Source organism: Planococcus citri, chromosome 5 (assembly GCF_950023065.1).
Source record: "Planococcus citri chromosome 5, ihPlaCitr1.1, whole genome shotgun sequence".
In the NCBI taxonomy this organism is placed as follows: domain Eukaryota; kingdom Metazoa; phylum Arthropoda; class Insecta; order Hemiptera; family Pseudococcidae; genus Planococcus; species Planococcus citri.
Genome location: NC_088681.1, coordinates 16,352,453 through 16,562,875, shown reverse-complemented (window position 1 = coordinate 16,562,875; position 210,423 = coordinate 16,352,453). Strand labels below are relative to the sequence as shown.

At 33.9% G+C, this 210,423-nt stretch overlaps 5 protein-coding genes across 7 annotated transcripts; 2 read left to right on the top strand and 3 right to left on the bottom strand.

Annotated features, from left to right (window-relative positions):
• The first annotated feature begins 36,891 nt into the window (after positions 1-36,891).
• Positions 36,892-79,066, top strand: Eaat2 (Excitatory amino acid transporter 2). 3 transcript variants are annotated; one of them, XM_065368173.1, is made up of 12 exons: positions 36,892-37,170; positions 67,570-67,693; positions 72,425-72,550; positions 72,792-73,005; positions 73,105-73,147; positions 73,283-73,365; positions 73,504-73,650; positions 73,730-73,963; positions 77,952-78,140; positions 78,277-78,411; positions 78,560-78,659; positions 78,808-79,066. In XM_065368173.1, the coding sequence occupies exons 2-12, from the start codon at positions 67,588-67,590 to the stop codon at positions 78,901-78,903; spliced, it is 1,473 nt and encodes a 490-aa protein (XP_065224245.1). In that variant the 5' UTR covers positions 36,892-37,170; positions 67,570-67,587; the 3' UTR covers positions 78,904-79,066. The 3 variants fall into 3 exon arrangements, with proteins under 3 accessions (XP_065224245.1, XP_065224247.1, XP_065224248.1); XM_065368175.1 differs by lacking the exon at positions 36,892-37,170 and adding an exon at positions 39,036-39,187; XM_065368176.1 differs by lacking the exon at positions 36,892-37,170 and adding an exon at positions 39,502-39,525.
• LOC135848291 (cathepsin B-like cysteine proteinase) lies at positions 52,276-56,174 on the bottom strand. The gene is made up of 6 exons (XM_065368177.1): positions 53,835-56,174; positions 53,484-53,726; positions 53,188-53,385; positions 52,970-53,108; positions 52,747-52,881; positions 52,276-52,630 (listed from the first exon to the last, which is right to left on the bottom strand). The coding sequence occupies exons 1-6, from the start codon at positions 53,973-53,975 to the stop codon at positions 52,422-52,424; spliced, it is 1,065 nt and encodes a 354-aa protein (XP_065224249.1). The 5' UTR covers positions 53,976-56,174; the 3' UTR covers positions 52,276-52,421.
• A 2,586-nt stretch (positions 79,067-81,652) lies between the features above and the next one.
• On the bottom strand, positions 81,653-95,550 carry LOC135848289 (snRNA-activating protein complex subunit 4 homolog). Its single transcript, XM_065368172.1, has 6 exons — positions 95,394-95,550; positions 95,180-95,285; positions 94,972-95,056; positions 84,722-85,052; positions 84,522-84,635; positions 81,653-84,445 (listed from the first exon to the last, which is right to left on the bottom strand). The coding sequence occupies exon 6, from the start codon at positions 84,357-84,359 to the stop codon at positions 82,308-82,310; it is 2,052 nt and encodes a 683-aa protein (XP_065224244.1). The 5' UTR covers positions 84,360-84,445; positions 84,522-84,635; positions 84,722-85,052; positions 94,972-95,056; positions 95,180-95,285; positions 95,394-95,550; the 3' UTR covers positions 81,653-82,307.
• A 6,121-nt stretch (positions 95,551-101,671) lies between these two features.
• On the top strand, positions 101,672-108,762 carry LOC135847083 (DC-STAMP domain-containing protein 2-like). The gene is made up of 12 exons (XM_065366483.1): positions 101,672-101,847; positions 101,938-102,083; positions 102,165-102,300; positions 102,641-102,791; positions 102,920-103,079; positions 103,165-103,286; positions 103,386-103,518; positions 103,599-103,812; positions 107,752-107,905; positions 107,994-108,162; positions 108,250-108,411; positions 108,487-108,762. The coding sequence occupies exons 1-12, from the start codon at positions 101,717-101,719 to the stop codon at positions 108,729-108,731; spliced, it is 1,923 nt and encodes a 640-aa protein (XP_065222555.1). The 5' UTR covers positions 101,672-101,716; the 3' UTR covers positions 108,732-108,762.
• Positions 108,763-108,799: 37 nt separating this feature from the next.
• On the bottom strand, positions 108,800-203,632 carry LOC135849034 (ATP-binding cassette sub-family G member 1). The gene is made up of 11 exons (XM_065369171.1): positions 202,921-203,632; positions 134,368-134,485; positions 127,105-127,303; positions 119,790-119,935; positions 119,362-119,600; positions 114,620-114,724; positions 114,333-114,478; positions 113,822-113,990; positions 113,571-113,671; positions 113,299-113,454; positions 108,800-109,989 (listed from the first exon to the last, which is right to left on the bottom strand). The coding sequence occupies exons 1-11, from the start codon at positions 203,096-203,098 to the stop codon at positions 109,651-109,653; spliced, it is 1,896 nt and encodes a 631-aa protein (XP_065225243.1). The 5' UTR covers positions 203,099-203,632; the 3' UTR covers positions 108,800-109,650.
• Between the last annotated feature and the right edge of the window lie 6,791 nt (positions 203,633-210,423).

Genomic DNA, 210,423 nt, shown 5'->3' with positions numbered 1-210,423 from the left:
AACCACTCTTCCAAATACATGAAAATTTTTCACAACGATCCATAAAAATAGCAAAATTATATTCAGTGATTTTCAACTGAAATTTCGCATACTTCAATGAAAGGAACTTTTCTCATACAAGTACATAAAAAATAAGCTACGTTGACTTGATTTCTCTAAAAAAAACTTGAAATACAAATTCAAATTGCTGTAAAATGATATAAATTGGTTTAATGGAGGGGGAGGGGAGGAGGGAGAAATATTTATGTGGGAAATTTGCGTTGCTCAGTGATGCATCAATACAAAAAAAGCTCTGGTCACAGACGACAACCTTTCACTTCACACTATGGAAATTCAATCAGCACCTCAAGAGACGGTAAGTGGACATACTGATCGATTCAAAATGTTGAATATTCGATATAAGCCCCCAGGAGTCGTAATTTTACACTCATATTCCCCCTCAAAAATTAAAACTTGATAGAAACCAATTGTGGCCCAATACATTTCAACATACGTAAGTTTTTCAAACAAAAATTTACAATACCCCCGGAAAATTTTCGAAAACAAAATAACAGAAAATCACCACAAGTTATTGCATATTACAAGAAATTATGAAAAGTAGGTCAAATATATTTTATAGGTAATAAAAAATGAGAGCTTTTCATAAGAATTGTACTCAAGTATCATAAAAATTGCTGAACTGAGTAATTTTTTGCAATTCCGTAAAAAACCAGCTTAGTTTCCAATTTGGTCAAAAATTAGAATTTGCCACAAAAAACCTAGATTTTTGCAATTTTGCCAAAAGTCGGCATTTCTTTTCAATATTGATAAAAAAACAGAATTTTGTTGCAGTTGTAAAAACGTAGGATTTATGTCGTCCAACACATTAGTTTACAAAATCTAGAATTTTTTTGCAATTTTGCCAAAAACTAGCTCTTTTTTTCAATTTTATCAAAAAAAATTTTTTAAAGAAAAAAGTAAGATTTTTGCCTTGGTTAAAAAATTAGAACTTGAGACACAAAACCGAGATATTTTGCAATTGTGTCAAAAACGCAGGATTTCTATCGTACAAAACAACAGTTGACAAAAATTCTGAATTTTTTGGAATTTTGTCGACAACCTGCAGCTCTTTTTTTCAATTTGATCAAAAAATAAGAAAAAAGAGATTTTTTTCCTTTGGTCAAAATATCAAAACTTATGACACAAAATCGAGATTTTCTGCAATTTTGCCAAATACCAGCTCTTTTTTCAATTTAGTCAAAGAATTAAAATTTGTGAGTGAAAAAACCGAGTTTTTTTGCTTTTGTCAAAAAATCAGAAGTTGTGACACAAAACCGAGATTTTTGGCGATTGTGTCAAAAACGCGAGATTTCTATCGTACAAAACAACATGTTGACAAAAATTTCGAATTTTTTGCAATTTTGCCAAGAACCATCAGCTCTTTTTTTATTTTGATTAAAAAATAAGAATTTTTGAAAAAAAACGAAATTTTTTGCTTCTGTCAAAAATCAAAACTTGTGACACAAAATTGAGATTTTTTGCAATTTTTCCAAAAACTCTCGACTTTTTTTTCAATGTTTCCAAAAACTAGCATTTTTTTCAAATTTGATAAAAAATTAGGATTTTTTTTAGTAGCAAAAACCAGTATTTTTGCCAATTTTGCTCAAAAACATTTTTTTCTGCAGTGCAGACAAAAACATTTAATTGTTTTGCAATTTTGTCAAAAACCAGGACTTTTTTCAATTTGGTCAAACAATCAAAATTTGTGACGAAAAACAGTTGCAATTTTACCAAAAATTCTCAACTTTTTTTCCAATCATCCTAAAAACCAGAATTTTGTAAAAGTAACAAAATTAAATTTTTTTGGAAATTGCAACAAAACCCGCAGAATTTTCGTTAATTTTGCTCAAAATCTCTTATTTTTGTAGTGAAGACAAAAACCCACAATCTTGCCAAAAAAGCTAACGTTTTCTGCAATTTTGTCAAAAATAGGGGATTTTTGGCATTTTTTCCAAAAACTTCACTTTTTTGTAGTTTTGCCAAAAACTAGCACATTTTTTTTCAGTTTGGTCAAAATTTGAGATTTTTTAAAATTGTGAAAAAAACGCAGGATTTTTGGAAATTTTGCCCAAAAACATAATATGTACTTTCTTGCAATTTGGTCAAAAAAGATTTACAGAAAATTGCCAAAATTTGTTGAAATTTCAATAAAAATTGCATAAAAATACCGTTAAAACTTCTTAAAATGTGAAATGACTATAATTTGATGAAATGTACTTTACTTATCAGAATTTGGCCCAAAAACAGCAAATCCGTCTCTTCAAGAGTAATTTTGAGTGGTCTTGAGACATTTTTGGAGCACCCAGACAACTTTTGGAAACCTCGTAGGTTCAATTTGGGAGGCCAAAAATAGGGTACACAGAAAATCTCAACTTTCGGGCTGAATTGGGTCAAGTTTTAATTTTTTTTCACTTTTTTGGCTCATGTTAGGCCTGATTTTTTAAACAATTTTACCAAATTTCGAGAAAGTAAAGTTCTTGTAGTAGTGAAAAAAATAATTCCTGCGTTAAAAAATATTTTAAATTCAAATTTCGCTTCAATAAAATTGAAATGGATACGTACTTACAGAATTACTCAATGAAAATGACATTTTTGAATTTTGTTTTTCAGTACAAAATGACCAGGAAATGAAACTAACCTTACATTTTGGTCTTCGAATTTTTAAAAAAAAACACACTTTTTGCTCAAAAGGTTATTTCTTGAAACAAAAAAACAATACGAACAAAATTCAATTTCTAATTCTTCTTCAGACCTATCCCAACAAAAATTAAACAGTGATTCAGACAGGTAAAAATTATAATCCAAAATTCAACCGAAATCTACAAACTGACACAACGATACAAAAAATGTCAACTCCTACGAATACTCTTCGAGCATAAAAATCGAAAAACCCTCGCTGGTAAAAATGCTTTTGACAAAAACTTTATCGAAACACCATCCTCGTGATTTTTTTCACAGTACGATTTAATTTCACGGATTATTACAGCTGAAAAAATACCCAAACAACAAAAAAAGCGCCATAAATTTACCCCAATACTCGACGATTCGAGCGACAACAAAGTTACAAATTTTTACCCTGTTAGTTCGTTAAGTAGGAAAAATTCCTAGAATTTTGCTGCTAACTCCGACAATACGAACTCTTTATAGGAAAAGAGGGATGCCGGGAACGTAAGAATAGCGTCGCCATATCGCCTCCAATTGACCTTCGGATCATCGTCGACTCGAAACGAGTAAGTGTACAATTTGATGATATCGTATTAGCTGCTGTAACCGATCCGTCCCTCGCAGCAATCACGAACACGAGTACATATAACCGATCAATGAAGAGGGGAAAAAAATTCACTTAACCAAAACGTTTCCGTGTCAGAATAAGAAACATTCTAATTATAAATCTACCTGCGCGACAAGTTTCTCGGAAAATTTATCGTTTTTCTCATTTGTATTAAAACAATACAACGCTCGGGCTCGTCGGATGGAAAAGTAAAACTCGGAAAGAAGTAGCAAAATTTCCACTTTCGTTATAATTCAAACCAAAAAGCTGCACAGAAGAGAACGAAACAAAGCGGAAAAACACTTGGAAGATGGCGCAAAAAAACATCGTAGCGAGAAAAGAATTGCTAAAAGTTTAAACTATTAATATTTTCAAACAGATTTATTAACGAAGATGGCGGCGCGACGGGCGAAGTCGAAACACCGGCGAACTAGGGGCCAATAAGCGCGTTAAAAGTTTAAAACTTCATTTTGAAACAATGCGAGTATAATTTCGTCTCGTTTTTTACCATTTTGCCAAGCCCAAGCCCAAGCCGGCGCTATACTCTTTGGTATTATATTGAAAAATCAAACTAACAAACGTCGAATTATTTTTTTCTCCCTCGTTTAGACAGACTTTATAGTTTGAAACACGAGATGAAGTAAAAAAGCTTCCGAATGCATTCAAATTACCTATTTACTTTTTACGTAGTAGGTAAGTAATTTGCCTACTCGTCTGGTTTACCGAGCAATTTGAGAAACTTGAAATGAAAATAAATAAAGGATAAACGTCGAGGTAAGTAAAGTAGGTACGCGAGACAGCATCAAAAAATTATAAAATACTGTTTTCAATTACGATATGTAAATTACCCGTAATTACCGCTAATGATTGAAAATTTATTTCACGAATCAGGCAAAAAGGCACTCGAGGCAGTACATATTTTACTTATGTAGCTAGGTTGGTTGGTACGTTAACGATATTTTATTCGGATTTAGATACGGTTTGCTTTTCTCCGAACGAATATTGTCGTTATATTTTCAGCTAATGCGATAGATACGCTGCTATGTAAGCGAAATGGAATCTAAAACGATAAATTAACGAAAACCATGTCGAAAGAAAGGCGATAAATTTCCAAAAATATAATAGTAATAGTTGGAAATTTTTTTCAAAAGATACCACAGCCTGTATCAGTTTGAAAAATATAAGAGGCTGGTTTTCATTTACTCGTGTGTCAAATTTTCGGTGTACTAAGCTGGAAACGAAACATTTCAAAACTAAATCCATAAATTAAGAACAAAAAATATTGTGTATTAAATTTTAAAGATAATGATACAGATTTGAACATTTTTCGAAAAATGAAATAAAATTATTATGAAAGATAAGTGGAAAATGAAACGGGATGTGCCAGCAACGTTCTCAAAAGTTCATCTACCTTTATTCGAATTTAAAAAATTTTATTTTTCAAAAATCAATTCGAGAAATTACAGAATGCAGAGTACCAAATTAATAAACCATCAAAAAGGGTACGATGAAGGGGAGTGGAAGATACAGCTAGAAATATAAACAGATTCCGTAAGCAAAGCAAAATATAACCACATTAAAATGAAAACGGCACGTTAATCGTTCGTTTGAAAATTACATTAAATGAAATATTTTTCAATCGATTTTGACATTAATGAAAGTATCCGGTTGACGAGTCTACGAGTCTGTGACGCATTACTGATAGGTTTAGGTACTTGCAGCTCGAAGAAATACGAGCTTCCAAGGTTTTATTATTGATGATTTCAGAATGAATGACTATCTCAACGAGAACCATCACGAGGAAGACGATTCATTTCATCGCATCTGGATAAATAGCGACGATTATGGCACGATTTTACGATTAATTTAATTACATCATCGGAAAATGATTTCCTTCGCTTTTTTTTTCTTCTGTATAACTTGAATCGAAATGTGATCTCAGGGATTGTACTCGAATTTTTCTCAAAAAAAGTAACTTTAGTAACTAAAACAGCTGAAAAAAGTAACCAGAAAAATCATCAAAATGCAAATAAAAATTATTTATCAACACTTCGAAAGTAAGCTGGGTGAAAATGCGAAAAGGAAGCATGAAAAAAATATCGAATTCTGGAAACATCCCAACTAATGAAAAAAATTGCAAAATTGAAAGCAATTGGGGGGGGAGGGGGGAGTCCACCGAAATAGGGAGGAACTAAATTTAATCTTATCCAAAATCATTTCGAAAAATCAAACACAAAAATACCAATTGTAAAATTGCAGAAATTCTGACACGAACGAGCAATTGACGAAAAAAATTCCATAAATAAGGATAATCATTTTGGAACAGAAAACTCGTTAAAATCAATGGTAAAGGGCGGGGGAGGCGAGCTTGTAATCCAAATTTGGGAAAAATATTGATTTGTGAAAATCATTTTGAAAATTCGAATACAAAAAAATGTACTGTGCTTCGGAAATGAAAAAAAAAATCCTCAAATTCGCGAAAAAAAAAGACATCAAAACTTGGAAAAAATTAATACAATAGATTTCAAAAAAAAAAAAAAAAAATGGAAAAAAATGCAACAAAAATATTAAAGTTCAGAGAAAATGACCAAAACAGGAAGCAGAGGAATGATCAAGATCTGGAGAGAAAAAAAATTAGTCAAAAAATAATGTGGAAAAATATCAAAATCATAAGTTCATAAGAATGAAACTCAAGAGTAAAATTCAAAATAAAAGCACTAAAATTCAAAAAAAAAATATTAAAAAAACAACTCATGAAAACTCGTGATAAAATTGCGGAAACTTCACAAAAATTGAGGCACAAGAAAAAACACGAAAATTCGGGGAAAATCGTCAAAAAATTGGGAAATAGAATCTACGAAAACTTGAAAGAATGAAACGTGAAATAAAATCAAGAAAGTTGTAATGGGAGAAAATTTTACATTTTCTCCCACCTATACTGGGAGAAAATTATTTATTTTCTGTCGCCTATACTGGGAGAAAATTATATCCGAAAAAACCTCCCACCTATGTTGGGAGAAATTTATTTCAGCCACCTATACTGGGAGAAAAATAATCTGTCACTTAGGCGATGGAATTTTTCTCAGTCGCTTATATGGGAGTTTATTTTTCTGTCCCCTTAAATGACCAACTTTAGTGACCATTTATGACGTAATCGACCATACCGCGACTATTTTCCCTCCACAATTCCAATTGACCAATGGGATTACATCAATTATCGATCTTACACGGATACCTTCGTGTTTCCGATAATTTGACCATTAAAATCCCATTAATTATCGAATATCGCCGATGTTACGCGAATATGCACTCGTATTTCCGGTGGTGGCGCCTAGTTTTCCACTACTTCCGCATCGGCAGCCAATCAGAAGCGATTATTATACGAATATTGTCGAATACGCTCGATTACGACACGAATACAACGCCAGCCGCGATTCTTGGCGCCACCGGAAGTCTACGACGCGTGCGCCACTTATCCTACCCTCTCACCTACCCGATGGTGACTATATAATCTCATGTAAAGTAGCAAAACGCGGCTACTTTTTATTATCTTCGGATATGAAAGGTACGCCAACGGATGGTCTCCTGTTAGCTTCTAGTCGCTCGGTTCAGCCGTCGCGGTCCCAGCTAGAGGTGAGGAACCATCCTTTCCCCCCAAATGCTACTTCTCGCTGGATTAACCTCCTCGCGGTCCCAGGAAGTTGGCATAAGTCCCTGCTCCCCCCGTTTCCCTCCCTTGGCCCTAAATCCAATGAAGAGAAACTTAATCCGAATCCAATCCTGTGATTATGGGATGCTAGAGATGGTGCATCGTCCCTACCATACCAATAAGCACTTCGAGAAGAAATGGATACGAGCATGAGACCCTTGTTATTGCCATGGCCATACGTGGTAATTCCTATTCCCTTGGATATAATGGTAATTATTCAGACCATCTTGAATTACCATCGAAATATGGCACCGAAGATAGTCGTTTAGGCCCTTTATTTTCCTTTTTTTCCCAAATCACACCCTATTGGATAAGTTTATTGGATAAGTTATTGGATAAGTTATTGGATAAGTCACCCCGGCATTGCGCACCCTGCCACTTTATTGGATAAGTCATTTATTGGATAAGTTATTGGATAAGTCAAACCCCGGCGTTTACGCTCTTTATTGGATAAGTTATTGAATAAGTAAAAACCCCACAAACCCACAAAAAGTCCACAAGACAACAACGAAAATCTACAATTTTCTGCTTTTTGATTAAATATATTCCCTGTATAATTCCATGTCACGAGTTCTTTTATTTATTGACTTTTATCTTCATTGACTTATGGTATATTATCGAGCTAGTAGTGATTACGTCACCGAAGAGTAATATTTCCATCGACATACAAGGTGAGTATAAATCCCTACAGATGCCCCCACTTAGATACGCCATTGTATCTAAGTCCCTTAGAGAAAAATGCTACGAGTTGAATATTCCCAAATATTCATCCAATTCCCAATTTTATTGCTCCAGATCGAGTATTTAGACACTCGATCGATACAAATATTCCAATTCGAACGTCCAATGATCTTCGAATAATATTACGAGTATTTTCCCCATTGAAGGCATCTACGATCGGTTGCGTCCTGTCCCACGTAAATATAAATTAATTTATATAAACCTTTGGGAGGAACCCCCTAAGGCCCTCGATACAGACGACCCTGAGAATCCCATTGAGCTAGTCACGAATCGAGCGAGATATCAATTACAATCACTCTAACCACACCATTATATTAATACCCAAAACCAGGAGAGTGCTTGATAGGATATCCAGTGCCACTAAGTAGGTATAGGTCCAATAGCTCCTTTTAGAGGTCCGGCAGATCCTATATTTATAAAGAAAATAAATCTTCAAAAGTTCATCTCGACCAAGAGGTTGAGGATTTTGAGACTTTTGCAAGAACTTCAAAAACCATAAATCAAAAATTTTAATATTTTGTTTTATGATTGTTTTTGAAATTTTCTCCCCCCACAGATTTTTGGCGCCCAACGTGGGGCTGCGACACAACCCCTAGCATATTTCGAATTTGAAATATTCTTAGTTGTGTCTTCCAGTCCCTTTAACCCCGTCAAGCTCACGTTCCACGTAAAAAAGCTTGAATCTTGGATTTTAGGTAATGCGATTTAGAGCTGAAGGACCCCACTTGGCTCGATGTATTTGTCCATTACAAATTTTCCGAGACCAACGTGGGTCAGCGAAACAACCCCCACTATATTTTGAATTTTGAATTCAAGGTTGCTTCAGTACGCCCCTCCAACTATTCCATATTCGAAAATTGCAATGAAGAAAATTTTCGAAGAATAAGGCTCGAACCCTCAAACCCACGTGGATCAATTATTTGTCCATTACAAATTTTGATACCAACGTGGGGCACGACGCAAGCCCCTTGGATAATAAAATCAAGATTCAGGATTGCGTCTCTACTCCCCTTTACACACCCCTATCTTGAGAATCAAAGTAACGAAGATTTTCAAGCCCATTTAGGTAATGATTTAGAGTACGAATATCCCATTTGGATCGACGAATTTGTCCATTACAAATTTTCCGATACCAATATGCCCAGTAGAATTTTTATAATCGAACAGATTTGCAAGTACCTACTGAGAAATTACCCTTCCATATATCGAAAATTAAAGTAACGAGAATTTTCGATTTCCATACTCGAATTCATATACCTACAGGAAGTCCAATTTAAAGCTGAATCAACAAAGGATCTTCGAGCACATGAGCATAATTTTGAGGATCGACAGATCTGTAACTCTCTGCTCACAATGGGAAACCCTCAAGCGATTAATGTGGAGAACTCCCCATAATACGAGGATTTTTAATGCCAAATTCCAACAGCTTTTTGGCCCGTTATTAAGATCGAATTTCAGAAGCATTTGGCTCGATGTATTTGTCTATTACAAATTTTCCGAGACCAAAGTAAGATACCCGTACACCCTCCTTAAACTAACACCTGTTCGCAGCCCTGCGAAAAGGTTCGTTTTTTGGAATATGAATTGATAAACTCGGACCCTTTACCCATTTCGATCATATTTATCCACACGTCTGCTTGAAATAGTCTTCATGATTTACACTCGTTTCTACATACGTATAAGAATGTTATACGACCATTTCTTGAATTTAGAAACCATTACTATGGTGCATCGCGATGTGATTTTTGGATATCAATCTCCAAGTTTGCGAATAGCGATATTATTGAGTCAAATACCCTTCAGGATATCTTGAAGATGACTTAATTGATTAACCCATACCCATTCTAGATTCCCAACGAGTACATTTCCCAATTTTCATCCATTATGAAAATAGCTCAGGATTCAAGGAAGATTTTGATTAAATTTGCAACTTCCCCTCCCCCCTCCATCGAGTTTGTATTCTGATCAAGAAAAAGGGCTCGATGACACAATAGTTTTTCGATCTAATTTACATACGCTCACGTCCAACTTTTATTCCTGACGAACTCGTGATATACGAAATCGTGTGAAATTTTTTACATATGATTAAGCGAATAGAAGTCAAATATTCTGGCCACATTTTGGGGAAATTATACGTTTTCCAAGTTCGAGTAGTCCCGCAGTTTGGGAATTTATCGTCGTAAATTTTCAATTATAAACTTGCTGTGATTTTCAATAATTTCAGCACGATACAACACGATGAACCAGACGGAAATTCCAACGTAGAAAAATATAATGGAAATCTACGGAGCGCCACTACTGATAACGAACTTGAGATAAATCTACGACACGTTAGCGCCGTCAAGGACGAATATCGCTACATTCCAACACAATTCCCTCGAATAATTTTCAGATTATCTGCCGACTGAGCTATGTTTTTAGCCGATCTTTATCATCACCCATCAATAACAATAGCTTACAGATTGACTTAATCTCTGGCGTTCGATTTTTTCGAAGTAATTTTACGTAACGTAATATTATGTACGAGATGGCGAATGAGTACAAAAAATGCCTGCATTTTTATACGTGCTCATCACCGATTATTTTATACACGTTCCAACACACCGTTCAGTGCAGTACGAGAATATTTCATTATTTTAGGTTTAGAATTTTGATAGTTTGACCCGAGACGAATTGATAAATTCTACCCTTTTGATCGATACGTTGTGGGTGTGAATTCAAGGGTACGTTGTTTACCCGGCTGTTCCGCTGATACAATCCAAGATGAGGAGGAATGGTCGAATTTATGATGTGCCCGATTCAATTCAGTTTACACAATCTATTCATTTGAATGAAATTCCCATATTATCAATCCCCTATTTTGGACCAATGCAATGTAATCGGTAACACAATTTTGAGCACAAACATTACTCGTAACCATTTCAGCCAGTTACTTCAATCTGCCCAATATACCCCTTCAAACTATTCACATCTTAATGCCTACCTTACTAGCACTCCTCGCCCTAGCTCACTCAGGTTTATTTTCCACCCGTGGACTGGACCATGCCATGGGGCATGAAGATGAATTGAATTGTCAATAAAGAAGAATCTCGTCAATGTTCATGTCTTTGTAAAAGAAATTCCAACAAGACTTAGACACCTTGTTGGTGTGGAAATCAACAGATTGGATTCCTTTGGAACCGCGACGATGGACCATTCCGTCGCATTCGGTCCATACAAAAGATTTCCTCATTCGTGCATTATAAAAGTCTTTGTAACAAAAATTCCTATGAGCCCTAGGCCCCTTGTAGGTGTGGAAATAATTGCCCTAAAAAGTCAATTTCGAGAGTTCGTTCCAATAATTAAGGAAAAAGTCCTCCCCTAATTAATCATTATGGTGATTCATTCCTCATATATTATTTTTTTTTATTTATTTAGGACTCTCCCAAATGTGACTGTGCTGTTCGTAAAACGCTATTACGAATTAAATCAGCAATTTTGGATCGAGTCGCATCCCCAATTTACTTGTTTTTTTTGTTTTAGATAATATCTTTGTAATAAAAATTCCTATGAGAAGTAAGATACCTCGTAGGTGTGGAATTATTAGTCCGAACAGATCGATTTTGAAAGTTCGTTCCATGATTAAGGAAAATGTCCTTCCATATATAAATCACTCGGATGATTAAATCTTCATTATGTACCCGACTCTCCCTGATTTATTTACGTCGATTGCAAAATGCGATTGTAATTTATGTAGGCAACACTTGGATTGAGTCACATCACATTTACTTATTTGTTTCATTTTGCCTTATTTACTTGCCATGTATGTATTTTTGTTATCAACGCTCATGGAGTTGAATTTTCCATTACCTTAGCGATCCCACACGATTCTACGATCTACCAACTCGATTTATACGTAAATCAACTCATAGACAATTTTGGCAAAATAAACCGAAGGGAATGTGATCATTATTACATTAATTTTCACCTCAACTTTAGCAGTTTTACGGTTTATGTGCCTCACAGACTAAACCCCATCCCCTTAGTCTTAAGTCCCTTCACAGGATTAATATTCATGATAAATTACTAAATTTATCACTCACCCAACTACGACCGCTATTTTACCTGAGGAATTTAGTATTTATCCAGAGATTCCATTTACTACGTGACACCGGGGCAAATTTGGATCATATGCAGTAGCTAATTTCCCAAATTTCGTTTTTCCCATTTTTTCAAGCTTATATTGCCGAAGGAGTTCGAAGATTCAAGAGTTTCGCGACCTTCGTGGATGATAAACACGAAAATATGATGAAATTCGGCCAAATTTCACTGTTTTCACAGTTTTCATATTTATTGAACGAGATTTTACGTTAATTAGTCGATATTAATTGATCAGTTCTGATCAAAACTGCACATTATGTCCAAAAAGATTCACGTTTCAACGATGACGATAGATGAAAGGAGAAACCGAACGAGGGGAAAGGCGGTAACGTGTTTGCTGTCTTCCAACTCGACTTCCCCCTTTCCGCCGACACCCGACCATCGTGTACGACGAACGCACGATACGTATAAATAGGTCACCACGCGCATACCCCCCCTCTTATTGTCTTTCCTTCTGCAGCACAATATTCGAGTCGATCACAGAGAGAGCATCATTCCAAGAATTTATTATTTCTACATCGCTCGTCCAGATCGGACCGAATCTTTTTCAGCTGCTACTTGTATCCTGTCTTCAAGCGTTCCTGAAATAAATAATTACAGCATTATTATACGATTTTGGTCTTGTACATACCTTCGTATTCTGATTATTTTTGGATTCCCTTTTAGATTTTTCAGATTTATTGCAGATTTTTATTTCAGCGAGATTTGATTTTTAGCATTCCCTGTCAACAGTGTATGTGGATATTTCTCTGGTCATATTTCCATTTTCCCTGCCATTTAATATTCGTATTGCTCACGATATTATTACTCTACCATTACACCTATAGTTTGGTATTTCGTACGATTAATTCCCTATTTCAGCATTCGGACGATTCCATTATTACCGACGTCGACGTATATTTCTTCGTTTTTACATTTTTTCGACTTGCCATAAATTGGTATCTTGTAGAATGAATTATTTAAGCAATACCCGTCATCATCCCTCAGCTACGCCTGGTACATCACGAATAATTAATAATCGCCCAACTGAACCTAACATTCCACCTCAAGATTCTAATTTTAATGTTAATACTCGTATTGCCAATACGATGAATTATTTGGATTATACGAAACCCACGACCCCGAATGGCCAACGATTACTTGCCGAGGAAAATGAATCAGAATCAGTGTATGGTAAACCATCTAGATCCTATCTTGATATTGAGGGAAAACTACAGCCAGTTCCTCCGTCACTTTTTTGGCAAAAAACTGCCAGATTAGCTCCCAAGGTCGATGTTACTTTTCCGCCACCTATCTCCAGCGCACGTAGATCGATTTCCCAAATCCGAACTGAAAGCAGCGGTGATTCTACCCAACCATCGGTTATTGCAACTGATCAATACGTACCGCGAGAATATCATTTTGATTCATTCGATCACGAAGCTGAATTCGCAAGTCCACGCGTATCTGAATTCGAATTACCAGATGGCGAATTTGGTGTTAAAGTTGATCATTTACGTGGAATGGCAAGATGGATCAAAGATGAGAAATCAGCTTGTGAAACTCGTACGTCAGATGTTCAGGAACGAATCCGTGGAGTTGAGTCCGGATTATCTGCCACTCGAGGCGATTTACGCGATTTTGGAATGTTAGTTGAAGAAAATCGTCTGACTGATGATACCAGAATTAAGACATTTCTTAAAGAAGCGTTCGGGAAATTAGAATATCGTCAGCAAACCAATGAAAATTGGATTCAATGCGTAAATGACGATTGCGTTACGGTTATGAGGGATGTTAAAACCCTGGAAGAACATAATCGTAAAAATACCCAGTCTATAAATGATTTATTTCATTATAATCAACATGGACGATACCCCGAACGTAATGGAAGTAATGTACGAGTACCAAACTCCCCATTAAGACAACTATACCCATCAACTCGTAATTTGAACACCCCTAATCGATTCTCTAATCCCGCTGGGGCAACCGAACGATATCAAACGCCTGAGAATTTTCCTAACCATTTTGTACCTTCCCAACCCCCTAATGCCATGAATGAGACTTGCAGCAATCCACGAAAGCGCAAATTAAGATACGATTTGGTATTTCACGAGGGAACTCAGTCCATAACCCCGCAACTATTTGCTATTTGTGACGTATACTATAATAATACGAACAAATATGAAGTCCTGAGTTTCATTCAGAAGTTCGAGAATCAAATGCATCAAGAACGAGGTAGTGAATATCAATATTGCCTACTTTTAAGCCAACTCATTCAGAGCGACGAAGGTAAACGTTGGAAAGAGAGAGCCAGTTTCGAAAATGGTTATTATGCGTATCGTGACGCATTCGTGAGAACTGTCTGGGATGGCATTCAACAGAATAACGCGTATCAAGTTTTTCTCACAATGCCCATTGATAGTCGGTCCTCCACTCAAATTGGAGATGTTTTACTCAAATGGTACAGCATTCTGGCTGATACGGATCTTCCTGACGTGACCTTGATTAATACCATTTTCATGAGAGTTCCCAATAACCTCAAACATTATTTCACCGACGAAGCCCGTTCTAACATCACCGTATTTGAGAAAAAACTACACGATATCACACGTCATGATGTGTTTTCTAATTCACCATTTATGATACGAGACCCCCCCAACGTTATGGGTCACTGGCAACCCCCTCAATCATCTTATCCGCGTCCTGCTCCAAGAGCCCGCGAAATACGTAACCCACTTCCTAACACTGGGGCAAGTTCCACTAATAATTCCAGCAGTGGATCTTCCTCAGATACTACTATTCGACAACCTAACCGGACCCCTCGACCCAACGTAAACACCATCGATATGCCATTACTCGAAGAAATGGCTGAATATTTTACTGAAATGAAAAGACGTGACGCTGAAGAGGAATTGTATCGCCAACAAGAAAAAGAGAATTCAAAAAACTTGAATTGTCCCTCTGCCCAATCAGCGGAGGGACCATCCCAATAAATCATATTGATTTATACGAATCTTCACTCAATTCCGAGTCCAGCTCTCAGTTTGAAATACACGATATTAAGACATTTTCCCTTACCGATTGCGATATCATTGGCGATGATTTGGCTTATTTCATTAAATATGGAATTGAACAAAGCGACACCCCGCAGAAGCCATATCTTAAAGAAGGTCTAACCTTACAAGGCCTAATTCTTGCTTTGGAAAATGTCAATTTTACCCAACCAGACGTCATCCTTTCTGCAGCCCATTATGAGTTAAATGACTCTACCGTCGATGGTAAATACGTTGAATTATTACTCGATAAAATACTAGATATGCTGGTAAATCAAAATTTTACTACTATCCACGTATTATTCCCGATTACGAAGCCCCAAAGCGATTTTACACTTACTGTATCATGTAACCGATGGTATGAATTCCTATGTGCATTTCAGTCCAGTTGTTCGAAGCATGAAAACGTTCGTTTTTCGTTCGATATCGCCGTGAAATTCTTAGAATATAACATTGATTTCAACGAAGTCCACCAATTAATTCTGGCCAAGGATACAGACGCGATGTTGATTCCCGATAAAAATTGTTTCACCACTGTTGCTGAAAATACGATCAAATTTAGTTTAGGCATGCGTGAGAAAGTATTAGATTCGTTGAATCGGAGCTGCGATTCTAAGAACCACGCACCTAAATTTGATACGTCCACTACGTCATCCCTAAGCTACGAAGCGATGGAACAACTACCCAGTGATATTAAAATCGACACTAACTATATGCCCATTAATTCATTACAGATTATTCAGGATATTCTGTCATTACCAGATCAAGAGAGTGCGCTCGAATATATGAAAGCATTGAATCAATCAGCGACCGATGCAATTAACATTCCTACGACGAGCGAAATTCCAGGTGAGACAGTCTCTCCAGTGATTGCTACATTGGTTGACATAAGTGACCCAATTGATAACGACAAATTAGTTGATATAAATGCACCGAACACTGATCCAGAAATTCTAACCACCGATGCCCCGATTATGAGTCCATTAATTATTAATTCCATCGATCCTATAAATCCAGTGAATAAAGTATCAATTATTTCGAAGTCAGATGCGAATCGCATAAAATACGGTCGTCAACCTAGATTTGATGAGTATTTATTTGACCGACACCCCAAAAAGCTCAATGAAATTGATAATAGCCTGAAATGTCAATTACAACAACCTCGTAAAAATATTATTACCTGTGTAATTCCTTTGGAAATCGACGGAAAGAAATATCCAGCTCAAATTGATTCTGGAGCGATTCCCAATGTCATAGCCGAAGATACTGCTGTTCGACTCGTCATGGAACATCCCAATAGCATGGACTATATCAAGCTCGATAGTCCAGCTGTTTGTGTACTCGCCGATAATAAAGACGTTAAAACGTCGAAGATTATTCTCGTACCAACTTTGAATTTCGGTTATCATGCGTTAAAAATCCCATTTTACGTGCTTCGTGATTGTAACCATACTTTCATCATTGGTACCCAATCAATCGAGTATCTGGGAATTGAGATCAATTTCCACGAACGTAAAGCAACGTGTCGTCCAACGACCAAGCACCATTTGGAGACACTTGATTTCTTAACCCCTGACCAATATTGTGGAATGCTAGTAATTGACAATATTCATATGAAACCACAATATAATCCCCAAATGAATCGAGTATTACAACGTACCAATACACGTGAGCGTTATTACAGACTCCCAGATGGTGTACGTGATGATGGACCCGAAATCTTCCTTCAGCGACTACACGATGATCTCGTCGAAGCAGTATCCGAAAATAGAATCACTCATGAGCAGTCTAACCTTGCTTACGATAAATTGTCGACATTTCAGGATGTATTCTCAAAGTTCCCTGGAAAATATACCGGAGATGAAGTGGAATTAAAATTCAACATACCCATTGAAGATATTAAGTATCGTGGAGCTAAATATAATCCCTCGAAAAAGTTGATGAATGATTTACGTAAAGAACTGCAGGTCATGTTAGCTACCAATGTCATCAAACCCTCTGATTCTGTATATGTTAATCCCATCGTCGTAAACGTAAAGAAGACCGGAGAAATCCGCGTATGTCTCAATCCCGTTGACCTAAACCCAATATTACAGAACAATTATAACGAAGCAGGTTTACTCGATCGTATTATTACAGATAATCCCGAAGCCAAACTATTCAGTACCTTAGATTTTGTATCAGGGTTTTGGCAGTTAGTTCTGAGTAAATTGTCGCGAAAATATTGCGCTTTTCAAGTCGATGGTCGAGTATACCAATTTATCAGGCTCCCATATGGACTGAAAATTTCCTCAGCGCTATTTGTTATCATGGTCAACGAAATTATTCCCGATATCGATGGTATTACGAAGTACGTCGATGACATTCTGATACGATCTGCAACTTTCGACAAAATGTTAGAATTATTAATAATGGTTCTATCAATCCTACGAACCCATAATCTACGATTAAATGCCCGAAAGACTATGTTTTTTAAAGCAAAGACAGATCATTTAGGTTTCGATTTGAGCCCTGGATTAATTTCCAAACAATCCAAGAAGATAGAGAAGTTCAATGCCTATATTGAAAAACACACTTCGAAAGGTAAATTCAAATTGAAGGAAAAGAACCAAATCCTTGAGTTGATAGGTTTGACCGGTCTTTACAGACGATTTATCCCAGCCTATCAGCAAATTGTTGCTCCACTTTACGAGTTAACATGCGACAACATACCTTTCGAATGGGGTCCTCGACAGGATGAAGCTATTGAGCAATTACGCAAAGAATATTGCAAAGATTTTTCCATCACACCTCCCCGAGACAAAATTGATCTGTACCTCGATACCTATACCTCCACCGACGCGATGAACGCCGTTTTATTCCAACTCTACGAAGGAAAGCACGAAATTATTATGTATACGAGTCATAGTTTTAAACCCCACCAGAAGAAGTATACCCTAATTGAACGTGAGATGTACAATCTCGCTAAGAGTATCAAGAAATTACAGCTTTGGCTGCATGGACGAACAATCCATGTTCGTAGCGATTTAATGTCAATTGTCAATAAATTTGAGACAATCGCCGAAGTCCATTGCAAAGCCGCCGGCTGGATTACTCTGTTCAATTGTTATGATTTAAAGTATGACATTCGTACCAGACGTAAGAAATGGTTCACCATTCAGGCTCCCGAGCTTACCATTAATTCCAATAGTATTTCCAGCTTGACTTCCGAAGAAGATGAATTTCCTTCCCGAATGAAAATGCGTTTAATCGACTATTTGCATCGTGTCGATAGAATTCAAGCCCGCGATTCTAAGTGCATGAATATTATTCGCCGATTAATGGAACCCGATAGTAAGCTATCTGCAACAAATAAGATTATCAAAAATAATCTTGCTAAACGTTTTACGATCCATTATCATAATGGTAAACATTTGCTAATGTTTAACAATCCCGATCAAACGTTCGTTCCAGTGGTTCCAGTCGAATTATTTAAAGATTTAGTGACATTTCTACACGAAACCTATGGCCACGTAGGTGCAAATAAACTTGAAGTCATCTTTCGACGTCTTTACTATTCCCCGAATGCAAAGTATTATATTCGATTCATTACGAACGAATGCTTACGTTGTAAAGCTAATAAATCATATTCTGAGAAAAAACCGCTCGAATATGCCTACACCCAAGCCTACTCACTGGCAGACGTCATTTCCGTCGACATTCTTGGACCAATTTCCAATTATTCAGATGCTCCCCGCTACCTCTTGGTATCCAAAGATGTACTCTCCAGTCGCGTTTGGATTCTAGCCATGAAAGATACCGTTCAGGAAACCGTTGCAGCTGCAATGGAAGATGTTATTAATCAAATTAAAGCTAAAAAGCTTAAAATACGTAAGATTATTACCGATAATGCTACCCAATTCACGAATGCGTTATTTAACAGTTTACTTGATAAGCATAAAATCAAGCATAGCTACGCGACAGCATATAATCCCCAATCCAACCTCGTTGAACGAACTATGAGATTGATAGGCGAGAGATTACGTATTAAGATGAATGCTAATTCCGAAGGTGCTTATTCCCATCATGGCTGGAGCGTATTTATCCAGGAAATTGAAGAAGAGATAAATAATACCCCAAATGACGTAGGAATCCCTCCAAATGAAGCTTGGGACGATGAAGATATGAATACCGACATTCCCACTGAGAGATTCAAAATCGATGCTCGATTTGAACTCAAAAAGCTACGTGAATTAAAAGAACAACAGAACGTACCTTCGGTAACGAGTAGCGAATTATTCCTAAATAAATTAGATCTCCAAAACGACGTGTATATTTCAGCTGATAATTACGCATGGATTTCCGTTGACGGTGCTTGTGCTAACAATGGTTCCCCGGAAGCTGTCGCTGGAATTGGTGTTTGTTTTCATCCTGAGGGATCGAAAAACATTTCAGAAAGAATCACGAACTCAGATTATCCACTAACGAATAATTTAGCCGAAGCCGTTGCTCTACTTACCGCAATGCGTATCATGATTTTCAATAAAGTCCCCAAGCTTCGAGTCATTTCAGATTCCTATTACCTCACATCAGCAGTGAACCATACCTACATAAAATGGTCAGAGAATGATTGGAAAAATTCTTCTAAGAAGCCCGTCCATCACCAAGATATATTCAAACAAATCCTTGAGCTTAAGAACGAGTTCGAAGATTTTCAATTGAATCATGTTTACGCTAGGCAGACGGATTATGGCAATTTCACAGCAGATTTATTAGCAAGAAAAGCAGTTTACACTAATGATTTCGATACTTCCCGAATTGACCGATTAACCAATCATCAAGCCCTAATTAGACTATTGCGAGAAAAGAAAGAGTTAAAGCACCAGTCTAACGAGCAAAAACACAACAAGAAGTTTGGAGACCCTAGAATTTTCCAGCCTGGAGAATTGGTTATGATTACTAATCACCGCTTATCATCAGCTGATAAGGGTGCCTCAGCTAAGTTATTCCCTAAACGTTATGGGCCATTTGTGATAAGTGCTCATGCAGGTAAAAACTGCTGTGAAGTTAGAGGTATGGTTAATGAAACCGATAAAAGACTCATCAACGTGAGACAAATCTCAACATACCTTAACTTACACCATCTTAAGATGCTGAAAGATGAGCCCAAACTCCATTCCAAGTTTGATACCCGATCCCTAGATAGACGAGTAAAACAATTCTCCGAATACAAAGACCTCCTCGATGATTTTATTCATAAAATAGATCTCGATAAAAAAAAAGAAGCGAGCTCGTAAATATGAGGGTCTCGATAATGCTGAACAACTCAAAAAATTTGACCATTTACGCGATAAATTCCGAAAAAACCCATCTATATCCGAAGCTGAGCAGTTCGATGCTGTTTTAGTTGAAACTATTCCCGATGAAGCTGCTAGGAATTCCATTCGCGAAGATGCAAACGCCCGATACCAATTACGTAAAAGACCACGAGTTAATTACGACGAAGGGGTTAATTTACCAGAAGACAGTCGAACTACCCCTAAAAGGAAGAAATTTAAGCATTTAAATTCGATAATTTTGCACCTTTTAGATAAAGAGCAACGCATCAGGTTTACTTATCTGTATACTACTCACCCGAACTGGTCTTCTGTACCCCCCACCACCAAGGAGTTTGTTTGCACTGATATCAACTAACGTGATAATTCTGAGAATTATGTCTCATTTCATTCCTTGTTGTTGTTTCGTTTAGACTGGCGTATATTTTGACTAGATTTCTCTCCCATCATCCCTATCATTACGAAGATAGGTATTTGTACAGTTTTTGTTTTCAGAAGTTTTCAGCTTTCTTATTTACAGCAGAATTATTATTTCCCATTTTTAAATTTAATTTAATAAATATAAAACCCAATAAAAATAGCAAAACCTTATAAAATACCCAAAAAAATATTCCATTTTTTACACACGAAGATATTCTGTTCAATTCCAAGTATGGATTATGCCAGTAATGAAAGTATTTTTAGCATTGACCCAACTGTGCATAAAATCAGAGTATTTGACGGTACTTATGAAGACGTTAGTTTACCCTTTAATTACGAGACTCTTGAGATGAAATTAATTGATGAGAGATGTAACGTGGGTCCGAATTTTCCCCATACCCTACCCCATGAATACTTCTTCGTTAGGCAGCATATTTACATAAGCAGATATCGATCCATGTCTCGTCATAATGGTACCAATTTAATCCATACATTCCTCAATGGATGGTGGATTATTGGTGACGGGATCGCCCATGCCATAGTTCGCGAATTATTCATGGAAAATAGACGATTACTCCATCAATGGGATTGCTCATTAACCTCGGGTACCTATCTATCCCCGAAGAAAATAATTTCCAACATCAAACGTCATAGAATAATGATTCCACCACGTATTATTCTTTCGATTGGTAACCATGACCTTCTCAATTTACCATTCTTTAAGACCTGCAGCAATACCCAAGAATTAATTGAGTTTCTCATTAAACGAGGTGCTGAGGAAATCTTGATTCTTCCCAATATAAGCTCACGATTAATGACAGACTGGAGAATTCGCGATAAATATCGATTATTCCTACGTGAAGTACTCCCATATCACTGGAGTGGTATCGTAAATTTTGCTTGGTTCCTGGAAGATATACTGGACAGAGCGAATCCTGTATACAAAGATAAGAAGGGAAATTTTTACTCTCACCCGAATATTCATGCTGAGATTGCATACCAACTCACGTTATTCACTCAGTCCTTTACCCCTCTCCGTCAAACACCCTGTATTTGGTAGGTATGAATACCATTTCGACCTTGTAAATATTCCCATTTTCAATCTATACCTACCGATACGTTGATTATACCTACTTGGAACACAGATGTATCTCGTTCATATCGAAGAAATTATTTTGATTTTATTTTCAGAGAATTTCGAGTTTAATTTTGCTAAATACTCCTAATCAGTCGTTCCACGCTATCTCCAACTTGATCGACGACTGTCGCGACAGTAGAGAGGAGGGTAGTGGAGAAATAAGATAAGAAACGACGTTCGGTTTTACAAACCATCCTACCCTGACTATTGTTTCCTATGCGTTGACGTGAAATGTACTGTGTATTGGCAAATTATTTTTTGCATTCTTTACTTTGCGTTTTAGTTCCCGTGTAAATTCATTTATTGCAGATTTCTGTATTTGTTTTGAGTAAGTTTACTCCAGTTATTTTCAGTTTCTTTTATTTAGCAGTGTTTTTATTTCTCACCTATCTACGTTGGTTGCAGCAATCCTGTTTGAATAGTTCCTTTTGATACGTTGGTTTGCGAACGAGATTCATTATACCGATTATCGTGATTCGTAAGTAATATTGTCACCATTTACATAGCATAGTTGTGTTTATTATTCCCATTACAATGACATATTTAGATGGAATTTAACGTTCGGCGGTGAGTAATTGGAGATTATTTCGCGCGATCTCTCCCTGTCAAAGAAAGAACCCATTTCAAATTGAATTTTATAAACAACAGTCAACGCAATTCCATTGTAGTTATTCGTGACGAAACAATCAGTCTTTGACTGAATTCACCTTAGAAATTTTGCTGAATTCCCCAATTAAGACCATTAACGAATGCGTTGAACTTGAAAACACCGATATCGAGCATTTCATTCGATATTGGTAAATTGTTCGTTTGATCATTTTCTTTCCCATTAATTATTTTGCTACACCAATATGAATATCGAACAATGTGTTTATAGATGGATCTCGTAGACTTGACCTATAGTTTATTTTTCAACAAACGATTCTTAGCTCGGTTAAGAGCGTACTTAATCACAAGACGACATCAAAATCCCCATCAAGTTTTAGCTCACAATCAGATTTTGTTGATTATCGATTTGTTACGCAATATTATTCAATCTACCGAACCCAACGACGTTGATCCCGACCTAAAATATTTTAACCGGGTTCAATCTGGTGAATTTTGTACGAATTTTCATACCCATTCATGTTACGATTTATTGAATGCCTGATATTGATGATTCATTTATTTTGATCAATATAGATGATCCATCCGTTTGAACAGTTGTCCGAAAACGTTCACTCGAAGATACGATCGAGTTTTGCGTTGAATAAGATTCCAGTGCGACGGCAGCGTAGTTCGATTAAGCGAGCTCATTTGAAAATTATACGTGCTCAGTACCCCCCCGAACCTAAGGAAACTGAGTAAGTTTTCGAATACGTTATACCCATTTTTTCAGCATTTAGTTCCACCAACGAATGATTGTATTTACCACCAATAATTTTTATTTTGATTTCCCAGACCAATACGTCATTTCTGCAATCCGTTCGGCTGATCGTATTGAAGTATCGATTTTGAAGATTCGTTGTAACCTGTCTTTTTACTGGTGAGTGTTAATAATCTGACGCGTATGATCAACGTCGTGTGTTTATTATATCGATCGTATTCCATAGATGCCCAATAATCCCAATTTTGACCTCATTGATCTAGTTTGGGGAGCACTTACTTACGACCCTACTTTGATCAAGGAACGTGAATTCAGTTCGGTTAATCACGTAATCATTACTCGTCACCAAGTCACTGTTCAAGGAACACAGGTATTACTGCACATCTATTCCCTTCCCTGTACATAACATTTCCTATAATATACCCATTTGTAGAATATTATTTATGATTCGCAGAATCGTCTTATTATCGACCAATTAAATTCCGAAAGCGGTCAAATTAATCCCGTTGAATTTGGAAAAGAACCGAAATAGTCCTGCTTCACGTACACTCGTCTATACTCAGGTAATTATGTTTACTTGGCATGATGGAATGTACTTCTATCAGAGACTACCATTTTCCACCAGTACGAGCGACTTCTTGACCACCTACGCCTTTCAGCGGACCTTAACACGTCATCCCCATATTTCTCGATGCGAAAGTGTAGTCTCGATGAATTCCCCAGACCCAGAAATGAGTAGTACCTTGTCTGTTACCAGCTCAGCTGATTTTCTCAATAACATCGATGATGAGAAATTAACGATTGATCAGTTCAACGAACTCAGTGACCAATTACATGCTATAAATTATCCTTGGGATTATTCGTTCGAACAATATTGTGATGACTACGAGACCGTACATGGTAAAGAAGAAAATTTGTCCGTTGAACCCCCCTTATCCCCTGATAGTTTAGGCTCTTTAGGTACCGATTCCATTCCCAATATGTACGTTGATGATGTCATCATAATTGAAAACCCACCTATTTCCAGTGATCAAATCGAAGTCATAAACGATCCCCCCGAAGATTTTGATGCGGTAAATCCCATTGACCCTAATGATGACTCTGATTTCTTAGAAGACCTCATTGATAGTTATCGTAATACTTTTTCGTCTAAACGAGACAATGTGGTTTTAGATGGTGAACGTTATGCTAAATTACGTAGAGATGAATTCCATAATGGAAATAGGTATCTTCGCGACTATAGGTATATTGATGAAACCCTCGAATATCTCCCTTATAGCGAGTCCAGTATTTTGATTGATAGCGATTCTGACGATATGGCGTATTATTTTCGTAATTCACACGAGTTTCGTAAGGAGAAATGGTCCCTAAAGGCTGATTTTTATGCTAAAATACGTAGGTATTATTCTCATGAAGGCGTAAAGTACTTATACGATCATCGATATACTGATTCCGATAATGAAACGATCAATACCTGTCTGCGATATGGTCATTTAGAAGACGCATATGAATTTTACGATTCCCATCCCTCTAGTACAATTACCGATTACGATTTGAATGACTATTTTGACAACAATGGTTATATAACAGATTCTTTTTATGATTGTTCCAGAAAAATGACTTCCAACCACTCGAATAACCCCCCTTCTGACGCTCGACGTCCATTAGAATCATACTATGACTCGGAAGGCATGCGCAGCGAGCAACCGCTTCCGTCGATTGGAAAGATACCTGTCTGCGAAGATTGTGGAATGCATTATGTGACTGGGGAACTCATAATAAAAAATGAAAACTGTCCCCATACATTCCACCGCCGCTGTATTAGTCGAAGAAGTAAGCCAGCGCGTCCTAATGAGAATGCCACTGGTCGCATAGTTTGCCCGCGCCCAAATTGTCGACATATGGTGGTGGTTCGTGAAGAAAACTTCTTGGAGTTCCGGTACCGATCGATGGATGCGGGTATTAACATAACCACGCAAGCGGCTCGAATTTCAGATTTAGAAAGCCAGTTACAGTCAGCCAATGAACAACTTCGCCAGTTTCAGAGTAGAGTCGAGGAGTTGGAGAACGTAAATCGTAGTAATTCGCGTAGAGCTGAAAATTTAGGTAATTACGATATTCCCGTTTTGGAGTCAAATCACCCTAAACAACTCGATTGTTATTATTCGCATCGTGACGAATTTGTTCAACATATGTTAGAAAATGCTACTTATATAGACCCGAGTATACCCAAAATATTAAATAATCGTAATTATAATTTGAACGTAAATTATCCCCCTCCATCTAACCATCTGTTTTGTGGTCCCATAGAAGCCGAGGTCAATCACCAATTGCAACGAATGCGAGAAAATCCGCCAAGATTGCCAGTTTTTCCGGCTGCTGCGACTTCGTCAGCTCGTTCTCAACCATCATCGCTTCACCGCAACGACGCTTCTATTGACAATACCCATCGACGTGACTATAATCGTTCCGCCATCGTCCCTTTCGTTCACAACCGGGATCGTTATGCCCCATCAGTTTCTTCAGCATCCTCGTCTAATCGCGACCCGCGCAGCAGGAAGCGAAATCGAATCCCGTCTGATAATTTGGACTACGAAACCAATAACCCATGGAATGTTAACCTCGAAACTTGGCCTGCGTATGCCGTCTTTCCGCATGAAGATATACGATATTCACGACCAATACGCCGTTACGCAGTCAAAGATGGTTCCAAATGGCAAATGGGTGTTTTCCCATATAGGTTATCGAACATCGTTGAAATTTGTCAATGAGAAGGATATCGTTTTAAGGACCCTCTTTCTCGAGAGACGGTGTTGTCGTTCCATGCGACGGAAGGCGAATATCTGTACACTTCCCTGTATTGGGCAGACCATAAAAATCCCAAAGAAGATCAATTACCATGTATTTTCATCAACACGTTTCTCGTCGTTGGGGATGGGGTTGCCCATGGCTTGGCCAGGGAGCCCATCCGCCACGACGAGGAGTTACGTCAAGATTGGGATGCAGGCAAGTTGGCGGGCTCATTTTTATCAACGATGAAATTATTCCATAATATCGACACGTTACTCAAGAGAGTCCCTGAAGATATCTTATTATCAACAGGTGGACACGGATTCGCTATTAAAGATGATATTAAAAAGATCATCAAAGACACTGAAGTTTTGATAAAAAGCCTTATTCGAAGAGGAGCACGCCGTATTTTCCTATTACCAATCGTACTTACCAAACGTGACAGCAGCGATAGATTAAAACACGAGCATTTTCGACGGTGGATGTTAACCGAAGCCATCAAATTTAGCGGCGGAAATGCTGAAATTCGATATTTGGAAGAAGTTGAACCGATCGCTGACTACTATGAACCATATCATTTTGATGGATATGTTTATTATTTACACCCGTTCGTCCATATGGAAATTTTAGTCAAGATCGCTCCATACCTTCACGAGTCGCCGAGAAGAAATTGATTCGACGTGTATTTATTCCCGATTTTGTAATTTCTTACCCTGATTCGTATTAAATTCCCGAATTTGTACTTGGTTCCCAATTTTGACGTGACAAACTCCTGAATTTTGACTTGTATTACCCGAAAATGACTTGTAAATATTTTTCGCTCAGTGAAATTTGTTATGTAATGTTAATTTTTTCCCTACATGATTCGAACAAAAGGTTTCGATCATTGATTTTTTTTTATTATTATTTATTACCAGTGAACGTTTGTGTATAAAGTACACACGAATTGAGACGTTTTTCTTTTCATTTTTCAGATGTTTGATTTATTTTACTTTAGGATTTAGGTACAATCATTCAATAGATATTTTTTGTTCCAGTGTATTATTCCCTTTAATCGTTTCACTTAACGTAGCTAAAATAATCGTACTCGTATACGTTCGACGTATGATGCTTTATTGCTTATACGTGATTTTTCCCACCATTCGTAGTTATTATGAAGTTTCAATCATGTTTATTTAGTGAAATTTTATTTTTTCCCCAAACTAGGTAAAAGCGAAATTACCTGTTATTTCCCAGATATTATTTTGTGCCTTGTTGCTTTAGGTTTAATCATACGTACTAGTGTATAAACGAAGCAAAGTTGTAATTCCTCCTGATTTAATTTCTTTTCAGACTACGTATTGTAAATAGATTATTCATTGTTCAACAGGTCGGTTTAGATTAACGTGTACATTTTTGCTCGTATACGTTCGACGCATCATTACCGTTACTCGACCACAAAATATATTTTATACAGCCTTTCGATCATCAATTTGACCTTGTGAATTTTATTTTCCCATGTAAAATATAACACCCGATTACCCCCCGGAGTTGAAAGAAGATAACACACGATATAATTGTTACATTTATAACAGGTAATACGTCCGTCTGATCTTAGAGATTATAGGCATCTAACTGCACTCCCAAGTACAATACATAGTGAATCCCGTCCGTTGAGCATTTACGCCATTTTCTGCAGCATGATTACCTTATCTCAAGGAGGCTCAACTTGATCATGGACATCTCCTAACCAGAATCATTAGTATTTCTACGTTCAAAGTGCATTATTCCCTCATCGGTATTATTTCGGTTCGTACGTATTTTTAGCGGTCTTTTCGAATTTTTTACCATCATTGTCACTGGTTAGTATCGATCTGCGATGTCACACTCGTATGCATGCTCAATAACCATCGTCGCGTGTTCGAAATGTGGCACATCCCTCTGACAGCCAACCAGTTTGACCAATAATGAAATTAAAGTAGCGAAATTATGCCATCATCCGTATCATGGTGAGTGCATCAAAAAGCTCTCCGATACGATCAATACCCAAGGTCCTTATAGTTACAAAAATGCGGACGATTCCGAATGCGGGAAATTAGTTTACGTAAAGGATGCTATCACTATTATCCCTCCCCTGATCCCTTTTTCGGAGTCAATACGCCAGCTAATTTCCAATGGAGCGCGCAGCAAAATCCTTGAAACCCATAATAATAACCTAGCCCTCCTGAAACAACTTAGCAGTTTGACCGAAGAAGTTACTGGATACCTAAAAAAGATTGATTCTCTTGAAAAAGAACTTGCTGCGGCTAAAGGTGAGTCTAATAAATTGAACGATTCTTATTTTAGAACAGTGAATCCATTCCCTCCTTTACCTGCTACTTTAATCTCCACAGACGATGATAAATCAGACGTGTTAGAGATCGATACTTGTTCCGTTAGTGACAGCGATGAAAATATTCCCACAGAAGCTCCTGTACAGATGAATATTCAATCGTCCACGGTGGCTGAACATCATGCTGGTGAAAATACCTATATCACCAATTCAACTTTCGTTACCGGTAGCGGTCACATAGTGAATCACATCAGCGAACCAATTTCTTCGGAGATCTCGGATGATTCTGATAAAGATTACGAATCGGTTTATCGTAAAACTGAAACCAGTGCGGATAGAAAATCAGTGATTCAATTTGGAAACCATAATATCAGTGAATCAAACAACTCGAAGCTACCGATTAATAGTGTATCAATTCCAGCGATCACCGAAACTATCCCCAATACCGTGACTACAGTCAAACCGAGCATTTCGACGAATCAACGTAATCCCAAATTGTGCGTAACTCGATGGATTCCCAGTTAACACCATACACGAGTATCAGGGAAAGCAGAATAAATTCATAATCGTCATTCGATCGAATAAAGAGAAAAACTCGATCTACGATAGTTTACCACATGTAATCGTAGCACTCAGTCGACATACTAAGCAATTAGTATATTACACAGTCGACTCAACGGATTCGCTGTCTTCATACATCAAGAAATCGCAGACTTTCGACGACACCATCTACGATGCAGTATTTGTACGAGTTCCAGACTCGTAGTAAAAAAAAAAAAAATAACCAAAAAAATTGTAAAACTTTAAAATGTAATAAACACATGTAACTTTCTAATAGGCTTCACCTATTTTCAAAACCTTTTTCATTTTCAAAGTTAATTTACTTCATTTCAACAAGCATTGTAATATTTTTCTTTTTCATTTTTCAAAAGAAATTTCGATCTTTATTTTCAAGAAGATATTTTAATTTGTATAAATTATCATAATCTATATACTTAGTTCTAAGATATATCATGTAACATATTAAATACTTATGTGTGTATTTTTTCTTGTTGGCTTGTGGACTTGTGGTATTCTGTCTTGGCTTTCTAAATTAGTGGTTTGACTTATCTTCCAACTATAACTTAGCGCTTTGCCATTGCCATATTATCCAATATGTTCCCCCAATACCCCTACACGACTATCACCCATTCCCTTGTGCTTATTGCTACGAAAATACGCCACGAAAATGGGGGCAGGGGGTGTGCATCGGGATAAAGTGGTAGAATTCCCACACATCGGCGATTGGTCAATTGGTCCCATGGTCTATGGTCATTGGTCCATACAGCTACTTCGTCGAATCATGGTCTATGGTCATTGGTCCATACAGCTACTTCGTCGAATTTCCCACAAATCAACTTTACACGTTACATCTTTAAGTCCAGCCATATCTCCAGTACAGCGACACGCGGATTCCTCCCTTATGTACGAGATTTACGTTCCCTATTTTCTTCGCTACATATGTCACCTAAATCGGGGCATTTGTAGTGGGAGAAAATTTTACATTTTCTCCCACCTATACTGGGAGAAAATTATTTATTTTCTGTCGCCTATACTGGGAGAAAATTATATCCGAAAAAACCTCCCACCTATGTTGGGAGAAATTTATTTCAGCCACCTATACTGGGAGAAAAATAATCTGTCACTTAGGCGATGGAATTTTTCTCAGTCGCTTATATGGGAGTTTATTTTTCTGTCCCCTTAAATGACCAACTTTAGTGACCATTTATGACGTAATCGACCATACCGCGACTATTTTCCCTCCACAATTCCAATTGACCAATGGGATTACATCAATTATCGATCTTACACGGATACCTTCGTGTTTCCGATAATTTGACCATTAAAATCCCATTAATTATCGAATATCGCCGATGTTACGCGAATATGCACTCGTATTTCCGGTGGTGGCGCCTAGTTTTCCACTACTTCCGCATCGGCAGCCAATCAGAAGCGATTATTATACGAATATTGTCGAATACGCTCGATTACGACACGAATACAACGCCAGCCGCGATTCTTGGCGCCACCGGAAGTCTACGACGCGTGCGCCACTTATCCTACCCTCTCACCTACCCGATGGTGACTATATAATCTCATGTAAAGTAGCAAAACGCGGCTACTTTTTATTATCTTCGGATATGAAAGGTACGCCAACGGATGGTCTCCTGTTAGCTTCTAGTCGCTCGGTTCAGCCGTCGCGGTCCCAGCTAGAGGTGAGGAACCATCCTTTCCCCCCAAATGCTACTTCTCGCTGGATTAACCTCCTCGCGGTCCCAGGAAGTTGGCATAAGTCCCTGCTCCCCCCGTTTCCCTCCCTTGGCCCTAAATCCAATGAAGAGAAACTTAATCCGAATCCAATCCTGTGATTATGGGATGCTAGAGATGGTGCATCGTCCCTACCATACCAATAAGCACTTCGAGAAGAAATGGATACGAGCATGAGACCCTTGTTATTGCCATGGCCATACGTGGTAATTCCTATTCCCTTGGATATAATGGTAATTATTCAGACCATCTTGAATTACCATCGAAATATGGCACCGAAGATAGTCGTTTAGGCCCTTTATTTTCCTTTTTTTCCCAAATCACACCCTATTGGATAAGTTTATTGGATAAGTTATTGGATAAGTTATTGGATAAGTCACCCCGGCATTGCGCACCCTGCCACTTTATTGGATAAGTCATTTATTGGATAAGTTATTGGATAAGTAAAAACCCCACAAACCCACAAAAAGTCCACAAGACAACAACGAAAATCTACAATTTTCTGCTTTTTGATTAAATATATTCCCTGTATAATTCCATGTCACGAGTTCTTTTATTTATTGACTTTTATCTTCATTGACTTATGGTATATTATCGAGCTAGTAGTGATTACGTCACCGAAGAGTAATATTTCCATCGACATACAAGGTGAGTATAAATCCCTACAGATGCCCCCACTTAGATACGCCATTGTATCTAAGTCCCTTAGAGAAAAATGCTACGAGTTGAATATTCCCAAATATTCATCCAATTCCCAATTTTATTGCTCCAGATCGAGTATTTAGACACTCGATCGATACAAATATTCCAATTCGAACGTCCAATGATCTTCGAATAATATTACGAGTATTTTCCCCATTGAAGGCATCTACGATCGGTTGCGTCCTGTCCCACGTAAATATAAATTAATTTATATAAACCTTTGGGAGGAACCCCCTATGGCCCTCGATACAGACGACCCTGAGAATCCCATTGAGCTAGTCACGAATCGAGCGAGATATCAATTACAATCACTCTAACCACACCATTATATTAATACCCAAAACCAGGAGAGTGCTTGATAGGATATCCAGTGCCACTAAGTAGGTATAGGTCCAATAGCTCCTTTTAGAGGTCCGGCAGATCCTATATTTATAAAGAAAATAAATCTTCAAAAGTTCATCTCGACCAAGAGGTTGAGGATTTTGAGACTTTTGCAAGAACTTCAAAAACCATAAATCAAAAATTTTAATATTTTGTTTTATGATTGTTTTTGAAATTTTCTCCCCCCACAAAGTCCCAAAAAAAATCAAAATAAAACATCGAGTTTTAAAATCCAAAAAAAACCTCTGAAATACTCAGAAAAAACTGTATAAAGGAAAATTCCACAAAAAAAGGCAGAAAAAATTACTAAAAGGCGCAAAATTAGAAGAAAATATCATAAACATCGCAAAAGTTCAAGAAGTATCAAAAACAAAAATCTAGTCAGAAAAACGAATCGATAAGATTCAAAACAAAATCGCGGAAGGGATGAAAATGGGAAACTCTCGAAAATTCAGTTCTGGAAAAATCACAGAAAATTCAGGACAAAGAACTCGCGAGAATTAAAAGTACGAATTCGGAAAAAAATTGGCAAAATTTTGAAGAAAAATCATCGACAAATTTCAAGCAAAACTCAAGACGATTCGAGGGAAAAAAATAATTTCAACTTGAAAAAACATTGTTCAAAGAGAGAGGGATCAACGAAATCAAGACTCTGAAAAAAATCCACCTTAAACAGTAAAAATGAAAAAAACAAACTCATTGAATCTTGAAGAAGTCCCCCCTCCCCTCCCCCCTAAAAATGATCAAAATTGATGGAAATCGTAAATTTTGGAAGAAGAAAAATCAAAATTCTACAAAAACGTAAACCAAAAAATTACTAGATAGTTTTTTAAAGCACGAGACTCGAAAAAAACAGTTGAAATTTTAAAGAATTCAGTCAAAATTTTAAGGCAAAAAAATTACCCTAAAATCGTGAAAATTCAAAGTTGAAAAGTACATAAAAACTGAAGAAACGTCGCCAAAAATTTGAAAAGAAAAAAAAATGGATATTCCAGAAAAATCATCGAAAAACTAAAAATAAAGAACTCACAAAAATACAAAAACATGACATCCGTCAAAATGGAGAGAAAACTACATAAATTCGCAAAGAAAAAACACCTAATCGGGGATTTGAGCAATAAAAACATACAAGCTTAATGGGAAAATTTTTATGAAAAAATCACAAGAACTCGAGGTGATGAGATTCTGCAAAAATTCAGACAAAAAAAAAACATCAAAATGATGGAAAAATTATTTTGGAAAAAAATCAATACAATTCAAGATGTAAAAATCGATCAAAACAGGAAAAATCCACAAAAAACCAACGAGAAATTCAAAAATAATGAAACAGTAATATTATGTACTTGATAAAATTAAGAAAAAATTAAAAATATTTCAAAAGAAAAACCACCAAATGTAGAAAAATAAAATTCAAAATGCTGAAAAAGCAGTAAGATCATTTTTTTCTTCAAGAATTTTGGCTATAAATTTTTAGCAACGAAAATTTTCAGAAACTCGGTTACCTACTCAGAAAGTAACTGATCTCGCTTTTCGTTTTAATTTCGAGTATTTTTTTAATTTTTTTTTACAGAGAAATACCTACTTGTTTCCACACCTCCTTCCCCATGTAATGAAAATATAAAGATAAATTACCCTTTTTCGAAAAAATATAATATGGAAGAAGAGACGACAGGTTATGCGATAAAATCGATCAATAAAAAATCCAAAAGTTTCGAGCAAAAAATAAGAAGTTCATTTTGATCGAATGTTTAGGAAAATGTTGGCCGAATATCATGTAGATACATAATTATGTATGTACTTGGAGGTTTTCCTCTTCATGAGTTAACAGTAACCGAAGAAAAATTGTACCTTCAAAAGTCTCTTCTCTGGAGGACAGCAGATATTACGATCATTCAAAAAAGACAAAATTTATTTATTTTTTTAAATCATTGAGCTTTCGCTCTAAAACATTTACTTAGTTTGTTACGTTTTGGAAAAATACTCGTATAGCTTATCTCGAACAATTGCATCAACTTGAATTTATTTTAAAATCCTAATCAATTACACATACCTATCGAAGAAAACGGCACCTAATAAAAAAAAATACAAAAAAAATCCAAGTCAAAAAGCAGAAACCCTCTTGCAATCAGCGCTCAGCAAAGGGCTTGTATCTGCTTACCTACATTATTATGAATACTGTCGTGCAGAACAATGCACGTTCAACTTTGCTCTTGCAATAGGATTCGAACCATCGATATCTCGTTTGCTGGGCAGTTACTCTACCCATTGCACTAACCCACCCCGAAAGTGAACAGCATTCGTGTTGAAATATTACGCGACTAGAATGGTTTAAAATATTTCAACAAAACCTTGTAATCATTACCTACTCGGATTAAAACTACCAAAATAAAAACTCTTTTCAATTGAGAATTTTCTTCAAGAAAACCATTAAAATGGAGAATTAAGTTTGAAAGTAGTACGATGAGACTGATCAATGAGAAAAATAAAAGTAGGTAATAATGGTGGAATATTAAAAACAAATACCTACTCGTACATTTAAATTTCTACTGCAAACTTTATTATCATTTGATCAAAAGACAGACTCTTCTTCCTCGTCGCTCACTTTTTACACCTACACTAAATTTAGCGCATTTCACGTTAATTTATCAAAGTTCTCAATGTGGATATTCAAGAAATATCAACTGAAGTGGGGGAAGGGAGCTACAAAAAAATGAAAAAATGAATATTTTCGTCTCAAGGCAGTTACAGCGAGTATTCGTACAATCTTGAAGAAAATTTTGTTGAGTTTATCATTTAAAAAATTGTTCTCAATTGTTCAAACTAGGAGAAAATCATGATAGATAAATTAGTCCCAGACTTTACCATCCAACTTGAGGGAGGGGGGGGGCATTTTATAAATTACTGATCAGAAACTGGCAATAACAAAATTCAGGGTTTCAAAAGATAGAAAATTCGACAAAATCAAAATAAATGATTTTCATACAGTAACATTTTTAAATTATCTGACTTTTTCATAACCCTTATAGGAGCTTATTGTCAAAATAAATAATGAAAAATAGCTGAAGGATACAGAAAGCCCGAAAACTTGAATAGTTGTTGATGAATGGGAGTTGGATTGAAAGAACTAACATTTATACGCCTCATAAAAAATCAGTTTGAAATGTTTTTCAAAATTGCTGAAAAAAATGACGATGACGTGTCTATTTGGCTTTCCAAGGACGTCTGTCTTTCTGTCTGTCTAACCCATCAAGGTCATTGACCCGTGTGACTGACCTCTCAAGGTCATTGACCTACCTGTCCAACTTCTTACGGTCGTCTGTCTGCCTGCGTGGTCCATATTAAGGTCATTGACCCGTCAATTTATGGCTTCCCACAGTTGTTTGTCTTCTCGTCTGGCCTCTTAAGGTCATTGACCCACATATCCAGCCTCCCATGGTCATCTGTCTGCATGTCTGGCTACCTAAGGTTGTCTGCATGTCTGTCCTCTTAAGGTCATTGACCTGTCTGTCTGGCTTCTGAAGGTCGTCCGTCTTCCTACCTGGCCTCTTAATGTCACTGGCCCGTCTTTCCAGTTTCTCAAGGTCGTCGGTTTTCCTGTCTAGCCTCTCATTGGTGTCTGTCTGTCTGTCTGGCCTCTCTAGGTTGTCTGAGTGCCATTATGGCTTCTCAAGGTCGTCTGTCTGACATTTCAAGGCCATTGACCCATCTTTTTGGTTTTTCAAGGTCATCTGTCTGATCTTCCAAGATCACTGGATCGTTAATATGGCTTTCCAAAATCGTATGTCTTCCTATCGGGCCTCTTATAAGGTCATTGACCCACCTTTGCAGCTTCTCAAGTTCGCCTGTTTGCTGTTTTAAGATCTCTGGCTCATCAATACAGCTTTCTAAGTTCGTCTGTCTTCCTATCGGACTGCTTAAGGTGATTGGCCCATCTGTCTATCTTTTGGGCCTCTCAGGAATTTAGTAATTTTTCAAGTTCTTATAAGTCAAATTTGTTATCTCAAAGTCCACTTGAATGCAAGTAAAAATTTCAATTTTCAAAAGTTTAGTATAATGTCTGGAATTGAATGCAATTTTTCCAGGTTCTTAAAACTCAGATCAAATATTGTAAAATCAGATTCCAAGTAGGATAACTTCATAAAGTTCACCCCCTCTCCCACTTCGAGATTTCAAAATTTGATTAATTTCTAAAAATCTCAAATCACCTATTTTTTGAATCGAATCAATCAAAATCCCCCCCCCCCCCCAAATAGAGACTTTTGTCTAGTGAAAGTCGAATTGTCTCCAGAACACTGGAAGATCAGCTATCGTCTCTAAAATTTCGTCGGATACTTCAGGTTTGTTAGAAAGATGGTCGAAATCGAGAGAACAGAGCTTTTCGAGAGGCAATAGGTACTGCAATTCGGAGAAAATAGGGAGTTTGGATTTGTTTTCTCGTGCAAGCGTTCTCAACTTGCGAAAAAAAAACGACTGTCAATTTATCAACACGAATTCGTGATTTACTTGCTCCAATCAACTCGCAATATCGAACTTGAAAATGATCGCAGTTGATTGGGAGTGGAGAGGTCATTGTCATTATACTTGAACCAATTTTCACATTGTTTTCTCCATTCTCGAATCTCGAAAATTAGTCAAAAATGACGAATTCAACTCGGGCAGCTCAAAATTTCGTTCTGAGGATGTGGATGACATAGCTCTTCGAATGGATTAAATTTCAGCTCAAAGTAGCCACATTGCAAAAATTCTCCGGTAAAACCAAAAAATACGGATTAGTACGTCAACTAATTTTTCTTCTTCTAAACCCAGCAATGAGTCATCTTCACCAACTTCCTCTACTTTTGGTCGCATGCCAATCGTACCACTATCAACTCCGGAAAAAAATCCCAACATCTCACGATTTTCTTTCTCATTTATGGAAATTGTCTGGGAAAATTCACGGTTCCGTAACTTCGATCTAAATCTATCCTCGATACAATTTTTTGATAAAAATACTCGAAAATTCGGTATTACAAAAACCCAACATTAAAATCAAATCGAAAAATTACCATACTTTGTACTATTTGTGTTTCAATATTCCAGCTCCCCTCAATAACCCATCAATTAATTTCCTGGCATTCCAACCAGATTGAACACACTGGACCCTATCAATAAACCATCTGATACATTAATTGCTCGTCTGCGTAATTCTGCATCTATAGCTTTACTCGCACATGATCATGCACATTCTCATTACCTTGGCAACCGGTTTTCGCGCAACAAGTTAACACCATCACAAAACAATTCCAGTCCGACTCTTGACTTCGTCCGTGGTTCGTTTGCGTGTTCAGTGAAACAACAAAAAAAAAATAAATACGTAAAGTAAATAAATTCGCGTTTTGTGTTTAGTTTATTTTATACGCGTGAAAATACTCGTACTTTGAGCATTGTGTTCCAGTTTGCATTGGGGAATAACTAGGCGAGTGGAAAATTATGTTTTAGGATTTCATTTCGGATACATAGTGCTTTCAGGTAATTACACACGTATTCAGTATACACCTATTCATACTAACGTAGGTAAAGATTCCTAATTTTTTGCTGGTGGAAAAGTATAATCCAGAGATTGAGCCCTTTGTGTAGAAAATTTGTCATGTTTAGAATCAAATCCACCGAAAGAACCCACTTTTTGAACATATTATGTGCAAAAAAATACGTACTTATCCAGATTTACTTCTATTTTTGAAAATTGAAAAAAAAATCAAGCTCATGAATGAGCAATTATATTTTTAAAATAGGTACTACATATAGGAAATGGTGATTTTTTTTCAATTTAAAAATTTTTGAAAAAATGTACCTAAAATAGATTTTAACCAAAAATTAAAATGTCACCAAGATTTATATCATTGACCAAATTTTAAAAAAATCCAACAGGAGATTTTTTCAAAAATGAAAAATAATAAAAAAATACAAAATTATGGGAACATTATTCGCAAAATTTTTTTGTTTAAACCATTGAACAATAGAAATGTTCTCTATCCCCTCCTCTGAATCAGTTCAATCTCTAAAATAGACCAAAAAAAAACACGAATTACGACAGATCGAAATAGTATGCCAAATACTTAGTCGGATGATAAATGAGGCAAGCAGTTTCAACGAGAATTCATTCATAATCGTAAAACTAGTTGAATGGCTTTCAACCAAATTCCAATAATTCTTTTAAAAATTACGTAAATTATAAAATAAAAACGCCAAGAGAGTCAGGAAAACACTCCAGATGAAATCATTTTTATCACACCATTTCTTCCTTGTTCAGAAACTCGATAAAACACATTCTTTCAAAATCGACTCTACACAGAAAAAAATATCAAAAATAAAAAATCTCCTATACACACAACCCTCTGTAAACGGATTTAAATTCCTATACACTTGTTGCTCTTCTAAGTTCAATTTTCAATATGGTTTTTATAAATCGGCTACCATATAAAATAAACTCTCATCTACGATATAATCCTACGAGCAATTACATCGTGTTAATTATCGATTAACGAAATTTACCGACGTGGCGTGGTTTTGAACGTCGATAAAGGCCATTAGGAGGGGGGGGGCTCAGTATGAGGTCCGATGGAAGACCATTAAAATTCGATAACATAAGTTACGTTGTATGGTAGCCTGCAAGTATGTATGAGCGAAAAAATACGCACGTGAGGGCACCCTTGATCAATATTATGCAAATAAAACGCCGAATAAAAATAAATAAATCTTTATGCTCGTATAAACAAACTCTTCATTCATAATGCCACAGGTAATCCGTGATAATATTTTTTTACTGGTTAAATAACAGATTTGAATACAATGCTTACACACAGAAGTCAGAACATAAAATGTATAATTTCTTCGCGAAGTTATTGAAAAAGATACCTGTATAAGCACAATCGATCAATTAAATTTTACTCGAGGTATATTATCTGTGAAGATTTCTATCTCTCGGGTTAAACATACAGAATGGAAAAAGGTCTACAGTGTTTTAGTACATATACTAAAGAATATTCGCACACGTTAATTAATTATCGCACTGATAACTTTGCTAAGTGAATAGGGGTGTCAGTTTTTTAGTAATCGAGCTTCAAGTCGACAATTTTTTCTAGAAAACGACTCGAGTTAATTCTATCTTTATTATAATGCTATAATGGGCAAATATGGACAGATATATACTTGTATTTTCTTAATTAATTAGACGCAGCGTCGCGTCGCGTCGTGGACGATCGATGCTGAAAATACACTTGACCCTGCTTTTCATTTTTCATTCGAGTGTATTACTCGTACTCATACGTAAGTGTTACTTTTCTATTTTCTATCAATTGATCTGTATAGTTAGTGGCTAGTTCGAGTGAATTTTCGGTTCAACGTGCGCGTTCATTTGAGTAAAAACGCCTCCTCTAGTGACTACCTAATTATTATACTCGTACATTTTTCGATTCTCGAGTGAAATAATAATAATTACAGTGCTAGAATTCCTGTTATAATTAACTGTCGCGATCGATAAATTAAAGTGAGTTTTTTTCCTAGTTTACTTGTACTTTTATCGTTATACAGTCATAGTATACAGATCTTTTCATGATAAGAATTCAATTATCAGGACCACTTATTAAAAAAAAATTGATTAGGTCTATATTTCAATTAAATAATGTGGAACGTGCATTACTAATTGGCTAAATTGTGAGATTTTGATTTGATTCCGGCCTCAGTGAGCTCAAATTTGAAAAATTAATTTTAGAAGGAGACTTCAAGAGTTGTATTTTCTAACCTAGCAATTTTTTCTCATTCTTAATATTTGAGTTTTTCATCTTCAGACTTCGGGGACTCAAATTTTGGCATTTTTAATCCTAGGTAAGTACCATATTATGAATTTTTTCGTGCCCCCTAACCTCTGTTAAATATTTTCAAACTTTTCAATTTTTGAAAAAAAAGTTAAATTTGCAATATTGAATTTTTCAAACTTTTCTTCTCCAATTTTTAGGTCAAAATTTAAATAAAAAAATGATTTTAGAAAAATAAAAAAAAATAAAAAAATAAAATCATGATAATAAAATTCTATTGCTATGATTTGAAGAGTTGGTTTAGGGGGGGGGGTTAAATAAACTTGGAGCCATGCAATTTGACGGAGATGATAATCCTAATCACTCTAAATGATTTTTCAAAACTTTAAGAATGATAAATTTGGCATTTTGAGGTATTGAGAATCTTTGAAAATTGTTGTAAGTAAACATTTATGAGATTATGAAAATTTAAATCGCTGTTTTCCTCTCAGCAAGCAAAAATTTTCATTCTTTATTTTTATGCATTTTCATTCTAAAATAAGTTGCAGTTCATTTCCATCAAGAAATCATTAAAAGATCAATTGAATGTACTTTGAAAATTTTTTGCAAAAAAAAAACAAGCTTTTTAAAGTATAATTTTTGTCAGAAATCAAAAAAAAATTCATCTTAATAATAAAATTGCAATAAAATATTTCAATGAAGTAATTAATGCATGTGGTCTAATTTTTCATTTTTGTGAGATGAAAAAAGGATTTGACACTATTGAAGGTTTTACAGCACATCTTACATATTTAATTAATTTCAGCATGCGAGAAATTACGAAAAATCACTCCTGATGATCTTTAACGATTTATATTGACTGAAAATACATTTTTATTAATTTAGAAAAATCGAAAGAGCTCCTAAAAATACTCACCAAGGCAAATTTCAATCGTTAAATTCGATTTTATAATTTTTCACCAATTAAAAGAAATTTAAGTTAGCTCATTTCTCATTTTAAAAAAATCAAAATTTGATCAAATTGAGGAAGAAAACTGCAATTTGATGCGTTTACTATTCTTCACCCCCCCCCCCCCCCCGTAACACAATCAATTGATGATGGTTTTGAACCATTTTGGAGCTTCCAGCAGATTTTTTTGAATATTTTCATCTTGAAAATATGGCTATAATAGGGTCAAAATGAAATTCAACACCTATAAATTCGTATTCACAGCCCTTCTGACAATTTTGATACAATGTAGGATCAAAATTTTCAAAATTTGATCGCACCAATCTCAATTAAAAATTTCTACAGCAATTATTTTTGAAAAAAAAAAAAAATGAAAAATTCCTTGTTTACAAACATGTTGAAGTGAAAATCTGAAATCCAATTAATTGTATTCTATTTTCGACCTCTTGAGTCCACCGTTGGTGGTTTTGAGTCGTTCTGAAGCCTCCAGCGTTTTCCTCCCTACATTTTCTGGTATTGGGAAAATTGCCATAAAAATGCTAAAATGAAATTTAACACCTATATATGATCTCAAATGTACCATTTTTGTGACCCTTTGAAATCGATTTAGGCATGAATTTACAAAATTTGTGTTCGCTGGTTTAAATCCAAAATTTTCTCCAACGATCAGTTGAGTATCTATCTTTTTCTTAGGGCGGATTTCGAAAAAAAAAATGACGGAGAATTTTGACCAAATTCAGAGAAGATCTTCATTTTGAGTTGAAAGTTCCCTAGAAAAAGATTTGGCTTCGGAGGTGCCCCTAGAAGAGAAGAAAACGGTCTTCAGAGGGAAGGAATTTCCAAAAAAATCGTGTTTTTTTCGCTCTAATACCTACCCAAACTGTTTTGGAAAAAATGTCTTTATAAATAGGCTTCAGCCATCGAAATCCAAGACCACGTTTGAATAATTCTACTGAAAGGTTGCAAATCTGAAAATCGACAATTTCTTGGGTTTTGTGATTTCAAAATATTTTTTTCTCAAATATTAAGTAAGTAAGTCTAGGTATGTGTTGATTATACCAAAACATTGAAAGATATTATTTCTGAAACGGGGATGATTTTTTTTTTTGGAATGCATCAATTTTTTGGACAATGTTGTCATTTTCAAGAACTCGAAAAAATTAATTGAGAACTCGATTTTCTGAAATTGGCAATAATGACCAAAATATTGAAACACTGCATTCCAAAATATTCTCCCAGTTTCCAAAATGATATCCTTCGATGTTTCAGCATAATTCAGGCGCGTTATATTATTCATATTTTCCGAACTAGAATTTACCCCAACTTTTCAACCGCTCAGTAGAATCCTAGAAAGTAGCCTTGGATTTTGATGGCAATGGCCCAGGTAAAAAGCAGAATCCCAAATACCATCTTTTGGAACTGGGCTATTTTTCCGTAACAGGTTGGGTATGGAATGGAGCGAAAAAAAACATGATTTCCATTTTAAAAATCTTTTCTTCTTGAGTATTCATCTCTCCCCCCCCCAGGAACTCTTCCAAATCTAAAAATTTGTTTGATAAATTTTCAACTCAAAATAAAGGTCTTTTATCAAATAGGTACATTTAATCGAAAAATCCACTAGAGTCTCCAGAATGGCTCGAAACCCAAAATAGAGTATAAACCAAATTTCAACTTCCAACCAAATTTTTGATTTTTTTTTTTTGAAAATGGGTTAAATTTGAATTTTTTGAAAATTCGTATAAAATCGCCAAATAAAATTCGCCACATTTAATTTTGCCTCGTGGTACATTTGGACGCTCTTATATAATTTTTGTTCGTTTATTTCAAATCATATTCTGTCACAATCAACGTCAAATTAAAAAATGAAGAAAAAAATCCCCCTATAATTCGAGTTTGACCCATCCTTCCATTCAACACTATACACACATTCCCAACTCAACTCTCAAGCCACGTGCCCTGCTGTATCTCGTATTTTAAAAATTTCATCTCGAAAAATCCCCAGCACTCGATTCGAATACCAATCCATCTCTGGAGAATTTTCAGCCTTCTTCGGTCGTTCGGCGTTCGCAGCCGACTGCATAGTGCACATTGCGAAGGAAAACTTTCATCTTACTAAATGATCTCTTCTCATAATATAATGTTACCATAACGCGTCGAAATTCTTCTCATACTTCATCCGGTCGAGAAAAGAGTATCGCCGCACCGCCCGATTCTGCAATATCTCGAAATAATGCGAGACATTTTTCTCCTTTCATTTTCCAACAAGTAGGCGATAAATTATTTAGAATGCATCTTTGGTAGTTTGCCAGCATCATCAACTACATCGTGCTTCGTTCGGCTTCATTAAAGATATCACTTTCAAAGGACGATGCGATGTGCTTTTACTGCACCTTTACCTCATCCTACAAATACCGTGCGATATAAATATTAGGCCTGCATATTTTCCGATGAAAAATTACCAGCGGTGGCCAGGTATAGGGGTAAAATAAGGAAAAAAATACCAACCAACTATACCTACAAACGCGAGAATTTTCCTCATCCTCTATTTCTATACAACATAGTACATAAGTTAATTTCATGACAACGACGATGGCGATGAAAATTCAATCGCTCTGTCGTGTGTATTTTCCCCCTTATATAATATGAGATTCTTTTTTTTTCTGACACGACTTATACTCGTATTCGGGGTGTCGTCGTCGTCTTCGTCGTTCATAATATGAAACCTGCCAACTATGGAGTTCTCTGTGTTTCACATGCAAATTCTTCGTAAATTATAGTACATGCTAGTACAATATAAGTAAAGTATAATATGCAGATTCGAAAGACAGCACGCCACACAAAATAAATTTACGCAGCCTTATGCACACGTCGTCTTTCCCTTCAGTCGAATTGAGCGATTCGCGAGCTCAAATAGGTACCACAGCATAAGGTATAGACCCTCTATATACTCGTACATGTAATACGTTATACGAACACAATACACGACTATACACATTATTACACCATGTACTTTTTCCATCGTACAAAATACACGTAAATTATAAATCGACTTAACAAAGAAAGACATTGAAACGAGGGACACCTCATCCTCGAGCTCCCAACATAACGACAGGTTTTTCTCGTCGACTCGACTGGGTCGACACTCGACAGCGTCAGCGTCACACCTGGAGTTGAAATATTTCAAAACGTTAAAGAAAAAAACTCGAAAAAAAAAGGAGACATAGGATTCATCTCTCTCTCACACACACAGAGTCACAGAGTCTCGTATATAAATTCAAAATAGCCCATATGAGGTTCGCAGCTCGATGTCCACTCGTAATAATATGTACCTACTAAAATCCAAGAAATGAAAAAGGGTACGCGAAGGTTATACACAACGAGCTCACACATCCGGACAGTGGAAAAGTTTTGCGTAAAAAAGCTCCGGATACAGATCTTTCGATGATATATAAACTTGACCTATGGAATAAGGATGCCCTTTAAAATAGCTGCGCTCCCTTTTCATCCCCGCCTTGAACCGTGTAACTTTACCCATTAGATGTTTATCCGAGTGTGAAATCAATTTTAAAGCTTTTCAACTCGAAATACTACCTAACTTGCTGCGTACTGTATTCATAATATTAAACGGTTAGTAGATACAGAGCTTTTATACTCTCGTATATACCAGCACAATGGAGTAAATTTGTGTGAAAAGGCCTTTCAACAGGCGTGAGTTAGGAAAGGAGCAATATTCGTTGTGGAAATTTAATTTGAATTATCACGATTTGATATTTTTGAAAAAATTTTATCACGATGAGAAATGATGGACAGAATTATTTACCAATAAAATGGCCTTAAATAAAATAAAACAACCTATAAGTATTTTAATGTTGAATAAATGTAAAAAAAAAAAAAATTTGAAAATTTTCTCGAAAAAATTGAATAATATGCATCATATTCAGGAAAAAAGATGGTGGGGGGGAGAGGAGGACTGAACCTATGAATCGATTCGATACAACAAGAGTTCTGCTCATAGAGTCAGAAATCCACTCAAAATTCAGAAAAAATTCTTGTATTGTAGAAGAATTTTAAAATATTATACACCGAGGGAAAGAAGAGAGAGGGGAGGTAGACTGAGGCAATAGATTTATCCAAATCCAAAACACATCAAGGATTCTCTTTGAAGATCAGAAGGTAGACTCAAAACTATTGAATCCAGAGGCAAAAATCATTTCGCTTCTAAAGTTCGTTAGAGAGAGAAAATTTCACCCCAAAAAATCAGAAGGTCTCAAAAAGGCAAAAAACAGAGAGAAATAATTTGTAATTCGAGATAATCAAGAGAACATTATTCGAAAAATTAATTAAAGCATAGTTTTCATCTCCCCCCTCCCCTCCTCTCTCTTTCATCCATGAAAATTCGATTCAAATTCTAAACGAAAAACATTTCGAGAAAAAAAAATGAACTCAACTAAGGTTGGTTATTTTTACATTTTCAATTTTCAAAAGAAATGAGGGGCAAGAAGGATAATGATAGCCACATTAGCTCAAAATGAACTTGGTGTTAATTTTAAGACTTTCAATTCTTTCAGAACTATAGGATTCCTTATAGTTTCAAATTTTGACAAATAGATAATTTTTGATGTTTTAATTTTTTTTATTTTTCGAATCACGCTTGAATTTAAATTGACTAAATTGTATGTACTTGCAAAAGATGACCAAAAAAATGCATCCAGTGGGTCCAAAAATACGTATTACCTATAGATTTTACCAAAATGAGAAAAATTTTCGATGAATGCAGATTTTTTGGAGTTTTTTTGGGAACTGGAGGGTAATTTCAATTCATTTTCAATTAAAAATCATTTTAAAAATCGAAATGATATCAGAAATCACGTATTTTAAAAAATTATAAAGCAGGAAAACCTACCATTCATAAGTCACGGGGATCTGAAATTTTTGACAGGTTGGTTTGCGCCTATTTGTCCATCATTAAGAATGAAACTTTCTCAAAATTCGAAAAAAAAAATCAAAAATAGGCAACTCGTTTCAATAACACATTAGGGTCATTCCATGCCAAATCGGCGGATTTTTGCACGAGGGGTCTTCGATTTTTTTCAAAATCAGATCATTTGTAGAGGTCATCAAACGATGACGAATGACGCAAACCGGACATTTTTTCGATTTTTTTTGACGGAGCTGTGGCGCTTCAAAGTTCTCCAAAATGGCCGAAAATGGAAAATTTCAGTTGCAAATTGCTCCGGTTGTACGTGGTATAGAATTTTGAACTTTTTTTCAAATTGTAGTACTTTGAGAGGGTAATCGACGAGTGATGTCAAAATCAGTGTTGCCACTTTCAAAAACCTAAAAAAATCGATTTTAATACTTATAATTTAAATATTACCACGATTCCCCTCCCCCCAATTTGTCGACAAATTGACGAAAAATGCATTAATTTCACTCTTGAAATAAAAATTTATAGCACGAAAAATGTCAATTCGTTCACAAATGGGGGGAGGGGAATTTTTTTCACATTATCGTCTACACATTGGTAAAATATTTCAAAAATGCAAAAATTTTCATTTTTTAGGTTTCGGATGGTACTTTTGCAGCAATTGTAAAACTTGTAATTTTTTTTTCTCGAAAATGAAAAAAGATGCCAGTCTAATTTTTTGATATGTTATTCTACATAAAAAGGACTAAAACTGAGAATTTTTTCAGAATTTTTACTGGTGGACATCGTGGTAATATTTAAATTATAAGTATTAAAATCGATTTTTTTAGGTTTTTGAAAGTGGCAACACTGATTTTGACATCACTCGTCAATTACCCTCTCAAAGTACTACAATTTGAAAAAAAGTTCAAAATTCTATACCACGTACAACCGGAGCAATTTGCAACTGAAATTTTCCATTTTCGGCCATTTTGGAGAACTTTGAAGCGCCACAGCTCCGTCAAAAAAAATCGAAAAAATGTCCGGTTTGCGTCATTCGTCATCGTTTGATGACCTCTACAAATGATCTGATTTTGAAAAAAATCGAAGACCCCTCGTGCAAAAATCCGCCGATTTGGCATGGAATGACCCATAATCAAATCTTCGAAAATATTTTTAAAGCCAAACATCAATTTTTTTTAGGAAATTCTACGAATAGAATCAAAAGTCAATCACTATGAAAATCTTTTGAATTTTTTAAGAGCAGGCCCTAAAATCTCTGGAACCAAAATTTCAGCTGCTCAAAGCAATTTTTGAGTATTTCGTGAATTTTTGAAAATTTAAAAATCCAAAAAACTGTTTCAAGGACGATTTCTAAACTTTTTAAAATGAAATTTAATTTTTTTTAGCAAAAGCGAACCAATGTGAATAATTTATTCAATTCAACTCCCTATATGTCAATAAACTAATAGTTTAGAACTTATCTGAAGTCTCCAGCGATTTTTCAATTTTCTCCAGAAATTTTAAATTGCTCTGGAAGGGCCAAAAATGAACTTTGGGGTCTATAACAGGGTGTCTACCAAAATTCGATATTCAAAAATCGTGACTTTTCGAGACCTTTTTTTCAGTACCATTCCATTATTTTGTAACAAAAAAAAAAACTGATTTTCCAATAAAGCTCTCACTTTATGGGGGAGGGGGGGGGGGTTTGTACAACTTTTAGTAGTTTCCATGTGAAATTTAAAAAATGTATGAAATACGCACTCTAAGGACATAGCAAAAAAATTGGACGAAAACAAGTTTCTCTTTAGCATTTAAATCGTGTCATCCAAATTTTCGAGCTTTTTCGCGACTTTTTGGTGATTTTTGGTAAAAATTGCGACTTTTTCGCGACTTCCGCGACCTATTCTCAAAATCGCGACTTTTTCGCGACTTCCGCGACCTATTCTCAAAATCGCGACTTTCGCGACCTGGCAGACACCTTGTATAACTTTGGTCAGTGCTTATTGGGCGTCCTCTCGTCCGTTTTAGGTGATTACTGCAAAATTCTGAGGGTGCCAGGTCAAAAGTGAATTTTTGAAAAATTTTGTAAATTTCAGAATTTTAGAAAATATGAAAAAAAAACTTTCAATAAACGCATATTTTCGACAAGATATCGTTTGGCATCTCTACACGATCATTAGACTCGAAATCAATTTTTTTGGAGCCTCCAGCGAGTTTTAAAATTTCTCCAGTATTGTATAAAATAAATTCGCGTTCAGCTCAACCAAATGAAAAAAAAAAATATCCAAATCGGGTGAAAACTCCACAAACCGAACATTTCACGAACGATATTCGTATAGCCTATTTTCGCACCTAAACTAATCCTGAAACGCTTTCCCAAGGCCACACAAAAAAATATGAAACAAAAGTTCGTGAACTTGAACGCAGCAAAAAGGTCATAACGGAGCCGCAGCATGGTATACCAGATACAAATAATATTGTAGGACTGTGTTTATATCAGAGCTATGTAGTAGCGTAGAAATATTGATGCTTATGGCCTCCCAGACCTCAACATATAACACACGACAGTTCTTTATATATCGAGCTAAAGCCAGGTTACGAAACAAAATGAACGTTTCAGGTTAGGTTATCGATCCATTCCTCCGAAAATTTAGCCTAGAGCAGATTTTTTTCTACAAGTTTTTCATTTATTCAAAATGACTGGATTTATTTTATCTAGGGTAAATTCTAGTCATCAGTGTTCGATGGAGGATATGATAATATAAAGAAGTTGTTATGCACGCGAAGCTATACCTGTTGTTAAATCAGAAATACACAAAGAGGTATTATATCAGTTGCTTATGTTACCATTCTAACAAAACAACATTTCAACTTGAAACGCTGCCACAGCACAATTCACGCTGCTATCGTTTTTTCAACTCGTAATTTAACACACGAGGCTGATTTCATTTCTCAATTTTTTTTTTACTGTGGCTACCCACCCAATAAGTGAGAAACCTGCGATCAGTTTGGTCCCAGCCCCCAGGGACGGGTGGGGGACTCCAATTATGTTCACATTGTCTCGAGGTACTCAACTTCAGCAGCGCAAACCTCCAAAGCTATGATACATTGATCAAAACTGATTTCACAGTTCAAAAGGGCATTGCATTTTGAACTTTTCAAGTATTTAGAAATTTTCAACAGTTGAACTTTGAAATCGAAAGTTCAAATTTCAAAATGCCGGTGAAAGTGGGAGCTACCATTTAAAATTCTGAAAAAATGTTCCATATACATGTATGTACCTTTTGATGCTTTTTCGAAATATTCAATTTTCGAGATGGGATCTTTCAATGGAGGGTGGAGCACCCCTTCTACCAAATTTGGGCAAAACTTTCAAAAAAATATCTGGGGCATGTGATACATCGAATTGTATGTTTTCGGTAACGCTGAACACGAATATGACGTCAGATTTTTGATTGGACCCCATCCACGGCCCCCAGCACCTCCCCAAATGGAGTAAAAGTTCAAAAAAGTGTTTTGTCCGTGCGACACATGGAATAGTATGTTTTTGGTGACTCTGAACACGAATATGACGTCAGATTATTGATTGGACCACATGCACGGCCCCCAGCACCTCCCCAAAAAGGGTAACAGTCAAAAAAATGGTTTCATTCGTGTGACACATGAAATAGTATGTTTTCGATATCGCTGAACATGAATATAGCCTTAGTTTTTCAAATTGACCTCACCCATGGCCCCCAGAACCTCCCCAAATGGTTAAAAGTCCAAAAAATTTGTTTCACTTGGTGCTGGGGGCCGTGGATGGGGTCCAATCAAAAATCTAACGTCATATTCGTGTTCAGCGTTACCGAAAACATGCAATTCGATATATCACATGCCCCAGATATTTTTTTGAAAGTTTTGCCCAAATTTGGTGCAAGGGGTGCTCCCCCTCCATTACAAGATCCCATCTCGAAAATTGAATATTTCGAAAAAGCATCAAAAAAGGTACATAAATGAAAATTTTTCAGAATTTTAAATGGTAGCTCCCACTAACAGCGCCACTTTGAAATTTGAACTTTCGATTTCAAAGTTCAACTTTCAACTTTTGAAAATTTCAAAGTACTTAAAAAGTTCAAAATGCAATGCCCTTTCGAACTGTGCTATCAGTTTTGATCAAAGTATCATAGCTTTGGAGATATTCGCTGCTGAAGTTGAGTACCTCGAGACAATGTGAAGGAGGAGGGGTGGTAGGGACCAAACTGATTGCGGGTTTCTCACTTAGCCTATTGTGTGGGTAATAGGGCGGTCCTTATTTTCGAAGTTGGTATTTTCCTCCTTCCCAACCCCCAAAGAGGTGACCTCTGGTGAGAAAATAATTCCCTATTTTTTATTTTTTCCATTTTCAATAAACTCGAGCTGCGGTGGGCCCCTCAATTTTCAAAAATTTTATAAAATACAAATTCACTGTAAAATTTTAAAATTGCAAAATTTCAAGTTCTGTTATCTCTAAAAAATCTCTTCTGAGTAAAATAAACTCTCGTGACGATTTTGACCCCCTCCATTGATAACCAAGCCGACCCCCTAAAATACACTGAAATTTAATGTAAAATACAAATTTCTGCTATTCTAGGGGACTGACTTGGTTTTCTATGGAGGGGGTTAAAATATCCTCACGAGTGTTAATTTTACTCAGAAGAGACTTTTTTAAAGGGTTGGAATTTGAAATTTTTGAATTTTAAAAATTTTGCTTTGAAGCTGATGAATATTGAGAGACCCACCGCAGCTGGAGTTTTTCAAAAATGAAAAAAATTAAAAATGGGGAATTATTTCCACACCAGAGGTCACCACTTCGACGGTTGGGAGCAGAAGAAATCACGATTTTTTCTAAATCGTATATTTAAGAACCATGCTAGTGGGTACACTGAAAGAAATAAACAGTAATAGTTACATTAAAACGATGCACTCAGTGCATTAAAACGTGGTAATTTTGGTATAGGAATGAAACGCATTAATCAGTACACATTTAGAGAAGTAACTACACTGGCGACGCCAGCCTGTGTGCCCAGTGTGCACGGGCACACCTGTTCATTTTCCAAAAAGAAAAAAAAAGTACTTTTACTTGACTTTTACAAATTATTTATAAAATTCTTTACCAAAAACTCATTTTTCTTAAACCAAAAGTTATTTTTGAATAATTTCAAGTTCATTTCTTGATGCATCAACATCATTATTTTCTTATTTCAATTTTTAAAACATTGTTGGGCCAGAATGAGAATTTTGGAAGGAAGGGGGGGGGGGATTTTACAACTTGGTTTTATAATTTTGAAAATTGGCACACCTGTTCAAATTGCCTGGCGTCGCCACTGAGTAACTATATTACACAGAAGTGCAGTAACCACTCCATCGTTTTTATTCAACAGTATTTAAACAGTGGGGTTAGGCATTCTCAATTTCAAGTTTCTCCACACATCTAAATGATTTTCACTGCAACGAATTTTACAAGACCTAATATCCCTACAAAAATTTTCCTACCTAACCGGGATTCAAACCTGCGACCTCTCGTTCTAACTGCCTACACTTAACGACATGGCCGCGAGTAGAATGTTTGATTCAGGCCCTCAAAGTATTTACAAGTTTTTCCGTTGACCGTATACAATGGATGAATAGTTCTGCCGTGAAAATGAGGCAAAATGTGACGGCTAGATTTTGGATGCAGAATCCAGGAAACCTTCTGCTCATGCGCCAAACATGACGCTTACGGCACTGGTGGAGAGAGAGAGACGGTTCACTGGTTGAACATGGGTAGGAGGTAGGAAACCGTCTCTCTCTCCACCAGCGCCGAAAGCATCATATTTGGCGCATGTGCAGAACGTTTCCTGGATTCTGCATCCAAAATGTGGCCGTATTTTTCTCCGCTTGAACTATTCGTCAATTGTATACAGTCGACGAGTTTTTCACTGTTTGGGAATGTTTACCATTTACTGTATTCAGTAAATCACTACATGGTTCTCAGCCATGTTTAAGGAATGTAATCATTGCTATACGATGTAATTATTACCCTCCAAATGATGTTTTGAATACCATGACTGCAGGACTGAGTCCCCAAAGAAATGTAATGAGAACATAGAAATGATTTTTGGAAGGGGATGTAATAAATCCATCCTGGCGATGTACTCATTCCATTATTTGATGCATTCTCTGATTTGAACTATGTAATCATTACATCAAAATGAGGTAATTTGAAAATTACTGTACTGTGCAGTAACCATTGCATCAATTTTGGGACTGAATACAGCGTTTTGAAAATCATTTCTTTCAGTGTAGACATTGACATTGTAAAAAAATTTGATCGAAATCGAAGGACATGACTCAAAAGCGTTGGTCCTCCTTAAAAAAGAGTGAAGATGGAAAATCGCCAACACCTTTTTTTTTCGAATGAAAATAATCTTTTTTAAAACTACTCGTATTTTGCTTTCAATTCTACAAATTTTTGAAATACTTGCTCACTCATGTTTTTAAAATGTTGAAAAATTCAATTTAGATGAAAAGATGGTAAAATTGGGCGAAGGTGGATTTTTACTGTGTGATTTTGGACTCTTCAGGGTAATCTTCGAAGTATTTTTCAAAATTATCATATGTACTACAAGGCAACAGCAGACGTCTCAAGCGAAGAGCCTTCAATGTTTTTTTTTGCGAGGAAGAGACAAAAGTTGAAATCAAAATTAGAACGTTAAGAAGAGGGCAAAAGAAGCACTTCGTTTTAGCTCTCATGAGGGGGACTCATGTTCTACAATTTTTCTTTACTATGGAAATTCAAAAATAAGTTTACATTGCTTACTAAAATTTTGTAAATATATCATTTCAAATAAGTAAGTACATACTTCAGAGATTGTATGCACTTTACTTTACCCTTGGTTTTCTAATGCATTTGAAATTGAAAATTGCTGTTAAAAAAATGGGGAAAACAAAATGTTACGCAGTCAAACAAGAAAACATTTTAATCATAAATAAAATAAAATAAATATTGTAAATTGAGCGATAGGAAAAAGATCAGCATTATTCCGCTGTTCAATATGTAGGTAGAGGTACAAATATTTCGTGTAAAGTAAAGGTTCGTATAAACAAATTAGAGTTCTGGAATACCAGCAAAAACGTAGTCTTCTATTCCACAGTTGTTAACTCCTCGTATCATTCTAATTATTCCTTTTTCACCCCAATTCTCGCCCCAAGAGTTGGAAATAATCCAGTACTTGACTCCTTTTTCTTCTCCCCATCCGATGATTTTCATTAAATGTCCTCCCACATGCTCCTCTGTACTTTGGTGATTGTATATACCTTTTATGGCAAATAAAAACAGAATAAAAGTACGGTTAATTTTGAAATATCGTTAGTATTGTAATTATTGGTCGCATACCTACAGTGAGGAATTTTACTTTTTAGTATGTACCTACCTGATTTATATGTTAAGATGTCTGCATACATTAAGAAAGCTGCTTGAACTGGGCCATTGCGGAAGATCTCATCTCGGATGTAGTATTCGGTAAATAATCCAAAAATATCGTCCTTAATATGATATGACTCTCTGGCTAAAATGTGGGGGTAAATGTAATAAATTGTTGCGATTTTAATCACTCTTTGTATTTTGTAGATAAAGGTATCAGTAACTAAACTTACCTTTGTACATGCGAGTTTCCTTGGGAGCTTTATACCATTCGTTATCGCATTTAGTATTCATACATTTTGGCGTAAGGTACTGGGGACATGGTAATTTTTGCGGCCAGCCGCAGGGATGAAAAGGGTAAGGTTGGCAACCCTTAACATGTCATTAAGGTATATTTTGAGAGACGTTTTTTTCGTTAGTCAAAATTGCTAGTACCTAGTAACAAACTCACTTCATCGGATTGAAAGTCGCCTCCGGTTACCGTTCCTTGTGTTTTCAAAAATTCCCATACTATTTGCGTGTATCCACCAGCACAGCCGCCGTTGTCTTTATTGCAAGACAGTATATAGCGAGAGGATAATTCAAAGTTATATCTTCCCTCGCTATGGATGCAAAATCTATCGCTTAATACGGAAGCTGCGGAAACGGCCTATTTGAAATAAACGAAAGCAGAATTAAAATTCGTTATAAATTTTAGGTACCTATATCGAAAAGTATTTTGTCTTAAAATAGGTAACAATTACCTACCCAACAAGAGCCGCAGTTAGATTGATCTCGTATGTGCGAAACAGAGGTGCAATTTGGATATCTTTGTCGAGCATCGTACGACCTGGGAAGAGCAATACCCACACCTAATTTAGATCTATTCTGACCTGTGAATTTGGATTCCGAATGTTTATTCGACGTTGGTAGACCCTTTTCGTTCAATTTTGCCCCTATTTTTTTTCTAATTTCACTCACAGCGACTTCGTCCAAACCATATGTATCTGCCTGGAATATAAAATGACGTCTTAGTAAATATTCATAAATATCTTTAAATTGTAATGTACCTATGTAGTAGCATAACTTGGAGAATGGAGATATCTATTAGGTACCTACCTTCCATAAACTTGTAGGATCTGAATTCACTTTAGCTGCAATTTCTCGCAAATTAATTATTTCATGATCGAATTTTTTGTGATAATTTGCTAAAACTGACGATGTTAGTAGAACGATGGCGAAAAATGGCAAAAATTTCATCGTACGTACCGAGATGATGGCGATGTATTTTTCTGTATAAAATGCACTTTTCAAATCAAGTTTATATACCTTGTTGATTTTGAAAATCGAAAAACACACTTTGTATTTATCCGACGAGCGATTGTGTAGATACGAAATAGTTTCACGAATTTTTATGAAGTTTTATAGATTGTGATAATTTGATTAAGTAAACCAAATTGTTGAACGAGGTCCTTAACATATTTTTATTTTTTTCCATGCAAACCTCTTCAGATGCATTTTCAATTGCCAAGTGAGAAGTTATCAGTTCAAATAGTTTTTGACGCCGATTTGACATTTCGTCGTTGAAAATTAAGAAATTTGTGAATTTTGTCACCTGCGTTATAAGATAACTCGGGTACTTTTTCTCAGTTTACGACTTGAAATGTTGATTTTCCGTTCTTACTAGAAGATAAAAAAACGAGTATGAGTGAACTTCACAAGTCTACCTAATCTTGATGTGTGGTTCAAGTTATAGAGCAATTTAATATTATACCAAGGTAACACTCAAACCTTCGAAAAATTCATTCAGGAAACTTATTTTAAAAATTTTACACAAGTAGGTACTTACAATATCTCAAATTTTGTTGATATTTCGAGAATTGTTGTGATACAAAAACGCAATGAATTTGAATTGAGGGAGCTTTTCATTTTGTTATTTTAAGTTCTAGAAAATATTCTGAAGAACTTTTTGGGTGGCCTGTTCCAGCCGGGGTAATCTTCCAATTATTGCACAAAAAAAAAATCTATAAGTATGAATGAAATAGAAGTCTTTCCTACTTATCAGAAGTCTCTTTTTCGATCAGATGCAATTCTGGTGTACCAAGTACACCTTATGTTCGTATCTTCTATTCCACAGTTATTCTTTCCTCGTATCATTCTGAATGTTCCGTTTTCACCCCAAGAATTTCCACACGAGTTGGCAATAATCCAGTATTAGACTTCTTTTTTCTTCTCCCCATCCGAAGATCTTGACTGCATGTCCTCCCAACAACTTTGATCTCTTCTGGTGGTGATAGATTCTTTTTATGATGAATAATAAACCAAAACGATGATGAATTATTTCTCAATGAATAATTTGTAATTAGATCGAATCTGATAAATTTAATTCATTTGTAGGTACCTTATTTATACCTATGCTAAAAAGTCTGCATACACATTGAAGCCTGCTTGAACTAGACCATTGTGGAAGATTTCATCTTGGATATAGTATTCATTAAACAAACCAATCTCTTAGTACTTGAAAAAGAACAAAGCTCCAGGACCAGATAAGGGAATGGCTGAGGTCTTCAAAGCTGGACGAGAAGAAGTCACTAGCCAAATCCACAACATATGCAACTCGATATGACTGAGCTGCGAATGGCCGGATGATTAGGTACAGTCTACATAATATGTCACTCTGTACAACAAAGGATCTCCTGAGAACTGCGAGAACTACAGAATGATCTTGTTGATAAGTCATGCCAGCAAAGTACTATTGAAGATTGCGTAGGACAGGTTATACGCACTCATGCACAGTCAAATCCTTCCAGAACAAGCAAGATTTGTGAGAGGATGAGGAACTAGGGAGCAGATCCTCAACCTCAGACTGCTGATTGAGGAAGCATGTGAATACAATGTGCGTACTTTGCTATGTTTTGTAGATTGCAAGAAAGTGTTTGACAGCGTACAATGGCAAAAGCTGTGGAGAATTTTAATAAAGATGGACACACTAATACATACATCTGGTGTGGCTGATAAAACAACTGTATGAGGGGAGCATGGCAAATGTCCAAATTAATAGAGAAACAATGTCGGGGAAATTCCACCCAGAGAGAGGAGTGTGACAAGGTTGCATTCTATCCCCATTCCAGTTTAATCGTTACGGATGGAGAATATATAATTTGTGAGATGCTGCAGCTAATTGTAGCAGAAAGTACCAATGTCGATGGCTCAGGCTAGTGGTAGGGAGGAGAATCAATTTGAGGTGTACTTACATTAAACCTTTGCTATGCTAACAACACAGCACTCATCCCATCAAGTGTCAGAAAAATGACCGGTTTTCTGTAATACAGTAAAAGTCACTTAATGTAATAATGTTTGTCCCAGCCCAGTTTAATAACATTAAGCGACTTATAACACAAACCAATTTGAAAAAAAAGTAACATTTTTTGTCAGAAATTTTTACATGATCAATTTTATACTAAATATGTAGTCATTGAACTAAAATTTTGCAAAAATTGTAAGAAAAAATGTTGAAAACAGGTTGAAACTTCAAAAAGTTGTGAAAAAAGTATTAAAAATGATGCCAATCACAAAAAAGTCTGAAATTTTAGAAAAAATTAGGCAAAAACTGTGTGAAAAAGTGTTAAAAACATATAAAAATGCAAAAAAAAATGCATTAAATTCAGTTAAAAGTTACAACATTATCCGCTGCTTTAATTACAATAACCGATGGAATTTCAATGTAATGAGAATGAGATATAAAAGATCGGGACCAAATGATTTTAATAACATAATAGCAATTTATAACATTAACTGTTATATTAATAAGCGACTTTTACTATATCTGGAAGAGGTTAGTGCAAAATATGGCTTGCTGATAAATAAAGTACCCAGTTGGGTGAAAACCTGCTCTTACGCAACGTAAAAAAGGCGGCAGGAAATCCAACACTTTACGCCAATGGTTTTTCTGCCCTTTAATCAGCACATATTTTATTTATGTGTAAAAATCTGCCATTGATTAATAATTAATATTCTTGAAAAATTTTTTGGCACTAGGGGGGATTGAACTCGAGTCCCCGGATCTGTGAGCGGAATCCTTGCTACCTACTCCACCAGAGAACTTGGTAGAAAAATGAATAAATGTTTATATACTAAGCTAAAACACACGCGCAAAATACCACATTTACGTGCGTTTTTCAGCAAATACGCGAATAAATACGCTACGAAATTTTTGCGTAGTGTATTTTTGTGGCTGGTTTTTTCAACGCGCAAAACTACGCCACATAATTTAGAAGCGTAGTGGCTTTACGCGATAAAAATACGCTACAAAATATTCTTGTGGCGTGTTTATCAGCAGAAATTTTTTCTGCTGTGCAGAAAATGTAACAACCTAAAAAGTCACTTCAAACTAGGCCCGTGAATTGAAGCACAATTTTGAAAACTGTAAAATCTGCTGCATGGCAGCAGTTTAAAGTCGCATTGAAGTATGAAACGCCAATTAAACTGCTCTTTACCGTGTATTTATTGGCAGAAGGGCAGATTTTCAACCAACTGGATAAAGACAAAGATTGTGATTCTGAATCGGCCTGAGAACAACTCACCAGAAATCTAGGAAATTGAGGGAATAGAAGTGATGAATCAATTTGTGTACCTAGGATCTATTGTTGATAACAAAGGCAGCAGTGAAGCTAAAGCCTAGTACATACGTTCCAATATATTTGACAAAATCAATTAGTCAAATCAAATTTGTCAAATATATTGGATCATGTGGACGCTCTGATAATTTAAGTTTTCTTCACATTTTTAACGTTTTGTTGATTGGTAATATGTACAACTCTGAAAACATAAATAATGTATATTTTCAAAGTTAATTTCAAAGTTGATGTCACCAATCAACAAAATGTTGAAAATGTGAAAAAAACTTGAATTGTCAGTGCGTCCATATGATTCAATATATTTGACAAATTCGATTTGACCAATCGAGTTTGTCAAATATATTGGAACGTGTGTACCAGGCTTAAGATAAGACACAGAGTGCAAATCACATGAAGCACCATGTATCGCATAAGTAAAGAAGATATGGTTGAATGCAGCAGTGAACAAGACTCTAAAGATAAGGCTTGTAAATGCTCTCGTTTTCGCTGTTTTTCTCTATGTGTCAGAAACCTGGACAGTACAAGACAGATAGAAAGAAATGAAATAACAACAGCACTTTTAAAGTTTTTTTTGATTTCTAACCAGTTTTTTCTCTAAAAAAAAAATTGTTATGGTTACAGCTATGGTTTATTTTGATCTCAGAAAACAGTTAGTGTTATGGTTAGGATTAGTGATATTTCTACAAAAAAAGTTGTTGGTTAAAGTTGATTCTTTTTTTGTTTTTTGACTTTGAAAAATCGTGTGTGGTGCCTCTGTCTACCTCACCAAATTGGCCCAAGGGGCTGAAATTTTGCATTCACGTTTAGAAGGTACTCCCAAATATGTCTTTACAGGTTTCAAGTTTCCTACTCCTCGTCATCCTTTCCAGCCTTTTTGTTTTTTCCAAAATTTTCCAAAAACCGTGCCACGTACCTCGAAAATTATTGACGAAATTTCATTCCGACGGAATTATCCCCACTCTCGCACTCTGTATACGTAGTTTTACGCGTAGTATAGGTATATTTATCGGGTCGTAGCAATATCGACGAACCATCGGCGGCGTTAATTTACCGTTATTTATAACCGCGCGTTTACAAATTCAACCCCGATACTAATCTCAGTTCGGCGTTCGGCCCTATTGACGCATTATAATAATTAGTTGACCGTCTTTGTTAGCATAGGCTTTTGTTTAATTGCGGTGCGGCGCAGCGCAGCGTGTTCGACGATGTTGCGTCGTTTGCTCTTCAGTGACAACGACTCTCAAACGGAATTATTTCTCGTAAATCGAACCGAGTTCGCTATTAAATCAAATTGCTAACCTTGGTATAATTTATTCGAGTTAATTTAGCAACCTTTAAATGCTCGATAATAAGAAGAAATATTGCTCCGAAAGTTATTTTAATCGTAAAAGTGAGCGATATCGGAGTAATTTCATTCTTCAAACACGAATTTGAGAATGGTAGGTATGATTTTTGAGTAAAAATTGGTTCCTCAAGTTGTATTATGCCTTTGCGGAACTTAATTTTTTTTTCTCGAAATCTATTATTTATATGACTGTGTTGAGTGAAATACGAAAATTATCGCGATCTATTGAAAATGTGAAAATTGTGATCGATGAACAATATTCAAAATATGAAATCGAAATACAACACTCATTTTTTTGTGATCGAAAAATTTCAATATTGTGAAAAGACTTACTACCTATATACTTGTTCCCAGCTTTACATTTATCTGCGTAGGTATAGTACTTTTGAGAAGAAAATTTGTACTCACCTGAAACATAAAAAAGAATAATAAACGATTAAATTTCTATCAATGAATCGTCTTGCAATCTAATCTATTATCTAATATCGTTACACTGGATCTACATATCTTAAGCTATTTAATCGAGAGCTGAAAATTCTACAAAAACACACACGAACAAACATAACTCCTTCTCAAAGATGATAAAATTCCATTCTTTCACATTGAGTTCTTCATTATCAAAACTGAAAAAATTTTCAACATGAATCAGTGAAGGGTCGAAAAGGCTTTCATAAATAATTATGAAAGTACTCGTAGCTATTGATAAAAAGCATATCAAAATTCAATCTATGATTACACCAAGTTCCAGAATTAATTACTTGAAATTTGGAAGTATTTCTTCAATTCATTTCGAAATTATTCTTTTTAATTCAGAAAAATCGAACTTTCATATTTCAACTCTGAAGTATAAAAGCTTAATTTCGAAATGAATTGATCACAATTCGGCTTTGCTCACTCCTCTTCGACTTCTGAACTTTCTCGGGTGATTCTGGGTCTCAATTGAGGCTTAAGTGAATATGAAATACTTACGTAAATTAAAGGAGCGAAAGAAAAAGGGCGTGAAACATTCCAAAAATCACATGATTTTTGGGGTTTTATTTCAACGTTACAATGAACCAAAAAATGCTCACTACCAAAATCAATTTTTCAATTTTTCAATTTTTGACAAATTTTTGAAAATCTTAAAAAAAATACATGCATAATATTTATTTAGTAAATTAGTCCTGATCAAAAATCATCTCTCTCCAGTAGAATTTCACCATTTCCGTCAATTCTGGAGCCTTTAGCGCGGTTTTCAATTTCTTCAGAAGGCATATTATGTGAATCAATTTTGGTAGCTAAAAATATTTTCAGTACGACACCTCGAATTTTTCTTTGACAAACACGCAAGAAAAAAAATCCAAAATTTTTTATTCGTATGGATTTTTTTTTGAAATCTGTACGAATTACTGTAACTCACTCCCCCCCCCCCCCGAATCCAAATTTCTCCATTTCGAGCTACTTTGGAGTCTTCATCTCTAGAACTCGATTTTCAACAGTGCCAAGTGATTTTCACGACTTCTGGAGAAATTTTGAAAATTCTGAATAAATTAAAATTACATTGGAAGCTTCAAAATGGGCAGAATGGTGAAATTTGGTTTGACGGAGTTGACATTGCTTTCAGGGCTGATTTCTATCAAAATAAATTTTTCCTTGAAGAAAAAAAAACATGAATCACTAAAAATAGTTAATTTTGAATTTTGAAAAAATCACCAAAAATCAGGAAATCAATTAGGGCAGCAGAAATTTTTGATTTCAGACCATTCTTCTTCCAGAAATTGCGATCCAGTTCAAATCAGAGCCGAATTTCTGGAAAGATTCCCTTGTTATTTGACAAGATCGGGTGAATCTCAAAAAAAAAATAATCTTGTAGGATTTTCACCAAAATCAGTAGAGACCTTCATTTTTAGTTGAAAGTCACTCAGAAATTTTTTTGGATGGTGTCCCTGGAAGGAAAATACGAGTCCTCAAAAACGAGGAATTTTAGAATCAATCGTGGGTTTTTCGCTCTAGCTTGCGCCCAACCTGTTTTGGAAAAATGGCCTGTTCCAAAAAATACTCGGTATTTATCTGCGTCGACACAGGCCATTTTCATCAAAATTTCTAAGTATAAGACTATTTTTAGGGTTCTACTGAGCCAGGGTGTCTAACAAAATCTGAAAACTAAAAACAAGGACCTTGGAAGGATTGGTACCCACCCCATTCATTTTTACAAAATTTTCCAAAAAAAAAAAAAAACTTAAAGAAACAAAAAATAATAATCAGGAAAATAGAACATCAAACAATGGAAATAATCAATTATTGGATTTCATTAACAAAATATGTAGTGTGTACCCTATTTTATTTTTTAAAGCTTAAAAACAAATGAGAAATTCTGAAAATTTGAGTTTTCATTTTTCGGTCGATTTTGATTAAAGGACGGAATTATTTGAAAATTCGGAAAAATGAAGGATCTTCGGGCAAAAAGAAGGACTTTTTCCAGACCGTTTTTGAAAAGAAGTACCCATACGCAAAAAGACAAACTTAATTTCCTGACCTTCTGGATCGGAAAGACTTTTAGACACCCTGTGAGCGCTTGAAAATTTGCAAATCACTCATTTTTGGGTAAATTCGTGTTTTGACAATTTTTCTTCTGAAATATTTCACATTATTAAAGCCAAACCATATCATTTCTGAAATTTGAGAAATATTTTGGAATGCAGCGGTGCCAATTTTTGGGCCACTAATGAAAATTTTAAGATTTTATTTTTAGAAAAAAATCACTATTTTTTTACTATATTTTTCAACCAACTTTTCAGGAAGCTCTTCATTCGACCCCCCCCCCCCCCGGCCTTCACAGGCTCACACACACTCGCAAAAAATTAACAAAGTAAAATTTTTCGCAGGAAAATTTAAAAAAAAATTGAAATCATTGTAAGAATAAAGATTTGTATTGGTACAAAATATTTTTTAATTTCAATCAAAATTATAAAAAAAAACAAGTTGCCAATTTTATTAATAATAAACTTTTTTTTCGATAATTTGAAGGTTTTTGTTGCACGTTAAAACTTTTTCAGATTTTCACTACCTTTTTGACAAAATTCACTACTTTTTCACTACTTTCACTACCAGTTAGATACCTATCCTATTATTTTTCTCGATTTTTCGAAATTGGCAATAATGATCAAAAAATCTACACCGCTGCATTCTAAAATATTCCACCAGTTTCAGAAATTATATGTTTTGGCTTTAATAATGTGAAAATTTTCAAAAAAAAAAAATTGTCAACACACGAATTCACCCAAAAATAAGGTATTTGCAATTTTCAACCACTCTATATAACTCTAAAATTGGTCTTGGATTTTGATAGAAATGGCTTTAATCGACGCAGAATCTCAAATAAGTATGTACAATTTGTACAATCTTTCGGAACAAGGCCATTTATTCAAAAACAGGTTGAGTGCGGGTTAGAGCGAAAAAACCACTATTTCTTGTAATGTTTTCCCTCTTTGAGGACCCACATCTTCTCTACAAGGGCACCTCTGGAGCTAAAAAATTTTCCAGGTGACTTTCAACTTAAAATGAAGGGGTCCATTGAATTTGGTGAAAATTCTCCAGCATTAGTCTTTTTTGCCATCTACCCTATTAAGGCAGATATCGCTCCCTGTGGTTGATACACATTTTCTTTTTGACTAATTACGAATTACTTCTGGAAAATTGTCTCTCTATAAATACTTACCTAATACACCGAAAAGTTAAGTGGTATTGGCAAGAAATACGAGTACTTTCAAACATTTCCCAACAAACTAGCAAATTTCCAACTTCAATCATACACGATTACCATCAAGTATACGCTACAGTAAAATACATACAACACCTCTCTAACTATACAGTATCTCCATCGCTGAAAAATCTCTCATCGAGCTCACTGCACGTCAAACTTATTCAAGTATGCACACTTCAAGTCGTCGGCAAATCACTCAAATTACGATAAAACTTCCACCGCATGCACCTACTCCGTGGGTAGATAGATGGCACGTAAGATACGAGTACATCTGGGAAAACTCCATCTACTTAGATAGGTATAACTATTTGACATGCCGCGGATCATGCTAAGCTCACTCCGATATACTGTGGTAAAAAATTAATCCATTTTCATCATTTATTCATAATACCCTACCTATAAGGAAACCTATATCTATACACAACGATAACGTCTCGAGTAACAAAAACAACTTGCACACCAAGTTTCCAAAATACCACGTCGATGTCACAGCATTAGCTGTGTACATATTGTGGATATATAGGTAGGTATGTAGATTGTAGGGGACTATAGATAGAAAGAATGGATTACTTATTAAGAATACTCATTAGCTTTGTTTGCTCGCAAGATTGAATGCCATTATTTGGAATATTATCATTATAGTATTATAAGGGCGTCGCTCATCATCGTGTATAAACTTACACGTAGGAGAAAGAACGTGTGGCGTGAAGAGAAACACCGCGGCACCGGTGTCTTAGCGTCTCATTTGTGTACTCTGCATTATAATATTAATATCGCGTATAAAACTGTCATTTTGGAAGGTGATAAATGAAATTAATTTTATATACGTATAAATAGGCGAAAATAATACCGTAAGGGGATTTTTTTGTCATAATCTTGAAGTATTAGGTCTATACGAAAAGGTTCACGTACAATCCAGATGACTGTATAGATATTCAATAATACCTAAATCATATAGGTAAGTTAATATTTATCGCAATAATTAAAACTATTCCGAGACTTAATCGTAAGAAAATAATTTCTCTTCGTACTTTAGCTTCCTCTTGAACCCTACGATGAACTTGAACGTGACCATTGATCAAAATATCCACTCGTAACTCTTATAAGCTTTCACTTGCTAGTACCTAGACCTACAACACATTCAAGTTTATGTATAAGATGATCTATATTTTCAACGTCCGTCGATCTAGTTCAAGTACATACTAGCATCAATACAGAGTATGAATAGGAGTGTCAATAGTATATAGCCCTAGACATATTTTCTAATGAAGATATAAATACACTAGACATATTTTCTAAAGTACACAGTGCACATTGACACACATCAAATCGATTCAGAGACTTCGAAAGCCATTTCAATTAATACTCGTACATCATACTTATATACTATTGCCCCCCTTTAAAGCCGGGTATTCTTCGCGGATAATTAATGTGTACTACATTTCATTCATATTCTCGTACGTATATATGTAATATGAACCAGCATCCCTATGTATGCGTTAAATACAAAGAACGATGCTTAATTGCCGCCATAATCATGTGCAGCGAATCGTTCATCATAGGGATATGTACATGTAGTATACCTATTAGACATCGATGCGGCGGAGAGGTAAGGCAGGGATACATATTCATGGTCAATGTTACCACTCCCTAAATTGAATTATCGTGATTAATATGAACTACAACCTACATTCTTTACGATTATTTTTTCCATTCCTAACTTATTCCCGAATTAACTATACGAGCTCTGTATTTACGCGTAATATGATTTACGATAATGGCAAATCGCCACACATCGTTTAAAATATATAGGTAGGTATTAGGTACGTAATTCGAATAGGTGGTCTCTTTGTGAAGGTACCTACTCGCTTTTTGGTAAATTTACATACGTGTGCGAAGAATTTGAAATTTGATTTCAGAAGGCACTTTTTACTCGAATAAACATTTCTAAAAATGGAATAAAAAGTTTTAAAAATGTTCAAGGGGGTGGAGTGGAGAGTACCTATTGATCTCATTTTAAAAATATACCTAATATTGAAAGAGCATTCAAGAACACACCACCAGACTAAACTTCAAGTTCTGAATTTCATATTCAGATTTTTTGCAAATTAAAATTCGCATGCTCATTTTACAAATTTAAAAAAAAAAATCAAAAACAACAACATTTTATCGAATTGAGGTAGAAAGCTGAAATTTGGTTTATACCTTGCTTTTGACCCCCTGAATCGATAGAAGATGGTTTCGAGGCGTTCTTCAGCTTCCAGCAGATTTTTGAATTTTCCAGTTCCGCTAAAATGAAATTTAGCACTCTTCTGAGACTTTTAATCGATTCAAGAACAAATTTTTCAAAATCTATATCTGTCGCGTTAGATCCAAAATCTTCTCCAGCGATTATTTTTGGAGAAAAATTGAAAATATGTTATTGTTTTTGAGCGCATTTAAAACTATGAAATTTAGTTCATATTTAATTTTTCAACATCCAAAATCGATTGATGGCGATTTCCAACTGATCTGGAAACTCCAGCAGATTTCTGAATTTTGAAATTATGGAAAAATGTCCAAAAAAGTGGTCAAAATAGAATTCAGCACCTATAATTTCAAATTCGCACTTCAAAATCTGAACCTACCAATTTCAACTAAAAATTTCGATCAATTTCGGTAGAAATTTTCAAAAACTGTTATTGCAGGTTCAAATCACATTTCAATTTTTTTTCAAGTGAAAGAAAATTCAAAAATTTGCTTGAGCTTCCAAAACGGTTGAAAATAACCAAAAATTAATTTAAAAGGTCGAAAATAGCGTAGAAACCGAATTTCGACTTCTTACTCGTACGTTCATGTTTTTGTAAACGATCGAAAACATTTCATTTTCTTGATAGATTACCAAATAAAATAACCGATTTCAAAATACAAATATAAGCGTTGAATTTTTATTTGGCCGCTTAAATTCTTAAGCACGAAAATCCAAAAAACATGCAACCGATTCCTGAGGTCTAAAACGTACCTGATATAAACCCAAAAGTTTTTCAAAATAGGATAGTGAAATGAGCACTTCCTCCAATGTTGACGTAACTCACATAAAACGTTAGTTTGCAAGTACATAAAACCATCCCAAATTTTTGTTTGAGTCGAGCCCCCCCCCGCCCCCCAACCTTAGAAATGAGCCCATACGTGCTTAAAGTTCAAAATTCTTGTTCTTTGGAGTGGGTGGGGGGGGGTCCAAAAATTTTGAAACTTTCACAGAAAATAGTCACCAGATCGCAGAACGAGAATTCTGAATTTTGAGGACGTTTGGGCGCATTTTTCGGGTTGAGGTGGAGGGGAAGGGGAGGTCGGCTCCAAAAATTTTAGGGATGGCTTTACACCCAAACGAATATTTTGAGTGAATTTCGTCAAAATTGGAGGAAGTGCCGATTTCACTATCTTATCCTGAAAAGATTTTTCAGCAGCACTTTGCTCCGTTTTAATTCATTCAAATTACGAGTAAGTTACTGGATAGGTAAGTCAAAAAATGTAATTCAGGGCCTGAAATTTTGTTTGATGACGTATTTTCAGTTTTAGGGAGGAGGAGGGGTTCGATGTTCCCACTCAACAATTCCAGTAGTTGAGAAAAAAACAACATTCAAGCTTCGTACTCAACTTTTTCCGAAAAAAAAGTAACATTAGTATAGCCAATAAAATTCCAAAACACTTGAATGTGTGTAGAAAAAAAATCACAAAAAAGTCAGAACATACAATTAATAAATAGTAAAATAAAAAATAATTTTTTGGCAATTATTACTGACGCAAAAAAAAACATGAGACCTTTTCCAAATTTTTGTGAGAAAAGTGAGACATCGCTTGGTAATAAAATGTAGACTTTTTGCAATTTTTCACATGAAAAGTGAAAATTTTTGGCAATTATTTTTTTAAAAAAGTGAGTTTGGCAAAACACGAAAATTTTAATAGATTTTCGGAAAACTCCGAGATTTTTCGAAATTTTTTGCAAGAAATAGATGCTTAGTGATTTTTGAAAAAAAAGTCTACTTTTTTGCAATTGCGAAAAAGTTACACTTTTTGGCAATTTTTGGCTTTTTCAGGTAAAAAGGCAAGATTTATTCGCAATAAAACTCTGAAGTTTGAAATTCCAATACAAACTGGGTCAAAGTGCACCTGAAATGGACTCAAAATTGAAGCAGTGGTCACAAATGACTGAGGATGAATTTAAAATCGATCCCCGGAGGTTTTTTGGGATGGCGAGGTCCAGGTGATTGAAACACGAGGCAGTTTACAAATCTCTCCTCTTCGTCACGATCACCAAAAATTCGTTCAAATTAAATCTGGTATTCTTTCACAAATTAAGCATAAATCAATTTGAAATCAAACGATTTCAGAAGCTAGTGGAAAACTCCGCCAAACACATCATTTCATCAAAACTTCGTCAAAATTGAAAAATAGCCTTTCTTTGAAAAATTGAACAAAAACCAGCTATACTGAAACATAAATATTTCACACACGAAAGCATTCAAAAATTTTCTCTCATTTTTGATAAAATCAAAATTCCTTATTTTTAAGCATCCCGTACATTTCTTCAAAACTGTCAACGTCTCTTTCTTCCTACCCTCCCCTCTCCTCTAAATAATTGAAAAATTAGTCAAAAAATTGTCAACTCTTGAAAAGAACAGAAAAACAGACGAAAATATTTCAAATTTTTAAAACAGGCTGGGAAAATCACGAATGGAAAATTGCAATGTGGTTATTTAAATGGAAAAAAGTACGACCTCAGTTGGATAAAAGCAGTTCAGAAGGACACATAAATCAAAAAAGAGACTGTTACTCAACCTTTCATCTGATCAGTAAAAAAAAAAAGACATACATTTTGAGGGGCTCTATACTTATGGTTCGTTTCAGAAATCTAACTTCCCTTCTTGATCTACAAACTAGAAAATAATCAAATTCAATTCTCATTTCGTGAAAAATTTCAATGTACTGATTTTTTTCATTATTCTAGATCCCTCTTCACCCTTTCCTACCGCTCATCATTTTATTGGACGGTAAAATCCCTGTAAATTGTAAATTTTCATCTCGCACAAACTTCAAAACTCATAAATACAAACAAAAATTTAACCTTTTTGTTCGATATTTAATTTACAGATAGACGAAGAAACGACGATGAAGCTCAACAACGACCAGATACTTCTGAACTTGAAAAATATCTGGAATAAGAACAGTTTCCTGATAAGCATACTGATCGGGGTGCTTGTCGGATGTATTTTAGGTACGTACAGCGTAGGTACAAATATTTTATAATCACACACGTTACCAGATTGTCACAAGGAGAAGAATACCACACATTTGCATATAGTATCACATGTACGATACATCGAATTGTAAGGGAACAACACGAGTATAATAATTGAATCATACAGTTCGATACATTCGTAAACAATAATATATCGCAGATACTCTTACGTCAACTTATAGCTCACGCATATGAGGAAAAATAAGTCTACCATCGAGAGATCCTACGCAATACACGAGTACGAGATACCTCTACGATAGTATATTCGTCGAGATAATGTTGATCTTAATACAGTTGCGAGTTAAGAAACCGATATAGCGACGAACTAGCGAGCCTCATTAGGAGCGAAGCTTTCGCGAATCACGTTTTCGAAAACGAACCAAGTTCTCGAATAATAGTTTGCAGAATTGCTTTACGTCGACGAATAAAATAATCACTGTCGAATTACGTTCGTTTTTGTATGCTAATCGACTCAGTCACCCACGCAATATAGCCTGTATTGTGTTTCTTCATGAGTAATGTGCCCATAGACCCATATATGCTACGAATTTCGTTACCATAATCACAATATACACTATATAGAATCCTTCGTGTTATTTCTCTAAAATAATATATTCTTTCATCGGGTAAAAATTAATATAAAATTCGAGCAAAGTGCAAAATCCCCCACCCTATGGTCGTTTTGCGGGCTGCTGAACACGCCGGGAGTTGATTTTGTTGAAACAGGCGCAACACTTGTAAGCATTTTCCAGTGTTAATGGCGAACATGTATCATTTTCCGACGCTTTTCCCTTCTTGTGCCTTTCAGCCCTTTAGGAAGCGTCGCGTCGTGTCTCCCCAGTCATCGTCGTCGGGTGTTATAAAACAACGTAACGCTATTTGTTATAAATCTGCTAACTATTTTCAAAACTATGCGCGAAGCTTTTAATTTAGGCCCTTTTACATTGTACGTACGTACCCTTTCGCGTCTAACCCTTTACCAGCACTACCGTCTTCCATTAGCGCCGAGTAGATGTACACAAAACCATACAACTCAATTACAATTATTACTACAACGTGTATTAGTTATATGTAGTACCATACTGCCAAACAATATAGTATGTACAAGCCGAATATGTACATTTCCATTACAGTTTTTCGCACACTGAAGAGTAGGTATCTCGTCGTTTTGAAATAAATAATCGTGCACATATGCGAAGAGATGAGAAGTGCTAGAGGAAATATTAACGTGTGAAATATTCGTCATCTCGTATTGGTATTTTACCTCAGAATGCTGGCATAAATACACAAGTGATCGAACTACTCCATAAAACTCCCTGAGGAGACCCAGAAGATAATGGAAACTCAAAAGCAGAGGTTGAAAATACACAACGGTTTCAAAATCAAAGAATTATGCTTTTTGAAAAAAAATACCCCCCCCCCCCACCCAAAAGAAAAGGAAAATGATAATTTTAGAAAGGTCAAGACACTGAAAATTCTGTAAAAAATTCCAAATTTAGTCTGAACAATTTGAAACCATATCACAGAACTTCTTCACAAAATGTTTGAAAATTTACATACCTATAAAAATTGAAAGTTGAAAACGAAAAAGGTGAGGGTCATTCACGTCAATTCGACCAAAAAGTGGTGAGGAGGGATCGGCGATTTTTTTGAAATTTTTCCTATGGAAAGAAAGACTTTCCAAAGGGATGACCAATGGCGCAAATCGCAGCCCTCTAGCCCTTTTTTAAAGGCTACTAGGGGATGTCAAAGTTCTCAGTGAACTTGAAAAATCATCAATTTCAGCAGTGGATTACTCGATAACCGCGATACCTACAAAAATGAAACTTTTTCTAATGTTGGGGGTTTTGAAAGGCTTTTTGGTGATATCATAAAAATGAGTGTTGCCACTTTCTTTCGTACGAAAAATTAGCTCGAAAATTTTCAAAACGTAGTTTTCATATCGTTCCGACTCTCAAAAATTCTGAAAAAAATATATTATGGACAACTTTTCATGCTGAACAACATATTAAAAAATTGGAATGGCATTATTTCGTAAAGTCGATTTAAAAAAATAGAAAGTTTGCGAAAAAATGCAATTTTTTGATTTAAAACATTAAATTTTTTTTTGATTGGTGAAGTTGACCCATTTGACCACTATTTTCACGTATCCGTTGAAAAAGTTGAAAAAAAATCTTTCACTCGATAAAATGAACTCATCACAAAAAAATCAATATTCGAAAAAATTCAAAAAATTAACGAATTTCAATTTTTTTGTTTTGAGGGTAATTTTTATCAACTTTTTCATGAAATACGTCAGAAAGAAGTCAAAATAAGACAACTGAATTTTAACATTTTTTAGATGTTTGGAATTGAAAATTGAATTTTTTCTAAATTTGATTTTTGTGATGAGTTCATTTTATCGAGTGAAAGGGTGTTTTTAACTTGAGAGTTGAGGAATCCAGTTTTTTTGAATAGAAATATTTGCTTTTTCGAACTCGAAATTTTCAATGTTACTGTGAGTCTCGAAACTGGCAAATGAGATTTTGGTAAGTATTTTGTATGGTTGAGGGCTTCCATTTGGATCAGTTTTCAAGTCAAAATTTCAAGGGATCATTCCTGAGTTTCCCCTTTAAAAGGATATTTTTGCAAGGGGGGGGGGGAATATTCAATAAAATCACTAAAAAGAAAAATATATTTCATCATCTATTCTAGAAAATTTTCCATTTTCTACAAATTTTGGATAATGTTATACATAAATTAATTTTGAAAAATTGCAACCTTTTAATGCTTGTTCTGCAAGTTTGATTTCTTTGGACAATTTTCATCATCAAATTGTCATTTTTCTGTTGATTTCAAAAAAAAAATTTCCAATGAAAAGTTATTGTTTTTTCTTAATTTCTATCAGATTTCATGTCACTTATAGCAATTCTCTAATCTGAGTAATTTTTGGAATAATTATTTTAAAACTATTTAACTTATTTTTAAAGTCAATTTTAAGAATTATTTCCAAGTGCTCGTACTCATTTTTTTCCAAAAAAAAAGTAACTTTAGTAACCAAAAAAGCTCAAAAAAATAATCAAAAAAATGACAAAACATGAACAAAACGTTTTAATACAGAAAAAAAATATCAAAAAAATCAGAACTTTTCGTTTTCAAAAATAATCTAAAAATGGAATTTGATAGAAATTTGTACGATTTTATGTAGCAAAAAACAGGATTGGCTGTCAAAAAAACAGAACAAAATTATGAAACTTTTTGATTAAAAAAAAAAAACTAGATTTTTCGACAACAACAGTGAGAATTTAATTTTGACAATTTCTGGCAAAAATCGATATTTTTGACAATTTTAGCAAAAAAAAAAGGCTTAGGTATACATTAAGTACAACAATTTTTGAAAAAGTGAAACTTTGCAGAACAATTGCAAAAAAAAACTCAATTTTTAGCGAATTTACGAGCTGAAACACCTAGCTTACTTCAGGTCATTTTTTTTGTCAACTTTAGACTTTGACTCGCCGTAGCTTTTGACCTAGATCGAGGACCCTATGTTTTTATGGGGTAATTTTGTGCAGAATTTCATCAGCTTTCCAATAATATAAAATTTTTGCAAATCTCGAAATTTGCAATTTTTGGCAAAAACGAGACTTCTTGGAAATTTACCAGGACAAAAGACAAGACTTTTTGCAATTTTCAAAAGAAAACGATACTTTTCGACAAGCAAATTTATCGACAATTTGGCTGATAAAGCGAGAATTTTTGACAACAAATCAGACAAATGCCAGACTTGGACAATTTTTGCAAAAGCATAATTTTTAGGAATTATTGGCAGAAAGTAATACTTTTCAGCAATTTTTGTCAAAAAAGCGAGATTTTTGAGTATTTTTTGGAAAAAATGTGGGCAACATTAAAAAAGGTGAGATTTGTTAGATATACTCACTATTTTTGGCAAAAAACGAGACTTTGACAGTTACAGCAAAAGGCAGGTCTAATAATTCACTGTTGATATCATTTTTTGAAATTAATTTATCTTGTTTTCTTCGAAAAAAATGACGATGACGGAGATTATAAAAAGTTGGATTTTCAAAAATTAAAAAATAAAAGAAGTAGGAAACTTTTTGCAACCAAAATTAAATTGACTTGTTATAGAAAAGTAATTATTTCAATTTTTTGGAAGTTTGAAACTTTAAGTTTCTGCAGGAGAAAGGAAGAAGTGAAGGTAGTTCTGAGAAGAGCTCAATTTTTTATCATGGAGTTTTTTCACAACAATTTTCTCATAAGACTCATAAAATCCTGAAAAAAAGTTCAAAATCAATCCACTTTTTAATAATTTAGATTCAAGTGTCGTTTATTCAACAGAAAATCTGTACAAATTCGCAGATTTAGAAACAAAAATCTCAAAATGATTCCATTTTTTCGAAACGATTCTAATAAAATTCAAACCAACTCCAGTCATTCGAGGCAAAGAGGAGAGAAATGAGGAAAAATTATTAACAAAAAAAAAAAAAAAAAACACAGTTTAAAAATCCAAAATACAACTTTCTCATCCAACCTTTTGGTTTTTTAAAACCATCAAAGTTTCACACAAGTACACCAGACCTTTCATTAAATTCATCTCACTCCTACGTCTTCCCTTCCCTCGCACCAACTCCTTTCTCTAGTAATTGTACTATAAGCATACAACGACACCTTGTATATACTGAAAAACTGATTAATTTTATCACCACGCAGGAATATGTTTTCGTTACGCCGAACTCAGCACGGATGCGGTATCAATACTGGGTTATCCGGGTGAATTATTCATGAGAGCGCTTAAAATGATTGTTCTTCCGTTCATAATATGCTGCATTATTTTAGGTACGTTTACGTGTATTACTTTATACTATATTGATACCGTATATGATAAGTTATAGTACCTATATAAAGTCGTTGGGCTCTATAGTACATACGTTAATGTATTACGTGTCGTATAATACTATACCATGATACACATAGGCCGGATTGGCTTCAGCAACCATCATCCCTCCCTCGTCTCACTCTCACCCTTAGGAATATTTCGCATATATACTTATTATTTATCGCTATGATGTATCCGCAGGTTCTGCAACATTAAATTTGAAATCCAACAAATTCGTCGCCGTCAGAGTAATCGTATTCTTTTTTCTAACCGCTTTACTCAACGCCAGCCTAGGAATAACGCTAGGATTATTATTCAAGCCCGGCAGAACCGATATAGCTGCTGGAGGGATCGAGAAAGCCTCCACTGTACAAGATACTGTCTCAATATTGGATGGTTTACTGGATGTGGGCAGGTAAAAATGGATGCATGATTTGCATTTTTTTTCTAGTCGTAATTGTTAATTACGGACCGAGTTGATTAATTAATAATCTTGTTTTTATCATCGGTACAGGAATTTAATATCTGATAATTTCTTCGAAGCTACATTTCAACAGGTAATTGCCTATCAATATCTAATAATAGAGCAAATGTGCTCTATCAATAGACGTGAATTTTTCCGAATTTCAATGCATTGAGAATACGTAGATCGATAGATTGAAAATTAATTCACAATAATATGCATTTCACAGACGTACACAGCTTATCAGGTGACCAAGAAAAATAACACAGATGGAATATCGTCAGAAATTCGTAAAAAAGTACTCAAATCGAGGTAAGAAGTGAGCCTCGATAGTGTCAAAATTACCCATTATCTTGAACTTGGCCTCAAGAAAAGACTCGAGAAGGTGGATGGACGATAAAAAAAATTAAATTTCGACTGAAATAATTTGAACAATTTCTTTTCATACAGGAGTGGAACGAATACCCTGGGTATAATATTCTTCTGCGTGTTATTTGGTTGTATTTTGGGAACCCTCGAACGTCAGAAGAAAATCCTCATCGAATTCTTCACTGCCATTTACGATGTTTTACAAAAAATGTTGCTCATTGTTATATGGTAAGAGGTTTTTCAAAGATGAATATTTTTTTTCAAGCTCATCAAGTAGGCCAGGTTTTTATAAATTTGTTCCTTGCAGGTTCACTCCACTTGGAGTTGCTAGTATAATATGCAGTAAGATAGCAACTGTTCCGAATATCTTGGCTACTCTCGAACAAGTAGGAGTTTTCACAGCTATTTGCATAGGAGGTCTGCTGTTCTATCAGCTGGTCATAGCTCAACTTATATACTTCCTTATTGTGAAAAAGAACCCGTTCAAATACTACGTCAGTATTTTATCAGCATTAATGACTGGATTTGCCACAGCTTCCAAGTGAGTTCATAAAAATATGTGTATCTGTATACGAAGTACGAAGACTGTAAAAACTCTTTCAAAATTCCTCCCCCCCCCCAAAACTGCACATAATTTTTATTAACCATGTTGAAGGTTGAAATGAAGAAAATATAACAGGCTATTTTGTCATATTTTCTTCTATCCCAAATAAACAAAATTAATTTATGCGTAGAAAAAACTCGATCACGTATGCAGGTTCTTCAAAATTTTCAATTGATCTTGTTTATGTTTGCAAAGTTGCATCATTTTCAAGATTTATAGTAAGAATTCAAAGTCGAGAATTTGATTAAAGTGGACCTTGACTCTCCCTCCTGAAACTATTGCTAACAATTTTAAATGCCTTCCAGAAAAAATTAATTTTTTGATTGAGAAATTCGAATTATGAATCGATTATAGGGCAGGCGAATCACAAATTCGATCCATGGTAAACTGTTTTTGTGGAAAATCACCGGAAATTTTCTCAATTTCTGAATTATTGATGATCTGAATTGATTAAGACCAAATTCGAGTTGATTTGGAGTCTCCAGCTTAAGTTCATTTTTCTTCAGCATTTTTATTGAAATATGTAGCTGGGTAATTCTCAAAAAAAGGTAAAAATCGTGTACATGGCAAATTTCTCAAAGGTTTTAGCATGACATTTTTTATTTTTTTTTTGGTCCATTCGAGGATTATCCCCCACACATTTTACATATGGTATTGAGATTTTTAGCCCCTCCTTTCATTGGTGTACATTCGATTTTATACCCCAAATGTCCTTCGACTTGGCTGTCACACGCCATGTTTTTGAAAATGAATGTTATAAAGTGTCATGAACTTTATTTTTTTGGGGAAAAATTGACACATTCTCATTATTATAGAACGCGAAGGTCCATTATTGTGCAAATTTCAATCGGAATAAGTCCATAGGAAGCTCACATTTCACATTTGAAAACTATCACACACTTTTTGCGCAAATTTTAGAGCAATTTTCAATTATTTTTGGTAGCTTCCCAATCCAACATTTTTTTCTGGCGAGTGGCTGCACTGGCTCACTGTTCTCATAAAAATGTTACCCCGCGCAATGCTATTTTCAAAATCTACGCAATGGCTCGTTCTGATCGTACTTGTCTCTGAAAATATGATATTTCGCAAAATCGGTGTCCTTCGGCTTGCCTTTTTATTTACCCTGATGAACCCGCCAAAAACGATAATTGAGAAAGGGAAGTTATTCTACATGATAAGTACACATTTATTACGTGTTAAAAATCGAATAATGTCCAGTAGGTAAGGCTAGAAACGAAAAAACGTTGAGATTGTCCTTCGGCTTGTCCAGCGCTCATTTGTCCTTCGACTTGGCCAAATTTCAGACAGCTGTACTTTAATCGCGCTAGTCGACATATTACACGATAATACAAGCAAAATTTGACATTTTCTCCCTCCCCACACCTCACCTCTACCCCTACCAAAAAAATAAGGCCAGATTCGAACTCTGCGGCCTGAAAAACATAAATCGACATATTACACAATAATATAAGCAAAATTTGACATTTTCCCCCTCCCCACGCCTCACCCTCCACCTCTACATAAAAAATAACTCCAGATTCGAATTCTACGACCTCGAAAACATATCAATCGACATATTACAAATCGATGAGGGTCGAATCCTAATTATCGCTGTTTTAGGGGGGCCGGGGTCCACAGCGGGGGGGATTGAATTGAGGCCAACACTAGAAAAGGGATCTGGGACACCTATACAAATGATTCCCACTTGAAATTTTCCAAAAAAATGATTTTTGTTTTTCGAAATTATGCACATCAAAATTGACCTTTTTTTTGAGAATTACCCAGCTGCTTTAGAAGAAATTTTTGTGATTAACTTCAGGACCTGAAAATGTCGATTTGAGCGAGTGAATCCCAAATTTGAAAAGGAACTCATTTTACGGGTTGAGAACTGTTTTTCTGGGAGAGAGGAAGGGGGGGGGGGGGTAGTCAAAATTGCTCAGATGTTTTTGAGCTGAAAAAATGCTATCTATTTTTTGGTGGAAGCTTCAGCATGCCTCGAACGAGGTCACAATCGATTTTTTGGGGCCAGGAAAACAATTGATCTGAATCAATTTTCATTTTCATAATCCTCCAGATTATTTTTTTGTAAAAAAAAAATATAAAATAATTATCGTTTTTCTCAAAAATTTACCCAAAATCAAAAAATTAACCTGTAGGCTCAAAATTTGGTTCTGAGATGTGAGGGACATATTGTTTCAGTGGGCCCAATTTCGGTTCAATCAAGGACTTTATGAATTCTCCTATCCAGTCAAAGTTTATGAAAACCACTATTTCAAGGTCTTTTCTGAATTTTGACACATGACAATCTAAACGAGATTTTTTTCCAAAAAAATTTCACTCCCAAAAAGACCAGTGCGGATACCCATGTTTTTAAGGGAACCCAGATCAAGATTGACCTTGAAGCCCTTTTTGTTTTGAAAATTTTAGATCTTCGTTTGAGCCAATCAGATTGAAACGAAATTATAATTTTCGAAAGTTATCACTCAGAAAAAAATACCTACCTTAGATGGCCAAATCTGCACCTCAAAACCAAAAAATATCAATGTTAGGATTTTTGGTGATTTTGATTTTTTGCTTTCATTCTGTCAAGTTGTTGGTTTTTATTTTTTGAAATTTTCTGAAAATTTCGGTCTGGGAGTCTCCTAAGTTGAAAAGAAATTTTAAAAGGCGATGAAAAAAATCTTGTTGAAAATTCCAACATTTTTTTCTGTCACTGTTCTTCAATAAAATAATGATCCCAATTTCCAGAAAAAGCCTCTCATAGTCCTCCTCCAAATCGAGCCACCCTACGTTGAAAAAATCAATTAAATGCAATACCTACAACAAATTTCAGGGAAAATTTTTTTTAAAAAATTGCCCCTTACAGGTCCATAATTATTTTAGATATCCAAATCTATCACTACAATAAGAAAATCTTCCCTAGTTCCCCAAATTGCGTTGGCCCTGCTCCAGCATAAATCCTCGGGCTTGAAAAAAAAACGAGAAAATAAAATGACTGCAGATTTTTTTTCTCAATATTTCATTTTTATGCAAAAATTGCTCTCAACGATCCACTTTTCAAAAAAACTGCTTCTGATGGTCCCTCAAACATTTTGTAGTCTTCTTGAAAAAATTTTTAAACGAGAAATTCAAGCAATTTTCCTTAAAGTTAGGGAGTTAGGGGAAGCTTTTTCTTAAAAAGGGGATTTTTTAGACAAATTTTGAACTAAAAGTTTAGTTTGAAAAACTCTTCAACTTTTGACTATATAGTTTTTTTTAGATTTTTTTGATATTCATCCAAAAAATTTTTTTTTTTTTTTTGGGGTGTTTATAATTACAAGATTATTACACCCGTGTTCGCTAAATTGTGAATTAATCACATCAGACAAACTAAAAATTACTCCTTGCCCCCTCAAAAAGAATCGTGAGCCCGATTTTTTCCTATTTAGAACGTGTCAAATTTCAGGAGCTAATTTTTTATTGGCAAATTTTGAAATTTTCAATTTGGCTCACGAATAATACATTTATATTGAGTATCCTATTTTCAACCTTCTTAACCTACCGGGGGCAAGTTTGAGTCGCCTTGCAGTCTCGAGTGGACTTTTCAATTCATATACTTAATTAGTTGGACAATATTTACAAAGTGACCCCAATAAAATTTTAGACAGCCCTAACAAACTCAGATTATAATGATGATCGTGACTCTCTAAATCAATTAGGGAACAAATTTTCCAAAATTTAAAAGCATCTTTTTTCGACATTTAGTCAATCCGAAAATTAAAAATACCGAAATTTTAAAAAGTATGCCTTGATTTGAATGGGTAGAATTTTCCAAAATCAATTTCTGCTAATTTAAATCAAGACCTATTTTTTTTTTTTAATTTTATTTTCAGCTGATAAATCAAGTACATATTTTTAATAACTAATCTCTGTATTTCAATTACAGAGCCGCTTCCCTACCAGTCATGTTCAAAGTTCTAGACGGTATCAATATGAATAAAAAAATCACCAATTTCGTCCTACCCATCGGAACAATTAATTTGAACGGATCTGCTCAATTCATGGGCATAGCCATGGTATTCCTCACTCAACTGGAAGGACGATCTTTAGGTGTAAATGATATCATCACTCTAATGTAAGCAACATCGAATCGAAATCATAATATACTCGTACATATCTTGATACCAGCATCAAGAACCACTCACTCGACTCATTTTCTTTTCAACGTACCTAATGCATAAAATTTCAACAATTTTCAACATTTTTCACAGATTCTCTTGCACATTCGCCAGCATGTCTTCGGCGGCCATTCCAAGCGCCGCAATAGTAATGGTCACTATGTTATGCAGCGTTGTAAACATACCAGCAGAAAACGTCGCACTTTTACTTTCAGTCGACTGGCTAATGTAAGTTATTCGAATATACTCGCACATAAACATATGTAAGCAAAACATCACAGCAACATGTTGGTTAGCTCTTCAAATAAACATGTATCGTATAATTACATCTACACGAGCATACGTATAATAATCGCGATATAAAAACCCATTTCAGAGACCGATTTCGAACAGCAACCAATGTCTTAGGAGACTGCTACACCGTGGCTGTGGTCGAGCAACTTTCACAAAAAGAACTTAAAGCAGAAGATAACCAGGTGAGCAAAAACAACGTCGTAAAAAAAATCACATTACTCCTCACAGGTCAACATAGTCTACGTAGAGTTGAGTCTAGACAAGACGAATGTTGACAATCTAAGCAGCTAATCATCTACCTATACTTGTTATTATGATTCTGTTCGATAGGATAAAGACATATTACCGGAAGAAGTGGTCAGCGTGGAAAGCACATCAGAGGGCAGAACAGACAGCCCGAAAAGTAATACTCCCTCGATAGCGTGATACTGATTTTTAATTTAAATTGATAATAATTTATTGTAAGTTTTCATGTTTTGTTAATGTGTAAGACGTAAGTAGGATTTACTACTAATTTTTTGTAAATAGTTTTTTTTATATTTTAATGTGTTACTGTAATGTGATTTTTTTATACTATTTTTATTTATTATTTTCTGTTTTTCATTTTCTTCTTACGTTAAGAAATTAAATTGACTATGAAAAAAATCACTTTCATTGTTGAAATTTCAGAACGAAAACGATAATCTAATATTTCTAAATTACGTAAATATCTGTGTAGGTAATTCAAGTCTATTTCGTAAAAAAAAAAAACACGAAATTTTCGTGACTTTTTTTTTAGAATACCCTAGCTTTTTCCCCTCATCAATTATTTAAGGAAAAAATCGGAATTTCCGATGACGTTCGAATTATTTTAATTTTTTTTTTTTACAGAGAGTGAAAAGACAAAAACTTTATTGAGGAAAAAAATTGAAAAAGAGTCCTGACCATTAGAATACGTAACATGTACTTGTACTTACATCGAAAAATGAGAAAAATCAGATAAGATGAGTTTTTGTTCAATTTGCAAATAAAGGGACTACGAATTGATTTCGGAAGTAAGATTGTGATTTAAAAATTGATCGAACAAATGAACTTCGAACAGTCCCTCAGAGGGAAAAAAATTATAGATCGACTGTTAAATATGATTCTAAAATTAATGTTTCACAATATGATACCACTCTGAAGTCAGCGCGGAAATCTGAAATAAAATTCAACGAATCATCTAGGATTTTTTTTTTTGAAATTTAAGTCTCCAAGAATAATGAATGAGGACCGAAAAAAATATTGAATCAAGATTTAGGATGCTGAAGTAAAATAATGGAAGATGTGGATTTTTTTGTGAATTTGAATACTTAACCGAAGGGGTTTCTCGACTTCTCGAGGTGTCCGTCTCCGAATTAAACGAGGCTGCGATTTCTGGAAAGAGCATGGTCAGAAACTCTGAAAACCAAAATTTCAGTTGCACACATTAATTTTTCAATTTTTTGCAAATTTTTGAAAATTCAAAATTTATCTATCCAATAAAAATGATGAAAATAGGTCCCAAAATAAATATCATGTCCTTCGAATCAAATTTCACAATTTCTGACCATTCTAAAGCCTCCAATACGATTTTCAATTTCTAAAAAACTTTTTAAATTCTCCAAAAAGCGTAGAAAAAAATTCCAAAAAAATTTTAAAAAATTAGGTTTATTACCCTCAAAAAGTATCTTCAGCTTCACACCAACTTTCAAATACATAAATCTGCTTGAAACGGGAGGAGACAGAGTAAAATCCTGGAAAATCGTGTTTCGAGGTGGGGAGGTTTCATTTTTAGTGATTTATGTTCGAGGTCTATTTTTATTTAAATTTAAAGTGCATTTTTTTCAGTAACGATGATAGAAAAATTCGTCCTGAAAACAATATCAACCTCCTAAACCGAATTTCACAATTTCTGGCCATTTTTGAGACTCCAGTGCGATTTTCAATTTCTCCAGAATTTTTCAATTTCTTTAAAAATCGCAGAAATCAATTTGGTATGCTGAAGATCGAATTGTGACTTATTCTCGACTTGATTAACGAGTTCGTCCACATCTCAGTCAATTTACAGGCGAAAAAAAATTGAAAAAAAATGCAAAAAACACTCGAGGCGTATGTCTAGAAAACACTCAACTCGTCAAATGAGTCGAAGTAAGACATAATTCGATTTTCAGCTGCCCAAATTACCTTAAAATTCTGGAGAAATCAAAAATAGTTCTGAACTTTTCAAAATAGCTCTAAATCGTGAATTTCGAATCAAAAGGTGGAGGGGGGAGGGGACTAAACAGCAGTTGCTGGACCAACTTTTTACAATTTTTACTGATTAAATGCGACTTTTTTGTATTTTTTTCTTTTTCAGAAAGTTTAATCTCCAAAAATAGCCAATTTGGAAGTTTTAAAAATTCGTCATAAATCGAAAATCGATTTGTGACAACCATGAAATTTTGGTTATGAGGGTTTCAAAACATTCCTTTACCAGAAATTGCAGTCCTGTTCAAACTTCGAAGATGACCCTCGAGAGGTTCCCTGGTAAAAAAAAATGAGCTTGAAAAAAAATCTGCCACGCCAATTCTGAGTAGAAAAAATGAAACTTTTTCCAAGTTTTTGTGGCTTCTCAGGAAACTGGAAGAAATTGAATAAATAATATGGAGGTTAAGTATTTGAATAATATTATCAGAAATATTACCAATATGTTGCACGAGTTTGTCAAATTATTCCATAATTGAGGATCAAAAATGAGAAAAATTCAGATGAAGAACGAAGGAAGTAAAATGAAAAATGAATTTTCAAACAAAACAAAAAAATCTTGCAACCGAAGAAAATAAATAGTACTCAAGTTGAAAAAAAAAAATGAGAATGCGACGAATTGGATAAGAATCCAACCAAAAATAGATGAATTCACGACCATTTTGAAAAACATCTTCATCACGATTTTATACGTCTATACTTAACGTGGTTCTTGAATTATTATACTCTTTGTGGAAACTGTGTAAAAAAAAAATAGAACTAATAATTCATTTTTTCAACTCCAAGAGATTTACGAAATTTTTTTTTTAAATAATAAAAAATAAAAAAGCATAAAAGGAGTTGAAAAAGAAAAAAATTAGAATATTGGGCATGAAAATGTAGAAATTATTTTACATTTCCTGTTAAAAAGCTAATTCTTTTAAATAAAAAAAAAATTAAAAAAGATATTCAATTTATTCTTTTTATCATCTTAACAGAATATTAGGTAATTATTTATAGGTAAAAACAAAAAAAAAATGAAAGTAACAACAGCCAGTCTCAACATCTTAAAAAATTATTAAAAATTAAACAGGTAAGTCATTAAAAATACTTGAAAAGTAATCATGCATTAAAAATTCGAAGGAGGCAATTTTTTTAATTTAAAAATTCAGTAAGAGAACACTTTTATTTTTTAAAATTTATTTTCGGAATTTTGTGAACTTCTACTCGATATTATTATTTTAAAAAAATCTAAAAAGGTGCACTGGTTCATCAACGTTACTTTGAATAAAATAATGCTTTGAAAAAATGATAATATGTGATAAAAAAAATTAAACTGTACTGAATCGTAACATCTCAAGTGATTGTTCATCATTTATAATTAATTTGAAGAAATAATTAATAAAAATAACTGCAAGTTCAAACTGTACTGAATCGTAACATCTCAAGTGATTGTTCATCATTTATAATTAATTTGAAGAAATAATTAATAAAAATAACTGCAAGTTCAACATCTTAAAAAATCACAAAAGTTCAAATAAAAAATACCAGCATTTCTAACCTGATCAGTTCGTAAATATAAAATATTTCAAAAGATGGAAAAAAATTTACAAAAACGAATCCGGAGGCAAAGTATTAAGTTTAATCGGCCAATAAAACAAAGCTTTGAGAATTCTATAAAAAAGCATCTTCGATTCCATGAACTCTTTGTTTCTAATATTAGCAGAATTAATTTTACTCCACAACTGAGTTAAATCAACATTCGAATTACTACAACACTTCTGTAAATTTTTCTGAAACGTATCCAATCCAAGCATCGTACACTTGTTTGGAGGCAACACAGGGCAAGTCTTAGGAACGATATGAGTAAAGGTAGCATTTTTCGTCATCTTTATATCTTTCTTACCGGAGTTTAAATTCTTAAACATGGTATCAAACTCATTCGAAGTTTCTTCCATGGGATCAGTTTGGTCAAACCGTAATAACCATTCACCCAACTCAGATAATACCTCTTGGTTGGTATTCTGATCGACTTTTAAATTCAAAAATTTTAAAATATCTATCACACTCGAGGCCAATGCAGCTGGATCGATACCGTCAGGGGAAGGAGGTTTTTTTTCTAAATACTCGATGAAGTATGCTTCGATTTCATCATCGATGCTACGAGATTTTCTACTCGAAACCACAGTTTGACGATCACGTAGAATAGATTTAATATCTTTAATACTGGGAGTTTTCTTAGAATATAAGTCTACGAGATCGGGATATTTGGACTTCAACCAACGATACTTATGATTACAACAGCTGGCAGATCGGTTCTCTAAATAATTACTGATCTCTGACCAACGTCTAGCTCCGTTGTACTTGACAGCCGTCAGTAATTTTTGGATCTCTCTGTACGTCCATTTTCGATCCACCGATAGAATACGAGAGTTGATTTGATAATCGTAGATTTGTTTTGGTGTCCGGTTACGTACCAATTGGGATATTTTCTTACACGAGTGGCCTTTCTTGGCGTAAAAATTGATTAAAAATTTATCCTTCACGTTGAATTTACCTTTAACTTTACCTTTCGATGAAACGATATGATTTATGTGAGTTTTCAACTGTTGACGATTGATATCATCGAACTGAGATACTAAATGAGTAAAATGATAATTACTTCTGTACCTTTTATCGATGAACTCGTTCACTAGCTTGCTTTCATTTTCACTATACACTTTGGCTGTTTTACGAACCGACTCCTTGAAATAATTTTGGTAACGAATGAAACACAAAAATGACGTTCGACCATTATTCAACTTCTGGCAAATCGAATCCCAGTTCTGACACTTGAACTGATTAGCTACACTATTCAATAATAGATCTTCGGCTCTAGACCACGATTCGTTATTAATCAAAGGATTAGCAACTAGATCCCACATCATTTTACATTCGTGTTCGGTGAACCTTTTAGGAGACCATTGCTCGGAAACGAATAGCCAATCGAGATCAAAATTAGGATACTTGGTAAGTAAATCTTTCAAACTAGAAGTTTTGATTAGATTCATTTTATCGACTAGTTTTTCACAGCACTTCTGTAAAATATCAAGTTTTTTATGATTATACGTAGATTTAATCATATCGTAAACCTTGTTCAACCTTTCGATTATTTTCTGCGACTGATGTTTGATAATCATTCGACGAACAGAGTCGTACAGTTTACGTTTATCGAACTGCCTCCATCGATTCGGCGATGGTAAATGGCTCAAGAACTGATGACCGGATTCGAGTATTTCAACGTAATGAGAATTAACTTTCTCACACCGGTTTTCTTTAGACTGAAAGTAAAAACTCATGTTCGGTTTAGTCGAAGTGAATATTTCAGTACGTTTGAGCTTCTTGGGTTTACGAGGTAGATGTTTAAAGTTACGTATGTTTTCCTCTACTTTGCTAAGCTGATTTTTCAAATCCGTCGAAGAGTGTTGCAGTTTCCGTTGCAGTACGAATAAGACTTTGGATATGGACCGAATTTGATTCAGCAGTAAGTGGTATTGTGGTGTAGAGGTTTGAGAAGATTGTTTGGCGTTTTCGTAAATATCGTTCAAATGGTTGAATTGTATTTCTAAATGACGAATGTCTAAATTACTTGCTTCAGCTGGTTCGACTGATGATGCCATCGTAGTTCGGTGCTCTTTTCTGAATGGAGTGTGTACTCGATGAGAGATTAATTTTAACGTTGAAGATGGTTAATTGAACGATTCATCTGTTCGAACAGGATTCAATTGATGTAACGAATGAATAATGCAATATTATTATAATGTAGTTTCGATTAAATTTACTTGTTTCACGTGATGATGCAATGGTTGTCGGTGTTTTTTTTCTAGATACCTTCAGATATCGAATAATGAACCGATCTTAACGCTGGATTGGAGCTGACATTTTGAACGTTCTATCTGCTCGAATATAATTCGATATAATGTAAATGTAATGAACAAATATGAAATAACGCTATCATTATAATCTATTTTCAATAATTTACCTGTTGCAAGCTGAATGATGACTCCATGTGCGACCGGTGTTTGTTCTTTACTCGGAAGTTTGAATGTACCAGAAGACGAATTAAGGTGGTTCTTTACGCTATGCGTTATTTTTTTATAGCATACCCGCATCTAGAAGGAACTGCTAGGAATTATTATTCCGACTACTGATTTGTTTGAGAACGACTTGTGAACGACTATTCATATCGAATGTGCGCGCGCACTGCGCTGCTGTTATTCCTGTTACCTCTTTACCCCTCTCTAATACACGAGTGAAGCAATTGCGTTGCCACGGCAACCGACAGTCGAACCAAGTATAACCCTTTACTCTTCCTAGAAATAAAATACACATGTTCCAATTATCAAACCAACGTGTTGCTGCGATTTCGCTCGCGAATTTATTATTTATGGTTATCTGTGTAGTGATGTTGATATTTAGAAAAATTTTATATCGATATATCACGATATTTTTCCCACAGATATCGATATATCGTCGATATATCGATATCTTCAATATTGCCTTGAAAGTACCTATTTTTCCCATTTGTATACTCAGTCATTTAAGTTTAATTGCGAATTAACAACTGCAAAAAATTTGGTACGACAAAAAGTTTTTTTATAGATTTTTAAAAAAGTGAGAAAATTTTTTTTTGAAAAAATTTTAAAAATTTCTTTCTAATTTCAATTTTTACTCATATTTTTGGCTGTTTTCGTGCATTTTTTCCTCAATTTTTGACGATACGATATATCGTCGATATTGATTTTTCATATCGATATGTCGATATTGGATCTCATATCGATATATCGTTTAAGATATCGATATATCAACACCACTATATCTGTGTGCTCAGTGCTGTGTACGTGATTTTCAGGTAATTTTTTTTCAGGTGATTTTCGTGTTATTTTTAATTCTCGCAATGCAGAATTGTAGCAATATTGTAAGTATCTTTCTATATTACATAATCATATTATGCATGCTATTTGAATGTGTGAATCACGTCACTTTATCGACAAAAAAATTGTAGGTATGATATCAAAATTTTAACGTGCTCAGCTCTGTGGTAATGACCGTTCAGCGCCAATAAGTGCCTGGGCGAATATAATTTGGCCTCATTTACAGGGACCCCCCATACCAGGGGTGGATGGTCTGTAAGGAGAATCGGGAAACCCCGTGGTAAAAATAGGATTTTGGCGCCAATTTTGACTCGAATTTAGCGCGGCTGTGGCGCCGAAAGTAGCTCTCGTTTACGTAGTTTTGGTTATGTGCTCAGGAACTCGTTGTGTCCCCCCTCTCTACGCTTGGGCGAAAACGTGCGCCTCCACTGCTTCCAGCAATGAATTTTCAATTTACCTAATTCAGTACGTAAATTGATACACTCGTACACTCATTTCAATTTTGTCTAACTCTTCAATTTTTTTTTAAAATTTGCAAACATTTGCATTTTTTTGTAAAAAGTTCTCAAATTTGTAATCTCCCTCCCCTTGAACCAAAATGACAATATTAGCTAAAACAACATGAAAAAAATTCAAAAAAGTACACAATGTATTATTCCTTCATCACATACCCCTGGAGCGAAATGTTGCTGCATACATACGTAGAGATTTTTCGTGAGGGGGAAGGCGGAATTGCCTATGAGATGAGGTTTACAAGCGACCGCCAGGGAGCCTGAGACACCAAGTGGCTCCCTGGGTCCCATATGTTTTAACCAAAAATATGTATATGTTCTATTTTCACACTCTCTGTAAACATGCATTTCCCTTAGCTTTTGCCCTCGCTTATTAATTGCCTATAATTTTGAAATTTTCAAGTTGTGGAGTCAAAAACATTGATTCATCGTATTCGTAAGTAAATAAAATATTATTTTTCATTTCTCTAAATATGAATTTTTAAAAGCTCGCTTCATTTGTATGCTCCTGCTTTTTTTTAAACAAATAAAACTTGAAAAAAAAATATTCTTGAAACAAGCACTTGCCCTCGCTTCACTCGGCTCTGCTTGATTTTCATATTCCAATTAAAAATTTTTAAAAACTCATCATTCAGATTCAAGAATTTTGGATCAAATGAAATATACAAATTTGTGACAAATGGTTTTACACCTCTCGAAACCCGAATTTTCGAACGGTTTTGCCACCTCAAAACAAAAAAGAAAATCTCTGTTGGAAACACCCATGCATAACAAATTCAAAGGGGAAAATCAATAGGAAAAATTGTCAATTCTTCTTAAAAACTCGTCATTTTTTATGGAAAAAATTGGTACTTTATCTCGCACCAATCGGTTAATTTCCAGTCAACCACTCTCAAAGCTCGTAATCTCTTATTTATCTAAAGCATAAAACAACAAAAAAATTGGACGCTTCGCATTGAAGTTCCGAACATGAAAAAAAAACAGGAGGATAAAGATAGGCGGAGGGGTTGAAGGCCACATTCATCATGGACCTACTTTCAAAATTTTTATTCATTTCAATAGGTTTTTCCCTTATGTACTTCGCTCAGGCTAAATTGCTCTTTTCTATTGCCGCTGTTTCGCTTCTTGAAACTTCAAACTTTGAAAAGTTTTTGTCTATGCTTCGCTCGCACCAATTTGATTCTCATCTTGACTTTTAAAATTTCAAGAAACTATTGATACAATTTTTAAAAAGTTTTCATTAACGATTAACGAATTCTTAAATTAAAATTGAAGTTGTGTGATTTTTCGAACCATAAATTTTTATTAAGCTTTCGCCCTCGATTCACTCGGGCCAATTTGGTTCTCTTCGATATACGAGTAGAGTCGATTTCAAGAAACCTACGGTTGAATTAAAATAATTTTTGATATTAGAAAAACCAAATTATTTCAAGGAAGTTGAGTTGATCATTTGATACAACAAAAACTTGTTCTCTTAGGTCTCAAAACACAATTCTCAAAAGCTTTTGCTTTCACTTCGATTGGGCGTGTTTTATTTTCTAAATTAAAATTTCTAACAAAAATCTGATTCAACTTTCAAATTTTTAGGTAAAAAAATTAACTTGTCGCGTAACATTCCTCGCAAAATATTTGTTTTAAAGAGGTTCCACCCTCCCTTGACGTTGAGCCTGTTCCACCATTGTTTTACAAAATCGACACCATTTTAAAAAATCTTTTAAATTCTGAAATCTTGATAACCACAAAATTATCTTCTTGCATTAAAAAACCATTGTTTTCAGCTCTTTCAAATTACAAATTTCGTAAGTTTTCGCCCTCACTTCTAGTCCAGGAAAAATAACATTCCATTGGGAAAAGTGAGGTAGAAAGCTGAATTTTGGTATACAGGTCCATTTTTTGGTGCTGAACACGAATACGATGAGTCCCCGGTCGTCCCTGGTGAGCTTTCTCCCCTATTGTGGATCTAAGCCCCCCAAAACCAGTTTTTTGCAATTTTCTACCCCGCATTGCATTTTAGCGAAAAATGAGGTTAGACACAAGAATTTACGTCAAATTTCCGATCTAGTGACATATCAACTTTTCTTCTACCCTCAAGGGGGTTGGAACCACAACCATTCAAAAAAGGGGGGTTCCCTGAAAAATACAAAACGTCTATAGGCGCCTAAGAGGGGTGAAATGGTCCCCGACAGCGTTCGAGTTGATATTAGCATGAAAAGTGGGTACCATAGAGAAACCTCCGCGCAAAAAATTTTAGATCCACACCCCCTCCCCTTTTTGCGGAACCCTCCTTTTTTGAAATTTCAGTATCACTTTCCTCAGCCCCATTTCAACCGATTTTGAAAATTTTTCTGGAGGTTATGTATATGCTTGATAGGTAACCCCACAAAAATTTTCAACCCCCTCTCCTCATATTTCCCCCCCAAAATGGCGTTTTTTTCATTTTTTTAGGCCTATTAACAATCAAGATTGCGAGGTAAAATTTTGTAAACACGTTTTTTGGATGTATTTTTGGCCCCCAAACATCATATACTATATTAGAAATTTTTGCTTTGGTGCGCCGTGGTAAAAACTTGAAATAATGTATCGTAGGGGGGTGGGGGTGAAATGGCAATTTTGAAAAAAACAACTATCAATGAGTAGGGTATCGTTTTCATATGATTCGATACCGCTGAGCACGAATATGACCTCAGATTTTTTGCTACACTCACCTACCCCACTCCAGAGCCCCTTAGCCCCCTCAATTTTCACGATTTTCGAAATATAGTTATTTTGATGATGTTGGTGTCGTTTTCATATGATTCGACACCGCTGAGCATGAATATGACCTCCGATTTTTTGCTACACTCACCTACCCCTCTCCAGAGCCCCTCAGCCCCCTCAATTTTCACGATTTTCGAAATATAGTTATTTTGATGATGTTGGTGTCGTTTTCATATGATTCGACACCGCTGAGCACGAATACGACCTCCGATTTTTTGCTACACTCACCTACCCCTCTCCAGAGCCCCTCAGCCCCATCAATTTTCATGATTTCCGAAATATAGTTATTTTGATGATGTTGGTGTCGTTTTCATATGATTCGATACCGCTGAGCACGAATATGACCTCAGATTTTCTGCTACAATCACCTACCCCTCTCCAGAGCCCCTCAGCCCCCTCATTTTTCACGATTTTCGAAAGAAAATGACGATTACAACTATTCCAGCGACGAAAGTTATACCACAGATGATGACATTAGTGATGATGACGATTAAGTGAATCACAAATTAACATTCTTTACTTTTTTTTATAAGTATTTCGTTACCATATTTTTTTCTTGTGATTTTTTATGTAGGTAGTCATTGAATTATAAAATACATACTCATACATACTCAAATTACAGTTATCATGAATAATTATTATGCCACATATGCTCCGCATACCTATACAGTCCAGTACACATACTGATTGTTACGTTTTCTGCGTGGAAAAAAATTGAAGGGTCCACCCCCCTCGAGGGAGAGCCATGTGCTGTAGCTCATTCTACGAGAAATTTTATGTACAATAACAATGAACTTATGTAATTTTCCCATAGCAATGAAACCAACATCACCAAAATAACTTTATTTCGAAAATCGTGAAAATTGAGGGGGCTGAGGGGCTCTGGAGAGGGGTAGGTGAGTGTAGCAAAAAATCGGAGGTCGTATTCGTGCTCAGCGGTGTCGAATCATATGAAAACGACACCAACATCATCAAAATAACTATATTTCGAAAATCGGACTATTTTTGAAGTTAAGCTACATACTTTTACAACATACAGTATCATTGTGATCCGAACCCAACCTCCTGAAAACGAAATGGCGTTGAATTTCATGTTTTACTCATTAAAAATTCCTGTCTGAACCTCAAACTAATCCTCGATTTCTATTATATAGTTTTAAAGTGGAGCTCCATTATTTTAAACCCACTGAATAAGAAAAAAATATAGGTAGGTAGGTATAATATGATGTTCTAGAGTTAAGAATACATCCAAAAAACGTGCTTCTAAAATTGTACCTCGCGAAATCTACATTGTTAAAAATCATAAAATAAGTTGAAAAACGCCATTTTAAGGGGTAAATATGAGTAGAGGAGGTTGAAAAATTTTGTGGGGACACCTCGCGCATGGATGTCTACAAGAATTTTATGCTGTTTTCAAAAATGTGCTCGAAAGCCACATTCGAATAAAATGATTAGGTACCAAATAATGCTGTGTTTAATGCGCCTAAGACGTGAACAAACCTCAATATTTTGCCTTTTTCATCCCTTTAAAGTAGTCTGGCACCCCTTTGGAGGCACTTAGGGGTTAGCAGACTGGCATATTTGGATTCAGCGCGAAAAATTCTACAAGAATTCGCCTTTTTTTGTCATCTATTTCATTTTTACGAAAATTTATTGAAAAACTACAGCATTTTTTGCGAGTTTTACCCCTTTAACCCACTCTGGCACCCCTTTGTGGAGACACTTAGGGGTCGACAGACCGGCATATTTGGATTCTGCGTGAAAAATCCTATAAGAATTCCCCCGTTTCAGCCATAAAACTTTCCAAGTTGAAAGTTCATAAAAATTGTGAACTTTGAGCTTTCGCTGTGCTTAAAAGCCCCACCTGCGAATTGCCAGAGTGGCATTTCTGGAAAGAGGACTACATATAGTAATTTTTGGGCCGGGTCCCCAATTTCAATCCCCCTCGTACATTTTTTTCAGGTTGGGCTCCCGGACTAATACGTTTCTTTCGCGAAAAGGGTTCAGAAATATAAATTTCAAATGTATAATTAAAAACTGACTCCTTTTACTTGTCACAGATGTACTAAATTAATTTAATACGCCATCAAATTGAGGTAGTATTCGTGTGTGAAATTTGAAAATTTTGAAAATTTTAAGTACACTTGTGAGCGTTTTAAAGGCGAAAATGCCCAATGAATAATTCAAAAGGGGACAAAAATACTATCAGATCGAAAATTTTCAAATTTACCTACGATACTTAGAAGGGTGCGGTTTTCGCTAATCGTCTTCCAAATACGTTCGCAGAACGCCTGATTTTTTTCCAGCCCCTAAACCCAAAATTAAGGACATTTTGAGCGTTTTTTTGAAAATTTCAAATCCAAATTTGAAAAAAAAGGTTCAATAATTCCCAAAAAAGGCCGCAGATCCGAAGATTGTACGAAATTAATTTAATACGCCATCACTCAAACCATTTGAGCCCCATTTTGGAAAAATTTAACCATTTTTCGAATTTTTTTCAAATTTTTTCATCGCCAAAATTCATGCTTTTCCTATAGCAAAAGTATATGGCAGATAAACGATTCTATTCGCGAGAAAAAAATTATTAATCACGTTCTAATAAACGAATCCGGCTGAAATTTTCACAGCGTATTGCAGACGATCTACGAAATATACCAGATTTTTCTCCTCGTCCTAAATCCAAAATTAAGGGCATTTTTGGGCATTTTTTTGAAAATTTTCCAAAAAAAATTCCAAAAACCTCCCTTCTCTCCCACCCTTCGTGCCTACCAGGAGTTTTAATTCGACGAAATGATTACCCGATCGAGGTAGTATTCGTGTGAGAAATTTGAAAATTTTTGGATAATTTTATGTAAACTTTTCGGCGTTTTAAAAGCGAAAAATGCCCAATAAATAATTCAAAAATGGGACAAAAATACTATCAGATCGAAAATTTTCACATTCACTTACGATACTTAGAAGGGTGCAAATTGCTTTGTTTTTTAAAGTACGTAATTGGATCGATATTGTTGTGGAATTTTGAAATATGTAGTAGACCTACGGGTATTTTCCCAAAGTTTTCTTCAGAAATGTTTGAAAAAAATTGCCACGCGGAAATATTGTTTCTTTTTTCGAAAATTGAAAAAATTGGTCCATAAAAACATTTAATAACACGCAGTTTTCCAACTTCTGGACGCCACTGCACTGGAATTCAAGGGCTCCACTACCCCAGGTACCTAAATAGGTTTGATAAAGGATTTCTCGTATTATTTTACATTATCACCTTGTGACAAGTGATGCTTCTTCAAATTATGTTTTCTAATGGTTTTTAGTCGTCTGTGACTGTTTGCAACGCTTTGGTCAGGGTGTTTACAGGAATTTGTTGACCGAAAATCACTACTTTTTCACTACCTTTCAAAAAAAAGTTACCATCTCACAAAATACCCCCCCCTCCCTTTCCCGACAAGATCGATTTTTTCCTCTGTTTTTTTGCTGGATGTCTATAACCAAATTTCAAAATAAAAAATCTGGACTGCAGCAGAACTATTAGCAGGACGTTTTTCAAGAGGAGGGGGTGGGCGATGCAACATTTTTTGCTTTTCCAATGTCTTTAAAAACATACCAAGATTTTTTTCAAGCAAATGGATGCTAAAAATAAAAAATACAATTTTATCATTTCAATTTCTGATTTTATTTTTACCATATATTAAGGGTCTTTGGTAAATGTAATGAAATTCGGCGAACAGAAAATTTTTTTCAACGTTACAAATAAATAAAACAACGAGTTTTGAAGTAAAACAAGTCAGATATACATAAAATAACAATTTTGTTATTTAAAATGTACAATACTCTGCCTAATATTCGTATAACTTATAAAAATTTTGATTTCTCTTTCAAGTCGGGAATTTTTTTAGTATGGACAAGAGAAACAAACTGACACTCACGAAGCGAGAGCAAAAGCTCTCGAAAATCAGTACTTCGAGAGCCATAAACAGCAAAACATTTTTGTGTGATGCGTTACCTACTTCTAAAAAATTTATTATATTGCTTCAAAGTTATAAAATTTGAATAAAGCTCTCGAAAATTAGTACTTCAAGAGGTATGAAAATTGAAAACGATGTTTTTTTGTGTGATAAAAATGAACTTCATCATTTTTTTTTTCAAAATTTTAATAGTTGAATGATTTAGAAAAAAAAAACCTAATAACGAAAAGCAAACTAGCCCCGAGTGATACAAGGTCAAAAAGATTTCAAAAATTAATGTTTTGAGAAGTCGAAAGAAACAATGTATTTATGCAAGGAGGAGTTTACTTTTCTGATTCAAATGTTGAATATTTTTGAATTTGAACAGTTTGTCATCGGAAAAAAGAAGATCAAATATCCCGAGGGAAGCGAGAGCAAAAGCTCTCAAAAATGTGTAATTTAAGTTCTAACAATGCCGATAAATGAGCCTTTTTCTACAAAATAGATATTATTTATATTGTGTGGAAAATGTTTTCCATTTTTTTTATTTTTCGCTACCTGTTATGCAAAATTGATGAAAATCACCATCTTTTCACTACTTTCTGTACCCTGTAGACACCCTGGATGGTATTAAAAGAGAAAAATGAGAAAGAAGAAAACGTATGTTGGATACGGACTGACCCTGAATTTTTTCAGATTATTTTGAGGACTGATGTTTATTGAAAAATTCAAAGTACTGCGGTCTGAATTCAAGAACAACTTCGACAAAATGAAATTACTTAGTTATACATTTTTTAATTTTGATCAATTCTTCATCTTTTACAATGTCTCGACATCCAGGTGCGAACACTGCGATTTATAAAAAGATTTTCACATATTTTATTTGATTATTCTAGTACAGAAAATCTCAACAGTCATAAGTTTTGCTCACTGTTTGTAAGTAGGCCCGCAGCAATATGAACATCAGTTTAGGTACCTATGTAATTATTTCATTTCAATTTTTGAACTCATTTGCACCTATCGGGTGAATAAATGATTTTTTTAACGTTAATAATTTTTTAAAAATATAAAAAAAAATCAATAGAACGAAGGCAAAAGCTCTCAGAAATGTGTGATCCAAATTCTAAAAAAAAAAAAAAAAAAAAACGACAAATGAGTCCTTTACTACGAAATGTTTTCAAAATTCCATAAAAATGAGAAATTAATTTGATAATTTGAATTCTGATTGAAAAAACAACCTTTTTGATTTTTGTAAATGAAGAGTGATGAAAAGCAGAGCTTGCTGCACTGATAGGCGAAAAGGAGAACTTCAGCAGGACAAGCAAGTGTGTTCGACAGTTAGACTGGTTAGACACCATGTACAATCACATTGTAACCAAAATCACGTTTCGAAGTGATGAGAGTACGATTTTTGTGAACAATTTTTTTGGACTTTTACCTACGGGGGGAGGTTCTGGGGGCCATGGGTGAGGTCGTGATCCCACATCTTTCATAACTAGCGTAGTATTACGAAAACTGTATTTGTGGTCTTGTGGAAATCTCACATTCTGATCAATTTTCAGAAGCGACGATGATGCTTCGAGACAATTTCAACATAATTGCTGAGACGGTGCATTTTTCAAAATTGTAGTTTCTAATAATATATTGACATGTTTTTTTATTAGGTATGTTTCCCAAAACGGTGTCCCCTGTTTTGAAAAACTTCCCAATTTTTGAGACCGCTTAAATATGGGCTATTTTAAAAAGAGATGAGAAGCAGTAATTTGCTACACGTCGAGGATGGCGAATTCGGGCAAGATGAGGCTTTCAAATTTAAACAACAACCAATAAAATTCAAAGAAATTGAAGAGAGAAACAAACTAAGAGAATCAGTACGGGGAAAGTTCAGTACAAAGTTTGATTGGAGAAATGAAAACTAACGTTTTTGATATACCTAATCAGGATTGTTTATGAATTATGACAGTGCAACAGTCCAATACTTTCGTAATGTTTCGGCAGAAAAACACAACCGCTCACACTATTTCAGAATACAGAATTCTTTTTTTTCTAGTTACGTTTAAAAATGATACGTACCATTGAATAATTCTGACAAAATACATGACCTTTTAGAATACTTTAGCTGACACAAACAGTTCTTTATGTACTTACTCGTCGAAAGAATGCAGGATTTTTGACGTTTCGGGTAGAAAAAACAGAACCTTCGCAATTCGGTAGGAAAGCAGGAACTTTCGGACTATTTTAGAAAACAGAAATACATCGTTATAGTTACCAAGAATACATACGTTTGAACAATTTTGACTAAAGAAACAGAAATTTTTAAAATATTCTAGTTGGCATAGTTTGTTATAGTACTTACTCTTCGAAAGAATGCTTGCTTTTTGACGATTTCGGTAGAAAAAAAAAGAACCTTCGCAAGTCCAATATTATCCTGATGTTTCGGCAAGAAAGCAGGAACTTTCAGGCTATTTTAGAAAACAGAAATAAGAATACATACGTTTGAACATTTTTGACAAACAAAAACAGAAACTTTTAGACTATTTTAGCTGAAATAAATGGTTTGTTATACTTACTCCCAGAATGAATTCAGGCTTTTTGACGATTTTGACACAATAGCAGGACTTTTCACACAATTTTATCATAAGAAATAGTCACTTCTTTACAGAAATACTTACTTTGAAAAGAAATTATAATATACGTTATAACAGTTAAAATTTGAATTGATGAGCATACTGATAAAATCACGTGATAAGAAGACGAGAACCGTATGATCGATGAGCGAAAAGAATGAACGATATATGCCATCTCTATATTATCATCTCACATTGATTTCGCTACGGTTTTAAACGGATTTCTCAGGATGTACTCGATGAAATTCGATGAATTTTGAATATGTTGGGCAGAAGTATCCCCTTTTCATCACTACATTGCCCGTTTTTCGAAATTTTCGATTTTTGGTTCAGAATTATGATGTCATGAAAAGATGTAACGAATTCGGGGTCTCAAACTCAAAATTCGGGAAAAAGGCCTTTGTCTTGATGTAAAGTGTGTATTTTTGTACAACATATCCAAAATTCATCAAATTCCATCGGGTACATCCTGAGAAATCCTTTTAAAACCATACGAGTATCCATTATGTGATATGATATTCACAGTGAACTTGAAATTGTACTTTAAAGGCTATTTGAATGTTTGTAATTATTTAATTCACTTTCCCAATCATAATTAAGTGCACAACATCAATTTCCATTAGTTTATTGCATTTGTTTCAGAAAAAATACAGAATTTAGTATTGTCCAATAGTTGGATACACTCTGCCTTGCGGGTTTTTGAATACTTCCCGCATTTCGTAAAGAACCACCTTAACTTTTATGTTGGAACTAGTTGAACACTTCATTAGTTCGAATATAAGCTATACACAACGCGAAGTTAATTAGAAATTCAATGTGAAAAGAAGGAAGAACGAACAAAAATACGTGAAATCGCGAACACATTATTTTGAAAACAAATTTCGCAGAAAAAAACAAGCTGATATTTTGCAGTGTTACCAATGAATACTTTTCCAAAATGTGCGGTTCGAAAACGATTTTGTTTATCGTTCAATTTTTTAAATTCGTGTTTTAAATGTGAGCTCTCCAGCAGAATTTTATTATACTCATTATACTCAAAAGAAAATTGGTATTTTTGATTGGAAAATCAATAATATATCCAAAATTCATTTTAAAAGTGAATAAAAATGGAAATTGAACAACAAGCAGTGTGTCAGGAGCAAAACACAAAATGAATTGACGATGACAAATATTTTTTTAAAAAAAAAAGGAAAATGGAAATAAATTTCAAAAAATATTTATTATAAAAATATTTCTTGAAAAGTCATAACTAACAAGGGAACCTCCACCTCTTGAGGTGTCACACTCCGATTTGAACGGGACCGCGATTTTTAGAAAGAGCATAGCCTAAAACCCCAAACCAAATTTTCAGCAGCCCCAAGTTCATTTTTCGATTTTTATTTTTTGGTGAATTTTTGAAAATTCAAAATTGACTGTTTTTGGCAATTTATCTTTTTCTTTTTAAAGTACGTACTTGATCAGTAAAAATGGCCAAAATAAGTCCCAAAACAAAACAAATATTAATTACATAAATCCAAATTTTACCATTTCCAGCCATTCTGAAGCTTCCAGCGCGATTTTTCAATTTCTCCGGAATTTTAAATTTGCTCCAGAAGGCGTGAATATGAAGTTGTGCAGCTAAAAATCGAGTTGTATATTACACTCGACCTGTTTAACGAGTTTATCCACATTTGAGCCAATTTTGAGAGTGACACCTCAAAAGTGGTGTTTTGGCCAGATTTTTTCAAAAATTATGAAATCCAAAAAATCAAAATTTTCCCGTTTGTGTGGAAATTTTCGAAATTCACGCGAATCGCTGTGTTTTGTCGTTAACTAACCCCCCAAATCCAAATTTCACAATTTACGGCCATTCTGGAGCCTCCAGCGGCTCCAGCGCGATTTTTCAATTTCTGCAGAATTTTGAATTTGCTCCAGAAGGCGTGAATATGCAGTTGGGCAGCTGAAAATCGAGTTGTGTACCATCCTCGACCTGTTTAACGAGTTTATCTACATTTGAGCCAATTTTGGGAGTGACACCTCAAGAGTGGTTTTTTGACCAGCTTTTTTCAAAATTAAAAAATCCAAAAAATCAAAAGATAACAGTTTGTGAGGAAATTTTTGAAATTTCTGCGAATCGCTGTATTTCTTCAAGAACTAACCCCCGGAGCGCCAATTCTACCATTTCCAGCAGTTTTGGAGCGAGAGTGACACCTCAAAAAACCACTCTTGAGGCGTCACTCTCAAAATCGGCTCAAATGTGGATTAACTCGTTAAACAGGTCGAGTATAGTATACAACTCGATTTTTAGCTGTCCAACTTCATATTCACGCCTTCTGGAGCAAATTCAAAATTCTGGAGAAATTGAAAATCGCGCTGGAGGCTCCAGAATTGCTGGAAATTGTAAAATGTTGATTTGGGGGGGGTTAGTTACCGACAAAATACAGCGATTAGCGAAAAAATTTCAAAAATTTCCTCACAAACGGTTATCTTTTGATTTTTTGGATTTTTTAATTTTGAAAAAAGCTGGTCAAAAAACTACTCTTGAGGTGTCACTCCCGAAATCGGCTCAAATGTAGATAAACTCGTTAAACAGGTCGAGTATAGTATACAACTCGATTTTTAGCTGTCCAACTTCATATTCACGCCTTCTGGAGCAAATTCAAAATTCTGGAGAAAATTGAAAATCGCGCTGGAGGCTCCAGAATTGCTGGAAATTGTAAAATGTTGATTTGGGGGGGTTAGTTACTGACAAAATACAGCGATTAGCGAAAAAATTTCAAAAATTTCCTCACAAACGGTTATCTTTTGATTTTTTGGATTTTTTAATTTTGAAAAAAGCTGGTCAAAAAACTACTCTTGAGGTGTCACTCCCAAAATCGGCTCAAATGTAGATAAACTCGTTAAAGAGGTCGATTATAGTATACAACTCGATTTTTAGCTGTCCAACTTCATAGTCACGCCTTCTGGAGCAAATTCAAAATTCTGGAGAAATTGAAAAATCGCGCTGGAGGCTCCAGAATGGCCGGAAATTGTGAAATTTGGATTTGGGGGGTTAGTTTTGCACAAAATACAGCGATTTGTGTGTATTTCGAAAATTTCCACACAAACGGTTATCTTCAAAAGTAGTGGTAGTGACAGACACCATTTAAATCAGTGGTAGTGACAGACACCGTTTAAAATCAGTGGTAGTGACAGACACTGCTCAAAACCAGTGTTTGTGACGGACACTTTTCAAAACTAGTGGTAGTGACAGACACCATTTAAATCAGTGGTAGTTCTCAAAACTTTCAAAAAACCAGTGGTAGTGACAGACACTGTTTAAAACCAGTGGTAGTGACAGACACTGTTTAAAATCAGTGGTAGTGACAGACACTGTTCAAAACCAGTGTTTGTGACAGACACTGTTTAAAATCAGTGGTAGTGACAGACACTGTTCTAAACCAGTGTTTGTGACAGACACTGTTCGAAACTAGTGGTAGTTACAGACACCATTTAAATCAGTGGTAGTTCTCAAAACGTTCAAAAAACCAGAGGTAGTGACGGACACTGTTCAAAACCAGTGGTAGTGACAGACACCGTTTAAAATCAGTGGTAGTGACAGACACTGTTCCAAACTAGTGGTAGTATGTGGCTAAATTCGTTAAACAGGTCGAGTGTAATATACAACTCGATTTTTAGCTGCCCAACCTCATATTCACGCCTTCTGGAGGAATTTAAAATCGCGCTGGAGGCTCCAGAATGGCTGGAAATTGTAAAATTTTGATCTGGCGGATTAGTTACGCACAAAATACAGCGATTCGCGCAAATTTCAAAAATTTCCTCACAAACGGTTATCTTTTGATTTTTTGGATTTTACCGACTTTGCCGTGAAACGGAAAAGTAAGGTATTGTATTTGTCATGATGGTTGAGGATTTGGATGGGGGTGGATTTTCTTGACGAATTGAAGTGTGCTGATCACGATAAGACGTATGACGCAAAACGAGAGAAGTTTATATATATATATATATATATAGGTATATATATCAATTTATGCATAAATTTGTGTCACGCTGAACTCAAAAGCTCCGAACTTTAAGTCAAAACTGATGATGGCAAAATATTGCTTTGATACTGAACTAGAGAAATTTTTAATTTGGTCGAAATCGGTTCAGCCGTTTACGAGATATGAACGTTTAAGTGTGTTTCAACGTTATGGATAAGCAGAAATTTGTGTAAACCCTTATATCTCGCAAACGGCTCACCCCCAACAAACAGATGTGGTGGTTAGGGTGTGTAGGTTGCAGATTGGTGCGCCGGAGGTCGGGTGTTCGAATCCCGCGCGAGTCAAGAGGAGAAAATTTTTTGTTGATTTTTTTGTCAATTTTTTTGTTAATTTTATCCGTCCAAATCAAAATTTTTCAAAAATTTTCAGTGTAATTTTTGTTTTAACAAAAAACATTAAGTTTTTGGTAAATAGCCAGTAAATTTTGATAATTTTTGTTTTTGGTGAATTAATAGTAATTTTTAGTAGGTAAATAAAATGATTAGTTATTTTTGGTGAATTACTCGTAATTAAAGTTGGTCGAAAATTTTGGTAAATTGCTTGGGTAATTTTTGGTAAATTGGTAAAAACCTTTGGCAGTAAATTACTGGGGTAATTAAAATTTGGTAAAAAATTGGTAAATTAGTGAGGAAATGTCTGGTAAATTACTGAGGCGAATGTTGGTAAATTGCTAAGGTAATTTTTGGTAAAATGGAAAAAGTCGGTAAAATTGGTAAATTAGTGGGTAATGTCTGGTAAATTACTGAGGTAAATGTTAGTAAATTGCTGGGGTAATTTTTGGTAAATTCGTGAATAAACTTTGGTAAATCGGTAAATTTGGGTAAATTGGTAAATTTGGGTAAATTGGTAAATTTGGGTAAATTGGTAAATTTTGGTAAATTGGTAAATTTCGGTAAATAGCTAAATTTCGGTAACTAGCTAAATTTCGGTAAATTGGTAAATTTTGGTAAATTGGTAAATTTTGGTAAATTGGTAAATTTTGGTAAATTGGTAAATTTTGGTAAATTGGTAAATTTTGGTAAATTGGTAAATTTTGGTAAATCGGTAAATTTCGGTAAATCGGTAAATTTTGGTAAATCGGTAAATTTTGGTAAATTGGTAAATTTTGGTAAATTGGTAAATTTTGGTAAATCCGTAAATTTTTGGTAAATTTGTTTATTTTCCTGTATAACAAAGCAAAGTCGGTTAATCTTGCCTACTGCGCAAGATGTTTTTTTATTTTGAAAAAAGCTGGTCAAAAAACCACTCTTGAGGTGTCACTCCCAAAATCGGCTCAAATTTAGATAAACTCATTAAACAGGTAGAGTGTAATACACAACTCGATTTTTAGCTGCTCAACTTCATATTCACGCCTTCTGGAGCAAATTCAAAATTCTGAAGAAATTGAAAAATCGCGCTGGAGGCTCCAGAATGTCTAGAAGTGGTGAAACTTGGATTAATGTAATTAATATTAGTTTTGGGACTTATTTTGACCATTTTTACTGATCAAGTACGTACTTTAAAAAGAAAAGCATAAATCGCCAAAAACAGTCAATTTTGAATTTTCAAAAATTCGCCTAAAATCGAAAAATGAACTTGGACTTGGGTTCCCTTGTACTATAAAAGGCTGCAAGAGCAGAGTTATTTTTTAGGAGTACAAATCCAATGCTCTTGCAAAGTGCTCAATGCCTAAAGGCAAAGGCCAAAATGTAGCATGTGGCTACTCCTAGTTATTTTTTTTTTCATTTTTTGAGCAACCTGACAGCTATCTAGGTAGATCACACTATTAGATATCCAGTTATTGGCTTAAATAAAATCATAACAATCGTCGAACCTACTTCAAGAGCATTTTTTGGTATATTTTGAACACTTTATTTTCAAAAAATAAATAAAATTTTCGGGCAAAATTTCTTTTTGAAATTACATTTTTTGCCCAAAAGTGGACATCAAAACTTTTCATTCAGTAAACTTTGATTTTTCAAAAAAAAAACCAAAAATCTTATGAAAAATTTTTGTTTCAACTCATTCTTACGCAGCCATTAATTTTTTAATCGGTACAAATCAACGTGGGGAGGGGGTATGATTTGGAGAAAAATGTGGTTAGAAAAACGAAAATTTTAACATTTTTGTAAATTTGTTCAGCTTATCAGTTTGTTGAAAAAACATCGTTTTAATTGTATTTAATTAATACTCGAATTTCCATTTCAATTAACTGTTCGATTGTTCGTTTTACTCGCCAAAAAGTGATTCAATCAACCCATCAAAATGCATATGATAGCAATCGGCAAACTGATCATGATGAGAGTCAAAGTCTACAGACTAATGAGAGCTAAAGGTATAGCCCGAGGAAAATCTTACCTATCTTTCATCGATAGACTTCACTACTGGAACGCCAAGTAAGCCAGATTCTCTCCAGTATAGTATCTCTATCTTTCCCTGCTGTAAGTTGTAACCTTCAATGAAATACGATGCGATGAATTTTTCAGATGGCTGCATTGTGGCTGCATCAAAACACACTTTCGTGTGAATCGAGATAAACCTTACATCATCAAATTGTTCAAAATGTACGTGACGATGACAACTGCAGGCACATTTCCGCATTTTGTATTAACAGCCATTCTAGGGTTTATTGGTAAAAATAGGCTGCGTAGTTCCATTTCAAATTAGGTTATTTTGTGATCGCATATTTTGACTAGGCAATAATCTTTTACAGGTGGAATTATACTTAGCTATGCGTATTTTTTCATGAGCGCTGTTGTCTTGGATATGTCAACGTACTCGGCATTTTATGTTAGTGCCTTTTTGTGTATTTTTTTAACCATTGGAATGGCCTTTTTTGAAGGCGTAAGGTAATGCAGATTTCAAAGTGTAGGTAGTCAACCCAAATTACACAAGTCTAAATAAATGGACTTCTTGATAAAAAAAAATAATAATAATAAAAATATCGACAAAAATTGAATAGGATCTTTTTTATCCGTCCATCACAGTTTTGTAAAATGGCAGACGTAGACTTAATTAAATTTGAGTTTTCTGCAAGATTCGAGAATTATAATCCCATAATTTTGTCCCTTCAATTTTTATAGTCGGTAGTCGGTGTGACTGCTTACACTTGAGTAATTTAAGTTCCTTTATTCTAAAAGTAATTTTAAAAAATAAATAAATAAAACAACGTTACCTATATCGAAACAGATGCGTTGTAATGAGCGTATTACCAGAAACATGCACTTCGAGAGCTCGAGCCATGCTGATCTCGATCGCTTTATTCCTTCTCATTTCAGGACCCGGATCAAATATCCTATTCAACACCAGACAACTGACTGACACAATAGCTTGTACACAGGTATACAAACCAATAATAAAATTTTTATTTATGCTATTTTATATTCAAACATCGTATTTTTTAAAATTAATACAACTTCGATACATATTTCAGTACACATCTACATACCACAAAAATTCTGTCTATAGGAGCAAGTAGGAGCAATCAGTCACAATTTGACCGAATTGTACAAAAAACCAATACGAATCATGAAGCAGGGTATAAGTTACCTAATGAAATCAATTAAACCAGTCATAGATAAATTGAAAAGCATTGTTTCGTGGATTAAAGATGCAGTATTAACAATCGGTAAGATAATTATAATCAAGATTAGGTTCATTAAGTAGGTATATTTTATTTTCTAATTCAAAATATTGTAATGTACATATTTCAGCTAGGATTATAAAAAAAGTTTCCAAGTGGCTGGCTGTATTCAAAATCAATTGCCATACGATAGGAGGAATTCCACTTGAAATTTGTACAAGAACCATAGACAAATGGTTAAAAAGTTGCGAGGTAAAAAAAAAACAACGCGAAATGTTCAATAACGTCTAATAATACGAGTTCCTTAGAATCTATGTTCTTTTATAATTATTTGGAATTACGGCTATTTAGGACACGTTCTGGAAAGAAGTGTGTAGTCCGATCAAGATCCTTACTTGGATTTGCTTCCCTTTCAAAACTATCGCTACAATATGCGCTATTAAAAATTTTATCAAAGAGAATATTTTCGATGTTTTGAAAGCCAGTAAGTTTTGATAAATTTAAAAGTTACGAATTACATATTCCTATTCGATGAAATTAATGTAAGCTTATTTTATTCAATAGAAATTAAAGACCTGGGTCATTTCCTGAAAACAATCTTCTACGTGAAGGTCTCCTTTCACCATTCTTACAACTTCAAGACAAATCAAAGTAAATCGTTGAGGGATGTTTACAAAGGTGTTCACGAGAGTCAGAAACAACGTTTGCAATTCTTCCTAGGTATCATACATTTCATGAAGTTCGTGTTGGGCATGTATATAGCTTATGTTTTGATCACGTAAGTTTTCATTTGTACTTACCTATGGTAATGAGAGAAAAATGTGTTACTTAGTAAATTCTCTAAAGGCTGAATGAGTCTTATCTTAGATTTAAGTGGCATATATTTTTCAGAATAAAAGCCCCAAAAGCCCCACTGCCTGGCGAGGATAACAAAAAATTTGAAAAATAGGTACCTACTTAGTGAGTTGAAGAAAAAACGTTTAAGATTTCAAATTGGTAAAATATACATTTTATAAACTTCAAGTTTATAAATCCTCTCTCCCTCCCAATCCAAAAAATTGAAATGAAATTTAATTTCTTACGCCATTTTTATGGGAGGAGATACGATTTTCAAGAGGGACGTTTCATTTAATAAAAAAAAATTTAATAATTATCATTATAAATAAGAAATTTAATTTTAAAAATTTCGCATATTTTTTACATTTTTATTTTGTTTTTATGCTTTATTGAATTTCCTTGATAAGCTTGAGGTCGTCTCTTTGAGGAGGATACATTTTTTTTTGTAAAATTTTCTCTCAAGAAATGATTTTAAAAAATGAAAAGAAGTGAAATTTGTCAAATCGCTTCACCACTTATTAGAACTTAGAACAGGGAGGGGGGTGACGTTTTTTGTGAAACTTGTTTTGTAAAAAAAAAACATTCATTTTTTCATAACTTTAACTTATTTTAAATGCTCTTTTCTTTTTGCAAACAACCATTTTTTTCAAAATACGAGGTAAGTAAGTATCTATCTCATTCAACTTCTTAAAAAAAAAAGTGAAACATGAAACATGCAGAATTTGTTGAAGTTGGAAAATTTTCAAAATTGAAATTCTAGTCAACATCTTATGAGCTTGCGCCATTTTACTTTTGAAGTGCCTTAAATTTTTCGGGGTAGGTTCTTTCCTATAAAAAATGATATGGAAAAAATTTTCAATATATTTTTAAGAATTTGGATACCTAATTTGATTTTGGTAAATTTTTGGATATTTTTGGAAATTTTTACAGTTTGATTTGATGTTTACCAGCACCACATTCTCTCCAAGAGGGGGGGGGGAATCTTGATAATATATTTTACGCCAAGATGAAGGCCAATTGTCTTCACAAAATCTTGCTCTATGTTTGTGAAAAAAATATTGAAATTTTTTTCTGAATTGTAACGATTCATTTTCAGCTTTGTTCTTCAGAATTTTTCTACTCGAAATTGTGATTTGGAAGTTCGAAAAGTGTTTCAGTTGTCATTCAAAAAAAAAATGATTGCTCAAAATCATAAAATTTCAGAAATTTGTGAATTTTTGATTTTTTGGTGTTTATAACATTTTTTAAATGGAAATTTTAATTCAATTTGATGAAGGGGTGGGGCCAAAATTTTTCGCAAGTTGCCTATTCCACGTTGATGAGAATACTATAAAAAATTTTCAATTTTCACTTTTCACTTTTGAAAATGTCCCTCAACTTTACCAGTTTTTTTCACTTAAAAAAAAATTGCCTCTTTATAAACTTAAATCTTACTTTTTATTATTTGAGCTGCTCAAAAGTCTTTTGAAACTGTTTTCTCTCAAAACAGACTGTAGAAAGTTAAAATCAAGCATTTGAATTTGAAAAAAAAACGTTCATAGGTACCCATTATTCAACATTTTTATCAATAAAATTCGTTCATTCTTAATTTGGGCCAACTTTTCGTCATTTTGAACTACTTATTTCGTTTTTACAGTTCCTAATTAAAATTTATAGAATTAAAAATTTGTCACAATTTTTTTTTGTAATTTTGTAAATGTTTTGAAACATTTTTTAGTTAAATTTTTTTTGAATTTGAATTTGATTGATGTTTTACTTCATTTTCCGAATTTTTGTGGATGTAAAACTCGTATTTCATTTAAGTCCTCTAAAAATTCTCAGAAAATTTCTTCATTGAAAAAAGGGCTACTTACTTGAAAATAACATGATTAAAACTTTTTTAAAACCCAAAATTTTTAAATTTAGTTTGAAAGGAGGAGTTGCGATAAGGCCATTTTTTGGCACCAGCTAGTTATCGACTAAACCACTCTTAAAATGCTGTAATAAATGAACGAAATACGAATCCGTGGTTAGTTAACCCAAAATGACCATTTTTTGGGCTCCAGGGGTTCCCAAAGTTGCAAATAAAAAAAATGTATTATTTTTTATTTTCAAAAACTTTTTTGGCATAAAATATCTGTTAGAACCAAATAAACGTTATGTGAGGTGATTTTTTTACTAACGACCCTCGGGGGCAAAAATTGAGGGGGGATTTCAATTTTTTGAAAATCTTGGAACCGCCATTTTGGACCTACCCCTTCGAACCCCGCTAAAAAGCTTTTCACAGTTTATTAGTATCTGAAAGACCTCCATCCTACCAAATTTTGAGCTAAATAAAAATTTTCGCTGGTACTCAACAATCCAAATTTCCAATTTTTCGTAATTTTGATATTTTGGGAACCCCTGGAAAACTAGAAACCTGCGATTTGCGCCAAACGTAACGTTTTCAGGTATATATTCAATAATCTGGATGAAAAAGTTGAATTAAGCTCCCTGCATATTCGTAATTTTGGAACTTTCTTTCAGAGCCCCCCACTTTAGGCACTCCTAAAAAAAGACGTTTTATGCATATTTTTTCAAATAAATTGAAGAATTTACGTTTGAAACACACTAGCAAGTGCTCGATAATTTTTCATTTGATTTTTCCTGTAACTTTAAAAATTGAGCTATTTTAGGTCAAATTCTGGAATTTTTGCTTCGTTAAAATCATGAAAACGTTATTTTAACGTCTTTTCGAAGAGTTAAATCTCAGAATTTGATCCAAAATAGCTCAATTTTGAAAATTACTGGAAAAATCATATGAAAAATTATCGAGCACTTGCTAGTATATTTCAAATGTAAATTCTTCAATTTATTAGAAAAAATATGCACAAACGCCATTTTTAGGGGTGCCTAAAATGGGGGGGACTCTAAAAAAAGGGTTCAAATCAAAATTACGAATATACAGGGAGCTTAATTTAACTTTTTCATCTGAATACTCGAATATACATCTCAAAACCTTACGTTTGGCGCAAATCGCAGGTTTCTAGTTTTCCAGGGGTTCCCAAAATATCGAAATTACGAAAAATTGGAAATTTGGATTTTTGAGTACCAGCGAAAATTTTTATTGAGCTCAAAATTTAGTAGGATGAAGGTATTTCAGGTACTAATAAACTGTGAAAAAGCTTTTTAGCGGGGTTCGAAGGGGTAGGTCCAAAATGGTGGTTCCAAAATTTTCGAAAAATTGAAACCCCCCAATTTTTGCCCCCGGGGATTGAAAGTAAAAAAATCACCTCGCATAACGTTTATTTGGTTCAAACAGATATTTTATGCTGAAAAAGTTTTTGAAAATAATACTCAGTGGTTCCTAAAATTATTTTGTTATTCAGAACTTTGAGAACCCCTGGAGCCCAAAAATCTGTCATTTTGGGTTAACCAACCACGAATTCGTATTTGGGACATTTATTACAATATTTTAAAAGTGGTTGAGTCGATAACTAAGTGGCTAACGTTTTTCTAAGGTTGATTGAATGAATTTTAATTTTCTGAATACCTGTTATGTTTTTTTCAATACCTATTGAACTCGATTTGAATTTGACTGATTTTTGATCTTTTTTTTTTAATTTTCCACTTGAAGTTTTATTTCTCATTTGAGAGGCAAAAGTTTCTCTCAAATCCGCTTTCTCTCTCTCTGTCTCTAAAAAAAAACACACAAAAATTTTTCAAATTCAAAAGTTCCATTTTGGCAATGTTTAGTGTTTTATTATTATTTTTAGGAATTTTTGGTCAATTTTAATCCTTTTTTTCTATTTTTGAGACTAAAAAAAAATAGAATAAAAAATTTTCTTGTTTCTAATTCTAAAAAATGCTTCCTTTATCCTATATGTTTTATTCCACGAAATGCTTACCTATTTCATTGCAGAGCTTTCATCTATCGATACAGATTCTTCTATCAGACTCGTTATGATAATCGTCACGTCAACCAATTTCTCATAGATCTCGATACGAAACGGGCCACCATCAATAGACAAACTCTGTTTCCATTAACAGCATCAGAAAAAACGACCTATGTCGCAGTTAGTACCTTTTAAAAAGATCATTTCTTAAGCAACTTCGTTTCACCGCAATAATTTTAATACCTATCTAATCCCATTCCAATTGCAGCTTTCTTCGCTGAGATTAACTGCATTAGAACGTAGATCATTTCTGAGGGGATCAGTTTATTTAATTATGGCTTGTTTGAAAACTTCTTTTATTTTCTTGATAGACGTATTCTTATTCTTCATTTTGGATTTGGTGCATAACCATGGCAGAATATCATTTTACTTTGGAAGTAAGTCAAATAGGTACCTACCTAAAATTGAAAAAATTACGATCTGGACTACCTGGAGATATTCAATTGGTTCAATTACGATTCCAGGAGATAAATCGATATTTGGAGCTGAAGGAAGTGGATTTTTTTACACCCTGTATAGTCTGTTCAATAACTTATTCAACGTATTCGATATCGAACTACGTTTTGATACAGGCCCCTGCCTACCTCAAGCTATTCCTGTTGATTATCTAGTCTACCAAAGAATCGGTAGGTACCTATCTAAGTTATAAAGATCTTCTAACGATGTAATGAACTGACTCAAATCGATCATTTTTTTTGCAGCAGTTATAATGGGATTTGCATGGGTCATGTCTCTAATGCAGCCATTCGCTTTACGTTTTCGTAACTACGTTATGTCTAATTATTATCCGCATATAGCTCGTCGAAGAGCAGTTTGGCTGTATAATCATATTTTACAAACTAGGGGAGTCTTTTCGCAGTACGTTAGACGCACCTTGTTCACTAGAGGAGCAATTGGATTACGTTCTGAGAAACCGGATCCGTATAAATGGCTCATTGCCAGGTAGATATCAACACATTACGTATCGAAACTCTCGCCAAATTAAAATCAAAACAAATAAAAAGATCAACGAGATGATGAAAAATTATTTAATTTACAATATGCCCATTTTATATAACCAGTTCAGGGCATATAAGATTACAAGGAGGATACATAAACAGAGTTATTTTATTAAATTATCACATTTGACCGGATGACGATGAAGTTGAAAAACTTGACCAGGGAAGTAAATACTTATAACTTGAACATTTGTATTTTTTTTCTCTTGCAGGTTCCCCAGATTATATTTTTTCTTACCGTTTCGTAATCTATTCAAAGAATGTATGGTATGTGGTTATAAGAACCCTACGATAAGATGTGCTACTCCAGAATGCACAGGCACCTACGATAAAGAATGTTTCGCAATCATTAATTACATCTGCCTGCTGTGCAACATGCCTCAGAATTTCAAAGGCTTAGATGTCAGCGAAGAGGAGTAAGTCTCGAAACAAATTGCACTTTTAATATCTCATCTTTCCATTTACGAGTAATTCGCGTTCTCCATCTTCGCAGAGACTCCGATGGCGAAATAACCGAAAAACCAACTCCACCCGAATCACAACAACAAAATCCATGGTGGAAATTTTGGATCCAAGTATCACGAAGTGATTCGTCCATCGAGATGGAAGAGGGCAAAATAGGCATACTCGACGATCCCAGTCAACCTTCATCCTCAAGACTTGACCAACCTTCCACTTCATCGTATCAAAGTTCCGAGCCTGGCTCTAAAGACTACTTCAGTGATGAGTGGAGACGAGACGACTGGGCCAGTTTGGATGACTTTGAGATCCCTAATCCGGATATGGCAGCTTGGACAAGACCACATTTCACAACCACCATCAAGACACCTTTATCGACGCGCGAATAAATAACATTTTTTAATTTTTTTATCTCTTATTAAGTCTATACCAAATACAAAACGAAGTACTAATATAAACTAAAACGCAAATGAAACAAATGTAGAAGAATTCCGTGTACATTTCGAAATCTTTCACGTCCATTTCCACTAGAAACTGGCCGGCGTACCGAAAATGGCAATAGGTTTGATCGCACGGTAACAGCGATCTTTTCATACCGTACATCGAGTATAGTAAACTATGATAAGAAGATCTTACGAAACTAAAATAATGTAACCATTTGAAAGTTGCAGGAATATCGGCTAATCGGATAGCGAATCCGAATACCGAAAATAACACCATTAAGACGGGGCCGATAAATACGGATATCTGCAAAAAATAAAAAAATAAAAAAATATTAGTTGGAGAAGTACTCATAATGTTGAAACGTTCTTGAAAATTTTAGTCATTTTCTGACATGGAAATTCTAGAACTTCTAGTAAGTATTCACAATTCACAACACGTGCATAATGAAAAGCTTAGAAAAGATAACATTGGTACAATTTTTTCTTGAGGATTTAAAATTTCAAAGTAGAAATTAGTGTAAATGTAGCTTTGGACAGCTCTAGCTTGGTAGGTATTCGGATCTCTTCAAAAATGAGAAAAATAACATTGAATGAAACAAAAATGTTCCCAAATCAGTTTCGGGATGGTTTCTATTAATTTTTCAAACAAACAATCAATCAATTAAAAAAAAAAAAAGTCCAAGAGTTAAACAAGGAATTCAAACAGGAAACGAAATTGTAGCCTAATCTTTAAAAAATCTATGGCATCCCAATTTTTGAACCAACCAGCAAATGACAAAATTTTGGACCCTTTGAACCAGTTTCAAAAATGAGTCTAAAAAATGACAAGTTCAAATCTAAAAAAAATTTTTTGAGCTCAAATTTTTAAGAAAATAAAAACAACTAGGTACCTACTTGGAAATCATTGAACTGGTTTTATTTCATGATAAAATAAAATAAAAAGGGACTATTAACCTTACTTTCAAAAAAAAAAAAAAAGATCTGCTAATTTCAAGTTTCCTTTTTTCTTAGTTTCACAATTTTTGAAAAATTATTGAGAATTGGGTTTTTAACCACTGAACCGGTTTCAACAATTCAAAGAAAAAGTAAATAAATCTAAAAAATGACAAGTTCAAATCTAAAAAATTTTTTTTTTGAACTCAAATTTTCAAGAAAAATAACTAGATACCTACTTGGGAATCATTGAACTGGTTTTATTTCATGATAAAATAAAATAAAAAGGGACTATAACCTTACTTTCAAAAAAAAAAGTATCTGATAATTTCTTTTTCTTAGTTTCACAATTTTTGAGAAATTATTGAGAACTGGTTTTTTAACCACTGAACCGGTTTCAACAATTCACAGAAAAAAATCTAAAAAATGACAAGTTCAAATCTAAAAAATTTACTTTTGAACTCAAATTTGTAAGAAAATAAAAACAACTAGATATTTGGGAATCATTGAATTGGTTTTATTTCATGATGAAATGAAATAAAAAGGGACTATAACTTCACTTTTAGAAAAATAAAAGTATCTGCTAATTTTTTGCTCTGTTTTTCTTAGTTTCACAATTTTTGAAAAATTATTGAGAATTTTGGTTTGTTATAACCCCTGAACCGGTTTCAACAATTCACAGAAAAAAATATCAAATATCAAATTTGTGGTACTTAGTGGCCTCAGTGTACTGTTTTGACTTCATTTCAAAATTTCAATGTTTGAGCCAATCTCGACAACCGGTTTGGAATGGAATCACTGAACTGGTTTTCACGATGAATAAGTAGGTAATTCAAAAGAACCAATTTCGAGTAAAACAAAACAATGTAAATAATGTACGCTGAATTCACTTTGATTTCTCAATTTCAGAGGACATGTTGAGAATTGGTTGGCAAACCACTTAACTGGTTTCAAGAATTCAGATGCGAAAAATGAAAGCTTGAATTTGATACGCAGGCTGATTAGTGATCTCAGGACACTATCTTGACTTGATTTTAAGATTTTAATTTTCAAGAAAATTTTAGCAACCGGTTTGGAATCAATGAACTGGTTTTGAAACTAAGTATAATCCATAAGAACCAATTTCACGTTTAAAAAACAAAAAGAAAACTAAAAAAAATTCCTTCCACCCATAAAAATACAATTTTTTGTTGTTCGAAATTTCTGAGTTAATGTTGTGAATTGGTTTACAAACCACAGAACCGGTTTCAAAAACCATATGCAAAAAATAAAAGTTTAGAATGAGTATTTAGTATAGTCCCTGATCCTCCGTGTCCTTGACTTGATTTTCAGATCACAATTCTTGAACAAATGTTGGCAACTGGTTGGGAACCACTGAACTGGTTTCAACCATAAATACCTAATTCCGTAAGAACCAGTTTTGAATGGAAAAAAATATATAAAATGGATAAGGCATCAATAGAATTCATTTCAATTTTTCTTTGTTCAACATTTTATGAAAAAATGTTGAAAATTGGTTTGCCAACCACTGAACTGGTTCCAAAAATTCACAAGAGGAAAAAAATGAAAGTTTGGATTCAACATTTAATGCTTTCTGTGTTCCAAGTATTTCGAATAGATTTTCAGATTCCAATTTTCAAGGAAATTTTGGCAACCAGTTAGCAACCAGTGAACTAGTTTCAACGGTAAATAATAAATAAGAACCGGTTGTATAAGGGATAGAAAACGAATACAAAATGGATAACCAGTAAACACAAATTTCCGGTTCTATTCGAACCAGAATTTTAATTATTTGTTTGCTTTTCTCAGGGACCACTGAAAGTGAAAACCGGTTCACAAACCAGTACATCAATTTCAAAAATTCACACGAAAGACTACATTTTTAAATTTTATTCTGAATAAACATCGTGCCCTGTTTCGACTTTATTTTCATGATTTTTACTCATATTTTATAAGGAAATTGGGCTACTGTTTGGAAACCCTTGAAACCGGTTTCATGAAAAGTGATCCAATACCATACATAGAACAATATGAATATGCATTAGAAAATGTTTTCCTCGTGAATATTGTTGCAGATCAATCAGTCTTCAGAAAAATATTGGTGACATTTACAACCGGTTTGCAAACCACTGAACGAGTTTCAGAATGATACATACAAATAAAAATGATCAGTTTTTATGGAACATGGGAGTAGTCCAATATTATGGTTTTGACTTTTTCTGCGAATTATCTATTTAATTTGGGAACCATTGAACTGGTTTCGAATGCTTCAAACAAGCAGTAGGTATTCAGAATTTTAAAAAATCCTAAATATTTTGAATTCTTTTTAAAGACATTTTACAACAGTCAAAAAAAATCCAGAATATTATTTTTTATGCATTTTTTGAAGGGGGAGGGGGGATAACGATGAAAAATTGCTTGTTGTGTAATTTTATAATAGATTTTTTTAAAACTTTGAAAATTTTTGAATTTAAGTATAAATTGAAAATAAATAAGTACCTATTCCAAGTTGAAAGGCAAATCCCTCAAGAATAATTTTCATACTTTAAAGATTTAAAAAAAAATTAGAATGAAGATTTTTGGAACTTGATTTGATTTTGAATTCACACGTTGTGATTTTGAGATAAAATTACAAATAAGACTTGAATTCTACATCATGATGAGCAAATTTCATACTTACATTTACTGGTAAAGTGGCCCCTAATAAAAAACCAGTACTTTGGGCGGTTAACGAGGTAACGATTAGAATAATAGCAAAATACGCCAACCGGAATAATTCCATTGGTTGACCAGTCAAAAAATATGCTGGTAGCAGATAAGTCGTGCTGCATGCAACCTGCAATACAATTTTTATTTAATAAAATTTTAGTCATTAATCGTAGTAAGTATATTTAGAACAGTTTTGAAAAAAATCTTAATTCTTAGTATATTGATGAGGAAGAAATTAATTACCTGTAATGGGATTTCTATAAGTAGAGTAGATACTAAATAAGGTAACAGTGAGTACCATCTGTTGAAATGCTCTCTTTTCAACATTTCAAATTCCAAAGGAACTGAAACATATAAGTTTACGAGTTAAAAATACCCTACGTAATCATGTGAGTGTTGCAGGTTGGTAATAAAAATATGCGAGTAGTTGAAGTAGGTAAAATAAAATTAGTAGGTACTGAATTATCTATAAAAGAAAAATTGAAATATCTTACAAGATAATATGACTGCCATTTGTCCTGTATAAATTAAGAATAAATTTGATCCGTATAAGAAAATTCCGTTGGCTAATGCTCTGCTGGCGTTATTACCAACTCCTTCGTATAAATAACCGAAAATCACCGCGATGAACAGGTGGGCAAGTATTCTAATTAGGTAGAACAACTGAAAAAAAAAAAACAGTGAAAATGAATAAAAATTTTCAATTTTTAAAATGAAAAATATTCATATTTTTTAAAAGGCACCTATTGAACAATATGAAATAATCTTTCACTTATTTTAGTTTTCTAATTTTTTTTTGGAATTTTTTAGTTTTAAAATTACCTGAACTTTTAACTTTTCAAAAAAAAATTTCAGCATTAGATACAAAAATACCTAGGTACTTTAATTTTTTTTCTTGGAAATTACATCAAAATCATTCTTTTTATTAGACGAGTAAAATAATCATGTTTTAATTTTTTTTTTAAATAAAAATATAATTTTTAGAACCATGTTTACAATACTCACCTTATTTCTACGTATACTGGTGATATTTCTACTGAATAAATAAAATGCTTGTAACACAAACGGCGGACTTTTGGGCAGGCTTTTGGTATACTCTACGATTTCGTCGCTCGACAAAGCCGGATTTTGTTTTCGATATTTGTAACCCGCTGAAACATCATAACAATATGTAATTCGCAACATACTAGTAGGATTAAGTAAATAATTTTCACTTTCAATTAAATTTTAAATTCGCCAAAAAATGTACCGCTATTTCTACGTATTTTACTTTCAATTTCAATTCAACTTACGTTGTCCTATAATAGCCGACGTAAACGTGTTTCTTCCTAAACACGATGCAGCCGCCGTTAATTTATCTTTATCCGCTTCGTATTCGCCGATAGCTACTTCTATTACTGTAATTTGTACATAATATTACATTCATATTATAATCTCCTAGGCTATGGCAAATTTAGTTTATACCACACGTTATGAAATAAATTCAAAAAGCGCGGTGGAATAATACTTATCGCATTGTGTAGGTAAGGTACAGTAGTACCAGCCATTCGCACTTACGCCGGCTTATCGTTATATTTATTTACAAATTTATTTACATACATCATTGGATGTTTAAATATGTACATTTTGAAAAATTTTTGAAGACCCACACACCCTGTAGATTTTTTGAAGCGATACTATATTCATCGTGTTAGTTCGCAAGGTCGCATGTACATGAGTGCAGAGACATAATGGACGACGAAAAATCAAAAAATTTGAGCATTAAGGGTGAGTAGTTTCCTCCCCCAACAAAAAAAATCATTTTCGAGTCGAAGAAATTGAGTAAAATAAAATTATAAAATATCGAGAAGTTTTCCAACACACCTCAGTAAAATGAGGTTTACTTTTGTGTAAAATAGACATAAGCTAAATATCACCAAAACGTTGTACTTTTTCGATAAGGAGGTCTTGGGAAAAAAATCGCAGGCGAACTACTACGAATTTTTCAAGAATATTTACAACATTTTAAAAATAATTTTCACAAAATTTCGAACAATTTTCATATTTGAGTGAAAATTTCTTGATGTTTTCTTTCTGATAGTTTATCATAAATTGAAAAAATTGGAAGTTTTTCATATTGAGAGAGGGAAAATATGAGATTTAACATCATTTTTTCTCAAATCTCCATCTCTTGGTCGGAAATGTAACTTCACTACGTCTCTGCACAAAAGATCCATGCGACACGACGGAAAGCACCGCCATTTCTCAGCACAGGATATTAATTAGTAAAACAGGCAATTTACAAAAGTATCTGCTTTATTTACAGACGACAATTTGCTGTAATTGTCGCAAAAATTTGCAGTACGACATTTGACATAATAAAAAGTCTTTATCAGTGTACAATCAGCTGGGCGAAGGTGATCATAAGAATAGCACCAGTATTTTGACACTCAATTTTTTTTGAGAGGTGTTCTTGAAAAAATCATGAATCAAAAATGAAATAATTATAATTTTGCAGGAATTTTTAAAACTCTTTCCTCCAAAAAGTAGGTACGATAAGAAACAAAAAACAATAAAATCTACACTGATCAATTTTCTGAGGAAAATCGAGTTCAAATTCTCTTTGTAGTTTGGATATCTCTTAGACGAGTTTGAGATTTCGTAGATCGACTCAGAAATCTTCACACTTCTGATCAAAAAATCTTCCACCGATAAAGACTTTGAAATCATACTAAAGCAAATTACAAATTAGAGAAGTCCTTTGAAATATTTTTAGAAATTTTTTCAAAACTGATGGAGATTTTTGACTTTTGACTCTTTATTTGATAGTAAAAAATTTATATTTGGGCAAACTTTCGTAGAAATTACCACAGCATGAAATATGAATTATCTAAAATTTTTATCGGGACTATCAGTATTTAATTCTCAGTCTGACACCTTCCCTCACCCCCTCCCTGTGACACAACGTTTATTAAAATTACCGATTTTTCATGTTTGTTTTTGATATTTTAAAAATAATTCAGACTCTTCTCTTTTTAAGAGGCACTAAAAATGTTCCCTTTCAGAGTTATTTTAAAATTACAAAAAAATCAATAGTTTACGAGTCAAATGAACGTAAAATTGATTAATTTTGTCTCATGAAACTGTCTGAGGTCATTTTAAAAGTTTGCTTCATTCTCAAGGGTGCTAATAATGTTGCAATTTTATAGCCACAATATTACAATAAGTACGTGTTTTGATTACTCTTGTAAAAGGGGAAACTAAGAACATTGGCTCAAAAGGTCCCATAAATTGAAATTAATCTACATAAATACCATCGAGTTCATTCGATACATATTTTTTAAAAATAGTTTTGGAGATTCAAAAAAAAACAGGAAATGGTGAGTACCTATATTTTGGACACCCTTCAGAAAAAAATAGTGAAAACTTGTCCTTGATGATTAGGTTTATAAAATCTGTTAAAAATAATTTTTCCTCTCAATTCTTCAAAAAATGAAAAAAAAAAAAAACAAGAAAAAGGACAATTTTATTATTATTAGGTAACCCCTTAAATTAGATTAGAACTGAAAATTTAACACTCTGATGATCTTGATTGGTGAAAAAATCCACAATATGGCCATTTCCATGCAACCAAAGTCAAAAAAAAATTTATATATTTTTTAAACTCAAACTAAAAGCATGAAAAACTGATATTTCTTCATCCCCCCCCCCACCAAAAAGAGGACGAAAGTCAAAATTCGCGCTAATAATATCATTAGGCAAAAAAAACTTCATTAAATACCATTTTGAGATGAAAATTTGCAAAAAATGTTTACCAGATTTTTTAATAATTTTTTGAACACGCATGACGTTTGTCATGAGGGTGGATCGAGAAAAAATGTAGACGAATTTTGACCAAATTTAGCAGAGACCTTCATTTTGAGTTGAAAGTTATAGACAAAAAATTTGAACCCCCAAGGTGTCTTTGGAAGAAAGATATGAGGTCTCAAAAAAACAGGTATTTTCAAAAAAATTGTGTTTTTTTCACTTCTGTCACTACCCAGCCTGAGTATTCCTGAATTTGGTTAAAATCCACCAATTTTTCTTTTTTTTTTGGGGGGGGGGAGGGGGAGAAAGCGATCCACCCTATTGGTCACATTTCAATTTTTTGAGACAAGACAAGACTTTTGCGACTCCCTGATTCAATTTTCAAAAAAAAAAAAAAAAAAAAAATAGCGAAGAAGAACCATATCTGGCTTTTAGTCTTGGCCGATTTTTTCTGAAAAAAATTTGATGTCTTCCTCCGGAGGCATTTATTTCCAAACTCTCCTCCCTCGTTTCGATAGAACGACTTGACGCATTTTTTTTCAATTTCACAAGATATAGGGGGTCTTACTTTTAGCTTCCAGTAGGTTCATAAATTGGAAAAGTAAACCAAAACTTGAACTCTGAAAACCCAGCATACCACAAGTCACAAGGATTTTTCAGTTTTTCCGAAATTTTGGGGCTCACTGTAGGGCTAAGGATGCTTGTACCAGAAAAATAATCTAAAATTCGAAATCAGCACTATCTTAAACATAACAAACGATATGTCACATGACTTTTCGATTTTTTTTCAAATTTTGACCAAAGTGGGGGGGGGGTGTGTTGAGGCATCACCTCTTCAAGTCACCAAGATTCCAGAACAAAATACATTCGGATTAGCTCAATGTGAAATAATATCTATAAGCACACGTTTAATTTTTTTAGAACTTTCAAATGGTGGCCCTGAATTTGGACTTCTCATTTAAAAATTGAACTTTCGCAAAAAAATTGAACTTCGAACTCTCAAAATTTCTTGAAAATTATTTTGAATCTCTTTCATCCAAAGTTTGGGTAACTTACTGGTTGAAAAAATTCGAGTTGTAAAATATGTACAAAAAACATCGACCCCCCTTCCTTCTAAATCCTATCCCTTCCTCTCGACAGTCAGAAGGTGAAATGGGCGAACCCTGGGACCAGAAATGGTTCGTCAATTCGTCTTTTATCAGGGTGCAAAAAAATAATTCCTCATGGATATTATCCAAAAACCTTACCCCCGCTAGCTCAGTATTTCCCACGACGCTCTCGTGGGAAACGCGACACAGTTCTTCGGAGGTTATTACATCAGGGAATTGGGAGAACTAGGAAGTTCAAAATGAAGAAATCTGCCCAAGAGTTGAAAAGAAGGCTCCAATGGACCCTCGAAATTGAAATTTAATTTTTCTGAAATCGATTAAAAGAACGGAAGAGTAAAATTTTAAAAATGGGAAAACCTCAATTTCTTTAATTTTCAAAAATTACCAAAATTTTTCATTTCTTTTTTTCTAAAAATTTTAAGGACTCATAATACTGGTCCTGAAGCCTTCATCACAGAATATTCTGCAAATCTTGGAAAAATTTCATCAATCTTCTTACCAGTTCAATAATAACAACTTTGAAGCAATCTGTTTCAGGTACCGGGAACGATGGCATTACATTTTCCACGAGACCATCGTGAGAAATACCGAGCTCTCGCGCTCCTGGCTCTTCTTACAAGAATCACCAGCTTCCAATCGAGCTGAATAAAATCGTGCATCATTTCCACATAAAATTCAACTCATCTCCACAATCTTGTAAAAAAATTTCAAAAATTCTCAAAGGATCATTCTCCAACAAGCAACATAAAAACTCTCCTACACATTCTCAGGTAATATTCCGGCGTTCGTGCTAAATAACCAATACGACAATCGACGCGACGCGTATATACACTTTGAAAATATACTCCATTTTGTATTGTACGTCGATGCAATCACGAAATTAATGTATATAGAAAGGTAAAAGCGAGAAATATTCGTCAAATATACGCACGTATTTACACAGCTATAACATTATTTCTGGCTTTTTCCTCGCTCTCATCAGTCTCGATCAGCCAACGTCAAGAGAGTTGGAGCTTTGAGGAAACCTTATTTATATAAGCCAATTGCATACACAAATGAAGTACATATATTACATACGCTTTTACGTCTTACCCTACGCGCAGCTATGCTTTTTTTTTTGGTTATAACAAAGTACATACGAAAATCGGCCGGATTATGATAAGGTGGGCAGTTGAGATCAAACTGAGAAAAATAAGGTACTAGAGCGTTCACTGGTCCTTGGTATATGCATCGGCCGGCGGCTACCGCGTACAAGTGGTCGAATTTCTCGAAAACCAGTGCACTGGGTTGATGTATCGTGCAGACTACTGTTCTACCTTGGGCTGCTAGGTTTTTCAGCAGTTGGACGCACTGTGAGCATGATAGACTGTCTAGGCCACTGTAAAAATGAAAAATAAAGTGAAAATAGAGACGTTTTACGAATTTAATGGGGTTATTGGGCATGAACAAGGGCTTTAGAAACAGAAACCAATTTACGAATCAGATTATTCAGATTTCGAAAGAATTAAATGGTTATAGTTCAATTAATAAAATACAAAAAAATGAGTCCAGACTGTCATCAACTTACGTAGTAGGTTCGTCGAGAAATATAATAGGAGGATTGGTGATTAATTCCAGTGCTATAGATAATCGTTTCTGTTGCCCTCCTGATAATCTTTTGGTAACTGTATTGCAATGTTTTGCTAATCCCAACATATCCAGTAACTCTTGTACCTGTCAACAAAAAAAAATAAATAAATAAAATAGGTACAAAATTTCTTAAAAAGCTTCCTGTTGTTGCACTTTTTTGAAAATATTTTAAAATACAAAAATACGAGTACATTCGAAGGCTGACGAGATTCCAGATTTAATTAAATTTAAGCTATTTAAAATTTTCGAATCGATCGAAAAAATACACTAAATTAAAATTTGTTTTAAATATTATCTAGATTATGTTGTCCATGTCGATGATATCTTCACACATGACAAGCGACGATACAGAGACGTAGAAATTATACGTTTCAAAAAATCGTGTCCTTGTAATGAGTAAGAAGAAGGCAGATCAAACACAGCAGCTAGAGGGGAAATGAGATTTACACTTTACAGTTTTAAAAATCAATTAGACCACAAATAATTAATTTGGAAATTGAATCGAATACGTCTCAAATTAAATGAAAAAAATGTTCGATATGCGCAGTAGGCCTATAACTAATCGTTCTCCAGAGGGACCGACTAGATTAGATTTTTTCCGCAATAAAATTAAACCAAATGGCACTAATTTCAAATACATATTTTTTTTCTCACTATAGGTAATACATAGAAAAACTAGATTTAAAAAAAATTGATAAGATCGATTAATTTTCAAACGTGATGATAATATTGCGAAGAGTTGTGAGCGTTTTGTAAAAACAGGTAAGCATATTTTTTATGCGATTAGATTATAGATATAACAAAACAACTGAATATCATTAAATTAATACAATAAATTTTATCACATAATTGAATATAAAATGACAAAAAAATTGTTACATTGAAAAAAAAAATGACGCAAATAACAATAAGAAAACTTGTATCACAAAATTAATATTTTTTTGAATCTAAAATTTTCCCCCAGTTTCACGATAAAAAAAACAGAAATTTCAAGTAAAAATTCAAAAGACAAAACAATATTTAGAAAATCAAAAAAAGTAATAGGGTAACTAGAAAAATTATTTTAAAAAAGTATATCATCAATCAATAAGAAAAAAAAAATTTAAAAAATAGTTTGGTATGAATTTTCTCATCCAATGGAATATAAATGGTGTTTATAGCCACTCTGGTGAACTCAAGACCCTCATAAGCAAATTTAACCCTGAAATTATTGCCTTACAAGAGACACATCTCCGCAATCATCACTCTTTTAACCTCCGAAATTACAGCTCTTATCGTTTCAACTTTCAAGGAGGAAATAAAGCTTGCGGAGGCACAGCAATTTTTGTAAAAAAAAACTACCTCATCATCTTCCTTAAATATTTCTATAGGCAATATCCAAGCAAATGCAATAACCATTGAGGCTCCAAATTTCTATAAGTCAAAAATATCTGTCTGTAATGTTTACATCCCTCCTCACCAGGACATAACAGAATATGAATTAGATCAACTTTTTGCCCAAATACCAAAACCTTATATTGTTGTAGGGGATTTTAATGCCCACTCCAAAACTTGGGGATCAAGTATCACAAATAATAGAGGTAATGTAATTGACAAATTTCTCCTGAAAAATGATACTTTCCTTCTGAATGAGTCAAAACACACTCACTTTAACATTTCTATATAATGGTACCTATTCAAACATTGATTTAGCTTTTTGTTCCCCAAACATTTCCCATCTTTTGAACTGGAACCCCCATGATGACCTTTATTATAGTGACCACTTTCCAATTAGCATCAACATCCCTCTTCAAACTCAGAAACCCACACATGAAAAATGTCCCAAGTGGATTCTTAACAAGGTAAACTGGTCACATTTCAACAAAAAAGTTCTCCCAATTGACTTTACACCAGATGATCTGGACACTATAGTTTCATATTTCACAACTTCTATTATCCAAGCAGCTGAAGAAACCATTCCAAAAACTTCTACCAAAGTTCCCAAAAAATCTGTCCCATGGTGGTGTCATGAACTAAAAACTGCAACCAAGATAGAAAAAGATCATTAAAAAAGTACCAAAAAAATCACACTCTTGACAACCTCATTGATTTCAAGAAAAAAAGAGCTATTGCTCGCCAAATCAACTTATCTAAGCAAAGAGAAAGTTGGAATAATTTCATGTTGAGCATCACCCAAAGCACATCTACAAAAGAAATGTGGAAAAAAGTTAAAATCCTTAAAGGCAGTTATATACCTACTGAAATACCCTACTTAGTAGATGACAACACTGAAATAAACTCAATAGATGACATTGCAAACACCTTAGCTAGATCCTTTGCAAAAGCTTCTGCAACTGCCTCTTATAGCTCTGCTTTCCAAACACTAAAAACACAAATAGAATCCACCCCCTTAGACTTTTCATCTCAAAATTTAAAACCATACAACTCTCTTTTCTCTCTTGAAGAGCTAAATCATTGTCTAAACTACAACATTAAAGATTCATCCCCTGGACCTGATGAAATACACCCTCACATGTTAAAGTACCTTTCAGACACTGGAAAAGAAGATTTACTTCAGTTATATAACAAAATTTGGACTTCGGATTCCTTCCCAAAATTATGGAAAACTGCAACAATCATTCCAATATTAAAACCAGATAAAAGCCCAAATCTGGCATCTAGTTATCGCCCCATCTCCTTAACTTCAGTCCCTTGCAAAATACTTGAAAAAATGGTTATTAAACGTCTTAATTGGTATATTAATTCCTCAAACTCTCTTAGCATTTATCAAAGTGGTTTCAGAAAGAAAAGATCTACCCAAGACCACCTCTTTAGTCTCCAAAAAGAAATTAGTTCTGCCTTCCAGAATAAAGAAAGTGTTCTTCCAGTCTTTTTTGATCTTGAAAAGGCATTTGATAAAGCCTGGCGTTATAAAATTCTCCACAAATTACATTCCATTGGAATTAGAGGACATTTGGCTTACTTTATTCAGAATTTCTTAACAAACCGTACTTTTAGAGTGAGAGTTGACAATACATACTCAGAGTTTTTTGAAATTGAAAATGGAGTCCCCCAAGGTTCAGTTCTTAGCACAGTCTTATTTATACTTTTGATTGATGACATTTCCAATGTTGTTTCTAGACCCATTTCTCTGAGAATCTTTGCTGATGATATAAACATTTCCTTTCGTTCAAATAATATTCAACTAGCTCTTCAAGTAATCCAAGAAACCCTTGAAAAAATTGAACCATGGGCAGATTCAAATGGTCTAACCTTCTCTGAGTCAAAAACCCACTGTATACTTTTCACCAAAAAAAATAAGATTCCTCCAGATCTCATCCTCAACTTCAAAGGACACTCTTTAGAATTCAAAACCACAACTAAATTTCTTGGCTTAACTTTTGATAGAAAACTAAATTAGACTCCTCATTTTCTAAAAGTAAAATCAGATATCATGAAACGCCTAAATCTGTTGAAAATAATCAAAAACACCAAGTATAAACCATCTCGCAAACTCCTACTTCACTTGTATAAATCTCTAATTCGCAGTAAAATTGAGTATGGAAGCCCATGTTTTGCAAATATCTCAAATAAAACTTCAAATATCCTAAAAACAATTCAAAATTCAGCCCTAAGGATCTGTCTAGGAGCCCTCTATTCCTCTCCAATAGATAGCCTATATTGTGAAGCAGCAGAATTACCCCCAGATTTCAGAAGAACTCTCATAACAAACAAATTCATCTCAAATGCATCCACCAACCCTTCCCATCCACTCCAAAACTCAATTAACCCACCCAACCCCCAACATTTTGATCATATAGAAGGACCCATTTCTAATTTCATCACAATGTTGAATGATCTTCAAATCAATCCCAAAACTCTCATCCAAAAACCAATATTATACCCCCCTTGGCTTCTAAAACCTCCTCAAGTCAACCTACAGCTTATTAACTACCCAAAAAATAGCCACTCTCCATTAGTAATAAAACAGAACTATCTTGAACTTTTATCAGAATACAAAAAATTCAATCTTTGCTTTACAGATGGATCAAAAATACCAACACTTCACACAGGATATGCATACTCAATAAATGATAGAATTTCAAATTTTAAAATCCATAACTGCAGTTATGGAATCTAAAGGAATCTTAGGAAATGAAATTGTAGATATTAATGCAAAATCTGCCACCATCCTTTCTCCCCTTATATTTATCACAGCTGACGACCTCAAATCTATCTTCACCCAAAGCACAATTAAGAAATGGCAAAACTTTTGGTCCCTCCAAACCACAAACAAGCTCTTTCAACATAAAAAATTAGTCCATCCTTGGAAAAACCTCTCCCACTTAAACAGACTTGAAGAAATCATTATAACCAGACTGAGAATTGGCCACACAAAAATCACACATAATCACCTCTATGAAAAGGCCCCAAAACCCACATGTCAATTCTGCCTCTCAGAACTCATATCTGTCCAACACTTACTATTTCAATGTCCCTCCTTACATCAGCACAGACTGTCCCTACAAATAGATGAAAGATCCCTATTCATACCAGACGACCCTTCCGAAATTAAAAAATTCTTAGACCTAATTAAAAAACTTGACCTTACCAACTCGATTTAAATCTCATACGACGGGTGTAATAATCAAGTAATTACAAACACCCAAAAAAAAAAAAAATTGATTTTATGCATCTCGAGAATTGTTGAAAAATAATGAAGCAATTAATGAAATAGCATTCCAATTCTTTGAAATACCTATGTACCGAAAAAGCTGCTAAGAAGGCATAATAAACCTTAAAATTTGGTCACTTTGGTTCAAGTATTCAAAATGTTATCAAAACTCCGTGAAAATATCACAAAAGCCATCCAAAAAATAGTAAAAGCGACTAAAATGTTGCAAAAATCGTCCATCACAATATAATTAAAACTGCATGTTGAAAAATGATTGAACCCGATGAAATAACATTAGGTGCAAATTATTCAAAACACTAAAATAGCTTTTTAAAGTTAACTTAAAGCCTAGAAATTCTGTTGACCTGGGTAAAACATTTCAAAATTCAGCTGAAATTCCGTGAAAATAGTGCATAGAATCACTAAAATTGCAGAAATATTGCAAAAATTATCCAAAATCTCACAGAAATAAACATAAAATTGATTATTATAAGAAAAATAATAATTGTTAAAAATGTAATGTAAAAATTATCGCAGCAACATACATTAAAATCGTTTGAAATACCAAAAAATAAGCTATATGAAGCCATGAGGTCAAAATATCTCGAATTTCAGAATTTGATAAAAATTTCATTAAAAGATCACAAATGCCACCAAAAATGTCATATGTACAGATATTAAAATTGATCTTGAAATTTTATCAAGTTTTTCTTGAAAAGGGAATTATTTAGAAAAATTCTGACCCAGAAGCAAAGAATTATCATTAATTGATCTGTTTTTTGATTTTTTTTGATGTAAGTAAATTTATAAAAATTGTTGAAAAATAATGCAAAACTTGACAAAACATCTTTAAAATTGTTCAAACATCAAATTAGGTATTGAAATGGTTACTAATAAAAGTCACAATTACGATAAAAATGTTGCTGATCTGGTTCAAATACAAGTATCTTGAAATAAGGCTGAAACTATGTGAAAATATCATAAAAAATCATAAAAATTGCAAAACTGTTGCGAAAATTATCCAAAATAGAAAATTAGGTTGAATATCTGCAATAAAAATTAATTACTTGCTAAAAATAATGTAAAAATCACAAAAATTTAAAAATGTTTCATAATCTAATCCTAAATACCTAAGCCTAATTTGAATAAAATTTTGTGAAAATAGCACAAAAATTCATCAAAAGTCAAAACTGTCATAAAAACAGCAAAAAATCTGTTTAAAGATCATTCATATGTACTTATTTAAAATATCCAAACGTCGTCGGTCGCTAAAAAAAAAGATACAAAAGTCTAAAAATGTTTCATAATCTGGTCAGTGGTCACAAAATAAGTATTTCACATTTGAATAAAATTTCGTGAGAATAGCACAAAGTCATCAAAACTGTAATAGAAATGGCAAAAATTTGTTTAAAGATCATTTAACTTACCTATTTAAAATATCTAAACATGCTAAAGAAAGTCAAAAAAATCAAAAAAAATTTCAAAAAAAATCTAGATAAATTATTTCTTTAAAATATCTTATTTGAAAATAACTGAAAAACATTTGAATGTATTGGAAAATATTCGAAATTGCTTTAAATACTCTTCATAAAATTTCAGAAAAGTAATGTTGAAGTAAAAATTTATCAAAATATCAAAAAAGCAGCGAAAATATCGCAAAAGTTTCAAAATCATTTAGTTGATTATAATATTAAAATTCCACATTTGCATAAACTTTCGTGAAAATAGTAGAAAAATCATTCAAAACGTTGTAAAAATCACCAAAATATTGTAAAAATTATAAAAAATATGTAGTTGATTTTCTTTTTATTGTATGCTTGAAATTTCATATCTAGATGTGGCAAAAATGCGTTCAAAAATCATTCTCAAATCATTTGTATTAAGCACCAGTCAAAAATTATAAACATTTTCAAAAAGTCAAAAAAAAAACTCAAAACAAAATTTGTCATTTCTCCGCTCAAAATACTTATTACAAAAATTCTTTTTCATAAAATGTTTTTTTTTTTTTTTTTTTTTTTAATACTTACCACAATCATTGCAACTGAAATAAAATAAGTAAAAAAAAAGGAGAACATTTTGTAAAAATTGATGAAAAATTTGTTTGGGATTCATTAACATGAATTAAAATTTCCTAAAGTGTTTTTAAATAAGTATTTCATAAGTTGCCTAAAAAATGCATAAAAATTGCACAATATGCAATGTTAAAAATATATCATTAAAGTTGTCCACAATTATAATATTTTAGAATTTCTATAAATCAAAATCGCCTAAGATCAATAATTTACGTATTAGTTCAATTTCTTACGAAATAGACCCTAACGCTAATTCGACGACGACAATCAAAAAATTACTCAAATATACCAAACCACGAGACCATTCACCGATGCGATCACTTCAGGGGCCATTTTTAATAACTGGGGCGTTTTACTAAGTAAGTATAAAAGTATGCATATGTAAAAATAAAATTTAATAACAACATAATCATAATTCAAGGTAACGTAAACTCGTAGTCGTAGGTATGTACTTATCAATTGAATGATTTTGATTCAATGATATCTGCATGCTGGAAAATGTCACACGAAACAAAATATCGACCTACTTGTTCTAGTTTCTTGTACATAGGAACTTTCAATCCTAATTTCATATGAGCGGCCATAATCATCGACTCTTGTACGGTCAATAGCGGTCTTAGTGCATCGTCTTGTTGAATATAGCAGCTGAGCTTTAAAAAATGTTGTATGCCGGGTATCCTTCGATCTTCTCCGTTAACGAGTACGGTACCTTGGCTACCGGTTTGTCTGCGAACACGAGTAATTATACCGATATTATTACGTAACAATAGGTGCACATGAGATACGATATACGAATAAGATTTATAATTTATACTGATAAATACGATAACAACTTTTTTTTTGTGCATAACGAGACCGTCAGATTGATGATAATCAACGTGGAATTATCACAATATCCTAAATAGAAATGTAGGTAATAAATAATTGACCTGTGTGGGTATCTTGGTGCATCTACGTAAAAAAAATCAGATGCAATTAGATGTTATTTTTTTGGTTTTATATACTCGAGTATGGAAGTTGGTAATTTCAATTTATTATTATAAAGATTGGGTTGAGTACATCATCCATCCTCCATCCTCCATCCATCTCCTAAAAAGATCCACAGTATGATCTATTTAGGAATCGAAGCAAATCCAATTGCTCTAAATTTGCTCTCGTTCATCTCACGTCAGCTGCCTGGTGTTATGAATGATCTGCACACCAAACGATATTTCGTCAATTTTTGAATCATTTTCACACCAAAGCTACGTCGAGAAACATACGAATCATTCGTTAGAACAAGGAAACGCAGACGAAGACGAAAAGATTGAATAATTCAACATGAATTTTCAAACAACTGCTTCTATCGGTTCTCTATTTTCGTATACTTGTCCCCGCCATCCTCCATCATCGTGAATCGAATTAAAAACGAAAAAAGCAGCCAAGGTTATCATCACTCGAGCCGATGATTTGGTTTATTATATCATCAGTAAGTACCAAAGAAATATAGTGAACAAAAAATTGGACAATGGAGTGCCTATGCCTTGCCTAATATAGAAAAGCTGCAGCGATGGTTTGAAAAAGAAAATCGAGAGGACTCGATACGAGATTTATTAGATTTTAGCTATACAGTACCTTATGTCTGTGAAGTTTTCTCATTCTTTTGAAAAATTGGTGAAAACTGCATACCTAGGTTCTAAAAATATGCATAAAATGATTCAGTTTTTCTTTTTTTTTAATTTGTATTTACGTAGGTAACTATTTGAAAAATACAAGAATTTTACAGCCAATTTCAATCCTGATCCAAAAATATGTTTTTCCAAAAAAAAGTTCGAAAATAACAATCTCGAAATGACGTGCATTTTCAGGCACCTGCGCAATTATATCAAGTATGAAATAGCATTGAAGGTCAATCTAATTTCTTAAATTACAAAGCAAGTATTTATACAAATCCAATTTCAAAAATTTATTCACGTAATGCTTATTTCAACGAATTGTACCAATTTTTTTTCGATCACTTGAAATGTTAATACATATGTACTTGGTATGTTAAGTATAATTTCGATTCAACTTTTCCCTGGAAATTGTAATTATTCACTTTTAAAAATTCATTACATAGTTGATAAAAAATTTGATGAATGAGTGTTGCAAGTAGCACTGGTGCATTTTTATGAAAATTTATCAGATCTCAAGAATAACCAAGCAATTTTTTATGAGAAGGGGGGATATGTTTCAATTCTTACGAGGAAACTTCTTGAACTGGCACTTTTCGATTTGAACGATACCAAGCTACATACTCGTAGATCGAAAGAGCATGTCTTCAACCTAACCAACCAAAATCGTAAGCCTTAAAGTTCATTTTTTGGATTTTAGACGAATTTTTGAAAATTCAAAAATTTAAAAAGCTCGTTTCAAAGGCAATCTTCAAACTCTCTCATAAGACACAATATTTTTTTTTGGAAGAAAGGAAATATGCGAATAATTTTTTCAGTTCAACTCCCATACACCAAAAACTACTAATTTTTGGTCATTCTGGAGCCTCCAGCGATTTTTCAATTTCTCCAGAAATTTCAAACCAGTCTGAAAAGGTCAAAAATGAACTTCAGTACCTTAAACTTCGATCAGGGCTTATTAAGAACTCTCTCGACCATTTCAAGCGGTTACCATGACATTCCAGGAGTGTTAATTCTAAAGTGAATATTCGACAAATTTGTGAATTCCAGAAAAAAGTGAAAAAAAACAATTTTCAAAAACAGTGCACAACGAGCTGGTTTTTCAGTAAGATATTGTCTGATGTATCTATACTTGAATTTTCGACTCGAAAAACACCGCAATTTGAACTTTTTGGAGACTCCAGCGATTTTTCAATTTTCTCCAGAAATTTCAAATCGCTCCGGAGGGACGGAAATGAGCTTCAGAACGTCTAACTTTGGTCGACGCTTGTTGACTGTTGAGAACCTTCTTGACTATTTCAAAAGTTCATTTTTGGCCTCTCCAGCGCGATTTGAAAATTTCTGGAGAAATTTGAAAACTCGCTGGAGGCTCCAGAAAAGTCGAATTGCGATTGTTTTCGAATCAGGTGGTCGTTTAGACACACTAGACGATATCTTTCCGAAAAAACCACTCGTAATATACCTTTTTTGAAAATTTGATTTTTTTCCTGGAATTTATACTTTGGGTCAAAAATCTACTTTCGAACTGTCATCCCTGAAATTCCACGTTAACTACCTAAAAAAAATTTGAGAGAATGTCCTATAAGCATCTAAAGCTCATTTTTGACCCTCCAGTGCGATTTGAAGTTTCTGGAGATGGAGGCTCCAGAATGCCCGAATACAACTTTAATTGTTGATGTGTGGGAGAGTAGATTTGAAGGAATAATTATACATTTATGTATTATTGGTTTAATAACTCGCTCAAAAAATGTATATTCAGTGAAAAATTTAAAAATCACCCTGAAAACAAATTTTTTGAATTTTCAAAAAATTGTCAAAAATCCAAAAATTAACATCAAAAGCTGAAATGTTGGTTACAAAATCTTAAATAACTGAAAAAATCTGACTAAAAAATAATTCCATTTAATTAGCTTTCAAATGTCAAAAAACTGAAATATTGGGCATTTAAATAATCGTTTTATTATTTTTCAAATCATTGAAAATTTTTTTAAAAAATTCAAAATTTAAATATAAATTGAGTAAATTTTCTACCCCTTTTTTCTAATGCAATTTTACGCCAATTTTTCATTTAATTTCCTTTCCCTATGCCTAAAAAACGTAAAAAAATGATCATTTTGTAATTCCTACGGACAGAAAACGTCTTATAAACACCCTGTACATTACAACTCGGCGTGAATTGATTGCCAAAAAGCACGTATCAAACTCAAACAAATACCGCGAGAACATTTCACACGCGTTAAAGTGTGTACGAGTAATTAACCCAGACGATAATTTGCTCGTAAAGATTCAACACGTACACCATAGCATAGAATTTTGATAGCTGAGAATTGAAAATGCTGGCGAGCTTTTTATTTCATTGACGTCAATTGGATCTCGCGCATCTGAGTGGACACTGGACATGTGGACAAAGAGTCAAAGAATCTGTTTCTTTGGGTTAGGCGATATTATTATTCGGAATATAATTTTGAAAAAGTATTTATAGGTACATAAATATATTATAATCTCGAATGCTCGAACGTGACTGTCATTAGCACGAGACAGGCGTGGTGAACACTGAACAATGATCATGTGATCAATCAACTAGCACTTAGTTCCCGAAAATGAAACCCAATTTGTATTCTTCGAGCTGTGTTAACCTTTGTAATGAAAAAAAAAGCCGGTGATGAGTACGAGTACACTACCTACGTCATTAGTGATCAACTGATCATTATGTGTGAATGTTTCCATAATAAAGAACGGCGAAGAAAGAGGAACATGCCTCTGCCTGTGCTTATGTGCTGATGAACTTAGAAATTTTACTACACATGAGCCAGCCATGAGCCATCAACAAAGAACCAACCGAGCATTCTGATTTCTTACATTTTAAGTCAACGTCAGATCATCAGAATAAGAATTATTATGACCGATGATCATCCGAAGGAGTTTGGGTTCAATACAGCATCACAAGAGGAAAAAAAGAACCATAATTTTTTAATCAAGCCACCAAAAAAATGTCTAGGTAGGTGCATTAATACCCTACTAATGCTTCCAATCCTCAAGATTCATTACTTAATCATATGATTTTTGGCAGTAATGATTTATCCGATTTGAAAAAAAAAATTGAAAATGTAGGTACTAGCTAGGTACCTACTAATACTTGATAAAGCTCACGTTTTGTAAGCCATGTTTTGTATTCAAATGATTACTTACTTAATTCTTTTTTTTTTTTTTTTTTTTAATTACCTAATACAATACGTACACAAATCATTTGTTATATGTACAACTGCAAGATTCAGTGCTTTGAGGCTGTAAATTATTTCAGTGATGAAGGGAAACTTGGCAGGGAATCAAATCAACTCGGTAATTTTTCGAAACATTGTCAGAATATTATCAGATAAACAATATATTATTTTTCAAGTTCCATTCTGGAGCATAATTTGTTAATTTCTTATCAAGGAAACATTTACAACACGTCAACTCCATAACTTTGACATTTTGAATCAGTCAAAGCAAGGCAACACACAAATCCGAGACGATGATTTTTGCTGATTGAAAATCTCAAAGAAAAAAAATCTAAAATCATCGATATTTGGCAAAAATAACTCAAAATTCGATAACTAGAATCGATTTCCATCATTTTCGAGCCGATCTGAAACCTTCAGCAAAAGTTGACTTTCTCCAGATTTTCAAATCGCTCTAGAAGGCGTTGTATTTTAATACTGGGTAGTCATCTTAGGCAGCTGAAAATGTCATCCTGTCATAAGTTCATCGGAGGCAGCAGAAGTTTTGAGGAATTTGTTGCAAAAATTGGCGATATTTTGAATATTTTTTTAAAATTTGAGATCTTCAACTTTCCTATTTACCTTACTGCACAAATCAACTCATCACCTCGGAATCGCAATTCCCCTGCTTCAATCGATTCTAAAAATCAGACTTATGACAGGATTACATTTCAGCTGCACCTTCTTACGTACACTTCCTCCCACAAATCTCCCTGTTTAATCCTATAGACTTGCATTGAAAGATCAAAAATGCAAAAAAACAATGTCAAAATTTCAGAAAATTCATCTGGAAAGCTGAAATTTGGTATGTACCTCATTTTCGCAGCTCGTCGATTCGATTAAAAACAGATTTGAGCTGTTTAGGTGAATCCTGGAGCCTCCGGCAAATTTACAAAATTTTACCTAAGGAAGCTGCAAAGCTCAAAATTTACTTTCTATTCTAATTTTAATACGCTGAGTGGACTGGAGGTAGTTTCAAGCCGTTGTGAAGCCACCAGCGATATTTTCGAACATCCAGATTTTTACTAAGTGCCATTAAAAACTACATTTACACAAATTTTGAACCGGATAAAAAGGAATCGAAAGAGAAACCCAAAATATTCCACCAGCCAAAATTTCAAGCGCTAAGGCAAATTTTAAAAAATTTAAATTTAGACCAAAATTGAAAAAAAAATCAAAATTTTAGAAAATTGACCTAAAAAGCTTAAATTTAGTTTATACTCTATTTTCGCGACAAATTTTTTTTTCAACATTTTTTCTAGAAAATGGCTGAACCAATTTCAATAAAACTTGAAATCTCACTAGGCCTGCACTACTCCTACAAAATAGGTACTATAATACGACCCTCGACTTTGGTAAATCAGTCGTGAACGAATTGATCAATTTTTTGAAAGAACCATTCGCCAACGAATTGATCAATTCTTTAATTTATGAATCAATTCGTTCGCGGATGATTCACAAAAAATATAATTCAATTCGCTCGTGAATGATTCACCAAAAATTGAGTAAATGAATCGATTCGTTCGCGAACGAGTCACTTATACGAATCAATTCGTTCGCGAACGAGTCACTAATACGAATCGATTCGTTCGCGAAAGAATCACTTATACGAATCGATTCGTTCGCGAACGAATCACTTAGGTATACGAATCGATTCTTTCGCGAACGAGTCACTTATACGAATCGATTCGTTCGCGAACGAGTCACTTATACGAATCAGTTTGTTCGCGAACGAATCACTAATACGAATCGATTCGTTTGCGAACGAGTCACTAATACGAATCGGTTCGTTTGCGAACGAGTCTCTCATACGAATCGATTCGTTCGCGAACGAGTCACTAATACGAATCGATTCGTTCGTGAACGAGTCACTTATACGAATCGAATCGTTCGCGAACGAGTCACTTATACAAATCAATTCGTTCGCGAACGAATCACTTATACGAATCGATTCTTTCGCGAACGAGTCACTAATACGAATCGATTCGTTCGCGAATGATTCACCTAGAAATCAATCAATTTGTTCAATCGCCAATCGGTTGTGAATGATTCGATTCGATTCACTTCGCTTGAGAACAGACCAATTCCTATACAATAGTTTCACAAAAACCGAATCAATCGTAAATTAATTGATCCGTTTGCGAATGATTCACCAAGAAATCAATCAATTTATTTAATCTTGTAAACACGTTCGTAAAAGATTCTTATTTGAAGAGAAGTCGGTCTTCTTTTTTTTTCTAAATTTGTTGACCGGTATCAAAAATTCACCTCAAATTTCTCAAATATGGCTGAAGGCTCCAGAACGACTTGAAATTATCTTCAATTGACTCAGCATATTAAAATTAGGTAGCATATTAATGTAAATTTTAGCCTTCCAATTTCATTGTGCAAAATTTTAGTTGTAAAAATTCATTTCAACAGATTTCATGGCATTTTTGGGAGAACTGAAATTTTTTGAAAAATTGCTGGAGGCTCCAAAAACGACCAACAAAAATTTCAATATTCAAAAATTTGCTGGAGGCTCTCGAACTCCTTAAAACGGGTTGAAACTGTTTCCAATCAATTCTTAGAGTCGAAAACTGGGTACATGGCAAATTTCAGCTCTCTGGATCTACTTGGTAAAATTTTGATTAGGTATTTCGAATTTTTGAACCCAAAAATTTAGCTCCTGAAATTTTGTGCATTTTTATGTTGATCTGGGGGGAGGGGGGGTGCAGGAAAACGCGATTTGATAGTGATCGATTTTCTTCATAATTTAGACAATATTTTTTCAGACGAAATCTTTTTTTATTTTGCAAGCTTTTTTCTTGAAAAATAGTACTGTTGAAATAGAGAATCTAGTCTACATGATATAAGAGAAAATTTTCAATCGACTTACATATAACCAGCGAGTATATTCAGCAGGGTGCTTTTGCCAGCACCCGAAGGACCCATAATGGCGGTCAATTCGCCCGATCGAAATTCCCCACTGACTCCATGTAGAATTTCTTTCTTCACTGAAATCACAAAACAAAAGGAAAAAAATTAACTAAAAATTACACACACGTACGTGAATAAATTACGTACTCGCGAACACGTTAATTATACCCAAAACGACACACCATAGGTAGAGCATTTCCATTATTTTTATAATTGGATTTAAATTTTTGGCAAAAATGCCACTTCACAGTACGTCTGTACACATACATATGTATTATTTTTGTCCCGAATCGGTACAGCACACATAAATACATACACATGAGGTAAATATTTACTTCGAAATACATCACGCAAAGCACGAGTTGGTATATTTTTGTGATTTTTGACTTATCTTCGACATCCTTGTTCCTCTTCCTACACGCGAAAATTTGATAGAATTTTTAATTACAACTCGTGTATCTACTAAAATTCTATTTGTCGTAGGGTTTCATTATCTTATCATCTTTTTGGTCCAAATGAGACCATAACGTGCGTTAAAAAATTATTACATTTTTGGTAATAATTTTTGGATATAAGTATAGGTATATCAGATTTTGAATAGGTAACCATATTAAAATTACAGGTGCTGGATTTGTAATAACTTAGTATGAGCCACGAGCCAGACATTGAAAACCTGCTTCGAGAAAAATAGAATCCGCAAAAAAATCTTTGGGAAAGAATTCTAACCCCCCACCCTCCCTCCAAGGAAAGTTATTACAATTATGAAAATAGAGGTTGGAATTGACAAATTATTTTAAATAAAATTAATAATGACAGTATCAAAATTTATTGATATAAATAGAGTAAATCCCCGCCATTCAATACATTACTCAATAATTTTGAGTACAAATGTACATTTTGAAAATGTGGTTTGGTTAAAAAACAATTGTAAAAATGATCCATTAGCTGTCAATGGAGATGAGAAATGAAAAATTATTGAAAAAAATAATGATAATTAAAGTAACAAAATTTAATGATATAGATAGAGTAAATCCCCGCCATTCAAAACATTACTCGACGATTTGAGTATGAACCAAGATTTTGAAAATGTAGTTTTACAAAAATGAAATATTTTATATAATTTAACTGAGAACTGTTTATGATTGAAAATGGTAATGCTTCAAGAAATTTGCAGTAATATTCTCTTGTCAAAAAAAAAGGCGGACAAAACCTTTTTCTAAATTTTTTTTATTCATCATAATGTATCATTTCCCGTTCATTTAAGAAATTTGTGGTTTTGTCCGCCCTTTTTTTTTGACAAGAGAATATTACTGCAAATTTCTTGAAGCATTACCATTTTCAATCATAAACAGTTCTCAGTTAAATTATATAAAATATTTCATTTTTGTAAAACTACATTTTCAAAATCTTGGTTCATACTCAAATCGTCGAGTAATGTTTTGAATGGCGGGGATTTACTCTATCTATATCATTAAATTTTGTTACTTTAATTATCATTATTTTTTTCAATAATTTTTCATTTCTCATCTCCATTGACAGCTAATGGATCATTTTTACAATTGTTTTTTAACCAAACCACATTTTCAAAATGTACATTTGTACTCAAAATTATTGAGTAATGTATTGAATGGCGGGGATTTACTCTATTTATATCAATAAATTTTGATACTGTCATTATTAATTTTATTTACCGTAAACTGGGGTAACATTGAAGGATTTTTCAGTATTTTTTATGTTTAGAGGTATGAATGGCGGAGGTAGGGGAAATGTGTATGGTGCTTTTGATAAAGCTATGTCAGCACTACGTTTTGGCGGTTACAGAAATTGCCTACCTTTTTCCTGTCAAGCGCAAGAGCCAAAAGAAGTGCCCTTCAAAGTTACCCAGCGTTTGGGGTAACTTTGAAGACCCCTTGAAATGTGCTTCAATCAAGGTCAAAAATTATCAAAAACATGAGTATTCACTTTTTGGTCACTTTATACGCGTCAAGTACTTACAAAATGATCCATATTCACAATTGAATTTATGAAAGAGTGCTCCAAAATGATAATTTGGAATTTTTCTAGTTTTCAGGCGTTTTTCATGCATTTTGGCCAATTTGATCCAATTTTATGATTTTTTAATGATTTTAGAGCTGTTTTTCAAGTTTTCACATCGTTTTTAACAAGTTTACAAGCATTTTCATGCATTTTCGTCCAATTTTACCAAAATTTCATGATTTTTTTATAGACTTCAAAGTTACCCCAGTTTGAATATTATTTTTTTACTCCTCAGGGAACAACTTTGGCACATGAACAAATGCGCTAATTTATAGTCGGGAGATGTACCAACATATCTATAATGTCACTTGACTCATTCTTTGAAAATTCAAAATTCCAGACACCAAGCTTTTCATGTTAATTAAAATTGATAAAAACAGCACTTTTTTTCGCTTGCTTTTTCACTGGTGTTGGAACCACTAGTTGAAAATGATAAAATAGGAAAAATAATCGCCAAAGTGTACTCTATCCATTCCCGGTGTCAGAATTGTTCCATACTTCATAGTTCCACCGCCATGGAGCATAATATGATGAAAAACCGCACCCTTCAATGTTACCCCGCGATTTCAATGTTACCCCAGTTTACGGTAAAATAATTTGTCAATTCCAACCTCTATTTTCATAATTGTAATAACTTTCCTTGGAGGGAGGGTGGGGGGTTAGAATTCTTTCCCAAAGATTTTTTTGCGGATATCAGATAATTTTTTTAATGCATTTGATAACCCAATTCTCAAATTACTTACATAATATTCATATTCCTTTATTCCTATATTTTCTTTCATAGTTTCTCAAAATCACATTATCTACTGATTCATATTTGCATATTTTGTTTGTTTTATATTTATGAAACTGGTTTTAGGATAAAGACGCTTGTGTTGATATTTATATTTCATCAGGATAGAGAAAAGAAAACGTTGAAGTGCTTCAATTACCTATTTCGATTTTATTTCTTTTTGATTCAAGGGGGGCAGTTTTGTTTTATAGGTACATAGGTTGACGTTGAATGAGAAATTTTAATGAAATTTGTTTATCATCACCTGATTTCTATGATTTAGAAAAGAGATTTTGTGGTGAATAGCCATCTTATCAATACCTAGTAAAGAATTTGTTACGAGGCGATATTCATGGAAAGTAATTTCATTGGTTAAAATAATGATTTTTGTAAATTTTATGACAAAAATAGGGCAAAAACGGCCATTTTTGCAACTTTGATCATCTCTCCTCATCACAAAAACAACTCAAATTAAAGAATCCCACTCTGTTTTTTGTTTTAGGTTCTAAACTATCAATTAAGCCCATTTTCAACCCAAACACAAAAAAAGGTCAAAAATTGTTGCCTAGTATTTGTTAGATAATAAATTATCGTCAAAATTAATTACTCCTCGGCATCACACTGGTCATGACTGTTGTATCTGACTCATTATTTGTTATTAACAGACTGAAGTCCTAGTTACATCTTTGCAAGCAATTTTTTCGGATAAAAGTAGGTACTTGAATAAACGCAGATTTTATAGGTAGGAGTACATTAAAATTAGCCTGGAAACTACTAGTACAAGTTGAAAAAATAAATAAAATACAGTTTCTTGATTGGGTTACATGAAAAAAGCAACATCATTATGACAATAGTCAATACTTGAATTTGGTTAATTAAAGTATCACCATCCTTATTGGTCAACTTACGATTTATGTTTTGTATCGATTTTTTTTTTTTTTTTGATCCCAAAGATTCTAAAGGAGTATTTTATTATGGTGATGAGATTTGATTTGGTTTGATATTGATACCAAAGTCTATGTTTTACCTGCCAGTTCGGCAGTTGCCATTGCGAATAAATACTTTGATCTGCTGTATTGTACTTACTATTACTATAATTAATTACTCTATAATATTCACGACTTGAAATGCTATTCCATATTTCATTATTCTGACAACATTTTTAAACATGAATATGGAAGAAAGATGCGCATTTTATTGCTGAAGGAATTAACAAGAGTGACTAAAGTAGCATTTTATGTTACTAGCAGGACACAAACTTACAGTTTTACTGTTCATTTTTTTCAATTATTTATTTTTTACAATATTCGTGGAAAAATACTACACCTACGTACCCAAAAACAACAACAAATTGCATTTCCAGCCGAAAACAATCTACTAATACGTGTTGTCAAATTTGAGATAGTGAAATTCCCTATACAATAATTTCTATTTTTAATTAAATGCCTAGCAAGGGGATAGATTCAGCAAATTATATAGAGATATTTTGATTGCAAATAAATCAACACTGATTTCATACAAAATATATCCTTTAGACAAGGCTACAGAGAAAACTATAAATTGTAGAGAGCTGAAATTTTAAATATAGGTACCTTGAACATAGGACTAGTGCCTTTTGTTATTTTCGGGAAATTTTTAACATTTTTAGGGGGTCAAAAACGGGGAGAAAGAGTGAAAATTGAGAATTTTAGAATTTTCTCGACGACAATGTCTTGATTAAGACGATTCATAGCAGTATTCAAAATTTCATCAAAATCCGTTCAGTAGTTTTGCCATAAAATGGCTGACAAAAAATTTTGCAATAAATTTGGGGTAAATGCAAAATGTATTTTCGTATCTTAAAAACTATTCAACATACAGTATTGGTTTTGGTGTACCTAGATAGAGCTCGTAAAAATAAGCCTAGGTACTATTTCATTTTGTATTAAAAATGTACCATTTACGAGATACATAATTTTTAAAATAAATTTCCAAATGATTACAGAATAATAAGCAGTGCACGGTCGGCCGTATATCGGACATTCTCGGCCTTTTCCGCGGATTTCCATGGAAATCTCGGAACGGGAGGGCGGGGGGGGGCGGCACGACCGTGCCGCTTAGATACCGAATACTTATTTCCTTGGCTGCTTGGCATTCGAAAATAAAGTTATTTTGTGAATCAAGATTTATAGTCAAAGTATACTTGAAGCTTTTATACGTAGTTACTGGTTAAATTGCATGCAATGTAGCACTTTAGAATTAGGATTATATACCATCGAATAAATTGCCAACAGCGTTTCATGGTAAGAAATACACGTGCAATAGCCAAGAATTAGAAAAATCACGTTTCATTTTTTCAAAAAAAAAAAAATCATATTTCGTACCCAACTATGTAGATATGGGAATTAATTGATCATAAATAAGGATATTGTCATTGTCGTGACGTAATTACACCTTCAAGTTGTCACATTTACTGGAATAAGTCCTCATCTCTATATTGGCACAGTTTTTTTCCATTCACACATCTTATACCCATGAATTTGAATAAATATGGAAAACTTGGCGAGAAAAAGTGTAATCACCTTCAAAAAGCACAACATTAATGAACACCTCATCGAAAAACGATCATCATCGTCTCATCGTCGTAAATTTTAAAATCATCATATTCAATCAATCTACCTACCACCTGTCAATCGTCACCCATTAAATTCGCCCTTCGAGCTTCTTCATCGTACAAATTGAATTATTTAGGTCATTTTCAATCGACGAAAAAATTAATAATTTTCCAATTGCACGTAAGTAAAAAAAAAAAAAAAGAAGGCGCAGATGAGACAAAAATCACATCGTTTATCAATCAAAATGTCATTAAATGTAACGTTAATTACACATTGACAAGGTGAGACGATGACTTGGGTGAATATTTCGTGGGTAATAATCGAATAAAGTTCATCACTAATTACCTTCCTACTGTACGAATATTATAATAAATAAACACGTAAAACTCATTCGACATTCGAATAAACCAGTTCGGTGATCGGATTAAAAACACATGTTCACATATTTTGGAAATGTGGAGATAATGTTATTAAAATTTGCACGTCTTTCTCCTCCTCCTCCCCCCCCCCCAACGCTACCCTTTTCTAACGTTTTTTCCAACAGGATCTTCTGTGGACAATTTTATTCCTGTGCGTTGTTACATAAATATACTCGTATTGTACAGTATCAACATTCGAGTCGTCACGTTGGTCAGTTTCCGGTAAAGAAATTTTAACCTTGGTATTTTTTTTTCAGATTGTATAGATTTATAAGTACATATTTTGTATTGGTATCCATTTTTTTTATTTTAAGCCAAAAATTATTTTTAAAATAAGTTATGTACCTAATGAAATACTTACCTAACTAAAAAAAAAAACTAGTTTTATTTAGGAAAGGATCGATTTGGAAAAAAAAAATAAAATTTATACTTACAAATATCAAAAAAACCAGTTTATTTTAAATATGACACGGATGTTGTAAAAGTGTATATCATTTTCAAACATTTTTACAAGAATTTCTCAAGTTTTCTCATTTTTTCCCCTAGGTAAAAATAGACTCGCAAATATTCTGTTCCCCTCAGGCTTCACTGATTTTTCTAAAAATTCTAGTTTTCTTCAAAGATAAAGTCTTTGGAAAAAATCTGATTTTTTTCCCAAACTATGGAAAGCATAAATTTAACAGACTCAACGGTTATTTTATAATTTTTTTCTATAAGCATATTTTTTCGTTGTTGTTGAAATTGATACTTCTGACAAAGACTTGAGGAGTTTAAGACTCCTATTTGAACGAAAATGCGATTTTTTGAAAAAAGAGCATGGTTTGAGACCTTCTAAACCAAAATTTCAGTAATTCGAATTGATTTTCTGATTTTTGGAGAATTTTTGAAAATTTAAAAATGTCGATTTTGCGAAATTCATGTTTTTTTTTTTCAAGCGAGTACTTTTTCAGTAAAAAATGATGAAAATCAATTTTGGAGCTAAGATCGACTCCCGGTGCTCCAAACCAAATTCCACAATTTCCGGTCATTTTAGAGCTGTTCAGCACGATTTTCGATTTTTCCAAGATTTTTGCATTTCTCCTGATCATAAAAATCAAACTCTGGTTTATTTTTAAAAGACGTATTTGCATAAAATTTGAAAAAAATTGATGGAAATCTTGCTTATACAATTGCTTTTGTTGCTTTTTTCTCAGTTTACCAAAAATTCAATACAACATGTCATCAAAGAAAATGCTAAAAATGCTGTAAAATTTTAACCAAAAATAGCTAAGTGAAATTTGTTTACCTAAATTGTGTTTCGCTGTTGGAAATTCAATGAAACGTTATGACATTATTCCACATACGAGTATATAAAAATTGTATGAAATTACACACCTACAATTTTGTAAAAATGGATTAAAATTTCCTAAAAATTACTAAAATTATTCCACATTATGAAAAATGTAATACAATTTCATAAAAATTGGTCAAAAATTTGGCGAAAACTTCTCGAAATATCATAAACTTGATGGAAACAATGTAAAAATTCCTCGAACTATTTTTTTCGTATCACAAAAAATATCATAAAGCAAAAACAAAAATCATTTAAAACATGTAACAAATTGATAAAAATCTGATGCAAAAAAATGTAAAAATTACCCCAATTACAAAAACATGTGCAATAATAATTGATGAAAATCTTTTCGAAAATTTCTGAAGTTGGTCTTTATTGCAAAAAAACTCAACTCAATATCATAGGTACTTACTTTTACTTCGGAATTCAATGTAATAGGTATACCTACTTATAGTACATACAAAATTACAAATTGACAAACAATAACTCAAAAATGGCTAAAAAAATTAATAAAATGTCTAAAAATCGATGAAAATCTGATAAAAATTGCTGTAATTGTTTCATGTTGCTAGAAATTCAATAAAATGTCATTAAAATAAGTGAAAAATTTTAAAAATTGCTCCAAATTGCAAAAAGTTTGCAAAAATTGATGCAAATTCCATGAAAATTGCTGAAGCTGATTTTATTGCAAAAAATTCAATCCAACATTACAAAAATTGGTGAAAAATTTCGTTTAAATCGCCCAATATATAATGAAAGTTTTTAATAGAATATTATGAAAGTTATAAAACAATTTTACAAAAAAATGTATGAAATTTGGAAAAAAATTGGTCGAACTGTATGTTTTGTGTTGCAAGAAATTCGATAGAACTTCATTTAAAAAAAATTGTCAAAATTGCTACCATCAAAAAGCTTGCAGAAATCAAGTCCTATAAAAAATACCTCAAGCTGTTTGTTTGTTTGTTTGTTTTTTTTTTTTTTGGTAAGAAATTCAAATTAATCAGTACCCATCATGAAATTGGTAGAAATTTCGTAAAAATGGCTCAAATTGTTTTTCTGTTGCAAGAAATTCAATTAAATATTATAAAAATTGATGAAAAAGTTGAAATATTGTTCAAAATGACCTTTAAAAAAAAGAGAAAGAATTGATAAAAAAGAAACTTTAAGAAAACTAAAGTATTGATTTCATAAAATTTGTAAAAACATAAAAAAAATTTTTAATTTTCAAATTTTTTAAAAAACTGTTCAAAAGTTGTTAAAACATCGTGACAAAACTGTTGAAAATACAAACTCATCTCAAAATACGAAATTTGTGGAATTTTTTTGATAAAGAAAAACTGGAAAAAGGGTGAGATGAATACCTACCTACCTAGCTAGCCAGTGGAAAAAATGTAGAATGTCTGACTCAAAATCTAGGTACTTTTTGGTTCAAAATTTCAAAAGTTTCAATTTTTTAAATTGTAATGCAAAAAAACCATTCTATTTTTATTTTTTTCTCCAGAAATTTTACATCTCACATGAAAACACTGACGATTTTGAACACTTCATGAATGATGTGATGTCAAAAAAAACTTAAAAAACGAAAAAAATATGACCTCATTTTATAACTCTTAAATGAGTATATAATACACTATCCAAAAAAATAAAAAAAAGGAAATTTTGCCCACAACTGTTCTGGTATGTCGCATCTCATACCCCACCGTTTTTTTCAAATTTCTTCCAACTTTTCAAAATAAAAAAAAATGCACCCACTCGAGTCAAAAAAGTAGAATTTTTGTTCACAATCAGATTGGGAGGGGGGAGGGAAGAAAAGAGGAGGACAATGGGATAGAATAACGTTTTCACGTGAGAGATTTTACCATCTTCGTGAATTTGGTCAAAATCTGAGTCACGTTTTTTTCACCCTCATCATCTTGTTGCACATTTCTAATGCTGAGTTTTTGAAAAAATTATTGTTGAATTTTCAGTGAGTAAGAGGGGGGGGGGAGAAATTTAAAAAAATCGAAACTTTCAAAATAAAATCATTTCTAGTCGAGTATAGATTATCACTAAAGAATTGTGTAAAAAATACGTCTGCTTGGAAATCTCTTCCCCCCCCCCATTCAAAAAATTCCTCGTCGAGTGCAGTTAATTCGAAATAGGACAAAGGACACCCAGGACTCAAAATACTGATCAAGAACCTGCTCCTTTTAAAAAATCTCTCGACACACGCGAACGATATATGAAATCTCTACGTCATGATTTCGTTTAAAGACCTCTGTCTCTCTACGTTAAAAAAAAAAAAATAGTACAAAATGTTGAAAATCTAAAAAAACCCGGTTAAATGGAGAAATGAAATTAGCCAATACTTCGGTATTCGCTATTCATCCTTTCCTCATTATAAATACCCTAGACAATTCCTATATACTCGTAGACAAGATGGCTCAATCATATACGTGGTGGATTCTGCTATCGCCAAGATGTCGCCATTGCGCCAATTTCAAAACCGATGAAGCTGTAATTGACACAATACAAAGTGTCCTATAAAGAAATTTCCATCTTCCTCGAAGAATCATGCGGCAGTACCTTGAAAGAGAGAGGGCACGCAGACAGAAAAGTCGACTTTACACGTATGTAGCTAGTTGTAAATACAGTAGCTTGTCTATTGGCAAGTGGAATATAATCGTGTGCGTACCTTTACATCGTTTAATAGGCACTTAGAACAAGCCATGACGTTTAGAACTGTGCCGGTATAATTACAAAACTATATGGCCTATGATGACATCGTCGTCTTGTATGTATACCTAGGTTGGTATGGTATACCTCGCGTAATGAATCCAGCTCTATTCATGCAATTCGTTAAAAAAAAAAACTCCATTTACTTAGCTTATGGTTTTCAATGTTTAGAACGCGAACCTGTTTCTTTTTCCATCTCCCTGTTTCTCTTTCTTTCTGACGTATTGGTGGCTGCGCTTTCGCACGCTCGTCGTGCCCCTTACCCTTCTATCTATTTCTCTTTCTCTACGTCTGCTGGGATTTTTTTTTCGATCATTTGAACCAGATACTACACGCTATGCTATACGTATGTACCAAATAAGAGCTATGAGCTGGGTAATGTATGTATTAGATGGTAAAACACGTTTCCCTTTCATTTCTTTCTATCGTGTTTCGTCGACGACGTCGTCGTCTACGTAGTACGATCTACGATCTACGACATACGAGACGCGAGCGCAGCAGCACCACACTCCACTTCTTCGGCGTCCTTCTCCTTACGAGAGAACCAGTTGCAGTGCAGCGTGCGTCCAGTCAACGGCCACATTCGCTAAATTCTAGTACGCTATTTACGCAATATGCATCTGGTTTCGCCATATGCTTTTCCGCCGTTCGTTGCTGAGGTCTTGAGTTCCAATCGAGATGGAGGAGATAAATTTTATTTTACGTGTTTTAATACGTATGCAAAGATGTAGCGCAGAGAAAAATTGATCTGAAAATCGACTTTGATTTTTGTGTGAAATGAAGATTCTCAAAATTACACGTTGATATAGATTCATATTTTATACGTGGAAATTGGCGATAAATTTGAAAAATTGAACTTGACGAAGAGGCTCATTTTTCTCTCGGTGGCTCGTAGGAAACGCTACTGATCTTCCATGGGCTTGGTTGAATTTTTGTCAAGATTGGACTGCAACTTGATAGATTCAACCAATCTTCTAAAACCTAAATCCAAATTTGAATTGGAACCCCCCCCCCCCCCCACAAATTCATTAGAACGAAAATTATAGATATGTACTTTTGGATTAGAAAAATATTGATTTTCATAAATTCAGTAAAATAACCACCACAATTTTTAATTCATTCTCAGTGAAGTTGAGAGTACTTATGTAAGTCTCGTAATTTTCATAAATTTTTGACGAATTTTTAAGAAAATAAATTGTAAATTCAAAATCAGAAATCGAAATTTGAAAAGCTCAAGAACTCAACTTTCAACTGAAGGTGAAAGATCAATTTCTTATGATAGATGAAAGAGTTGAAAAAAATGGGAAAAATCACACCACGTGTCACCTTTTTTTCTTTCATGAAGAGACATGATGACTGAGAAATGGCACTTCAACACCCCGCAGCTGCGCAGGCCACAAAAGCCCTAAATTTGAACAAAATCTTTCGCAGGATTTCATGATGGAGTACGAGTAATTCATTATTTTTTTGATTTTGCATAAGTCCTAGAAAAAAAAAGTTGAGCGAGTCTCCCAAAATTTTTGAGAAAATCCAAAAAAATGTGAACGAAAACTCTTTCAATTGGACAATGTTTGCAGCAGAATTCTTCTAAAAAACAAAAACAACGTTTTGAACTGGCCATCTCCGATTTCAACTGAATTGAGCTAGATCAAAACAGCATTGTCTGACCCCCCCCCCCCACACACACCACACTTTTCGGACCTAAAGTTCATTTATAGATTTTTGACGAATTTTTGAAAATTTAAAAATAATTTGAGAAAGCTGTTCATGAACAGTTAACATTTTTTTGTGAAATGTAATTTTTTCTGTAAAAAGTAGAGCAATGTGAATAATGCCTTCTACTCAACCGTCGCATTTCAACAAAAACTAGCTTCAAACTATTCTGGACTCTCCGACGATTTTTCAATTTTCTTCAAAAATTTTAAATCACTCTAGAGGTTTCAAAATGTTCGAAATTTCGATTTTTTTAGTGTTAGGACAAGCTCTTTTGATCTAAGCTATAGAGTTGGTTTTGTTCAATTCAGAGAGTGCCAGTTAAAAATGTTCATTTCTTCTAGATTATTCATTTTTCAAAACAAAAAAAATCTTCCTCAAATTTCGGTCCCCTTTCGCATAGATGTAGGATCCCAGATCTTGAGAAAAAAACAACAGAGAAATTAAATTTAAAAAATGTGAAAAAATTATTTAATTTCAGGGTCAACTAATTAACCAAATCTAACCTCCTTCCTTCGCGAGTGTAATAATCTAGCAATTATAAACACCAAAAAAAATATATATATATATCTTAAAAAAAATTGTCTTTAAATAATTTGTTTGCAAAAAAAAATCTCCCTTGTCCCTTTATTTCAGAACAAATGTCTTTAATTTCAAGTTTTAAAATGTGTTTCAAATTTAAGGAATGTGTACAAGGGAGGTTTAAAATTGTTCAAGGGACGAAGAGCAGTTTTTTTCTCATGAAAATGGGATCATTTACTTCCTGTTTTATTATTTTCATTTTTTTTCGACTTTTTGGGTTCCATGCTGAAGGACCCAAGGCCGTTGAGAGCCAATTTTGGAGGGACGAAACTATACAGAAAGAGGTTTTCTGAGAGGGAGAGGGGAAGAGAGGGCTCAACTGAAAATTTGCCAATCTCTTGATATAGGAAAAAATACCAATTTTGCCGATTGATACCATATTCATATGATGTGTAAGAATTTCCATTTCCTGTTTTGGATTTTTGGGGGCCCAGACGTGAATTTTTTCAAAAAAATTTTAAACAAGAAAAATGTTTTTGAAAGTTTGATTTTAAGAGGCCTAAAAACGATGTTTTTTTTACGAAGTCGATTTTGAAAAAAAAGCGAGGGCGAAAACTTGAAAATTTGTAAGGTATTTCGAGAGAACTAAAAACGATGATTTTTTATGCAAGGAGTTTATTTTTTGGCTTTTAAAGTTGTAAAATTTGAAAGATTTTTTTTAGGATTTCGATTTTGAAAAAGAATAGAGAACAGGCCCGAGTGAGGGCAAAAGCTTTCGAAAATTTGTGTTTTGAAAAGTAAAAAAACATGTTTTTCTTTCATCACAGACCCTTGTTATGCTGGGCTCTCCAGAAAGCGCGAACCCTGAGCAAACTGCCTCCTTTGTCCCCCCTCTCGACAGCCCTGGAAGAACCAAAACGTAATTCTGAGCTCCTGGGAAGATTTCATATTGAAAAACTCTGTTTTCGGAAGAATTTTTACAATCCTTAAATTTCAAATTTTCAAATCAATTTCACTTTTTTTGTGGCATTGCTTGTATTTCTAAAACACTGAGAGGCCACTGTTCGAGAGAGTTGAGATTGTTGAAATGAGATTATTCAGAAAAATTTTGACGTTGATATTGAAAATTTATAACAAAAATTTCATTACCTATATGTATGTACTTTTTAAAAAAAAAAATTCACGTTTAGGGGGCTTCTGGTTTGACTTACTTTTTAAAATTCATTCCCTTTTTGGAATAATTTGTTTGATTATAAATGTACTCCATTTAGGTCACAATTTAAAATATCTAGGAATCTATTGCGAAGGGACCCCTCTGATTTCCTAAGATTGATCACAAATACAATTTTACTTTCAATCCGCCAAATTTCTATATCATGTTTCGAGAATCCTCGCACAAAAAATGGCAAGAATTCCAGCAGTTCACATACTCGAGGCTGTTTGAAATTGTTGACGACGTCTTCGTTACAATATAGTCTACTTGAGGTGGCGTCAACGCAATACAATGTAATAAAGAAGAATTTATCCCGCTTACTACAGGTTTATCTATGTATATAAGCTCTTCGCATACTTAGGTTACATATTATCGATTAATATTCTGACACGAAATGAAATATTTAAAAAATATTTTTAAAAAAAAGATAAGACTGGTTTATTTGAGCGCGACGACGACGGTGTATGGGGCGGGCGTAGGTGCGACGCCGACGTCGCGAAGCGCACGCGCGAGTTCAAGCTAGACACGTTCAACTGACGTAATATTAACTGGGTCAAGACAGTGACATTGGTACTGTATACAACCAACGGTTAAATTAATAACCAGTTCTAAAATACATAATATTGGTGTTTTGCCTGGCCTGCTGACTGCTCCTGTTGCTGTTACTACTACATACGATATTCTACTACTATTGCTCGTTGGCTGGGGGAAAGGTGCGGGCGAAATTCGCTGTATCTTTGGTTTTGCTGTTATGTAACTCATCCGCCCTCTCCCGGAGGTAAAGAGCAATGACTCTGGTGTAGCTGACTGCAAAAACAAGCAGGCGTCTCTTCGAAAGGGTGATGTGTGTACACTGTACACTGTACAGCGAGTTCACTTCTGGGTCTGGGTAACCGGGTTTGTCGACTTGCATTCTTTGAGTGAAAATTATTGTTACGTACGAGATGGTGTGTGCTTTTTTTTGTTTATTTCAGGAGTCTTGGGGTGAAGTGTCAAGGGGGAGATGGCTGTTTGGGTGATCGGGTCAAATGAAGCATGGATGCAACTTCAGCTATGTCCTCTTTCTGCTTGGGTTAGATAGGTATTGGCTCATAATGCTCTGATCGATAGTTTATAGGATGTTTGGATGCAGACTGCTACATTGAAGGGAAGTATCATACTTGGAAGGATATAAAGATTGAAAAATGTCTACTTAACTTAACTTTGTTCCTGAGCCATTTTTTCCAACTTCAAAATTCAAATTGAGTGGAAACAATTTTTTGAAAAAATCTGAGTATTTTGTCAAACTTTTGAAACATGGAAAAATGTTGGTCCATTTTCAACATTTAAAATACGTCTTTATATCCGATCAGATTTCAGAAAATTACCGGTTATTAATAGACTACGTATATCCGTAAGATGACAGTAAATTTTTAGCGAATTACTACGTGTACAACTGAGTAATTCTTGGTTAATTACCGGTATTTTTTAAGAATTTACCGGTAATTACTGGTAAATTACTGGTATTTTTGGTTTAATTGCATGTAATTATGAGAAATAAAGAATACGATTGACAAAATTACGGATAGACAATTTTTGGTAGATTATGAGTAATTTTGGAAAATGTTGGGTAGGTAATTTTGCTGAATTTTGAGTACCTTTGATAAATTCGGGATAATTTTGGTAAATTCTGAGTTATTTTGGTAAACTTTGGGTAATTTTGGTAAGTTTTTTTTTGGTAAATTTTGAGTAATTTTAGTAGATAAAATAAGGGTAACTTCGGAAAATTAAGGATAAATTTTGATAAATTAACACAAATTTCTGTAAATTACGGGCAATTTTTGGTAATTTACAGGTAATTTTGGGAATTGAAGAACAAATTATCGCACAATTACGGATGGATATTTTTTAATAGATTTTAGGTAATTTTGGTAAATTTTGGGTAATTTTGGTAAATTGTGTAATTTTGGTAAATTAGTAATTTTTGGTAAATTAGTAATTTTTGGTAAATTAATGGTAATTTTGGTAAATTAACACAAATTTTTGTAAATTACGGTCAATTTTTGGTAATTTACAGGTAATTTTGGGAATTGAAGAACAAATTTTTGCAAAATTACGGATGGATATCTTTTTATAAATGTTCGGTAATTTTGGTAAATTTTGAGTAATTTTAGTAAATTGTGCAATTTTGGTAAATTTTGGGTAATTTTGGTGAATTTTGAGTAATATTGGTGAATTTTGAGTAATATTGATTTTGATAAATTACAAGTGATTTTGAGTAAATTTTGAGTAATTGTGGTAAATTACGGATATTTTAGGTAAATTACATGTTATTTTATTGCCTAATTTATTGGTAACATGCCATAAATATTACAGTTTAATTTTCAGCAAGTGAGTGGTCGTTGGTTTGCATAATACTGACTTACAGAAACTTGGAGAAAAATTGTTGAATTCTTAATATTACCCCTAGCAGGTAAAAAGTGTGAAAAAATAAATTTTTACACAAGCAGCTTCTTCGTATTCGTTTTTAAGGTAAGAAGATTCATTTTTGAGACATTTTAAGAAAAAATGAAAAAAACTCAGCACCAAGTGTCATTGAGAACCTTTTATAGTGATCCTCAAAATCGTGATACAATTTTTTTTTCGTTCTGAAACATCGTCGAAAAATTGACGCAACTCGAAATGTGATTTTTTCCCACCCTGTATAATGCTATTTCATTCATACAGATACTTATCGATCAACCTGCAGGAAAACACTTCGAACTACGTAGTGCTTAATCAGCAGGAGACGATTAATCAGCATTTAGTATTGATAACTTGAGCCAGGAAGTGAAATTTCATTACGAGTATTAATACCCAGACAATCGTACAGTACACCAGGAGTTCTGTCGTCTTATTGGACACCATTATAACTACAATTATCCGTCCACGTCAATTAATTTGAAACAATATTTCACGTCGTTCGCTTGTTTAGGAATTTCCTCAAATGAGTAATCAAACCGTAGTTGGAAATCGCTACGTTTCATTGGGTACCTGCCTATTCTTTTTAGGTAAACAAAATGATGAATATTGAATATATTTTTTTAACAGAGAGGTTTAATAATAAGAATTTTCAGAGCTAGTATAGAGTGTAAAAAAATACAGCAGCTCTACGAGTATAGCTCAAAAAATTGTTAAACTTATTCAAAAACAAAACATGGAAACTGATCTTTATTATCTTCATCCGAAATATGATTTCAAATTTTTCCCCAATATTCAAAATATCATCATTTTTTTTAAAAACAAATCTTATTATCAAATTTTTCCTCAATTTTTCCTCCCGTCAAATGAAACAACCCCCATTTCTATTATATTCCTTTCTGAACAGGTTCAACCCAATATAGCCTCGAGTATGGAAGCGAACTAGATCAGTCAATTAAAACTGAAAAAGTCACATGGATTTGCATGAAGCACAAGACGACCTAAACCTAGTAGATACCTATTACGCGATAACCTTTGCACGGTTTGACTAATTTTAAAAAATGCATTAATATTCGCGAATAATATTTTCAGCCTTGATACCTAACCTACTACATATTTATTTTCAGATGATTAAAATATTATTTTATAATTGATATCCATAGAGTAATCAAGACGTCAAGCAACATGCTTTATTACGACCTAGAAGATGCATCATAAACCATGTGCTCATTTTTTCTCCGTTAGATCCAATTAAAAAAAAGCACCTACGTAGTACATACATTGTGCATAGACATACGAGCTACTCATTACCTACCTACGAGTTCATTCATTCATTCATAAAAACATCGCAATCGATGTCATTGAAATGAACTCGAAAATGTAAAAAAAAAATCACGCAACAAATTTTTATCTTAAATATTGCATTTCAGTTCGCAGTAGATAAAATAAATTGCCACAAACATGTATATGAATTTACTTTGATGTACCTACCTAATCATTATTCTCATAATGAGGTGTAACTTTATTGGTAACAGGTGCACATGAATGCATTTCACCGAATTTAATTGCATTTTTCTTTTTTCTTTTGGTTAATGTGTTGCCCAACGTACGACACTGCCGAGCACAATAATTTTTTTGTAGTAATTTGCCAATAAATTCGAAAAAATGTTAACCGAGATAAAACACGTTGATAAAATATTTTAAAGGAGCACTAATCACATGAAAATAATAAAATGATGTCGTCGTCGTGCGAAAGATGGTAAAATTCTATCCGAAGAGACGATATTTTAAATCGAAATAAACTACATTATTCTACGACAAACGGATTGAGACTGATCGCATTGATCTCAATTGAAAACCTATTTTGATTTCCCAAAGATATCGAATTATTGCGAGACAGCGAGACGATGAGTCGATGAGTGGAAAATAGGCATAAAATTACAATGTCGTATCACCCTTTCAATGGAGTATTTTTCCATTGCAAAATCCGGTTCGTCCGCGAAGAATTTCCTCTATCACGTGCTCTTGGCAGCTCATCAAAATATCGAATTACAATACGTAATTAAGAAGTCATATTATTCTAAAACCTGTCCTACGTTTGAGCTTTTTTTAAAATCTTTTTTATTCTCTCGAACAGCCTTCAACTGGCATATGACACCTATAAATGTACTTTCGTGTAATACAATACGTAGATATAATGTGTAGAGTGCGTTATTCATTCATTAATTAGGGAATATCTTTTTAATCGTAATTAACTCCGCGAATAAGTATACTACATACTGTAACTACCATATGTGAGGGCGCGTACGGAAAGGGACCTACCGACCAAAAAATGAAAAATTTTTTTTTTCCTGAAATTGTTGTAGGAACTCTTAGAGAATCGAATGGGACCTCCCAAACCCGCCAATAACTCCTATTTCATCGAAATTTTTCGCTTCTAAGTGAACCATGACAGAATTCATAATCGAAAAAACTTGAATGCAGTGCATAATCTGATCGGTAGAGGTCATTGGAGGGCGTGTGTGAGTGTGTGGTAAAGTGTAGGACCTTCGAAGTTGGAATACCCCTACGAATCTTACAGTAACAACAAGAGAAATAACCGCGCGCAAAACTTTAAACGGCTCTCCTGTAAAATTTACGTTTTGGTCGGTAGGTCCCTTTCCGTATGCGCCCACACATATACTGATCAATGACTTTAAAACCTGTCTTTTTGTCGGCGTGGAAATACGAGTAATTACCGAACGTTGTCGTAGGTAATGTGGTTAGCAGGTAAACGACTTCAGACGATTTTATTTACATACATTTTTTTACAAGCTAGTAATTTGATCGATTTTTTATTAATTTTTTTTTATTTGACGAATTTTGTGGTATTTTATCGATTTACGAAGCATGTGAAGTGAAAACGACGCAACGTAAATAAAATTTCTCCATGGTAACCAATTTAGGTACCTACTTAAAAGCACACGAGGAAAATTCTTAATTTAAGGCAATTTTTGTCATTTTTGAGGGCACTACAGTGAAAGGGAACGATTTAGATAAATCGAATCGAAAAAATGAGCCGATATTCGAACTCGTAGGCATCAAATTAGTAACAATCGATATGCCACTCAACTTTTTGAAATTTTTGGATCTTGAGCTCCCCCCCTCCCTCAAAAAACAGACTGTTCAAGAAAGTCTTCGCTGTTATTTTCTCAAATTTTCAGGAGATGGTTTTCAACTTTTGTACCGACTCATTGTAAAAAGTTGTGCTTTTACCAAGATGGTTCATTTTGGAGTTTTTCAAATTTTAATGACTGATTCTGATTCTGATTCTGAATCCCCAATTTATTCGTTATAAAATTTCGCAAATTCACTCAGAGTTTAACCAATTTTGAGACATGAACCTTTGAAAATTTAGCAGTTTTACAAAAAATTACGGGAATGAAAATTTAACGAAATCGGAGACCATGCTTCTTATTTGGTTCAAGGTGAGTAAACTAAGTCATCAGAAATCAGAACATTTCGCTGAAACTTGAGCTCAAAACGAAAAAATAAGCGAATATTCGAATTCAGCGCATTCGAAAACCATACAATCGATATATAACACGATTTTTTATCTTTTCACCCCTATTTCGCCTTCCATCCCCTCCCCATTCCCCTCCCACTTTCTCCTAATCAATCTACGTATCCGTTTTTCTGTTCAAACTGCAACTTATCAAATCTGACATAAGTTTTCAAATAAACAATGCAGCTAATAACCAAGAACAATCATCGAAACAACCTTCTATCTAGTAATTTGGAAAAAAGAGGGGGGAAATTTGTGGTTGCAGGTATGAGAGGAGGGGGGAGGACAAAATAATGATAAAAAATCGTCTTGTACATCGATTATTAGGTTTTCTAAGGCGCTGATTTCGAATCTGGAATCCAAATTCTAATAAAAACAACTCTTATAAAATATTCGATTGATTGATTATTATTTTTTTTACAGCTAACCTGGAATTTTGATAAGTATTGTTAATATTTGACTAGATAAAGATATACTGAAGTTTTGAGCAAGAAAATTCCACTAAATATAAATTTGTCTCCAGCAAAACGCTAACAAACCACATGCATGTCAAGTTTTCACCCCCTCCCTTCTCCCCTCCAATCCCACTCAAACTCTTGTTGGCCTTGTTCGACCTGCAGCGGGTATCATATTTTGACACATTGAAATTTTGTTTTCAACACAACATTCAATTCTTTGCTTCACAGGGTGTCTAACAAAATTTCTCCGAAGAAATGCAGTACTTTTACAGTACCTTTTGCATTACCTTATTTTTTTTAAATCCAGCTTACACCGACCCCCCCCCCCCCCCCAAGAAAAAAAATATTTTTGAATGGGTTGGAATTTGTCGATAACTTAAATGACAACCCTTCACACGCAGACGAAGTTATTAAATTTCTAATCTCAACAAAATTAGATAGAAAAATTTGAATTTGTATGTACATACTTAACTTTATTTCCTGTATAACCTAATTTTCAGCTTTTCACTCGTAAATACGAGCCTCTAGCCAATAAGTTGCTGTATATGGCTCATTAAATAAATAAATAAAAATAAATTAAATCTCTGGAATCCGACGCTCTAATAAAATTTTTACAAGCATTAATTTAACAAGTGTTGCCATCTTTTGAGATACAAAATGAACATTTTTTTTTCTATTTTCACCAATTAATTCATTTTGAGGGTTTTAAAAAATTTTAAATCAATGGTTCTGAGAAAAAATACAGTACTTTTTAGGCAAAATGCAGTACTTTGCAGTACTTGCAGTACCGAGGATTTCAATGCAGTACTTTTACAGTACTTGCAGTACCTGCAGTACCTGTTAGACACCCTGCTTCAACAAAATTGCTGCAAATTAAGCATCTCCTTTCTCAAGGAGGCAGGGGTGAATATGAAAATATATAGTGGGGATAAATAAAGGAGGAGATTGGAAATATGATAAAAAACCACCATTGACATCGATTTCAAGGTTTCTAAGGACACTGATTTCAAATCTGCAGGGCATGTTCACCCAAAACAAACCTGAAACCAAAATTGCTTGAAACTCGATTCAAATTACAACCCCAAAAAAATCTAAACCCAACCCATTATAGTTTAATAAACCTTGAAACAGAAACAAAACCCAAATTCAATATTTCTCTCAACCTGAAACCAGAACTGAAACCGATTCAAATCATTTTAATTCCGGGTTTTTGGAGGAAAGTGTTAAAAACGTTTTAAAACAATTAGAAATACACTTGTAACAAAATTCTCGTGCCCCTTGAGGGTACAGGTTGTTGTTGTTAGAGGTAGTCTCTAGGTAGTAGCTCAGATCATCAAAAGGAGCCAGTCTCTGAGGACAGATGAGAAGGCAAAGACAAGACCAGGGGTATTCCGCATGTCCATGTAGTGTGGGGTGGTAACATGTTGCTGTTTGATATGGACTTGGAATTGATAAACATGGCAAAAGCAGAATTCTCCAGTTGGTGGAATGACGGGGAGGAGTGACAAGCCAAAGGCCAAGCCTCTAAGTCTACATAAATATGGATTATAAACAAGAATGCATAAGAGCTGCAGAACACCAATAACTCACTTGTTCCAGTCCCAAAGAAGTGCAGAGCTTCAGAGTGAGCAGGTGAATACCACCCTGTTGACAAGAAATACGCGTTTTAGTCTCACTTTTCAGCTAATACGCCCACATATTTTCAAATCCGCTGTTAGTCTGTTCTACCTGAAACTGGTTTTGTTGAAGTACATCGCGTTTTTTTACTGCATCCGCACTGAGTTTATGCCTTCTCACACTCCAGGGGGTCTTTCATAAAAGCAATTACACACTGCGTTTACGCGATTATGCCGGGCGTAAACGCACCAAAAAACGCAGTCTCACTTTTACGTGTTTAACCACGTTTTTATTGTCAGTAGGGCAGCACCTAAAAACTGGTAAATTTGGCTAAGGGAGTAAACCCCAACAGAAAATTATGGTGGAAGGCAATGGGAAACCACCACCATTACATTTCTGTAGAATTATATGGACATGAATTTAGCAATGACTTCAAGTCTGTCAGGCTGATCCTCATCCGCAAAGACAGCCGGATAGGGTGCGAAGAATATGCGGAGTCAAAACAAGGTGGAACAACATCAACGTTGCAACCTGGAATGTAAGAACTTTGTATCAAATCAGAAAACTTGCTAATACAATAACAAGATACGCTAGAAACTGGCTAATATAGATGGAAATATACGCTATCTCCTGTAAAGGAGCTAGTGTGACTACAACGACAAAATTCTTGTAAAAAGATGTGAATGAAAACTTGAACTGGAAGCATTCAGAAAAAGCACTAAAATCACTAAAAAATTGTATGTACTTATATGTATATTAGGTACTATTTTATTGAATCTGACCTGAAACTGAAACTGCATGTTTCAACCTAAAACCAAAATTATTTTTCAGGAACCCGAAACCAAAACCCAACCTGAAACAACATAATTTTATGTGAACCCAAAACAGATACCTACCAAACCTGTTTCAAATCCACGAGCCACGCTCAAAACCAAAACCCAAATCATTTTTAGTCAACTGCACTGCAAATCAGGAATCTAAATTCAAATCAATAAACCAACTCTTGTCAAGTTATTTGATTAATTGGCATATTTTCATAAGAGCGAGGAATTTCAAGTCTACCAATATTTGAAATCTGAGTGGAAAAACACCACCAAATTTGAATTCGGTATCATCAAATCACTAACAAACGATATACATGACGATTTTTCATCACATTTTTGACCTGCTTGCTTCACCCCCTCCCCCTCCCCTTCCTGTCCAACTCTACTCAGTCTCCTTCGGGCTTCGACATTATGTCTTCAACACACGATTGAATTGTTTGCTGAAACAAAATCCCGGCCACGATGCATCTCATTTCTCACGGAGGAGGGGTGAATATGAAAATAGGGTGGGGGTAAATAAAGGAGGGGGTTAAAAATAAGATAAAAAATCATCATTGGTATCGATTTCAAGGTTTTCGAGGGCGCTGATTTCAAATCCGAGGTCAATTTTCAATTTAAAGCAACTCCACAAAACATACTTCAATAATATCACCGAAAATCGCATTATTTGAAAACATCCTCTGCGTTCCGCAAACACAAAATCTTGAATGACATTGCTTATGGCACTAAATCATTTCAAATTCTCATAAAACCAATTCCTAAACCACATCGGAACTTCCTCTCTGGCCAGAAACCTAACTACAGGAACTCAAACACTTATAATATGTAAACACTAATGGTCAACATAAAATGACAACGCGGTGACCAATACCTTGAACTTAAGACCACCTACGTATCCACAGAAAGCTTTCAAAGTATCCAGTAGACGAAAAAAAACACGTCTAAATAAATATAGTAGCTCAGATGTATATGTATAGACAGTGTCCAGTGTAACACAACTCGTCGACACCTTTTGGCTTATGCAAATGTGTACACAACTTCCTGCAGATAAAATACGCGATACGTAGGCATGCGATGTTTACTCGTAGGTAAAATTAGCACACCGAGTACAGTACTCGTATTCGACTACTGTAAGACGATTTCAAGTACCTAGTGATTAAAACATCAAAACTGGCCTCATTACGTAGCCCTTGTAAGGTCGATTGGTGCTCAAGTCGAATAGAACTATCTGTCATTCGAATTGTACGAGTACACTACCTACAATTACTCGGCTGTGTCCTCCAGCTCGTATACAGGATGTTGGGAAGTTTTACGGAAACGCCACCGAGTATCGAATAAACCTCTCTTTTCACGCTTTGGTCACGAATGTGACCGGAAAAGTGGTTGGAAATCAAATACCCATTGGAAGATTCCAGATGATTATGATGATATGTAATTCCTTTGCAATGACTGATTATTTTGGTCCGAAGGTATCTACTGAGCCCGGAAACAGTGAACTGGGCAAGTCGATCGATCTATATGTTAACGACCTCGATGGTAAACAAATCTGAGAGCCGAAATTTTCCCTCTTTTAGGGAATTAGGTTACTAAGGTGATCATTAAACGGTGCAACCCGCAAGTAGCATACTCGTAGATCCGAATGCAGTCAATTTCCTTATCATTTCTCATCCGGAATATTTGAAATTGATTATGATTACGTTGACTTTACGTAAGAGGAAATCAAAGGACATTATATAACATAGGCAACGTCTGTTCTATCAGAGTAAAAAAAAAAAAAAAAAAAACTAAAAGGGGGGAAAAATGAGAAAAAAAAGGTTGTTTATACTTGATAAGTGTTTAGTACCAGAAATTAGGTTCGCTACGTAATTAGAAGTCTTTGAAACCAGTTACGCGGTTTTTTTTCTCTTCTTCGTCTAAGGCGCTTTAAGAAGCTATGTGTGATGCGAAACGATGGAATCTCTCAAAGAACACGAGGGCGTTTTGCAATTGAAACTGTGTATAACCTACAAAGTACCAGAGATTAATTGACGTCTGTTTCATCGGCGAACAGCGAAAAAAAAAAATTTTCGCAATTGTGTTTCTATGTCGATGTGGTGGTTCTTTCGACGTTTTAAACTAACTCGGCGGCGCTTTGACCATTTACATAAGATTATGTGAGCTCGACTGATGCACGTTGACCAAGCTCGTTCAACTCTTGTAGTCGATACCGGTTTCCGTATTTGATCGTTTTTTTAAACATGTGCGCGTAAATTATGTTAAAATATTGTAGTACGGATGATTTCGCAAATCAGCTTCGTGAGTTGGTCATTCGATCAACTGGCTCATGGCTGCGTATTTGCGAGTATAGTAATTGGACCAGCAGCCAGCGCAAGACCATGTGGTTCTTTTGAAAACATAGACTCAGCTAGCTGATAGCTGGATTTAGACGAATAAAGGTGGAGGCAGAATGCAGTCGACGATTTCGTGGTGCAATGCGGAATTTCATTTCGTCTTTTCACTCATTATTAGTGCAGAATTCAGATGGTTGATTCTCACAGCATAGTTGAACAGGTGTCTTGTTTCTTCAGTTAGAGTTTCTTCATATGTGTGTAGAAAACGTCTATTTTAGTTGACTAGTCTCTGTATTGCTTCATCGATCAAATTAATATAGGTAATCTTCGTTTTAACTGCAGCTTTGCGACGATGCAATTCGCTTATTTGCAGTTTTAAATCGAGTCCGGAGTAATCGGACGAGTTTGGTTTGTCTATTTGCAATACATTGCACCACGCTGCGTTTATTTTTCAGCCATAGTTGACAGCTCAGCAGCGAAAGTGAAAGAAACGAATTAACTTTTATTATATGTAAGCTAAAACCGAGAACTTGTTGAAAATCAACATTATTATTAATCATCTCGGTATAAACGCAAAATAGTATGATAACCCCTTCTTCAGCCACATACGTCATACGTCACCCTTCATTAGATCGTTAGAGTGACCAATGGACAATTCATGCGGAAATTTCCAACCCCGAAGGTCTCACTATGACATTCGCTTGCAATACGAACCATTAAAAAATGATTCACGTTGGGGCCATTTTCAGAGAAATATACTTACGAGTATCACTTTATCAAATACCGTATGTACGTAAATAGCGATAAATCAACGTTAATTCCCATCCCAATGTTAAATAGATACAGGTAATTGTCTAAAAATGCAGGCAGCAGGTATATACCAGTCACAGGTAAAGATGGAACTTTACAATGGTAATCGTCGATGCTCATCATGCAGCCGTAGATTGCCCAAAATTCGCATAAATCTATAAATAATTCTTCAAAATATCTTCTCGACTCAAATACTCAAGTAACTGAGTGTTTACTCTGATAATGATTTCAATTTCGTATACTCAAACGAGCTCCATATTTGTATCAAGCCAGAGGAGCGAGAAAGAATCTCACGATCACGATTACCAATATTAATTGGATTTGAATCCATGTTATCCTGCCAAGGACTACTCATGTGATAGGTACATACTCGTCTTCATTAAACTCTAGAAAATAACAACTTATTTATACGAACACCTACCGACCTACATGTAAATGCACCAACTTACTACCTACCTATTTTAAGCATAAAGTCCAACTGTTTTTGTATACTTTTAGCAAGTATTAGTCAGCTTATGCGAAAAAATATTTTTAAAGGTCTTCTCAACATCTTGGCTAAATTTAGCTCATTTTAATTACGTACTTGGGGTATTTGATACATAATTATTCCATTATCTGTAGGTACCTAGGAGTTGCAGATCAATTAAATGTTGGAGTTGTTGATCGCCGCAGAAGATCCGTACAGAAGGACATGTCAATCCGAATAAACGACGGTTTACGATGAACTAGGTAGGTAACTAGGTATAGTACGGCCTGATGTCGTCAGAGGAATCCTGGCTTGACACGATACTGCTTTTAGCTTCGTAATGTGTCTGAATTTTATTGTATGCTGGTTGCTGCTAAGTTTAAGGACACAGTAACCAAAACTAGATGCATAATTTTTTTTATAGCATCCTGAGTGAAACAATTTGTATTTTTGTACAAGGAAAACATTCGAGGTGTTTCCTTCTGTATGTAATTTGAATCGAGATGGAATTTTTGAAAAGAGCATAGCCTATACCTTCCATACCCAAAATTTCAGCTCCTCAAATCAATATTTTAATTTTTGGCGAATTTTTGAAACCATAAAAATGACATTTTTCAGCGAGACATATATTTTTTTTATTAAAATAAAAATTTATAAAAATTTCCAGCGAGTGATATCGACTCTTCCGAGCTGAATTGCACTATTTATGGCAATTCTGGAGCATCAAGCACCAAAATAAGCACGTCTCGCAACAAAAAACACGAATTGTTATAAATCATCATTTTTTTGGAAACTTAGGTATTCGAAAAAGTTCACCAAAAATCTAAAAATTAACTCGAGGTGTTGAAATTTTGATTGAGAAGAGTGGAGGGGAGAGGAGGAGAGTTCAAGCCGGACCCTCCACTGATTCCGGGCTCTTGAACTCCCCCTCCTCCTTCTTCAAAAAAAATTATTTTTCAATCATCATTATAAGAGACAGAGACCTACCTACCTGTATTTCACTGAGGAGGTTTTCCGCAACCGTCAGAAAATTTTTGGAACCAGACAGAGCTAAATCGAAAGAAAATGCATACCAACATTTTTTCGCCGAAGTGCATTTTTAGATTTTAAATGAGCCAAAAATATGAAAAAAATCAAAATTTTGCGAAAATGACTGAGAGAGAGAGCTGAAATTTGGTGTGATATATTTTCGACCTTCCGAATTCACTAAAAAAACCACTTAGAAAAGGCTTTAAAAAGTTCTGGAGCATCTAGCAGACTTTTTAAATTTCCACAAAATTGTACTTAATGAAGTTGGATAGCTGAAATTTACTTTGGGTAGTCCCACTTTTGATAACATGAGTCGATTAGAGATAGATTAAAGCTCTTTTGGAGTTTACAGCAATTTTTTGAAAATTTTAGTTTTCGAAAAAATGCTCTAAAATCTGTCAGTTCAACTTTGAACTCCCCCCCCCCTCACCTTTCATCAATCATCATTATAAGAGACCTAATATTTCACAAGAGAGGTACCTACATATTCCAACTGCCAGAAAAAACTTTGAACCGAACAGGGCTACTTCGAATGTATGTACAATGCAAACCAAAATTTTTTTCGCCAAAGTGCATTAATAGATTTTATATGATTTTTTTTTTAAATTTGAGCCAAAAATGTGAAAAAAATCAAAATTTTGCTAAACCGATTTTTCAAAGCCGAAATTTGATATCGTATATTTTCTACTTACCGAACTCATAGAAAAACCACCTCGAACAGGTTTCAAGCAGTTTTGGAGGCTCCAGCAGATTTTTGAAATTTCCACAAAATTTTACTCAATGAAATTGAAAAGCTGAAATTTAATTCAGGTATGCCCCACTTTTGATAAACTGAGTCGATCAGAGTTAGATTGAAGCCCTTTTGGAGTCTCCAGCAATTTTTTGTAAAATTCCAGTTTTTGAAAAAATGACCAAAAAACTGTCTAATTTAACTTTAGAACCTATAATTAATGCCTTCAGTGGATGTTATAGTGACCCATTCGATCGATTACACACCGATTTTGAAAAACTGTTGTGTAGTTTGATCAAGTAGGTCAGGTCACTGACAAGCCCCAATCGCGGTTACTCGTGTTGAGGTTAATTTGGATGGTTTTTGAGGCACCTATTTGAAAATCTAGAATTTTCAAAATCTGACTGGAGGTTCCAGAACGGCATGGAACCCCATCCAATCAACTCAGCATGTTGAAATTAAGGTATATTTGAAGTGAATTTTAGCTTTTCAACTTCATAAATGGTAAAATTTTGTGGGAATCAAGTTTCAAAAATCTGCTGAGGTTCCAGAGCTGTTCAAAATATCTCGAAACTGTTTCCAATCAATTCATTCTTGAGGGGAGGGGGGGTCAAAAATAGAGCACATCTAAATGTCAGCTTTCTAGACTAATTTGTCGACATTTCAATTTTTTTGAATTTTTAGATCATTGATTTTCAAAAATTCGCCAAAATTCGGAAAGTGCACTTTTAGCACCTTAAATGTTGGCTGGTGATGTATTTTTGGGGTAAAATTTTGTGGGAATTTCAACTCTCAAATATCTTCTGGAGGCTCCAGAACTGCTCAAAATAGTTCGAAAACGTTTCTAATCAATATATTGGGGGGGGGGGGGGGGGTCAAAAATAGAGCATATTTAAATTTCAGCTTTCTTGATCAATTTGTCGAAATTTCGAGTTTTTCGAATTTTTGGGTCTTTTATTTTCAAAAATTCGCCAAAATTTGGAAAGTGCACTTTTGGCACCTTAAATTTTGGCTGGTGATGTATTTTTGCTTGCTTTTTCGATTTCACTTTGTTTGGTTCAAAACTTTTCGTAAATGATTTCTATTTTTTTTTTGTTTTTTTAATTTTAGAATATTTGAAGCCCTTTAATTTTTTCTTTAAATCATTTATAGAAGAAAATTTGAAAAGTTGACTCAAAAAATTTGTTTAACTTCATAGGGTAAAATTTTATGGGAATTTCAACTTTCAAATATCTGCTAAGGTTCCAGACCTGTTCAAAATAGCTCGAAACCGTTTCCAATCGATTTATGGGGGTCAAAAATAGAGCACATTCAAATTCCAGCTTTCTATAGATGAATTTGTCGAAATTTTGATTTTTTTGAATTTTTAGATCTTTGATTTTCAAAAATTCGCCAAAAATCGAAAAAAGCACTTTTAGCACTTGAAATTTTGGCTGGTGATGTTGTGATGTATTTTTGCTTGCTCTTTAGATTTAGCTTTGTCCGGTTCAAAACTTTTCGTAAATTATTTCATTTTGGGGGGGGGGGGAGGATCTCAGGCTATTTGAAACGTTTCAATTTTTTTTAAATCATCAAAATTAGAGGAAGAATTGGAAAATTAATTCAAAGAAAATTATCAATTCACAAAGGCAGAACTCTCGTGGTTTTGAGATCTCATTTTAAAAATTAATTCGAACAGTAAAAATTGCAGATCTGAATCCATAGATTTATAGCAGATTCATTCAAAGCTCAACCAACCTTGAAACATGAGCTTTCGTCGTTATTTGAGGTAATTTTTTCCAACGAAGGGGGTGGATTTGTGCACAGAGTTCTTGCAACAATGATTTGAGCTTTCCAGCAGCAAAATTCAAGGTTCTTGGAATAATCAAAAATTTTTTGAACAAGAATTTTCTCGATATTTCTCTTTAAAGTTGAAGAATAAATTGATAATTGGAGAACTGGAATTTTGAAACTGGTATTTTTTAATCCATATTTCTATTTTATTTTTTTAAATTTTGCCCTGACCACAATTTCAATTTCCTGTATGAATAAAATCTCAACGATAAATCGAATTCAACGTCTCGTCAGACATCGATGCAAAGTTTTTAATAATTTGATCAATTTTTTCACTCTTTTTGTCGGATGTGGCCAGCAAATACACCAGATAGACAAAACAACTCACAAATCTATTTTTAACCTTAATTACAAGGAAATGAGCTTATTCTGGCTACATCCACGAGTCATTATCAGATCAAGTCGTTCAGACGAGTTTTTGCACAGCACACAATACCATCAATATACTCGTAATTATGTATGAACTATGTATGTGTATCTATATAACTTGAATTTCGCACTAGAACATTATCGAATACTACATAATTTGCGAATGAATCGATTACACAACTCGAACATTATTTTTTCGAGAGACTACAGCAGGACAACGTAAGTAAAAAAAAACAAAATTTATCTACCAACAAATTAACCGCTCGATTTAAACTGTTCTACGATAACCAAATATTTAATATTGATAAGAATATTGTATGGGTGCTGGCGGTAGTTGATTAGTCATTCGTCAGTATCATCATCCTAAACGATAATTCTTTTCTTTTACGATATGGCCTGACTGAAAAATATGACGTAACCTTTGCCAAGGTCTCCCCTTAAGTAATTGGTAATCGGTATATTGAGCTTGTAGCGTGAAATGAACTCGCACAATTACGCATTTCTAGGTAGCCTACCTATACGTGAATATTTCGGTATTTCGGCGAATAAAAGAGAAGATTTTGTGAACAATGGGTTTTGTTTTATTTTTCCAATCTAGGTACGCCGCCGCCTTTCTAGATAATTTTCCATCTTTATCGTAAAATCATACAGTGTGTAAATCAACATAGGTAACAGGAATATGACTAACTAGTCGACCAACAGTCAAGATCACACAATTATCTATCTACCAATAGGAACAAGTACTATATATTTTTGGCCATCAATTATAATCACAATAGAGGAGCAAAATGTAAAAAATAGATTAAAACTGATGTTTTTGTTTATCTTCTATTCTTTAATAGGTAGACGTACCTACTAAGTGGTACCTAAGGTACCTTATATAAAGCGAACTGTATTTCAAAAGTTTCCTAGCCAAGTAATTTTTCACTGCAAGTGCAAATGTATCGCCTTCATCGTCATTTCTTGACGTAACTACTCGCGAAATATTTAGCTACATTAATCAACTCGGTCGTCATCGTCGTTTATGTAAACTATTAAAAATTATTGATCGCGATTACACGACAAAATATAGGCATACTATCGTTTTACCTTAAAAAATAAGCTACCCGAACGAAATTAGTCTTCGGTCGACAAATTGCCTAATAATTGGCCAAGTACGTCGGGTACATACGACGAGAGATGAGGTGATTATAAAATACCCACAAAAATAAACAAATGTTTCCAAGATGACTTGGTACAATAGCGAATGCTGGATGGATGTTTACGGTACTCAATAGTTAAGGCTGCAGTCATAATGGAAATTTTGCAATAACCAAAGAAAAACCTACTAATAAGTAATAAAGGTCATGTTGTGAGAATATTAAGATGAAAAATAAGCCAAATGTAATTGAAAATGTGAAGCTATTTGTTTTGGTTTCGATTCAAAAAATTCCATTAGGTTTTTGTTTTAACGACGTGAGTACGAAATAGTTCGTCTATTAAAAATGTACAACTTGCAAATCGAGGTTAGAAAAAACGTAAATTTCTGAGGGATGGAATGCTCAATGGACCCTCCTTGTGTCTGCAGTGTGTAATAAATGAAAGATGAATGTTATGAGAGAAGCATAGTGGAAAAATGAAGGAACTAAAAAGAAATACCTATCGTGTGGGGTACCTATCGATTAACATGTATGGCATTTTTCATAATATTGAATTCCTCCTGTTTGTATCGTACTTATAGAAGTCACACAGTTTTATAATTGGTAGTAAGGAGTATAATGATCGACATATTTTTTTTTTATTTCAAAAGTTTATACGAATGACAATTGAAAATGGTCTGAATTCATTGCAGACATCTCAAATGATTTTAAACTTATTTCTTTTTTTGGGGGGGGGGAGGGTGTTTGTAATTACTTGATTATTACACCCGTCGTGTGAGATTTAAATCAAGTTGTTAAGGTCAGGTTTTTTAATTTCGGAAGGGTCGTCTGGTATGAATAGGGATCTTTCATCTATTTGTAGGGATAGTCTGTGCTGATGTAAGGAGGGACAACGAAATAGTAAGTGTTGGACAGATATAAGTTCTGACGTGCAGAACTGGCATGTGGGTTTTGGGGGCTTTTCATAGACGTGATTGTGGGTGAGTTTCGTGTGGCCAATTCTCAATCTGGTTATAATGATTTCTTCAAGTCTATTTAGTTGAGATAAGTTTTTCCAAGGCTGAGTAGTTTTTTTGTGGTGAAAGAGTTTGTTTGATGTTTGGAGGGACCAAAAGTTTTGCCATTTCTTGAGTATGTTTTGGGTGAAGATAGATTTAAGGTCGTCAGCTGTGATAAATGTGAGAGGAGAAAGAGTAGTGGCGGATTTTGCATTTTTATCTACAATTTCATTTCCTGTGATTCCAACATGGCTGGGTACATAGACATACATAAACTGGATGGAGAAGTTTGAATTTTGTAAATCAAAATAGAGTTTTATGGATATTTTGAATTAGGGGGTGGTCAGAAAATAGATTTTGGATAGCAATTAGTGAGCTGAGGGAATCACTCTGAATTAAGAAAGACTTATTTTCTGATTCATAAGTGAATATATCACAGAGGCAGTGGAAAATAGCTGCGAGTTCGGCAGTGTAGATTGAAGAGCAGTTATGGATTTTAAAATTTGAAATTTTATCATTAATAGAGTAGGCATACCCTGAATGAAGTGTTGGTATTTTTGATCCATCTGTAAAGCGGAGATTGAATTTTTTGTATTCTGATAAGAGTTCAAGATAGTTTGGTTTTATTACTAGTGGAGAGTGGCTATTTTTTGGGTAGTTAATAAGATGTGTATTGACTTGAGGCGGTCTGAGGAGCCAAGGGGGATATGATATTGGTTGTTGGATGAGTGTTTTAGGATTGATTTGAAGGATTGATTTGAAGATCATTCAACATTGTGATGAAATTAGAAATGGGTCCTTCTATATGATCAAAATGTTGGGGGTTAGGTGGGTTAATTGAGTTTTGGAGTGGATGGGAAGGGTTGGTGGATGCATTTGAGATGAATTTGTTTGTTATGAGAGTTCTTCTAAACTCTGGGGGAAATTCTGCTGCTTCACAATAAAGGCTATCTATTGGAGAGGAATAGAGGGCTCCTAAACAGATCCTTAGGGCTGAATTTTGAATTGGTTTTAGGATATTAGAAGTTTTATCTGAGATATTAGCAAAACATGGGCTTCCATACTCAATTTTACTGCGAATTAGAGATTTATACAAATGAAGTAGGAGTTTGCGAGATGGATTATACTTGGTGTTTTTGATTATTTTCAACAGATTTAGGCGTTTCATGATATCTGATTTTACTCTTAGAAAATGAGGAGCCCAATTTAGTTTTCTATCAAAAGTTAAGCCAAGAAATTTAGTAGTGGTTTTGAATTCTAAAGAGTGTCTTTTGAAGTTGAGAATGAGATCTGGAGGAATCTTTTTTTTTTTTTGGTGAAAAGTATACAGTGGGTTTTTGACTCAGAGAAGGTTAGACCATTAGAATCTGCCCATGATTCAATTTTTTCAAAGGTTTCTTGGATTACTTGAAGAGCTAGTTGAATATTGTTTTAGGCATGTTTAAATATTTTCAAGGATATTTTTATGATGTTCTACGAATTAAAATTGGATGTTTTTAAATTTTTTCAAAACATTTGGGACTTTGGGTATCTACGCATGTATTTACGTATTTAAAACAACCTAAATCATGCATTGAAGCATAAAAATATAATTATTGGAAATAATTTGAATGCATTCGTATTTTAACGATATCTAGTTTTTCGATGATCATGAAATTACTCACTTATCTTTTATGGAATTAGTTATCAGCCGAGGTATTTTTAATGTTGCAAATTTGCACTCACCTGAAACAGAAATGAAAAAACACATTGTAAGTTAGTCGATTGCAACTTTCACAGAATAAGTTTATCTATAGTACGTAATTATCAATTCAACAATTATTAGCTCTTGTTGAATAAGGTTTCAAGTCATTTTATTCTAGGGTCATGGTCATTCTGTACGTCAATTCGACCAAAAAATGGTAAGGGGGGAGGGTCGGTGATTTTTTTGAAATTTTTCCCGAGGAAAAACTTTCCAAAAGGATGATCAATGGCGCAAATCGCAGCCCTCTAGCCCTTTTTTAAAGGCTGATAGGGGGTGTCAGAGTTTTCAGTGAACTTGAAATATCGTCCATTTCAGCAGTGGATTACTCGATAACAGCGATACCTACCGAAATGGAACTTTTTCCAATAGTTAGGGGTTTTGAGAGGCTTTGTGGTGATATCATAAAAATCAGTGTTGCCACTTTTTTTCATACGAAAAATTAGCTCGAAAAGTTTCAAAACGTAGTTTTTATATCGTTCCTACTCTCAAAAATTCTGAAAAAAATATATTACGGACAACTTTTCATATTAGGATGGAATGATTTCGTAAAGTCGATTTAAAAAAATTGAAAGTTTGCGAAAAAATGCGATTTTTTGATTTAAAACATGAAAAAAAGTTTTGATTGGTGAAGTTGACCCATTTGACCCCTATTTTTACGTATCCGTTGAAAAAGTAGAAAAAACCTTTCACTCGATGAAATGAAGTCATCACAAAAAATCAAAATTCGAAAAAATTCAATTTTCAATTCCAAACATCAAAAAAGGTTTAAATTCATTCAGTTGTCTTATTTTGACCTCTTTCTGACGTATTTCATGAAAAAGTTGATGAAAATTACACCAATAGGAAAAAAATAAAAATTCGTTTATTTTTTGAATTTTTTCGAATATTGATTTTTTTTGTGATGAGTTCATTTTATCGAATGAAAGGGTTTTTTCATAATTTTTTGTACCCTCTTCCTACCCCAAACGTGCAAAAAGAATTAAAAATTTCCCAGCAAAAGTCCTGTTTTTTTTTGCCAAATTTCCTTATAAAGTTCTGTTTGGTCTCAAATTTGCTCCAGTCTAAAAATGTCAATTTTTGGAAAAACTGGTCAATTCAAACTTCCTCCAGTGAGACCCAAAATTTTCCATCTGGTCAATTGAAAGTTTTTTGGAGAGCTGAACTATGTGTACAAAACGAACAAATTCGATAACTAAATGACCTCGAAATCTTCTAATCAGTAAAAAAATACTCTTAATCTCTTTGTATAGTATCGAAAGATGAATCTACACGGAATCCAAAAATTTCATAATTTCGTGGAATGACCTTTCTCAATCATGTAGGTACACAAAAAACTTGTTCATTTCCTCATCTCTCGCTTACCCATAACTTTACCTACCCACCATTTCCCAATATTATCTACTTATATGAAACTCCACTGCCGATAATCCAAAGATGGGTATTTTTCCTATCATCCTAGCGTCATCAAGATCACCAAACCGGTCAAAATTACCTATTACCGATACATTTAGTGTGTATCTATTTCCAATAAAAACCCATTGCCGCATACTCCAGACCATTAAACTAACCTAGGCTACCACCCTATCAAGCTGCGAGACGACCTAGTCATCATAAGTCTCTGAGTAAATAGTAATCCATTCTAATAGGTATGCAAAAAACAGGTATCATCGATACCGAGCCACATTTTTTAAAATTCAATTTCTTTCACAGAACGACATCGATGTATGTAGTAGATAAAAGAAGAGAAAAAAAATTAACCAATGCACCGGTATTGTTGCACCCATAGTATTTTGAAATCAACTAAGTATATCACGTTGCATTCGACTGTCTGCGAATGTATCTATAATCAACGAGTAGATGCTCTCGTCGGTCGCCAAACCGGTACATAGTTAACCTATCTAATGGTAGCCTATTTGGGTGACGTGATAGGGCTAGCAGGAGGCTACAAACCAGCTGTTTAGTAGTTTCAACACTCTGTAGATACAAGTTGTATAATGATGATCTATATCTCATAATATAGTATTTCATCTCACTGACTATGAGAAAAATGATAACGAGTATGATTAACTGGATTCCGAACGAAACCCGAGATCTATTTTGGCTACCGCTGAAAATACCTCATGTTGAGAATTGAGATGGCTGGCGCTGACGATGACATCGATGAACCGCAGCAGCCGCAGATTCACTCTCCGTTTTTATAATTCCATTGACCCGATGCACGATGATGATGCCGACATCGACACAACGTTAATTAATTTCAATTTACTATTGCGCAATTGTACATACGTTGGTATTGGGTATTTTTTTTTTTTTTTTTTATTAAAAGCCCGAGCAGTTAACGAGCTTAAAACTTCACAAGTGAAGCCGTTTGAAAATGTAGGACTCTCACCATTATTGTCGATGAAAATGCATATGAGATGAAGTGAATTGCTATACGTCGTTGTGGCCATTTCATTTCATACTCGTACATACATCGATACGTCGACGTACTCGACGTCGTGGACGTCGAAGGACTACCGGTTATTAGCACGTCGTTGTCGAGCTCATTAACCGATTACGATTTTTTTATAATAAATTTTAGATCCATTAAATAAAGAACTACTACGCTGGCCGAGCGGCCAGGCCGATGAATCGTATGGTATCTTTCGTTTTTCACCTTCATTGTGACTTTAAGTATCTGGTAATTAAAATATGTAATGGGTTATGTAAATCAATTCCATGTTGTACCTACATATTCACCTCGTGGCTCGTGCTAGGTAAAGTACAATATGAGTATGTTATCATTAATATGCCAAATTGGGGAAAACGCCCGTGCATGTGCGAACTGCTGTATGTAAGTATAATGAACAAATCGTAGCTACAACATAGAATTGAGCGTAAGAAATGTAAGTAGATATGGGCTGTTTTTTGATTTTTTTTAGCCTGAATATTGTTGAGAACTTGCACCAGTTTGGTCAATCAATTTATGGCACAGATGAAGGCAAACAGAGATGTGCAGAAAATATTTTTCGAGGTTTCTGTCAAAATAGTCATTTTTAATTGACTGGCTGACCAACAACTTGCCATTGATCCAGGAAGTCGATGGAGTCAAAATAGTGAAGAGATCTCCTACCATGGATCCACCATTGGGAACACTGGTGGATGTCAAGCTGTGATACATCACCGCTGCCAACTCATTAAAACTGTGATGACTCGTTTGAAACAAATATGGAGCAATTAGACGATAAGCAGGCCTCTTAATTTGACTGGTCAACACGCTGATCTTTTCTGTGTCCCTGTACACATCCGAGACTTGGACCATTCGCAAAAGGGATTGGTGACAGATTGACACAATGACTCAATGGAAATGTGGTGCTGGAGGCAGCTGCTGAGAGTTCCTTAGACAGCCAAAAGAACTAATGCCTCGATTTTGAGTAAAACTGGTGTGACCAAACGACTATCTGCAGTGGTCTTTGGTTGGATACTCAAGTACTTTGGATGGCTCACAAGAGTGGATGCCATGGAGACAATATTTGTGCAAGGCAGAGTAGAAGGAGTGAGAGGATGATCATCAACCTGGTGGACAGACTCCATTTGCAACCCAACAGGATGCAGCTTGGCCAAATATGTGAGAAGCATGCAGGACAGAGAGCAGTAGCGCACGCTTACTCGCAGAATTATGTAACTGGAATGGTCACAATACCCCTGCCCAGGGATGATACATTTTGATGATGATTATGATGATATTGATGATGATGATGATGATGATGATGATGAAGGTAAACAGAGACTTGCAGATTTTTTTTGAGGTTTCTATCAAAAAAGTAATTTTTAAACATAAAGGTAAGGGCACCAATTATGGACCAGTGCCATTTCTTGTGGTAATTAGCACAATCTGTCAGCAAAAACTGTTTTCTGGTGTATTTTTCATCAAAAAGACAAATGAGACAAAAATTAAAACACTGTAAAGTCAAAACTTGCTGAGAAATTTACAACAAAAAAAACGTTTTGAGACACTGAAAATTTTTTTTAGTGTGTTTTTCAACTTTTGTTATTGAAATATATGAGGGGCTTGGTTCCAAAACTCACAATATGCCAGGATGACAAAAAATGAGATAGGTATGGTTTCGGATAGTATAAGTTACGGTGCGTCACATGAGCGAAAAAAATTTTTCCTAAACTCATTTCTTCCTTGTGAAACTGGCCTTCAAAAACGGCCTTGGTTCCAAAACTCACATTATCCACTGGATATTGTGAGTTTTGAGACTGAACAATTTGTTATCACAACTCACATTATGTAAAAATGGTGCATTATGCACATTGATGGCTGATAACGAATGATATTTTGGTTTGCAAATACGTAAATAACAATCGGAACGATTTGGGGCTCAAAAAGGGGGGAAATTTTGTTGGAGTCAGATTTTGTGGAATTTTTTTGATAATTGTGTTTGCAGAACGTAAAATACAGATTTTGACTGAAGATCCAAAAATTTTTTATGCAACTTGTTCATCTTCATTCGTAGGAATACTTCATAGGTTACAGTGCAGTTTACCACGAAATTTACGACCAATTTGGGACCCAAAAAGGGGGGAAATTTTGTTGGAGTCAAAACTCACAATATCCAAATTCAAGGTGGTCCCAAACCCCCTAGGGGAGGGAAAATTGAAATTTTTTTCAGCGAAAGTCTTTTTAGATACATGATCTACGATCTTGCCAAGTTTCAGCTCGAAATACCACAGGTTTCGGTATGTTTCAGTTTTTTGCGATTTCCCAAAAAACAGTTTTTGGGATGTTGTGAGTTTTGGAACCAAGCACCAAGCCCCTCATATACAGTAAAAGCTTGTTATAATGCTTTTGGTTATAACTTATAACGCTGATTTCCTCTGATCCCTAGACAACCCCATTTAAACCAATGTAAAATTAATTGCGATATAATGCTCATGAGTGAGTATAAATCGTGTTTTAACGCTCTAAAATTCAGGAAAAATAAAAATCACATTTTTTAGTCATTTTGACAACAAAAACCCACTTCTCAGTTCTTTGCGACAACAAAGGCAACATTTTCTGAAAATTTTGGCGGCAACAACAGTTTTTTTTGCAGTTTTGATTTTGGCAAAATTTTGCCAAAAAATCAGGTTTTTAACTTTCAACAGTTTCAGTTCATGCAAACAAGTTTAGTAATTAATAGTATATTATACTAGGGGGCTCCGCCCCCTGGCCGCTTCGCGGCCTCACCCCCGTTCTCGTTCTTGGGGGCTGCGCCCCCTAACCCCCCTTCCCGCCCCCTTTTCTTACTCAGAACTCGTTTTTTCAAGGTAGACCCCAAGTCCGTTTCCTTCATCGATATTACATTAAATAAATAGATACCCAGCAAGTCCATTTACCCCGCGTCCATAAACAACAACGAAGCTTAGGGGCTTATTTAGTTATTGATGCGACTTTTTTCTGCGCATGGTATCTGATTGATTAATTTTGATTTTGAATTCAAATTTGGTGGCCGCGTAGATCCGCGTAAATTTGAAGTTGATCGCCTCTTCCCCCTGGCAAAACGTTTTGATGGGCATCACTTGCGCCGAACGGATGCGCCTCAATAACCTCACCTTTCCCCTGTGAACTTTGTGAGCACTGCATTTCCCACCCGCCTCTCTACACGCTGTGTATCCATTTAGTGTAATATCGATGGTTTCCTTACAACTTACTAAGCAAAATGAATAATTAAAAAGAGAAATACTCGGCTGAGAAGTTGGATTTTTTGTTTACTATTTGATGATAAATAAAATGCCTAGCAAATTGGAAATATTCGGCTAAGAAATGAAAGCTCAAAGTTAAAATTGTTCAAAATAATTCGATTTTGATTTTTAATTTTTCATACTTCAACTAAAATATTTTGATTTCAAAATATTTTATAACATATCTACTCATTGTAAGGAAGATTTTGAAAAAAAAAATGAGCAAAATCGGTTCAGTTTTCATAAATTTAGAGGAGGGGGCCCAAAAATTGGTTTTTGGGGCATATCTCGCCCCCTATGGTACCAAATCGGTTCAAATTTTGGAATTCGGTTTAAAACGCAATTTGGAAGAAAGTGTATTTCCAAAATTTTTTTATGTTGATTTTAGCCCCCTTTCTTCGAAATTTGAGGCCCTTAAAATCAAAATTGGGCCTTCGCTATAGTTTTCGCATCAAGTACTCGTCGAGGGCTTTCTTTTTAAAAAAAAATCAGCTTCCTGGGTGTAATGGGGGCCGAATGAGAGCCTGGTGAACTTTTTTTGCTTGTAGCTGTATACTATAGATGACAGGAGCAGAAAGTATGAGATTAACGAGTGCGAAGTTTAAGGAGTGAGGCAAAGCCGAGCGACTTAAATTGCACAAGTTAATCGCGTTACTGTCCAATCCTGTCGCGCATATTATTTCAATTTCATATAAGAGGAAAATAAATGCTGAAAGTTTAAAAAATTGTTAGTTTAAAATTTGTAAACAGGTGCGGAAAACAGTTACTTTCCTCCCTAGGGACAAAAATAACTACTTTCTGCGTTTGTTCAGATAGATGCGTTAAAGACATATTTTCCAACTACAAAACTGTGTAGGAAACTACTCATTTTCCAATCATATGAAATTAATAGTAGGTATATTACAATACAAGGAGCGAAAGTGAAGTATGTTTGGTCGAGTTAAAGCAGGAGACCAAACATTCTTCACGTCGCTTCTTGCATTGTAAGATATTTTTCATTATTCATGCTACGAAAATAAGTTTTATGCCCCTTTTTTGGCTAAAGTGATGAGTATTGACCCTTTTTTTGTATAGTAAATATATCGAATACGAAGCCTCCTAGAAAAAAACTAAAGGCATTATGTCGATTGAAAATTTAATTCTCTACAATTTTCCTCAACTTCATTTTTCCGTAGAATGCTTTTTTCTGCCTCCAGGGCGCTTCAAAAGTTAAAAGATCTTCATTTTCGACTCGGGTAAACATAGAGAATTTTCGTAGCATGCACGGAGGGCGGAAAACTTGTACTTTTGTAGCATGTATAATGAAAAATTATTTTCTGTTTTGGCCAAAACAAAGTAAGATTTTTTTGACATCAAACTTTAATACATAGGTATGTACTTAGTTCCCTTTCAGATTTTTTCACTTTTAAATAGGTAAGTACATAATACAGCTGGTTATTCAGTTTGAACTTCCTTTTATTATGCGTTTTTTGTTTTAAAACACTAGATAGCGATATTATGTTCATCACCGTTAAAATGAGACTCTTGCATATAGCGCGTTTTTGCTTATAACACTTTTTTTCAGTCCCTTGACGCGCGTAATAACAAGCTTTTACTGTATGTGGTGCAATTTTCTAAATGTTAATGTTATTGATGTTTACACTTCTCATATCAAAAAAGGATGTACTTAGTTACTGCTGGAGTGATCAGTTTTTGCTAAAAATGAGAGTATGCACAGAAATTTTTGGTGCAAAGTTTTTTTATGGTGTGCTCTAATATGGACCACCTGTGATATTGAATTTTTTACTCATTTTCATCATTTTTTATAGCAGCTGAAAAGGGGATTGCTAGAAATATTTTTTTTGTTCATTTCTACGAATAAATATGATGTTTTGAAATGTAAAAATATGTTAATTTTGAAATTCTTCAGGTGGGCCATATTAGGAATCCACAATTTTGAACTGTCATTTTGACAATAGTCATTCAAAAATTTTAAAAAAATATTCAAAACTAACCTGCACTGCTTAGAATAAATTTTTTTGTTCATTTCTACAAATAAATATGACGTTTTAAAAAAATGTGAAAGTATGTTTATTTTAAAATTTTATAGGTGGTTCATATTAGGCGTCCAAAATTTCGAACTGTCGTTTTGACACTCATCACTCAACAATAAAAAAAAACATACTCAAAGTTGACCTTCACCCCTGAAATTTTGTACAGTGTTAGTGGAAGGATGGAACTTCATTTTATGCCTTTGTGCAGGTTTCTACCCCCTATTTTACAAATAGAAATCTTCAAAAAAAAAGTGGTCCATATTTGGTGCCTCTACCCTTACCTACCTGTATTGTGTGATATCGGATGCCATTCATCCTTACTTTAACTGGGTGTCTTTCGGCCAAAAAAAAAAGCTACAAAATGTGAAAAAGTGCAAAATTGGAAAGTGTCCTAAAACAGTATGAAAACAATGAAAACCCATCAAAAATGTATAAAATTTACGTTTGTTCAAAATTTTCTGATGTCGCTACTCGCTACAAACTCTTGAAGTAGGGTAAAAACGGTCATATTTGCAACTTTGATCATCACTCCTGACCACAACCACAACTCAAATTGAAAAATCCTTCTCTGTTTTCTCTGTTTTTTGTTTTAGGGTCTAACGTATCGATTAAGCCCATTTTCAACCCGAACAAAAATTCGCCCTTCCCTATAATGTTATTTAATCACATAATTTCTAAAGTTATTTATTGAAGTAGTTGAATGAACGATCTATAAGCTAATGGGGCCAATACGCTGCAATTTTTCCATTCGACAGCAATCTCATGCGTATCAGTAGCGAGTTATTTGAACGCTCGCGAGGTCATCCGGTGACGGATGTTACTCTGAGAGAGAGACAGAAATAGCCAGAAAGAGAAAGAAAACATCATTCCATAAATTCACATGGTAGGCTATGTACTTTATTGTTCAGTGTTCATCATTCAAACTCTATAAACATTTCGTCCGGTAAACTACTCGTTTGTTCGATTATCCAGATAACTCTTTTTATGATTTGCCATTTGCCAAATCATCATCATTCATTGTCCATGCAGCCTCCAACACAAATAACATCATACTTGAACGTAAATTCATAGGTATAAGTAAAGAGCTTCCTCATAAAATGTATGAGTACAATAGTACATATTAAGGGAGTAAGTGTAAGTGCTGGGGCACGTTCAATGCCCACAATTCAGGAAGCTGGTAAAATAAACCCATTCTTAAGCGTGAGTTCCTACGAATGGTTTCCTCAACACAGACTCTTTTACGTGTAGATACCCCGAAAAAAAATAATGCTTAATCAGCGGAAGCTTGGCAGTCTAATCACGACGCTGATAAAACTCATCAACCATAGACTTGTAGGTCTAGGAAGGAAAAAAATTTCTCACAGAGCCCCTACGCGTTTAACCAAGGTCGTATATCGAGCCATTGACAGCGGTGGCCAAAGCTGATGCCACTTTCTAAATTCTGGCCAACACTTTACCAGTCTGTAGATTATTCCAGCATGTATTTGTTTGTTTCCTAGCACGAGCGAGACGTTGATGTATCACTCTGTGTCTGTATGTAAGCTCATCTCGCTTATATGACTATGTAGTCTGCTAATCTGTGTGGCTGTAGACGTCACAGACGCTTCGCATGATGTACTTGTAGCAACTTTCTTCCTTAACGATATCGTACTCGTAAAATGATTCGTGCGTCGAGTGTGAGAATTATCGATACCGGTTGTTTATTATGATGTTTATTATTATTATTATTATTATATCGCTGGCATTGCCGCAGCAGAAGCTGCTGTCGCTGCCTCCAGATATATTGTTCCTGGTGTAATGAGCTGAGCTTCGACGTTTTTTTTTTTTTTTTAACCGAACAACTACCTATACTATACATGTATGTAGGTACTCGGTAGAGGTACAATAAGCGATGAATAATAGTTTCGCATTGTAACCCGTCTCATAACAGAGTGTGACCGAGTTTAGTACTTTGTATACATGTACATACATACAATTTGTAATATAAGCACCAGGTAGTACAGCTATAAAGTGCTTATGCATAGTATACTGTACTATACAATACACACTATATTTTGCTTGTCAACCGTATCTACTCGTCATAGTTTATGAACACAGATAGGCATTCGAGTTCGATAATTCATCGTTTGAGTCCTTCTTTCCACTTGTTTCCTATTCCTATGTACCTAATTTTAATTCTTTTCTCAAGGGGCAACCACGAATTTTTTTTTTGAAAAATTTCACATTTTGCGCCAAAAGATGGTTAATGAAATTCTGCAGGTAAAAATTTCTTAACATCGAGAAAGTTATTGAAATTGCATCAGAACACTAGATAAATATCTAGATGTATTTTTAAAATCAAGTAAAAAGTTGCGATGAATATGTAATACCAACTCGATAAAAAAATTTCAACGGAAATCAGCCTCACGTTGGATTTTATTTGATTTTCATAATCATGATTCATACTTTCGTAAAGTTTCTTGCAAAAATTACCTGATAAAATCAATCGAATTAGAGCAATTTCTAGTTAACTTGTCGATATTTTACACATTCAAGTTCGCACGAATTGATGTAATAGTAATATTAGGTAGATATCACGTTAATTTTAAGAAATGTCTAAAATCATTTTTTAAATCTGATTTCATCTCGTCTAAGGTCATCGAAAGGGGTACATTTCAAAACTTAGGTGGGTCATCTTCAATTTTTTAAAATCAGATCATGTGTAGAGGTCATCAAACGATGACGAATGACGCAAACCGGACATTTTTTCGATTTTTTTTTTTTTGGCAGAACTGTGGGGCTTCAAAGTTCTCCAAAATGACCGAAAATGGAAAATTTCAGTTGCAAATTGCTCCGGTTGTACGTGGTATAGAATTTTGAACATTTTTTTCAAATTGTAGTATGTAATTTGAGAAGGTAATCGACAAATGATGTCAAAATCAGTGTTGCTACTTTCCAAAAACTAAAAAAAATCGATTTAAAAACTTATAATTTAAAAATATCTATGATTTTCACGAGTAAAAATTCTGAAAAAATTCTCAGTTTTAGTCCTTTTCATGTAGAATAACATATCAAAAAATTAGACTGGCATTTTATTTCAGTTTCGAGAATTGCAAAAATACCATCAGAAACCTGAAAAATGAGAATTTTTGCATTTCTGAGATATTTCATCAATGTGTAGGCGAACATGTAAAAAAAATCCCCCTCTCCCCAATTTGTCAACAAAATGACGAGAAATGCCATTTTTCGTTCCTCGAAAATGAAAAAAAAAATGTTTTTATTTCAAGTTAGCTCTGGAGTCGAAGTAGCCCAATCATACATTTTAAGATTTTAGGTGAAGAATTTTCCCAAGTTTTAATATTTTTTTCAATTTTTATGATTTTTTAAACGTTTTTCCAAGTTTGGGATTTTTTTATTTTGAATTTTTAAGACATACTTAAGTATTTTTTTAAAGCCTTTTTTTAATATTGGAAATTTTGATTCAAGATCTTTGGAGTTGTAATTGCCCAATCACACATTTGAGATTTCAGATAAAAATTTTTCTCAAATTTCAATGTTGATGATTTTTTAGGTTTTTTTCAAATTTTAGATTTTTTTTATTTTGAATTATAAAAATGTTTTTAAAAGTCTTTTTTGAATATTGGAAATTTGTTTCAAGTTCTGTGAATTTGTAGTTGCCCAATCACACATTTAAGATTTCAGAAGAAAATGTCTCCCAAATTTCAATTTTTTTTAATGTTTATGATTTTTTAGTTTTTTTTTTCAAATTTTGGATTTTTTCATTTTGATTTTTTTTTCGAATATTGGAAATTTGTTTCAAGTTCTGTGAAGTTGTAGTTGCCCAATCACACATTTTGAGATTTTAGGTGAACAATTTTCTCAAGTTTTTTTTTCAATTTTTATAATTTTTTATATTCTTTTTCAACTTTTAGATTTTTAAACATTTTTTAAAGCTTTGGTATTTCGAATATTAAAAAGTTGTTTCAAGTTCTTCAAGTTGTGAAGACTTCAAAAACACTTCAATTCTCTTTAAAAAGTCATCAAAACATCAGAGTATGTATTATCATTTTATATACTTAGATCTTATTTTAACCTCGTATATCTTAATGAAGTTTGAAAAAGAAAATTGAATTTCCTCAAGATCCAAATTTAAGCCTTGCCTTTGTAAAATAAATACAACAAAAAGCTCGTATTTAAAGCTAACATTTCAAAGCTCAACATTATTGAACCTACTTTTTTTCGTGATTTTATAAATGGACCACCTTGTACAGAAAAGTAGATTCACTTCATGATTCAAAAACGATAGATTTCATTTCGCGCGATTCGGTTTAGTTGAAACGTAATTCAAAGATCTGCTTGAGTATTTTCCAAGATTAAACCCATTCAATTTTTTTCCATTTTACGAGGATCAAATTCTATACCTACAAATTTTCACACAAATTACATTGTTTTGCACTGGACCGATTTTGTTTCTCACGAATTTTTGAAAATTCTTTTCAGGTGTTGTAAATTTTTATGATTTTACCACGAAGTATTTTTTTTTTTATGAACCATTCCGCGTTCAAAATAGGCACTTAAAGTTTTTGTTGTATTTTAGTATATTTTCTGAAAATTTATCCGGTTACGTGATAAAATCGTCTACAGGGTGTTTACAAATATGTCGATAATTTTTTTCAAAATTTCTTCATGAATCGAAAAGTTTATTCTGATAATTAATATATGTTAGATTTGTATGTTTTTCAAGCATCTTCCAATAGGTACCTACTATTTTTTAAAAATCCACGATGTAAATTTTTAAAAACTGATGCCAGAAAATTGAAGCTGTCAACCCCTCTCCCCTCCTCCTATCTTGAATTTTTCTATATTTTCCTATTCGACAACCATGTCCTGAATTCTCATAATTTTCATTCGTTTCCTCTACAATAATTTCTCCCAATTTTCCAAATACAGGTGTCTATCTTCTGTATTATTTCAAATGATTCTAAATACCAAGGCCTCGTCTCCAGCACACTACTCATTTTGAAGAACGAAAATTCATCCTTGACTCGATATTCTACGCCATCTGCTCGCCTGTGCGATGGTCTTACTCGTACAATTTTGCTGGCGATAGCGAACCTAGGTCTATTCATTCCCCAAATCCCTACAAACGTATATGTGTACTAATACAATATGCTACATAAATAACCCACTACCATCGTAAACGAATGAAAAAGTCACCAATTCAAATACGTAATGAAGATTTGGTATAGACCAAGGTCGTCGTAGAGATCGTAAAATGCTGTTGGTGTAACTCTACGACGTTCAGCCTACATATTAGGCATGTGCAATATAAGATTTGAATTTATTTAGGTAGGTACTTTTATTACTCAAACTCTGTAGAGATAATTGATCGTGAGAATGTATCATAATACATAAAAAACTGTAGGCACTTCATCGATCTCTTCACATATCTTTTATCTACCATTTTTTTATCTACCTATAGGTATTCATACTCTCCTCTTCTTTAAATCTCAATATTGAAAACGAAAGAAACCCTTCGAGAAATATTCTTCTTCTTGAAGCATCTTCCAATATTTTACAATCAACTAGAATCAATGTATATATTCCAACAGGTGACATGTCATATATACAGTGACCAACTTACTTTTTAGTATTCTCCTACGCATTCGATACGTGTCACTTGAGCACGTGCAATGAAACAAGATGCCATCGGCATCTCCCACTCTCATCCTCTCGCTTCGAGTACCTCTACTACAAAGCGATATTTTTTTATTTATTTTATCATCGTTGGCAATGAATTAATCGATTGATATCTCTGCATACTTAACTTACATTACATAGTATTATTTAATACACACAATATACGCACGACTTTTTATCAATCGTTCCATAGCTTGCAAACAAATCGAAGTTCATTGCTCTTCACCTTGATAATTATGCAAACATGAAAAAGAATAAAAAAAATTAACGTCATAGGTACCTTACCTATACATAGTTCGATAACATTTATATATGGGCCTTTCTTGTTCTTTCACAAGTTCGCAATGATCCTTCCTTTTCACGAAAGTTCTTATCGATATTAAATTTACTCAATATTTGGTAATATTATGTATGGTTGATTGGGTAGACAATACGTAGACGTATTTACCCAGCAAAATATTATGTTTATTGTCAATTTGACTCTTTTCTTTATCGCCATAAAAACAATACCGATACGAGGATGGAATTTTACATTAATTTTTTCCGACGTAATTCGGGTTTTTGGCATAAATGGAGTATGGACTCGTCGTGTATTGCAGACCAGTACATACATTGTTTATTTAAATGAGCAAAATCATCGTCTATACCGGAAAATAGACGTTAGCTAGACATAATCGACGCAAAAACCACCTTTAATCGTCACTCGTTTATAATTATCGCGCATGTAGATTGTAGGTAGGTACCTTCGAGTGACTAATTACACCGCGAGTTATTACTACATTGTGGTGGTTATTTTGGTACCTACCTAATTATTTTCATTCTTCGCGTCTATCGCGGTGACGAAGACGATGTGCCATTTGTTTAATTATTCGCTTAATGGGTTGTGGTTATTTGGTCAAAATGACCGAATTTATTCGAGTATTGTATAATTGAGGTAGAAGCGACTGTATAGAGCGTGTGGTTTTCTTTTTAGCTGAATATTCTCGGTTGAGCTGCAATAGAAGAGAGGAGAAGGATGAAAAATATGACACAAAAAGAGCTGAAAAGAATTTTTCCTCTAGAGCTTTCTAATTCACAAAAAGGGAGGCAATTTAGAAACTTCTTCTCAGAGGACCCAATGACCTAAAGACCGAAAGTACATTATTTCGACACGCAATTCATTTGGTAAACCCTTTTTAAAAAAGTGTAAACATTGGGGCTGCATTTTTAGAAATTTTTCGAATAAATCAAAATTACGTGCGAGTTCTACTCAGTTATCAACTTGCCAATTTTTATCGCATTTTTTAAAAATCTAGCTCTCCAAACTAAAAATTAAGGGCCTTTAAAAGTTACCAAATTAGTCCACAGGGGCGTCCAGAAAGCTCGGCAAAAGAAGAATTTGAATGATGATTTATTAGAAATTCCTATTTCGAAAAAGAAAAGCAAACAAGTCCGAACGAAAATGAGGACAAAAGCTTTCGAAAATTTGAGTTTTGGGAAGTGAAAAACGTTCATTTTTCACGTGAGGAGTAAGTTTTTTAATTTAAACATTTTTTGAGTGTGAATAATAGATTTTTAGAAAGGAAGTTTTTAAAAATTTATAGTTCGAGAAATAATTATTAGCATTATTTTTTTTTACAATTAGTCAATTTCTCCACATTTGACATTTTTGAAAGTCAAGTGAGTGACTACATAGAACACAGATTTTTCAGGTGCAGAAATTCAAAAACTGAAAAGGTATGGTACTAGCGAGGGCAAAATATTTCAAAAATGTTCAATTCAAGTTCCAAAAAATCCAACAAAATAGCTTCTTTTTTGAGTCTAAAAATTTTTTTAAATTTTCCAATTTTGTCGAAATTTGCTGATTATTTCAAAATTTGCTGATTATAACCAAAAGTTGAAAAAACATTTGAAAAATTTTATAAAAATTGAAAAAATTATAAAAAATTCAGCACTTAGAATCTTAAAATGTGTGATTGGGCCAGTAGAACTCTTTTTCTAAGGAAATTTCAACATCAGTGAAAAAAAGTGTAGGTAGGTATTTAATTTCTAAACCTTTACCTAAACGTATTTTTTGGATTCAATTATTTTAAAAAACAATGCTTCAAAATTTCAAAATGTGCGATTTGACAGCTATATTACTAAATGAATCTTTTTTAGTCCGATTCCAATCGCCAAAATGCGTTTTGAGAGCCACTTTCATCATGGGTGAGAAAAGTGCATTTTTTATTGGCTCAAATTTTTTCAAAAAAAAAACTGCATCTTATAAATGTACGTTTGGGCAACCACAAATTAGAAATTTTCTTTCTAGATCACATTTCAATTACACTAACATGTTTTGAAAACCACTTCCAATATGAGTAAAATCAAGTGAATTTTTCTCAGCCCTTAAAAAATGGGGGTTTCCTCACTTCAGTAAAAATTGAAACAATTTTCTTCACTTGAGTGAAAATTGGACTTGTAAAAGTTATTGTACTTCCCATGTTCAAATATGACTTGAAATTGAGGTTTCCAAACCCATAACTAATTATTTGATTTTTTCAAAAATTTATATCATTTTTGGACGATTTTTGAGAATTTTAAACTCTACGAGCCCCTCAATTTTTTATTCGAATCGAATATTTGATTTTTTTTTTTTTTGGAAACCCCCTCAAAAATTATGAGCAAAATTTGTGACCAAAAATTCACCCAAAGTTCGCCAAAAAATGAAAAAATAAAGTACCTACGTATGTAGGTCCAGGTACTTAAAAATGTTGGTAACATTTTTCCATTTATACGACAGAATTGACGTCGTCGTTCTTAAATTGCCTTAAACAATAACTTCATACATATTGAAATAAAATGCTATTACACGTTGCATAGAGTTTGAAAAATGCACCTTATCTGCTCATATCTGTAATCTCGGTTAATAGTTTTTGATAACCTCTGCCAGGAGTAATCTCTCATCATACAAATAAAACTTATCAGCTCGATGACGTGAATTCTCCATTAAACGATTATCAAACCATATTATACTCTCGTGTTGTAAAAAAATTAAAATAAAAACCACTCGAGCCTTAAACGGTTATATAACGATATTTCGTCAAAATAAAATTTTCCAATAACTCTAGGTCTAGATACGTATGCCTAAATATACTGTGCATGCTCAATACCTCGTATTAAAAAAGATATCGTGTCTGGTATGTAACTAGCCAGGTCTCTGGGTACCATAGCTCGTCATAATTCCCAGCAATATATACAGTATTCAAATTATCACACACGATGGTTTTTATTTTAATTCCACCTTTATACGATTTTCAGTCTCTAGTTACTATTATACGAGTAATATTAATTTGCAACGAAAAACGACAGAAATATGTGCACATCTCAGCAGAAATACTTGCACTTTATTGTTGATATGTGTGTCTGTGTATTCGAAAGCTATATTATACCTGCGTATTATTGGTAATTATGAAATTGTACACTTACACTCGTATATTTTATCGGACTCGATAAATAGTCGTATTATTGTTCCTAATACGATATACGAGTACTTGTGCATTGTTGATTGTGTATGTATATGTAATGTAAGTAGTGTTCTACGAAAACGTACGCCACGCTATATTTAAACCACGATAAAATGACGCACAAATTCAATTTCCTACATGAATGCCTTCTTTCCTTCCCCCTTAGCCCTCAGTCCCTCGCTAGAAAATTTCGTCTCATACCAAGACGACGACTCACCATATAGTCCAATACTAATAGGCACCTATTAAGTACTAGGTGCGTGTATAAAATTTGCATTTTAACAATGACAAATATGAATTATGTACGATTAGATGACGATAAAGCTCTTTTAGCAGAATTTCCTCGAGAAAAAAATAAAGAAAAAGTTATTACAATGTATCAAATTTTGCAAACTATAAGAATGGGTTGGCACAGATGACTTCAGAAGATGGCCCAATGAAAATAAGTGGAGAAGAGTTGTTTTATAATAACACATGGCAAATTGAAAAAATATTCGCAGAAAAAAGTTATCAAGTTCAAAATTAACAATTAATGATTATTTCAAATAGAGAATTTTAGTAAATTCGAAGCTCAATTTTTTACAAATTGAAACATTTGAAGTTTTACTAACGTCTAGTTGAGGTCATTCGATCACTATTTTTGGCCAAGTTCCATTAAATTTCAGAAGAAAAAAATTGAAAAATTGAAAAACAATCCATCTACATAGGTACCTACATAAAAAAATGTACTCCACGTTTGAATGAAAAACTTTAGATTTGAATCAAAATCAATTGTATCGAGTTATTCGAGTCAAAATCTGTGTAAATAGGAGGTATAAACTAACAAAATTATCATTGAGATGTTTTTATTATCGTGCTCGTATCAGAAGCCATACATATAGCCTATATCTAACAGCAAACATTAACACTTACGTATCTCATCGTACCCAGCCATTGATCAGATAAAGGATCAAATCAATTAGCCTGGACCTAACGACCCAGAATTCGTTACAAACATCACGTATCATATATTTCATCATCTCATCAATATACTTAATGGAAGACTTTCGCATTTATGCAGACTACAGGGTGCCCTAGCAGGCTAGTGGAGTTTACAAGACGTTTGATTGTACTCTCGAAATGAAGAAAAAAGCTTGATAAGGGAGTATCTAACTGTGTATAAGTAATAAGGTGGCAAAGAGAGATTAATTTCAAAAAAATGAATTAATTGACGATTGGAATTTTCTTAATAAAATTTTACTGAGTCGAAGGGAAATTCAATTAAGATGCAAAACATCTATCATTTTGCAAGACAGAAATATCTTGTTCGAACGAAGGTACATTTTCTTGGACATTACTCAAATTCCAAATCATAGAGTTCATTTTTGGACTTTTGGAGAATTTTTAAAAATTTTAAAAATTTAAAAAAGCTGTTTAAAGGGCGATTTTTAAATTTTTTAAAATAATACGAATGTAAATAATTTTAGGTAAGTATTTAAAACCACTGTGGAGGAACCAAAAGTGAACTTTACGACTTATAACTTTAAAATCGAGGCTAGTTGGCCACCCTGTGAACCGTTTTAGAAGTTCATTTTGGACCCTTCGGGGGACCCTCTCGTTAAACCTTACCTTCTTTGAAAATTTAATTTTTCTCATATTTTCTAGAATTTACACGATTGAACGAAAATTCACTTTTAAACTTGCACTCGTGGAATTCTGCATGTAATAACCATCTAAAACGGTTGAGATGTTCTGAAGTTCATTTTTAGACTTTCCAGAGTGATTTATAATTTCTAGAGAAAATTAAAAAATTGCCGGAGGCTCCAGAATGACCCAATATTAGTCGTTGTTTCGTTGATGTGCCAGAGTTGTATTGAAATACTTATTCATATTGATTCATATTGCTCAAAAAAGCTTTCGAGGCATTCTCTTTCGATTTAGTGGTGACATTAGAGTGGATCGCCCAAAAAGAAGTTGACGGATTTTGACCAAATTCAGCAGATGGCTTCATTTTGAATTGAAAGATTACCTACTGAGAACAAATTTTAGCTCCACTGGTGTCTTTCGAAGAAGGAGCATTTTCGAAAAAAATCTTATTTTTTTATTCTAATTTCTACTCAACCTCTTTTTGGAAAAATTTCCCAGTTCCAGGAGATGGTATTTGAGATTCTGCGTCGATTTAGGCGTACTTTCTTTGTTAGGTAGGTAAAATGTTGCGAAATTTCAACATTCAAGAATTTGCTGGAGGCCCCAGAACTGCTCAAAATGATTCAAAACAGTTTCCATTTGATTTAGAGGGTCGATCAGCTTTCTAGGTCAACTGGATAATTTTTTAATCAAACATACAAACATTTTTATGGCACTTCTTCAGAATCTTAAATTTTTCAAATACGGCTGGAGGCTCCAGAACAACTTGAAATTACTTTCAATCGACTCAGCGCGTGAGAATTATCATAAAGAGATGATTCCAGTCTTTCAACATTACTGGGCGAAATTTTGTGGAAATTTCAACTTTCAAAAATCTGCTGGAGGCTCCAAAATTGCTCAAAACAAATTCGAAACCATTTCCAATCGATTTAGAGGGTCGAAAGTGGGATGAGTATCAAATTTCAGGATTCTTGGTCAAATTTTTATTTTCCCTCCATTTTTGGTACAAAGATATTCATAAAGTACTTTTCTAAGCTCTTTCGATTTACTTTTGATTGTTCTCTACAAAATTGTTTCTTCTTGATGGAGTATCTCCCTTAGTAATTGGGTGAGAGGGGCGCAAATTGGCAATGTAATCATGCGCAGCTATTCGTTAACAAACAAAGAACGAGCTCTCATCTTCAAGTTTTCTAGCTCTAAAATTTGAAAAGTATAACGTGCCTAGTTCAAAATGATTTTTTTTTCACATTTCAATATTCATTCAACGTAATTGAAAAAAATTCGCATGTATTCAAGATCTCTCTCAACATTTCAGAATTTGTGCGAACAGCTTTTGGCAGCAGCTGGCTACACGAAAATTTTCCGAGAAGTAATCATACTGTCATATAATAGGTACGTCTTCTTTTTACGTTAGATGTCTCACCTGAACAGTATTTATCGTTTCTAGATATTCCATCGACAGTACGTACGTTATGATGTGCTCCTTAAAAATGATTTTTGTGTGGTGTGTCGGCCTAACTATCTGTTGTAAGTACCTAAATGAAAATTGCATTATTTATACTCATTTCTCTAATACTTAATCTTTATTTCAGGTCAGATCCGTTCGACTTCGGGTAAGTTATTCTCTGTACAAAAATGTTCTCTATTTCCCTCATCAAATTTTTTACGATCAATATGTACATACGTATCTAAAACCATTTGTCACAAAATTCACATACTTACAGGAAACTCTACCAGTATAAAAATGCTGACCGAAAGAATTAAAACATTTTTCATTAAAGTGAAAAAATTGGATCGCACATTGAAGTTACCGGAAGCGATGAAAGATCTCAGTAATACTGATTAAAAATAACTTTATGAAAGAAATGCTGCTGTTTCTGCTAAAATTACCTACTCCAATATCTCGTGTATTGTATTCTGATTTGATGAATTTTCAGACAAAATTCGATACAAAGCTGGTATTTGGTCGAGCATTAGAAGTAACGAAAAATACCTCGATCAATTTAGGGAAGGTGAGTGTTAAATATTGAAACCGTAAAGAATACTTTCTTCAACTTAATGACACTCAAGTTATCCGAGCAAAAATTTTTTTCACCCTTTACGAGTAGGTATCATGTTTCGACTAGATATTGGTCACACTTTAACGTAGCCAAAATAAAGTAAGAAAGGTACAAGGTTGAAGGCACGTCATTCATTTATCAGTATTCAATTCAGTATATCTGTGTTTATTTTCAGAGTATATAAAATTGGCCATATCCAGCTCAAACGTTGTAAAAGATTACGAGACCCAGTTCAATGAAATCTTACCCACCAGATTGGTAGGAAACCAATCGAAAAGAATTCAACTCTGCAGTACGTCAATGCCAATATTTTTAGAAACTTGAAGCGCAGGAAGTCAATTTTCTTAAAAATTTAATAAAAGTATTTATGATTTGAAGAATATTATGATAAAAAAATTACAAACAAGCTGGATATCAAAGGAGAAGGAGCAAAAGATGCGAAAATTAAAGAAATGCAAGCAGATTTAAAAAGTAAGTATTAATTTTTGTCAAATTATAAGACAATATATTTGTGATACTTACACAAACTGAAAAAACTTTTTCACCCGAATAGATAATCTAGACAATTTACACTTCAAGATATTCATCATGAAAAGAAAATGTAAGTGCGAATTTATAATTAATTGTCGAATATTTATAATATTTTAACGTGCCTGTGTTTATGTAATATTTCGTTTAAATTACAGATGAATATACGCAGGAAAAAAAAAGCACAGGTTGCGGCTTTTCTGGATGCATGCCTATATCTTTACCGAATTTAAGCTTTGATTTTACAGTACCTGTAATATAATCAATGCCTATACCTATACATATAAAGTTGTCTATCTATTGATGCAATTCGTCTGAATTAAATGCTTTGAGAAACCTATTTATGTACTCATCGTTCAAATCGTACAAATGGCCCTTATAATTTTTCAGTCATTAAACACTTGGGATGAGCTTTGTGGTTTTTTGTCAATAATAATAATAATAACAATGCACAATGATAAGTACAATTTAAAAAAAATTAATCATGTAAGAATTGTTGAATCAACATTTTCGCTTCGAATTTTAAATTGAAAATCACTGAGAGCGTTGTGCATTTTTTTCCAAAATCGCGTCGAAATCGCGTTGTGCATTTTTTTCTAAAATCACGTTGTGCTTTTTCTGCCAAAATTTGCGTTGTGCTTTTTTTCCAAAGTTGGTTTCAAAATCGTGTTGTGCTTTTTTTTTGAAATCGCATTCTACTTTTTTTTTGAAATCGTGTTGTGCTTTTTTTTTGAAGTTCATGTTGTGCTTTTTTTTCAAATTCACGTTGTGTTTTTTTTTCAAAATCGCGTTGTGCTTTTTTTTCAAAATTCGCGTTGCGCTTTTTTCCCCAAAGTTTGCGTTGTGCTTTTTTTCCAAAATCGCCTTTTTTTTATCGTGTTTTTTTTTGAAATCGCGTTGTGCTTTTTTTTCAAAATTCACGTTGTGCTTTTTCTTTTGAAGCTCGCGTTGTGCTTTTTTTTTGAAGTTCGCGTTGTGCTTTTTTTCAGAAATTGCGTTGTGTTTTTATTCCCGAAATCGCGTTATGCTTTTTTTCAAAATCGTGCTGTGATTTTTTTTAAAAATCACTTTGTGCTTTCAAAATCTGGATCACGTTTTTTCAAAATCGCGTTGTGCTTTTCTTCAAAATTGCGTTGTGCTTTTTTCAAAATCCCGTTTTTTTTAAAATTTCGTCATGCTTTTTTTCAATATCGCGTTGTGCTTTTTTTCAATATCGCGTTCCGCGTTGTTTTTTATTCAAAATTGCGTTGTGCTTTCAAAATCTAAACTGCATTTTTTCAAAATCGCGTTGTGCTGTTCTTTTTAGAACCGCATTATCCTTTTTTTGCCAAAATTGTGTTGTCTTTTTCAAATTTGCGTTGTGCTTCTTTTTCAAAATTGCGTTGTGTGTGTGCTTTTTTCGATGTTGTGCTTTTTTCGATGTTGTCATTTCTTTTCAAAATCGCGTTGTGAATTTTTTTGAAGCTGTGCTTTTTTTGAAGTCTCGTGCGCAGCTGTCTAGTTTTTTAATATCTACACTACAACCAACCAATTGGTGGTCCTGCATGTCGCTTCCTTTATGCAGATGACTTGGTGCTCATGGCACAGTGTGACACATTTGTAGAGGTGGAAGACACACTGAATCAGGCAATAGAAGAACTTGGGGCATACTAGGTACAGAACTAACGACCTGAGACCAAATCTAACTATAACAGAAACTTGTTTGTTCCACCTACAAAATTGTGAGGCCAAGAGACAGCTCAACATCCAATGGGGAAACACTGCACTGAATCACAACACCACCCCAAATATCTAGGAGTAACACTGGATAGATCACTCACCTAATGGCAACACTGTAAAAAGACCCAGATAAAAGTGGCTACTACAACATAAAGCTCTTTAATACAAGTATGGAATTATGCTCTTAAGATAATCAAAACATTTTACATAAGTTTTACGTACTGCGCAGTGCACACGCATCAAATCTGTTCAAATTGTACAATGTTGCACCCCATTGGTCGCCCTACCACGTCATTAGGTCATTACACCAACCTGACATGCGCAGTACATTAAACATATATAAAATTCTTTGACTATCTTACCAGCATAATCTTTTTGCATACTTGTATTAAAGAGCTTTACTAGAACAAACCCGATCCAAAAGCTGGTAGGCAGTAGATGGGGAGCTAAACCACAGGTCCTGCATACATCAGCACTAGTGCTGTGTTACTCAGTTGCAAAATACGCATATCCAGTATGAGAACAATCAGTGCAAGCTAAAAAAGTACTAGTAGATGTGTCCCTGAATGAAGCCTGCCGATTGGTGACAGGGTGCCTCAGACCAACTCCACTCACAGCTGTGCATTGTCTTGCAGGGATTGCACCACCGGAGGTATGTAGGGATGTGGCCGTATTGACTTTTTAGATATGAACTGCTAGAGGCCCATAAGCTCAACATGCAGCCATTGTCTTGAACATAGTAACCCTATTGACAAAAGTATGCATAAAAACAGGCTTGTTGATGCGTAGTGTGTTTGGACTTTTTTCAAAAATAAACATGTTGAAGCATGTAAAATAAAAGAAAAATTGAAAAAAATTTCTGCCCTGGATGGGAATCGAACCTGGGACCCGCAGTTTCATTGTTTCCGCATCACCTAACCCACTCAGCCACTTCACCGCATGCAAAGAGTGGAGTTATTTCCACATAAATGTTTGTGTGTTGTGAACTTATTAAATTTTTTAATTTTTCTCCAAAGTCCAAAAAGTGCAAACATTTATGGGGAAATAACTCCTCTCTTTGCAAGAAGCAAAGTGGCGGAGTTGGTTAGGTAATGCAGAAAAACGAAAACCGCAGGTCCCAGGTTTGATCCCCACCCAGGGCAAAAAGTTTTTCAATTTTTATTTCATTTTACATGCTTTAACATTACTTTTACACATGATATTCGCAGGCTGAATCGCATGCTTTTTTTGAAAAAAGTCCAAATTCACACATCGTTACCTTAATGCCAAATCCGAGTATGTCCATCCAAAAAAACATCGTCGTTTTGCGTCACTGATAAGACTCTGGGAAGCCCTGAATTGAAAAATTTCCATCTGAGTACAGTTGAAATGCACCACCGAAGATGCATGATGCTGACCGATGTTCAATCAGAACTCAATGAACCCTTCCGAGCATATCCAAACCTTATCAGTGATGCGTAAAATCGTACTTTTTTTGTATGGACATACTCGGATTTGGCATTAAGGTAACGACATGCTTGTGCTATGCATAAAAGCATGCGTTTTAGCACGCTATCGCATAATTTTTGTCAATAGGGAAGTCAAGAGATGCAATCTGTGCATGAGCCAGCTCTGTTATGATGTTATACCACCCACGTATGGTTACACAGAGGTGCGGAAGGTATAACGTTGTCTCGCGGTACAACATCATTTTTCAGATTCCAGCATGCACAGAAGCCAAACCTCGACAAACTGATGAACTATGTTCAAGACCATTGCCTTATGTACTGCTAGCAGTCCATAAATCTAAAAAGTCAATGGGTGGGCGCCAGAGCAGAAAAAACTAAAGCAACACACAACCCCCTACACCCCATGTATGGCTACAACAAATTACCAGAGGGCAGACTAAAATCCAGAAGCAGTTTCCTGAAAACAGTAAATGAATTGAGTGCTCCTCCCAAATTTGAGCGATGTTGCCAAATCTGGAATATGGTGTCAAGAAGCAGTACTATGAGCAAATTATTGCCTCAAGGGGGCCAACTGAAATACAGCTACTGGCAAACATTGAATAGACTGGGACGTGGTACAACATGCTCAAAATTCAACCTACACAGATGGCACTTGGCTGATGACAATCTACGCGTATGCCAATGTGGCAAGGTACAAAATGGCAGACACCTTTTCAAGTGTTGATTGTTTATGGTGACTTCGACGCAGACAAAGTGGACCAAACAATTGGAGATGAGGGGATGAAGTTCCTCAAATATTGGGACAAGAAGGGAATTTAGATAGTTGGCCCGATAACTCTATAAGAGAGAAAAAATTACCTCCAGAGTACCTATGCCAAAACATCAAAAAAATCATTTCTAAAATTCGAGGAAATATTTTAGAATATAATGGTGCCAACTATACGACCATTATTGCCAATTTAAAAAAATAAAAAATAAAAACTGTCCAAATTTTTTTGGTTTTTAAAAGTGACAATTATGATTGAAAAATAGACACCACTGTACTGTAAGTACCTGTTCCAAAATATTTCCCAAGTTTTAGAAACAGTAATGAGAATTATAAGAAGTAAACAATTTTCAAAATACCTACGAATTTACCCAAAAATAAGTCATTTTAAAATTTTTAAATACGTAGAACCTTAAACTTGGTTTTGAATTTTGATGACAATGACCTATACAATAGTTCAGTAGTTCGACGTCGAATCTCAAGTACTATCTTTTGGAACTGGGCCATTTCGAAAACATGCCTTCTTTAAAGACCCATATGCCCCTTCCAGAGGCATATCAGCAGCTGAATTTTTTTTTTCGCGATCTACCTAGACGTATATTTATTTTCAACCATTGAGAAATTTGAAAAAAAAAACAATAAAATTTTTATCATTTTTAATTGGATTTTTTACGACAAAAAATATCCACAAACGTATAATTCAAGGCAATACACCTATCACATCCGAGATACTTTTTTTATATCCATTTACACCCCTCCCCTCCCTAGATTAAACTACACATTAATTTGTTTCTGAACTGTCGAAACATGGAAATTAATTCAAATTTTCAACCATTTAGTAGAGCCCGAAAAGTGATCTTGGATTTTGATGGAAATGACTTTGGTCGATACAGAATTTCGAATTTATCAACTTTTGAAACTGTCATTTTTCCTGAAACAAGTTGGGTAGGGGCAGGGGCTAGAGCGAAAAAATCACGAGTATTTTGAAAATTCCTCTTCTTTGAGGACCTATATCTCCCTCCCAAGGGTACCTCTGGACCTAAAAAATTTTCTAGGTGAATTCATGTATTTCTATTTCTAGCTCGCATAAAAACCAGAGCAAATTCACAGAAGTAGTCGGGCGTAGATGTCAAATAATTAAAAGTCAAACAATGCAACGATATGCTCGACGACTATACAAACATGTAAGTAAACTTTCGGAATGACATAGAAAATATTAATCGTTTTCAATGACGCGTACACACATCGTCCGCGTTAATAACCCTGATTCATAATTCACTCATTGATATACGTGGTGTCTCGACTCTCGTTAGTCAGCATACGGTATAAAAATACTTCATCTGTTAATATTTTTCTAGAACTCAAACCTAATCGGTCTAGAATAGGTAAATCGACTTTTAACAACGTACTTCCAAGTTCCAATGAAATACTTCAAAAAAATAAAATAAAATAAAATGAAACCATTCGAAACGGAAGTCAAAAAACATCACCTGGTCATAAAATCAACAAACCGATGAGGCTGCATTTTCATAAAGAATTTCCTGAACATGATACGAGCACCTTGTGTAGGCCTTCCTCATTTCCCAATTCTGAAAAACCCAAACACCATGAACATTTCATTTCCTCGGTTGATCTACGTCCATTTCCATTCACACAATATTCAGGTGAATAAAATGATACGTCTGTGTAAGTTCAAGTTTACTCGTGTAAAATACTGAGATAAGTCGGACTATCGTAGCCTTGAATAATTTGCTGTTTTCTGACCTTTTTGATAACAGAGGTTCGATATTGGTGTTTATTTATCTCTGGTACATATTACACTGTATAGATTTACGCTGCATGCGGAATCTTTGAAAGGACAAAAGTTCAATGCAGTTTTTATTCAATTCGACAATATATTCAAGTTCAAACAACATCAACATCGGTATATTTATTTATTCGTCGGATTTGGAATTTTTTTAAATGATAACTATAATAATGTACATAATTCGAAAGTTCGAGAATTTATTGTTGGTTCTAAGAATTGGTCAATCTATATTCTATACGAGTGGAATTAAAAGCTCGTAATTCACGTTTCGTCGGTGCATGGTGCTAATTTCCAAAGCGTGAACTTACAATAAGTAGCCATAACCTATCTATACGTAGACTAGACGAACTAATTTCTTTTCGCTCTATTTTTTTTCCTTTCCTATTGACATCGTCGAAATTAATGGAACGTGTAATTAGAACGATTTTATTGACTTTGTAATCTATTTGGAGGTCTTTTCTATAAACTTACAAGCGAGATAGGAACCTATCCCAATAGCCAAGTGTCAGAAAAATTTTCAAACTGGACAAAAAAAATCGAAAGAGTATGAAAAATGCATCACCAGAAAAAACTCAAGGAGCTAAAATGCATTTTAAAATTTTTTATGAATTTTTGAAAAACAAATTTCGATCAAAAATGGGAAACATCAAAATTTTACGTTTACCCAAAAGGTTGGAATTCGGAATTTTTTTTTTGGTAAATGCAACCTGGCAAGCCACAACTCATAAAATTATTGGCTTTAAAATCATATCATTCGAAAGCAAAGAGAATTTCGCATCTTTTGAGCACCTTCTTTTCGAAAAAGGCAAAATGTTTTTTTTTTTTTGAGAATTGCAATTTTTTTGACAAAAAGTGGCCATTTTAAAATTACAAAAAATCCAAAAGTGGTTATCCAAAAGTATCCAAAAACAGCTACTTGAAAAATGAAGAACAAAATTTCAGAAAATTGACCTAAAAAGCTGAAAGTTGATGTACTTACATATATCCCATTTTTGACTTGTCAAATCGATTAGAAACGGTTTCGAATTTTTTTGAGCAGTTTTGGAGCCTCCAGCAAATTTTTATAAGTTCAAATTTCCACAAAATTTTACGTAAAGAAATGCAAAACTACAATATATCACTTTATACCTTAATTTCAACATGCTGAGTCGATTGGAGGTGAGTTCAAGCCGTTCTGGAACCTCCAGAGATATTTTGGAAATTCCAGATTTTCATAAAGTGCCATAAACACTGTACAAATTTTTACCGGATAAAAGGGAATCGAAAGAGGATTCCAAAATATTTCACAAGCCAAAATTTCAGGCGCTGAAATTCATTTTTCGGTTTTTGGAGAATTCTTAAAATTCATTGTACCAAAATTGGAAAAACCCAAAATTTTATAAAATTGACCCAGAACGCTTAAATTTGGTTTATACTCTATTTTAGACCTGCCAAGTCGATTGGTAACGGTTTCGAACCATTCTGGAGTCTCCAGCGGATTTTTGGCTTCTCCAGTTTTCGAAAAAACGCAGTAAATAGGGTGAAAATGAAATTCATCGCCTATAAACTCGAAAGTACCATCTTTGCGACCCTTTCGATCGATTTAGACACGTATTATCAAAATTTTTTGTGCAGGTTCAAATCCAAAATTTTCTCCAGTGATAATTAGTTTTGAAAAAAATTTCAAAAATTACCGTTGGCAAACGTGTGAACTAAAAAAGCTAAAATTTGGTTTGTATTCTATTTTCGACCTGCCGAGTCGATAGGTGATGGTTTCAAACCGTTCTGGAGCCTCCAGCGAATTTCAGGTTTCTCCAGTTTCCAAAAAAAAGGCTGTAAAAAGGATGAAAATGAAATTCTGCGCACTTCCCTTGTTAGGTAGGTAAAATCTTGCGAAATTTCTACATTCAAGAATTTGCTGGAGGCTCCAGAACTGCTCAAAATGGTTCAAAACCGTTTCTACATGATTCGGAGAGTCAATCAGCTTCCATAGGTCAACTGGATAATTTTTCAATCAAATATACTTACAAAAGTTTTTATGGCACTCCTTCGGAATCTTAAATTTTTCAAATATGGCTGGAGGTTCCAGAACAACTGGAAATCACGTTCAATCGACTCAGAACGTTGAAATTATCATAAAGAGGAAATTCCAGTCTTTTAACTTTATTGAGCGAAATTTTATGAAAATTTCAACGTTCAAAAATCTGCTGAAGGCTCCAAAATTGCTCAAAACAATTCGAAACCCATTTCCAATCGATTTAGAGGGTCGAAAGTAAGGTGAGTATCAAATTTCAGATTTATTGGTCAGATTTAGATTTTCCTTCAGTTTTGGCTCCGAGATTTTCATGCACTGAATTAGCTAAAATTTTGGCTGGTGATGTACTTTTCTATGCTCTTTCAGCTTTGATCATCTGGTACAAAAGTTTCCCTTCTTCATAGGATACCGGTGGGGGGGGGGGGGGCAGATTGGCAATTCATGTGCAGCTATTCGTTAACAAAAAACAGAATGAGTTCATCTTCAAGTTTTCTATCTCCAAAATTTGAAAAGTTTAACATGCCTAGTTCAAAATGATTTTTTATGATTTTTTTCACATTTCAATACTGCGATATAATTTGATCGAATCACGTTTCAATCATTCAACGTACCTAATTGAAAAATCCGCATATTTTTCAAGCAAGATCGCTCTCAACATTTCAGAATCTGTGCAAACAACCTGCCGTAGCAGCTGGCTACACAAAAATTTTTCGAGAAGAAATTATACCGTCATATACTACGTCTTCGTCTTAGATTTATTCGAATAAGTTGTCTACACCTGGACGAGTATTTATCGTTTCTAGATTCCATCGACAGTACGTACTTGATGATGTTCTCCTTAAAAATTATTTTCATGTGGAGTGTCGGCCTGACTATCTGTTGTAAGTAATTGAAAATTGGATTATTTTTACCCATTTATCTAAAACTTTTATATCTATACCACGACCAACGAACTGACATGTCAATGTATGTAATTTTCTGTTTCAAAACAAAAATGAAAACAATCTTCATCTCAGGTCAAATCCGTTCGACTTTGGGTAAATTATTCTGCAACTGTTATAAATACCTACCTAATATCTAAAACCTTTGTCTGAAAATTCACATACTTACAGGAAAATCTACCAAAATAAAAATGCTGACCGAAAGAATTAAATCATTTTTTATAAAAGTGCAAAACTTGGATAACAAATTGAAGTTACCAGAAGCGATGAAAAATTTCGGTATATCTGATTAAAAATAACTTCATGAAAGAAATGCAGCTGTTTATGCTAAAATTATACTCTAATATTTCGTGTGTACTCGTATTTTGATTTGATGAATTTTCAGGGAAAATTCAGTACAAAGATGGTATATGGTGGAGCATTAAAAGTAATAAAGCGTACCTCGATCAATTTAGAATAGGTGAGTTCAATATTGAAACCGTAGCGAATATTTTTTTCAACTTATGTAATGACGCCCGATTACCCGAGCAAAAAAAATTGTTGACCCTTTAAAAATAGGTATCATGATTTTTGGCTAGAACTTCGTCACACCTTAACGTACCTATAGCCAAAATAGCGTTGAATTTTTTTATCAGTATCTGTGTTTATTTTCAGAGTATAAAAAATTGACCACATTCAGCACAGAAGTTGTAGAAGATTACGACACCCAAATGAATAATATCTTACTCACGAGATGGGTAGGAAAACAATCTAAAAGAATTCAACTCTGCAGTACGTATGTCAATACATTTTTATAGAAACTTGAAATTTTTTTCTCAAAAATTTAATCAAATTCTTTATGAATTGAAGATTATTATACTAAAAAAATTTCAAAAAAGTTGGTTATCAAAGGAGAAGGAGCAAAAGATGTGGAAATTCAAAAAATGGATGCAGTCTTAAAAAGTAAATTTTTATCAAACTAGGTATACTTAATAAGACAATATGTGAAACACGAATTGAAAAAACTTTTCTCCCCAAATATGTAGATAATCTACACTATTTATACGCCAAGATATACAATATGGCAGCAGACTGTAAGCGTGAATTTATAATTTTTTTAACAGAAAAGTCATCGAATATTTCTAATATTGAAATGTGCTTGTGCGTACTTACGTAATATGTTTGTTTTTAAATTACAGATGAAAATAAGCGCCGAAAAAAAAGCACAGGTTGCAGCTTCTTTTTTTGTATACCTGTATCTATATAATTCAAGATAGGTACCTATTTAAGTATTGATGCAGTTTGTCTGAAGTAAATTCTTTGAGAAACTTATACTCATCATTCAAATAGTAGGTACAAAATAGCCTATGTAATTTTCGAGTCATTAAATGCAGTTGGGACGAGCTTTGAAGTTGTTTTTTCATAATGCAATGATCAGTATGATTGAAAAAAATGTATTGTGTTGGAAAAATATGTGAAAGATGATATTTGTGATCCAACGTTGACCTAGGGCACTGCCATCAGAATCCAAGATTACTTTCAAGATTTTATAGAGCAATTGAAAATTAGCAAATTGTTTAATTTTAGGGTAAATTCGTCTTCTGAAAATATTTTCTTCTCAAATGCTTCGCATGAAGTAGGTAATTAATTATACCTGTGCCAAAACATAAAAAAAACGTTTCCAAAATTGAGGAAATATTTTGGAATGCAGTGGTGCCAATTTTCTAATTTTTTTTGTTTTTTAAAAATACTGATAAAAAAATAGACACCACTGTATTCCAAAATATTTCTCAAATTTTAGAAACGATATTTTTCAATGTTGTGGCGTAATTAATGTAAATTATTCGAGAAGAAAAAATTTCCAAAATATGAATTTACCCAGAAATAAGTCATTTTTAAATTTCCAACTAATTACATAGAGTCATAGAACCTTAAAATTGGTCTTGCATTTTGATGACAATGACCTACAGCAGTTCAGTATAGTTCGACGTCGAATCTCAAATATGTAGTATCTTTTGGAACTGGGCCGTTTTCATCAAACAGGTTGTGCAGAGGCTAGAACGAAAAACTCATGATGTTTTCGAAAACATGCTTTCATTTCATTGATGATTCATATCCCTTTTTCAGGAGTACAATCATCAGCAGCTGAATTTTTTTCTGAGTGACCCAATAAATTAAGTTTAATTTCTTTGACTTCTTTTTTAGCAAACCACCCAGAAGATAAGTATACTTACTTACTTATTTTCAATCGTCAAGAAATTTGAAAAAAAACAACAACTACAACATTTTGATAATTTTTAATTTTTAAATGGATTTTCTTGCTTCAAAACACTTTTTGTATTCATTTACACCCAACCCCCCTCCCCCACTAGATTAGATTACACTTCAATCTGTTTCAGAACTTGCCTGAAATCTTTGAGTAGGTACCTACCAAAAAATTTCCATTTGAAAAAATATTATCAAAAATTATCTCCTAAATCATGCAATTTTACTCAAAAATATCCGCCATTTGGCACCATTCTTCATTTTGGCTCGATTTTTTCAATAAGAGGTCTTAAAGTACTCATCTTTTTTTCACAATTTCAGCTAAAAATCGAAAAAAAAAAACATTTTTAAGAAATAAAAAAATGTGGATGGGAGTGGACTGCTTTTTTTTCTCAAAAATTAGGGAAAATGTAGAAAATGGCAACTGGTGACTTTTTTGGATAAAATATCTATAATTTTGGAAATGAAAATAATCTTTTAAAATTTCTAATAAAAAATTCGAAGAAAAAAAATTTAATACCTTTAAAAATGGAATAAAGATGTAGAATTGCCTCAATATAGCACTTTTGGATGGAAGCATCACACCTCAGGTTCCTCAAACAATTTGTAACAATCAATTTTTTTGGCAACCTTTTTCTCTCGAGTATTCACCTACTTGTACTTTAAAATATTACGGAGATGGGGGGGGGGGTAATTCTTGATTCAAAAAGGGTGAAATCGCCACTTTAACTATGTACGTTGTTTTGTGGTTCAGTTCAGATTAAGAAACTGTATTCAAAAAATGATTGAACAAGGAAAAATCATCATTAGGCCCCCTCTCACCCCTTTTCATAGCAATTCAATGCTTTAAAAAAGTTCAAAAAATTAGAGCAAAAACCTCTCTGTTTAGATTACTGCAATAAAATAATAATTTAAGAAATAAATCCCCCTAGAAGTCTCTCAAAAAAATATACTAACGTGAATCAGAAATTGCCCTAAATGGGACGGGGAAAGGAAAGGAAAGGAAAAATAACACGATTATTGTTTCAGTATAATTACCTAAATATAGTTTTGACCCTCGTGCAAATTCTGACGTTTTTTGAAAATTTACAAAATTTTAAAACTAAAAATTGAACTGGTGAGAGTAGCTTTTAGATCACTTTCACGCAGCCTGTGCAATTTTCAGCCTTTCCCCTCTTTTTTGAATGATTTTTAGGTTTTTTTCGACCTTCAGTTCAATTTTTCTAGGAAACAAATTTCATAATGAAAGTTAACTACCTAGTCTCATTAAAATAATTTCGATCAAAATTTTTAAGATGATTGAATTGTTTTGCATTGTCAGTATCAATTTTTGGTATCACTGCCATCAGTAAATTTTGGGGAAAAAATGTTCTCCAATGATCCATTACTGTTTCCAACCAGATCCGGGACAAAATCGAATTCTTAAAAAAATCAAATTTATGATCTCTATTCGAAAATTGTTTATAAAAATGAATTCCAATTGGGTGGGAAACTTGATAAATTTAACTGAAATCTTGTGTCTTTTTTTTTATATACCTAGATAAGTAAGTAATAAGTATGTAGAGTTTATCAAAAATTTTCTAAAAATTTGTCATTCTTGTCTCATCAAGTCAAGTCATCTTAAAGATTTTTCTTTCTCGAAAAATTCAATATGAAGGGAAATGGGAAGGAGGGGGGGGGGGGGTTCATTCACTCAATAATATGCACATTCAACTACAAATAGGTAGAATAATTGAGAAATATTTTTAAATAAAATTTTTAACTTCTGTTCATCATTATTATTATTATTATTATTGTTGTTGTTGTTGTTTTTTTAAACAACGAAAATTCTGATAATTCCTCTCTCTCTGGGTTCAAGAAATTTCACAAATTTCACAAAATTTTGAAATTCCTTTTTTTTAAAGTTTCAACTTGACCAAAACAATTACCTCAGCCACCTTACATGCTTCTCAAAAACTCACCAAACTGCCAAAACCCGCCTTACGGTGCATTTTTACGCTCTCACCATCCCAAATATAAATCAGGATCAACGAAGAACACAGAACACTCTAGAATTTTCATTTTTCAACAATATTCTCCTATGCTCCTACACGAGTATAGCGGATAAAAAAAATACATATTCGTAATAACAGAGCAGGTCTGCTGGAAGACGATACACGCCGTCGATTTCGTTGAAAACATTACGACGAAAGCGGTGAAAGTGATATAACAAATTCCCCTTGTTTATCTTGATTTCCGCTTCTTTCTCTTTCCATCTCACTCTATCTCTCTCTGTTTCTTTTTTTAATACTTCGGAGCAAGAGCATTAAACTAATTATATTGCCATTAGCGTGTCGTCGCTTATCAAAATTCAATACACGAGAGAAGAGAGACACAGAGACTCAGCCACAGCTTATAAAAACCCACATAAAATCGACTATTATTATTTAAAAATTGTGCAGAAAAATGAAATTAAAACTCACGTAAAATACGTAGAAAACATGTACATGGGTCAATAATGCACGTAGAAGTACCCACTCGTTCATATATCATCGTAGAATATATGGGCAACATAAGTATAGTGAACGACAATCGGGCCAAGGCGAAATAAATTCCCAATAATTTTGGCTCTTATCGCGAGTATTTTTAGTAATTCTTATTCTTTACAAGTTTTACCTGATCTTATCTACCCATATTGAAAAAAAAAAACCATCAAAATAGCAGGTAAAGCTGGTAAAAAGGCAGGTATAAATCTACCCTCGGTCCCTCACCCTTTGCAGAGTCACGTGAGCCAAGATGGTAAAAAAAAGGTCAAAGGCAATTTACCTGGTCTGAGTTTATTCCACGTTTTAACCGAGTATCTGACATTCTTGAATGTTACATCCAAAGCCGGACGTTTGGGGAAGTATTCTTCTTTAAATTGAGTATTGTTGTTTAAAAACTTCAACGATTTCTTCAGACCATTAATGTCCTCCTTTTTTTCAAGCGTATTCAACGACGACATCTTGGAATCAAAATTCGTTATCGAAAATATTATACCGGACGATTTACATATAAAAAAAAAAAAAATAAAAAACAAAATAACAAACACGTAATCTCGCGAGTAAACAAACCGAAAAAAAACTTAAAAAAGGTCGTCAAATTATCACACAAATAGATAGGCACCGGGTACTTAGCTGATTCGACTAAATACTCTCATATAAGATAGGTATCGAGAACACACCACGACGCGAAAAAATTATATATTTTTTCTTCCTCGTTAATTATTATTAAATTACGATTATTATACGGTAAAAAATTATTATAGTAACGAATTGAAACGATCATATTATAGTAATAGGGTCGATTCGAGTACGACAAAACGACGCTCTTAACCAGACCGCTACAAAAGCGTTACTGTTACTGAACCAACGAAAACGTACCGAAACCGATGGCTCCCAGCTGACTCATTCGGTTATCAACACCACACCACACACACCATAACAACGCTCAATCAATGTAAACTGCGTAATGCGTAATGATTTCTAAGCCCTTTCGTTACAGTCGCTATTGACTATTGAGGAAAAAAAGAAGAAAAAAAAGAAAGAAAAAAAGAAAGAAGGAATCTTGACTGAGAATAGTGGGGGTATTGTTGTCGTCCAAACTGAATTGAATATTACACAGAAACTGGCTCCTTCCTCCTTTATTTTCTTTTTTTTTCGTCTCCCCCCAAGCTCACTGGCATATTGTTCTATTTCTGGTATGGCATGCGTAATGTAATGCAACATTTCCCCTATTTTTTTCTACTTATCCTATCCCTCCATTCAACAGATATGTTGGCTCGTATCTGTATGTATGTACTTCTACGAGCTCTTTTCTCTTCTATACCTATATCGTAAACATTGAATCATACTATATGATTGTAATGTAGGTAAATAGGCGAATTCATTCAGTAGCATGGGTAAATTGTGTACAAAAACATACTTATCTATAGCTCAAGGGCTTGTGGAGGGAGAGGGGGAAGGTTGATTCATCGCCCAAATTGAATTTGAGTGACAAAATTTGGGTAAACACTTGAAAAAAGTGACACCCGAAAATAAAAAATAATGAAGTGAAATTATGAAGAATAATACATAAATTGAAAAAGTTAGAATAAATTAAACAATTTGAATAAATAAAAATTACAAAAATATCTAAACGTACGAAACGAACCCTCTGGAATCATCAACCAACCCCCCCCCCCTCTTGACAAGTTGTGCACTTCATAATTCAACTTTTTTTTTAAAATCAGGATTTACTTTTCGAACATCAACTATTACACTCAATGTGGTTGTGGGTGGTGTGACATGTTAATTGCTACTTATTCAAGGTCGTTATTTCAAATATCAATTTATTGTCTGGATTTGGCCCCTTTGGAGAGAGTTCTGGGCCCCCATTTTGGACAAATTTGAGTAAAGGGGGCGGGGGGTAGAAAGGAGCACTTGAGGGTCAAATCCAGCGAAAAATTCGACACTCGATCTCAGCGATTTGAAAAACTGAAGAAAGTCGAAATGTCACGTCATATTTTAATAATTTTACGAAATTCAAACTTGGGAGGAGGCTGGAGGGCCACTGAAGGGTCGAATTGGAAAAATAAATGAGTAGATATAATTGGAACTGAGCAACCTCAAATTAGAAAGGATCGATCAGCGTTTTATACCTTCAACATGAGTTGAGGGGGGGAGGGGGGACAGTTGCTGAAGAATCATGCATTGAGAGGTCGTATTCAAAACTAGACAGCTAAGCAAAGCTTAGCTGCAAAGTGTGCCTAGCTAGCTGCCTTTTCTACAGCTATAACCGTTATTACATCTAGGTAGTGCATAAGTGAATCAACCATGTCACAGTAATGAGAATTTTTGAAACTCTCACTGCTTCAAAATAATAATTGTTTTTCAGTGTTTTCATATTTTCCAAATTACAATAGGTATTTCAGAATAATTTATAAGCTTGTATTGCTTCTAAATTAAGAAATTTCTAGTTGTTTTTCATAGTTTGCATTGTTTTAAAATTTACAAAATTTCAAATCAATTTCCCAAATTCCCCATCGCTACAATTTCATAAAGTTTTCAATAAATTTTCAGAATTTTGCATTGCTGCTGAGTTAGGAAATTTGCAATCAATTTTTAGAATTCACATTGCTTCTAAATAGTCAAATTTTGAATAATTTTTCAGAATTCTTATTGTCTTTAAATTAAAAAATTTCAAATTCAATTTTCAAGTTCATATTGTCCACAAATTGTAAAACGTTTACTCAATTTTTGGAATTTACATTGCCTCCAATTTTTCAGAATTCGCATCTTGTTCATAAATATTACAATACTTATTTCATATAATTTTCAAGTTCACATTATCTGCAACTTACAGAACTTTTAATCAATTTTTGGAATTCTCAGCGTCTCTAAATACTAATTTTCATATTGTTTTTTTTAGAATTTCCATTGTCTTCAAATTTATAAATTTTCAAACCAACTTTCAGAACTTGCTTTTTATTCTAAATTAAGAATTAAATCTTATAAAATATGTTAAGAATTTGAATTGCCTCTAAATTACAAGAAAAAAAATATGGGTAATTTTTACAAAAAAATTTAACTAAATACTGGTATTTAGCACAATTAAGTACCAGATCCCATTCAATAATTTTTACTGTAATCCTATAGTAAAAATTATCATTTTAATAAATTTTGCTATAGGTACCAATAGTAAAAATCATTTTGTTTTAATAATTTTTACTAAATCATGATAATAAAAATTACATGTTTCAATTGTACAAAAATTAGTTTAATTACTCATTTTGAAGTAATTTTTAAATTATAAGTAAAAAGTTAAAAATTATTCATGTCAAGGTAATTCTTACTATACTTATGGCTATAGGTAGACAAAAAATTAATGAAATGAATTTTTAGTTAGCAAATGATATCATAATTCATAACTCAATTTTAGCATTATTTAGCAAATGATATAATTCATAACTCAATTTCAGCATTATTTTTGCCCCATTATCATGTACTACATAGGTAGTAACTCCAAAGCATTTACCTATCCAATTTTCCTATGAAAAATCTGTCACCTACCTACTTACCTCATGGGGATTCGAACCTGGGTCCCTAAATTTCCTATTCCTACCTACATGCCCTATCCACTCAGCCACCAATTCACTACGAGGGTTAGGGCATTAAAATAATATATTTGTTTGGTAAACGCCCCACCAAACCACTCCCACTTGGAATTTACAGCTAACAGACTGGGGGTGTAACAGGGTACAATGAAACACAGCTGGTGATGGAATAGACTGGGGGTATAGCAGGGTACAATGAGCGGCAGGTGTTCTACAAGTCCCCTTTTCCCTTTTTTAGGATTTAATGCATTAAAATAATGAACTAAAATTGCAATTACTCAGCAATTACCCATCCGAATTGAATGAAAATAAATCTATACCCTCCGCCTTAATGATTCTCAAATGGTGTCCAATAGGTACAAAAAACGGTTGGATAGCTTAAGAGAACATTCATTGCAATTGAAATTTCAATTTCTCAAAGCGAAACCAATAGTGTGCTACGCACACTAAAAAAAAAAAAATAGTTTATATTGCACTCAGGATTCTTGAAGTTGCAGAAAATACATACATATATCACAAACGATTAGCAACTTGTATTTTGATAATGTTTAAGGGTGGAGGGTGAGAGGAGAGGAGTATGGTACCGCAACGTTTTCTCGAACACATTTTCTTTAAAACAATTTTTATATTTTCTACTAAAAATTTTAATAACATAATTTTTTCTCTAAAACGTCAATTTCTTTAAAACATATTATTTCAAAGTATGAAAATTTACCATTTTTGTGCCTGAATTTTTCTGAATATAATTTATTTTTTTCAAGAAAACCCCTCCCTTGGTCTCTCGTAGAGGTCTCCAAAATTGGATAAAATAACAAACAACTCTTTTGAAATCCAAAATACCAACCTGATAAATCAAATCAAAAACCTTCTCTGCGAGTGTGTAATAATCCCAATCCTAAACACCCTCTCCCCCCCCCCCCAAAACCAAAATAAATGTAGGTAAGGTACTCAAAAATATAAAATTCAGATTTGTAAAAATTTTTTTTTTAATTTTCATTTTCTGGTCAAAACATTTTTGAATACCCCCCCCTTCACATTTTCAATAAATAGCCTCCTTCCGCCCCTGTCCTTAATATTGGTCCCCTTGTGTAGAGATCCTCGAAAAAAAATGTTTAAAAAAATCAAAATTCCTCTCTGCTAGGCAATACAAAATTATATTGCAAATTTTGTCTTTTAGAAGAAATTGTGTTAAAGAAAATGTGTTAGAGAAAGTGACGTTCGGAAATTCATCATTAGTGAATACAGTTTTCGAAAAAATGACATTGACATAAAAAAAATTTGTTATAAGAGAAAATGCGTTGGAGAAATCGTCATAGAATCTGGTACAGTCAATGATGTCACATTACAAAAATGAGCCAATACTCGAATTCACCTCAGATCCTTTAAATCATTTCAATCGATTCCTGGATCGCCCAAAATAAAAAGTTGGTGAATTTTGACCAAATTCATAGTAAAGACTTTTATTTTGAGTTGAAAGTTACACATAAAAAATTTTAGCTTCGCAGGTGCCCCTGTAGAAGAGAAATGGGCCTTCAAAGAGGGAGTATTTTTGAAAAAATCGTGGTTTTTTCGCTCCTATCACAATCCAACCTGTTTGGGGGAATATGGCCCAGTCTCAAATCAATGAATTTGAAATTCTGTGGTTGAAAAATTGCAAATCGATTATTTTTGGGCACCTATAAATTCGAATTTTGAAAATTGTTTTCTTCGCGAATATTTTGGATTAATTTAGCCAAAATATTCAACGAGAAGTATTATTCCTGAACCGACGGAAATATTTTGGAACGCAGTTGTGCCAATTTTTTGTCATTATTGCCAATTTTAAAAAATCGAGAAAACAGCCAAAAACTTACTAGATTTTTTCGATTTTTTCAAGTTGAAATTAATGACAAAAAATTGGCACCACTGTGTTCTAAAATATTCTCCCAGTTTAAGGAACGAAGTCTTTCGATATTTTGGCTAAATTTATGCGAAATATTTGCGAAGAAAAAATTTTCAAAATTCGAAATAAACGATTTTTTGCAAAGAATCTGTACTTTAATTTGGGACTGGACCATTTTCCCAAAACAGGTTGGGAAGCGACAGGAGCAAGAAAACCACAATTTTTTTAAGATGCTCCCTCTTTGAGGACCCATTTTTCTCCTACAGGGGTACCTCCGGAGCTAACTATACGATTTTTTTCTGAGTATAACTTTCAACTCAAAATGAAGGTCTCTGCTGAACTTGCTCAAAATCTGTCGAATTTTTTTTTCGATCCACCCTGATGTCACATAATTGTTTAATTTTTTAAATATTGATCAAAATTATGGGCCCTGCTGTGTCCTTGAAAGATGTTGTGATCTCATTTTGAAGATTAATTTGATGCAAAAATGCTGAAAAAATGTTACGTGATCTAAATGCAGTTTTTTCGAATTCTAAAGTATAGGTAGCTTTAAACTTTTACGCCATGTTTAAAAGTTGAAATTTCATTTTTTTTTTTAAATTCAAATTTGAGCTCTTCATTGATTACAAGCTTCTGAATTTGTTTTTGTTTTTTTTTTTTTGAAACTTCGTGAGCAGATTTGCTACAAGTTCAACTAGTCTTGAGCTCTAGGTAAATGCGTAAAAACGATAAGGTTTACCCTCACCCCCTATCTCAACCATCCCCCTCCCACCAATTAATGAAAATTTGTTGACAAAAGAGTGGAATCGATGAAGGACTTTATACCTATAATTGTTGATTCGAGTTAATTCGATAGTTCATCATTATTATGTACTACACAGCTTAAGGTGAGTCGTCTTCGACCTTTTTATAGAGGGGGGGGGGGGGTTCGAAAAGAAGTTGGGGGGGTTGCCAAGTCAGCTGATTTTTTTGTTGTAAATTTCAGCCATTTTTTCATAATTTTATTTCACAGTTTTTGGTGATTTGTCTTAATATGTTTTTCAACAAGCAATTTGGCTGCAATAGGGCGATGATGCAAAACAAAATTTAATTCTCGTAAACCTCTATTTTTCCCCTCTCCCGCACACCGCTGAAATGTCAAAATTTCTGATCAACTATGGACATGATTCAAAATTTTAAAATGAAATCACTATTTTTTCGACTGAGAAGTGAATGGAGGTGGTAACATTTCTACACAGATTACCTATCATAATAATTTTTTCGATCCCTTCAAGATATCCTAATTAAGTAATTATAAGAGAGGTATCCCAACGATAGAACATTTTTTGAATCGGACAATATAGCTAAATTAATTAAGCATGCGAAAATACATTTTAGCCAAAACTTTAGGTCAGTAGGTACAATTTTTTGAATTTTGGTGAATTTTTAAAAATCAAATTTGGGCCTCAAAACTTTAAAAAAAAAATCAAAATCTTACCAAATTAACCTAGAAAGCTTAAAATTTGGTACCTATGTACTCCATTTTCGATCCTACAAATTGATTGAAGAATGTTTCGACCCATTTTGAGTAGTTCTGGAGCCCCCAGCAGATTTTTAAAACTTGAAATTTCCATAAAATTTTCTCCAGTGAAGTTGGAAAGCTGAAATTCAGCTCCCATATACCTCAATTTCAACATTTTTAGTCAATTCGAGGTCATTTGAAGCCGTTCTGGAGCCTCCAGTCATATTTTGAAAATTCTAAATTTTTGAAAATTGTTATAAATTCTGCCCAAATCTCCAATTTTGAACAATTTGGTTGTAATTGGTCAAGTGGGTCACTAGCATGCACTGGACTCTTTAATATGAGCTGAAGTTAATTGAGGCAGATTTTATGAATGTTGTTTTTTTTGGGAAACTGGAATTTATAGAAAGTTGATGGAAGCTCCAAAACCGAAAACGGCTTAAAACCATTTCCAGCCAACATGACATGTCAAAATAAAAAATTTTTGTGGCTCTATTTGAAAATCTGGAATTTTTAAAATACATCTGGAGTCTTCAAAAGGGTTTGAATCCGTCTTCAAGCGACTCAACAGGATGAAATTAGGTTAGAAAGTAAATTCAAGCTTTCCAACTTCATTGGGTGAAATTTTGTGGAAATTTCAACTTTCAAAATTCTGTTGGAGGCTTCAGAACAGCTCAAAATGGTTCAAAATAGTCTCCAATTAATTTTTAGGGTCGAAAATAGCGCACGGACCAAATTTCAGCTTTTTAGGTCATTTTGGTAAAGTATTGATTTTTTTCAACTTTTGGACCCTTTAATATCTAATTTTGAAAA

What these genes read in the sequence shown, in the direction of transcription:
- LOC135848291 (XM_065368177.1), bottom strand. Translation starts at nt 53,975, where the DNA reads ATGAAATTTTTGCCATTTTTCGCCATCGTTCTACTAACATCGTCAGTT. An exon ending in GGAAACTCGCATGTACAAAG is followed by an intron (nt 52,882 to 52,969) that starts GTAAGTTTAGTT and finishes CCCACATTTTAG; the next exon opens with CCAGAGAGTCATATCATATT. An exon ending in CATCTTAACATATAAATCAG is followed by an intron (nt 52,631 to 52,746) that starts GTAGGTACATAC and finishes TTGCCATAAAAG; the next exon opens with GTATATACAATCACCAAAGT.
- Eaat2 (XM_065368173.1), top strand. Translation starts at nt 67,588, where the DNA reads ATGAAGCTCAACAACGACCAGATACTTCTGAACTTGAAAAATATCTGG. An exon ending in AAAAAAGTACTCAAATCGAG is followed by an intron (nt 73,366 to 73,503) that starts GTAAGAAGTGAG and finishes CTTTTCATACAG; the next exon opens with GAGTGGAACGAATACCCTGG. An exon ending in AATGATATCATCACTCTAAT is followed by an intron (nt 78,141 to 78,276) that starts GTAAGCAACATC and finishes CATTTTTCACAG; the next exon opens with ATTCTCTTGCACATTCGCCA.
- LOC135848289 (XM_065368172.1), bottom strand. Translation starts at nt 84,359, where the DNA reads ATGGCATCATCAGTCGAACCAGCTGAAGCAAGTAATTTAGACATTCGT.
- LOC135847083 (XM_065366483.1), top strand. Translation starts at nt 101,717, where the DNA reads ATGCATATGATAGCAATCGGCAAACTGATCATGATGAGAGTCAAAGTC. An exon ending in AATGGTTAAAAAGTTGCGAG is followed by an intron (nt 103,287 to 103,385) that starts GTAAAAAAAAAA and finishes ACGGCTATTTAG; the next exon opens with GACACGTTCTGGAAAGAAGT. An exon ending in AAAAAACGACCTATGTCGCA is followed by an intron (nt 107,906 to 107,993) that starts GTTAGTACCTTT and finishes TTCCAATTGCAG; the next exon opens with CTTTCTTCGCTGAGATTAAC.
- LOC135849034 (XM_065369171.1), bottom strand. Translation starts at nt 203,098, where the DNA reads ATGTCGTCGTTGAATACGCTTGAAAAAAAGGAGGACATTAATGGTCTG. An exon ending in TTTCTCGACGAACCTACTAC is followed by an intron (nt 119,601 to 119,789) that starts GTAAGTTGATGA and finishes TCATTTTTACAG; the next exon opens with TGGCCTAGACAGTCTATCAT. An exon ending in GGGCCACTTTACCAGTAAAT is followed by an intron (nt 109,990 to 113,298) that starts GTAAGTATGAAA and finishes TATTTTTTGCAG; the next exon opens with ATATCCGTATTTATCGGCCC.